At 37.6% G+C, this 288,358-nt stretch overlaps 2 protein-coding genes, 1 long non-coding RNA gene and 2 pseudogenes across 5 annotated transcripts; 3 read left to right on the forward strand and 2 right to left on the reverse strand.

Annotated features, from left to right (window-relative positions):
* Window positions 1–22,688: 22,688 nt before the first annotated feature.
* FOXN2 (forkhead box N2) lies at window positions 22,689–75,433 on the reverse strand. Of its 3 annotated transcripts, none has more exons than XM_037528094.2 (6): window positions 75,362–75,433; window positions 46,318–46,868; window positions 39,433–39,557; window positions 37,621–37,685; window positions 29,016–29,084; window positions 22,694–27,012 (listed from the first exon to the last, which is right to left on the reverse strand). In XM_037528094.2, exons 2-6 carry the CDS (start codon window positions 46,852–46,854, stop codon window positions 26,489–26,491), a joined length of 1,320 nt encoding a protein of 439 aa, XP_037383991.1. In that variant the 5' UTR covers window positions 46,855–46,868; window positions 75,362–75,433; the 3' UTR covers window positions 22,694–26,488. The 3 variants fall into 3 exon arrangements, with proteins under 3 accessions (XP_037383992.1, XP_037383991.1, XP_037383990.1); XM_037528093.2 differs by lacking the exon at window positions 75,362–75,433 and adding an exon at window positions 75,032–75,173; XM_037528095.2 differs by lacking the exons at window positions 29,016–29,084; window positions 75,362–75,433 and adding an exon at window positions 75,032–75,173 and having other exon boundaries at window positions 22,689–27,012.
* LOC119258642 (translation initiation factor IF-2-like) lies at window positions 53,362–74,773 on the forward strand. Its single transcript, XM_037526876.1, has 2 exons — window positions 53,362–53,436; window positions 73,997–74,773. The coding sequence occupies exons 1-2, from the start codon at window positions 53,362–53,364 to the stop codon at window positions 74,771–74,773; spliced, it is 852 nt and encodes a 283-aa protein (XP_037382773.1).
* Window positions 75,281–131,663, forward strand: LOC119259322 (uncharacterized). The gene is made up of 6 exons (XR_005128428.2): window positions 75,281–75,404; window positions 76,490–76,532; window positions 129,220–129,361; window positions 130,337–130,362; window positions 130,842–130,876; window positions 131,628–131,663. It is a non-coding gene; the product is annotated as an uncharacterized LOC119259322 (long non-coding RNA).
* A 2,652-nt stretch (window positions 131,664–134,315) lies between these two features.
* Window positions 134,316–150,543, forward strand: LOC119258643 (guanine nucleotide-binding protein G(I)/G(S)/G(T) subunit beta-1-like; annotated as a pseudogene).
* Window positions 150,544–199,498: 48,955 nt separating this feature from the next.
* On the reverse strand, window positions 199,499–199,822 carry LOC119258644 (40S ribosomal protein S27-like; annotated as a pseudogene).
* Window positions 199,823–288,358: the final 88,536 nt, after the last annotated feature.

The following is a 288,358-nucleotide window of genomic DNA, read 5'->3' on the forward strand; positions in this document are numbered from 1 at the left end:
GGAGATTTAAAGTGCCCTGCAAGGATTGTTTAGAGCTGTTTCTTTTACAGACCTCTTACTCCTCTAAGGGCTCAAAGAAGGAGGATCTGACCTGTGGAACAGTTCTACCCACACAGGGGGCTGACGAACAGTATCTGTGGATTGGATAGGATAGAACAGAGTGACGTGATTTTAAGGGGGTCATTTATTTTGCTTTACAGATGAGAAAACAGACATAGGCTCAATCACTTCCCCAGAGTCACAATGAAGCTTAATAACTGAGCATAACTCTAGAGCTTCCGACCATTGGACTATTGTCTGCCCCAGAGATCTTCCCAGACGACCCTGCTGGCCTTCAGATTTGTAGAAGGCCCTCCGTCCCCCTGCTTTGCCTGGGCCAGGCTCCATAGGAGACACTGTGGCTTTGTGTCTCCCTCCTTGGCACAAGATGAAATCAGGTGGTCCCTATTCTTCCTGTTCCACTCCGCCAAATCTATCTGAACACATTTCCTGTGCACAAAGCCAGCTCGCCAATTATCTGCTCCAATTAAGGAGTGTGAGATGTGGTTAATTCAATCCCTCCAGCGGGTTGACCAAGGCGAGCGGTGAGGCTGGCAGAGTAGGCTGCAGGTCCTCTCGGTGGTCTGACTGTGCCCTTTCCCCTGGCACATTTCCGTACCCCAGATGGCCACTGTGCTTTATTCACCTCCCCTTTCCTTCCTTTCTGAGTCCCTGGAGTTCCAGAAATGTGCTTGATCCTGCCTCCCCCTCTGTAGCAGACGGTTCTGTCCTACTTCTGTGTCCTCTAATAAACTAGTGTGTACAGAGTTGTCAGTGGTAGATCATGGCTTCATACTTAACTCTCTCAGAGATAATTAGCTCTCAGTGACAGTGCACGGGAGGTGTCTTCTACATTTATGCCAAAGCCAGGTTTGTTCACCGTTGAGCATAAAAATCATGCTTGTTTTTCTTTGAAGTATAACCCCTAAACACTCAGCTCTCTATTGCCAGTCCTTTCTGCCTTTTAGCACTAAAGCAAAGAAGACAGACAAAAGGCTGTGTTGTGTATTAGTCTGATCAGTGGGCACTGTTATACCAGTGCCCCCCTCCCTCCTTTGGAGAACAAATATGATGCTGAGATGTAATGCACAGGTAATTTAACCTGCCTACACATACCTTCTCAAAAATAAACTCAGCATAATGTTTGACTGGAAAGATTCAAAAGAGAAATAAAAGGGGGAAAATATAACAAAGCAATGTGTACTTCAATATGGAAATACTTGGGCCCACTTACCTTAGAAGATAAAATGAGGGCATCAAATGATATACTTGTTTATACGTTCCTCATGAATGGGACAACTATCATTGTAGATCAGTACAGGTGTGTTATAGGGATACAGCTAGTGTTGCCTGATATAATCATTTTGCATAGTGAACAAATCCTAGTAAAGCTGTGAAAAAGTACAAGATTTCTTTGCTTTACATGGCAGTAATTACCTGCATCTTAGACCTAAATGTATTATATAAAAATATAAAATTTTATATAAACAAAAGGTATCTTTTGCTTGATTTTGGACTCATTTAATTAAAGATGTAGGTAATTATGAATTTTTTTGTTGGTTGTATTATTTTAAATCTGCATAAACAGGATATCAAGGCTTTTGTCAACTAAATACTATATAAGTAGTGCTCCCATGCTCCTATTTATTGTGACAACAAAAAAATATAACACCCTCCCCCTTGCAAATTTCCTAATTACTCCTGAGGGAGCAATGACCTTCACCCCATAGAAAGTCATAACATTAGCAATTACCTTTGGCCTCTACTAACAGTCTTTAAGTGATAGTAGCTTAAACTAGATAGGGGGTCGTATTTCCTCTCAAGTAAAATAAATCTATAGTAGAAGCAAGCAGTCCTTATATTTTTCATTCTTATATTTTTCATTCCAACATCCTGCAATGATTTCTATCCTCAAGTTCATGATCACAAAATGACTGCTAGAGCTCTATATTATTATGTCTGTGATCTAGGTAAGAAAGAATAAAGGAAGTTAGGAAAAGCAAGGCTACGTAGTGGATGATTAATATATCCTTTGGAAGTATGTCTGGAAGTTCCACCTAACAACTCCCTTGATTTCTCATTGGCTCACCCTGGCTAGTCCTGGAAATGTCAAATTTTAGTTAGATACATTGCTGTCTCTAATAATATGGGGTTCTATAGTGAAGAAGCAGGAGTGAATGGGCATCAGGTAGGCAGCTAGCACTCTCAACCACATTGTTTCAGCCACTCTTAATGTCCAGGCAACCTAATGTAGATTCTACACCAAATGTAGATTAGATACACAGGTCCTAAGAGAGGTAAGCAATCATTTGGTCGATTGGCTCAGTGTCTCAAGCTTTATGTGGCCTTCAATTTCTGGTTTCAATCTATTCTACACAAGGGAACAGAGCAATACCTAATCTCGTCAATCTATTCTGTCTAGATCTTGGAACTGAACAAATCTGGGGGCTGCAGACTAATCTGAGGAGAAGGGATTCAAATCTCCAAATCCTCCTGAGCTTCTCATGTGAGAGATCAAGATGATAGTGGTTTAGCTTCTCACATTCAACATTAGTTATTCAAATGTATGTGTATTTTCCAGAGGCTGTGCCAGCCTTTCTAGAATTTGCCTAGGGGAGTTCTGTTTCGTTTCCCAAACATGTACTATATCTACGACATTTCACCTGCTGTGTGCTAGGGATGCAGGCTGAATCAAACAGAATACCTTTCCTGAAAGTGCAGACTGGACACAGATGGGAGAGGTGGGGGAGAAAGGCAAGAGGAAGCTGACAGAGAAAGGCCCCTACACTCTAGGGGGTAGTCACAGCAAAAAAGAGAGATGTATGTGCTGGGCATTTTCTGTTGCATCAGGCAACACAACACTGATAAAGAAACGGGAGTTGTGGAGCAGGCTACATAATGCAGGATGCTGCTGAAGAGCAAGATCCTGGCCTTTTTATTGATATACAGCATCGTTGTAAGGGGGAGGAACAAAAGGAAAGGGGAAGGAGATTAAGGAGGAAGGAGATCAAGGAAAGGGGAAGAATATAGAAGATCAGGGATTCTGAGTCTGCCCCCCAGGTACTTCTTATCTGCTTGATGACTCAGTATTGTCATTGAGATCATGCCCTAAATCCCCAGCCATGGTTTTAATCTTATCAACAAGGCATTCCACTGATCAGCTTCTGGGGTCCTTTGTTATACATCGGTCCTGCCCCCATCACCAGGCTTTCCCTGTCATACCTCATGATGTATAAGTTGGGAATATGAGTTATGCATCGGTCCCCCCACCCCAAGCTTTCCCATTCATACCTCGTGATGCATAGCCTTCCCAGCATGATCCAGCTTTGTGCTCTTGTTTGATTTGAAAGGGACCTTGCGGGGTTGGGCTCCTGTACTTAACTGACCCAGCCATTCTGACCTTAGGATTTAACAAAATGGTGGCTGGAACAGGCCGCTTAGGAGTAGCAGACCCACAATTGCCTGTCCAAAAAACCTAGTAGTGCTCAAGAACTCATTGTATTTTGACTTGAAATTCTTCTCTGTCAGGAGTGGGGAGGAATCTATTCTCTTCCAAGCCAAGGAGAACTAGACTGAGGAGTCATTCATCACTTGCTCCTATTGCTGAATGCTATTTTTCCTTTGGTCTCATTCAGTGAACCATGTCCTAGAAAAAGTTCCTGAAATATATTTGATTCTCAACCTTACAGAAATCCTTCTTGGATTGAATTGATGCCAAAATTCTTGGAGCTGGGAAATATCCAGAGACAGACAAAGAGAATAAAAATAATTTCTGTACTTGGAAATTCCTAATTCCTTTTAATCTCAAGACCCTCTCCACAGGGCAATTTGGCAACAATTTTCAAAGTTTTGATTCAGCAGTTCATCTCCTAAGAATTTATGTCAAGAAAATAAATAAGGACATATATGAAGATCCAAAAATAAGGAGGTTTGTTAGAGGCCAGTTTATAATCATGAAAGGTTGGAAACCAGCTAGATATGGCTGTTTCCGATGTATTCTAACCAATAATAGAAGATGAATGAACACAGTATATTCCATACAACACATTACATCCACTTGAAATGATTCATTTAACAATTGCTTATCTATTACCAGCTACAGTATGCTAGCCACTGTTGTAAATAGGATACATTAGTGAATAAAACAGACGTGTGTCTTACAATCTGGTTATGTGCCATAATTGCACTTATTGTCATGAAGAGATATTTAGGATATATTGTTAAGTAAAAAAAAAAAAAGACAGATTACAAAACAGTAATAAGTATAACATTTACACATACCATTTATTATGTGTCAAACATCATGCCAGGAATTTTACATGGTAATTCGATTTACTGAAGAATCCAGTATGATCTAGTACTTGTTTAAAAATGTTTATATTTCTTACTGTTTTATTGACAAAGACAGACAGAAATGCAATAATAAACTGTTTCCTTCTCCCACATTTACTTCAGACCAGCTCTTTAAATTTACCTTTATCCAATCCCTAGACGAAATCTCAACCTAGTCTCAAAGCTTTTCTGTTCCCTTTTAGTCAGCTGGACAGTCTTACTTTGGTAATTAGTGTTTAGCTTTGTCTGCACTGAAGAAATCTCCTTTTCCAGATCAACCTGCTTTGAGCTTGGAAGCTCCAGCTGGGGAAACAAGTTTAATGGTGCCGACTCCCTCTTAAGAGTCCCACCTTGTCCCTGCTATCTCTAACTCCTCCAAGACTGGGCCCCTAGGATGGATAACAAGAAGTAGTCCCAAGACAATAGGACATTTTAATTTCTTATTTCACAAAATTGAGGTGAATTTTATGTTCTGCTAATTGGCATTTATTTTAAATGCAAATAAAGAAACAGACTGTTTTCTATTACTTGGGTAGAAAGAGAATACAATTGTTGCAGCCAGCTGACAAAAGAGTTCTTAGGGAGAGATCTGTCTTTTCTTGGTATGCCTCTTCTTGGAACAGTTTGGTTTAAAAGATAGAGCTCTCGTAAGGTAGACGGATGTCCTGATGTAGGACAGGTAATCTGGTCTGCCCAAGAAATGAACAGTAAGTTGTAGCTTTGGGAGTCCTTGAATTAAAAGGAAAGGGGATCCAGGAAAGAAGAGGTGTGGCCCAGAATCATAGCAGGAGATTAGAGTCAAATTTAAAGCAATGAGATATTCCCCAGTCTTCAAAATGTCAGCATGCACTTAAAAGCAAGAAGTTCTAGGGCCTCCCTGGTGGTACAGGGGTTCAAGTCTCAGCACAATCAAGCTTATTGCCAGCCACTGCAGCATGAGTTCGATTCCCAGCCAGAGAGCTAACCCACATGGTGCAGCAGACCCCTCTGTCTTGCCCACTGCTGCCCTCAGCAGTGTATTTCAATAGATTTGTCTGCTCTGCTTCCCACACCTTCTCTGGTGAATGCTTTCACACCTTGCACCTCTGGCCTACACCCTAGTTCTTGTATGTATAAATAATCTTTTTTTAAAAGGAATTCTAATATTCAACACATAAATGACTCTCTGTATTTAAGCAGTTCAACCCTTCTTTTGCTCCCAAAGCCCACTATGGCCATTGTCTTGAGTCGCAATGGTGTTTGGGTGAGTGAGAGATTGGAAAGGTATGGAAGGGAAACAGGTGTGGAAGGCAAAATGCAGAATGGAATTTGAGAAAAATCAGTGGAAATTTGGAGGCGAATATTTCTAGCAAAAATTAAAGCATCCCTGCCCAATCTACTGTGGGCTCAGAAACTCAGTGTATATTGGAAAGGATTGGTTTTCCATTACATGTTCAGGTCAAGTGAGGTCAATTCCACTTCAGTGCTAATACTTTTATTTAAATAAGATGATCCGAGAAAAAACTGGAGGATTAAGGACACCCAGGCAACCAACATCTGGGTTACAGTAACCCTGGGCTGGGGGAAAGGTTGCAACCTATGTCATTGGTTAATGGGCAAGAGGCTGATGCCTGAAAGTTATTGACTTTGGAAAATAAGGGAAAGTTGAAGAGGTTCAACATACAAGTAATTTCTCTTGCTGCGATTATAGATTTTTTTAAATAAAGATTTATTTATTTATGCATACAAGAGCTGGGGTACAGGCCAGAGGTGTCGGGGGGTGATAGATTTTAAGAACCCAAACTCAGAAATAGATATTACAGATGAGGTATGTTTGCTCTGCATTATCATCTACCGGAGAAATGCTTGAAATATCACTGAAGAGTTGCTGCTGCCCATACTCAGGATACTTTTGAGGAATGTCTTAGACAATGTGTTTTTTTTTTTCTCTTTAAGATTCATTCACTTATATGTACAAGAACTGGGGTACAGGCCAGAGGTGTGGGGAGGCGGGGTGAGAGGATTCACCAGAGACAGAGTGGGGAGCAGAACAGGCAGACTGACTGAAATACACTGCTGAGGGGAGCCCCAGGTGAGTCAGAAGAGGTCTGCTGTGCCATGTGGGGGATAGAACTCGTGCTGCAGTGGCTGAGGACAGCCTCACAGGTTGGGACAGCCTCACAGTTTGCGTCTTAACCCCTTACGCCACCAGGGAGGCCCTGACAATGTGTTTCCTTACTGAGATATCAACTTGTTAGTTTTCTTGATATTAGTTTACAGTGCTGCTTTAACAAATTACCATAAAATTTAAAGACAAATTTATTATCTGGAAGTCAGAAGCTAGAATGAGATTTCATCGGACTACAACCAGAGTATTGGCTGGGCTGTGTACCTTTTGGAAGCTCTAGGAAAGAATTCCCTTCCTTGTCCTTTTGCACTTGGAGAGACTGCAACATTCCTTGGCTCATGTGCACTTCCCTCTTCAAAGCCAACAACGTCTGGTTAAGTTTTTCTTGCATCATGCTATACTGGTGTAGACTCATTTGTTTCCCTTTTCCACAAATAATGTCCCTATAATTATATCTAGCCCATTCAAATAATTCCAAATAATCTCTTTTGTTTAAAATCAAATGATTAGCAAACTTAATTCTATCTGCTGCCTTAATTTCCCTTTGTCATATAATGGTCACATATTCATAAGTTCCAGGAATTAGGGTATGGACATCTTTGGGGAGGCATTTTGCCTATCATTCCTATGTTTTATGATGTACTCAAAGAGTGTCTGAATCCCTAGGAAAAACTAATCAAAGACTTCAGAACAAGAAAATAGTTTATAATATTGTTAACCACTATTTTCATAATTCAATGCATAGATCTATTCTGGGTATCTCATTACTCATAATTCCAACAATCAACCATTTCCATCCAACTCTTAAATTTAACTTTCAGTGCAGCAAACTTCATGGGCAGTAAAATAATTCACTTTTGTTTCTCAGTTATTGATTGAGATTATGCAGCCTTAAAATATGTGCAAAATAAGCCAAATTTGTGAGCCACTAATTTTTTTGTGTTTGATAATAATTCCCTGTAATATTCAGGGTTTTGTTGTAAGAAATAGGATTCATCCTAACTGGCTTAAACAAACAAAAAAGATGCATCACAGGGTATTAAGTGTTTTTTAAATCATTGGGGAAATGTAAGGAACAAAGAAATTTGAGGTAGAAATTTGAGGGCTGTGGCTTAGAAGTAGGCCATCAAGCAAGCTATTTTCTCTACCTTTTTGTGTTCCTCAGAAGACAAGAGAGACTCCCTAAGAATCAAGAAAAGGAAGAGATAAAGCCAAGGATATTGGTATGATGATAATAGTGGAAATTTGTAGAGTCAAAAATTATATTCAATCTCAAGGGATAAGAACTGAAAAGACAGGAAAACCTTCTCTAGTAACTATTGATTTATCTATCTATATATTTACTTTTCTGTTTAACTACCTACCTACCTACTTGTCTATTTACAAAAGTGGTAATATTTTTTTTTTAGAGGCATGTGTTTTTTTAAATTATTATTTATTTGTTTGTTTGTTTGTTTGTTTTGTTTATACATGCACTGGGTACAGTCAGAAGCGCGGGAGGGTGACAGAATTCACCAGAGCCAGAACAGGGAGCAGAGCAGGCAGAAGACCGAAGTACACTGCTGAGGGGAGCAGCGGGCGGCAGGAGAGGTCTGCGCGCCAATGGGACCCTCCTCCGGTGGCCAGGGAGCAGCTGGGGATCGAACCGGCGCCACAGAGGCCTCGGGCAGCTTTGCAACCCAGTGCTCAACCGCTGTGCCACTGGAGAGGCCCTACAAAAGTGGTAATATTATGTTTACCTCTTATACTTGGGCCAAAATTCTAATACAGAAATTCATAAAGGACCTTCCTGTCAGTTAATTTCACATCCCAGAGATAATCTCTCTTAGCAATTGATTAGGAATCCTTTAGAATTTTTTTTTAAAGAGCTATCTATTCATTTACACAAGAACCAGGGTATAGTCAGAAACACGGGAGGATGAGAGAATTCACCAGAGACAGAGTGGGGAACAGAACAAGCAGACTGACAAAATACACTGCTGAGGGTAGCAGCAGGCGGCAGGAGAGGCCTGCGCGCCATGTGGGACCCTCGCTGGTGGCCGGGGATCGAACCGGCGCTGCAGAGGCTGTGGGCAGCTTCGCAGCCCAGCGCTCAACTTCTGTGCCACCAGGGTGTCCCCTCCTTTAGAATACTTAATGTAAAAACATACAAATGTTTTCATATGTATGTATATATATGTATGTGTATATATAGACACACATATAAAAACATATTTGTATAATTCATATTAAATAAAAGAAGTGCTACACATTCTATCCTAGAATTTCCTTTGCATATTTAACAATAAATAGATCATGGACATTTTTCAATGTCAATAAATATATATTAATTATCTCTATTGATAACATAGTATTTCATTATAGTCATAATAATTGACTTTAGCATTCCCAATTGATGGATACCACGGTTATTTTCAAGTTTTCACTATTGTAAACTGCTGTAATGAAATTTAATATATATTTTGCCCACTTATCCTATTTTCTTGGGAAACAAACTTGGGTTTCTAGGTTAAATGCAAATATTCAAAAATTGCATTGACAGCTTTTCAGAAAGTTTGTACCAATGCGTAGACCTACCAACATTAAACCAATATCAAGTTACATCAGCCTTGTAAATCTTTGCCAGTTTATATTACTCTGGAGACTGATGTACAACATTTTTGTAATATCTTTTTTGTTGGTTTTGAAATCAAGAATATATATCCTTATAAAATAAAACAGTTTCCTACATTCCTTTCCCTATCCTTTGAAATAATTGAAGTGAGAGAGAAATTATCTCTCCTTCAAAGACTGGTGAATCATTAGACTAGTAGTTTTTGTTGGAGATGGAAGTAGGAAGGTGTTTGATGAAGTTTTCCACTGACCAGTGGTAACTGGTCTATTTCAGTTTTTCTATTGAATTATTCATTTTATCTAAATGTTCAGATTTATTGGCATAAAACTTCCTATTTCATATTAGAAAAAGTCTGTTATACCTATCATTGAATCCTTTTTATCCTCCTAAAAATGTTTATTTCTGGTTTTACTTGTTTCATAACCAGGCTTACAAGAAGTTTCTGTTTGTGCCTCAAACTAACAATACTTCGATTTATATATTAAACCTATTTTTGTTTTACTGATAAGTTAAATTCTAGTTTTTAATTATTACTTTCTTCATACTACTTTCTGTTCTTTCTAGCTTACTTATTTTAACATTTTATGTTTGTTACTAAAAGCATTTAATTTTATGAATTTCCCTCTAAATACATCTCTTACTTTGTATTTTCATTTGTTAATGTCTAAATTATCTTATTACAGTTTTGATATTCTCTTTTATTTAACTTCATATGACTATTCCTAAGCAATTTATTTTAAGGGAAGGAAAGTTGCTTTTCCTATTAATTTCTTGTTTTATTTCACTGTAGTCAGAGAATGAGAGTGTAACCTGTATCTTTTGAAATATCTACTTAGGGGCCTCCCTGGTAGTGCAGGGGGTTAAGACACAACCTATGAAGCTGTCCACAGCCTCTACAGCATGAGTTTGATCCCTGGACAGGGAGCAACTCACATGGCTCAGCAGACCTCTCCTGCCTCGCCTGCTGCTCCCCTCACCAGTGTATTTCAGTCAGTCTGTCTGTTCTGTTCCCCACTCTGTCTCTGGTGAATCCTCTCACCCCTCGCACCTCTGGCCGGTGCCCCAGCTCTTGTATGCATAAATAAATCTTTTTTAAAAAAAGAAATATCTACTTGATAACAATAAGGATATTTTTTATCTACAAAGTTCTACATGTATTTATTAATTCAAGCTTTCTAAGAATATAGAATTAAAGTTTTATATATTTTGTTTTTTATATTCTATAAATTCAGAGGAATATTTATTAACATTTCAATTATAATTGTGACTTTGCCCAATTTCCTGTGTATTGCTAACAATTTTTGCTTTAGGGTTTTTTTTTGCATTTAAATATTAACAACTGGGGCATCGCTGGTGGTGCAGTGGGTTGAATGCCACACTGTGAAGCTGTCCTCAGCCTTTGCAGTGTGGTTTCAATATCCAGCTGACCAGGGAGATACCCACATGGCATGGCAGACCTCTCCTGACTCGCCCGCTGCTCCCCTCACCAGTGTCTTCCATCCATCTGCCTCTTCTGCTCCCCACTCTGTCTTTGGTGAATTCTCTCACCCTCCCACACATCTAGCCTGTACCCCAGCTCTTGTATAAATAAATAAATCTTTTAAAAAAAAATAAATATTAACAACTATTACAACATCTTGTTCATGGATCAAACTACAAAATATCTCTTCTTCCTACCTTTTTTGCCTCTATAGAGTCATCAAATATATTAGCACCAATGTGTTAAGCACAGATTCAATGATACTAGTCAAGGCATATAGCAAGGCCAATGGAAATGATCTCTGCCTTCTACACCACTGCTACCTAAATTAGACTCCTCTTTGACCTGATTATAGGGAAACTTGATTATGCTTTTAATTAAAGCATAGTCATGTCTGAGTTGGATAGTTGTTTGAGTCTCGTTTTCTCAACTGAGTATTGTACTAGAAGTTTGCTAACAATTGTAACATTATAGTTCTTCTGTTGGGTTCCACCCTACCCCCATGAATACCATTCATTAATTAAGTAATTAATTCATGCAAAAATATGGTACACTTACCTGTGCCATTCACAGTTAGAGAAAATACGGTACCTGCTGTCCTCAAGGAACTCACTTAACTGGGTCCATCAATTGATTTATTATCTAGCTGAAAAAAAATTAAGATTTCTCTTCATAAAGAAATCCTTATACTGTATAGCTAGGGGCAGAAAAAACAGTTTTACTATTACATCTCTCAAATTAACAAAATAAATACCTTCATGAGAGAAATTCTAAAAGATATCTTCCTGGAAATAAACCCAAACAATCTGAATGAGCTGATTCTGGAAATTCAGTCTGCAAACTGTTGCCAGTCCGCACCTGGTGCTGTCCAGCTCTGCAGCTGGTCGAGGCAAGTGAAAGAGTAGGAGGGGCAATTTTGCAGAACTTTCTGACTAGTTGGAAAAATAAGGTGCATTTATAGGACCTTCCACCCAAGAACTCATAGAGCAACTTTGTGCAGATTAGGAAAAGGCACCTCCTTCAGTACATTACAAAATGGTGCCCAATCAGGGCAATAAATTATTGATAGATCGAGAACTTTCCCTGAGACCACTGAACAGGGTCCATCTTGTGAATGTGGTGCAAGCTGGTTTCAGCTCCACTCACCATCTCCTGTACTGTGACTTTGTGCAGGGCACAGAGGACACATCTTTATGACAACCAGGGCTATGCGGTGGGAAGCTATTCACTAACAGCTCTAAACACATGGAGGAGATAATCACCAGGCTTAAACTATGAGCTGTGTGAAACAGAAGTTTTAAATTTTTGTAACTTTATCAATATTGTCAAACTCAACATTGTCCTTGGTCTAAACAGGAAGTTTCCTGACTTGCCTTAAAAAATGTATCTTTAGAAAAAAGCTGCATTATTCATATCAGGCATTTTCCAGAGTCCTGCCATATCAGCAAGAAGAATCCCTGACAGCGTGAGGGTTAAATGTTTTAAAATTCTCTTTCATTGAAGGCTGGATCTTGTTGCCTAGTGACGGCTGCATTGCTTGCTGCTGTCACTCACCTTGTCTCCAGAGAGTTATCCCCCACTCTCAAAAGGAAGGTTATGATTGGACAAAGGTGACATCATAGTACATAGAAGAACAGCATCTCTTTGTCAAGACAGCACCAATAAGATGACTCAAGAGTTGGTAGCAAAGTGTTTTGTTTCCTTTGTTTTGTTTCTTTATCATAGAGCTAACAAATTTGATGAAGCACTTCCCATATTTCTTATAGAACCAATTCTGCTCTGTTAGTAATGGGCTAGCATTGAGGTTTTGTCCATAAAAATATTCCTTAACAATATATGGATTATCGTCATGTCCATTTAATCAATGCTAGCTCAGCCAAAAGCCTTTCCCCACCTCAAGCACTTGGTCAGCACTTGAGAAGCTGAATAGATTACAGGCAGAAAAAGACTACCCCTCAGCTCATTATTACACTGTTGGTTCAGAGTCGAATTTCACACAAGGCAGGTTCTTCTTGGTGCTTATCTAAGAAGTACCTAAAGTGGCTCCAAAGCATCAGTTTCAAGGATAGCTCTATAAGACTTCAGGATAGAAATGTAAGACAACATAAAAGTAAACAACAACAAAAGATTAAAGTTGAAAAGTACATCTACTTTTTAAAATCAAGCAGTTGCAGAAATCATAGTTTAGATAAAAAACATAAGCTTTTTGATTACTTTTAAATTTTACATTACACACATTGGTACTGCTTAACAATCAAGGTTGATGTCTTTATTTTTTTTGCATTGACTTGAGCTACATTTGTACTGTTGAATTTTCAGCCATCAGCTATGTGATCGGAGTGTCAGTTGCAGATTCATTATGCCATGCTGCTATATTAAATCATTTGTTAAACGCTTTCTTTTCTTGGTAAATATTCAGTATACAGCATAGTCACAGCTGGTATAATTGGATAATTGCTTCCAATTAATGCTCTATTTCAAAAGCTACAACTCATATAAAGCTATACTTGAGTTGTAACAAAGGCAACCCCCACTCTTCAGAAGAGAGAGTGCAAATTCCTTTCTGCATTTCTACTGGAAAGCAATTAGAAAGAGAGAGTACTAATAAATTATATATGGTTCTGCTTTCACCTCCACTGATAAAGAACCTGTAGTGTCTCAGCTGAAATGTTTAAGTACACTGCTGCCACTCCCAAGAGCTGGCCACCAGTATTTGACTATTGTAATTTCTTATTTAAATAATCAACATTATTCTTAAAGTGAATTCAGGCTGACCATGTATTTCCTGGGGAAAAGTCACTTTCTAAAAGAAGAAAATATAGCATTTATACAGAATCAAATTATAAGGGAATGCTCAGAATTATCATAAACATATTCACTAAAACCAATTTCATATATGTCATTTCCTTTAAGAATTCACACTGGTGGGCCTCCCCTGGTGGCGCAGCGGTTGAGCGCTGGGTTGCGAGGCTGCCCACAGCCTCTTCAGCGCAGGTTCGATCCCTGGCCATGGGGGAGGGTCCCACCAAAAAGAAAAAAAAAAAAAAAAGAAAGAAAAGAAAAAGAATTCACACTGGTATGCAAGTGAAAGAAGAAAGTGGGTGGTAGTTCTTTGAAATGAAAATCTTAATAGATGTGAGGGGAAAAGTCGGCAGCTAACGTGGTTCTTGCCCCTTTAAGCAGGTACATACCAAACATTTGGGTTCTTAAAGTGTTTGCTTCTTAGCAGTAAATTATGGTGGTGTGGAATTGATAGAACTGTAATTTAATCAGGATTCAGTTTTATATTTACTTTTACTCTACCTATTAAGAGATTTAATACTGTAAACAAGATCTTAAGAGAATGCTTGAATTACTTAATGAAACCTGTCAAGCTAATTATAAAATTATTCTTCCCTATTCCCTTAATGTGCTAAAAAACTGGGATGGCTTAGCTCCAATATATTTAAAAGTAATACATACGCATTTTAATAAACTTTTCAGTAATATAGGCTGACCCTTATACTGATTAGAAGAAGTATAAGATAGTTACCATATGAAATTATTTAATAGAATAGAGAAATATCAGTATCAGTTTAGAGAAACTACCTATAGTGCCTGGAAGGCACAGTGCAGGATCTCTGTGATCCGGGTAGACAGGTAAAGTAGAGTCCTGGGGCTCTCGGTGGCTTTTCAAGCTTTTATTGAGCTTTTTACAAGGCAGAGGGGCCAGGGGCTGGGAGGCCTGCCAGCCCCTGGCGAATCTTCACTCCTTCTGGGCTCTGGCGTTCTCTCATGGTCTCTGCTTCTCTGCTGGTTCTGCTCTCCTTCTGCTACTCTGGTTCTGCTACTCTTTCTCTGCTGGTGTCCCCATGACACCACTCATATGCTTAGTCTCAGCCCAGGTGTGCCCACCTATGCATGCCCACATCCTACTCCAGGTATCCACCATCAAAGCATGCATGTAGGACCGCAGGGATCCATCATTAATGTAATGGCGGGAGGGTGGAAAAGCCTGATAATAATTTTTTCACTTACCCTACTCTACCCCTTTTTTCTTCCTGGATTATACATTTCTTGGGTTTGGAGTTATTTTGGCTTGAAGGGTAACTATAACAGGTATAGTGTATAGGACATCTTGTTTTGTCAGAAGGTATTTGCTTAAGAATTTGTATTTAAGATTTGCTATAAACAATCTCCAAATCTCATGGTATGATAGTGTTACTGAGTAATAACCTTTTAATTTGATGGATATAGACCAAATTATGATGAGGTTTTTTGGAGGGGTTAGATATACATTTATTTTTTTTTAATTGAAAAAGGGAATGAGGCTATTATGCTTGATGCACAGAAGGGCCAAACTCTGTCCCTGAAGTTGCTCATGACTCAAGCAGGAAGGGTGACCCCCTTGGTCTGAACTCTGCCCTGATTGTCCTAAGCTAGGGGGCTGCTGGCCAGGGAGGGTATGAGCTGCTCTTTGTGAGCCTTTAAAAGTGGTTTAAGCACAGGGCTCCAATGTTTTCATCAGAGGTGCTATGAAAGGCATCTGTCCTACTAGGTGACTCACCTTCATGCCTCATGGTGTGTGTGTGTGTGTGTGTGTGTGTGTGTGTGTGTCCTCAACCTCAGCAGCTCATCAACAACAGACTCTGGCTCACCATGCCATCTCCTGTACCTCCAGCTCCACCTCACACCATCAGTTAGTAACTGGACCTTCTCCCTTTACCCTGTGGGTCAGAATAAATTGTTTTCTTTTTCTCTTTTGTTGTATTAAAGGCCCTTTAGTTTGCATTTGTCGTAGAGGATAGCCGGACTGGTGAAAAAGGCTCTGATCTGATGTTAGATTTCACTCATTTTCCAGTAGCAGTTATATAGGTTTTGGGGACTGCAGTTGAGAACAATGGTGTTAAATATTTTTAGTTAAAAAGTTCTTTAGGAGTAAAAAAATATGAACTTGGTTTAAGTTCATAGGCTAGTTACAGGACAGTTCAAACATGAAGAAGTATAAAAAGGCTTTGTATTTTTGTCTCCTGACCCCAACTGACCTGGGAGACTAAACCTTAAGTTTAGTCAAGAAACCTCAGGCTCTGCGGTGTCTGCAGAAACAAGTCTAGAAAAGTTTAGAAAGTTTGTTTCTCTCTTTTGTTCTCTTAGGGTCTGAACTCTATTAACCATTTAACATTGTTTATATGTTAGTGAGCCTTGAAAAAATGGACATGGATTCCATTACTCCCAGAATCTTGGATCCTAAATTCTTACCGTGGTGCCACAGAGCTCTGTGTGATACTCCTCAGGCCTCTGTTCCTATCAGTGTTTCCCTTGGATAGGATGCTTCAGGCACTATAGCCTGAACACATCTAAGTGCAAATGCCTTTCCTTTTGCCTTCAATGTTTCATATCTCGAAGGCTCTTCCCATGATACTTATGTATCTTAATCCTGCAGTCATTTTTTTTTAAAGATTATTTTTTCATTTATGCATTTAAGAACTGGGGTGTAGGCCAGAGGTGTAGTGGGGGGGGGGTGAGAGGATTCTCCAGAGACAGTGTGGGTAGCAGAACAGGTGAATCTACTGAAATACACTACTGAGGGAAGCAGTGGGTGAGACAGGAGGGGTCTGCTGTGCCAATGTGGGTTAGCTCCCTGGCTGGGGATCGAACTTTGAGACTTAACCCCTGTACCACCAGGGAGGTACCCCTGTAGTCATTCTTAACCCAGTTGAAGGCCACCTTGGTAAGTGGGCCACCCTAACTAAAACAGCAGTTGTCACCCCATCTTTCTTCTTCCTCACCTTATTTGTTTTCATTTCACTTATCACTTCTAATATTTGATGTCAAATCTTTATTTTGTCAGAATCTTCTATAGGGGAGAAAAAATCTGTTACCCTAAAATATGTCATTGACAAGAGGTTTACCTCATGAGAGGGCTTTCTAGTAGTAGAGGTTGCTTTTGATAGAGACATTTACATGTATAAAGGAGAAGCTCTATCCTTTAAGGGCATCCTCATCACTGTCCTGTGAAGACCCACTCACCTTTTTTCTTTTTAATGGAGGAGGCAGATTTAAATCTGCCTGTTTTTGTCTTTACTGTGCCTCCCCCAGTAAATTCCCTAACTGACCTTGCCCTGCTCGCTTGCCCATCCCATCTTAGCTATTTAAGATGACATCTGAGGACATATGGATGAGTTACTCAGTTTTGCTGGGTCTCTCCCAGGTATAATGGAGAGACACATTGTGAACATATTGTGACTGTTCTGGGAACTGCCCCTCCCTGTTTTAACAGGCAAGAGAGCAAGCCATCTGCACAGGCTCTATATCAAAATAGTCTCGCTTTCTGTTCTGTGAAGCAGCCATGCGGGAATCTGCTGCTTGGGGGTAAACTAACTTTTCAACCCGCATTAATGACCTAGGAGCCAGTTAAAGATTTAAATAATGGGGACCTAGACTTTGCTGCTCTTTTTAGGAAGCAGGGAAGTGCATTCTTCAGAAATGAGGAAAGTGATTAAATTCCAACATTTGCCCTCCTCTATGCATAGATAATATCCACTTTTTTTTTTTAGGACAAGATAACTTAGGAAATCCAAAGATCTAAACCTACAGACAAAAACCAGAAGCCCCCCCTGCTTCCCATTAAGGATACTTGCATTTTTCACATTAATGACTCACTGTTCCTATCTATATAAATTAACCTCAAATTTATGATTGTTGAAAGGGTCTTTACAGAATAAAATCTCTTGGACTGCTTCCTAGATTCAATTTCTCACTTTGATTACTCAATAAACTCTTTATTATTAAAATTTTTATTTCAGTCAACAGCATGTTATTAAACTTCTCACTTTTTTCTCATCAATCTGTCAGATGTTTGTTTGATCATTTGTTTGTCTAGCTTTTGCAGACCCAGAAGGGTTATTTACTTTGCTCTCCAACACCGTCACCTAGAATGTAAGCTTCCTGAGGGCAGCAACTTTTTTTCTGTTTTGGTCATTGCCAAACCACAAGATGCTAGCAGTGATAGGCATTTAATAAGTGTTCAGTGGAGACTTGTTGAATAAATGAATGAAAGGCCATGCAGCCTTCTTATGCCTGCGTATTCCTATAACCTAGATGCACTAAAACCCGGTTGTTATTGACCTAACCAGGTCATACTGCTCACACTCACAGGGCCAGACTCTGAATCATAAGATTGTTTCCACAAAGGAAGTCACCACGGGAGAACAATAGTTCGTACTCTTAAACCGTCTCTTTGAGTGGTGAGTGAAGGAAACTTACAGAGGAATGAATGTGGGGAGAATTTCTTCATTCTCAGTTCTGGGAGGGGGCGAGGCACTCTAGGGGCAGTCAATCACAAGACTACTGATGCATTTTTGGAATAACTGCTCTCTTTTGTGTTGTCAGCTAAAATAACCCACTGGTGTTCATCAGGCGCTGATGTTATCAGTATCCTCAGATCAAAATAACCCATTGGCATGGCACATTGTTAGGTTGAACGCTAAGGCAGAGGTTGGTGCACCTTAATTCATGCTTGACCACAGTATTTAAAACAATTTTATGAATCAGACTTAGTTTTTAAATCACTCACTGGCCAATGTAACAATGGATAATTTAAACTCCTTGAGTGTGGATTTCTTCATCTATAGATTATAACATATTCCTCATTAACCTCAGCGTTGATATGAAGATTAAGTGAAAAAACAAACAATATCTAAATGCTTGTCAAGCAGAAACACTCCATAAGCAGTTATAGCATTCCAGAAAAATCCATCACAGGTTATTAAATTAGATTCAGGTAGTTCTTAATTTAATTAAAAAAATTTAACTTTTTGTGACAAAATAAATCACCCTTCTGGGTTTTTCTTGGGCTGTAATAGCAAGTAATCAAAACAGCATCAGATGCATTAGATGGGTAAGCAAAGGAAAAACAAGGAGTTTAATAAACTGTGTAGAGCATTCACATAGTTGTAATTTCTAAAAAATAATGGAGCATACCAGGAATATTTAGGGCAGCAAGGACAGAGGGAGAGAATTCACATGACACTTTGAGAGTAAAGATGAGAGAATTAGACAGAGAGGACTTGTTTACTGATAAACTTAGAACTGGGTGAGACCCACCAAAACTATATTCTTCTAGGTCATAAAAGGGAGAGCAGTGATTGCATCTTTCATTAGGAAAAGGGCAGAAGCTTGTAATATATTGATCTCTTCTTCAATGGAGAGGCTAAGGACTTGGGCAAGAACAGAAGTTTCTCCTTACCTTCAGGGTCCTCAATACTCTTTACCCAAAATAACCTGCATTTTTAAACCTGAGATTTGCACAGAGCTTTGATTGACTTCTAGTTCTCATACCAAGGTGCCAAGAGGCTTATACATCACCTGGTTCTTTTCAGGAGACTGACCTCACAACTTCTAGCAATTGCCTCCCCTATACTCACCAATCTCCTTTCAGAAACTTTTTAAGTATTTCTTGCCACTCTATCTCATGGTCTATAGAAGTCATCAGTATGACTTGAAGTTTCTTTATTCAGCTTTTAGCTGTGAAAGTAATAGAAGCTGTCAAATTTTAATTTATCTATTGCTTACTAACAAAATTTTAATATCTCCCTCACTCTGCAAAAATGCTCAAATTAGTTTTCTGTTGCAAAAAAAGAAATTAGAATACCACAGAGCTTTTCTTCCCTTTTTTTATGTATAGTTTTTATCCCTCACCCCCATCCATCCTAGCCCACCTACACCACAGGCCCTAGGCACTCACAGATCTGCTTTGTCACTATAGATTTGATGTCATCTTCCTAAGATTCCGTTTAATGGAATCACACAGTATGTATTGTTTTAAGACTGGCTTCATCTACATTGTTAGGAGTATCAGCGGTTTGTTTCTTTTTATTTCTGAGTAGTGCTCCATAGTAGAAATTCACCATAATGTGTTTAATCACCTACTGATCAACATTTTGGTAGTTTACAATTTGGAGCTATGAGCATTCATAAACAAATTTCTATATTTTTTTTCCTGGGTAAATACTTAAGGGTGAAGTTGCTGGGTGCCAAGTTAAAGAATAAAGGAAAGCAGTATGAAGGTACTGCTTTCTGTAAGCCAGGTAGGCAGGCCTCAGAAGAACCCAAATCCACCAACACCTTGATCTTGACTTCCAACTTCCAAAACAGAGAAAATAAATTTTGGTGTTTTTTTTTTTTAAAGATTTATTTATTTTTTTATACAAGCATTGGGTACAGTCAGAAGCGTGAGAGGGTGAGAGAATTCACCAGAGCCAAAGCGGGGAACAGAACAGGCAGACTGACGAAATACACTGCTGAGGGGAGCAGTGGGCGCGGCAGGAGAGGTCTGTCGCGCCATGTGGGACCCTCGCTGGTGGCCAGGGATCGAACCAGTGCTGCAGAGGCTGCGGGCAGCTTCGCAGCCCAGTGCTCAACCGCTGCACCACCAGGGGAGGCCCAATAATAAATTCTGTTTTTTAACTCATCCAGTCAGCGGTATTTTACTGTAGCAATACTAGGAAGCTAATACACTGGTCTCTAAGGTAAATGTGTTTATCTTTCTAAGAAACTATTTTGCAAAGTGGTTGTGCAATTTTACATTCCTGCCAGCAACAAGACTTCCAATTGCTCCACATTTAAGAAAACCTGGTATTGACAATCTCCTTAATTTTATACATTCTATTGGCTGTGTAGTAGTATCTCATTGTGATATTTTAATGCATTTCCCTAATGACTAATGCTGTTGAGTATCTTTCCATGGTCTTAATACTGATGCATGTATTTTCTTTGGCAATGGTTGTTCAAATCTTTGTTCTTTATTCAGTTTATCTTTTTTTAAAAAAAGATTTATTTATTTTTTTTTTTTTTTAAAGATTTATTTATTTATACAAGCACTGGGTACAGTCAGAAGCACGGGAGGGTGAGAGAATTCACCAGAGCCAGAGGGGGAGCAAAACAGGCAGACTGACGAAATACACTGCTAAGGGGAGCAGTGGGCACAGCAGGAGAGGTTTGCGCGCTATATGGGACCCTCGCTGGTGGCCAGGGATCGAACCAGTGTTGCAGAGGCTGTGGGCAGCTTTGCAGTCCAGCGCTCAACCGTTGCGCCACCAGGGGAGGCCCCAAAAAAGATTTATTTATTTATACAAGAGCTGGAGTACAGACCAGTGGTGCTGGGGGTGAGAGAATCCACCAGAGATAGAACGGGGAGCAGAACAGGCAGACAAAGCGAAAACACTGCTGAGGGGATAGCGGGCAAGACAGGAGATGCCTGCCACACCATGTGGGTATCTCACTGGCTGGCCGGGAATCGAACCCATGCTGCAGAGGCTACAGACAGCTTCACAGTGCTGTGCTTAAGTTGTAGGGACTCTATATATTCTACATTCATCAGATAAATGTGATTTTATATATTTACATTTTATATATATATATATATAGGATATATATAGTGGATATATATACGTGTGTGTGTGTGTGTGTGTGTGTGTGTGTGTGTATAGTGAATATTTTCCCCCAGTTTGTTGTCTCCTTTTTCATGTTCTTAATGGTATCTCCTTTTTGGAGAGCAAGATTTTTTGATGATCAGTCTGTATCTTTTGCTCCTATTGTTTATGCTTTACATGTTCTTAGAAATCTTTGCCTGCTGAGGTCAAAAAGATTTTCTCCTAAAACACTGTTAGCTTTTACATTTAGGTCTATGACTGATTATAAATTAAATTTTAAATGTGGTGAGAACTGAGGTTCATTATTTTCCACATGTATAGCTAATTGTTCCAGTATCTTTGTTAAAACATTTATCCTTAGGGCCTCCCCAGCACGCAGCAGTTGAGTGCTGGGCTGCGAGGCTGCCCGCAGCCTCTGCAGCGCCGGTTCGTTCCCTGGCCACTGGCGAGGGTCCCACAAAAAAAAAAAAAATTATCCTTAATCCTTAGAGTTATTTTCTACAATCTCTCTTTTCTGCCTAACTTCTAGTTTCATTAAAATTTCCCAGACTGAGTTTTAAGTTCTTACTGGAATCAAAATCCTAAAGTTGAGGAAAATCTGTCATGGGAATAAGTCTACTTACCCAACAATTTTGTTGCCTACTACATTATGAGCAAAACATTTATAATTTACCTCAAAATTCACTGGAAAATGCTCCTACTTTTCTAACAACATATTTGTAAACAAACTTTTGGAACACAAACTATTCTAAAATGAGTCATATTGTGTGTTATATGTGGCTATTTTAATTTTCAATTGAGAGGTTCCATTTCTCTTAATTTTCACAGAGCATAACACTGTTACTCACAAAATTTAAAATTGTCTTTAAAGATTTTTAAGACTTTTTACATGTAAGTTGTTGTACTTTTTGCAAGATTTATTTCCAATTAAAAAAATTAACTATTAAATTGGCGTGTCGTAAAATTCCTGAGGAAAAGAGCAAATGTTTTTAAGCTGTTATTTTACTATTTTTCTAAAAATGCTGTATGGTATTTCTTTACTGTTCAGAACTAGTATGAAATAGAAAATGGTGGATACAATAGCAAGAATAAAACTATTTCAAAGAACAAATACACGTCTCCCAAATGGCTATGATTTTGAAACTACCATTTCAAAGGGATGCTTGGGAGGAGGGCAGAGACAGTGGTAGTAGTTTAAAATCTATATGACAATTTCCTGACTCATCTCAATCAAACAACTCTGTACAGAATACCATTTAAATTACCAGCACAGACTTTCAAAAGAAGGTAAGGGGAGGACTTTGTTAAGTGAGGATATTGGTTGTAGATGATTCCTAATTTTTAAACAAATGTTATTACTGGTATTTTTAAAATAATATTATTGGTTTTAGCAATGGTCAATAATTTCATATGCTATTCAATTCTTCTTAGTTGTATTTCAAAATATCTCATATATATTATAAACAGGAAAATCTCAACTCCAGAAAGATTATTTAACACCATTTTTGCTTTCAATGAATAAGATGACATATAAAAACCAGAAAAACAATACTCAAAAACCTTTAAAAACTGTCAAATCAAAACATTTTCATCTGCATGATTCCAACTTTGTAATTCAACAACAGAAAATCTATGTGCGTGTGAATTTGTGAAGGATGAGCCACCTATGTCTACATTACCCACCCCAAAAGAACAGGAAGACCACAAAAATGTTATAAAACAAAGTTTATTCTGCAATACTTTATCATAATGAACTGCATCTCTTTGGTAAAAATAAACTTTATAAACATTTTAATAATCAGATTAGATACAAAAACTAAGTATTTGTTCAGTTGTTTTTAATATGAGCAAAGACTGGCAACTGAGAAGTGGTTCACTTGTGACTTATCTACTGGCAGTTATAACTCAAACTCAGGGCAATTTTTTTATGCTACATTAGAAGAGGGTAACTAAAATTTCTTGAATCAGAAAACAATCTTATACTTTCATTTAAAAATAAATAATAGTTACAATGAATTGGCAATTATACATTTTTATACACTATATGGTGGCAACATAATACTTTAAAATTAAGCAGTTTAATAAGAAATGTACAATTTTAAAAACAAGTTTGACAATGGCACTGGCAGTTAGATGCAAAGAATGTGCTTTAAGGAAAAAAAATGGCAGGTTTAACATTAAAATACCCTAGTCTTTCTTTCAATAAATATTTTGTCTTCATCATTAACATATTGAAATAAACTTTCAAAGCTTCACATTTTGAACTAAAAGCTAAAATATATGTAAACCAGAAAGCCTCAAAATTTCTTAATTAAATAGCTATGTTCTTCACAAAAGATTAAGTTACTGTAATATTTAAGACAATGGTCTTTACAGCTTTGTGAAGTTTTCACATCTGTTGCTTAAATTGCAGACAAAGGCCTCCTGGTCTATCAAGACTCATACAATTTCTCCTTAACACTTCCTCTTGCCTTGAATTGGCACTAACATATATTTAGCTGACCATCTATTATGAACCCTTTACATAATGCCTCAAAGTAGCAAAAGAAAAGATTTTAAATTTCACTATTTACAAAGGAATCAAAATTAAGTCATGCTGGCTGTAAGGACAGGGAAAGGTTCAAAGTTGGAAAAAAGGAGGTGATCCACCATAATTATCTTTTCCATGAATACAAGTACTGTTTCATTTCTCTGAATTTGAAAAGTAAAATATTAACTAATTTAGCAATATATTGCACAAATAAATTTCAAAAATATATATTCAAGAAACACTGATCCTAATGGGGGTGGCAAAAGATGAAGATTGTGATGGGTCAAAACTTTTACTAAGGATATATTAAAAACCAGAATGGTTTTAAAGTACAATTTATATTTTGATGTAAGGCAAATTATATGTAAGCTTAAATCACAGTTTTAAGATATATTGGAAAATAATACCTTTCTGGGATTACCAAATTGTTTTTGTTACATTAAAAATTATATTGATTTATTCTTGGAAATACAACTTCCAGTTCATAGGACTTAGAATGACTTTCCTTAATTGGGTGGTTATTAGCCATGTTTTTAATCTCTACACACCTGAATAGGGTCATAATATCCATGAAAGTAGTAAATGGGGGCCACAATTAAAAAGGTTCTTCCCCTTCAAAATAGCTACCTAATAGCAAATAAAAGTGATGCACTGAATTTTGTATATAAATTACAAATAAAACATTGTTTAACTTTTTCCTGTTAGCTCTTAATCCAAAAGTCCTTATAGTCCTTGCTAGTAATGAATATAACATAAACTTTTAAATTTGTGGGAAGAGTACAGGAAGGAGAGAAGAAAATTTATAAAGTTTCTGTTATTTATATTAAAACAAAATCACCTTGAGATTCCTATTAGAATTGTGAACTCTCCCCCTCCTTATCTTAGCTCATTTTCCTTTATTTATAAAGAATAATTACACAATGGATAGACATCAAGAGAGAACATTTGTGGTACAGAATTTCAGTAGAACAATATAAACTGGAACCAGATCATTGAAACACTACCATGGCAAATAGCTTAAGAATATTATTATTATAACAATATTTATGATCTTTTTGCTGTTCACACTGTGGTAAGAGCAATTTTTTTGGTGTTAAATATTCACTTCCTACAGTAAAAGGTGCTAACTTGCGGTAGCCCTTTCTGTATTAGATATGAAGAATAAGAAAATCCAAATACTTCATCCTGCATACTTAAGAACAGTTTTTCATTATCAACAAATTAGAAAATAACTATATATCAACAGCACCAATTTTGATTAATGTGGCTATCCAGTTTCAATTATAATTAACATGGAACCAAGACAGATTATATTAATGTGGTTGTCCCTGGCTTAAAGTTTTGCCAGCTAAAAGACATTCTCATTATGCTTCTCATTTGACAGTTTTGCCCAAATAAAATTTAGAAGTTAAAATAAAAATATTTGTCTCTTTAAAAAAAAAAAAAAACAACCCAAAAAATGCATTATAGTCATAGAAACAGTTGAAGGTAACAACCAAAATCATGATCCTGTGTCTGTACGTATGTACATATATATGGTATGTAAATATAAAATTAACATACAAATTAAGACAAGGTCATTGTCTATGAAAAAGGATGTAGAATGAGATAAGATTGGATTTTTTGAAAGTTGCTTTCACCACTGTAAAAAATACATATAATGAATAAATTTAGTTTTAATAGTATACCTTGTTCTTTATGATATACACTCTACAAATGATATAAGAAAATGTTTCTTATTCAGGCAGATTTGTTTGAATACTTAAAAAATACCATAGTCAATGCATATTTGGAACAGTAATAAAATCTTCTAGCATGGAATAATGGCACATAATAGGTATTAATTATACTGCCTCATTAAGAGGATAGACTGCGTAAAATCTAATTTTTATGAATTTTGAAATCTGTGAAGGTATCCTGTTAGTTTTTTTGAAGTTATTTTTGCATACAAATTTAATTAACATAATACTTGGACAGATATATTTTCCTGAATGACCTACCTTTATTTGTGATGACATAAGTATTCACAATGTTTATGTTAGATTACACTCAATTCCTATTACAAGATTCTTTATAATGCAGTGCATTTAACAAGCAAAGGAAAGATTCTCTTATTGCAAAAGTGTGTCAAAATGGGTATTAACTCAATAACATATTATGGCTATATTCTCCATTGGATAGTTTATATTGAACGAAGACAGCTGGTATTTAAAATTTAAACAATGGTTGCAAAGCAATTTGGAAAAGAATAAAAGAATCCAACAAATGTTATGCAACAACTGGGAAGTAAAATAGTAATAATAATAAAGATAACATTGTAATAGGAATTAGAGCATTCTTAGATTAAATTACATTGCAAAATTGCCTTTTCCAAATCTTAGAATTTGTTGTATTCCCTGCCTATGTAACCAAATGGAACTTTCTAGGTACCTATGACCTTTTCCAATGTATATTTAACTATGTTGATGCTTCAACAAGAATAATTAAAACAAAATTTAAGACAAAAATTTAAATCTCATCCTATTGGATTGTGTCAGGAGAGGCATATGTGAGAAATACATCAGAAAAAAATTTAGCTGGATCAGCAACTAATTTAGATTGGAAAAGAAAATGAAAAAAAGTTATAGAGTTTTCAATTCTTATATTTTGACATATTAATAAAAATAAAAGATTTTCCCTACAAGTTTAGGACAAAAGCTGGAGATTTTCTTATATAAAAATTTCTAAACTTTGTAGACACTTATCACAAAAATTATGCTTTTAGGACTTCACATCATAGTTATGATTGGGCATGATCCTAAACAGCAATTTTAAAACAAAAGAAACCAAAAATGTTTTGAAAGAAACAAGTTATTAGCACCCCTCCCCCACCCTAAAACAAAAGGAAGTCCATTATGGCTTTGATATCCCTTGTAAAGAACTAAGTAGAAGAGTATTGCCACACTTTAAATTAATTTCACACTAATAAGTACTTCTATTTTTTCCTCTGCTTCTGATTTTGTGTCTTTGCAGTACTTATTAGGGAACCCAGACATGTACGAATTCCAGCAAGGTGGAGCAGAGATCCAGCTGCCTCTTTGAGCTCCTCATCAATTTCTTGACATGACCGTTTTTGCATCTTTTTGCCAGGCTTCCCTTTTTCAGAGGCATTTGCACAAGCCTGTGATGCATAGCCACTATCTCCAAGAGGATCATCTTCATAATCAACGTCAGTATCTTCTTCACTATGAAATCCTTCACTACCATCACTTCCCACATGGCTACTCTTTGGGATAAATTCATATACTTCATCCACAGAAGACAAGGAAGATACACTAGACCTGGATGCACAACGCTGTGCTGCCATACTACTTGCACTGTAATTATGGTCTTCTTTTGGATCGATGCTGGTGACTAACGAATCACTCTCTTGTAATCGCACGGTACTGGGATGATTAAATGCATTGCCATAACTTCTCTTTTTTTGCATTGCTGTTTTAAGAGGAAGAGGCTTCTCACCTGTGGAAAATGGAACTTCCATCAATAGGTCAAATGCATTCCCCCAAAATAATTATCAGGTCATTTAAAACAACTATGTTACTTCTGAGTAATAAATGGTTTAGATTAGTAATGTTTTATAGGTTCTTTTCTTATGCAAACTACATCCTGTAGGTATTAATCTGAAACATTTTAGAACCACTTAACAATATATCCTGACCTTTCCACAGAAAATATAGTACTTGAGCTGTCTGCACCTACTGCCTCAATATGAATGTACACTGTTTGGCTAAGCATTTCCTTTTTGTCATTTATATTGTTCCCAATTTTTCACTAATACAAATAAAATTACAATGAAAATCCTTTTACAAGTCTTTTTTCACATGGGCAAATTTTTTCTAGGAGACATACCAAGAAAATGATAAATGGTATTTCTAAACTGCCCTCAAAAATGGTTGTATACTAATATACTATAAGTATATGACAATACTCAGGCCCCATACTTAACACCAAATATTATCAATCATTTTTTTTTATTTAAATTTTATTTTTATATTCCCCATACAATTACAACCCCCTTATTTTGACCCCAACCCCTCCTTTCCCTGCCCTCCACCCTCACAGAGTGTCTCTGGTTCATGGCTATTTGTTGATTTGATATTTTCTTTCTTATAGTTATTCTTTTTCCTGGTCCCTTATTTAAGTTTCCAAGATTCTTGCTATGAGTCAACCATTTTAATTTTTCCTAAGTTTATAGACAATAAAATGCTAATAGTATTTTGTTTTGTACTTTCCTGATTTCTAAGTTGTTTATCTTTTCAAATGTGTGTTGTTCATATATATTTACTCTTCTAAGACCTACCCATTCACATATTTTGCTAGCTTTTCTATTGAACTATTTTATTCTCATTTATACGATCCTTTCATATACATACACTCAATATTTATCCTTTATGTGTTATATGTAGTAAATAAAATGTTTTCCCAGTGTTTTGCTTGTTATTTTTCTTAAAGATATCTTTTGTTGTCAGAACTCTAAAATTTTGATGTTTAATTAAATTTACCCATCTTTTCTTTATAGATTTTGAACTTGGGATCTTTTCTTTAAATATATATTTTCACATTGTTGTTCATGTACAAGTCTGATTTCTCCTCTCAAGTGTAATCCCCATAAAATTACCACCACCAAGACACACATGAATCATCACCATAGTCTCTTGTGCTCTTCCCTCTCTTGTTTTGATCCCTTTCCCTCCTCCTCCCCTGCTGAATGTTTCTGATTTGTAGTCTGCTTGCTAGTTTTGTCTTTTTTTCCACTGGCCCCTTGTTTGGTTTCCTTATATTCCTATTATAAATGAAACTATCGATATTTTTCTTTCTCCTTCTGACTTATTTTATTGAGCATAATCTCTTCAGCTCCATCCATGTTGCTGCAAATGGCATGAGTTTATCCTTTTTGATTGCTGACTAGTATTCCATCATGTATATATACCACACCTTCTTGATCCAGACCTCTGACTTTGGGCATTGAGGTTGTTTCCATATCTTAGCTATTGCAAATAGTGCTGCAATAAACACAGGAGTGTAGGTATCCTTTCAAATTAATGTTTTTGTGTCCTCTGAGTAGATTCGTAGGGGTGGAATGGCTGGGTCATACGGTAGCTCCATTTTTAGTAGTTTGAGGGTCCTCCACACGCTTTCCATACCAGTTGAACCATTTTGCATTTCTGCTAGCATACACTTTGGATCTTAAAGGTTTTTCCTATTCCAAGGTTATAAATATATCTTCCTATTATTTGTGCTTTCATTTGCACTTTTAAATCTTCAAGCTTAATTTCAAAATATGCTATTTATTTCTTCATTTTTTGGTCAATGTAAAAAGATCACAGGGCTAACTACACTCTCTCAATGAGAACTATATCAAAACAAAAAGTAATTTGTTTGTAATAGTTTTGCATTCTAAACTACATTTAAAAAGGCACACACAAAAATGTTTAAAATGGAAGCATGACTGGATTGCTTACATTCTAAAATTCCTTGTTCTATAGAAGTATTTAAAAGCATCATTGCAGTGGCAGCATCAATATCAGATTCTGAAAAAGGAAAGGAATGGTAATATTAATGTTCTTTGCAGAAGAGAGGCTATTATAAGTATTTGAATGTACCAAAAGGTAACCAATATTAAGATTTTGGTGTATGTTCTCCTACTAAAATATATATATGTATATATATACACACATATTCATCTTATATTTACCTTTAATCAAAATGAGATTATTTTACAATCTGCTTTTGCTAAAATTATGGACAGTTCTATGAAGAGTATTGTAAAAAGTAAAATTGAAAGAGATAAAATTTCTCTTCTTTAATTATTCAGAATGAAAAAACCTGAACTTATACAGGCTAAATTTTAAAAAAATGCTTATTTTGTGATCTGCAGTTATGAAGTACTATGTTAATTATATGTTGGAGCTAACACACACACACACACACACACACACACACACAGACATATGTAATTGGTCTGTCTAGATCATTAGTTTATAAAAGCTAAATAAATAATTATTGCCAGGACAAAAGTATTAATACCTTTATTCGTATGAGCCTATAAGTACTACAGATTTATGTAATACTCAGGAGGTCACACATAATTATGGATAGTTCGTAAGAAAAACAGACCTTAAAAGGTTGGTAAAATCATCAGGTTCTACTCCAGATAAGGTAATTATGTTCTACTCCAGATAAGGTAATTAAAACATGTGTATTTATACTAAAAGATCCTCTCCATCACGGTCATCTATTAGTCTGAATAACTTAGTCAAATAAAAGTGTAACGATATAAATTGTGAGGAAAAGTTAGAAAACATTTATAAATTTTATAGATTATAAAGGATACGTTTAAAATTACACTCAGATATGAAACCTCCCATTTCTACTCCAAGTTGGAAAAGTTTATTTCTTCCATTTCACTTGCATTATCTAATTATAGTTATTTTAAATAACAAAGCCACAAAGAGATTTACTTGTATTCTCCCCAACTTGACCATAAACTCTGTAAACAGGAAATACTATGGTTACTGATTTTAAGAATTATAAATCAGAATAATTGTAAATCAGAAGACAGTTGTGATGAGGAAGCACATTAATTATTGCCAGGACAGTTATTGCCTATAGCTCTTTTCTTTTAAATAAAATGTGACCTTATAAAACAGAGTCTCTACATGGATGTCTTCCCAATTAGACTTTCAGCTTCTATAGGGTAAGAACCATGTCCTATCCTCTATATTCCACAATGTTTGGTATAATAGTAGGTCCTTGATAGATATTTAAAGAATAAGTTTACAACATCTTTGCTCTCCTTTCCTTAGATTATGATGATTATGACAAAATTAACATTGAGTATTTGCAATGGGTTTGGCATGGATTAAGTATTACTAAGGTATGCCTCATAACTTTGTAATGTGGATTCTATAAGCATTTGCATGTTAAAGAAAACAGAAACAGAGGAGGCTGTAGGAATGATGCAGGTAGTATTTGAACCCTGTCTGTCTACATTTAGAACCCAGGTCTTCAATCAGTATTTTACCATCATCCCTTAACACTTACCAAGCACCCATGATTAGAGTAGAAATTTTACAGACAATACTAGAAATTCTCTAGTCTGTTATTCATTTCATAAATTAAGGGTCTTGTTACGAGCCTGACATCAATTCCAGGTTGTGGGAATATAACAGAAAACAAAACAGTACCTAACCTCTCAAAACACAATGAACTAATTAAAACACAGGATGTTGGAAAGTGAGTGATAAACATTAGGGAGAAAAATTAAAAGAAAGGGAGATAAAGAGATTCAATTTTAAATACAGGGGTTAGGGAAGATTCAAGGACAAAGACCTCAGAGAGAAGTGAATGAAACCATATAGATATCCAAAGGAACAGCATTTAGGACAGAAAGAACAGCAAGTAAAAAGAATGTGAATGAATAATTCCCATAGTTCATAGCCAAGAGGCTAGCAAAACAAAAATCTCTCCAATTCCTGTCTTTTAAAATGAAAACTGACTACAGTTTGATAAGGTTTAGTTTTCTCACATGTCTTTGAAGAAAAAAAGGTGCTGCCTCTAGCCCATATTGCATCTCTGTGTGAACTGGAAAAAAGGCAACTCTGCCTCCAGGTGAATGCTTCCCTCTATCAAGGCACACAGCTTGAAGACTGAAGTGTGGGTTGTATTTCAAGAACCCACTCATTGCCTCAGCCAGATGTCCTTGTACAGGGCACAGTGAGCATGGCATTATGCAAAAGCCCTACCAGAGATTCCTGCTCCATGAGACAATTTTTCTTTTAGTAAAAAAAGGTCTACTTTGTTTCCAATTTTATTTATAAAAAGAAAAACAAGGAAACTGGGGTAAGAAAGGTAACCTAAAATTGAAACACATTACAATGAAGAAATGATTTCAGGGAATTTATAATCTATAAATGAGGCACATATAAAATCCTCTTATTAAAAAGTATTATCCCTGGGCCTCCCTGGTGGCGCAGGTAGTTGAGCACTGCACTGTGAAGCTGTCCACAGCCTCTGCAGCGCAGGTTTGATCCCGGCCGGCCGGTAAGAATCCCACATGGCCAAGCAGACCTTTCCTGTCTCGCCAGCTGCTCCCCTCACCAGTGTATTTTAGTCAGTCTGCCTTTTCTGTTTCCCTCTCAGTCTCTGGTGAATCCTCTCATCCTCCCGCGCATTTGGCCTGTAACCCCCGTTCTTGTATAAAAAAATAAATCTTAAAAAAAAAAAGTATTATCCCTAACTTTACTTCTTATAATAAACTTCCATTATAATTCAAGGAGTCTCATTTCTGAAATACAGTACCCTGAAACCAAAGAAAACTGATAAGAAGCTTATCCCAACATAAGAGAACTGCATTTCTCCTCTCAGTTTCTAAATATTTAAAGTGATAACAAAATTAGGTGCTGTTTCTGTTAACAGCAGAATTTCTTACAGAGAACTCACTATAGCCAAATTAATTTAAAATCACCCCCATGGAATTAACTTATATGAAATAAAAATTTTATTTGCAAAATAATTTTATCTATATCTGATTCATTTGGTTTAGAATTATTGTAAACAGTTTCTACAATTCCTTGCCAATTAACTCTAAGAAAAGTTTAACATTGAAATATATGTTAGAAAAATGACCCAAAACACTTGGTTATCAAGAATACTTGATTATCAATGATTTGTCTGAGGTAGAAACTTTAGAAATTCATGCAACAAAAACTCTCTGGGTAGGGCCTCCCCGGTGGCGCAACGGTTGAGCGCTGGGTTGCGAAGCTGCCCGCAGCCTCTGCGACGCCGGTTCGATCCCCGGCTGCTCCCCGGCCACCGGAGGAGGGTCCCACATGGCGCGCAGACCTCTCCTGCCGCCCGCTGCTCCCCTCAGCAGTGTACTTCGGTCCTTCTGCCTGCTCTGCTCCCCGCTCTGGCTCTGGTGAATTCTCTCACCCTCCCGCGCTTCTGACTGTACCCAGTGCTTGTATAAATAAATAAAAATAAAATAAAAATAAATCTTTAAAAAAAACTCTCTGGGTAGACTTTATAATTTTCATTTGTACCTAATCTATTTGGGTATTATAATTAGAATGAAACCATAGTTGTTTTTCACAACTGAAAACACTTCATAATGTTATTTTTTTCAATAATAAATACTTTATCTATTTAAAGGTGCTCTTTATTTAAAAAAAAATACTATTAGTTATTTAAATACCTAATTCATAGTTTATTTTATTCTTTTACAAAGTGTTTTGTACATGTTTCTCTAACACTACTTAAGTATTTTGTTCCAGCTTAAAATCATTTATCATTGGAGCCATCCAAATAGTAATTAAAAACAAAAACTTAGTTCAAAGTCATTATCATTTCCCTTTTTATCGGTCATAGTCTCGACTGGAGTTCAAAACATGCTACTGACTTAAGTGACCGGTTCAAACAAATTTCTGTCATAAGTGTTAATTTGTTCTTCCTGGTTTTTATCTTTCCTTAGCCTTAATGCCAGGGAACTATTAACAATAATTGAAAAAAATTGAAAGGACACCACTTTTAGTCATGTGAAAGTGAGGGTTATAAGACAAACTGGTAAGTTTCTGTTTTCTGATTCTCGGTTCATTTGCTTAAGGAATATGAGAACGGTAGAAGCAGAATTCAAATGGTTACTGGTTTTCCCCACTACATGAAAGTAGAACACTCCTATTTGGTACGATTTGATAGGTTATTTTTAGAGTTTAGGAATGCTCAAAATACCATGTAATTGTTGCATAATAACGCAACAGTATAATATACATTAATAGTGATAGTGTTTCAACACTTAAAAAATAACCTATCAAATAATACATAAGAGGAAAATTCTACATTCAGATAGAGGGCAAAACCTATATTACTCAGTAATTTATTAACTATAAGAGGATTTGTTGCCTCTATTAAAAATAACATTTACATGATGTCAGGTTCATAACAAATGGAGAAACTGATTCTTTGAAGAACAATTTCTTTTTTTAAAATTTATTTTATTTATTTATTTATACAAGCACTGGGTACAGTCAGAAGCGCGGGAGGGTGAGAGAATTCACAAGAGCCAGAGCAGGGAGCAGAACAGGCAGAAGGACCGAAGCACACTGCTGAGGGGAGCAGCGGGTGGCAGGTGAGGTCTGCGCGCCATGTGGGACCCTCCTCCCGTGGCCGGGGAGCAGCTGGGGATTGAACTGGCGCTGCAGAGGCTGCGGGCAGCTTCGCAACCCAGCGCTGTGCCACCGGGGAGGCCCAAGAACAATTTCTTTAGAGAACAATTTCAATAGATTAACAACCTTAACCTGCCTGGACCACCAGTTTTATTCATTTCAATTAAGATACAAATAATGCTAATTTGCATTATTTAAATTTGAACTTATATTTTCTTTTTTTTTTTTTTTTTTATAGAGGCATGTTTTTTATTTATTTATTTATTTGTTTATTATATTTGTTTGTTTTGTTTATACATGCACTGGGTACAGTCAGAAGCGCGGGAGGGTGAGAGAATTCACCAGAGCCAGAGCGGGGAGCAGAGCAGGCAGAAGGGCTGAAGTACACTGCTGAGGGGAGCAGCGGGTGGCAGGAGAGGTCTGCGCACCATGTGGGATCCTCCTCTGGTGGCCGGGGAGCAGCCGGGGATCGAACCGGCGCCACAGAGGCCGCGGGCAGCTTCGCAACCCAGCGCTCAACCGCTGCGCCACCGGGGAGGCCCTGAACTTATATTTTCAATTAGCGTTTAACATTATCAACTATCTAAATTTCATATCTGCTTGTAGTATAACTAGCTTAAGCATAAATACTACAATTTACTAAATAGAACGTGAGTTCCATTTTTGTTTGCTTTGTTCACAGACATATCCTTGGCACTTAGCATAAGAGTGTGCTCAGTAAATATTTTTGTTTGTTTGTTTGTTTGTTTGTTTTAATAGAGGCATGTTTATTTATTTATTTGTTTGTTTGTTTGTTTATTTATACATGCACTGGGTACAGTCAGAAGCGCGGGAGGGTGAGAGAATTCACCAGAGCCAGAGCGGGGAGCAGAACAGGCAGAAGGACCGAAGTACACTGCTGAGGGGAGCAGCGGGCGGCAGGAGAGGTCTGCGCGCCATGTGGGACCCTCCTCCCGTGGCCGGGGAGCAGCCGGGGATTGAACCGGCGCCGCAGAGGCCGCGGGCAGCTTCGCAACCCAGCGCTCAACCGCTGCGCCACCGGGGAGGCCCTCAGTAAATATTTTTAAATGGATAAATTTACTCTAGATATACACCAAACCAATTTTTTTTGTTATCAGAATGAGATTTCATGTCTCTTCCCATATTATATAATACAGTAAAAATACTGGGTTGTCGAACAAGTCATGACACATCTCTTCTATGTTTTTCAAAGGTAAAATATGTCACGACTTTTCCAACAACACAATAGCTACTGGCATATGAATTAGTCACTATAAGCAGGACAACAGAGACAACTATACTATAAGCAAACCGCTCTACCTGTTTTGGCTAATAATGGTTTCTGGAGTTCCCAAGTCTAATTCCTATTACTTTTATTTGCCTAAAAGTATCTCTAATAAAATAATATAATTATATGAAATGATAAATGAATTTAATATTGGATCTTAATAATTCAGTCCAACAATGCCACCAAAATGAGCTTTTAAAACACAGAAACTGCTAATGTGCCTCATTTGTTAAAGCCCCTCAGGACCTTCCCCAATACCTCATATCTGGTAGGCTCTGAAGCAATTCCTTCCATACCATTTACTAGTTCTGTGACCTTGAGAAAGTTAATTAATACAAACTTCAGTTTTCTTATTTGTAAAAGAGTGATTACTCCTTAAAGAGCTGTAAGGATTAAGAAGATACCGTAACAAAGCACCATTGTAAGGAATTCAGTGTTAACTAATGTTATGGTTAGGAAAGTTCAAACTCTTTATTATGCTAGATAAGTGCTCCTTGATTTGGCAAATTCCTGCTTAAAACTTCTCCATTGCCTAATCCATGCTAAATGATCATATTTACAGCACCTTACCAAGACTACCTGGCATTCTTCCACACTCATAGGTTTCAGCCATACTCATCAACCTATTGTTGCCAGCAATCAGCTTCCACCAAAACCTCTACCCTTGGAGGTTAAGTGTCCTCCCAACTTTTAAGGCCAAGTTTAAGAATAATAGCTTCTCTAAGAGGTCTTTCCTTTCCTACATACCTCTAAACTTAATTTGCCACTCACTTTCTTTTCCCCCAGTGTACGCTGCATCAATCTAGTCAACATTCTGCTGTACACATGTTATAAAGAAAGCAGGACCTGTGTCTTTCATCTCTGCATATCCTAAAGCACCTACTATAGCACTTAGCACTCTATAGAAACTCAACAAGTACTTGTAGAAGATATAGTTGACTATTTAACACATTTAGTGTTTTTCAAATTTTCCCCTAGTAATAATTTGAGAAAAGAAACAAATTTCCACAGAAATCTATGAATACACCTAAAACAACCTGATTCAAACATAAATTTCTTAAGTTTCTGCATTTCTCTTAAAACTTATGAGAATTTTTTATTCTATTCCAGGACAGATCTGCATGTGTTTTAATCCAGAATACCAACCAACCATCCCTGCCAAGTTAATTATTACAAGGGGAATAGACCTAAGACTCATGAGTCTAGCAATGCAGGGAAGTAAGCTAATAGCAACACTGGAGAGATGATGCATAATATATATACTGTTAAATAAAAGAAAAATACCTATGCTTGTTAGGAAAAATTGTGGGTAAAACTAAAAGGAAGAACTTGTAGAAGTCTTTGTTCCCCAAAGGAATAAGCAGAATTTGAATGGAATGGAACAAGAGCAAGAGATTCTAAATAAAGCTTCAAATTCACAATGAAAATGTTCTCAAAATGTGTATTTGAACTAAACTTGAAAGACTAAGGATCAGAATCTATTGAGATAATAAAAAGATAAAGGAAGTTTTAGCAATATCTAAATGTAAAGAGACAGCATATTTACCCGTGCAGGTAACAGGAAAATAGATATTTGCCTGTGCAAAGTCAGAATGTTATTTGAGGCTGACTCTCAATCTGCTTAACATCTTTGCAGAGTTCTCTTAAGCTTTTTCACACTCTTTCTCTCCCTTATTTTAACAGACCATCATCACTCTCTGCTTTCTAGGCTCATCTTAGTGTAGTTTCAAAGAGCAAAAATAGCTCTTTTTGGCTTTTAGTCTGAGAATTTCTATTTTTAAAGATTGCAGAAATGTCTCTAGGCTCTAAAGCAACAATGCTAGACAACCTTGTTAATTGACCACTAATCTATAATATTAACATCAAGTGGGGGGGGGGGAGTACTAATTCAGAAATTTTATATACTTTTATTTATTTTTTTAATTTTATATACTTTTAAACATAAACCTATCACCTTCTCAAAGTTCTTTACACTTAAATAAAATCTATAAAATATTCTGAACCATATTCTAACCCAGGAGTTGGCAAACTTCTATAAAGGGTAAGATAACTATTTTAATTTTGTTGGTCAAAGATACAATATAGAAGTCTGTTACAACAGCTTAACTCTGCTGTTGTGGCAAATTTTCACATGCCTCAAAGTATTATTTTTATCTTTCAACTATATACAAATATAAAACATACCTAGCTCATACAAAAACGAGTAGATATGGCCTATTGCCTATAGCTAGCTAACCTCTATTCTATTCTAAGACAGACTTGGAAACTGATGATCTTACTAAGAAGTATTTTCCTATTCTCAAGGAAAAACACATATAAAAGGATATAAGAGTATATACAAATGAGCCCAGTTTTAGAGAAAAAGTATGTGTGTATATAATGCATGTATGTATACCTATTCATCTACTCATGCATAAAGCATAAGAACAACCAACACAATTATATCAAAATGTCAATAGTAGAATAAAGGGGAAGTTTTAGTCTTTTTTTATGAATGCTTTTATTTTCCAAATCTACAATAAACATAATACTTCTATAATTAAAAAAAATTAAACAAATAAAATTCTGACTTTTGACATAAAGTTTTATGACTTAAAATACTGATCTTATACATACCTTTGAGGGTTCGCACCTGGTTCTGCTTGAGTACAGAGCTTAAGTAATGAGGAGATAAAGAGCCACTGAAAAAAGAAAGGTAAGACAAATATGTTTGCCTTCTTCCAGAATTTAGTCACAAGACCAACTAATTTGTACAATAAAACCAAACTATTTTTACGTTTTTCTTTGCTAATATTATCATGTGTAGGGAGAAGTTACCAAAGCAGAAAAGAGCATAAGTACCAAGATTAAATCACTATTATTTGGATATTCTTAGGCAAAATAATTAATCTTTTAGTTTCTTCCTATCTAAAACAGGAATAATTTGACATAGGATTGCTGTGATGACATAGGATTGCTCCATGCATTTTAAATGCATGGAGCATTAGATAATACAGCTACTATTTGATTTTGGACTGATGCTTAAGTTTGACTGGATATTAATATAGGTGTTAACATATATGAAAGCTTTCATCAAGACAATTGTTTAAGGAGGACTGTATGGTAGTGATGGAAAACACGTAAGTTCCTGATATTATCAATAAACATCAATGTCAAATTAAACTTCATATGTTCATGAAAAGAAATTAGCAGTTTTTTTAAAATTCCAAATACTAAAACATTTTGGAACAAACTATTTCTGTTCTTTGGAATTTGTAGTAGCATTAAAAAATCCCATTCTGCTAATTAAATTAACAATCTATTTTCTATTCACAGTTTTAGACATCCTGTATCTTTCTCTTCCTTAGCCTTACCAATTATGACATGAAAGGGCTACATAAAGGTATGTCAGATGGAATTGTCTTTTTGCAAAATAATGAAAAAGAAAAATGTTTTTAAAAATAAGGGGATGTTTTAAAGTAAAAAATTAAAATATGTAGTCATTATTTTCAAGCCACAAAACCATCTTTATTTAAAATCTAAGCAAATGATAAAGCAAACAAATATAAACATGAAAACATATCAAAGGCACAGTTGTGTATTTTTGATGGTGTATTTGTCAATTCTCTTTTGATCTTCAACTGAAAATTAGCATACTCAAATAAAATAAATATGTGACCATGAGCAGAACTTACAATAGTTTCTATGTTACCATTTTTTACTAGACTATCTCCCCATTTCCCTCTGTATTTCAGTTACAACCAATCCTCTAAAAGTTATCTAGTATTACTTTAAAAAATTAACCACTACAAGAAGTACTGATAATTGTTACAGCTGGGAGTTCATGACAACCTTTTCCCTACTTATAGGTATTCCTGAAAATTTCCACTTGTTATTTTAAAAGCTTTTGAAATTTTTCAAGAAGCAAATGAATCATAGATAACCCCTAAAAGTGCCTTGACCAAATCTGGCATTTTCAGCTTGAATACATATATAGTCAAAATTTTATAAAAGATTTTGATAATTTTTTAGGATAAGGAAATAAAATCAAAGAGGTCATATCATTTACATTAATAGAGTTGACTGAAAGCTATACGGATCAATAGGAATCAGAGTTTGAAAGCAAAAACTGAGGAAATACATTATAATCATACTTACCATCAAAAACAAGGTAAATTTTAAAAAGCCAAAGCATTATTTTACTTGTCAAACATTTTATTTGGCTTGACTACATTTCCCAGAAATTATGTTCTAACTATCAAATTTTTGTTTCCTAGTAACAAAAGTTAGACTATAAATAAAAAGGTCTTAGGCTAATGTCTTATTCATTAATATTCCCCTATGCAATAAAGAAACAAAATAATCCTAACAGCTTTGTTAAAAAGTTTCTCCATCTCAACAATGAAATCTTATAAATCACTACTGACACTTATACAGACAATCCTATACCTTTGTGGAGATGCAGGAGGGGTGTAAAATGTTAAAGCTGAGGAAAAAGGTTGCTTCTTCAGTGCCTGCATAAGATTGGGTTTATATTCTGGATCAACACACCATAAGGAACCTTTTCCATTAACCTAGAATAAAATATGCAAGAATTAATAACCTAGAACTTTAAGAAATATACCTGAATGTTTTAAATAAATGTTTAAGGGAGGAAAATACCCCTATGGCACATTTTGATTACAATGCAAAAGATGAAGTAAACTTGTTACCCATGCATGATACGATGAAGACCCCTGAAAAGAAGACTGTGTTCTCATCTCCAGCTCTTCCAAAGCTAACTAACCTCTATCTACCTGGGCCATTATCCTTCATGGTAAGGTAGGCATAGTGATGGTACCTATTGATTGATTGTTATATGGATTAAGTACAATGCTCTCTGCACAGTATCTGGCACATTCAAGCCACAAGACTGTACAATTCCAGGATATCATAACCTGTAAGAATGATATTATTCTAAGTTGTGCAGTCAACAGCATGGGGGGCTGTACAAGGTCAACCTCAACATGCTAAGCAGTCAAAAAATATTAGCCATTAATATTACTTCTATAGATAAACAAAGAATAAAAGGGAAAATTCAAATTTCTATGCAGTATCATCTCCCTAAAAGCGATAAACGATATAAAATGAGGCAAAGAATTTTTATGTATTAATGGCATTAACACTAGTGTTTTACATCCCTTTTTAAAACAGACTTAAATTTAAAAAGCAAACTATTTAAAGAACAACATGGCAAATGTCTCAGAGTAATAAGACAACAACTGAGGTATGAAAATGACTCCTGTAAAACTTAAAAAAAGGAAAGAAATAGATCAAGCTCCCTGAAGAATGCAAAGTTAACAATAACTGAGGAGCTTCTAGATAATATGGCAATAAACACACAAGCCAAGATTCCACAGAAATAATCAACAGAATCTAAAAATGAAAGCATTTGTATCATTATTGAAACCTAGAGAAACCATAAACAATACTACATGCTAAAATTGCAAGTGAAAGGTGACTGAAGAAGGATTTCTCTGATCCACAGTTCCCTAATATGCAGGAATAGCTTGAAGACAACTAAAGAATCTTATTAATATTATCTAACATGCAGAGGAAAGATCTTCAAATAGGTTTTATAAATGCTATGTATTTTATCTCCCTTCTGCTACATTAGCAGATTAAGTTTTACAATTAGACCTGTTTTATGTAGTTTCCCAAAGTTTTGACACAGATCCTCTTTCCCCCAAGTAACATTTGAGGAGTTAGTGTTCTGTGAAACACCTAGGAGTAAAACTAACACAATGAATTCTTGTAGAATATACTTTCCAAATATTAATTGGAAAAAATGGCAATCACTGATTAGGTCATGAAGAAAAATAAATCCCCTCTTAAAAATGTCAATTTTAGGGAGCCTCCCTAGTGTCCTAGGGGTGAATTAAGTCTCAGCACTACTACTGCTGCGTACTATGGCCCAAAGTTCAATCCCCAGCCTGGAAACTAATCCACATGGCGCAGCAGACCTCTCCTGTCTTGCCTGCTGCTCCCCTCAGCAGTGTATTTCAGTAGATCCGCCTGTTCTGCTCCCTAATCTGCTTTAGGTGAATCCTCTCATTCCCCACACCTCTGGCCTACACCCCAGTTCTTCTACGCCAAAAAAGGGTCAATTTTAGATTGTAATGCAAAAGGAAAAAATTAACAATCGCAACAATAACAAAATTCTCTGAGCACTTAAAAAATTTTATAAACACTCTTACTAAAAAGATATCCAAATCACAGTTAGAGGTTATCTCGCAAACAAAGGATATAAAAAAACTAAATAGAAGTAGCCAAAGCTCTACATAAAGGCAAATTTATATACTTTTCCCCCATTCTTTAATCAGAATTAAAGCATCTAAAATGACCTCTTGGGTGAGGAAAAGTATGGCAATTTGAGTGCAAAGCAGTTTTTTTTTTTTTTTAATAGAGGCATGTTTTATTTATTTATTTGTTTGTTTGTTTTGTTTATACATGCACTGGGTACAGTCAGAAGCGCGGGAGGGTGAGAGAATTCACCAGAGCCAGAGCGGGGAGCAGAGCAGGCAGAAAGACCGAAGCACACTGCTGAGGGGAGCAGCGGGCGGCAGGAGAGGTCTGCGCGCCATGTGGGACCCTCCTCAGGTGGCCGGGGAGCAGCCGGGGATAGAACCGTCGCCGCAGAGGTCGCCGGCAGCTTCACAACCCAGCGCTCAACCGCTGCGCCACTGGGGAGGCCCACAAAGCAGTTTTTAACATCTTGCAACTTAAATGTATAGGAAAAGAAAAACAATGAGTGTTGTGTCACTCTGTAATATAGAAAGAAACAAACCACACAATTAAGTGAAACTTTTTCTGGCCTTCAGAAGCAGGAGATTATATGAACTATAATAACAAGTATTTGAAATTTTGACACCACCCTCTCCCTATCCCAGGAAGTCAAGTTTTACTAATGTATTTTGGGATTAAGTAATGAAACTTCTTAAATAAGATGCATGTGCAGTCACTTGGACCAATTAATAAATGAGTTTTGATGACAGAGAAATAAAACTGTAAAATGCTAGTAACACAGCATTTGTCCTCAAATCCATTTCGTTTCATACAGAAAAGAAATACATGAAAATACTTTTCATATATTGATAAGACAATTATTTTAAAAATTCTAGTCATAATGCTATCTTGTTATTACTGAGATTACACCCCCTAAAAACTGTTTAGTTCAAGTCTACCTTTTAAATTCTATTGTTAAAGAATTGTAAATTGTTTTGATCATAGAATTGCTATTTCCTTGAAATAGCAAATTGGAACACACAGTTTTAGGGCAGTATCTTGAGTAAGGTCTCCAAATAACAGTCTGGTTTATGTTACTATGTCAATACTTCCTTTCACTGGTTCTGTCATAAACTAACAGTAAGAAGAGAAGAAACCATGTTATTTGCTAATCTATGTTTTAGAGTCTACAGCAAAAAGGAATTTAGTTTGAATTAACTCATTTAAACTTTGCCTTTAATTATTGTGCTCAGATGACAGAACACAGGGCCTGATGGCACAAAGGGTTAAGCACAGCACTATGAAGCTATCCGCAGCCTCTGAGTTCGATTCCTGGCTGGCCAGGGAGTAACCCACATGGCGCAGCAGACCTCTCCTGTCTTGCCTGCTGCTCCCCTCAGCAGTGAATTTCAGTCAGTCTGCCTGTTCTATTCCCCACTCTGTCTCTGGTGAATCCTCTCATCCTCTGCATCTCTGGCCTGTACTCCAATTCTTGTATGCGTAAATAAATAAATTTTTAAAAAAGATGACAGAACACAAATAATAGCTTTAGAATTTAATTATTAATTTTAAACTAAATTTGCCTATAACAAGGTAAATCTCTGTGCAATGGAAACAGGGAACATGCATTCTCTCATTTATTATTTTGCATTTTGGAACTCTTGGGTGTCTGGATTTATTTGGTAAAGAATCACTGGAGGTTATGAAGAAGTGAAGAACATACCAAGAGCTAAACTTTAAGATGATTTACTTTAATCTAAGTTGTGAAGAACACACTGAGAGAAGAGACAACAATCACTATTCCTGAAATGTTTTTAGGTACTTTCCTTGTACATTTTAATAGTTTCTCCCCCTTGACTACCTTTACAGTGGCTTTTAGCATCACTGAGTTAAAAGAATAAACTATTGAAATGTGCACTCAAAACTTTTGTTTATAGCATTAACTTTTATTAATCATTAGCATGACTTCTTTTTCTAGGATTTAGCTATTGAAACAAATCACCACTATGCAAGCAAATGCGTAGATCAAAATTGTACTGAATATTCTCATTTTTAGACTTCCAAGCTAAAATTTCACAGTATGTTTTAGTTGGGCATTATAGAAAATTAGGGAAGTAGATATTAGGTTTGGATGTTAATGCTTAAAACAAAAATTAGGCCAAAGCAAATTAAAAAAAAAAAAACAACCCATATCTAACTCTTGTAAAACTTAAAATTCTGAGGCAGACAAATACTAAGATAAATTCTGTCTTTTGAGAGTACTAACTATACTACAGAGGGAAAAAATCTTATCACAAGTTATACCAATATGCTGGGTACCATCACCAAGGTCTAGGTCTAGTTTGACCTAGACCTTGCCATCTTGTCTTTTTTTTTAAGATTTTCATCTAGATAAGTTATTCATTAAAAGAGTACTCTCAAAGTTGCCAAATTCAATGGCAACATTTAATGGAAGAATATCTTACTTGCTCCCACAGATTGTAAGAGAAATGCTATCACTCTGAGGCACTGACTAGAGTATTTCATAAATTAAAAAGAAAAAAATCAACAAGATTCTTAATCCTACTTTCTGTCAAAATTTCATTTATTTAAGCATAGCGGTCCACCCCTTGATTTCTGTGAAGAACATCACCTATTAGTTCCTTCCTAGCTTGTCATATGGTGAGTTTGCTAACTTTCATTCCAACATAATCTAATTATGTTGGAATGCATTTATCCACATGTTCTTTATTACCTTTCTTTCTCTTTATCAAAATCCTCCTGTACTCAGACCTATTCTTTCCCCTCACTCACTGGCTCTCACTTTCTTTATCCCTTTCTTTCTCTGAGCATTTAAAAACATTCTGATTAATTATATGTAAATAATGCACATACTTAAAAATTATGAACCAATTCCTTTTGATCACTACCACAAATAATACCACACAGGGCACATTATTCTGCAACTTTTATTATAAACAGTGTCACAGTGATTCTTCATCTCTTTGCATGCAATAATGAATGTTACATTAGAGGGGAAATCAAAATATGATCCACTATAGCAAAGGATAGGCACATTTCTAATTTTAATAACTTCTACCAAGTTGTCCTCAAGAATGGTATACTAATTTACCTCATCAATGAAACTGATATTTATTTCCCTATGCCCTCATCTAATTTGATATTATCAAACACTGAAAATTTTTTACATTATATGAGTGAAAATCAGTTTCTTATTTTTTTAATTTGTATTTCCCTAATTAGTGAGCATCTTTGCCTATTTTTTGGTTATATATATTTCTGCCTCTGAATTGCCTGTTCATATTCTTATCCATTTTTCTTTTTTTAAGGATTTATTTATTTATGCATACAAGAGCTGGGGTACAGGCCAGAGATGCGGGGGGGGTGAGAGGATTCACCAGGAACAGAGTGGGGAATAGAACAGGCAGATTGACTGAAATACACTGCTGAGGGGAGCAGCGGGTGAGTAAGGAGGTCTGCTGCGCCATGTGGGTTGCTCCCTGGCCGGCCGGGGATCGAACTCATGCTGCAAAGGCTGCGCGGATAGCTACACAGTGTGGTGTTTAACCCCTTGTGACACCAGGGAGGCCCCCTCTTGTCCATTTTTCTAATAGGCTTTCTTTCACATATTGAATTATGTTAAGTTTCTTACATACAGTGGTGTGCTACTGATTGTAAACATATGTTCTCAACTCCACATTTAAGGACATAATACTGACACAATGAAACTGGTCACAACAAAATATTTGTATCATGGATACCTGCAAAAGCTTTACTTCCATGCACAACTAATTGTTAAACATTTGCCAGCATACTACTGCTCATGTATTTAAAATTCTAATCCTTTTGTTGTTACTTGTCTTGCTGACATTTTAGTCAATTATTTCCAATTTTCCTGCAACACTTGACACTGTTGCTCATTCACACACTTACCTTCCTTGGCTTCCATCATACCATACTTCCCTCAATTCTTCTACTCAAAACCAAATTTAAAGTTTTAGTATCACTGTATCACTTCTATTACTGTATTGTATTTCTAAATACCTAGTAGATAGTTCCCCTTTTATATCCCACTGTAAGTGTAAACACAATAGGTCTAAAGTTAGAAAAATGTTAGCTATAATTGAAAAATAAAATCTAATAATATATGTTAGAAAAGAATTCCAAAATTCCAGCACTTTCAGCCATCTGTAAGGAAAACAGTCTGGGGCTGGGAGAATCTTTTTCCAAAATGGCTGACTCACCTAGTTATTGGACAGGAGACCTTATTTTCTCGTTGATGGGCCTTTTAAAAGGGCTGTAAACATGTCTATGTAATGTAGGGCTGACTTCTCATAGTTACCCAAGAATTCAAGATGGATACCATAATGTCTTTTACGACCTAATCTCAAATCATTTCCAAAATATCCTGTTAGTTACACAAGCCGACTCTACTCAGTTATTAGAGGGAATTCTATACTGCAATTATAAGACACAGACTGTCAGAGTGAATAAAAATAATATAATATATTGATATTGTGATAGGAACACTTTATAAAAACTGAAAGACTAGAACATTAAAAAAACCTAATGTTATATACATAATTCTGCTAGATTTATAGCAACACTGAAGGAATTTTAAAACATGGGCCTCCCTGGTAGGGCAGGGATTAAGTCTCAGTACCATCAGTCTATAGCCAGCCACTGCAGACTGTGGCTTGAGTTTGATCCCTGGCCAGGGAGCTAACCCAACATGGTGCAGCAGTGTATTTTCAGTAGATCTGCCTGTTCTATTCTCCACTGTCTCTAGTAAATCTTTATCACCCCTGTCCATCCCCCCCCCCCCGTACCTCTGGCCTACACCCCAGTTCTGGTATAGGTAAATAAATAAGTCTTAAAAAAAAAAAGTTAAACATCTCAAATGAAAGCAAATGATAAATTATAATTAAACTTAAGCTGAAGTAAACCAGCTTAACTACTTTTAATCTTCCATATATTTTAATGGAAATACATACTTTTAATCTTACTACCCTAAATTTTTAGGACTCCATGTTATTCTTCCCAAATACAGCAAGGTTCATAAATACTGACCTTGCCATGGCTTCTTTCCACTTTCTGAAAACATTTATTCAGGGACAGATTATGGCGAACAGAATTCTTCCAGCCCGTTGGTGCAGTAGCAAAATATGGAAAACGATCCAAAATCCAGCTATAAATTTCTTTGACAGGCAAACATTTATTAGGAGAGTGCTCAATAGCCATATAAATGAGAAGACTAAAAGAGTATGGGGGTTTTGAAGTTGCTGACTTTTTTTCTGGATTCTGGTAGCAAGATGGTCCAAATGATGGCACTTCATCTCCCTCTATGTCATACAATGGACTAACAATTGGAAGGCCTTCACTTCCAAAGCTGAAGTTTGTTAGAAGATTTGTACTTTCATGAAGCCAATTCAAGTTAGTAAGTTCATCGTCTGCTGAATCACTGTCCACTAGAGAGGCTTTTAGTCTGGCAGCATCAACAGCTTCAGGTAAGCTTCCCATTTTGTAAATCTGGCTTAATCCTGCAACTTTTTCAGTTCCTGGAGTTTCAGCTCTCTTTTCTGGAGTCATTCCAATTACTGGACCCATTTACTCTTACAATCCTGCAACAAAGGAAACAACTATCAATCAATGTAATACTTAAGATTCTTAAGCTCATGGAAAAGAAGTATTTAAATATCCTCAAATTAAAGAAATTTTGCCATTATCTCACATAGTATTTAAGCACAATATATTTGTAACAAAGATATTAAAGGTTACAAGAAACAAAACTTATTTCATAATATTTTAAATGACTACAAATAAAATGCAGTGTTATAACACCATACATAGGTAACATTAACAAAATTAAACATATTTTGAATACTTACCGACGTTCCTAGCCACAGTAACTGCCTAATGATAACTATTGTCATCAAAAATGAACAGACTACTTCTTTGAATTATAAGACTATAATCTATCCATTTTAAAGATCTATGACTTTACTATAATAGTCACATATGGCTTAATACTGAAAATAACCAAATTTAAAATAATGCTTAAATAATAATTCCAAATAAACCTTTTCCTCAAATCTAAAATATTTACTAGGAAGTGATAAACCATTATTAATATTCTTACAGTATGTCATATGAAAAAGATAAATTTCTTATTGACTAACTTCATTATCAGCAAAATTATATTTTACACTAAATTTATTACTTCTTTTGTAAATTTTAGTATTTTTAACTCTACATTTTATATCATCCATCAAGTACTGACAACGAAAGGCAGACATTCTCTTTGTAAAGTTAGAAATTGTCACAGTATTTTCAAAAAGGAGGAAAAAAGCTTTCAACTATCCTTTTTATTTTTATTTTCTCAAATAACTTTTGCTATGCTTCAAAGTTCAAAAAACTTATCATGAGAAAAAACTGACGAAAAGGAAATCTACAGAATGAATGTGCTGTTTAATTCATTCTCAGTGGTTCATAAAGGTAACCCATTTCTGAAATTAGTGAAAAAACTTCATCTTCCATTATCTTATTCATCCTACCCATGCTTATATAACTGAAATAAGAGAAATACATCAAGTTTTATTTTACTTAGAATATAGCTGGCAGGTTACTCTGAGAATTATAAAAACTGGTTAATTTTATTTTATTTTATTAAAAGATTTATTTATTTATTTATTTATTTATTTATTTATTTATTTATTTATTTATTTATACAAACACTGGGTACAGTCAAATGAAGAGCTGTAGGGCCTCCCAGGTAGCACAAGGGGTTAAACACAGCACTGTAAAGCTATCTGCAGCCTCTGCAGCATGAAAGCGATCCTGGGCTGGCCAGGGAGCTACCCACATGGTGCAGCAGACCTCTCATGTCTTGCCTGCTGTTCCCCTCAGCAGTGTGTTTCAGTCAGACTGCCTGTTATGTGCCCCACTCTGTCTTTGGTGAATACTCTAACTCCCCGCAGCTCTGGCCTGTATTCTGTTCTTGTATGGCTCTGTTCTTGTATGCATGAATAAAAAAATCTTTAAAAGAAATAAATGGAGGGCCTCCCTGGTGGCGCAGGCGGTTGAGCGCTGCACTGTGAAGCTGTCCGCAGCTTCTCCAGCGTGGGTTCGATCCCGGCGGCTGGTGAGAATCCCACATGGCGTAGCAGACTTCTCCTGTCTCACCCACTGCTCCCCTCAACAATGTATTTTGTCAGTCTGCCTGTTCTGTTCCTGGCTCTGTCTCCGGTAAATCCTCACACCCACCACACTTCTGGCCTATACCCTGATTCTTGTATAAAGAAGTAAATCTTTAAAAAAAAATTAAAAATAAAATAAATGGAAACTGTATATGGACTGTGGCAATTATTAGTAGCTGTAGTCTCAGAGCACTCAATTATCAATAGCATTAGCTAATATTTTGGAAGACAGCTATGTGCTAAGCACCATATACCATATCTCAGCTAACCATCAGTTAAACCCTACAAAGTAGACACTATTATTAATGCAATTTTACAGATGAGGAAAATGATTTGAAGAGGTTAATCATTCTATTTGGGGTTGCTTGGCTAGCAATAGGAAACACCAGAATTTAAACCCAGGCCAAATGACTTCAGAACCAAAACTCTAGCCACCACATTATCCTGGCAACAATATGTACACATCATCTATGAATACCAATGACTTCCATAAAATCTTGGCACTGTTCTCTCTACATTCAGTTCCTATCTCACAAACACCTCTATCTGTGACTTGACACACCAATACAATACAAAAAAGAAGAGATTAAGCTGTTACAAATTTAGTTTCCATTTAACCAATTATGAAGCCCACATATACATAAACATATGCATTTGTGCATATATGTGCACACAATATATTTCAAAGTTGACATCCTCTCCTATGTAACTGATTAAATAATTCACCTTACTACCAAAATCTCTCTAGCCATAAAGAATTTTCAAAATGTGATGGATGCGAATTGGTTGAATAAAATTTTGCTTTCTTAAAAATAAAACAAACACTTAGCGCTCAGAGTCCAAAAAGGGAATGGCTCATTTCTAATGGTCCACGATTGTCTTTTCATCTAATATCTTTGTTTATCTTTAATTACTTATAGAAATTAGAAAATACCAAATAGCAGTGGCTAAAATTTACTGAGATTTTACTAATTACAGACATTATAGGGTTTTAAATGCATCATCTTCACTATAGGGTTACTACGCAGTCCAAGTGTGGTCCTTTCTTTCCAACTATAAATTCCATGAGGGGTAAGACTTTTGTGTTTTTAATGAATCTGAACAAAATGTGGGGCAAACGTAGTCACTCAAATAAAATTATTTCAAACTGAAATGAACTTATAATCAACATATATGTTTACTCTGTACCAAGTGCAATGTTACCTGCCTTTAAGAGACTTTAGTTTGGAAACAAATCCTTAATTCTAGTAAACAACCTTACTGATAACTATCAGAAAACTGAAATTCACTGTTATAAATAAGGAAATGGAAGTGAAGTAAGCCACTTGCCGAAGGTTCTAAAACTAATAAAAAAAATACAGTCAAAATTATAAACCATTAGCATCTACTTTAGTGTCTTGAAAAACTTATAATTTTAGCAATTCTACTTAAAAGAAACAAACAATAAGTTGTACTAATGTAACATTGTTATTATCAAAATTTAATTTAGATGGTTGCAAATGTATGTTATTCCTCTGAATTACAAGTTTGGAATAAAATCTCATTATTTTAGGATGTTAAACATTATTATGGCAACAAAATATGTCAAAGATTACACAAAGTGTACAACCAAACAATGTTAAAAAATCAAGTACTCACATTAAAGGGCTGATGTTGTCTTAGAAAGGTTTGAACTGTTACTGTATATTCAAGGAGAAAAAAAGAGTAGTTTCTAAGCAGTCCTTTCAGAACACTTAGAACATGATCCCCTTAGAATACTAAGTCGACCACAATAGGCAAATGATCTTTTCACACAAATAAGTATATAAATAGCAAGCAAATATACTAGAAAATATTTGACTTAATGATCAAAGAAATAGAAAGCAAAACAAAAATATCACAAAATGTGGTATTTAATATAATATACTCCCAGCATAGTACCTGGGATGTAGTAAGCACAAATATTAGTAATAAAAATAACATCTGTATTTGCCAAAATTAGCAATGGTTTAAAACAGGCACATGTGCACACACACACACACAGACACACACGTGCAGTTTATTCAAGAATTATGAAATAAAATATTTTAACAACTTATTTACCTTTTTACAGAAAAATAACTAAAATATCTATACAATCTAATATGTAGTAGTCATTAAAAAATAGTCTTGAACATCTTTACAGACACATCACCCAAAGCAGTGATAGTGAAGGCAAAGATAAACAGCTGGGACTACATCAAATTAAAGAGCTTCTGCACAGCAAAAGAGACAATAACAAAAACTAAAAGAAACCCCGCCAACTGGGAGAACATTTTTGCACACAACACTAATGATAAAGGACTGATCACAAAAATCTGCAAAGAGCTGATGAGACTCAACAACAACAAAGAAAATAATCCAGTGAAAAAATGGGCAGAAGAGCTAAAAAGAAACTTCTCTGAAGAGGAAATGCAAATGGCCAACAGGCATATGAAAAAATGTTCACCATCACTCGTAATCAGGAAAATGCAAATCAAAACTACCATGAGATACCATCTAACACCAGTGAGAATGGCACATATTAAAAAAACTAGCAACAACAAATGTTGGCGAGGTTGTGGAGAAAAAGGAACTCTCTTGCACTGTTGGTGGGAGTGCAAACTGGTCCAACCACTATGGAGAGCTGTGTGGAGATTTCTGGACCTACTAAACATAGAGCTTCCATATGATCCAGAAATTCCACTCCTAGGTATTTACCCAAAGGACACAGAAACATCAACTCCAAAGAGCACCTGCACCCCTATGTTTATAGCAGCACTGTTTACAATAGCTAAGCTTTGGAATCAACCCAAATGCCCAAAAATAGATGACTGGATCAAGAAGATGTGGTACATATACACCATGGAATATTACTCAGCATTCAAAAAAGATAAACACATGCAATTTGCAGCAACATGGATGGCGCTGGAAGGGATCATGCTCAGCGAAATAAGCCAGAAAGAAAAAGAAAAATATCAGATGGTCTCACTCATAGCAGGAATCTAGAAAACTTAAATAAGGGACCAGGAAAATGAATATCTATAAGAAAGTGAAAATCATAATCAACAAACAACTATGAACCAGAGACACTTTATGAGGGGAGGGGGGCAGGGGGAGGGATTGGGGTCAAAATAAGGGGGTTGCAATTGTTTGGGGAATATAAAAATAAAAAAATTAAAATTAAAAAAAAATAGTTAAAAAAAAAATAGTCTTGAAGACCGTGAAGTAAACAAAAAAGCTGGTCAAAAAGGAGAAAATATGCAAAAAGTAAACAATCATGTATATTGGAAACTTGGTACTTTTCTTTGCTTTTTTATTGCCCAGGTTTATTTTTCTTTTCTTTTTATTTTTTTAAAGGTACTTTTTTTTAAAAGATTTATTTTATTTATATAAGAACCGGGGTACAGGCTAGATGCGCAGGAGGGTGAGAGGATTCACCAGAGACAGAGCGGGGAACAGAACAGGCAGACTGATGAAATATATTGCTGAGGGAAGCAGTGGGCGAGACAGAAAACGTCTGCTAGCCATGTGGGTTGCTCCAAGGCAGGTGGGGATCGAACCGGCACTGCGGAGGCTGCCGACAGCTTCACAGCACTGTGCTCAACCACCTGCACCACCAGAGAGGCCCTGCCCAGGTTTATTTTTTAATGTTAAAACAGTAAATGCAAGGGGGAAAAGGCGGTACTAAATTATTTTTAGTTGTAGTACTTCCATTTTACAAAAAATCGATCAGAAAAAGCTCATGGAAGTATCAAAGGACTCAAGTCAAAAAAGGAACCCACCTCTTATATTCTTATTACAGCCTTATACTGTTACCAAGTTTTTTTGTAACCCAATTAGTGCAGAGTTATACAGGGGTAATAATTCTAGTACAATGTGAAAATCACACTGGTTTATCTAGTCCATGTTTCTGTACTACTAAATAACAACAGTTGAATCCAAAATAGGCAAACAGCGGAAAGGAAGGAGCTACTGAAAACACAATACTGTACACAAGTCTCATTCAATGCATGTTCTTTATCAACAGTTTGACCACATGCATTTTCTTTATGAGCTCTTCTCTCCAAATCTATACATTTTACCCTGGCCTCCAACCCTGTAGCTTCAACCTTCCATGTGAATTCTTCCATCAAGCTACTTTCATTTTTTTTTCTTTTTAATCCTAAATTAACTGTAGTATTTCTTTAGTTGTAACAACTATAACATCCTTTTAAATACTCTAGTATTCTCACTAAGATCTATTTATGTTAGTGTTCTGGTTACAAAGTTTCATGTTTCGGGTGAGTTGACCCTCAGCTGTGCAGAATTTTAATGTTTTCAGGAACATGTAGTATGAAATGTAATAGAAAGGCCTATATATTTCACACCAAAATTCAAGAAAACTTGTTTTTATGTATTTACTTTCATGAGAAACTACTTCTTAAAATGAACTGAAACCTTTCAGTAGCAGATCATTAATAACGTACACAGAAGTTTGCTTTACAAAGCAAAATGAGTAAAGAAATCTGGGCTAGTGCTGTGATATTTCCATACATTAACCTTTTAAGAAAAATACTTCAAAAACCACATATAATAGTTACACATAATAAATGTCACTCAAAATAAGTGTTTAAGGCCAAGAAAATATGATGTGAGACTTGAAAAATGTACTTTAATTTCCTAGGAATGTGAGTAGCATAACCTTAGTAATGGACATATAGTAAAAGCCAATTTCTAAAATTAAGACATTGTTACCCAAAAAAGTAGGTAACGTACAAGACAGTTTAACCAAGTAAACATCTGTGGTATGATTCCAAATCTACATTTCAAGAAAGAACAGAATTTCTTCTCTCAACAATTTGAAAAGTAGAGAGTTCAAATAAACTCAGTATACTAACTATGGGACTCTTTCATAGACACTCACTGGATAATGGCCAGGATGGCAGTATCTTTAGCAGAAGGCTCAGGATTTAAAAGTACCATTTTTGTCCCCATGGCTGTGCATCTCCCAAAGGTATCTAACAGAGATCTAGATATCTGCATATCATGTTCATGTTATACTGATATTCTACCATAGGATAAGAAAAACAAAATTTTATATTGGAATTCTCAAGTCATTTCCCAAAGTGATGAAGAATATTGCTGCTTAATAAGAATTACAGGAAATGCTTTACCAAGACTAAATAAGAGAAGGGATATTAAGTCACAGAATTTTCAGTATTATCCAAAATATAAGCTGTTGCATTGCAGGGTATTAGAGGTTTAACTAAGAGCTTCCCTCTCCCCCAGATTTTGGTTATAATTGCTCAGATTTTTTAAATTTATTTTGCCCATTTAAAAAAACTGATTATATTAAGATTAAGCAAATTTTTTTCTTTATAATTTTAACATGTTAGGATCCTTAAACATCATATTATTTAGCATTCCATGTTTTTAATCATATAAAATTACTAATGATTTATAATGAATTATACAATTATATTCTGGAACTCATCCCCCCAACCCATGCCCCCCATACATCAAACTGGTTATTATTTTCAATAATTCATTCACTTTCACAGGTAACTAATATTCCATTTTATGAATATGCCACAATTTATCACAATCTTAAGCACTGTTTGTGTTTAGGGTTATTACAACAGTAATATTGCTGTGACATCCTTGTTTCCTGATCCCAGACACCCACAAAGTCATGAAAACAGCAGCTCACTTGACTTGGCAGATACCTTCAAGGTTATAGCTTCAGTACTCAATTTACCTCACTGGGTTTCCAATTAGTTTTAGCTTTAGTTTTCTTTACTTTTGTGCCACTGCACTTATATGTCCATTTTATTTGGCCTTTCAGGTTGTTTTCAGCTGAAAGGTTGGTCAGGTACATAGTTTGCCATGCTGTTAGACACAGATATTTTCACTAGTTTCTGATGGCAATATCTCTAATGTGCATTATACTGTTTTTTTTTTTTTTTTTTAGAGCACTAGTAGTTAAAGTCCTTCTGCCTCAGTACTCATGAGAAATTTGGTATATACCTATCATTAAGAGTTGCTCATTATGACAGCAATTCCCAACTAGAAGTCAATAGAGGACATTTCCCTTGGAGGTGGAAAGTAGGTATCAAAAATCTGTGCAGTTTTTAAAGGAAATATTTCTTCTCATTTCTCTTTTAAAAATCATACTCTTGAAGTAATAGGGAAAGTATTTCAACCCCTTAACTATGATTCAATCTCATTATTATAAACAAAGACCTTGTTAAGAATGATGCTTATAGGGTTGTTTCAGTATAGAAACACAGGTCTATCTGCTACTTTATCAGGGTTTCTCAAATCAGGGTGTCCCAAGGATATGCTCTGGAGGCTATTAATTCTGCAAATTTTCATTTTGTGCTTTCATTTCAATCCATATTAAAGATATATTTTATGATTTTTAAACAGAAAAACAAAGAGGCTTTAAAAAAAGTCACTCAGGAACCAAAGTTGATGCTTCTCAAAAAGGGATCTATAAATTAAAACAAATCTAACAACAAATAACCCATAAATATTATTCAACTTGAGAAATATTGCTTCATCCTAAAGGCCTCACATTGCTATGCTTTAATTACTAGGTAAATCTTAGTTCTATATTCTACTCCACATTTATACTTTAGTTACCATACCTGATTATAAAGGTCTATGATTTCGTATCTAAAATTCTCAAAGGCAGATATATTGCAGGTTTCAAATACTTGGGGTTTACAATGCAATATGTATAAATTACAAATATGATATGTCAGTGAGATCTGAGGCAGCACCCCATGATAAACACATTAATATTTCTGCAGCAGAATGTACATACTAAGGGAGAGGGGGTAAAGTCCCATCAATAGTTTTAGTTCAGATCATATTTTGCCACTATATAGGTTATGAGAGAATTTTTGATATTCAGAGATTTTTGGATGTCTAAATCCCAAAGATGGCAATATAGATTCTTTATCTGCTATGGATTAGAAAATCAGATAAATCTCATTAGAACTTCATATAATATTATAGTAAATAAGATCTGATATGGGCAAAGAGTTTACCTTAAGGTGTATGAATTTAATGTATAAGATTTGCAATATTCTGGGCCTCCCTGGTGGCGCAGCGGATTGAGCGCAGTGCTGTGAAGCTGTCCACAGCCTCTGCAGCGCCGGTTCGATTCCCAGCCAGCCAGGGAGAAACCCACATGGCACAGCAGACCTCTCCTGTCTCGCCCGCTGCTTCCCTCAGCAGTGTACTTCGGTCCCCGCTCTGGCTCTGGTGAATTCTCTCACCCTCCCGTGTTTCTGACTGTACCTAGTGTTTGTATAAATAAATAAATAAATAGATCTTTTTGATAAATAAATAAATAAAAATAAAATAAAATAAAATCTTAAAAAAAAAATTGCAATATTCTCCCCAACTACTTGGGAGCCCCTATTTGTCCAGTTGTGGTCTAACAGTTGATGATACAAAATAAATAACCTGCAGATAGGCAGGGACTGTATTATATTATGAATTCTAAAATGTTAGAAGCACCTAAATATATATAAAAATTTAAAACACATGCCAAAGCTAATGTATTAGTTATAATGGATTATGAGAATAGTATTTCTTTTTTTTTTTTTTAAGATTTATTTATTTATTTATACAAGCACTGGGTACAGTCAGAAGTGCAGGAGGGTGAGACAGAGCGGGGAGCTGAGCAGGCAGAAGGACCGAAGTACACTGCTGAGGGGAGCAGCGGGCGGCAAGAGAGGTCTGCGCGCCATGTGGGACCCTCACCGGTGGCTGGGGAGCAGCCGGGGATCGAACCAGAGCTGCAGAGGCTGTGGGCAGCTTCGCAACCCAGCGCTCAACCGCTGCGCCACCAGGGAGGCCCGAGAATAGTATTTCTATGCCTAGCAATATGAATAAAAAGTAAAGAAAGAAGTATAAAACACATTCTACTCAGAATAACCTCTTCTGGTCCTTTTCTAAGAAATTTCAAGGAAAAAACCTTTTGGGCCTACATTCATGGCTCTGTTGTCACAGTTGTTAGATTCTGGGATAAAATAGTGTATGTATATAAAAAAAAAGCTTCTTTACTTACAAAGAAATGAATATAATGTAATACTAGGAGATACTAAATGGAAACTTTATAGGGCAGTATATTTAAAGTTAAATTTATGAAGCATAAGCAATTTCATGTCATAAAAAATGGATGACAGTAAAACCCAGATTATTATTCTTGATATTATAAGGATATGTGAAGGCAGCAAAGCAGAGGGTTGAGAGCAGGAGCTGTGAATAGATACTGCCTAGGTCCAAATCCCAGCTCTGTTTCTCAAGAGGTTGGTTAGGACTATCAATTTAGAATTCTTATAGTACCAACTTCACAAAGAATGTTAGTACAAATTAATTGAGAATAAATATAAAGTACTAGAACAGAGGTAGAGAGTAAGTACACAATGAATGCTAAGATGTAATTATTACTGCTGTTATTAATTTCTTAAATTATTTGTTTCCTTCCAAAAGTAGATTTATAAATGTCTTTCAAATATAAAAACTAGGGTACAAAATCAGCAACACGTTATGTCTTGACCTTTGAGAATTAAAAAAAAAAAAAAATCAAGTATTAAGGATGGATCTCCCCTATGAGTAAATGATACAAATGGGCAAGTCAGTTAACTAAAACTAGTAATTCTCAGAAAAGTGCCCCAAAAGCAATTTCATCATTTTCTTTATGATATGACTTTCACTTCCTTATTATATTTGTTTCCATGCACTTCGTTACTTGTTTTGGCAATAGTATCACAATGATGTTATTTCTAATAAATAACTTAAAAGAATTTAAAACCATATACACTTTTAGAACCTTTCTATATTTTGTTATTAATCACCCTCCCCAAAGTATAAGGTACTTTATTAACAGATATTGCTTATACCAACATTTCCCTACACACACAAAGAATTTATAAAAAAAAAAATTACCTCTAAAATTTATTAATGATATTTATTAACAATGATATTCTCATTAACAAAAAGAAAATACATAATGACAAATACAATGCTACAACCCAAAGAGGACAGGAATATAAAAATCTACACTAAGAGTTATATTCATTTGTATCCAACTAATTCAGAATTTATTATCCTCTTACAAATTTCTGATGTTAACATTTTTTAAATAATTTCTTCTCTACTTGCAAGATATTACATTGTGAATTCACATTGTGAATTTTAGCATTATATCTATAGTACTTTAAAAATGTGGGTTAATGAATATAAATTTAATGATCCTCAAAATCGGGCTCTCAGAATAGCAATTCTCAAGAATATATTATTTTTTCAATGTGTACTTTTGTAAGTAACATAGCTCTACAAGAAACAGGAAAAACTACAATTAACTCAGGTGTTTAATACATTTAAAAAGTGTTTCAAATTATATTAATGAATCTCTTCATGTATATTTTTCAATTTTTTTAATCTCACTAAATTGTATTACTTAAAGGTGTAACTATGTCATTGTGACGTAATTTTTTTTTTTTTATATATAGAGGCATGTTTTTTTATTTATTTGTTTGTTTGTTTGTTTTGTTTATACATGCACTGGGTACAGTCAGAAGCGTGGGAGGGTGAGAGAATTCACCAGAGCCAGAGCGGGGAGCAGAGCAGGCAGAAGGACTGAAGTACACTGCTGAGGGGAGCAGCGGGCGGCAGGAGAGGTCTGCGCGCCATGTGGGACCCTCCTCTGGTGGCCGGGGAGCAGCCGGGGATCGAACCGGCGTCGCAGAGGCCACGGGCAGCTTCGCAACCCAGCGCTCAACCGCTGCGCCACCAGGGAGGCCCTGTGACGTAATTTTTAATTGCTAAAATTTTATATTTAACCCATTATATTACCTATGAATTACTATTAGGAAATTAAAAAATCATAATGAAAAAAGACTCAAATCAAACTAAAATACAATAGTCAATCTTGATATCCCTAAGCAAACTTACTCTAGTTTATTTTTTCCTTGTACTTCCCTAAGCTAGTCATTAAATATTTCTTTCCTCTTTTTGTGGAGAGGGTAACCAGGAAAATCAATTTTGCTTTTTCTAAGAAACTTTTACTATACTGGAATTTAAAGGAACCAGGCCATCTGTTATGCTCTACTAGAACTGAGGAGAAGTTGAAACTAACACTTGAGCAATTGTATTAAGGGCCTGGAAGAAGACTTGCAAAATCAGTCCAGCGCTTAAAGCATGGAATGATTAACCTTAACTATGTGGCAGCATCTGGCCTACAGATAAAAGTTACTTCTCATTCAAAATCATTATACACATTTTAAACATCTGAATTCCTGAAGCATGTGAAATATTAATACTTTTTTTTGGTTACACTTAATAAAATACATTTAAAGTATTTTAAATACTTTTTATATGACCTTTAGACATTTGGAAACTTTTTATATGACCTTTAGACATTTGGAAACTTTTATTAACTTGTTTTACTTCTCACCAAGAACTTAATGCCATCAGTAAATCAAGTAATCTTATAAATATCAAAAAGAACAACCAGAAGAGGTCTCACCTCAGATTTATGGCTTTTCTATCCAAACACTTTAAAACTAACCAAAATTTAAAAAAAAAAAAATTCAACTTAAGCTAAAATAACCTGAACAAAGGAAAATATAAGCAGTCATTCACTTAATACAGATGATTGAACAATGTTTATTGTAGAGAAAAATATCTACTACAGAGTATATAGAAGAGTATAAAAATCCAAACGAATTTAATCAAAAACTCCCTTGCAATTACTTCAATTCTTAACTGTAATTTAAGCTTTGTCTCTGGTTAAATACATTATACAATAAAAGAAATTTTTAACCAATCTCCCTCTCCTTCCTCACTTTCAAGCTCTCCAGCAGTCAACATTTTTTACTATTGATCTATAACAAAGTACCATTTCTCAATACTGAAAAAACCACAGTACTATATAGTTCCTAGATTTATTCAACAGTATATGAAGCTTATTATAATAAGCTGAACACAAAATATTTTAGCAGTTTACAGATACTAATCTGAAGATCCTCATTTTTAAGAAAATCATTTTCTTCTTGTTAATTTAGCACATGGATAGCAAAAATAAAATATAACATTTATTGAGCACATACTATTTTCAAGGCACCTTGAGACAAACCTAACAAATAATAGAACTTTAAATATATTCTATTAATTCAAAATATCTGAAAACTTCAGTAACCCTCAGGTAACAAAAAAAAGGTAAGACATACAAAAGAAACTCACAACCTTTCCTATTAAAATAACAACAGATTCATTGGTTTAAATGAATCTATTATATATAAATATTGTCCATCTCATAAAATCCAATGTTGAGATTAGAGGGTAGATTCCAATCCCAAATGTACTGCAAAAAGATGTATGTTTGATTATAATGCTACATGATGTCATGTATCCAGGACAACTGAAGCATTATGGTCTCTTAGGGATAAAACTGCCTCTTGGTCATAGATTTAGGTGACACAGCATGTGATCCATTGTCTCTAAACAAAAAATGGTTGCAGCTGCATTTTCTAGTCAAGAAAAGGGAGGGGGGCAGAATACAAAAGGGTCAAACATTTGTCTCACAGGGAAAATGTTTCTCAAATAGCAGTAAAAAATAAATTGAGTGGGGGAAAAAGCCTTTCACTAACTCATGTTAAAAAAAGAAAACCATAAAATATGGAGGAATTATTTTATTGAAAAAAATCTTCCACTGAATTCACTTTCCGTTTACCCTAACTTGCCCAGACACACTGTAAATGTTTTAAATGCTATTTTAGCTAAATAATTTTGTGCTATTTGAACATTGTATATAAACTTCCTCTACACACTTGCTGCATTTGTCTAAAAAAAGTCTCACTATTCATCAGTTTCTTTGGAAAGTTAAAATGAAGCAATAGCTTTATAAGTAAAAAAACAAAACAGTTGCTTCAAAACAGGAAGCGAATCTGATAATTTTTCTATAAAGATGAAATACTTTTGTTTCCAACATGTCCCTACCATATAACCTACCTTGCACACAAAGAAATACTAATTTCAAAAAGCAGTACCCCAAAAGATCCTAATTGAACTTTTTTTCTGATAAGGAAATGGCTTTTTCTAACCAATATTAAAAAGGAGTTCATGACAAAACAATTTGTAAACGTCTACTATTATCTAAAACATAGCATTAATTTACCTTACAAGGTATTAAATATAACAATAAAAAGAAACAATTCTCAGTAAATTTAGCTTAGAAAACACATCTTCTCAACCTTTGCGATTGCAAAATGCTATAAACAAACAAAGAAAAAGTGTTAAAGGGTAAAAAAGTAATAGCACAAATCAATAAAATAACCACTAACAGCCTCACCATCTAGAATTAAATGTACAGTAATATTAGCTGTATATGATCATGTACTAACCAGTTAGCAAACCAGCACTTTGGTCAAACAGCCTCCTACTGCACTTGAAAAAAGTATGGTAGAGACATGAAAGTCAACAAATCTAATGTCCAAAAAGTATAAAAGTAAATTTGGTTGCTCTCTGAATACAAATATGAGGTATTCTTTATCACAAAAAATTATATATAAAATGATTTTTAATGTCTTGAATATAGTCATAGTTAGTCAGGCATGTAATAAATCTCCTACAGTCAATCTGTCCACTGAAAATAAACATCCTTTAAAATGTACATTCATGATCAGAAATAAATTTAATAAAGGCAAACAATGTTATCTTAGCTCACTAATAGTCCGATATCAAATTTGTAAAGCAGAAGTAAAACTTAAGGCTCTGTACTGGTAGATCTATAATGATTTTATGTAATTCTAAAACACCACAAAAGTATCATTAATTTCAACACAGAATTAAGTTGACTTAAAACTCAACTAACCATATATGTACACTTACTAAAATAAAATATATTTGTTAAAAATTTTTATTAAAGATACTTATGCTATTAAATAGACTATCTCCAGAGTGTTTTAGAAAGTAATGCTTACCATAGCAAGCAATCAAGGTTCTAAATAAAGGTAGGTGGAATACAACCTAAATTCAAATTAACCATTGTCTGGTTCTTACTACCAGGGGATAGGATCAGTATCTGGATGTTAATTCCACTTGATAATATAGGGAGTACTGAAAAAGACAATGTTTGGGAGGCAGAAAGATATTTGTAGTAAGTTTGTATGTGTGTCTCTTTATTTTTTGTTTTGACCAGTTGAGTCTGAGATATTTGTGAGATCTATGCAAGCAGAATGGGCATTTGAAGTATGCACAACCTAATGTTTAGGAGAAAGGTTTAGTTTAGAGGAGCTAAATCTGAAATATCTGTAACATCCCATGGGTTCTATTTTTCAATAGTATTCTATACTTTTGAATAACATTTATCACATCTGGGTGGCTTAATAGATCTTTCCTAACTGACTGAAAACTCCATGAGACTGAGCTGGTTGTCTATTTTGTTTACTGCTCAAAAATCTGTTGTCTGACATGCCTTGGTTCTAATTCTGCTACCACATTTATTTTGACATCTATGAAAAGAGATGGGCAGACTTTGTTTTGCAAAATAAATGTTATTCAAAACTGAAATTCAATTACTAAGCTCTTTCTGTAGATACCTTCATGAGACTCACCTTTCCTACATTTATGTACATTTCCTACGTGCCTGTGTGTTTGAGTGTGTGTGTGTATATCTACAAACACATTTACATGGATTGTCAGAGCTAATACTTTCTTACCTAAAAAAAAAAAAAATCATTACTAGTATTTTACTAGTGTTAATTATTTGTAACTTTAAAATGCCAGTAGGTAGTTTCTAGTATTAGTGTCCATTTTACATGTGGAAACAGATGTAGAGAGATCAAATGGTATGTTCAATATCAGAAACCCTGAAGTGGCAAAACTAGGATATAAGCTTAGGGAATATGAGTCCAGACACATTCTTCACTAATATACTAGCTGCCATCCTGCCTAGAGAGCTTCAAAAGCACAAAAGAAAGACTGGGCAAAAGTATATATTATCATCAATATAATCTGACTCAATATCTAGATTCTCAAATTAATGTTCCTTTACTCAAAATTAGTCCAACCTATACTAATCTTATTCAAATACTTCCTGTACATTCCTCTATAAGCTTGTTCCTACTTTTCTAACAACTACACCATCTACTTTTCCTACCTCCATTGAGTCAAATCCCTAATATTTAAGGCCTAACTTAATGACAATGCCACATAATTCCCACCTGAACTTCTTTTAGGGGGGTTTAAAATCTTTCCTACCATGTCGCATTTATGTGTTTCTCTTCCTCTCTCTCTGTTAATCATGTCAACAGCTCAAAAGAAATAAAAGACAGAAAATCACTTTATAAACACCAAGGTTCTATACTTTATAAAGTATTTACAGCAGACTAATAAAAAAACCAAAGAAGGAAAATTAAATAATAGACACAGCATCCTCAATAGAGTACTCTAACAAGTGCAACCTGGTTCTAACTTGCTGCCAACTAGAACAGAAATGACAAAGGGAAAAGGATATCCAAATTTTACTACATCATCAATCTTTTTAACTAAACAAGAGAAATATTTTAGTCAAACTATATAGGACAAAAAGTCAAAAGGTGAAATATGATATAAAAATATTTACTGAACAATTAAGCATTCAATTATAGAATGCTAATGCTATGTTTTCCATTCTGCTTCATGATCTTTTTACTCCTAAGTTTCTCTTCTACACTTAAAATGTACATGGAATATAGAATCCCAATAGAAAATCTTTAAATAAATTATTTTGATGTTTACAATTTTGAAGTACTAATTGGAGAAAAACTATTTGTATGAAGCACTAGTGGAAAAGTTTATGAAAAATAAACATTAATAAGCCTCCATTATGACTCTAAAATCTACCTTATACTTGCAGAAAGTTAGTTCCTACTCTGAATGTTCTCACAGTTCTCTTGAATTTATGTCTTCTTAGAAGGGTATGTCTCAGTGTTATTTACTTACATGCAACTGATTCCTATTGCAACAGGTGGTCCCCAGGAAAGGGGGAGGTTCCCTGCCCCACCCAAGGGAGGGTGGAGCTGAGCAGGAAGAGGAGAAGCTGCAGAAGAGACTGAGGAAGGAAGCAGGATGGAGCCAGAAGGAGACCTGGAGGAGGCGCATGGAGCCTAGAGACACGTGAAGAAACCGCGCTTGTCTTTTGGTCGTGGACTGGGTGACACAGATGTGGGTGAGACCCGTGGGGAGGTGACCATGGCAGCTTTTATCTTGATGTTGATTTTGCTCTTTTCCTTCCGGGCTTGTCCGGTTGTTTGTGACCCTTTTCTGTGGGTCCCCACTGGAAGATGCTTTAGACTTGTGGCACGCTTTGGGGCCTTGCTCTGGGCCAATCCCATTTGGATGGACTTTTACCCAGGAGGGGATGGGTAAATTTGGGTGCTTGATTTAGAAACTAGATTCTTTGCCTTACCTGTATTGTTTCCTAGTTTTATTAAAGTTCCTTTTCATTAAAGTCTCCTATGTTTTGTGTTGATGCGGCGGATGGCAGAACCCATTTAGAATAGGCAGGTTTGCGGGGTTTGGGCTGCCCCTCTCCCTGTCCTATAACACTAACACATCATAAGCATTTGATTAAGATAAGTGAATATCTTCACCTTGTATAAATAACATTTCAGTGTTTTATTCTTCAAGAGAATTTCCCATTAACTTTTCTGAATGATTTCATATTTCTAAATTAGTATCTTCATATAAAGGAAATTCAACAAATATAGTCTCAAAACTCTAACCAACCAATTTATTAAATATTAAACTAATTCTTTCTAAGTTAGGACTGGACCTCGGTATACATAATGCAGGTTGGCTTTTATCTTATTTATTTTACTGAAGTAACACTGCATTATAACATTACAAGTTTTGAGTGTGCATCAAAGTTAGCTTTTAAATAGTGGAAAGAGTTAAAGCATTCAATGTCAAAGCACAAACCGATAATCCCATGACCCTTTTAGTTTCCCAAAGGAACTTTAATAGATTTTTAAATGCTGTCTTAACTAAGAAGAAATAATGAGGGCAAAACAATAGATTCAGAGCTTTATATCATGTAAAAGCAGTGGACAGCATTAAGTGGCAATAATTTCAAAAAAATGAGGAGGTTTTTCTGCCAAGATTTTAGGGGGAAAGATATGACTAGTCCCAAATTACAATTATGAAGAAGATTACAGAAAGACAACAGCCAACTTTTGATTCATGACTCTTCATATAAAGACAGGGCAACATGAAACCAAACTCAAAGTCCATAGGTAACACTAGAAAACTATTTCACAGAGCCTCAAAATACAAAGGATTGAAACAATCTACCAACAGCCACAGGCTTGTGTTTTATTGTCTAAGTGAAAGAAAGCACAGGGAAACAATGAGGTATCATAAGGCTTGAGAACAGAAGCACAAATTAGCTAACAGGTATCACTGGAAAGCAAGGAGAGACAATATGTGAGAAGCTGAAATTACTCCAATGCTAATTCCGGGGATTCACAGTAAGGCTTATATGCCTGGAGTAAACTGGAGCCCCTTAAAACTTTAAAAACTGACACTCAGGACTGTCTTCCAAAAGGGACCCTACACTTAAAATACTGGGAATGGAAACAGAATTGAGCATGATAAGGACAAAGGAGGAAGGGAAATTATGGTCTAGATTGAAGTGTGAGAGCAGGAGAGCCAGGAAATCTCAGTCATTTACCATTTTTTTCAGTCATGCACTAAATAATGGAAGAAAACTCTGTGAAGTTCAAGAGTTATCTGAACCAAGCATCCTCCCAGTTCAAGAAAACCAGCTTCATATAAAGAAATGAATGAAAATACTGAGGCTGAATTTCAAAGTTATAGCAAGAAAAAAAGAAACAGAATAGCCAATTCATAAAAGCAGGGGAGGAGGGGAAAAAATGGGGCAGTTGTTATTCAATGGGCATAAAGTTTCCATTTTGCAAGATATTCTAGAGATCTGCCATAGGAGGGAGTGTTTATAGTTAATGATACTGTATTGCACCCTTAAAATTTTAAGCTGGCAGATCTCATGGGGGGGGTGATGTGGGAGGCAAAGGGTAGAGGGAATCCAACGGACTGGTGGGAAGTTAAGTACCTTAGGGTGGGCACGGCGTGGTAACATATATTTGAAATGTGAACTTGTAATCCTAAAACATAGTGTTGTAAACCAATCTTACCTCAACTAAAAGAAAAAATTCACTTAAAAAATTAAAAAATAGGGAATAACACCTTATATACAAAGATGTATTTATAGATGTAAAGATATTCATGGGAGAGAGAGAAAATGAGGTTCTTTTTCAAAGTGAGCTTAACAAAATTATACAAGACATGAAATTTAGAAAATCAAAAACTATAATTGATATTAATTTAAGATTAATTTCTAGTTTGAGTAGAAGGCATAGTAACAAAAGAGCTCTTGGATTAATGCTCAAAACAACTTAAAATTACAGGCAAATCAAGTATCAATTTTTCCAGTGTTTCATTCTAATGCTTTGCAAAAAAGACAAAAAATTTAAAAGTAGGGGCCTCCCTGGTTGTGCAAGGGGTTAAGACTCAGCACTATGAAGCTATCTGCTGCCACTGCAGCAAGAGTTTTATATCCCTGTGCTCACCAGGGAGGAACCCACATGGCACAGCAGACCTCTCTAGCCTTGTCTGCTGCTCAGATCTGCCTGTTCTGCTCCCCACGCTCTCTGGAATAAGTGAATCCTCACTCTCTGAATCTCTGGCCTGTACCCCAGTTCTTGTATGATTAAATAAATCTTTAAAAAATTAGAAGTATACCATCTTATTACATAGTATCTACCTGTTCTGTGTCTCACATGTAACACATGCTTTAAAAGTATTTGACATTTACTCATTCTTAGAATTGCAATACTTAAAATGTGTGATTTTTTTCAGTTAAAGAGGCACCTAAAACTGCCAACAAAAATCATCTTTGTGACAAACATGGACATCTTAAACACAAATAAAATTAAAGTCAACCAGCATTTATCTAGCACAATTATTATGTATGAGGTATTTGTAATTTAGTTGAAATAACACATAAAACTGTAATAGAAAGCTATACATAGTAAATGCTTTGAGAAAGGTGCAAACTGTTATGGGCTGAGAAAAATGGGCATTCACCTGCACTATTCTATTAAATTCTAAGCAGACCCTTATTCTGTTCTTCCAATCCATCTCCCCCAATACTAGCAGAATGGTTTTTCACACTAAAAACTGTATTTTTAAAGCACTTCACAAATACATAGCAGGTAATTCAAAAAGGTTAATATACAGGAAGCAGGTAGGCAACAAATGAGTGAAAATGGTCTCATGTAAAACAACAGAGAAAAATAGAGATTGACGAAAAGAGAGCAGCCATTCAAGTTTTAGCCAAAGCCACCATGTAAAAACACAAAATCAATGTTGCCACAATATTCAGTTTTCCAAGAGATAACAGGATGCTACATTTTTGTGTGAAATGTATCAATATCTAAGTGTTGGTAAATAATGCCAAATTTGAAATAATATTACAAACCAAACCACAGATAAAAGTTTGTAAACTCTGGCTATTTGTGTAATATTGTGTGATATTAATATTCCATTAACTGGTCCCTAAATGTCCTCAAAATTAAATAATGGTTGTTTTCTCAAGTGAAAGGAAATGTGTATAAATTTTTCCCCTATAAACTTTGTGGCACCTGCTATCATTATTCTACTAGCATTCTAACATTATTCTAATAGCCAAAACACAGGAGGAACACTTGATAGTCATCTCAAAATTGCATTACCCTTTTCTAATTGTGATTGTTTTTATTAATAGTTGTGCTCACAGTCACTATTTTGTACCACACAAACATTATATGGTAAAAATTCTTATTCCTAATATTGTTTCTAGAATGTATGGCAGAACCAAATATATAAATACATTTTCTCTTTAGCAAAAGTACATCATGAAGCTCCAGAAAAAGCATTGGACCAAACAAAATCTAAAGTATTTGGTACAGCAGCCTATTTTTTAGTTCCTAAAAAGACCCATATGTTTGGTTATGTATCAAACCTGGCTGCTTAAGTCCACCCTCAGGTTCCAGCAATCCTCCCATCAATAGTCCTTGGTGTCTTGGATTTCTCTGGTCTGGGGTGGGGGTAGGATCCATAAATCCTATTTGAGCATTTTTGTTCAGGACATCCTTTCCCCCCAGCAGTATGAAGAATGGAATTAGAATGTGGTTAACGTAGTATATATAGGTGATCATTTATAATGATGTACATTTGAAATGTATATGCCATAAGCCAATGCTACTTGAATAAAAAAGTATTTTTTAAAAAGATTTAAAGTAAAAAAAAAATTTGTTACAAGAGATCCATGATATACATACACGCATAACTAAAGCAAAATAACACTTTTACCCTTAGTGCAATTTTCTATTCAATTATATTTCTTTTTTTAAGAAATGCTGGTCATAATATATCAAGTCTATCATCCATTTAAGAAATAATGCACCACAAAATAAATCTTTGTTAGGCAAAACTCAATATATCCATTTGTATGCTACAGTACAGACCACAACATTTAGTAAATGAATGTTTACATGAATGAATATAGTTACATCCTGTACTGAAAAAGTAAAAGAGTAAGGTTTCCAAGTCAAGCAGAGCTATCAATAACTAATTATGTAATCTTTCAGAAGAACTTAATCTCCTTGAGTCCCAAGGAAAAACACCACTTACTTAACTCACTGTAACAAGATAGTAGTATTAGTATTATTCCCACCAGAGAATAGATATCTGTAGATAATAATTTCTTGTCCTTACCTTGCATTCTTTTTTTTTTTTTTTTACCTTGCATTCTTAACTCCTTTTTGGGAACAGATCAAGATGAAAGCATCTCATGCTGGCAAATATCCATTTTTTCTAAGACTTCAAGTCACAGTTCAAAGAACACAAATTTTTTTAAGTCTATCAGACTTGGGCTCAAATATCCTGTACTATATATACGTAATTTCCTATTATCTATTCCCTTATCTAAAAGAACACTTATAGGGTTCTTATAGGGAATTAAATTATATATTCATGTGTCTATTACAATACTATACCAAAACACAGTAGGCACTTAAAAGCAGTAATTGTTGCTATGATTAACACACGTTGTTCAATAGCAAGGAGAACATAGCATTTAAACTAAACTTTTAAGAAAAGAGTTGAATAGAGGGATGAAGGGTAGAAAAGTAACATTTCAATTTACAAGAAATCTATTCCTTTTTTCCTGTATTTCCCCTTTTAAGAAGATCAAGAAACAAATCATAGGAATATGTTTATCCATTTCTTCAATTCTCTAGCTTCAAGATTCTATATGAAACTTAAAGTACACTAATACGCTGTGTGAAAATTCTGATTTAAATATTAAATTTTGCTCACTGGGATATACAATGCAGTGTGAAAGGTATAAATATACTAATACATTTTGGAAAGAATTTCAATAACTTCAAAGTAATGTTAAGGGGAAAAGGATGTCCTAAAGCTAATTCCATACAGGCTTTGTGGCCTCCACCCCCACCCCAGACCAAAGCCAAAGACACTGGGAACTCCAAATCCCATCACCACCAAAGGGAAGGTGGCTGGGACCTGAGGGTGGGGTTAAGCAGCCAGGTTGATATAAAAGGCAGATACGTGGGCTTTGGGGGATCCCCATTTTGGCTCTCTGCCAGCAGGATCCGGCCAGCGACTTTGGGTTTCCAGGTCATTGGATCGATCGGTAGGAGGCATTAAAGACTTTATTTCCCTATTTTCTCCCTGAGTTGTACATTTTCCTTATTTCCTTTTCCCTTGTAAATAAACCTTTTATTAACCTTTTGTGTGTGCCTGTAGTGGAGTATTCTTAAGTCCCTTTTAAGCGCGCGGGTGAGGACCCACAGCCAGGAACCCGTTCAATATCGGGGCTGCTCTATTAACAGCTAGAGTGCTTTATAGCACTCAGCTAACTCAGCTTATTAGAAAAAATTAATAACTAAGATCCTCAATCAACAAGTCTTTAGTCAAATTTTATTCTCCAGTAAAATTGGTATTATATTATTAATAATATTCCCAAAGTTAGAATGGCATCACTCTACTAAATACAAAGTTACTTCCCTCCAAAAATATTTATTCTCTCAAAACTTTCATTAATAATCCTTATTTTCCTTAACCTCATTTTCTTTTCCATAAATAAACAACTTCTCATCAAAACAGCCCAGGGTCTCTCTTCTCTTTCTGACGTGTTTTTCCTAATATACCTTTAAAGCCTCTTCTCAGAAAGAAAAGCTTCTGCATGGCAAAACCACCAAATACATGAGAAAATACAATCAGGAAGTATTTTCTTATGCAAGCTGAAAACTTTTTAAGATATGAAAATAATTAATAGTAATTAAACTGTCCTGGTAACATAACAGTATCTTAACCTGAGGAGAATCAAAGTAATTTCCCATTATGGCCCATGTTGGCAGCAAAAAGATGATTGTTTTGTTTTTTTTTTTAAGATTTATTTTTATTTATTTATGCATACAAGTACTGGGGTTTAGGCCAGAGGTGCAGGGGGTGAGAGCATTCACCAGAGACAGTGAGGAGCAGAACAGGAAGATGTACTGAAATACACTGCTGAGGGGAGCGGCGGGCAAGTCAGGAGAGGTCTGCTGCACCCTGTGGGTTAGCTCCCAGGCCAAGGATCAAACTCACACAGCAGTGGCAAGGGATTGTGTGATAACATTGAGACTTTAACCTCTGTACCACAAGGGAGGCCCAAAGACGGTTGTTTTTAATGGCACCTATATTTAACCTTTATGATAATACCTTCTAAATGACTATGTTAGTAATATATTAGGACTTACAGCAATATATTATGTTTACACTAGTCAATGAAATCGAGTTATATAGGTGAGGGGATAAATTCTTTTTTATATCAGGCACACTCCAAAAGAGCAGAAATGACATCTCTTGCTCACTTCTATCAACATATTCTTAGCACTTACAGAAAGCTCAATAAATACATGTCCAAGTTTAAATGTTTATTTAAGGAAAAGAAAATGAGGATGAGAGAAAAAAAATACATGAATTAAAATCAGCTTAAGGCCTTGAACATGGGCTGTGCTTAGTGACTTGCTTCCAAAGAATAAAATCCAAAGAGTAAAGTGTGGGAGAGTAGCAGTGAAACCTGGTAGACAAATACCTTAAGTAAGTGATCAAAGTTAACATCATCAATTTTATCATATTGTTAGTATGTACCCTTGAAATAAAGTGATGAGAAGGGCACTTCACCTTTGTTGCCTTCCTCTCAGAAACCCATGACCCCAGTATAATCAAGAGGAAAATCCTAGAGAAATCTCAATTGAGGAACTGTCATCTCCAAAAATAAGGAAAAGACCGAGAAACTGGAATTATGGAACAGAAATAGGACATTAGGAAATGCCAGTGAAATTAGAATAAACTGCATAGTTTAGTTAATCATAGTAATACAGCAATTTTGTTTCCTTAGTGTGACCAATGTACTATAGTAACCTTATTACTATAGTAATTTTGCAACTTTTCTGTAAATATGAAACTAGTCTAAAATAAAAATTTTAGTTAGGGCAAGGGAAATAAGGAACATGAAATCAAAATCCCTGGGCAGTGAATAATGATAAACATTGTTTTGGTCTTTATATTTAGCAATAAGACAGATAGGATTCTCATATAGTGAAAATAAAGTTATTAACAAAATACCATAGTCATTTTATAAGTCTATCGTATTATGAAGTTACATATGATCAAAGCAAATACCCCTTGAATTCTAGTTTCCCAGAGCATCATTCTTATTCAAGAATGAAGGCAAAACTTCATTAACTTTCACAAACTCTTTATATTACCTGCCATCTCTATATTGATGAGTTATCCCAGTAACTCTAGTCTCTAGTCTAAAAACCACATTCACTCTTGATATTTCCTACTCTTATACTCAGCTAATAAAACATCTTCTTGATAATGCTCCCCGGGCAAATCTCCTCACTAATCTTTTCAACACATTCTCCTTCTCATGCCCACAGTTAATAATTAGTCCTGTACAATGCAGTCAAATGAACCTTCTTCAAATAAAAGATTTTATCATATCATTTGCAGGCTCAAATGCCATCTTTTTTTCTCTTTTAACTAAGCCATATTTAAATTTAGAAGTGATGTGTCAAGGTCATACACAATTGGTTGTTTTTTGGTATCCTTCCATTGTAAAGACAGACCTTTCCATCCATTTCTCCGCCTCATGGCATAAGTCCTGCCTTTCCTTTACTCAGAAAAATAATCAAATACTTTGCATATAACGTGTCTGAAAAAATAAGACTCCTCTGGGTCTTTATAATCCACTTGGGGTGATAAATTCTAAAAAGAAAACAAGTAAAAGAAAACTAAAAAGAAAACAAGTACCATATTATGGTAATTTATCTTACTGAATACTTTATCTTCAATTCCCACAACAGTGTCTGGCACATGGTATTTGCTCAAAACATATTAAATGAAAACTAAGCAGGATAGAATGCTGCTGGCTCAGAAGGCAAAGAACTTTCTTTCAGTTGGAGGGATGAGGGCAGCTCTAAAGTTCTTTGACTTTAAGGCACGTGGGGTTACCAAGATTTCAGCCAAATCTCAAGCTTGAGAAGATTGTGAGCAGTTAAAAGAATGTGTGCAGGTCCATTTTCAACAGGAAAAAAGTTATATTAGCAAAGATAAAATGAAATAAAATTCCTACCTCATGTTAATGTAGTGAATAATGAGCAGTTCCTGTACATTGTGGAAGATGGTAGAAGACTGAGACCAGTTTTAAAAGTCTTGGGAAAAAAGTTGATATGCATGCTTGATAGAAAGGTTTTGGTCATTAGAGTGATATCATCTACAGGAAGATTAATCTAATGGGAGTAGTAAAGGTTAGCAAGAGCCTTACTTCCTCTGAGAAGCCTTTCTTCTCTACTCAAATCCTCTAGTTTCCTTCTCATCTTAATTTTAACAGCAGCACCTACCTGCATCAGTTTACATAAATCCTCTCACATTGTAACCTAGTCTCGTTCAACCTAAGAAGTGTGATCAAATCTTGAACCTCTTTTTCTTCCCTAAGAAATCAGCAAAGCATTGAGTCACAGAAACTTTACTTTTGGATTTTGGAGGACCTTTTGCATTTATGCAAAACCCAGTTACTGAAATGACAATGACTATCTAAGAGTAACACACACACATCCCACGAGTAATTAAGCAATAAGCTGCCACAAAAGAAGATTAAGTCCTGTTTGGATGCCACTTGCTAAAGTTTTGTTGGATATTTGGGTCTCATAACTAGAAGTAGAGTCAACTTCAAAGCTATGTTTTCAGTGCTTCCTGCTTTATTTAAGTATTTCACCACTTCACTTACTTTTCTTTCTCAACTCCACTTGTCATTGGTCAGCACCTAGTCGTTTCTCAACTGCATTCTCTTTTTTTTTACACTGAAGTCTCTCCAATCTTTTTTTCTATTTAACTCCATTGACTGAGAACCATTATGGAATAATTACAATTCTAATAAATTCTCTACACAATTCTCTTACAAGTTTCTAAATATTTCCTGTGGTGTAGCACTCCAAGTAAAACTGATTCAAATAAAAACATGTTACAGAAATAATTCAAATCAACGAAAGCATTCAAAAAATGAAACATGATGCATTAGTAAACAAACAGTACTTAAATTCTAAAAATTTCCAAACTCTCCATCAGTCCAGAAGATTTTATCTTCAACCCTTTCTTACTTTTACATATTCTATAAATTAAACTTCACCCTCTGAAAATAAAATCTGCTCATGTTAACATTTATATTAACTGTTAATACTCCCCCCCCAAAATTAAGAGCGTTTATACACATAAATCAAAGAAGTATCAATTTCAGTCTTAAAGAAGTATTTTTCACTGCAAATACATCTTATCAGGTCACAATTCTATGTAAAACACAAAAAGGGAGATTTTTGTAAAATGAAATGAAATGAAAAATGAAATCCTCCAGAATATGACTGATTCTGATTACATTAGAATCTGTCACTAACAACTTTGAAATACAAGCGAGTTTTTCTAGATTTGGGAAACTCCAAAATATACTATTCGAGTCCCTATCATTCCTCAATGTACCTAATATTCCTGAGATTTTAAAGATGAATCACCAAAACGGGAGAGGAAGGCAAAATGTCAATATGTAACTTACAAGAACTGCAAGGCAACAGAAATAAACCTCACAATTGGGACAGAACAGTTCAGCTTATTCCACATGTCTACCCCGGAAAACACAACATAAATGTATGCCCTTAGATCCACAGCAAGGTTACAAAGCTGTTGGCCACCAGTAAAAACTCAGCCCGAGTGCCACTAGGGCAACTCTACCACACTGGGCCGGCCACGTGGCTGTCACAATCAGAAGCCGGGAGAAACAGCATAAAGTAACCTGGAAATAAATAACTGTCCTCCTCCCCCCGCCTCGAGGTCGGGTGTAAGAAACTCTTAGTCATTTCTTTGCACACTAACACTTTTTTTCCTAAAAGGAGAAAACGAAGTACAGGGGCTGTCTTAAAGAGCTTTTAAAGCAGCAATCAGACCCAAGGCGATCCCCAACAGCGTGCCCCAAAGGGTTAGACACCCCAACTCCCGCGAACTGCGGGGGGAACACGGGCTTTCTGCAAAGGGGTGGAGTTGAGCAAGAGTGGAGCGCGCAGCACTCTGCACACGGGGCGCTTTCCCCGGCCCGTCCCCGTCTCCGGGGTTCCGGACGGGCTGTCGCTGCGAGACGGCGAACTCCGGAGGCCGGCGGGCCTCGCGCGCCCCCAGCACCTCTCACCTCCTCGGCGGCGAAGCCTGGAGCGCAGCGGCAGCCCCCGTCCCGGGAGGCTGCACGCCGGAACGCCGACTCCCACCCACGACAGCCACCCTCGGGGGCCCCGGGCCGCGGGCGGAGGAGGGGCCGGCGGGTGCGGGGACCCGCCACCCCTACATCCGGGACCCGCCCCCGTCCACCCGCCGCCCGAAGTTCACTCCCGGCCGCGCCGGGCGCCTCCCCGGGCGCCACACGGCGGGCCCAGCCGGGCCGCCCCGGGCCGGGGCCGGACTCCACGCCCCGCACGGCTCGCTCCGCTTCGAGCCCGGGGAGGGGGCGTCGCGAAGACTCCGAGAGGCGCGGAGCGCTTCCCCTCACGGCGGAGTCGCCCCGCGGCGAGCCCCCCGGCCGCCGGGCCACCCCCGAGCCTCCCCGGAGAGCCGCAGCCGCGCCGGGGCCGCCGCGCGACCCCGCCCCCGGGCGGGCAGCACCCCTCGGGGGAAACTAACTCCTCACGCGGCCGCGCTCCCTCAGCTCGACACCCCCCGGGAGCCCACACACGCCCGGGCCGCGCGCAGGGGACGCCCCCGCGCCGGCGCCAATTCCTCACAGGACAAAAATGTCCGGGCGCGTCACGGGACAGTCGCGTCCGCGCCCCACGCGGGTCCGGCAGCGCGCGCCGCCTCAGCGCCCGGGAGCGGCCCCGCGGGCCAGGGCGGGAGCACCGGCGCCGGCCGCGCAGGGCGCCGCTCCGCCCGGGACTCACCGTCAGCTCGGCCGCGCAGCGGAGAGGAGAGGGACGGCCCAAGGAAGACACAATATGGCAGAGCACCGCAGCTGCTCCGGGCGGCTTCCAGCAGTCGCCTCCGGGAAGACGCGGCAACGAGCAGGCAGCGGCAGCTGCGGTGGCGGCCGCGGCAGCACCACATCCCCCCTCCCGCTCGCTTCCTCCCCCTCCCTCCGCCCCCCGCTGCCATGGCAACGCGGCGCCAAGGAGATTAACCCCGCCCCTCCTTCCAGTCCCCGCCTCCGGCGACCCCTCCTGAGGAAGAAAAAGAGCACGGCCCGCCCCGCCCGGTCCCCTTCCACCTCCTACCGGAGGGCCGGGCCCGGAATCCGGCAGACTGCCCGGGACCGTGGTGGGTGAAAAGGCGGGGGCGTGAGGCGGGGGGAGGGGAGTAAGACGAAGTCCGGAAGGGCGGGGCCCGCACGGAAGGCCGGGCGGAGACGTTGTGGGATAGTGCAGGTTTCGGGCTGAGGAGGAGCTGGGGAAGGCGGGAAACTGGAAAGGCCTCGCCTGGCTCGGGCGGGCCTATAGGAGTGCGGCGAGGCGCGGCGCGGCCGCTGAGTGGTCGGGGCGGCGCGGGGCGGGGCGGCGCGGGCGGGGCGCGGTGAGGAGAGTCGCCGGACGGCCGGCTGGCTGTGTCAGCGCTCTTGACACCGGCTGCGCCCTGACAGCGCGAGTTTCTGAGGGTGTCCCCGAGAGTGTTCCGCCATTGGCCAGGCTTTTAGAGCGTTTTGGGAACGGTGAAGCATCAGTGTAAAGTAAAAGTAGTATTACCCTCGCCTGACTGAAATTTTATGTAGAAATCGAGTTAAGTGTGCTTGTGGTTGGTTAAAAAAAAAAAAAGATTTTGGGGGCCTCCCTGGTGGTGCAGGGGTTAAGACGCAACCTATGAAGCTATCCGCAGCCACTGAAGCATGAGTTCGATCCCCAGCCAGGGAGCTACCCACATGGCGCAGCAGACCTCTCCTGACTCCCCCGCTGCTCCCCTCAGCAGTGTATTGTTCTGTTCCCTGCTCTGTCTCTGGTGAATCCTCTCACGCCCCCCCCCCCCACCCACCTGTGGCCTATACCCCAGTTCTTGTATGTGTAAATAAATAAATCTTTAAAAAAAAATTGTCAAACTTTTTCACAATGACAATAGAGTACTTAAAAAAAAAAAAGATTTTGTATTGAGATCAAAAAGGTAATAAACATAACATTTATTGAGCACTTTAAGTGCTAGGAACTGGGATAAATCCTTTACATGCTCTATCTTAACTCTAAAGCTAAGCTAGTGTAGCCACATAAAATTCAGGAATGTCCAGTGAAATCTGAATTTCAGATAAATGTGGAATAATATTTTAATATAAGAATGTTTCATTTGGGATGTAATTCTTGGTTGTTTTGTTTCCAAATCTGACAGTCTTATCCTAATTCTTATGAATTCCCATTTTACAGATAAGGAAACTGAGACTTAGGGAAAAAACCTGTCAAATATAAGGTAAGTGACAGACTAAGTCTCCATTTTACTATTATTATAATCCAGAAAATTGAATCTCTGATTATCTATATATATCCACATCTCCAAAAACCAGAATAATAACCCATCAAATGTGATGAATGAATTAAAAGGTATATGAAAAAGACTTGGACAGTAACTGATACAAAGTTTATGCTAATAGTTCATTTGCATCCTGAACAATGAACAACTGAATATTCCTATGTGAGCTGAGTATGAAACAAGCTGCCTAATTACAAAACAAGTCCAGCTCCTGACATTGTAGATACAGAAGAATTAAAGGCATCAGAATATGTAAAAACAAAATTGCAAGTGTTCAAACATTTCATTCCACAGATGAAAATGCTTCATTTATATGATTTGTCCAAAAAGATCTATTTAGTTCCATTTGTTTTTTACTACACTGGCCTAAAGGACCCCATAGTAAGAGACCACAATGCAAATGTACAATGTACATCAATGAACCAAATGTTATTTCACTTTCTCTCTTTGAAGCAACCATTGTTGCCCCCTCATGTGGACAAATTGAAGCAAGTTCCTAGAGGAGTACAACAGAAAGTGGGTAGAGGGAAGAAAGAAGGCACTATTGAGAGAATGTGGCTTCTGGAAATCCATAGCCTTCTTAGACCTGAGTCTTGTTTTATACTTGATATGTTGAACCTCAGTTTCTATTTTTCATTTAATCTATTTTAAAATCAGATGACCAAATGGTCCTCCTCAGTACTTAGAACAATCAGAATTTGAGAGCTGGAGGTTATATATGTATATTTCAGGGAGATGTCATCCCCTAGCCCAAGCTATCATGCATAAGAAAACAAATCCAGAAACGTTATGTAACTAATGCACAGTCAAATGAGGAATCTACTGCATCTTCATCCACTAAGTTCTCTCTGCTCTTTTTTTCTATTGATTGACTCACCCCAGAGAGACTGAGCACGTTTAAATAATCTTTGTGTGTGTGGCTCAGGTCTGTTAAGAAATCTGTCACACTCCTGAGTTTAGAGTGCATACATACTTACACTATACTTAGAGGCCATTTTAGAGGACTTTGCACACCTATCAAGAAAAAGCTGTGATTAAAAATAATGATGATTCAAAGTGAATAGCTTTTCTCGAAAGTTTATAAGCATAAAAACGCTACAAAATTGGAGCTTAACATTAGGAAAAGGAGGATCCAAGTCTCTTGTGAAGCTTGTATTCTTCTTTTTTCAAACAACTTTAAAGAAAAATATTCAATAGTAAACTTTACTGGAAAATATGCATTAGAAAATATGTTACTTAAAATGTCTTCATGTTTAGATTAAAAAATGAGAGGAACTCAAACATAGATATTTATATTTTAAGAGTTTATTGTATAATATGTATTAACAGACTTTTTGATCATGGATTAGTCTAACTATAACCAGTTTATTAATAAGAAATCTATACTGCAAGCCCCTTGAGGTCATTTCCTTTTCTTACATACCATGATTCTGTGGGTCAGAAATTTAGATAGTACACAAAGGGAATAGCTCATTGTCATCTGTGGGTGATATCTGCTGGGGCTGAGCCATCCCAGATAACTTCTTTTACTGTTGTGTCTGGCACCTCAGCTAGGATGGCTCTTATAGCTGGATGTGAACTAGAACACTTTCACTGAGATCCTGTGTTTGGAGCCTCACTGTTGATTGGGTTCTTTGGTTTTTGTAAAAGTAGTTTTAGGACTTCTCTAAATGGCCATGTTACGGAGCAGCCCTGATATAAAACGGGTTGCCTGGCTGTGGGTCCTCACCTGCGCGCTTAAAAAGGAACTTATTAATACTCCACTACAGGCACACACAAAAGGTTAATAAAAGATTTATTTACAAGGGGAAAGGAATTGAGGAAATGTACAACTCAGGGAGAAAATAGGGAAATTAAGTCTTTAATGTGTCCTACCCGATCCGCCGACATGGAAACCAAAAGGCACTCTCAGAGCTGGCCCCGGATTCGAGCTGGCGGGGAGCCAAAATGGGGAATCCCCAGAGCTCATGTGTCTGGTTTTATACCAAACCTGGCTGCTTAACCCCACCCTCAGGTTCCAGCAACCTGCCCTTTAGATCCCAGTGTCTTTTGGCTTTGGTCTGGAGTGGAAGCGAGTCCACAAAGCCTGTATGGAATTAGCTTTAGGACATCCTTTTCCCCCAACAGCCACTCCTTGTAGTCTTTTCAGGGGGATAGGCACACTTCTTAAACTCAAGGTTGGGGTCCCACCCAAGAGGATTAGAATTGGAATTAGCATATTGTCACTTCTGTCATATTCCATTAGAAAATGCAAATTACAGGCCCATCCCAGATTCAAGGGGCAGGAACTACAGAAGGACATAAATACTAGGAGGTATGATAAATCTGGCTACCAGTCAATGTAACCAGTTAGTGCAGATAGCCTGGACAAAAAATCAAAACTCAGCAACATGCTGTTTACAAGGGGTATACGTTGAAGACAAAAATGCAGAAAGATGAAACTAAAGAAATAGAATAAATTAAGCCATTCAATTCTACCAAAAGAAAGCTGGTATAGTTATATAAATACTAGATTAAACTCAGACAAAAAGGGCCTCCCTGGTGGCTCAAGGGGTTGAGTGCAGCACTATGAAGCTATCCACAGCCTCTGAAGCACGAGTTCAATCCCCCGGCCAGCCAGGGAGCTACCCATTTGGTGCAACAGACCTCTCCTGACTCACCTGCTGCTCCCCTCAGCAGAGTATTTCAGTCTCTCTGCCTGTTCTGTTCCCTACTCTGTCTCTGGTTAATCCTCTCTCTCACACACCCCCCGCCCCGCACCTCTGGCCTGTACCCCAGTTCTTGTATGCATAAATAAATAAATCTTTAAAAAAAAACCTCAGACAAAAAGCTCTAACTGAGATAAAGGGAGACAGACTTTTCATAATGATAAAGATTTAATTTGCCAGAAATATTTTTTAAAATTCTTCATTTATATTTCTCTAATAACGTGACCTCAATATACATGAAGCAAAAATTATAGAAATACAAGGAGAAATAAAAATTAATTTTTCTGGGAGATGTTAACATGCTCAATTACTGATAAAATAGGCAAAGTACTCAGTAAGAATATAGGTTTGAACAACACTATTAGTAAAGTTGACTGTAAAGGGAAATTGAGTATATATCTATAGTCCTTTGTATATGAACAAATTCATCAGTTCATATTTGTTTTGGCTCATGAAGCTAAAAGGACATCTAAGGATCCTGAGCCTTCAGGCTAGTTGGAACTTCTTCCTGTTATACTGATACATTTACTGTTGCATACCTTTTCATTTATTTAAATAAACATATTAAGTTCCTACTATGTATCAAGCCCTGTACTTAGCACAAAGATGAAAGCTACAGTTAAAATATCAAACAAACAAATCAGATAATACAATGTAGTGTGTTTAAATGAACACAATGTTATAGATCAATTAAAATAAAAATTTTTTAAAATACACTGTAGTAATGGAAGTACAGGGGTGGAATTTTACATAAGGAGCAATCGGAGCCAACTCCCAACAGCCATAGGAGATGGTGGTTGACAAAATTTGAAGAAAAGACTATGGCATAGAAATGGTAATGTGTGGTGGGGCCCACACCTAGCAAAGCATAGTTGTGGGGCCCACACTAGCAAAGCATAGTTGTGTGAGAGCATGAGTATTTAAGTCAGAGAATTGTCAGTCTACTTGGAATGTCTGAAGTATAAAAGGTTGCTTGAGTTGGGTGTTATCTGGTTGCAAGAAACAGAAATTCATGCCAGCTGGCTAAAGTGAAGGAGGAACAAATATAAAAATAGTCAGGGATTATGTGAGACAGAACTATGGGAAGCACAGTCAACATTACAAGAACCCTCCTTCTCTCTTCCTGTCATTATCTGGTCTCTATTCTTGACTTTTTATGTCTCTTTCATTCTCTCTACAATCTGGGTTCTCTGCTCACTTATCTGCTGTGTGGCCTGCTGTTCCAAAGAGTAGCCCTAGCTTTCCACCTCTGCCCACACCCAGTTTGCCAAACTATCCCATTTAGCAGCCCACAGTTACTACTTAACTCAGTCTCAGGGTCCCAATTCCAAATTCTCAGTAGCTGTCATCTGACTGGTCCTGTTTCAACATGCATGTAGATCAGGGGTCAGCAAACTATGATCTGGGCTGGATGTGGGAGGAACAAATCTGTCCTGCCTTCTGCTTTTGTAAATAACATTTGAACAGAGCCCAGGCACACACATTTATTTGCATATTGTTTATGTTATATTTCAATTATATCTCAATAAAAATAAAATTTAAAAATGCAGTTGTATTGTAATGCTTTGTCATTACAGGGACAGAGTAATTGCAACATAAAACCTGTAGACCAGAAATCAAAACTATTTACTATCCAAACCCTTGCAGAGAGTTCGCTGATCCCTGCAATTGACGTTCGGTGTGGAGATGTAGGGATTTGTAAAGGCTTTGGGGGTAAGCTCTGATAACAGAAACTCTGAGAATGGATAGCCCATCCCCCTTCTCTGTAGAAAAACAATAATGTGGGGAAAAGGCAGCTGAGGAAGTATTTTGAGGAAGGAACTAACTCTTTGAGGTTCTAACATAGGAAAAAAAATCATTCTCAAGTATGCACTAATTTTTTTTTTTTACTCAGAGAATGGAAGAGTGCAAGACAGTTACTCCTTAATCTGGAGAAGTTCATTAAGATGCTAAATTTAGGAGAGTGTGTCACTGTAACTACCTTTAAATACCTCACTTGTGGCAAATTTCCCAGACCCTCCGTAGTTAGCTCTTGCTGAGATGAACTGGCTGATGTATATAATGTTCACTCTATGTACAAAGACTTTTATTTATTTATTTTTATTTATTTTTTTTAAGATTTATTTATTTATTGATTGATTGATTTATACATACATACATACAGGCACTGGGTACAGTCAGAAGCGCGGGAGGGTGACAGAATTCACCAGAGCCAGAGCGGGGAGCAGAGCAGGCAGAAGGACCGAAGTACACTGCTGAGGGGAGCAGCGGGCGGCAGGAGAGGTCTGCGCGCCATGTGGGACCCTCCTCCGGTGGCCGGGGAGCAGCCGGGGATCGAACTGGCGTAGCAGAGGTTGCGGGCAGCTTCGCAACCCAGCGCTCAACCGCTGCGCCACCGGGGAGGCCCTGTACAAAGACTTTTAAATGCATGTCCTGAGAGAGAGAGAGAGAGTGAAAAGAGGCACTGAGAGAAAGATAGATGGAAAATCAAAGAGCAATAGAGTGAGACTTGGAGGAAGACAGAATCTAGAATTTACCACTTTAGTAAACTTTTAAGATTATTGTGGGAAACTCTTTCATAAGCAGTCTTTTGGAGGTGAGTAGAAAAGCTATTAGTTTTAAAAACCTTAAAGATCATCCTAGTCCTTGCTACCTAAAGTATGGTCTAAGCACACTCATCAACATGGACATCGCCAGGGAGTATACTAGAAATGCAGAATCTCAGACCTTACCCAGAACCACAGCCTAAAAATCTGCATTTTAAAAGATCCCATAAATGATTCATATTCTTACTAAAATATGAGAAATACTGAATGAGAACAGTAGTTTTCAGGCCCTTCAAAGTAGAACAGTTGTGATTTTTGCTTTATTTGAAGAAACCTTAAATGGAGCCCAACATTATAAAACAAATTGAAGCTGACCTGCCCTGGTTGGAAATAGGCAAATGCTGAAAGGCAGAGAATGGCTAGAAAAGCTCTGGCATTTCTACCCACTATTCCTGTGGAACACAATTTGAAAGCCATGGATCTAATAAAATGAGTGGAAGTAATGTCAGAATCTGTCAAATTCTCAGATCATCTTCTACTTCCTTCTCATTGAGAACTTCTGCCTGTTAATGATGAGATATGTCCTGCTTTGAGAGAGTTGGAACTTTTAAAGACCTGGAAATCACTGATCTAGATTCCTTCTCTTTGCTTAAACATGGACAAACTAGGGCTAATAATGTGACCAATGAAATTCTATTAAAATACAGCCACATTTAAAACAATTCTGATCAGTAACAAACGGCAGCTGTAGATGGAATGCTTTTTTCTCTCAGAATTCAAATGTTGACTCTGAATGCCCAAATGATGGTACTAGACATCTTTGGGATGATTACATCACTCTCATAAATGGGATTAGTGCCCTGATAAAAGAGACCTGACAGATCTACCTCCCCCTCCTACATGTGAGTGAACAGTGAGATCGCAGTTTATGAACCAGGATGGGCCCTCACCAGATTCAAATTTTGGGACTTCCCAGCTCCAGAATTGTGGGAAATACATATTTGCTTATAAGCTACCTAGTATATGTATTTTGTCATAGCAGCCAGAATGGACTAAGGAAGAAACCTAAAGCTACAACAATTGTTAAGGACAGAAAGTGCCAAAATTCTATATCCCTTTGGCAGCTCTTCCCTACTTAGTATTCAAGTGGAGTGACAATGTTAGCAGTTTTTAGAAGTCTTCGTTTTAGATGGATTCAGGTTTGAATCCTGGCTCTCTGCTACTTACTAGCTCAGGTAAAATATTTCAATGTTTTCTAAACCTCTTCAAGTCTAAAGTAGAGAATAATTCCAGCCTGAGAGGAGTACTGTGAGGCAGAAGTATGTAAAGTAATTCAGCACATGGCCTGGTGAATAAGTGTTAAATAAATGTTAGCTGCTACTAATATTTTTAAATAAATAGTAACTTAAAAGTCAACCTACTTCAATTTTAGAAATTCTCTGAAAGGACTGCATGTATGAAGCAAAAGAAAACTGTTTTGTTCTCCATTGCTGAAAGAGTAAAATAAATCATATCTGAAGCACTAGGCCATCTAGTAAATAGAGTTCACTTAAAATTAAATACTGCTGTTGTGAAAATGGTTTTTGATAAATGAGGTAGATGCTTAGGAAAGGTAGTGAGTATTAAAGCAATTTCAAATATTAAAGCAAATGCAACTTTTTGTTCTATAGTACTGTTACAATAAAGTTAGCCATTTTTAGTAACTATGGTCAATCTGTGTAGGGTTCCTAGACCCAGTTCCAATAAGAGTGTGTGTGTGCACACCCATATACATACACATGTGTGTATGTATACACACACACAATTCTCAGACACCATCAGGGTGTGCAAGAATTCAGCTCAAATTTACAGTATCTGTCTCCCAGAAATAGCAGCTGATTCCACCAGTGTCCCAAAACCACCCTCCACTTCAGATACTGGTAGCAAACCCTAAGATGTTACCTGTGCTTCTGACCAAACAGTTATAGATTAGAGGTCCCCACTGCCCTCTCTGTGACTTCAGGTGGCAGTCACAAAGCCAGGTTATTACCTGTGCTTCTGAATGACTGCCTGTAGATCAGAGGTTCCCAGGATGCCCTCTCAGGTTTGGTTAATTTGCTAAAGCAATTCACAGAACTGAAAAGCCCCTTTTTCTCACTAGGTTATAGGTTGCTTACAACCTATAATGATCTAACTCAGGAAGAGCCAGATCAAAATAATGCATAGGGTAAGGTATGGGGCACCATACCTCACCAGGTGCACCATTCACCCAAAGTCTTTACATGCTTACCAACCAGTAACTTCTCCAAAATCCCTTCTTTTGGGGTTTTTATGGAAGCTTCATTACAAAGGCATAACTGATCAACTCATTGACAGTTGGCAATTGAACTCAGCCTCTACATCCAATCCCCTTCTAATAAATCCAGAGTTGGGACCAAAGCCCACCCTCTATTCAAGTTGGTTTCCCTGGTAACCAAGCCCTAACCTCAGTTGTTTCCCAAAGCAACCTTTATTAACAGCACAAGAGACACCTTTATCAATAATAACACTTAAAGAAATTCCAGAGCTTTGGGAAGCTATGAGCCAGAACTTTGGGTGAAAACCAAATATACATATGAGGACTGTATGTTTTGGTAACCTGAATGACCAAAATGTATATTTGTTACAAATCTCAATGTCATGAAATTGCTTCATTCTATTTTTGATTGTGCAAGCCTCAAACCTTGCAGTCATCTTTGACTTCTCCCTTTCTCTTATGTCTTCAAATATGTCTAATATCTGCCCCCTTCTACACCTTCTACTCCCACCACCCTGGCCAAAACCATGGTCATCTTTCACCTAAATGACTTTTTTTTTTTCTTTTATATATATTTTTTTATTTTTATTTATTTATTTATTTATTTAAATAATAAATTTTATTGTTATATTCCCCATACAATTGCAGCCCCCCCATTCTGACCCCAATCCCTCCCCTCCCGCCCCCGCCCCCCTAAAAGTGTCTCTGATTCATAGTTTTTTGTTGATTTTGATTTTCACTTTCTTATAGTTATTCATTTTCCTGGTCCCTTATTTAAGTTTTCTAGATTCCTGCTATGAGTGAGACCATCCGGTATTTTTCTTTTTCTTTTTGGCTTATTTCGCTGAGCATGATCCCTTCCAGCGCCATCCATGTTGCTGCAAATTGCATGTGTTTATCTTTTTGAATGCTGAGTAATATTCCATGGTATATATGTACCACATCTTCTTGATCCAGTCATCTATTTTTGGGCATTTTCACCTAAATGACTTTTAAGAGCTTCCTAACTTCTTGTTTCTAATCTTGTCGCCAGGCAGTATTTTCTTATGATAGCAAGCCTGAGTGATCCTCTTATAATCTCTCAGTTCATGTTACTTCTCAGCTCAAAACTTCTCAATGGCTTCTGCATTTCACACAGAATAATGCCAAAGTCCTTGTAATAGCCCACAAAGTCTTACATGATCTAACCACACCACACACCTACTCTTTCATGATGATACCAGACACACCCTGCCATCTGACCTTTGTTCTCTGCCTGGAATAAGTGCTTCATTAACTTTCTCATCTCTGTGTCTCTGCTTAAATTTTACTTTCCTCCTTATTTAATATTGCAAATTACCCCCAAACAGAGTCCTAGAGTCCCAAACCCCTTTCCCTGTTGTACTTTTCCCCCCATAGTAATCATCATCTTCTAACATGCTAGATGTTTCCTTTATTATGTTATGTTTAGTGTAATTCTGGCTTCCCCATTAGAATGTAAACTTCACAGGGACGCAGTCTGGTATTTTTTACAAATGTACTGCAAGCATCTAGAATACTAGTTTGCATATAGCAGAAAATAAATATTTGTCTAATTAGTTTTGTAGTTACCAGTTTTTGGATGGTTGTAGCTCTGTCTTATTTGAACAATTGGGTATTTTCCATTTTCTTTCTACTTCTCTTTGGTTTCAAGTTCTTTATGCTGTAATACCACCCCCCCCAATATCCTAAATACAACTATGTTTGTTGCAGATACATCGCTGTGAAAGATGGGAGGAGCATTGGGCAGTAGTAATTTTTCCTGCCTCCACTTATACACAGCTGCCTTGGACAGGAACTCCCAGAAGGCCATTAAACCAGCCTTCCGAATGGGGGACAGCCAGGAAGGTGCAAGGTGACTGTATAAAGGGAGCTGTAAACACATGGAGGAGAGATGTGTAGAGACACTTAGAAGAGATACTTGGAAGTGATACATGGGTGAGAGACACATGGGGAGGCTTCAGCTAGTCCTTGGCAGAGACAGTGGCAGTTGTTATCTTTACTTCATGATGGATTATGTGGTTTATTTTAAATGTTGAGTCTCTCCTGTCCCAGCTTTCTGGGACCTGCCACAACTGTGTATGGGTGACCCACTTTCTTGTGGTTCTTGCCAGAAGAAACCATAGACTTGTGGCAAGATTTCAGGTCAAGCCTGTTTGGCTGGGCATTTGCCCATGAGGGGGATGGGTAATTTTGGGAGTTTTATTGGCAAATTATTATTTGAAATCCTTTCTTCTCTCTGACTTTCTCTCTATGCCAGTTCTATTAAAAGACATTTACATTAAGAGTATACTTCCTTTGCTTTGGTGCATGCAGATGGCCAAATCCCTTTTTAAAGTATGCACCCCTTAACAGTTTCAGGTACTTGGGCACCCTGTGGTCATGCACTAAACATGCTAAGCTAATATGCACTTTTCTTCACCTAAAAATCCATATTCCTCATGTTGTTTAATGTATATTTATGCCATTTCTAACACATTATTTTTAGGACTGTCTGTACTTATATATTGAGTGGGAAGCATTTATCCTCAGCTTAATAGTCTAGGCTGGGGCTATTGCAATAAAGAATGGAGAGAATAAGAGTAGTGGTGTACCACTACTTCTCAGAGGAAGGCCTGGGAGTTCCCCTCTATGGGAAAATGTTGGATCTCTATTGTTGTACCTCATTCTATGGGACAAGAGAAAGAAGATACTTTGCAAGGGGTGTATAATAATAATGTTGTCTGCTGTATAAACTGTGATTTATAAAACCTTCCATTGGGTGAGAGGATTCACCAGAGATAGAGTGGGGAGCAGAACAGTCAGATTTACTGAAATACACTGCTAAGGGGAGCAGCCTACAAGACAGGACAGGTCTGCTGTACCATATGTGGGTTAACTCCCTGACTGGGGTTCAAACTCAGGCCATAGTGGTAATAGCCCTGAGACTTAACCCCTAGGCCACCAGGAAGGCCCATGTTCTGATTCTTACTTCAAGGTTGACATGGAGCAATGGAGACTTATAGCAGGACTACGCAAGAAAAAAATTAGGTGTAGTATTAGCAGAACTAATAGAACCTATTCAAGAGAAGTCTTGGGAGAGGAACCATAAGAGTCACAATCTGTCACCCAAAACTGTTTTAAATATGTAAATATTGCCTACAAAGGGAAAAATTAGTAGGGTCCATCTTTCATTAACATACTTGTTGAGGTTAATTTTTTTTTTAATAAACAGTGGGCAAAAGAAAGTGTTCATAGTTAGGATGGACAGGAATTTGAGAAGTGTTTGAAGGTTAAGTATACTGCCAACAGTATTAACGAGGCATCGGCGCCATAGTATGTACCCTGGCGAGGGAGAGAGCACATAGTTGAATATGCTGCTCCATTGTGTGAGATGTTGCATCATAGTCTTTCAATTTCATCACATTTTTGCCTAATATCAATCTTGGCCTCAGATTTTATCTTGACAGATATCCTCATCTCCCACTGTCTTTAATTTCCAATGAAAATATTGCTCTCATCTGAGTAAGTTTTTAACAAAGGCAATTTGGAGCCTTATTTCTTTTAATTGTTGATTAGATACATATAAGATAAAGGATTATCAAGCCATGAATAGAGAGATAAAAAAATAAGCACAGAAACTACTAGAATATCCTCGTCTTGTCCTAGAATAAAGTTCTGATTTGGAAACACACATGTCCTTGAAAGGTAATTAACTATAAAAAGTAGAAGTTAAGAGACAAATTGTTGATAACTTAAGGAGACTTGGGGAAGGCCTTAAGAAAAAGGTAGCATTTGATTGATCATTGAAGATTGGTGAGGATTATTAAGTGGAGTATAGAAGAGGGAAAAATGACATTCCAAATTGACAAAGAAATTGATATTTCCCTGTAATTGAAGACCTGAAAATGTCCAAAAAATTAAACATATAATTGTTTGTTTTTCATATAGTAACAAAAATACTTTAAAATTTTTAAGTATTTTCACAATGTATTCCCATCCCATTTGTTTATTTATCAAAGTCGCATAATGTTTTAGTAAAAAATTATCTTTATTATTGGGACCATAACTTTACTTGGATTCTACCAACAATACTTTTTTCATCTGAAAAGATATTTCAACACAGACATAAATATGTATACAAAAATATATGCAAGTATTCATGATGCTCTGGAAGTAACTGTTTCTGTAGGTGGGACTGGCTTAATGAATATGTGACCAGTATAGTTCCATAAGGCCTGGTGATTAGGGACTTTGAACTTGGTGTATGGAGCACGTGATGGACACCTGGCGCCTTGGCTCACAGGTAGTCCCAACTTCTGCTTTCTGCCTGCTTTCCAGGATAGATTCTCAGGCCATGCCACCCACTACCACCCGACCTCCCTCTGTTTGCCTCTGCCCAGATTAGCAACAAGGTCATGGAAGGTGTTGCTCTACCAGTATACTCAGATTCCAGCAGGGGATACAGAGTAAGGAGAGCTGGAATCTGGCACTGCAACTCATAGAATCTTGAGACAGGGCATAAAGGTGCCCATTTCTGCCCTGGGATGGCAGTGCCATAGTTTATTTGGTGGGTATCTTCGCAGGGTGAGCTCTCACCACCCTAATCTGGGTACCGAGTGCCTCCTGGCATGGAGGTTGGAATTTTTTAGGGGTTGCCTTTCTATCATGGGTTAGAATGGTGAGTCATAGGAAGGGGAGGTAACTTCCTGGCTCTGAGCAGTGCATAGATCTTATACTGGGCAAGAAATGAACCTGGCAGCTGATGGAGGATGAACACACAGCATTGTGAAGCAGTGCCCTGAAAGTATCCTCATACAAGGGAGCAAGACATTAAGCAGCAAAAACAAAAAACAAAACAAGCAAACAAAAAAACCCCACCACCATATTAATTTGAGAGAGTTGAAAGAAAAATAATTTATATTTTAGTATCTTTAACATTGTGGTGTATTGACACTTTTTCTGCTTCTTAAACAAGGGACTATATTTTAATTTTTTTACTGGGCCCTGCAAATCATGTGATTGGCCCTATCTGTGGGCATTCTTCTCTTTCCTTCCTCAGTAATATACTATAACATCAGAAGTGGTGATACGTCTTCTATTAGTGAAAATAAGTCACCCCTCAACACATAGTATTATAATCTTTAATTGCCTTTGCTGGCTTAGCCAAAGAGAGACAATTTTTTCCATATCCATAAGACAAGCTGTAGATTGAATTCACTTCATTATTTGACTTGAAATTAATAAGCAGGGAAAACAATTTAGTACTTGTCAATAAAATTCTATTTTAAATTGTAGTAATTTCTTTTATGGCTGTTCTTGACATCCAATAATCATGATATAAATTGTTACTTATGTATATATATTATTACATAGGACAGTTCATTTTGAGTTCTCAAGCAGTCGTCTTCTAATAATAAAATGAACATTAAAAACAATTGAATCTTTGAAAGGTGTATTTCTTACTGATACTGCTCTCTCTACGTGTGTTAGTGAAGTGCTGTAGCTAGGTAAAAAGGACCCAGGATCTGAGCTAAAAGAAAATGGGCAAGTTATTTAATTTTTTAAGCTCTCTATTTTATCTCTGTTAAATGAAGACCTTCAACTAACCAGAACATTTCTAAGATTTCTTCCAGCCCTGGAGTTAAATGAAATTTGAATAGCGTGCTTTAAACACAAACAGTATTCACTTGGTCCTATTAAATTATTTTTAATAACTATAGGTTATGGAAATTTTTTTGTACTGTTCTTGCAACTCTTTTGTAAGCTTAAAATTGTTTCAAAATAAAAGCTTAAAATATAAATCTTTGAAGAAAATTCCCCCTCTGTCCCTTAACTTCTAGCCTGGATCTAACACTACTACCAATACAAATAGAAAAACCAACTGGCAAAAAAGGAATTATGATTTTTGACTTCTTACTACTTCTTAGATGCTGTTTTCCTTAATTCTTGTTTCTCATAGAGCACGGGTATTGACCTTATCTGCACATTAAAATCACCTGAAGAGTTTAAAACCCCCCACATTGATGGATTTAGAAGTTCTGGGGATGGGACCCAGTCATAATATTTTTAAAATTCTCCAGATAATTTTAGATATTTTCCTTTTGCAATTGTCAAAGTTGAGGCCTAGGGAAATTCAGTAACTTATCCAGGGTTACACAGTTTGTGGAAGTAACAGAGAATCTTGAGGTGCCACACTGAGAGGGGGAGGGGGTTATGCATGTTATTCTATTTGCAGCCTTTCTCCACCACACCTTGGCTTTCTTGGTTCCTCATTGGTCTTTCCTGAGCCTGACCTGCAGGCAAAGAGCTTAGCTTGATGCTGCAAAAATGCAATCACATCTGCTTTATGTTTTAAGGAATCTATAAAATGAATGCAAGAATATAAAAGCTAGTGAATATGAAATAAATCTCTAAAAGCAAATACCTGCTCTGTGAGAGGATGAAATCAGATGATGGAAGTAGGTTCAATCAAGAAAACCTTCTTTGATAAGAAATTAATATTTCTGAACATCTCAGCAAAATAACGTTTTTATCTTGACCATCCTCCTTGGGTCATCCTTAAATTTTCTATGACTAGGAAAAAGGAACACCTACATTTTTAAAATTTGTAAAATAAGAATTTCAAAAGATTTCACTCCAAATCTAGAATAATCTAAATGTTTTCTTTGAGCCATGTTTCTCAGTAACTTGTAAATCCTTAGGAATTATGTCTCATTTTAGTTTAATCCTGTCTATTAATTTTTCATGTTGTTTAACAGATAATGTTCACATAATAAACCTTTATTGTAGCTGCTGCTAGGTTTTCCTAACATTTAGAAATAAGACTTTTTAAGTGTATTTGAGCTGAAGAAGGGGAAATTTGACCCACCCACTTATTATTTAACTTATTAGCATACTAATATGACTAAAATTTGCATATGACTAAGTTGTTTCACACACACCCCCCACTCCTAATCACATGGTATATCAGTTTTTTGTTGATTTTTTTTTTTAAGCAAATGTCTACAGTGGGGAAATAAGGTGGTGTTGGGCCTCCCTAGTGGCGCAGGCCATTGAGCACAGCGCTGTGAAGCTGTCTGCATTCTCTGCAGTGCCGATTCCATCCCCGCCAGCCTGGGAGCAACCCACATGGTGAGCAGACCTCTCCTGTCTCACCCGCTGCTCACCTCAGCAGTGTATTTCAGTCAGTCTGCCTGTTCTGTTCCCCACTCTGTCTCTGGTGAATCCTCTCACCCTCCCACACATCTGGCTTGTACCCCAGTTCTTGTATAAATAAAAATAAATCTAAAAAAAAAAAAACAAAAAAGAAATAAGGTGGTGTTAATACAAGAAGCTTAGAATTAAATTTTCTTAAGCAAGCTTATGTTGGTTTAGCCCCTTAGGTGGAGTTATTTGCACAGCTCTTGAAAATGCTAATAATCATTTCATATCAATCCTAAGACATTTTTTCACACTTCCTAGTGAAAGATTCCTTTTTTTTAGTCTCAAGTTACCTAGGTCCTGGGGTGATCTAGGATAGCTCTACTTTGATAAGTGGAAGTGTCTGAACTAGCTTTTTGTTTTGTTTTGTTTTTTTAAAGGACATTTTCTCTCTCTCTTTTTTTTAAAGATTTATTTATTTATTTATTTATTTATACAAGCACTGGCTACAGTCAGAAGCGCGGGAGGGTGAGAGAATTCACCAGAGCCAGAGCGGGGAGCAGAGCAGGCAGAAGGACAGAAGTTACACTGCTGAGGGGAGCAGCGGGCGGCAGGAGAGGTCTGCGCGCAATGTGGGACCCTCCTCCAGTGGCCGGGGAGCAGCTGGGGATTGAACCGGCGCTGCAGAGGCTGTGGGCAGCTTAGCAACCCAGCGCTCAACTGCTGCGCTACCGGGGAGACCCTGAGCTAGCTCTTCCTAGACGTTCTCCTACCTTCTAAAAGTAACTTCTGAAGCAGCTCTTTCTAGTTGGGTACCATTCAAAGCATTTACCTTGATGTGGATACACATAGAAAAGAAATGAGCTGGACCATGTTGATGATAATTTTACTGGTAATTATGATTTTTATTATTTAAAATATAATTAAATATTTTAAGTTACAACATGTTATTCTAAAATAATCTAAAAGTATCTTAGAAGACTTGCAGTAAAAAGCACACTCAATCTAGAGAAGGGGGATATCTCTGGTGTGAAGATGCCACTACTTTCTGTCTCTGCTGTAGACTGAATGTTTATGTTCCCCAAAATTCACATGATGAAATTTAATCCCCATGTTGGTATTTGGAGGTGGGGACTTTTTGGAGGTGATTTAGGTCATGAGGGTGGAGCCCTTGAATGGGGATAAGTGTTTTTATAAAAGACACCTCAGAGGGTTGCATCAGCATGGGAAGTGGAGATTAAGGTGGAAGGGTTGGGAGTCTCATAACCAAAAAGCGGTACCTCACCAGACACCAAATCTACTGGTCTCTAGTCTCCAGAACTTTGAGAAATAAATTTGTCTTTTCTAAGTTACCTAGTCTATAGTGTTCTGTTACAGCAGCCTGACTAAAACAGTATGTGTCTTATACCAGTGTAAGGATATAAACATTACAACATGTCTGTATAGTATTAATTATTTATATAATTGTTCAAGAAAAGCATTTCTTTCTTTCTTTTTTAAGATTTATTTATTTATTTATTTATTTATTTATTTATTTTTTAAGATTTGTTTATTTATTTATTTATACAAGCACTGGGGGTACAGTCAGAAGCATGGGAGGGTGAGAGAATTCACCAGAGCCAGAGCGGAGAGCAGAACAGGCAGACTGACTAAGTACACTGCTGAGGGGAGCAGCGGGCGGCAGGAGAGGTCTGCGCGCCATGTGGGACCCTCCTCTGGTGGCCGGGGAGCAGCCGGGGATCGAACCGGCACTGCAGAGGCTGCGGGCAGCTTCACAACCCAGCGCTCAACCGCTGCACCACGGAGGAGACCCTATTTATTTATTTTAAACAAGCACTGGGTACAGTCAGAAGCACAGGCGGGTGTGAGAATTCACCAGAGCCAGAGTAGGTATCAGAACAGACAGAACGATGAAATACACTGCTGAGGGAAGCAGCAGGCGGCAGTCCGCGCTCCATGTGGGACCCTTGCCCGGCGGCCAGGGATCAAACCGGTGCTGCAGATACTGTGGGCAGCTTCGCAGTCCAGTGCTCAACCGCTGTGCCACCAGGGGAGGCCCCATCTCTTTCTTTTTAAGAGACATCAGATATGAAATAGGTCTCTCAGTACAAATGGTAAGATTGTCTTGGTTAGATGAAAGAGTATCTATCCCCTTAAGTACTCCACTGTATACCTTGGCAACAGGTTTGCATCCAATTTCTGTCCCAAGACAAAGTACCTAATAAATGCCCTTATAGTGGAGAACCAACTTATAATACCTATAAATTAGGAATCCAAAATAACTAATTGGTAATGATAGTGTCTAAACTGCAGACAATGGGATTTTTTGGGGGGGGTTGTGGTGGACATCTTTCTGGTCACGTGTGACTTCCTATGGCATACTACTTAAGAATCACCTGACAGTAAGTCAGGGAGAGGAAGGAGACTAAAAAAGGAGTGACGCTAGTAATTACCTTTAAAAGGCAAGCTGGGGCACATTAAAAATTTGGAGTTTATTTGAGCAAAGATCCATTCAAATGAGGCAGTGCCAAGACAGAAGTGGTTAGGAGCACTCAGCTGACCAGAGATTTGTGAAGACACTTTTATAGAGAAAAGGCAAAAAGAAAATAAGAACATTATTAATTGGCTATAGCTTAAAGCCTACTTGGCTATTTATGATTGGTTGTCTTGGTGTTTCAATTTGTTATTTTGAGGAATTTACAGGTTGAGATTGTGGTTTGCTTTTGTGTACAGGCTGCCACAACACCAGAGCCATCTCAATCTAATGACCTCCTTGTTTAATTAATTTAACATTACCAATCACCTGCTTTTTTGAAGAACACTATAATTAACACATTTAACGTTTGTTATCCTGTTTAATTTTCTCAGCAACCATAAGAGATCTGTTCATCTCCCCGCTGACAAATGGTGGAAGTTTAGTAACTTGCTTGACATAACACAGTAAAGCATAGATTTAAACCCTGTTCTGTTGACTCTAAAGCCTTCTTTCTTTTCACTACACCATAGTGCTGTTAAAATGAAAGAAGATTTAGTAAAATCTGATGAGAAAATAAATCTGAATATTTGATATCCTGTTGAGGGAAACACAACAATGTCTGGGAGTAGAACCAGGGAGGAACTGAACCAGGGAGGACCTGAACCAGCTTAGGTAGATTGGATTAAATCTGACCGGTGTCCATTTACCCAAAGGACACAAAAACATTGATTCAAAAGGGCACCCACACGCCTGTGTTTATTGCAGCACTATTTACAATAGGCAAGCTATGGAAACAACCCAAATGCCCAAAAATAGATGACTGGATCAAGAAGATGTGGTACATATACACAATGGAATATTACTCAGCAATCAAAAAAGATAAACTCATGCCATTTGCAGCAATTTGGATGGACCTGGGAGGGATCATGCTCAGTGAAATAAGCCAGAAAGAAAAAAAAAAATATCGGATGGTGTCACTCATAGCAGGAATTTAGAAAACCTAAATAAGGGATCAGGAAAAAGACTAATTATAATAAAGTAAAAATCAAAATCAACAAGCAACTATAAACCAGAGACACACTATAGGGGGGGAGAAGGGATAGGATCAAAACAAGGGGGGTGGGAATTTTATGGGGACTATAACCAAGATGAAAATACATGCATTGTACAAAAATGAAAAATGATGTTAAAAATATATAAATAAATAAATAAACAATAAATAAATAAATAAATAAATAAATAAATAAATCTGACTGATGTCATTGGTCAGAGAAAGACATGTTAATCTTATCACTTTTCCCCAATCTATTCCTACCTTTCTTTTCTTTCTCACCTGCCTGTGTTGCTGAAAGTCTGTCATTTCTACCCCAAGAACCTTCCTGTCATTATCTATGGGACAAGTGGAAATATCTATATAAATGGCATCTATAATCGAAACATTTATCCTGAGTAACCTGAGTTGTATCTATCAATAGACATGGAATGGATGAAAGCCAGTTCATTGCACCAGTATTGGGCACTTAGTTTGGGTTGCTATAACTAAGTATTGTACATTGGGTAGCTTGTAAACAACAGAAATTTATTTCTCACAGTTTTGGAAGCTGGGACTCTAAGATCAAGAGGTTAGCATGGTTGGGTTCTGGTGAGAACCCTTTTCTGGGTTGCAAACTATCAACTTCTCATTGTGTCCTCACATATTAAAAGAAAGCTATCTGAGGTCCCTTTTACAAAGGCACTAGTTCTGTTCATGAGGACTCCACCCTCATGACCTAGTTACCTCCCAAAGGCCCCAACTCTTAATGCCACCACATTAGGTGTTAGGCTTTCAATTTATGAATTGGGAAGGGGACACAAACATTCAGTATATAACAAGTATCAAAACCCAAAATATCATCTTAAATATTTCAGACAGAAAGCTAGAACTGAGGCACCATATACAGATTATATAGATTCAGTCATACTTGCTTTAAATGAGTCTGCATTTGTATTTGTACCAGTGTTCTTATACGTCCAACCTGAATTACATACCATTTGGTAAGATTCTGCTTTACTTAACTAACAAGGTAATTCTTTGTACCTAGGAGATTTAGGGAGGATACAAGAATCTGCATAAAAAATAGCAGCATTATTCCAAATACAGCGAAGTCAATTGTATCTGTTGTGCACTTAACAGATCAACTCATAGGGTTTAGTAGATAGCCTACTCTGCAATCATCCTGGCTCAGTAGCCTCAGATACTTCGTTTTGAAGGGAGTGCAGAAATCCTGCAGGTTTAATTGCCAATAAATCAGCATGACCTCCACTCCCTGGCAGTCCTTTTCTACAATGATCTTTTCAACCAGAAAATGAAGAGATGGATTTTACAGTGTGTGCATACTGCCTGTGGTATGATAACAGAATATACTTGCCTGTCTATTATAAACTACTCTGGATAATGAAGCACTCTATTAATGACATGTTCTATTTACTTTTAGGTTACTTTCATCTTGCATTATAGTTATCGCTTTTCATTATTATGGAGAGCTGTCTATTTTTTTTAAATCCTCCTATCATTTGTTAGTTCAATATTTTACCATCATCAGAGATTTTATTCCCTAGTTAATTCATAAAAATTTGCATTTAAATATTCTAGCTCACTCAGAGAGCTATTCACAATCTGAGATGGATGTTACATTTAGCTGATTTTCAGATGTTTTAAAAAGTAGTTATTTTAAATTAATATTTCCAACTCATGACTATATCTAACACAGAAATTTTAATAGTCATCCATACCTAAATGTAACATAAACCTAATTTTTGTACTGTGAATGGCTTGTGCATTTTATTTGAATTTAAATGAGTGGTATTCTGTGATATACATTTATAAATTTAGATTTTTAATTGATAGATCTCTACACAAAAACATTGTAATGCAAAACTACTAAAGAATAGATTCTACTTCCTACTTAATTTCTGAGTACTCCTGCTACCAATTCTGAATTTAGGATGATTCTTTTCCAGTCTGACTACAAGGAGCTAGCTCAGATGAGTTATTGCAGCTCTAAGATCTTTTATACAACCTGCTCTATTAGAAGACTATTTTCTTCTGGGCTGTGGGCTGGATTATACTGTTGTGCTTTAAATATTCATTTAAAATTATTTTATGATTGAGGAAGATTCTAGGGTGACAGCAGCTATAATTAAATTAAATTAAAATTAATTTAAATGGCATATTTAAGGGGAAACCATGTACCTAGATCAAGGTGCCAACATGGTCCAGTGAGGACCCTTTGGGTTGCAAACTTTCCGTTGCATCTTCACATGTGAAAGGATTCAGCAACTATATGGGATCTCTTATTATATAAGAGCACCAGTCTTATTCATAAGGGCTTCACCCTTATGATCTAATTCTCCCAAAGGCCCCACCTACTATCATCACTTTAGTGTGTTGGCATTTCAGCATGTGAATTTTGGGAGAAGGCACAAACATTTAGACCATAGCACATAGTTTTTCCAAAGGGATCACTCTTGATTCCAATCATACCTCTGGAACCAACTGCCAGTATGCATAAAATAAGGACAGAGAAATTAGTTGACTACACCAGGGATGTATAGTCAGCAACATTGAGAGTATAGAATATATAGGTTAAAGGTATGACTTCTTGGGCCTCCCCTGGTGGCGCAGGTGGTTGAGCGCCACGCTGTGAAGCTGTCCGCAGCACCGCAGCCTCTACAGCGCCGGTTCAATCCCCGGCTGCCAGTGAGGGTCCCACATGGCGTGGCAGACCTCTCCTGTTATGCCCACTGCTACCCTCAGCAGTGTATTTCATCAGTCTGCCTGTTCTGTTCCCCACTCTGTCTCTGGTGAATCCTCTCACCCTCCTGTGTATCTGGCCTGTACCCTGGTTCTTGTATAAATAAATGTATAAATCTTTAAAAAAAATATGACTTCTTCATCAGATAGGGTGTTAAGAAAAGAATTAGAGGCTGTGGACAGCTTCACAGTCCTGTGCTTAACCCCTTGCACCACCAGGGAGGCCCCAGCAGACCTCTCCTGCCTCGCCTGCTGCTCCCCTCAGCAGTGTATTTCAATCAGTCTTCCTGTTCTGTTCCCCACTCTGTCTCTGGTGAATCTCCTCACCCCAGCACCTCTGGCCTGTACCCCAGTTCTTGTATGCATGAATAAATAAATCTTTTTAAAAAAAGAATTAGATGCTGAACCTATAGATTTAAAGAAACAAAAATAGGGCCTCACCGGTGGCACAGCGGTTGAGCACTGGGTTGCGAAGCTGCCCACAGCCTCTGCAGCGCTGGTTCAATCCCCGGCTGCCGGGTGAGGGTCCCAGATGGTGCGCAGACCCCTCCTGCCACCCGCTGCTCCCCTCAGCAGTGTACCTCTGTCCTTCTGCCTGTTCTGCAACCTGCTCTGTCTCTGGTGAGTTCTCTCACCCTCCCACGCTTCTAACTGTACCCAGTGCTTGTATAAATAAAATAAATAACTCTTCAAAAAAAAAAAAAAAAAAGAAACAAAGATAGAACTCTTTGAACAGATAAGAGTAAACATTAAAAGTTTAAGAATGCCCATTTGGAAGTTTTATTACAATTGGGTGATACTAGACAAAAAATAAACAAGGACACTAGAGCCCCAAATAAGGACCTAGACTTCATGGGCTTAACAAACGTCTATAGGACACCACACCCAAAAAAATCCAAGTACACATTTTTCTAAAGTGCACACGGATCATTCTCCAGGATTTATCACATACTGGGCCACAAAATAAACATCAACAGATATATGAAGATCAAAATCATCTTCTCTGATCATAAAGGCATAGAACTAGAAATAAACCATGAAAAGAAAGCAAGGAGCCCTCCCACTTCATGGAGATTGAAACCCACACCTCTGGAAGACCATTGGATTAATGAGGAGATCAAAGAAAAATTAAAAAATACTTTGAGATGAACAATAATGAGGACACAACTTTCCAGAATATATGGGATACAGTAAAAGCAGTAGTAAGAGGAAAGTATATAGCAATACGAGCTCAAGAAACAAGAAAGGAATCAAAGAAACAACCTAGTCCCATCTTAAAGAATTAGAATAACAACAAAACACCCAAAAGCCAGGAGAAAGGAAATAATAAAAATCAATGCAGAAATAAACAAAATGGAAATTTAAAAAAATCCAAAAGATCAACAAAACCAAAAGTTGGTTCTTAAAAAAAATAGACAAAATAGATAAACCTTTAGCCAAGCTCACAAAGGAAAAATGGGAGAAAACACAAATAAATAGGATCATAAATGAAAGAGGAGAAATTACAACAGACTCAGCAAGAATCAAAAGAACAATCAGAGATTACTATGAACATTTATATGCAAACAAGTTCAACAATTTAGAAGAGATGGGCAAATTCTAGAACTATATAATCATCCAAAGCTAGATAAAGAAGAAATAAAACACCTAAACAGACCAATTACAAGCACTGAAATTGAAACAGTAATCAAAACCCTCCCCAAAACAAAAACCCAGGACTAGATCGTTTCACAAATGAATTCTATCAAATGTTCAGAAATGAACTAGTGCCTACCTTACACAAACTCTTTCAAAAAATTGAGAAAGAAGGAATACTACCAAATAAATTTTATGAAGCAAACATTACACTAATGCCAAAACCAAAAAAAAGACAATACAAAAAAGAAAACTACAGGCCATCTCCCTACTGAACACTGATGCAAAAATCCTCAATAAAATCCTAGCCAACAGAACCCAGTAATGCATCAGAAGGATAATACACCATGATGAAATGGGATTTATTCCGGGGCACAAGGATGGTTCAACATCCAAAAATCAATTAATGTAATCCAATACATCAGCAAAAAAACAAAAGCCATGTAGTCTTATCAATAGATACTGAGAAAGCATTTGACAAAGTTCAATATTCATTTATAATGAAGGCCCTTGAAATTCTCAGGATAGAAGGAACATACCTTAACATAATAAACATATATGGCAAACCCACAGCCAATATTATTCTCAATGGAGAAAAGCTCAAAGCCTTTCTTTAAAATCAGAAACAAAACAAGGATGTCCACTCTTGCTACTGCTTTTCAATATAATATTGGAAATCCTAGCCAGAGCAATAAAACAAGAGAAAGACAAATAAGGAATCCAAATAGAGAAAGAAGAAGTAAAACTATCACTATTTGTAGATGATATGATAATATACATAGAGAACCCTAAAAACTCCACAGAAAAACTAATTAAAATAATAAACCAGTTTAGTAAAATAGCAGGGTATAAAATCAACACACAAAAATCAGTAGCCTTCCCATATGCGAACAATCAGTCTGAAGAAGAGAAATTAAGAAAACCAACCCATTTACAATTGAAACAAAAAAGTCAAGTTCCTGGGAATAACCTAACCAAGGAGGTGAGTGACCTGTACAAAGAAAATTATAAAACATTGTTAAAAAAAATAGAAGACACAAAGAAATGGAAAGACATCCCCTGCTCATTGATTGGAAGAATTAACATTATTAAAATGGTCATCCTACCGACAGCAATCTATACATTCAATGCAATCCTGATAAAAATTTCAATGACATTCTTCAAATAAATAGAACAAATATTGATGAAATTCATATGGAGCCACAAAAAACTTTTTTTTTTTAAGATTTATTTATTTGTTTGTTTGTTTGTTTGTTTGTTTGTTTATACAAGCACTGGGTACAGTCAGAAGCACGGGAGGGCGAGAGAATTCACCAGAGCCAGAGCGGGCAGCAGAGCAGGCAGAAGGACCAAAGTACACTGCTGAGGGGAGCAGCGGGCGGCAGGAGAGGTCTGCGTGCCATGTGGGACCCTCCTCCGGTGGCCGGGAAGCAGCCGGGGATCGAACCGGCGCTACAGAGGCTGTGGGCAGCTTCGCAATCCAGCGCTCAACCGCTGCGCCAGCGGGGAGGCCCGAGCCACAAAAAACTTTGAACAGCCAAATTTCTCCTGACTAAAAAGGAGGAAAATGGAGGTATCACACACCCAGACTTTGAACTATACTACAAAGCCATAATAATTAAAACAGTATGATATGGGAATAAAAACAAACACACAGACCAATAGAATTGAATAGAACACCCAGAAATAAAGCCACACATATATGGACAACTAGTCTTTGACAAAGGAGCAAAGAATATGCAAGGGAACAAGGACAGTTTGGTCAATAAATGGTGATGGGATAACTGGACCACCACATGCAAAGTGATGAAACTAGACTACTACCTTACACCATGCACAAAACCTAACTCAAATGGATAGAATAATTGGACATAAGACCTGAAACCATAAAATATATAGAAAAAAATACAGGCAAAACAATACATGACATACATCTCAGTAACATCTTTATAGACTCATCCCCCAAAGAAGGAAAGTGAAGGAAAAGACTAATATCTGGGATTACATCAAAATAAAAAACTTCTGTGCAGCAAAAGATACATTAACCAAAACAAAGAGATAACTTACTGATTGGGAGAAAATTTTTGCACTCCATACCACTGATAAGGGACTGATCACAAAGAACTACAAAGAGTTCACACAACTCAACAATAAGGATGGTTCAATAAATGGGCAAAAGAGCTAAACAGATACTTCTCCAAAGAGGAAATGCAAATGGCCAACAGGTATATGAAAAAATGTTCAACATCATTTATAATTAGGGAAATGCAAATGAAAACCATAGTGAGACACCACCTTACACCAGTGAGAATGGCACATAACAAAAAAACTACCAAGTACAAATGTTGGCGAGGATATGTGGAAAAAGGTACTCTCCTACACTGCTGTTGGGAATGCAAACTGGTCCAACCATTATGAAATTGCGTGGAGATTCCTCAAACTACTAAACAAGGAGCTACCATAATACTCAGCAATTCCACTTGTAGGACTCTACCCAAAGGACAAAAACATTAATTCAAAAAGACACCTGCACCCCTATGTTTATTGAAGCACTATTTACCTATTGTAATAGGTAAATGGGCAACCCAAATGCCCAAAAATAGATGACTGGATCAAGAAGATGTAGTGTATATATACACAATGGAATACTATTCAGAAATCAAAAAAGATAAGCTCATACCATTCACAGAAACATGGGTGGAGCTAGAAGGGATTATGCTCAGTGAAATACATCAGAAGGAAAAAGAAAAATATCAGATGGTTTCACTTATAGGAGGAATATAGGGAAACAAAATAAGGGATCAGAAAAAAATAATAAGTAAAAAACCAAAATTTACAGGCAACTGTAAATCAGAGCCAAACTGCAGGGAGAGAGACGGATCAAAACAGGGGAGGGAAGAGCACAAGGGACTATGGTGATGGTGCATGGGTGAAGGTGGTGGTAATTTTATAGGGAATACACCTGAGAGGAGAAAAGCAAATATTGTACAAAATTGAACAGTGATGTAAAAAATATATATAAATTAATTAATTAAAAAAGAACAATTGGGTGATACGACTATAAAGAAAGCAGGGGTTGTTTTAATACCCAGAATAATGGGTTACATTGGTGGGGAGGAAAAAGGTTATCATTGGAATGGGTACACAAAGGGCCTTCTGGGATGTAATTTGCAGAGTTCTATTTCTTGGCCTGGGTGGTTATAGAGGGTTACCTTTTAATAACTCATTAAGCTATACATTTGTTTTGTGTATTTTTCTACCTGTCTTATTTTTCAATATAAATATTTGTCTTTTGCATTTTATTTCGTTTTCTTCATTTGGTTTAAAGGCAGTAGGAAAAGTAACGTAAGCTTTAGAAAAGCTGTGCTGTATGCTACTTTCATTTCAGACACCAGTGTCTTCCAGAAATCCTGGTATGACCCCACTTTTCTATTAAATTCAGCAAAGCCTGTTCTTTGGGTAATAGACACTTATTTCTGTCTGTAACCTGACTTAAGGACAGAATTTGGAGAAAGCAAATGAGAGGGCAGCATTGATCTCATTGATTGATCCTTTAATTCGTCCATTTATTCAATCGACAGTATTTGTTGGAGACCAACTTTGTGCTGTTCTTTATGCTGGAGTTGTGCTGTGAACACATTCATGCTGTCATGAAACTTCCATTTTAGTGGTTGGAATAAGGAAGACCCCAGAGTACCTTTTTCTGCCCCACAAACTATAGGCTCTGAAATAACTAACTTTCAAGCAGTTGTAGGGTCTATTCCCCTTTGCCCAAAAAGAATTTCCAGGTCATTGTGCAGCTCAATAGTAGATAAACTAAAAGGAAAGAAAATAAAACATGTTCAGCAGGTAGGAACTCTTTCTGATTGCTTTCGCCTTGTTGAGGTGCCAAGTAGAACCTTTCAAAATCCAGAGGTGGAAAGAAATTCAGTTTCCTTCTAACTCCTGTCATTTTCCCCAGTTTTTTCCCTCAGATGTGTACCATTTTCTATAATATATACATTTGTATGTGTACAGACTGGTGTGTGTGTGTGTACATAGGCATACACATGTGTATATCTATATACATGTGAACATCTGTGAGGGTGTGTTAAGGTTTGTCTCCCTTCCCTACTCCCTCCACCCCCATTCATGGTGTTTTTAGAGAGACTTTTTTCTAGAGGTAGTCACCCTAGTGCCCTTTGCCCTCCAGAGAGATTTCTCAAAGACAGGACAGTGCCAAAGCAATAAACCTTTGCCTTTGTGATTCTCCATTTGATGTTGGAGCTTTCTCACCACCTGCTCTTTTCATCTAAGCAATTACCAAGCTTTATTGAAGCCTGGGAATTTGACAACTTCTTAACCATTGTTATTTATATCATTAATAGTGTTGAAGTGGCAAATTTTCTAGTATTGTGACAACAGAAATATTGATTCTCAAAGTATGTGTTTTCCTGGTTTTGTTTGTCTCTGACAGGAAGGAAAACTAACAAGATGAAAACATTTGCCCTAGACTTAAAATGTATAAGTATAAAAATGGTAAAATTCAACCCTTAAAAAATAATTATAGTGCAAGTTGATCCAATGTTGTAGATAATGTTACTGATCAACAAAGTGATTTATAGATACATAAATACAGTTACTTTCTGAACAGGCAAAAAAATTTAAAAGGTCATAGGGTCCACCCCAATAAATAGAACATAAAATCACCCCTGCATCCCTGTGCTGCATATGCCAACATAGAGTGAGCATCAATAATACTTGTCGAATAAATGACTTTAATTCACTACTCTTATCTACCACTCCCAAATCCCTAATACTTAAAGAGTGGTTTATCTGTGAAGACAAGGAAATATGTTATGACTATAAATAATAATTGACTTATAACAAATCATAAATCATTTTAATCCAAATTCAGTATAGTCAAAACTTACTGCTTTAAGCCTTGGCTCATGCAAATAATTATTCACCCACTCTTTGTGCATTTGAGTAATCTGATTATAGACAGATGGGAAGATAGAAGTGACTCAAAAAGAAATCAGGAGTATTTTTCATGTGGAAATACACTAACTTTCCAGCATCCAACTAACTTTCCAGGTTTGCTCTAGGTGATTCATCCATTCTTGATGCCCAAAGAATTGCTGTTAAAGTGTTACTGCTCTGAAGTGGGGCCATGTGTCCTTGAAAGAATATTATTTAAGCATAGGTTTAAAATTAAAACATGGGCTTTCATGTGGGGTGATTGTTTTTATTTGTCCATGTAGAAAGGGCACATGGGAAGCAGATGGTTGGGAAGCACAGAATGGCTCCAGATGACTGTACTGTTCCCAAGTTGGGCTCTGAGGAAACTCAAACCAAATTGACTGTGGACAATTGGTGAAACTTGTGGGTAACCTGGGGAGTCTTTCTTACTTGTACTCTGACCTGAACTTTAAGCTGTAGTGTCTTCTTGTGTAGAGACTTTAGTTTACCTCACAGAAGACTTTTGAAATGATTTAAGTCTAAAAGGACTGAAGGAGTCTAGTCAAACAAGTATAGTTTATGTTTCCTTTCCATTCCCCCAATGACAGGGTAAATATTGAAATTGCTTAGGTTTTTCCTCTTTATTCACAAAGTGAAATATCAGTAACTCAATGAACCTGTAGAGCTTTAAGCTGAGTTAAGCAGTCTTATCAAAGTAGTGTATCATTGGCGAGAAGGATGGGGTACATTGGTTAGATAGCTATTTGAGTATTTCTATACCTTTAAGGTATAATAGTTTACAACCCTTGAAGTGTAGAACAATTCTATGTTAATATCTTACTACTGACCTATGAGTTAAAGCTATAATTTTCTCATACAACATATTTGAAACAGTCAGTTTGCCTATTTTTGGAGCTCACAAAACTACAATACTTTCTTTTTTTAATTATATTAATTCTTTTAATTTTTTACATCATTGTTCATTGTTCAATAATATTTTCTTCTCCCCACCCCCTCAAGTGTAGTCCCCATAGAGTTTCCTTCACCAGTGCACCTGTGCACCATCACCTCAGTCCCCTGTGCTCCTCCCTCCCTCCCTCTGAACCCTTTCCCTCCTCCTCTCCTGCAGGATGTCTCTGATTTATAATTGTCCAGTTTTGCTTTGTTGTGTTTTGTACAGTTATTATTTTTTTACACTGATGTCTTATTTGGTTCCCCTATATTCCTGCTATAAGTGAAACCATCCAATATTTTTCTTTTTCCTTCTGGCTTATTTCACTGAGCATAATTCCTTCTAGTTCCATCCACGTTCCTGCGAATGGCATGAGTTTATCTTTTTTTGATTGCTGAATAATATTCCATTGTGTATATATGCTACATCTTCCTGATCCAGTCATCAATTTTTGGGCATTTGGATTGTTTCCAGGTTTTACCTATGGTAAATAGTGCTGCAATAAACATTGGTGTAACAGTTGCTCTTTTGAATCAACGTTTTTATGTCTTTTGGGTAGATCCCTAAGAGTGGAATTGCTGGGTTGTATGATAGCTCCATTTTTAGTAGACTGAGGAAACTCCAGACAGCTTTCCATCGTGGTTGGACCAGTTTGCACTCCCACCGGCAATGTACAATACTTTCTTAAAAGATGTACATGTACAGTTTGGATGTGAATACATAGACATTCAAGTGCTCCCAGACCCAAGACAGCATTTACTGTATGTCACTGCAGAACTATTATCTTTTCTCCCTCTACCTCAGGAGTTATGCATTAGGGCTAAAAGCATAGCTCTGTGGTTGAGAAGAAGGGACATCAGAGGGGAAACATCATACCTACTTTGCCATTTTACTAAGGGTCCTTTGTAACTGGGTTTGGTATTACTAGACAACATTTCCAGGTGAAGTATGTAAAAGTTTGCTGTCTGTAAATGAAAATTTGGACACAGCAGATATCAAAGTGTATGAATCAGAGAAATCCAACCTGCCATAATCTGAAACTCAGTACTTTGCAGGTTAGACCAGAGACTTACCACAACCTGATATCACACATGAGGACCAGTCTTGGCAGGGTGGTTTGTTAAACCACCTGATAATCAAAATTACTAGTCATTTTTTATAGTAGAATAGAGAGTGCATACAGAGTCAACTCTTTTTTTCCTCACCCACCCACACACCTACCTGATACTTGTCCCGACTCCCCTTTGGTCCATCCCTCAGAGCTGGCAGTGAGTACATGGGCCACTAGGTGGGAGTCCTAGGAAGTCTGCCTTTTACCCAAAGTCAACTTTTAAAAATGTTTCTTACTGTTAGTGTGCTCAATGCATTCAATAAGAAGAGGTGAACTCTAAGTTGAAGAAGGTAGCTAATGACACTAAATTGTTTAGAGAAATAAAAACAGAGAAGAAAACAAACCTAAAGCAAAAAAGATCACTAAAGAATCTTGAGAAACTCCAGATGGACTTGAACATTTTGAAGGAGGCAGTGAGCAGCAATATGACACATTAGGTCTGAGCTGAGTATCCATAATTAACAAAAGGGAGTTTGAAACTCTCAGATAAGTTAAATTTGCTGAAAGATAGAAATAACTCTAGAATTTGTCCATAGGATTTTGAAGAACAATTTATAAGTATAAAACAGTTCTAAGGGTAAAATGAGAGCAATGAACTTGTTGCCCTACCCAAGACAGCTGGATCTTCTATTCTTTTCCTACCACATGAAAGTGGTTGTGAGTCCCTGGATAGTTCATGATGTGACACTTCCCCATATCCCCATCCCACTATTACTGACACTCCTGGGTCCTTATTGCATTATGTACCATGGTGGTTATCAGCATTTGTAATTGGGTATTTATTTGTGTGATAATTTGATTGACTAAATCATATTGCAAACTTCAAGAACAGGGAATGATGTCTGTTTTGTTCAGAATTGTGTTCACAATACTTACCTAATACAAGGTAGTACTGGATAATTTTTTTTTAAATAAATGAGACTGAGCACATATCTTGTTTTCTCTGCTTATAATGTCTTTTTTCTGGCTTGTGGTCTCATATTTATATATTTCAAAGCCTAGGTTGCATCCCCACTCCAAAAAATTGCTTCTATAGAGGAAATTACAGCCTCCTTTCTGTCTACATCTTCTAAGCATCTGGATTACTGTCCTCACAACTGTCCTGCAATTGTTTTGTATATGGCTCTATGGACACAGAGAGCTCTATGATGTTAGGGTCTGGGTCTTTCTTTACAACTCTTAAATTTACATGGGTGACTTTCATGGCTTATCCCATCATCTAGTCTATTGGGACTAGGACTTCTGGGACTTTCTTTTGTTGTCATTATGGAAATGCCCTATGCCTCATTACTATCTTGAACTCCCTGTTCCCTAAATCTGCTGTATTCTTTCTCAGTTTATTTCCTCATTTGATGGAACTTATATCATATTGCAAATTTTTAAGAAAGGGTATGTGAAAAGAAGATCTTTTTGAAATTTTCAGATGTATGAAAATGTGTATATCCGGTCCTCACACATAGTCATTGGTTTGTTTTTTTGGGTAGATACAGAATTCTAGGCTGAAAAGAACTTTTCTTCAGATTTAATGCCATTACTTTGTTGTTGTCTAGCTACCAATGTTATTGGTGTGGTAGGAAGCTCCATGGGGGAACAAAAAGGAACTATAGATTATCTAATGGGTTTGGTCATATAAAATTTTTCAATGAGAAGCATATAGGAACACTACAATTAGTTCATTGAAATCTGAGCAAATGAAAAGACAGGCAGTTATCACTTCAAAAGAAACTAAAAGATAAATAAGAAACAAATGCAGTCACATATAATTCTTGATTCATCAGCAATTAGTACATACAGTCATGTTAATTAGCACTGAATATGGGTTTAACAACAACAAAAAAAATGATACCTCTATGTTGGAAGAATGGGGAAAGTGGCAGGGCAAGAGTAAAATCTCTAATCACCTTGTCTTCAGTAAAAGAAAATCAATAGATAATATCTAACTTGATTAATAGAGAGAAAATCACATGCCTAGAAACATAGAGACAAATAGAAACCTCTACAAAAGCTGGAGATGATTGTCTCTGGATAATAGGATGGTGGGGGTGGGACAAGGCTGTGTGAAAATAACATGGCTGTTTTTTGTTATAAGTCTTTGGCACTACTTGAACTTTTGAATAATGTACATATATTCCTTTAATAAGTAAAGATGAATTTTAAAAATATACTATTGTGGGGCTGCTAAGTTATTAACCTGCACAGTTACCCACATGTGTCATAGCTTTTTTCTTATGCTTGAAGGACTGAAGTTGTGGTCAGAGAGGGTCAAAGGACAGGTTAGGAACTGCCTTATTTATAACTCCAGAGAATTTGGATTTCATTATACCGGGAATGCAGACACTTGAACAATCTTAAACTGTGGAGAATTAGGATAAGACATATTTTCTTGCCATTAGTTACCTAGACTGGGGAGATTGAAGGAGGACTATTTTGCCACTTCCCTACGCAAATTTTATTATAAAAAATTTCAAATGTTTTATTAGTTACTAGCTTGAAATTTTTATTTATTTTACTAGTTATCTATTATATATTATTAAATAGTTATAAATTAATTAAATTTACTATAAACATTTTTCCAAAAATTGAATTACACAGTGAACATCCATATAACTACCTACATTCTACAATAACATTTTACCATATTTCCTGTCTCATAAAATAATCCATCTATTCTTCTACCCATTCATCAATCCATCTGATATATTTAATACATTGATAGATATGAATATACTTCATCTCTAAACACTTAAGCATTTACAATATTTATTAGTTTCCTTTTTTTAAAACTTTTTAAGGGTAAAATCTGCATACCAGAGTTTTGACAAATGCATAATCCATCTCTTTTCAATATCTAGAACATTATCATCACCCAGATCATTCCCTCAGTATTCTGCCCTTTTTAGTTTCTTTGCAATTGTAAAATCCCAATAAACCTGCATGCCAGCACTGAAGCCATTGCATGAATGTAGAGAGAAGTGAAAGTGGGATGTGAGGATGGATCAGTCAAAACATCTCCCTCCTTGTGGCAGGTTCCGGGAAAATCAGAGACGCTGACAGAGTATGAGACATTCACTTTGGTTAATATGTTGGTTAAAGATACCTGCTAAAGCTATAAAATCTTCTGGTTGTCAAAGCCTACGTTAGATGACCTCTAAGATCTCTTCTAGTTCTGAATGCTACATCTTTGTTTCTCTGATTTGGAAATTTGACTTTGTTTCCAGTGAATTTCATAAGCTCTAACTGAGTAGGTAACTGTGACAGGTCTTGAAAGGCTCAGTATATTTGCTACTACTAATGCCATCCCTTGACTGGCAGAGTTAACTGACTTTTGTTCTGATTTGGACTTTAGTTAAATCTCTCTGACTTTGTAAGGCTGAAGAATTTGGTAAGCTGAAGAATTCTGTAACATACCATACTTGACATGACGATGGAATCTTTTACCCACCTTCCATAAAAATTACATAGTGAATAATTATCCTTACCAATGCTGGGCATTTGTAAGACTGCTAACTAGAGTTAGAATTTCAAGCACAAAATTTTTCTCAGTGTGAAATTAAATGATCTCAGGACCTATACTCTCAAGTCCTTACCCAGAGAAAACTTTAATTAAACACTCAGTAAAAACTATTTGGTAAAATTTAATCAGAACTCTCTAGCACTTCTACAAAACTATAGATTACTTTTTAGAATAGTGATGATCCAGAAGTGCCTTTCCAAGCATAAAAGACCCAATCAAACAGTAGGTTCTGAACCACTAACTACACTCCTTGGGCTAGGCCATGTGGGGGATTCAGAATAATTACAAGAATGATTCCTGATTTCAAAGGAGAGACACAACTCACACTGACCAGGCAGCACTCTTTCTTGGGTGAGGGCAGGTTCCCCCAGCTACAGACATTGCCTTTTTTCTTTTACCTTGTTCTTTACACTTGCATTTACTTCCTTAGTGCCAGTCACACTGCCAGACTGTGAGTAACCATCTGCTACGTTCTCGGGACCTCAACTAGTGCCTGGCTTGAATAAAGATTAGAAGTTATAAAAAAGACATTTCTATTAAATAAAACAATTTGAAAATCAAGTTGTGTCAGGTTAGGTTTTCCTTTTCCTTTACAACATAGGTATACCATTCTCCCAGAGCTTCCTTTGATCCCTGAAAGCAACCTCATCCTTACAAAGACTGGTTCCACTTCTGTGCCTTGACCCTGTTACATCTGAAGAATCTATTATGCTATTATTGCTCTTTCCATTTTCTTGCCTGTGTCTCCCACTAGACAGAGTAGGCCTTGAGGGCAAAAGCCCTGCATCTCGGCATCCTAGAGTCAAGACAGGATGGTTGACTAAATAAGTTTCCTTTCCTGAAGTTATTAAGGCTGAACCCATTTATTAAATATGCTGTAGACAGGATTAACTAGAAGCAAGATTTTATAGTATTTTGATAAGATGTCCCTCAATAAATATTTGTTGAAAGTGTTAAAGAAAATTTTTTAATCCATTGCAATTAGTGTTACCAAAGACTTCTAGAAGCTCAATTCCCATTGTAAGTAAACTCTGTCATGTTCTGAGATCTAAGCCCTATTTCACAGGAAAATGAGACAGATATTTTCTGATAGTATGTTGAGCAGTGGTGGTGAATCTAATTGAAAGTATTATTTTCTTCTGCTCTTTGGTACAGGAAAAATAACAAAACTCAAGCATCTCCGAAATGACACATGAAGGCTAATAGTCTAGAACAGTACTATAAAATGGTAATTAACTAGAGGGGTAATTATATAACTGGAAAAGTAGATGCTTAAGTTATTTAGGGACATTTTTTAAAAAATGCGTTATGCTTATGCATATAGAATTTGATGCTACTGAAAGCCAAGGAATAAGATATTAATAATTTTATTCTATTTTTTAAAAAATGAATACTCTTTCCCACTACCCCAAATTTGCTGTTATGTTGAATAAGAGGTCCATCCCCCAGTCACATACCCTTTTGCTTTCATCACCCCATCATCCCATCACCCTTATAATCTAGCTCTGCTCTTAGGGAGCTTTAGTGTAGATCATTTCCCCCATATCACAGACAATTCTAAAAATATTTCCCAAAACTTATGTGTAGGCTAATGAAAGGGAAGCTATGATTTAAACATTTAAATTTCCTAATTAACTGTGATGCTGGGCAGGTCAGTAAACCTCATCTGTCTTCTCACCTATGAAATGAAGCTAATGGACAAGAAGTCTTTAAGGGCCCTGCTTGCTCTAAATAATTTTAATTCTAAAACTTTGGATGATCAAAAATCCTGTCCTTCTAGTTTTAGAAATATTTTCTATTATATATTTATTTTTTAATCTCAGACATATTCACCCCATGAGGTTTTGTGTAGTCTGTGTTTAAATAAGTGTTTCCTAAATATAGCTTAGGCAGAACAGGTCACTTGAGGTTATGCTGGCTGAATTTCAAGGAAACAGTAATCCACCAAGTGGATAATTCACATATGGTCAAGAATTGAAAGACTCCAAAATAGTCTTTCATAAACCTGAAAGTCAAAGCAATTCTTACTCTGCTTTCCAAAGTGATCTCAATAATACTGCATAAATCTTTGAAAACTTAGTATATGCTACTTGTTACTGATTGTTCTCTGCCAGAAAATTATAAATTTTTGTGCTGCATTTGCTGAGAGTTGTGACTTCTCAGTCACCTGCCCTCTTATCCACCACTATCTCCAAATGTTTCTCTCCTAAAAGCACACACAAAAATGTCTCTGGCTTAAATGTAAACACAAAAAACTGCTTCAGAAACAAATGTATCAAATGTGTACTCAATGGTACTCAAAGACTATCATTTTTCATATACCACTTTTACCTACTCACTTTTACCTACTCACTATCAAATTCACATTGCAAGCAATGTAATGAGACAAAATTCAGAATTGTCATACTCTCCTACATTGTCACCATGATCCAAAGGTAATATATCTGTTATTGTTATGAGCCAGGAGATGTTTTAATGGGTTCTCCAGTCTGTTGAGAATCATTTCATGCTGAGTCAAGAGGGAAACCTGGAATCACCCAGTAGTTTCTAACATACCTCCTCATCAATGTCACCAAACATTTCTTAGAGAGTAGAGTCAGTTTCCACCTATCTGCCACTCATGGCAGATTAAAAATAAAAAAAAATAAAAATAAAAAAGTAGGGTCTCCCAAGTGGCGCAGCAGGTTGAGTGTCATGCTGTAAAGCTGTCTGCAGCCTCTGCAGTGTGGGTTCGATTCCGGGCCAGCCACGGAGAAACCCACGTGGCACGGCAGACCTCTCCTGCCTCGCCTGATGCTACCCTCAGCAGTGTCTACGATCCGATCCGCTGCCTATTCTGCTCCCTGCTCTGTCTCTGATGAATTCTCTCACCCTCCCTTACCTCTGACCTGTATCCCAGTTCTTATATAAATAAATAAAGTCTTAAAAAAATAAAATATTGGTTTATTAATGTTAATTTATTAATTAATACCTATTCATTCACTTATTCTATGTGCTGGATAAACTTTAAAAACAAAGCTAAAATACTTCCCCTAATTTGCTGTGTATGTTTTGATGTGTCAGAAGTTGTTAGCACATCAAAAGAAAATCTCAGATAATTCTTCACTTTAAGCTCCTTAACACTCACTCACTTTGGTAGCATCCAGTATACGGAATAAATATAAATAAAGCAAATCCCCTTAGTAATTCTGAAATAAGGCTGGCAGTCTCTCTATGTTAAAAGTTGATATCATCTATTATATCAGTTAAAGTTCAGTTGCAATAAACAAATCATTCTGCCTATTTTTTTCTCCACAGGATGCACCCATATATACAATTTTATAGATTCCTCTGTACAAGATTTACTGCTAATACAAAACTGCTGTCTTAATCAGCTTTCCAGAAAGAGAAAACATCTTTTGCTTGGAGAAGTCTTCATTTTTATCCACCAATGGCATTTGTCTTTAGTTAACCTACACTTGAAAAGTCAAGAAAAATTCCTTTGATTATATTTTTAGCTTGTGTTAAACTGAGATCATGAACCTTTTCCTTAAGGAGAAAGACTAATATTTTAAGCAGAAAAACATTTAATACAGTGTTTCTGATGCTTACCGAATTGTTGGGAAGGCTGATGGTAGTGTAATAGGTTGGATCCTTTCAAATGACCCCGGAACATGACCACTAAACTATCCTGCCAGAGGGGTGGCACAGTCAGGAAGGTGGGGAACTGGGAACCCCCTCTGGAAGTGTTGAGTTTAAGGACATACCCCTAACCCTGTGATCCAGGGATCAGAAAGCTTCTACTGCAACTGCCTTTTAACATCTAATATCAATCTAATGAAACTAATCTCTGGACACTAGCACACTGTGTAGAAAGCCCCAATAATTCCAAGACCATGACAGTCAGCAGTAATAGCTAAGAATACAAGACAGTGGTGCCTGCTCCTGCTTTCCAAATCTAAAATAATGCACTAAATTTGCACTATCTCACACCTTGAACTGACTTCAAGGGGTATGAGAATGTGAAGTTTTATTATTATTAACACTGGTAATCATTAGTTATTATTGATGAAAGTATGACAAAGCAAAACACAGAATATAAAGACTACATATAACAAGGTAATCTGACTTAGTTTGTAGGGGCTATTTTTATAGCAAGTTATACTCTCTCTTCTGCAACTTCTCTTTTTCATTCAGTAGAATATCTTGGCTATTACTCTTTATCAATACATAATGAATTTTAATGCTTTATCTTTTTCAATGGCTGCAAAGCATTCTACAGTATGTATGTGCATCATTTATCTTACCATGCCTGTCTGAGGACATTTAGGCAGTATCCAGTCCTCTGCTATCATAATGCTGCAGTGAATGATGTTGAATTATATAATTTATATGTGTGCAATTATATCCATAGTATCCTAAAATAAGAAGTACTCAATGTTGTCTGTAAATTTTTATTTTTTTATTTTTATTTTTTAAAGATTTATTTATTTATACAAGCACTGGGTACAGTCAGAAGTGCGGGAGGGTGAGAGAATTCACCAGAGCCAGAGCGGGGAACAGAACAGGCAGACTGACGAAGTACACTGCTGAGGGGAGCAGCAGGCGCGGCAGGAGAGGTCTGCACGCCACATGGGACCCTCACCAGCGGCACAGGATTGAACCGGCGCTGCAGAGGCTGCGGGCAGTTTCGCAGCCCAGCACTTAACTGCTGTGCCACCGGGAGGCCCTTGTCTATAAATTTTTAAAGAAAAAAATATTTTGTCATGTTCATTTCTTCTGGATAGCTAATACATACACAGGGTAAAAAGACAAAAAGGAGCAAACAGGAAAAATAGTGGAAAGTAGATTTCCTTCATATCCTCTTCATAACCCATCCACAGATGCTCTATGCATACAGAAGCACATATAAGCATCCATACACATCTACACCCACACACAGCAAATAAACATATAAATTAATATTTTAGAATTTCTCTTCGTTGTGTAGATTTTAACTTTTTCTGCTTTAGTATAAAGGAATAGGAGATTTTTGCAAAGACGTAGAGAGATCTCATGTTTCCTTGTATGGGAGACACCCAATTATTGTTCTTTCACTAATTTTATATTTATTGTGCATGTGTGGGGTTTCACTATGTCTATGTAGTTACTCTGCATGCAGGGACAGCAATGGATGCAGGAGTCCTTGACCTCAGATTTTTTTTTTTAAGATTTATTTATTTATACAAGAACTGGGGTACAGTCAGAGGCGCGGGAGGGTAAGAGAATTCACCAGAGACAGAGTGGGAAGCAGAACAGGCAGGCTGACCCTCCTGAGTGGAGATACTGCTGAGCGGAGCAGCGGGCAAGGCAGGAGAGGTCTGCTGCGCCATGTGGGTTTCTCCCTGGCCATCTAGGAATCGAATCCACGCTGCAGAGGCTGCGGACAGCTTCACAGCTCTGCGCTCAACCCGCTGTACCACCAGGGAGGCCCATGACCTCAGATTTTCTAACAGGATCTGTTTTGTGTGGAGTTGTCATCTGAGCGTCCGTCTTTTCCATAATCTGACAGATTCCCTTTGTCTCTCTGTTGAATCTCCTGTGTCTTGTGGTCCATGTATCCTTTCTTAGTTTATTCCTTTCATTTGATGGAGCATATTCTCCAGCAGTTTTCTGAAAAACGGTATGTGGTAAGTACATTTCTTGAAATCTTGGATGTCTGAAAATGTTTTTATTCTGCCTTCGTGCTTGATTGATAGTGACTGAATATAGAATTTTAGATTAGGAATATTTTTCCTTCAGAGTTTTGAAGGTTTTGTTTCATAGACTTCTAATTTCGAGAGCTGTTGTTGAGAAATTTGAAACCCTTTGATTCTTGCTATGTGACTAGTTTGGGAATTTTGTAGAATTTCCTCTTCGTTCCCTATGAAATATCATAACTATATGCTTCTGTGTGAGTCTAGTTTTCTTGCATTCTCTTGAGTATCCAATAAGTACTTTCATTCTGGAATCCCTGGATATTCTCTTGAGTTATTCATTGCTGCTTTCTTCCCCTCTGTTATTTAGATGGAGTTGTCTAAATGGAGTCTGACTTGGGCTCCAAGATCATTTCTTTCCTATTTTCCTTATTTTGGTCTCTGCTAATTTTTCTGGGAAATTTTCCTAACTTCATCTTAGAAAATTTCTACTAAGTTTTTTCATTGTTATTTTCATGTTTTTGATTTCTGAGAGCTCTTTTTTTTTTTTTTTTGTCACCTATCTTTCACAGCATTCATTGTGCAGAATTCTCTCATCTCCCTAATGACATTAATACAGTTTTTTAAACTTTATGTTTTATTTTTCCTAAAAGGGCCCTTTCCTCTAAGTTGCTTTTTTCTATTTGTTCACTTTAGCCTTTATTTTCCATGGGCCTTCTATGTTAGTGTCAATGATGAAGGACAAGAATAGAAAGACTAGAAAGGAGGTGCCCCAAAACCAGACCTGACACACAAGGAGGTGGGGGTAGAGGGAAATAACATGACCATTAACCTAGCTGTAGAGGTCATGTCCCTTACGCACCAGTGCTTTATCACAAGGCATGAGACCCAAGCAGGATCAGACTGCTATAGGGAGTGGAGCACAGACCTGAGGGTAAAGATATTGAGATTGGGCCCACCCTGGCATCTCTGATCCCTTCCTGGTTTTGCCAAGTTATCCAAAATCAGCAATAAACAGGCCACTCCCAAACAGAAAAGAACTATATCCCTGCAGTACAGAGCAGGGATCTGTACAGCTTCTGGGCAGCACTCCCACTGCCCACCTGTGACTATGCAGGTGCTTCTTTTCACCAACTCTCTCTTCTGCAGGGCAGCACCCTCCCTGCCTGCCCATGACCTGTACCATGCCGGGACTTCTCTTCACTGACCTCGTTCAGGGGAGGCAGCTCTCCTCAAGGCTGCCTGTCTGCAACCATGCAGGCCTCTCAGCAAAACTGTCCTTTTCGGGGCTGCTCTTCATGCCCACTTGTGTCTATGCAATTGTCTTTTACTGTCTTATCCCTTTTCTAATAAACCTGCTCTTTAAATATAACTACAGTCTCTGTTTCGTGGAGGAACTTGCCGCGGGTCACCAAAATGGGAGCTCTGGTGAAACCTTTCCCAGAGTGAACCCAAGGACCCAGCACTCCAAAAACCTCATCATCTTTACCAGATATCTGGAAATCTTTGATTATCTGTTCTGGTTTTAAAGTGAGGAACTAATTTTCTGGGGTGTTGGAAATGTTGCATCTCCTATACAAATGCATAGGTGTGCATTTGCTAAAAGTGTTCAAACTGCACATTTAAGATCTGTGCATAAATTATACCTCAAAAAAAATCTATTAAATATAAAAACACTATAATGTTTGAGCATGTGTGTGGGACTTACCAATCCAGATACTTACCTTTGGGACATAACGGTAGACCATTTGTTGGTATAGCACCTAGTCCTCAATGGGGCCTGGCATTCCCCAGTGCTGTCACCCTCTTCTACCTCTGTAGGAGATAAATTCCCTGACTCTTCTAGGGTAAAGGAGGACAGTTACACAGCAGTGTGGAATGGGGAAAAAAAGTTCTAAGTACCTATCTGCTTCTCAGAAAGCTTTCACCCAATCTTCTTATTTTAGCATGATCCTCCTTCACCCCAGTGCCAGTATTACCTGATACAACAAGTTCTTAAACCTTTTGAAGAGCCTGTCATGTATAATAGTTTGTTTCTCTTGCTTTTTTTTTTTTAGACTTATTTATTTATACAAGAACTGGGGTACAGGCCAGATGCACGGGAGGATGAGAGGATTCACCAGAGACAGAGCAGGGAACAGAACAGGCAGACTGACCAAATACACTGCTGAGGGAAGCAGCGGCAAGACAGGAGAGGTCTGCTGCACCATGTGGGATTCTTGCCAGCCGGCCAGGATCAAACCCATGCTGCAGAGGCTGCAGACAGCTTCACAGTGTGGCACTCAATCGCCTGTGCCACCAGGGAGGCCCAGTTATGTCTTTTTTAAAAAATAAATCTTTTTGTTGTTCTTTTTGTAGGCCTTTAAAAGGAAGCAAATTTGGGTGTGTGTATTCAATTTCCTATCTTAACTTACAAGTCAAGAAATCAGAAACGTACTTTTTAACTCTAGCTTCCACAGTACAGGAAAGCCCTCTGTAAGGAGTTTGAAATAGGTGCTAAAAGTGACTCACAATGTCATCACAGTCCACCCCTTCAACCACTCAACATCTAAATATACTCTCTACATGTACTTAAATTTCTAAACTCAATAGCATTTTGAACATGCTTTCACCTAACAGAACACAATGATCTTTTAAACAAATGAAAACATGCTTAGTATCCTTCTGAAAGGGAAAATTTTAAAGTTTCCCTCCTTGGACCCTTCTTGGGGTACTATTCATTCTTTTAGTTCAGTAACTGTCTCTCCTGGATATTTTATGCACTACATACTAAATTATATATATTTATATAAAGGAGTAAGAAAGTTTTGGGGAGAAGAGGTGAAGTGGGTACTAGTTATTATTTATAATATGTGTATGTTAGCAAGAAAGTATGGGTGATTGTTATAGCCCATGTTTCTGCAACTTGTCATGTGGCCACAGTTTGTATTTATAATTTCCTTCCTTTATATCAATAGTTCACCTATTTAGGGTTCATTTGGTCTGTTCATTCATTTAGTAGCAGGACTATACATTTTAAAATGGCAATAAGAAATTTTTAAATGGGTCCTTCCTTATCCTTTGTTATTTTCAAAATATTTATCTTTAGCCTTTTGGTATATAGTGGTAGTTTTGATATCATTGATTCTTAGGAAAAAAGAAATGAAAAACAGGGGCTTCTGTTGCACTTTTCTGTGTAGATGAGAGTCCAGATGAAAATTAGAGTTGAACACTTTTAGAAAGTTAAAGAAAATGGGTTCATTTACTGATGGAAATAAGATGTAAATGACTTGGATTGAAGGCAAGCAAGTGATAAAATCCAAGTTGTGAAACCTTGATCCAGAGATAGTCAGCAGGGGTAATTAAAAGCAGAATTATGGAAGTCCTCAAAAAGGCTGTTTTGGAAGTTAATAAAATTTGTTTTGATATCTTCCTTCCTTCCTCATCAGCCTCAGCTTTCCATTTTCTCTCTGGCCTATTTTACATTTGTATAAACTCTGCTAAAATATAACTATGTCTGATATCTCATCTGGTAAAAGATTGGTATAACCCCTTCAAGAAATATTTATATTTCAGTAGAATATTCATTAAAAATGAAAAATTTTAGAAATTAAAGAATGTAACTTTACTGATAGAGTAGAGAATGGTGGGCTTAATCTGTCTCTCCCCCACCTGATTTTGAGTAATTTCCATTGACCTGTAAAACCATTCCACTAATTTGATCTATAATATAGATTATAATTAGTGATGAGCTGTCTTCTACCATCTGGTCCACATTCAGACCTTATTGTCATAGGAGTTCAAAGGTGGCTTTTTCAATTTGTATTTCTATTATTATCAAATCCAGAATATGTGTGTGGGGGGTGACGGGGTGTTCATATCATCCAAACTAAGCAGCCTATTTCATCACATAGGTTTTATTTCAGACTATCCAACTATCTTCCAAATTCATTACTGATTTGACTCAGAGTCAATTGTAATGTTCCCTGTTCCTTCATCTGGCAATTTCAAAACACTTCTTGGTGCTGTTTTCACATTGGAAAACTTCAGCAAGTTTGACTTGAGAAATTGGTGCATTTTAGGTATAAAAATACCTGCACTAACCCTGGGAACTTTCCAGGTGAGGAACAGGCAATTATTAAGTAGACTCCAGGGCCTAGAGAAAGGAGTAATAATGATGACTTTAGATATGCTTTAGGGGAAGAAAATGGAAGAGTGTTTAATGCTCCTTGGGAAAATTAAAATGCACACTAACGTCTGCCTTGGGCAAGCCTAAAGGATGCCCCCAGCCCTTAGATTCAGAATCCAGTAATTCGGAGTTTGTAATCTTTTGTTTTAGTCTTTGTGTTAACCATGAGGATAAGATTTATTTAAAAAAAGGACTAAAATGAGTTTTTGTAGGGAAATAATGAAACTATTTTAGAGAATGAACTCTTGACAGAAACAATTGACATGCTAATTGAAATAAATGCCACTTACCTGTTAATTATAACAGGCCTGGAAGGCCCTTCCCTTGAAATGTTTTATTAGCTTTAAAAGTAGTTACTCTCAGTGCTCACAATTAATTATGTCATGCATCTACAGCTGAATTTATAACTTATATACCTACTCCAGTCCCCCAACAAGCAGTTCAAAAAGCAGGATTTCACTTAGAGGTATTAAATGAGACCATATGCCACAGAGCCCAGTCTGAAAAAAAACCTTGATCCTTGCTCAGGAAAAGAGTCTGGTGATAGCAGTAAAAAACTCTAAATAGGAAGGAAGCAAATGACTTAGGTAAAGTATTTGGATAGTCTGTCAAATAACAAACCAGAGGAAATTGTAGGGTGGGTCAGGAAAAAGGTTAACTGAAAAGACCTTCAAAGCAGATGTAAACAACCCTGTAGGAATGAGTATACTTGTGGGTTTGGGTTGCCATGAACTGAGTGTCTAATGAATGTGAGAAAATGGACAGTCTAAGAATTTAAAAGACCAGGGCAATAGATGATTTGGAAGCTTCTGGTCATTTTGTAATTTTTAAAGCTTGCAGAGAAGGTTGACCCAGAGAAACTGAATAGAGGCATCTGGAGCAGGTTAACACGAGAACTTGCAGTTAGGATGGAGACATATTAACATTAGCCTAACTGAATAATGGGATGAGAACCAACCCTATAGAGTGATTTTGTCAGTAAATACTCCCTAAAATCTAAGTTTAAAAGCATTTTATACTACAATTTAAAGAAATTATACCAATTCAGCTTGAAAGTATACCTGTTAGCACTTTTAAATAGTGGTTTTAATAGAAGTGGTAAGGTAAAAAACTAAACAAAACAAAATCATGGTAATTGCTGTATGTATCTAGGTGGGTGCTTTGCCATAGTTGCACAAACATGTGGGTGTCCAGCCTTAAGCTCTGTGTTGAATTGGCAAGGCCGAGAAGAGACTGAGGAAACCAGAGCTCTTTCTTATTAAAACTTTTACTAAAGAAATAAGTTTAATAAGTAAATCAGGGGAAAGGTAGGCAGAAAAGCATTCCTTCTGTTTTTGCTCACTTTTCCTACAGTCTCTACTTACTTCTGTTATGGAAACAACTACTGATAGTACTGGAAATTAACGTTATGTTAATTGTATTAAAAAATTTCAATGTGTGATTTTCCATTTGGAATGTTTTATTTTGGTCCTGAAACTTTATTTATATCAGCCTTTTTGTTCATTTGTTCATAAGTGCCTTTCCCCTTGCTGGGCTAAAATCTCCTGGTGGGTAAATTTACATCCCTTCAGCGCTCAAGATGCTTTACCCGTCCCTTCTCTATAAATCGGTTATGGATGTCTTTGGATAGTGCTTTGATGCTGCCTGTCCTGGAGGCATAGTTTTGGGATTAGAAAATGTTGGAAGGTAGCCAGTATCTCAAATAGAAAAAAAAAAAAAATCCCACATCTAAAATAGTCACTTAGACATTATCTTAGTTAAATCAGAATTCTTGAACCATTCTCAAGAAATTACAAGGAAAATGCATAGGTAAATACGTCTTTAGGGGCCCATGCCAAGGTGCAGATGAAAAGGTCTTCTTTGTGCACTGTCCCACCACCATCTCATTTCTATGGTTTCTGTTAACTAATGCCACACACCTGGAATTCAATACCCCCCCTCCCACCCCCGGTCTGTGTGTTTGGGAAGCATTCTAGTAACACCACTGTCTCTAGAACCTGCAGAAATTAAATGCATTTCAAAAACAGCTCATGAATAAATATAATCATATACTCTTTTGACTGAATCATTTTCAACTTAAAAGTAGAACAATGATGCCAATAAGGAAAGATGATCCCAGTGTTCTGTAACAGTGTAAATCAGGTCAAGCACAAATCTGAAGGGTTTGAATGGCTTTCAAGAATTCTAGTGAATAATCCTGGAAGAAGTCAGGGATACCTGGAACTCCAAAGATTTTTTTTTTCAGGTAAACAGAACTGTAGAGTTGATAATAGTGATAAATACAGGTCAGAGCTCCTGACTTCTTGGATCCATGCTGAATGGTATACTTGGTGTCTTCTATTGATGCCAGGTGAACCTGATTGCATGTCTATTACAATAAAAATGATAGTAATTTGATTTTCTCTTTCTGTATCCAGAATGACTATTTAAACTGCAATATTTGGAAGTGAAGTGATAAAGTTAGTGAGTCCTTTCAATATTTCCTTTTTTTAATTGCCCTTGCTTGTGAAGCCCCTTACTCCCCAATACCAACACTTAATTACTTCAGCAAGAGCCTTATAATTGCCCCAAGTTATTCCCATCAGTCTTGCTATTCCTTGATACATTAAGAGTTGTCTTCGAGCACTATTCTCAAGTCATTTCCCCAATAGGAAATATAGATACTATAATCTATTAGAGTGATTTTCAAAGTGTGGTCCCTGGACCAACAGTATCAAAATCAATTGGAATGTCTTAGAAATGTAATTTTTTTGTCCTCACCACAGGCATACAAAATCAGAAACTCTGAAGATGGACCCCAGAAATGTATGGTTTCATAAGCCCTCCAGGGGATTCGAGAACTACCAGCCTATTAGATCAAGTGGATTTTTCTATCTTTCAGGATTCTCAGTCTACAGACTCTGATCTATCAATTCAGTTCTAGTGGTATTTAGTAGATACTTAACTCGGTGTTAAAGAGTTACATTTGCTTTCTGACAAGCTTGACCCCTAATTTGTCAATCTTTGTATTGCATAGTGAATTCATTTGTTGACAATATCAAGGAATAAGGTATACCATGTATATGAAAGGAAATCCCATATGACCAAGACATTCTTTTATAAACCAAAATGCTAAGAGCTATAAATATTTTTGCCTGAAGGGCCTCCCCGGTGGCGCAGCGGTTGAGCGCTGGGTTGCGAAGCTGCCCGCGGCCTCTGCGGCGCCGGTTCGATCCCCAGCTGCTCCCCGGCCACCGGAGGAGGGTCCCACATGGCGCGCAGACCTCTCCTGCCGCCCGCTGCTCCCCTCAGCAGTGTACTTCGGTCCTTCTGCCTGCTCTGCTCCCCGCTCTGGCTCTGGTGAATTCTCTCACCCTCCCGCGCTTCTGACTGTACCCAGTGCATGTATAAACAAAACAAACAAACAAACAAATAAATAAATAAAACATGCCTCTATAAAAAAAAAAAAAAATTTTTGCCTGAAGCATACCTATGTAAATTATCTTTGTTGGGAAACAAATTATCCCAAAACTTAGGGGCTTAAAACAACAAATACTTATTATTTTAGAGTTTCTGTAGATCAGGAATAAAGGTGCAGCTTAACTGAGTGCCCTGTTCTGAAAGGCTAGTACAAGGCATCAGTCAAGGGGTGCTGTTGATTCGTTTGCTTTCAGGCTCACTCAGCAGTTGTTGGCAGATTCAGTTCCTTTTGGGATATTGTCTGAAGGCTTCAGTTCCTCAGTGCACATTGGCCAGGGGCCTCCCTCAATTTCTTGCCCCAAGGGCCTCTCCACAGGGAGTTCAAAAAATGGTAGTAGACTTCCCTTAGGGTGAGCAAACAAGAGCAAGAAAGGGGAAGCGACAGAAGCCACTGTCTTTCTAACCTAATCTTGGATGTGATATGCCATCATCTTTGCTGTATTATATTTGTTAGAAGCAAATCACTAGTTCTACCTGCCTCATAAAATACTGGATCTGTTCTTAAGAGTCTATGCTAAATACCTACATTCTAAGGTAGGTTTTTTGTTTTGTTTTTTTTTCCTGGAAAACAATTTAAAATTTTCTGCTATTCATTACTTTTTTGTAAAACTCCCAAAGGGATTGTGAGGTATCAGGCCTATGGATGAGCATTTGAGATACACCAATTTAAAGTTGTGCTTCTTGATATTTTAGTGTCCATAGAGTTACCTAGAAACCTGTTAACAATATCTATTCCAGCCTTTAACCCAAGAAAGTCTATTTCAGAAGCTGTAGGTGTTGACCTGATGCCTCTCCAGTGACACTTCACAGCTTTACATCCTTTTTTAGCCACTGGCCTGGTGATCAACCGGTTCTTTGGCTTCCACGGCTTCATGCAGGTGTGATGTTTATAGAAACATTTACTGGGACTGTGTTCCCCTTCTGGAATCTCATTTCCTGTTCCAGAACTTCTCTGAAGATTAGGGCAAAGGATACCTACAAAACCATCAGCATTCACCCATCCCCAACACTTTTCTTGGTGTATACTCATGTATTCACTATAATTTTTTGTTTGAATAGTGAAATTTGGTATATATTTTTGCAGGCTTTATACAGATATTTTGATTTCTAGAATTCAGATGGTAAGAGACATTCACTCTTTTGAATAATAATCCTAGGTACCTCTGTATCCAGGTATACCTATAGCCCCCTTGGATTTTGTTTTCTTCACTTTTCTGTTCTTCCAAAATAATCCCTTTAGCTATTCATTGCATCATGTGGTCTTGTTAGTTATATCTTCATAAATCTTTTGTTGAAGAGAGAAAACAGAAAATCATTTAAGATAAATGGACTGCTTGCATATTTATTCAAACCAAGCCCTGGCATCAATATTACAGATGGGCTTTACTTTAGTAAATGCCAAACAGTGGAACTTACTCAACTAGATCCACTGGAAGTAGAGTTTGGAGAAGGGAATTGAAGATCATTTGTATGCCAAACAGTATTTACTTTATAAGGAGATTCATGTCAGAGTTTTCTCTTAGTAATTATTGTCCTTGGGAAATGCTTCTTTCACAGATGTTCAGAATTATATTTCTTAGTGAATTTTGGCACATTTCTCTGCTGTGGACTGCTAGTGCTATAACAGCATTCATTTTCACGTTTCTCCTTACTAATGTAATCGTGCTTTTGTTTAGGGTAGCCATAAACTCAGCTGAAAAATTTAGGGGTGGTCCTGTCCCAACTAATGAATTACAAATGGGAAATGCTGGGTGATCCTTCTGGGAAACTCTTTAAAAAGAGGCAAACTAAGCTGGCAAATTAAGTTTTACCTTCTGATCTTTCCCATCTTTCTACCTGAGTTTCCACCTACCATCTGGTAACTGTGAAGCAACAACATGAGGAACAAAGCCTGTGGTGAAGCCCGAGTGCTGCCTGTCTGCAAGCACTATGGTGCCATACTAGCTCTGGGGCCACTGGATTTGTATTTTCTGATTCATGAGAAAAATAAACCCCCTAGTCTTAAAGCCATTACTTAGTTTTTCTGACTCTTACATGCAACAACCAAGCCTATCTCCTCATCTAATCCCCTAAATCCTTTACTTGAGATTTTAGATTCCCTTTCAGATCTTCTACAGTTGTAGTACTCCTTTTATTTTTAAAAAGTACTAATTTATCTATAAACATATTTTGTGTTAAACTAATTCGGTAAGAAAAGAAAATAATTTACTACAAAACCCATAATATTATCATTTTAAGGTGAAGCAAACCTGTAGTATATATGCACAATGGAATATTATTCCGCTATTTAAAAAAGATGAAATCTTGCCGTTTGCAAGAAGAATGAACAGAGAGAGAATTATGCTTAGTGAAATAAGTCAGGCAGAGAAAGACAAACACTGTAAGATTTCACTCATAATGTGGTATATAAAAAAAGACAAACAAATAGATAAATTAATTAAACAAACCAAAAAGGCTTTTAGTTATAAGTCAAACTAGTGATTACCAGAAGGGAGGTGGGGAAGGGGACAGGAAATCTAGGGAAGAGGGGCCAATCATATAATGAGGAATAATTCTGGACTTTTAGTGGTTAGCTTAATGTAGTATATACACATGTACATGTTGACTCTCAACAATGAACACCTGAAACTTAATGTTATAATGCAATGTTACTTTGATTTTAAAAAATAATGAAACGAAACAAACCTAAGATTACCTATTTATTTGAACATTATATCATTCCCTAAAAATTATGTTATTTGTAAACTTATTTGCTTGTTTATTACATGTGTTCTTTATTGACTAAAGCTCCACAAGGCAAAGGTCAACTCATGTTCTTTACAATATCATCATTACCTAAAAAATGCCTGCCACATAATAGGTACATGATAAATGTTTAATCAATGAATGAACATAATTATCTAAATTCATCTAATGAAGAAACTGAATCTCAGAGAGATCATTGTAATATAGCACCACAAATCTACTCAATCATTTGTGAATTATAAAAATGACTATTTCATATGTATGGTTCAACCTAAAAGTGGCAAGATGAAGATGAGAATAAAAATCTAGTTATTAACTCAGTGTTCTTCTTATAGCAATACTGACTACTGGTTATGATTCAAATTGCAAAATGAGTCTTCATTTAAAAAATAATTTATTATATATGTCACATATTACAGCTTGTACAGCTTTTATTTGAAATAGGATCTAATTAATAAAAAATGTTACTTATATTCAATCTTAAAGGGAGGAAGGGAATTTAAAATTACTTAAGAGTTGGGCACTTAATATGTGTCATTACACTTAATAGTTCCTTACAATAGTTCCATTTCAAAGATGATAAAATTGTACATTAGTTGGGCTAAGTAGGTTTATATGAAGCTTTCCAACTACTAAGTGGTAAAATGGATCTAAGGCTGGGTGTACCTCATTTTAAAGCCTTCCTAGTGGACCAAATGCTACTTTGTCAATTATAATTGGAAAAGCACTTGATTAATGTAAATTATTACATTACCTACATCTTGCATTTAGCTCATCAACCTCAGCAGCATAGAGATGTTTATATCTAGTAAGAAACATTCCTGCTACCTTTAGAATGAATCTGCATTTTGCCTGTAGACAAGTGCTTCTGGTTAGGAAATATTCAAAGTTAGAACTTGAAATATTATAAGGCAAGATATTTGAAATTTTTCTCCAGTTATTGTTCGTGCATCAAATCTACAGTTTCTTGACCACATAAGATGTGTACACTCTACACACTTGAATTAGTTAGCCAGTGGTTTAGAAAAAAGGGGAAGTGTGAATTCAGAAAAGCAGTTGCCCCTAAGCTAGTCCTGATATCAGACCGTCCCAAAATAAACTTAGTCCAAGATTGTTTATATTCCTATGAATTGGTTGATACTTTTTGAAACTCCTTCACTTTTGCAGTGATTATATTAAATCACCTCTTTGTTTCTTTAAGATTAAACTATCAGTGATTTTAAACCTATTTTTGGTAGAAACTACACCTATTTTTCAAATGGAATCTTATGTTGAACATTAATATGTAAATAAGATAAGAAAAAAAAACCAGCAAGGGCTGAAATGGGGACCAGGAGGCACATCAACTGGGCTCCAGCTTGAGCATGGAGAGGAAGATGCGGAAGCCTTCCGCAAAACCTTCACATTAAGACCCTCTCTAAGGCCCCTTGCAAGCTGAAAAGTCTATGAACCAATGGCTCTGTTGGGTTTGTGTTGGTTATCTTATTGCCATGAAAACTAGTTTTATTCAACAAGGGAAAAATAACCATAACTATCTTTCTCTGGGAACATCTGGTGTGGAAATTAAAACATTTTAGTTCTAGTCCCTGATGGGCCACTATTTAGGTCTGTTACCTTGGACACTGTTTGCCCATCTATGAACTGAGAATAAAGCATTCCCTACTTACTTTATTTTTAAATGCTTTTTTGTGAGGTTAAAAATTCCCTTTGACAAAAATAAAATTAGGATACCATTGTAAAGAAGTATTGTGTTCAGAAAGATATATGACAAGAAGTGTGGATATTGAATTTTCATTCTAAAGTTGCTACTGTAAGGTTGTTACAGGGCAGGGAGAGGGGCAACCCAGACCCCACAAGCCTGCCTGCTCTAAATAGGTTCTGCTATCTACCACATCAACACAAAGCATATGAGTCTTTAATGGGAAGAAACTTTAATACAATTAGTAAACAATATAGGAAAGGCAAAGAATATAGTTTCTAAATCAAGCACCCAAATTTACCCATCCCCTCATGGGTAAAAGTACACCCAAGCAGGACTGGCCCAGAGCAAGGCCCCAAAGCCTGCCACAAGTCTAAAGCATCTTCCAGTGAGGACCCACAAAAAAGGATCAGAAACAACCAGACAAGTCTGGGAGGAAAAGAGCAAAATCAAAATCAAGACAAAAACCGCCATTGTTATCTCCCCGCGGGTCTCTCACCCACATCTGTGTCACCCAGTCCACGACCAAAAGGCAAGCACAGTTTCTTCATGTATCTCTCAGCTCCATGTGCCTCCTCCAGGTCTCCTTCTGGCTCTCCATCCTGCTTCCTTCCTTCCTCAGTCTCCTCTGCAGCTTATTCTTCTCCCTGCTCATCTCCATCCTCCTTTGGGTAGTGCAGGAAACCTGGAAATTCCCCCTTTCCTGGGGGCCACTCTGTTACAAGGTCACTACCTCTGTTCATAATTATAATAAAATTAAAAGGTTAAAATATAAGTTCAATTATGTCTGGGTAGAGAGGAAGTCATTTGTGCTTATTTGGGTATGGTCACAATTTTTTTTCCAGAAGGGGGAGAATTCCTTTGTGGAAAAAACTTGTTTTTTTACAAAATTGACATGCTTAACCAAAATAATACATTATCCTTTTTAAAATACAGAAATAAAAAAATCAATTCTACCTTTTAGACCCACAATAAGTGGCATTTGTTGAAAATCTTTCAAAACATTCTATATGCAAGATGAAAATGAAAATTGTACTACCCATGTTCTTTTAAAACAAAAAATAATAACTTCAATTTTGCATTTAAAAGTTGTAAAGGAAATTGGTGAAACTACAAGTATTGTTCCTAAATTATTTTCATAAAAATGTTATGACAACATATTTACTCTTCCACCATACTCTAAATTTTTGTACTTACAATCTGTTCTGAAACCTTAATTCCCACAGTTATTTAATATTAGCTTTGTATTTAACTAAACTAAAATTTCTTTATGAATTCTTTTATAATAACTTCCCTATTCATATATTATTTTAATTTGACTTTTGCTGGCTGAGCTTCATCATCTAATTTTCTTCTTCCCAAGCTTGAGAAAGCCTGATCCTTTTCTATATATCTGAGGTACAGCTGCCTGGCATAATCACTTAGAGTTAAGTTTGACTGACTCTCCTTTCCCCAATGCACATACACACAGGAGACTAACAAATGGAAGTTTATTGTTCCCCTACATAATAAAAGTTCAGAGCTTCCATAATGGACCTGCAACATTCCAGTTCACTACTCTACCATTTCTTAAATAGTCCATGTCCTCATGGTCCAAGAAGGCTGCTAAAGTGCCAGCCATCATATATGTATTTCATGCAGCACATTGAACAAAGGAGTCAAGGATAGGCCACTACCTTTAATGAGACTTCTCTGAAGTAGCATGCTACAGTTCTACTTATTTTTCATGAGCCAAAATTTAATTGCAAGGCTATGAGGCATATAATCTATGAGCTGATGACAATTGTCTAACTTTGGTTCTTTGTGTTAAGAAAGAAGAGAAAGGACATGGAGAAGTAACCAGCAGCCTTTGCCTGTCACGTCTGGATATGGAATTTGTAGTCCATCTTTCTCAAAATAGCTTATCACTATCACCATGGAGATGTCTGAAGTTACCCTACATCTTTCTTCCTTGTAAGTAATCTACCTTTTCTGCTTGGATTCTCATGTGTTTAACTCTATTCTTGAAGGTGAGTAATTTCTATAGGATATATCTTGGGCTCTCCCAAATACATGGTATCTTTTTTTGATCTACAATATTTATTTCAAGAAACATTTCTTCTATTATATATCTTTAAATATTATTTCTATAATACCTTTAATTTTTCAAGCAGTTGACTCTTGTTTGCAGAGCTTTATAATATTTTTGTATTTTTGTTTATTTATTCTGTCTTTATCTCCAATCTGTTTCTCAGATATTTTTCTCTAATTTTTTTTTTTATCTCTAATCTGTTCTGCATAATTTTTATCATAATCCGCCCCCCCCAAATTTTTGGTTGTTTCTAATATAGCATTCATTTCTGAGATGTTTTATTTTCTTTTTTTCTCTTTTTCTACCAATTTATCTTTATCTTCTTTTATTGTGTTTTTAAAACTCCTATAATATTCTTTGAGATATAAATTTTAGAGCAGCCATTTACATTTAATACATTTTTCTCCTGATCATTATTAGTTATTTCTAAATAATATAATAGACATCTAAAAATCTAACATGAAAACTAAGTCCTTAACAACAATCTATATCTAACTATGTGACTTTCTCGTTGCGCCCAATGCCTCCCCAATTGCAAAATATCATCCTGGTATTTCTTTTTACATCATGTTATTGTATCACTGTATGTTCCTTATATAGAGTATATGTGTAATAGATATTAATGGATTATACATGTTCTTTATGTTGTTTTTTTAAGCAATAAATAGGATACAATGTTGTATGTAAGGGACTTACTTTTTTTAATATAAGTACCTTATTAAATACATGATTTGTAAATATTTTTCCCATTCTGTGGATTGTCTTTTCAGTTTCTTCATAATAACAGTTATAGCACAAATGTTTTTAATTTTGATGAATTCAAATTTCTTTTTTGTTGTTGTCTTTTCTTCATTTAGCCATTGCCTAACTCAAGGTCACAAAGGTGAATATTTACACCTATGTTTTCTTCTGAGACCTTTATAATTTTAGCCCTTAAATTAAGGATAATGGTACACTTTGTGTTAATTTTTGTGTATTTTATGAGAATTTGGTTTAACTTCATTCTTTGTATGTGGAAATCTAGTTGTTCTAGGACCATTTGCTAAATAGACTATTTATATTACCCATTGGATTTCCATGATACTCTCGTTGAGAATCAATTAATCATAAGTATATGTGTATATTAACTTTCAATTCTTTTTAAAAATTTTTTATTAATTAAATTTTTATTGTTACATCTTGAAGTCCCCATATATCTCCCATCACTGTATCACCCACAAACCATCACCATATTCCCTTGTGTTCATCCCGCCCTTCTTTTGCACCCCATCCCATCCCCTTCTTTGCTGTATGACTCAGTTCTATGGTCAGCTTGCTATTAACTTTGAATTCTAATTCACTGATCTATATACCTTTCCTTAGACCAATACTGCGGTGTATGATTACTGTGACTCCAAGTAAGTTTTGTTGTTTGTTTATTTTTTTGCACAGAACTAAGAAAAGCAGGCCAGAGTGAAACAGTATTGAAAATCCTCTGATCATAGAATGGCCTAAGAGCTATAATATATCTTTAGTTGATAATTATTATTATAAATTGCAAATACTTTGTAAAAATTTACTATATATGAAACATTGTGCCAAGTGGTTTCTATCAAGTCTGCTATCTCATTTAATTCTTAAAATAACTATATGAGGGAAAAAGCTAACCCAATTTTACATGCACAAGGAAGAAAACAATGAAAAGTTAAGGTATTTGCAATTACTTACAGCTGTGTCTTTCCCCATCCCTATTCCTCTCTGACACTTTCTCCTTCCCCCTCTCTCTTAATCTCAGAAGTTTTCCTTTACTAGTGTCCAACAGTTTTGTAAATATTTTGTTTTGTTGAATTGTCCACTATGTAAACATACAATATTTGTCTTTGCATTTTGATTTGCTTTACCATACACAATTCCCTGACTCCTTTTGTTTTGCTATAAATGGTAACGTTTTATCTTTTCTTAGGCTAAATGGTATTATATTTTTCAAATATGTCACATCTTTTTTATTTAGTCCTCTACCAGTGGGTACTTAGGTTATTTCCTATTATTAAAAATGCTGCAATAAACAATGTAAAGCATATGATTTTTTGAGTTAACAGTTTCATGTTTGGATAATGGGACTGCTGGTCATAAAGCATTGCCATTTTTTGTTTTTAAAAATAAACCCAGATGGGCCTCCCCTGTGGCGCAATGGTTGAGCACTGGGTTGTGAAGCTACCCGCAGCCTCTGCAGTGCCGGTTCGATCCCCGGCTGCTCCCCGGCCACCAGAGGAGGGTCCCATATGGCGCGCAGACCTCTCCTGCCGCCTGCTGCTCCCCTCAGCAGTGTACTTCGGTCCTTCTGCCTGCTCTGCTCCCCGCTCTGGCTCTGGTGAATTCTCTCACCCTCCCGCGCTTCTGACTGTACCCAGTGCTTGTATAAAATAAAATAAATAAATAAATCTTAAAAAAAAAAAAAAAAAAAAATGGGTAGAATTTAAAAAAAAAAAATAAAAAAAATAAATAAATAAACCCAGATGACTTTCCAAAACCTTAATGTCTTTCTATTTTGGTAACAGAGAGTGTTAGAGTTGGAAGAAACCTCAAAGATCATCTAGTCATACATACCCACTTACCTATAAATGAGGAAATAGAGCCCCAGAGAGGAAAAAGGAGTTTATCAAGATCACAGCTGTGATCTGTTTGAACAATTTTATAACTATTGCAGGCGCTTCAGGAACAAGTCTGAGAGAGACTGATGGCCTTGCATCTTGGATTCAGGACACTGCAGTGCAACAGTTATAGGCAGGGAGAATGAGCATGATTATATCACATTGAGAGAAATATTGAGACTATTGGTCTGGTAGGAAAGAACAATAAAGGATGTACTCTTCTGTGATGGTGTTGAGTATAGTGTATTTGAAATTAAAAGAGTAAATCTGTGCTCTTTAAGATAGTCATTGTGCTGAGAGGTGTATCTTTCAGAAAGGGAAACAGAAAGAGATGAAGGGGTCTTAGTGGGGTGGCATGGGTAGCAGAGTTGAAATAGAAATTTTTCCTTCTCTGTCCCAACCTGAACTCCTTTTTCTTTCTCTCTCCCTATCTGTTAAGTCTTGTTTGTGAAATAATAGTCAATAGTATTTACTGAATGCTTTCTCTTTCTATTAATAAATAGTATTTACTGAATCCTCTACCTAGATTGCCTCATTCAAACCTCACATCAACTTTATGAGCTAGGAGCTACTATTATCATCATTTTACAGACAAGTACATTGGGCAAAAAAAAAATATTGGGCAAAGAATAAGTGAGTAGTGAGTTATAAAATGTCACTCTTCAACTTGACATGTCTTCAGGAACAAGAAATAAGAACCTGAGTATTTATTCTTAAAAATTTTGCTGTCTTATCAGTGTAAAAAAGTAACAACAATGCAAACACAACAAAGCAAAAACGGACAATTATAAATCAGAGACTGCAGGGGAGGAGTAGGGAGAGGGATCAGAGGGAGGGAGGGAGGCGCACAGGGGACTGAGGTGATGGTGCACAGGTGCATTGGTGAAGGAAACTCTATGGGGACTATACCTGAGGGGGTGGGGGGAACAAATATTGTTTAAAAATGAAAAATGATGTAAAAAATTTAAAAAATTATAAAAAATTAAAAATAATAATAACACAAAAAATTAAAAAAAAATTGCTGTCTTTATTTGGGTATAGAGTGTAGACTTTGTAGATACAGTATGAAATAGGACAAGTCTTGAGGACCTTGGAGCTGAGCTTTTGTTAGAATGATTAAAAAATAATAATATATAAGTCTTCTAATTTTAACTTTGTGTTAGTTTTCCTTTTGACCTCCCTTAATAATTAATAAAGTCTGCCCATTTTGTGCTAAGGTGACCCAAGAGAAGATCTTTTTTGTTTACTCACCTTGAGTCAGAGGGCTTAAAAGTCAGCAGTGTGCTTGTGGAGAAGGAGAACTCCTTGTCAAAAGCAAGTAAGTCTTGGAGTTAGGCATCCTTCTACTTGAGGAGCTTTTGTCTTTTCTGGGGAGAGTGCTAAAACCTGGAATTCTAGACAAGTTTCAACTAGAAAGAAAAATGTTGGCCTTTGGGAACTGGAATGGTCAGTGATAAAAACCCACCAGGGAAGGTTAGGGAAAAAAATGAAAGTGTTGTTCTTTTTCAGCTGTCAGTCAGTTAAAATTAGAAACTCTTTGTTTTGAGTCCACTGTGTACTAATCCAATGGTAGATTTGATCCTTGCCCTCAAAATCAAACATTAAACATGAAAAGGCAAATATGTACATGAGTGGAATTGAAGAACAAGTTAAAAATACAAGGCCTGTCATAAGACAACATGCCAAATGAGGAGAAAAGCTAATAAAGAGGTTCTATAGGTGTACCAAGGAGAGAAAATTCACTGGGTTAGGTGATCTTTCATTATGAAGGAGGAGGAAACACTTGCTCTAGGTATTTAAAAATTGTAAATGCTTATGTTGTACAACCATTCCAGGCTGGGCAGGTTCATTGTTGATTTGGGCAGAGAAAAAGAATTTTGGAGCCTTTGGTATCTCTAACATGCCTTTAATGATGAATCAGGGAACCAGGCACACATTCAGACCAGCAGCCAGGAAAGCAGCAGCTGAGCCTCCCTTCCCCCATAATCTCAGTGTGCTTTCTCTTTCTCTCTCTCAATGATCTCCATAATGAACTCTGGCCCTGGGCATCCATACTTATAAGTAAGCTCACCCCTGCTCTGCAGCTTCTTGGCCCTGGTGTCCATAATCCTAGGCATGAGTTCCCCATGCTCAAGCCTCTCTGTTTTGGATGTCCATGGATGTCCTGCTTATGCTCCCAAGCACTTTTTTTTTTTTTTGCACCAACATGATATCATGTGTGGTCAATGAAACCCAGGAAAAAAGCAAAACTGCAGGTGGCAGCCATAGAGGCTGGCTGCTAGGAAGTGAAAAAATGCATGACTTACTTCATTTTCCGTACAGTTGGGTAAGTGGAAAGGAAGGAGAAATGGCGGGAATGGAGATGAAGTATCAGGAATATGTAAGATATGTAGTAGGGATAGTGACCAAATCTTTCTGGCTTGAAGTAAGTTTCTTTAGGAGACTAATAGGAAATAGGCCCAGATGGTGGAGAACTTTGAATGCCAGGCTAAGGAGCTTGTCTTTACCCTATAAAACAAGAGATACTCTTATTTTTTTTTTTGAGATAGGCAGTAAAATAATGAGTTAATTTTTAAAATGATTGGTCAGTAGTAGAAAAGTGATGACATTGGAATAGAAAAACCTCAATATTTCAACAGTAAATGAGTATTGAGAAGAATTAAAAGATGTCGAATGTTTAGGAGATTCTGAGTTCTTTTTTTTTTATTATTATTATTATTCCTTATGTTAACTTTTGACTTGTGTCAGGGAGAAAGAGAAAAGAGCAGACAGGCCTTTACCTAAAGCAGAAGACAGTTACTTAGTTAGCATTTATTTGCATTGCTGACATTTTGGGGACAACTGTAGCAGGGGCCACTTCCCTGGAAAAAGTGAAACACAGTTCTTAGTTCACAGATTGAATGTGGGAAGATAGAGAACCTTCAAAATTAGTGACAAATAAAGCCCTTAAAGGTCAGTGTAATGTTTCTTCCTCTTTTAAAATGTTTGTGTTTCATTAAAGAAAAAAACAACTTGGGTAAAAATATCTCTATACAAATATGACCAGGATATTCATATATATAGAATTTTTCCCCTCCAATTAGCTATAAGTTTCTATAGGCCCAAGACATGCTAAAATTTCCTTTGGAAATTAAACACTTCCTACACAAGGGTCTCAGTTTATAGGGAGTTAAGGCTGTTCAGTTGCTAATGATCTTGGCTTGTTCATTACCAGACAGACCTAAAGGAGCCACATATCTGCTTCAGGCCATCAAAGTCAGGTGGAGGATGGATATAGAGTAAGTTCCTAAAACCAGAGATATTGAATCGAAAGCAAGGAGATCCCTTTGGGCAAGATTTCTGATACTGGTGGAAGCCTTTAGAAGAAGGGCCACATAGATTCTTCCATCACCTTTATAGATTTAAAAATATTTAAATATTTAATCCACATAGAATTTATTCTGGAGTAAGAGAATTTGGTTGCAACTAATTTTTTGTCCAGCTTGCTATCCATTTTCCCCTACTTATTGAATAATCTATTCCTTAAATCATCACTACCCTTGATTTGAACTGCCCCTTCTATCATATACTAAATTTCCATGTGGATTTGGATTTAACTCTGAACTTTCTTTTCTATGACACTACTCTCTTTGTCTCCTCCTGTACCAATGCCACCCTATTGTATTATACTAGCTTTATAATGTAGTACACTTTAAGAAACACTGTCCTTGGGGCTAGTAAAGTAGTAGCCCTGGGAAAAGTAGGATTATGAGTTGATTTCAATAATGAGGAGAGAAGACCACAAAGAGAAAAAAGGGAAGATTTCATAATTCAAGCTGAAGCCACCTGTTTTACAAATTTGAGACCATGCCTACATTTTGAGAGCAACAAGAAATATATAGTTAATCAGTCATATCCTTCTTTGCCCTACTTTACAAGTCAATAGTATTGTTATATAGACCACAATCTATAGTGGAGAATTTGATGGTGACATTCCTGTAATGCATTATTCCTATAATACATACACTCTTATAATACATTGTAACACATTATTAGTATGGCTGATCAACTCTGACAATTTCACAGAGAACATGGAGAAGAGAAGGCAGACTGCTCCTTTTGAAAATCTTCATGTTTTCCTATTAACAACTGTAACCCCCTTTGACCAAGAATTTTTTCTCAGTTGTTAGGTTTGTTTATTTGTATAGTTCTTAAGTTAATGTGTGAAATACATTTAAATGACAAACATCATTTAATCTCTCCACATGCTTGAATTATTGCATGGACCCCTTGCAATAATAGCGAGCAGAAATAGAGCTGAAAGTGTATCAACATACTTCTGTGTAAACAGATTGTATACTTATATAATCAATTCATTCAACATGTGTTCTTTGATCTTCCTTTATGCTTCTAAGAACTTTGATAAGTGCTAAGAGGCAATAGGTAGTCAAACCAAAAAAAAAAAGATTAATGCATATGAAATAGCTTGTATTAGTTTCCTAAGACTGCTATAACAAAGTACCACAAACTGGGTGTCTTGTCATTTCAAATAGAAATTAATTCTCTCATAGCTCTGGAGACTAGATATCTAAACTTAAGGTGTTAGGTGGGTCATTAGACCTCTAAAGGCTCCAGGAGAAAATCTTCCTAGTTTCTAGTGCTTTTCTGCAATCTTTGGCATTTCTTGCCTATAGCAATAACATTCCCATCTTTAATTGTCTCTTCACATGACTGTCTTCCTAGTGTTTCTGTCTGTGTCTCTTCACAAACTTCTTTTAGGGATACCTGTCATTACCTATAGGCCCACTCTAGTCTAATATGATCGCACCTAACTTGATTACATCTGCAAATAGTTTATTTGCAAATAAGGTGACATTCATTTTTATCAGGAGCCAGGACTTCAACATATCTTTTAGGCAATACAACAGCACTTAATATAAAGCAGAGATAATATGAATGTTAATCAGAACCCACTTTACTGGTCTATTTAGTTTTAAAATAGTCACCTAATTGATTAATTATTTAATTCAATCAACTTGGAATGGAAACAATGAAAGTAGGAGATGGTGGAGTCATCACATTTATTACCTATCATGGACCCTGTCCATTTTACCAAACACAGAAACTACATTAACCGAGCTGGTGGGGAGGTTTGTCAGGTATAGCAGGATTTGAGCTCCCAGAGGGGAGAGAGGCCCTTTAGAAGGGGATTTAGAAATGGGCCAATAAGAAATGACTGTAAAATTTCATGAGGGCAAACTAACCCTACTTCTGTGGAGGAAATTCTAACCTGAACTGTTTTTTCCCCTGGAAGAGGTACTAGAAACCAAAATACACCCTCCCTGACTGCACTGTTCCACTGAGACCACAGGAAAACAAACTACTCAATGTCTCCCCCTTCCTGCCCTTGGAAACCTTGGCCTCAGCCAACCTTGCCTAATGTGAGATCTGTTTCAAGCCAGGAACATGATCCTCAAAACATATTTCTATGTCTTTGGTTTCCTATCAGGCTGTCCCTTTTCCAAAGCCAATATTTTCATACAGACAGAAATTTTGGTTGCAATTCTATTTTATTATATCTATTAATATTACATATATATTTAAAAACCTATAGTAACATTCAGAATCAAGAGCTCTAAAAGCTCACATTTTCCTATTGGTGACATGAAGAGATGTAACAGAAGTTCTATCTGGCAGTAGAAAAAAAAATTAACTGCTACACGGAGAACTAGCCTTTAGCTAACAAGTAAAGTTGTTTTGGTTGTTTGCCTTCAGCTGCTCACAGCTGGTTTCTTCTAGGAGCTCAATGTCCCCCTTCTGTGTTCCCCTCCAGGCTGTGAAAACCCTCTCTCAGAAAAGCATTTGATAATCTCTCTTGCACAATTGTGTTAACGGTTAATAAATGGTAAAAGAAAGTTAGTGGGGTATGACTGACAGCACACTAGAGTGGAATTGCAGGCCTGGCTTATGTGGATTCTATCATGTCCTAGTATTGTGGGAAAATGCTCCCAGGCATTTGAAGGCAAGAATACTTAGGTTTGAATACTGGCTCTATCATTTATTAGTTATCTGACCCAAACACTTCATTTTGGTACTCCTAACTTTCCCTTTCTTTAAAGCAAGTATTGTAAATCTGTTAAATGTTTTTAACAAATTATTTTGCTGATTATGTGTCAGATACCACACCTGACGCAGAAAGGCACTGATACAAAATCATTGTAATCTGTTAAAGGAAAAGGACTGAGGATGCTGTGCTCTTTTAGAGAGGGCACCTTTATCTTTTTGTGGTGCAAAGATATTTGTTAAAACAAACATCAAATAGCACTGTGGTTCTATATATCAATAACAACTTTCCATAGAACTAATTCATATCAAGCTTGCCTTTAGGCAAGATGCCCTGGCAAAAAGACAATCTGTGTTCCCATTGGAAAATTTTTCCAACCACCAGCCAGAGATCAGGTTCCATCCCTTTGACCAATTGCCACACTGTTGCTTCTTCAGTGCCCTCACTTCTGTTTCAAGAACCTTGGGCTTACCCAAAAGGCAGAAAAAAAAAAAACACTTGAGAACAGAAAATAGACAAGCAAATACCCCCTGGACTATTCCTTTCTTGGCTGTTCTCTATTTTCAGGTTCTTGCTTATTTCTGAAGAAACCTTTTCAAAGATTAAGTTAGGCCCATTGGAAAGGGCTACTCCCCATCTTTCATCCAACTTCTCCCACTGGTATTCAAACATAATTTTTTTTTATTAACTGAATATGTTTATTGAACTGAATTTTTTATCTCTGTTTTATAGTTTTTTCTTTCTCCTTTTATTAATTCTTTAAATTTATCTATTTATTTATTTATTTTTTTTTTTTTTAAAGATTTATTTATTTATTCATACAAGCACTGGGTACAGTCAGAAGCATGGGAGGGTGAGAGAATTCACCAGAGCCAGAGCTGGGAGCAGAGTAGGCAGAAAGACCAAAGTACACTGCTGAGGGGAGCAGCGGGCGGCAGTAGAGGTCTGCGCACCATGTGGGACCCTCCTCTGGTGGCCGGGGAGCAGCCGGGAATCGAACCAGTGCTGCAGAGGCTGCGGGCAGCTTCGCAACCCAGCGCTCAACCGCTGCGCCACCGGGGAGGCCCCGATTAAATTTATTTATTTTTATGTATTTTACATCATTGTTCATTTTCATACAATATTTCCTATAAAATTCCCACCACCAATTCACCTGTGTACCATCACCACAGTCCCTTTTCTCTTCCCTCCCCCGCAAAATGTCTCTGATTTATAGTTGCCTGTTAATTTTGGTTCTTATTTATTTATTTTTCCTGATCCCTTATCTGTTCCCCTAGTTCCTCCTATAACTGAAACCATCCAGTATTTTTCCTTTTCCTTCTGATGTATTTCACTGACCATAATCCCTTCTAGCTCCACCCAAGTTGCTGTGAATGGCATGAGTTTATCTTTTTTATTGCTGAGTAATATTCCATTGTGTATGTGTCCCACATCTTCTTGATCCAGTCATCTATTTTTGGGCATTTGGGTTGTTTCCATAGCTTACCTATTGTAAATAGTGATGCAATAAACATAGGGAGGCAGGTATTCTTTTGAATTAATGTTTTTATCAAACATTAATATTTTTCAAGGTTATCTGGTTATCCTTCATTAAACTGGAGTCCCCCAAGGAAGAAAGTTATGTATTGCATTTATTCATTAATTTGTTCATTTATTTATTTATTCCTGCATCACTATAAAATGAGTAATAGTCAATATTGATTGACTTCTTCCTTTATGCCAGATAATTTGCTAAGATTTAACCTTATTATCTAATCTAATTATTCCATTAACAATCATGTGATGTGGGTACTATTTATATCTCAGTTTTTACATGAGAAAGAGCTATAGATACTACTTTCCCAGTCACATGGTTTGCAGGTGGAAAAGTCCAGTTTCTACTGTTGACCCAAATCATTGCTAAGTAGATACTAAGTGGTTAAAAAGTATACAGGTGATAGTTCATATCCTGGAGGAGCTGAAACCATAGTTGGGCACATAAGACATAAAACAATTAAGCAGTTAGGTGGGGCAGGATGAGGTTAAATATTAAAATAAATATGGTCAAAGAGAACTGGTGTGGGATAGCTAGTAAAAAAAGAATTCCTAGACCCTGAAAGACTAAATAGGTTTTGCAAAGCTATACAATTCAGAACTCTGAGTGGTGGAAAAGGGTAGGAGATAAACCAGGAATGTACAGACTTGGTAGGTAGAGAAAAGAGGCAGTGCCCGTACAATCAGGACAGAGTTGGAGATAACGCCCAGGTCGGACTGGGTGGCCTTGAGTGTTTTGGAAAGAAGTTTAGATTGTTTTGGTTAATAGGACTTGGGAAACTGCTGAACATTTTAAAATCAAAACTGTGTCTTAAGAGGATTAAGAGATGTCAAGGGAGGGATTTGGAATCTAGAAAACTGGTTAGGATATTTCTTGAGAAATAAAGGAGTGAAACAAAATTCTGAAGTAAGCAATTGGCACTATAAATAACCAATAAGAAAAGAAGGTGAGAAAGATATTTCAAAGGAAGAAATGATATAACATTATATTTGGTTGGTTGTAGTGATAAGAATGAAAGTGAAATTTTAAAATGACTCCCAGGGTTTGAACCAGTGGGATAAGGAAAGCTGTGGTAATAAAACTGGAAAGTTAGGGAAAGAAAATGTTTATTGTGAATATTTTAAATTAAACTATTAAATGGAATGTTCAATTAGAGCAGGAAATTTGTGAGTAGAATTTGAGGAAAGGGTTAGGACAGGGAAAATTAAGTTTCTATCACCTGAGGAATAAACATGTCAGTGCCAGAGCACTGATGGACATGGGCTGCTGGTTAGTGTTTCAAGACAACTCACATTTCTGCACAGATTATGAATAAGGTACTTATAGTGTTTATTCAAAATATCTTCTCAAGTATGTTTGTATAATAAATAGCCTTGGAGGGTAGAGATAGTGTTTCTATCCAGGAAAAAAAGTCAACCTGTTTACTGTCCAGTATAATAAAGATACTATCTCCCTCCAGAGCAAATAGCAGGCATGTTTACTGCCTATTATAAAAGAGTTATGTTCTCTAAACTCAGATTTCTCTACTGTATCACAACCTACATGTTATGTAGGCATCCATTTGGATCCATCCATGCTATCCCCTAGAACTAGGAAGTGAGGGAAGGTGATGTATACACCCCAATACTCATGTTATTGCTGTGCTGTGAGTTAAAAAGTTCTTTTTTCTGACTCAGGAATCTCATGTATTCAGCTGACATCAATTAAACTGGGTTAAGATAATTTTTAGCTTGTAAATTTGGTAAAAATTTTAGATTCCTTCATGGTTCCTAAAAGTTAGTTGAGGAGCTCATATAGAAGGGACAAAAAGACAGGGTTCTGGGCCTGAAGTGACTCTAGTCAATGGTCGACAATACTGGTCGAGTAGAAGCACTTGGAAAGATTGGGATTGAAGAGAAGTTCTCAAGAGCTCAATCATGATGACTGCCAACCTACAGTCCCATTCTAAGAGAAATATTCCATCTACAGCTATCCTACAAAGGAAAGGCTCATGGAAGTCATGTTTTCTACTATGTGATATGTCAATCTGATCTGGCCATAAAATCTCTGCTATAGACTGAATATTTGTATCCCCACTCCTGTCCTGCCCCTACTCAATTGTTGAAATCCTAACACCCAATATGATCATTTTGGGAGATGATTAGGTACTGAGGGTATCGTCCTCATGAGTGGGATTAGTGACCTTATAAGAAATCACACAGAGGGCCTCCCCGTTGGCGCGGAGATTGAGCACTGGGTTGCGAGGCTGCCCGCGGCCTCTGCAGCGCCGGCTCGATCCCTGGCTGCTCCCCGGCCACCGGAGGAGGGTCCCACATGGCGCGCAGACCTCACCTGCCGCCCGCTGCTGCCCTCAGCAGTGTACTTCAGTCTGCCTGCTCTGCTCCCCACTCTGGCTCTGGTGAATTCTCTCGCCCTCCCGCGCTTCTGACTGTACCCAGTGCTTGTATAAATAAATAAAAATAAATCTTAAAAAAAAAAAAAAATCACACAGAGCTCCCCTGCCCCTTCCACCATCTGAGGACATAGTGAGAAAAAGGTCTTCTATGAACTAGAAAATGGGTTCTCACCAGAACTTAATCATGCTGGGAAGTTTATCTCAGACTTTAAGCCTCCAAAATTGTGAGAAATATATTTCTGCTGTTTATGAGCCACCTAGTCTGTGGTACTTTATATAGCAGCCCAAACTAACATGATTTCTTTGGTCAAAACTTTCCCCATTGGGCTACCTTATATAGTATTGTATAGCCCATGAAATGGCTGCTCTGGACTAAGCATCCCTCTCTTGTTCAAACACCATAGTCAAAGTGGCCACAAAGTATCTTGGGCCCTTTATCTCAGACACAGGCTGGGAAAAAGTGGGGACTAGGCAAAATCAGTGGAAATCTGGCCCAGCTGTGGGAGGGTACCCAGAAAAGATGTAGTCCAAGGGGTACAAGAAACTCAGGTTTGATTCTTAGTAAAAAGCAGAGGGCATTCAACACTTTAAATGGAAGGCTTCAAACAGGAAATGTAGAGAATGGAAGATCTGCAAAATTAGATAGGTTGGGGTACTGTGGTCCTAAGAAGGTAGGCATAGCTAGATACTGGCTGGGTGGTGGTTATTTTCAATGGAGAGGAATGACTGCAGTTCAACTTAGTTCATCTGACACTTCTAAAGTATCTACTATCTGCTAGGGGCATGTGAGCAAATGGAGAAATGACAGTATAAGATGTAGTTTCTCACCTCAAGAATACACAATGCAGGGCCTCCCCGGTGGCGCAGCGGTTGAGCGCTGGGTTGTCAAGCTGCCCGCGGCCTCAGCGGCGCCAGTTCGATCCCCGGCTGCTCCCCGGCCACCAGCGGAGGGTCCCACATGGCGCGCAGACCTCTCCTGCCGCCCGCTGCTCCCCTCAGCAGTGTGCTTCGGTCCTTCTGCCTGCTCTGCTCCCAGCTCTGGCTCTGGTGAATTCTCTCGCCCTCCCGCGCTTCTGACTGTACCCAGTGCATGTATAAACAAAACAAACAAACAAACAAATAAATAAATAAAACATGCCTCTATAAAAAAAAAAAACTTAACCTACATTAAAAAAGAATACACAATGCAAATAAAGCATAATGCATACAATAATAAAGTCATGTGCAAGATGTAGAGGAGATGAGTGAGTCATTGAATTTGGGATTGAGGGGCAGAGACAAGTAGCTGGAGAAGGATCATGAGGAGCAGACTCCAATGCAGCATTTCAAAGGATGAGAAAAATAAGTAGGGATTATTCTAGGAAAATGGAGGACATGGCTCAGTTCGGGTTTGGAGGAACAGGAAAGGCATGACAAGAATTAAGGAGGTGACAAAGCCCTTGACCAAGAAGTTCAGGATTGAGGGTCAGATTCACTGAGTCCAGTGAATCACTGATCTAAAGAGGAAACTGAGGCAGAATCTAAGAATGTAACAGGGCAGGGCATGGACAAGGAATAGCCAGGTCTCAGTGAGCATAAGAGTGCCATGACTAACCAGTGTTGGATGTTGGGTGATAGGCCTATGGTCACATGATTAATTCTAGACCTTCACAGGTTGAGAACCTGATTTTGAGAACACCTGCCACCTGCTCAAGATTTTCAAAAGGCAGGACTGGGCTTCCTCCAATGTCTTTTTCTGAGTGAAGCTAGGCCAATTCCTGCTCTACGATTTCTGCCATCTTCAGATTCTTGGCTTTCCGGATTCTTAAAATATCTTTGTAATTGGTTTTTTAGCTGTCTAACACAAGCTCCTCTGATCCATCTTCCAGACAGCCCTTGGGGTGCTTTTTCTGAAAGACAAATCTGATGATGTCACTTTCCTACTTAAGATTCCTCTGTAGCTACCCATTGTCTGCTGTGCTCTTTGGCAAAGCCCCTCATAGTACAGGCCTGCCAGGGCAGACGTTTTGGAAAATAATGAAGGTGAAATGTCAAGGTCCTAGAGGTGTGTTTATGTGGTCATTTTGTATTCAGTTTGTAAAGAGGGTCCCTCAAGTTGTAAAAACTCTAGGTCTCCTACGAAACCAGTCTCTACTTGTGGGCCTTGCCCATCTCTCCAAATACATTTGATGGCATGTTTTTTTCTCTCTTTCTCTCTCATCCTCCCTCCCTCACCCCCAACAGCCTGAGTTTCTCTGAACACTCAAACTACATAATTTCCACCAGCCAGTTTGTCCTTCAACATCCTGGTGAGGCAACTCTCCTGAAGAAAGTCTGCCTTCATCTCTCCAAATTCAAAAAAAGTAACATGGATATATTGCCAAATTCCTGCATACATTCTGTCATCTGGCAGCTGTTTATATGCCAGCTTACTGAACTAAGACCTACCCTCACTAGGTATTTGCAACACAAAAACTGTGCTTGGGATGAAGAACAGTGTCTCAAATATGACTTGTTGAACTGACCTGGAAAGAAATGCCACTGCTGCCTCTTATAATTCATATTAGTTACTATTTATTGTGGGCATACTAAGTGCCATGGAATAAAGTGCCATTTAAGACATTTAAAATATATTATCTGTAATGCCTCACAAAAACCCAAAGGTTAATCAATGAGGAGGTAATATTAGTTGACCCACATGAAATTACCGATTATTTGACCATCTTCGGTGTATACAAATAGCAATTTCAAGTGGTTCAATCTAATAGATTTAAACCAGGTAAGTTAACTCCAAAGTCAATCAGTGTTCTTTTTTTGTAAACAGGAAGCATCATCCTGATTGAATGAGGTTTAAGAGAGAGATTAGGGTCACAGTTGCAGGGTAAAATGATAGCTCAGTCTTCATTATTGGGGAGAGTGCATATAAAATCAACCACAGTAAAAACTTTAAATGTTTGTTTGTTTTCTCTTCAATTAGAAATAGCACAAAGGGAAGAACTTTGTTTTTTTAGGGCAGAAAAGGAAAACAAAATGGACAGCATAATTTTATCTGTTGAGATTTTTAATAATAGTTCCTTGCTGGTCTTACAAATAGGAAAGCTCCCTTTTATTTATTTTACGAGATCATATTTTAAGTAACAACAGCTTTCATATGACACTCCTCGCATAATGAATTTAAAAGAGGAAATTGTGTTTATGTTTTGGTATAGCACTTAATTGCCAGAAATATAAGAACCTGAGGCAGCATTACTATTAAAGCTTGAAAGAAAATAGAAAACTTCCAGTCCCACTTCTATAGTGCAAGGGAAAGTCATAATTAATATAATTTATAAAGAAGTTATTATCAAAGAGAATATGTCACCAAGCTCCACCAGCCAAAATTGTTGATCTAATTTAGTTAATAACCACTTTGCCATACCACTCCCATTTCAGGCAGGAAAAAAATGGATAAATTCACATGGGCCATACCATACATCCTTCATCAACTCTGTAAAAGTATTTTGCACATTGCCTGAGGAAGGATTTTGAATTCATTGTTCAGAGCAGAATGGGAGAGAAAAACCTAAAATGGAAATCTGCAATTACAGCTCAGAATATCTTTAGGGAAGCTGAACCGTTTCAAATCATGGGTCAGCCACTCCATATGACAAATGAGAATGGTGAAATACTTCTGACCGCAGGCACCAACTTGCAAAATGACTTTCATTTTCCATGGCCCCTTCCTCATCTTTCTTCAGTCTCACTCCTAATGGCTGTCTAAACTGGACATTGTTCATGTCATCTTCAGTTACATATGTACATACGGTATATCTTCCATAAACAGAACACCCAGGTCTGTCTCCCATCTGACCACAGGAATGTCTTCTTATTATTATCAACTCCCAAACTTATGTGACCACAACTTTAACCAACAGTAAATTGGGCAATTGCTGCCCCTGCCTTCCCGGTAATCTGGAGGTGAGAGACCACAAGTTGGTACAATGAGGAAAGTTTTTCTCATTCTTCTTTCTATCAATCTAACTCCATCTTTTTCTCTTCCTCCTATGCCTGTAAAGACTCCCAGTCCCAAGCAAAGTTCCACCTAGACCTGAAGGGAAAATCTTTGTTTACAACCAAAATCTAAACTCTGAAGATCAGAAGTAATGATGTAGAGTTTAAGGAAGACATATCAATGAAAATGGCTAGATCCAAGATAATCAATAACTTACTACAGATCTTCAGGACCCACATCTTCCAGGAAACCTGGATAGTAAGACTTGTTAGTACAATTGACTGAATCCAGGATTGGACATTAGATGAGCGGGTGCTGATCCCTTCTCTGTTACTAAGTAGCTCCATGGCCTTGGCAAGCCACTTTTTTTTTTTCTTGAAATTTCACTTCCTTATCAATAAGATGCCTGGAGCAGAATAGATCAATAATTCTCAGCCTTTCCCCCATCAGTGACATATCACACATTCCCACAACAGCCCCATGATCACAGCCAAGAATGTGAGGCCACTTCTTATAGGCTGTGCATTTTTTTTTTAACTCATGCCTCTTCTAGAAGACCATACAATAGAAAGAAAAATAAATCTGGGGGCTTTTCAATTTTAACATTCCCTTTACTGCTAAGCAGTAAAGGTACATTTTTAATTTGTGTGTTTATTTCGGTGCTTGGGTGTGTCTCAGTCCACCTCCTCAAAAGTATTCAAGTATTTGTTGAACAGTATTAAATTGGGTGGTTTAAATGTCATTCTCTCTTTGGGGTCATGGAAGCTCACTCTCCTTTCTCTCTTCTCTTCATGCCTTTTGTCTCCCTTCTACTTCTCTCCCTTCCATAGTCCAAAAGGTGCTCAGGCAGTGGGACAGGTGCTGTTTGGCATAGAATCTATGCTCATCTCTTTAATCCTTAGTCCTGTGAAGCACATCCAGTCAAATGTCAGTTTTTCTTTCCCTTTTCATAAGCGACAAGCAAGAATGTCCTGCAGAGGGCCAAAGTCAGATAGACTTACATGGAGCACACTGGAGTCTTTTTGTTCCTGTCCTCCCTATATTTTGGAAGCTCCAGCGGGAATGTGGCCTGAATTTAAACACTCAGGGCTGTGACCATTAACAGTGAGCACTTTTGTAGATTCATGCAGCCTCTCCCGTCTTTCCTCTCCCATGGCCTTGAATGATCTGTTGTTTGTGGACAATTCACTTGTTGTACTCCAGAGAGCAGGCCAATCCTGTCTCTCCCATTGTCTCTTATATGGGCAAACAAAAGGCGTCTTCTTAGGCCAGAGCACCAAGCTGATAAAAGACTGATTAAAGCCTCTTTTGTGGTGAAATTTAATAGGTCTGGGTTGGGCATTATATTTGATTAACCCCAACCAGTCATTACATGGCATTATATATACAATCCAGCTATGCCCAACAGCTCTCAGCTGGGTGGAGCCTGTCTTTGAACTCCTGAATGGTGCCAAGACACCATAGGCAGAGCTGGTCATCAGCAAAACAGAAGTCAATAAACATCTCTGGGGCCTCCAATTTTCCCTTTCCTTCTCCACCCACTCTTTATGCTCACTCTTTCCCAGGCGCCCAGAGCTTTCAAATTATTAGGTTCTTTCCAACAGGCAGGAAGACATCTGATAAACTCATTCACACAGAGTGATTTAACGGGTTACCCTTTGCAAGAATAGCTGCAGTTCAAAGGAGGTGCTTGGATTGGGAATCATGAAACACAAAGAGACAAAATTCTCATGATGGTGTCAGAGCCTGCCTCGTTTCTCAGTCGGACTCTCCCTCTTACCCATAATTGAGCCATTGACTTTACCCTGAAGATTATCCAGGGCCACATTTTGCCTCAGTCTGGAGAAATTAAAGAAACTCTGATTTGACCCTCAAGTGACACTCAAGTTTCCCCTGCTGTTTGTCCTGCGTTGCTCAGTGCCCTGCCGTAGTGACTGGAATTGACCTTCTTGGAGCAAGTAGGCTCTTTGCCTCAGGTGTCTGGCCCACCCAGGATCCCATGTCTGCTAAGAATGACTCCATACCTCCATATTCACAGTTTTGCCTTTACTCTCTCCAACCCTGTCATTCCCACCACTGATATGAACCATGTGCTTTCCAGCCATCTTCCTAGATTTCCAAATATTCCTTCTCCCCTGTGCCTTTCCACTCATTCTCTATGTCTGGCTGGACCTCCCTAGGCTGACTTGAGGCTGATCTATGGCTTGCCACCCATCTAACTGGATTCCCTCTCACTTCCCCAACCCAGTGAGTTTGATGATTCCAAGTCCTAAGTCCACCTCACTCTCCCCGCAGCTAACCTTTTCTTCCCCTCAGTGTCACAAAAGTATTGGAGCTATACGTCAGGTAGAGTAGGTAACCTGGAATTATCAGGAAAATATATCCACCAATAGGTGAATGAATAAAATACCCTTCAAAATTCCACTTGTTATCTCCCTCTCCAGCAGTGTTCTCAAAGCTCTGTATTCATTCCTATATCATGGCAATGATAAAGCATGTTGTGCTTTAACTGTTGGTGTATCACTTATCTATGTCCCCCTAGCAGATTATGAATTTGAGAGCAAGGACTATGCTCGACTTTGTTGGCTTAGCACATAGCCAGCTTTTATTATTATTATTCTGTTTAATGAGTTGGATGAATTAAATCATTGATATGAATATGAGAACCACACCATAAGTTATGGATTGTATGAAGACCCACCTGACACCTTCTGCCCAAACTTTGGACAGATGCTAATAGAACTATACCAGCTTTCCTTGGTAAATATTTGCAGTTTCACTTTTTCTGTCCTTTCACTTTCACACTTACAGTTCTCAGTATTTTTAAGCATATAGGCAGGTTTCCTTTCATTAGTCTGATAATCTAACTTCACTAAACTAAAATAAACAAATTAAACATTATCATTAATTTCACTTGCAAATGACTTACATTCTTGAAATGATATATAGTTTTTTATTGTTACTTTTCAATAAAAAATGAAAATCCATCAAGCAGGAATATTTTGGAATAAATATATTTCCTGTCTTTTTATTTCATGCAGTAGATCAATGAATTAGGCTTTCCTTAAGTGCAAATAGTGGAATCTCCAATAATTTAGCACGATTCAATAATTTATTCTTTTTCTATTAAAATTATGAACTTCTGCCCATCTAAACAGCTGGAGGGGTCTGAGCAGCTGGCAGAGGTGGTGGCAGTGCTGAGAGAGGAATGTGTGAAGAAGTGGGGAGTACATAAAGAAGTAGGGCAGCACAGTGTGATACTAGACTCAGCCTGCAGACCACCTTCCCAGAGCTAGCACAACCACTTCGTGGAGCAGCGGCCGGGCTGCCTTTTCCAGCATGCTTCAGACTGGGACAAGGCCGAGACAATTATACTTGTATTAGAGACCAGACCAGAAGCACTTCTGAATTAAGGTATCAGACTCTGAGGTTCATGAAGAACATAAAGATCAGGTGAATGAACCTAACCATTTAAGGCAGGAAACTGAACATTTTAAGAACCAAGTTAAAATGCCAGGAAAGCATGTGCAGAAACAACTATCTCTCAAATCACAAACAACATCAACCCAGTGGGAAGAATAAGATGTATACCTGGAGAACACGAGGGGAACCCTTGGCCAAGATTTATGCCACACATTGGAGCACAGATTCCAGGCTTCTAGTTAGTACCTCACAAGATGGTAACCTTATCATCTTGGATAGCTACACTGTAAATAAGATCCATGGGTCATGACCTGTACATTTGCCCCTCTGTAGACTATGCGGCCTGTGGTGGCCTAGATGACATTTTCTCCATTTCTCCAACTTGAAAATTCATGAAGGGGATATACATGTGAGTTGTGAACTGGTCATACGTGCAGGTTACCAGCTTACCTACTGCTGCTTCCTGGACAACAAACAGATTGTTACCTGCTCTGGAGATACCACATTAGCTCAGTGGACGTCAAGACCTGTTGGCAGAAGGCCATGACCACTGGGCATACTGGGGATGTGATGAGCCTTTCTCTTGCTCCCAACACCAGGCTGGTTGTCTCTGATGCTTGTAATGTTTCAACCAAACTTTGGCGCTTTTGAAAAGGGATGTGCCGGGAATCTGTCACCAGCCATGAGTCTGACATCAATGTCATCTGCTTCTTTTCCCAAATGGCAGTATATCTGCCATTGGATGGGATGACTGTACCTGTTTGATCTTACTGTGGGCCAGGTGCTTATAACTTACTTCCACAATAACAGCATGTTTAGGATCATCTCTGTCTCTTCAAGAGTGTCCACATCTTCTTGGTAGGGTATGATGACTTCAACTTGCAACATCTGGGTCACATTCAAAACTGACAGGGCAGGTGTCTTGGCTGGGTATGGCACCCACGTCAGCTGTCCTGATGTGACAACAATGTGGCTATGGGATAGCTTCCTCAAGATCTGCAAGGAAGGCTGGCAACAGGTGGACTCTGCCCTAACTGGAAGACCAACCAATCCTGAGGTGTTACAGTGATAGCATTTTCAGTCCACCCTTACTAATGTGGACACCCTGCACCTCCCCTCAAAACTTCAAAAAGGCAAGATCTTTTTCCTTCACTTAATGCTGAAAACTAAGAGCACAATCCTCAAAAAAGGACCTAACCCTGCTCACTCCTTTAGCCAAGATTTTAGAAAAGTTATGTTTATAGACTGAAATTCCTCACCCTAAGGTAAAGCATCTGAATATATTTTTGGCATGATACTATTGAGGTGCAAAGTAAATCATCTTGTACTCCTCCAAGTTCTTCTAGATTGGCAAGTCAACAAGCATCAGGCAGATTGGTAAGAGAAAAGTCAGAGAAGTTTAATAATAATAGTAAGTTAATAATAATGTATATAACTGGTTGGAGAGAATCGGAATATTAGATGAGTTGCCAAAGAATGCATATTTTTAAAAGGATATGTACTTTTAATTATGTCGAAAACATATATTTTAAAAAGACATGCTTCTTGCTATCTAGCTATATAAATGTATGCTATGACATAACTGGGGTCACCTTGTCCTTTAGATATGCACAAAATTGATTCATTCCTCAATTTGTTTAAAGTTCAATGTCTTCCTCAAATTTTCTTGAAAAGTCCCAAGGGCAAGCTCTTAGTTTTAGTTCTCATCTCCTGCTTCTGCAAGATTAATTATTTGGGGATCATTTGCTACTCCATACATGCTACCTCTGTGTCTGTACAGACCCAAGCTTGGGATCAGTGTCTTGCCTTGCTTTTTACCACCCTCTCTGCCAGCAGACACCCTCTAACATTCCCCACATTTAAATCATAAAAGACCATTGTGTGCATAGCAAAATTTATTGAAGGTTTTGGGTGGAGGGGAGTTATATTGCAGCAGTACACAAAGATTATGGCCAAAAAATATTATCTCTGTTTTTAAAGTTCTTCACTATTTAGTCTTGATCCTTAACTCTCTCTCTACTCTCTGATTCTCAGTTGCTATTAATTTCTCATGCCCTCAGTATATGAGCTACTGTTTCACTGCAAGAAGGTAACCCCAAAACAGTGCTGTAATTAGGCATAGGTAAGCAGAGCCCCAGTTGTGGGCATTGTGCTTTAAATGAACCTGTGCCTCAACCTATAGACTGAGGCATGTCCAAAGGGACATGTCTGCCTAGAGTTTGCCTTCCTTCCTACCTTTAAGGAGATAGTATTTTAAGCTTTATGGCCTTTATGATCCCTGGCAGCTATGGGCAGGAGTGTGTTCAGAGAGCGACTGTGAAGGCAGGGCTGGCCTCACATGTGTACAAGAGGCTCCCTCCATGTGGGATATAGAATTAGGTTAGGAAGAGAGGTTGGAGTGGTTGTTCATGGGCCATGAGCCCAGAGGACTGGAGTCAGCTCCCCAGGATCCTGTATTCTGGTTCTAAATTCTGAAGAGTCTGCGAAGTATAAATTAAAACCTGGCCTTCCAGGTTAAGAAGGAAACTTGTTAAGTTAGGAAATTAGAACACATTTTATTTAAGTTTGTTAACTTGACTTGCAACTTTATATATTTAGACATATAATATTTGGTTCTCCTTTGTCATTTTACCTAGCCCCCTTCCCACACTAATGTCAGAGGGTTTTCAAAAGCAAAAAATCTTGAAGAAGAATTTTGATTTAACAATGTTTATTTTTCACTCATTCTGTTCCAATAATACAATTCTTTTTCCATTCTTAACCTTCAAGGTCAAAACCAGATGAACAGCTAGTATGCTTGTGTGTTAAATCCTGAGTTTGGGCAAGAGCTTCCTATAACCCTCCAAGTTGGCTCTGCTAGTGGGGGTCCTGAAGTTGAACTGGGGGAGAGATGTTTGCCAAGGTCAGGAATCAGACCCAAAGTGCTGCAAGCATCACTTAGTTTCAAAAACCAAATTTCCCAGTAGCTAGGACTGCTAGGAGTGGCAATATTAGGGTTTGCACTTGCACTGAGCATAAACGCCATGAGAGGAAGACACAATGGGGATAATGAGCTTCGTGTCAGCTCTGAGCTGTTAGGCTGGGAGGCTGGAAAAGGGACACTACAGCTGGTCGGGAGGGCTTTTCCCTCGTGCTTCTTTTGGCCATCTGTTCTGAACTATGCCATCAGCTTCCCATTGGAAAGGTCAAAATGAGTGTGCGGGTAAAGCCTAATGTTGGCTCCACATGCTGCATTAGATGCAGCTGCTCTTGGCTTGGTCACGCCTGAGTTTGCACCCAGGACCCTCAAAAGCTCTGCACATTATGGTAATTGGCCATCTGCTGCAGCCTTTCCAGGGCCGCTGATCACAAAAGGAAGGCAGGAAGCTCTCTGACAACAGCAGAAACGAAGGTGTGAGGAGGCGCCCTGGGGCTGCTTACCCCTCCCCCACTTCTCTTCTGGACAGTGAACCCTGAAGGGAACTGACCCAGCACTCAGCACTGCCTCTCATCTCCTAGGACCCCAGGGAAAACAAGCAAGGGGTCTCCCTACTGATGCATGACTGTCACCCATTCAAAGAGAGGAACCAAACAGGGGACTCCAGGTCTGCGGAGACAATGTGATCTCTCTGTGTCACTAAAGAAACAGACACACCAACTGTGTAGGAGTGACTTTCCTTTGGTGACTGTAACTAATGATAGTATGATTAGCATTTTTTACATTATCAGTTCTTACTGAAACTAAAACTACTTCTATTTCTAGGTATTTAGTCCCTAATTAGGAGCAGTTACTGAGATCCTAAGATTATTAATGGCCTATAAATTTAGTAATGAACCTATAATTACATATATTTACAGTGGTATCCAAATCTACATATATGTGTTGTTAAAAATGTTGTCATATATAAACAACTTGTTAAGGACTCTCAGTAATGTGGCCCCTGATTCACAAGCCCTTATTAGGCACATTCCACAAAGCTGGGTACACTGTCTTTTTATTCACTGATATGTCCCAAGCATTGGGAACCGTAGTATACTCTCAAAAATTACATGTTCAATGAATGAATCTGAAAGTGAATCTACTTAAAGTGGCAACCAAAATTTGATTGAGAATTTATTTTAAAAAGAGAAATAAAAAAATTATAAGGATATTTAATGTCTTTCACAAAATGTGGTTTACAATTACAGCTTAATGCAAAGACTGAACCAACTGTTTCTTATTTGGGAGGATGTGTAATTTTTCTGACTAAATTGTTTGATGGTATGATATACTTAGGCCAATTACAATTTAACTTTTGCCGTATGACCATAAAAATGTGCTATCTTTTGCAAAATTACTTGGGGGCATTATCAATTTCCCAAAGTATTTTCTCTTTCTGCAAAAAAATAAATCTTTAACTGAGGTTTTACATATACAGTGAAATATTCAGATTTTAAGTATACCATTCAGTTAATTTTAGGAATTTGTATCAAGACAAAATATTTCTATCATCCCAGAAAGCCACTTTGGGCCCCTTCCCAGTCAGCAGTTCCTCCCCAAGCAATCACATGAGTCAGTTTTCCATCACTTTGTGTTGTTTTTCTCTGTTCTAGAATTGCAGTAAATGGATTCTTAGAGTATATAGCTTTTTTGTGTCAGGCTTCTTTCACTGAGTATTAACATGTTTGGGATCTATCCATGTTGTCTGTGTGTATAGCTCATTTCTGTTTTAAATTCAGTGTTTCAAAAGTAGTGTCTCAAAGACTTCTGTTGTATTTCGAAAGGCTCATTGTATTAACTGCCTTTACATCTTATCGGTTGCTACTTCTAACTCTGATAGTGGCTTTACATGGGGAGTCAAGTAGTTCTTTCTCAGTTTCTTTGATTTGATGAAGTTCTGTATCTTCTGCAAGTCTTGTAACTTTACAATTAATTTTCATTATGGTAATGTATTGTCAAGTATATATCTAACAATGTGTGAGAAACTGAGCCAAAGAAAGTATGTAGTTAGATATTACTGTTATAGAGCAACCTCGATATTAAACGGGTTCCTGGCTGTGGGTCCTCACCCGCGCGCTTTAAAGAGACTTATGAATACTCTACTACAGACACACACAAAAAGGTTAATAAAAAGTTTATTTACAAGAGGAAAGGAAATAAGGAAAATGTACAACTCAGGGAGAAAATAGGGAAATAAAGTCTTTAATGCGTCCTACCCGATCCGACGACCTGGAAACCCAAAGTCACTCTCAGAGCTGGCCGGACGCTGCAAGCTGGTGGAGAGCCGAAAATGGGTCCCCCAAAGTCCACGTGTCTGCCTTTTATATCCACCTGGCTGCTTAACCGCACCCTCAGGTCCCAGCCACCTTCCCTTTTGTGGTGATGGGATTTGGAGTTCCCAGTGTCTTTGGCTTTGACCTGGGATGGGGGTGGAGTCCACAAAGCCTATATGGAATTAGCTTTGGGACATCCTTTTCCCCCTAACATTACCAGTAAAAAAGGATATCTGGAGTAAGGACTAATTTGTTATTAGTGGGTATTCTCATGTTTGATCACTGTTGCTTCACAAAGCAATCTTGTAACTCCAGGGACCAGGATAAGGAACACTCATACTCAGGGTCCTCCTTCCCTGTGCTTGTGTACATGAGCCTGTGTGCACATGCACAGCACTCAAGTCCACTGCCTAGGAGTTGTAGAATCACTTGTGTGTACATATTAATTAACTTATTTTCATTGTCCATTTGAGACTATAAATTTGAAAAAGTGGGCTTTACTAACTATTGGTCTGATTCATAGACATCTACTTGATGTGAGACTGCTGCTATTTTAGCATTTCTGTCCTATAAAACCAGCAATATGGAGTTCAACTTTGTGGCTTTTTTACTGTGAGTTGCCATCCATTAATGGGTATGAAATCAATTTAATAGATTGGGATGGATCAGCATTTTAAAAAAATGAAACAGATTTGAGTAGAAAATATCACTTCTCATGTTGTAAGAATTTATCTTGTGAACCTTTTCTTTCAATAATGTGTACATGTATCATATCCACTAGCATATTGATCTGATACTTTAACAGAGATCAAATAGCAGAGGCTTAGACAAAATAGGTGTATTCACATGTGTGTAAGTCTGGGCTTGTAGTCGATGCAGAGCATAGCAGCAGGCAGCTCTGGCCCATGGTCCCTTCTATCTGGTGGGTCCTCTATTTCCTGGTTCATGGCCACATCTTTACTCCAGTCTGTGTGGACAGACAAAAAGCAAGATAAGGGCAAGCAGCTTCCTGTTAAAGACATCATAGGACAAATATCACTTCTTATCACAATACAGTAACTTCTGCATAGTTGTATGGCAGCACAAAGATGCAGCTGCTAGAAAGCTCCATCTTTAGCTAGGCAATATAAGAGCCAAGATAAAATCAGATAGCCCTGTATGCTAACTTCCTCTGCTTTGGTTACTAAGGAGACAGCTGGCTCGGTAGGGCTGAATTAGCTCAAAGGAAGAGTGAATTGCTATTAACAACTAACTGAGCTCTAGAACTCCTTTCTCACAAGGCCACTTCCCTAATAGGGAACTTGTATTGTTACAGCTCACATAAATGTTCCCTGAGTTGGTGGGTGGGAGAGATTCTCTACTGGAAGAAGGCAACCTGGGATGTGTGATCGAGCTATGCCACCTGAACAAGCCTTGGGACCGAGTGAGAATTATTCATATATTATTTAAATATCTATATAAGTTGTGACTGTAGGAAATAGGAAACACAGGGTATTAACATAAAGTCCAAAGGTCATTAGGCTTCCCAAAAGACAAAAATACCCGAAGAATGGAAGAAATATAAAATGCAACAGACTTTCCTAGATAGATTGGACAACTAATATGTAACTTGACCACACCCTTTTGAAATAGGCTTAGGCTGGCACTTGGGCCAGGACAAATGCTGCCCTGGAGCCTGCAGCTCCAACCCTCAGACTTCATCTAGCATCTCCAGTTCAAGAACAACTCTGACAACAAAATTATTTACAATCACACATTTGTATCCTTCGTGGGTTACATTATACCCATAATCTATATTTTGTATATATTTTACATTAGATCCAAAACATCTGTCTCAGATAGTCTAAAGCCCCAAGTTCTGTAAACATGATATACTTAAAGCACCAAAATTAACAAATTGAAGGAGCCTTTTTTTAAAGATTTATATTTTATTTAGTTATGCATACAAGAAACTGGGGTGTAGGCCAGAGGTGCAAGGGGTGAGAGGACCCACCAGAGACAGAGTGGGGAGCAGAACAGGCACATCTACTGAAATACACTGTTGAGGGGAGCAGCGGGTAAGACAGGAGAGGTCTGCTGTGCCATGTGGACAGCTCCCTGGCCAGGGATTGAACTCATGCTGCTGTGGATGTGGATAGCTTCATAGGTTGTGTCTTAACCCCTTGCGCCACCAGGGAGGCCCCAATCCCTCCATTTTAAATAGGCATGCAAATCTTTATTTTTCCACTTTGACACCAAAGAGTCTTTGAGTCTTTGTTCCTGCATCTCTTTGACTTGAGGAGGGAATGCTGCTTCTGTGTACCAGTGAGAGAGTAAACAGGGAAAAATACTCAGAACTATATAGAGATAGGATCCTGCTACATTGGAAGTGATGCATTTTATTTCATATTATCTTTTCCTTCTAAATGTGAAGAGGGACTGTGAGCTCAAGGAAGACAACTTTTCACCTAAAGTGGAGAGATTGGATCCCAAGTATAAGCTCTGGGTTTAAATCTAGTTTCTATTACATTAGCATATAACAGTATTTGAGAAAAGACAGGTCAATGCCACTCTGAATAAGTTTGTGTGTGTGTGTGGATGCGGGGGTGTGGGGTGGGGAGAGATGCTTATACATTTATAGGAGGATTAACTGCTGCACCAAACACATTGGTTCTTACAATGTAGGGTTTTTGCAGGCCCACTGCTTGGAGCTGACAGTGTACATTTTTGCCAATATAAAGCTCCTCTTCAAAGGAATTAATCCTGTAAAGGCTGCTGGTGCCAACGGAGCATTTGTTTGCTGAGAGAAAAATCCTTCAAGTTAATTAGTGTTTTGAAAGTCAACTGAAAACAGTAACAATCATGGTCAACAAGGAAGACTTGATTCCTTTTCTTGTTGGTTAGAAGGGATGAAACAAAAGCCTGGGTGAGGGAGAAGCCTTCCTCTTGTTGGGTGGAAAAATTTTCCCTTCTTCCCTTTTGGGTTCTTTACCTAGTCTCAAAATTAAATTGACATAAAACAGATTAACAGGAGAAAAACAAATTTAACTTCTCACTAACAGGAGCCTCAAAGATATGAGACCCAAGGGCAGGTTGGGCAATTGAAATTTAAATACCATCCTGAGCTGTGGAATGGAATAGGGGCCTGGGATTTCAAAGAGGAGGAGGGCAATTCACAAGACTTTAAGAAGAACAGATGTTTGATAATTAGATGTTTACCCTGCCATACAGATAGGTCATTTAGATTAAAGTTGTCTCAGGTAATAGCTCTATTTCTGGACCAAACCCCCTATATAAATTCTTTTAGGTAGTTCAGGGAGAGGTAAAAGTTCTTCTTGATTCTGCTAGGTCTTGACTGCCTTCAGCTCAAAACAATCTACATGCCAAGGAGGCACATTCTGCCCCTCCCTTTACTGTTCTATCATATCCCTTCAGTAGGCACCTTAACAGTGGACTGGACATTATGGTAAGTTCCTTGAAAGTAGATTATATAATTTCTTTGTGGAAATCAGTTATTGATTGATTTATTATTCAGCACCTACTAGGTGCACAGTCCTATTCTTAACAAATTATATTGTAATTCTGTTAGGGGGAAAAGGATGTCCTAAAGCTAATTCCATACAGGCTTTGTGGACTCCACCCCCACCCCAGGCCAAAGCCAAAGACACTGGGAACTCCAAATCCCATCACCACCAAAGGGAAGGTGGCTGGGACCTAAGGTGGGAATCGGGGCTGCTCTATAACAATTCCAGAGGTGTATTTTCCTTACTCTCAATGTATATTTAATCAAAGGTATATCTTAATACTTTAAATTAATCCATTTTGTGAATACTCCTTAAAATTCTATCATATGTATTATGTGATTATTCTTAAACAATTACATGACTCAATATATTTAGATTGTCTGTGACCTTATGTTATAGGACAGGGAGGGGGCAGCCCAAACCCCGCAAACCTGCCTATTCTAAATAGGTTCTGCCATCCGCCGCATCAACACAAAACATAGGAGACTTTAATGGGAAGGAACTTTAATAAAACTAGGAAACAATACAGGTAAGGCAAAGAATCTAGTTTCTAAATCAAGCACCCAAAGTTACCCATCACCTTGTGGGTAAAAGTCCATCCATATGGGATTGGCCCAGAGCAAGGCCCCAAAGCCTGCCACAAGTCTACAGCATCTTCCAGTGGGGACCCACAGCAAAGGGTCAGAAACAACCAGACAAGCCCGGAAGGAAAAGAGCAAAATCAACATCAAGATAAAAGCTGCCATGGTCACCTCCCCACGGGTCTCTCCCACATCTGTGTCACCCAGTCCACGACCAAAAGACAAGCACAGTTTCTTCACGTGTCTCTAGGCTCCATGAGCCTCCTCCAGGTCTCCTGGCTCCATCCTGCTTCCTTCCTCAGTCTCTTCTGCAGCTTCTCCTCTTCCTGCTCAGCTCCACCCTCCCTTGGGTGGGGCAGGGAACCTCCCCCTTTCCTGGGGACCACCCTGTTACACTTAGAATATTCAAATTTTATAAAATCTAGCCTTTGATACCTTTTATACTGATATCCACAGACTGTCTACATTGTACACTGAATTCAAATCTGCCCTCATTCACTGGTGAATGGGTATTTAAGTGTCTGCATGCACTGCTAGCCAATCAATGGCTCAATTTTGGCAGTCTCTGTCTTTGCTTGTCCAGCACTCTTTTGCAATTATTGGAATATTTCTTTTGCCTTTTGCTCTTAATTTCTAAAATTAAGGATAAGTGGGAAAGAAAAAACAAACAAACAAACAAAAAACCAAATGTAACAAAGAAGCACAGATCTCAAAAGCAACATAATGGGAAAAGATGGAAATTATTAGGAATGCTAAAAGCAAAAAAAAATTAACTTCAATGTAATAATGTTCATTGAACTTAAGCCAACATTTTGTGTGTTTGAATGGGAAGAACAAAACTAAACAACATGCGTGAAAGCTGGAAATAATTTGTAGATTGTATCTGAAGAAAAAGATAGTTAAATATTTTGTTTCTGGCTTTCTGAAAACAGACCTTTCCTTGCAACATATAGAATTTTTCAACTTTCTACTATTCAACTTGTGTATATAATTTAGGCATGCTGTATATAGATGCAGAGAACTGCCTACAAAGAATTCTGCCTGCAAGTCTTTTGAAGAACAAAGGAATCATTTTAGCTCTTGTTGATGGAGTAAGTACCAAGTTTGCTTCTTGTCCTCCTGAAACCTCATTGCAGACAAATGTGCTATTACAAGAAGAAAAAAAATAAGAGCAAAGAGAATGGGAGGGGTAGGTCACCCACAGATAAGAGTGTTCAAGAGACTTCTGAAAGAGAAGAGAACTGACAAAGGAAGCTTGTAAAGAAAGGAAAGTGGCAGCAGGAGCTGCTCCAGAACAAGGAAAGGCTCCTCAGGCTTTTGTATGATTCTAAATGAATTGAAGAGACTTTGCAAAGTGCCTCTAATGACAGTAAGACAAAGGGGTGGGAGTGATTTCTACCACAATAAGATAAGGTCAAGAGATTAAAGGTTAGATGTTGCAGGGTTGGGAGAACAAAGACTCCCTCTGACCTTGAGGAGGGAACAAAGCCAAAAAGGGATTAAGGTCACTGAGTGGTGTCCTTAGGTTGACTGGACCCAGAGCACTAGGATCCCCACTCTGGCGAAAGGTACTCTACTCTTGGCACAGAAACAGAAAACCACTGAACCATGTAGAACCACATTTTCCAGTCAGAAACAACAGAGGCCTCCAATGCTGACAGCAATTATGATGCAGACCCTCTGAGGCATGTCCAGAATTGGACTTAATTCTATTAATCATAAATAAAAAAATAAAGAAAAAGACATGACTCTTTTGTTAAGATCCACAATCTCCACAATAAGAAGAACAAGAGTTATAGTAGTACCTTGAATAATAGTTATTTTGATGATCCTATAAACCTACAAGAGAGAAGTTTTTGGCCAAAGGGGCCTTTTGAAACCTAAATTTAAATGGCAAGTAATTGTTCTTACCTAGAATTGCCTTACCTTTCAGGAACTTGTCTTATCCCTGTGAACACCACCTGTCACTGCTGGGTATGGTTGGGTTCTCTCTGAGCTTCCCATCACCAATCAGATATATTCTATCAAATTACTAGATATAAATCAGATTTTGCACTTTTACTAGGAATGGGAAGGAATATACAGAAATGGGAGAAAGTAGCATCAGGTCTTCCAGACAGACAGATGAGGAGACCAGGAGGTTTAACTTAAACAGATTTGCAGTCGACACCTGAGGCCTAGATTAACTCATGGTTGCTAACAAATGTTTAATGTCACTCAGCCCACTTTGCATGCTGCCTCTCATGTATTGTCTCATAATGTTCTTTCTCTGAGGTGTCATTGTTCAGCCTGCACCCCTGGAAATAAGGGGCTCAAGTAAAACACTCCAGAAATTTGATTCTGAAAAAGTAATATTTGCATCTGGCTGAAAAATAGCCCTGCCGTCTTCCACTGTATACTCTCCAACCCCCTTCCCCCGACCCCATGCCCCAGAGGTTTTCTTTCCTCTGGTAGTGATTTCTATGTCTCTTCAATTATGCCCAAAATACTCTTTTGGATTTATGAACCTTAGATAGTATCCACATCTGACTTTTTGCAATGTCAGATGAAGACTCAGCTCATATATACCCTGCTCTCCAACCATTCCTGTACCCCTCCTCCTAATGTTCAGTTTCCTCACAGGCTCATCTTTGACTTCAAACAATGTACTTGGACCTTCATTTATTGTTCCAGTTAGTTTCTCTTGGTTTCCTTGTTTGGATAAGGTTAATTATGCCTGCCTTTCCTCCTCCTCTCATCTCCCCTCCAGTTCCGTTCCCTTATCTCTGCCAAGACTGATCAGATTAACACTCAAGTATGGCTAACATTTACATTCAGTTCTGCAACCAGATTGTCAGTGGTGATTTGCCAATTTGTTCATTCATTTATTCGATAAATATTTATGGAGTACCTATTATATGCCAGATAAATAGCAACTGTTTTTATTTCACATTTTGATAATGACAAATTCTACAAACGCTCTCTACCTTCTACTGTTAAATAAGAAAGGTCTTAAAAGAAGAACTCTAGTTTGCCCTATCTTTCCCTTTTCTTCTATGCCATCATTTTCATCATTAGTTATTAGCTAATACAGGAAGTAATAGGAGTATGGTTTCTCTATGGTTGGTGTTTCTGAGACCACCATTGTCTTCTTCCTGTGTTTAAAACAAGTTCTTAAAACCCTTTGGGGCTGTCAGCATCCCTGCTCACTCAACTGGACGTAATACTCTTACTGTATACTTGCTTTGAATCTCACTGAACATTGTGGATCCACTAGAATTCTTTGCTCCTAGGCATCGTGAATGCTAAATGCAGAGGAGGTGGTAAGGAACAACAGCAGACATGCATACTCTGTATGTGCCTCTATTCACACATGTGCTCCATTGTCCCATTTAACTTCATTTAAGAATACAAGAGCAAAGATAAAATAATTAAGAACTTCAAACAGCAACAGCAAAATGTTAAAACCCAAATTAGGGCTCCTGTTAAGCAGGGATCCTACGGGACTGCACAGAACGTGTTAGTGTGCAGAATGTGCGCATAGAGAAGAGAAGATAGGATAATAGTTTCCCATTGAAACACCCAAAGTTATCTATCCCTTCATGGGTTAATGTCCAGTCAAAAGGGGTTGGCCCACAGCAGGACTGCAGAAGCCCAAAAGCTTGCCACAAGTCTAAGATACCTTCTGGAAGGGAACTATAGGAAAGGTTCAGAGGGGGCCAGGAAATCTGAAACAAAAGGAGCAAAATCAAACTACAAGTCAAGTCAAGGGCTGTCATTGTCAGCCTCCCCATAGCTCTTTCACTTACATCTCTTCCGAGTGTCTCTACATGTCTCTACTCCATGTCTTCTTCCATCTTCCCCAAGGCCCTGGTGCTAGTTGAAGGTTGAGAAGCAAGGGGGACTTCTTAACATGTGTCTGCTGCACCTGCCTCCTCCCAGTTTTCTCGTTTCCTCTACCTTCTCCTCTCAGCTCAGCTCCACCCTCCTTTAGTTGGGGCTGAGAACCTGGAGCCTTTTTTTTTTTAAATACTTTTTTTTTTAATTTTTTTTTTTTAAGAGGCATGTATTTTTTATTTATTTATTTTGTTTGTTTGTTTGTTTATACATGCACTGGGTACAGTCAGAAGCGTGGGAGGGTGAGAGAATTCACCAGAGCCAGAGCAGGGAGCAGAGCAGGCAGAAGGACCGAAGTACACTGCTGAGGGGAGCAGCGGGCGGCAGGAGAGGTCTGCGCGCCATGTGGGACCCTCCTCCGGTGGCCGGGGAGCAGCTGGATCGAACCGATTCCGGCGCGGCAGAGGCCGCGGGCAGCTTCGCAACCCACCACTCAACCGCTGCTGTTAAAATTTTTCTCTGTAACAGATGCACACCCTGAAGCTGGTCCTGTGTGGGGGGCATGAAAAATTTGATAGGCAACTACTTTCTTTTTTAATGTGTAAGTATTTCAAAAAGTAGAAAGGCTTATAAACAATGGAAAACACTGGACATTACTACTACTCAGCAATATCTGCTCTCTTCTACCTCTAGTCTAAACCCATTTTGAAGAATGCCCATATAACTTGGTTTATAAAATGTCAATAGAGAGGTAAGTTTTTCTGGGTAGAAGCATTTTAAGAGTTGGTGTGTGATTAATTGTTTTTGTCCCTTTCTTGCACCAAAATGACCAACATTATCTAATTGATGGAATGACACCCCCCCACCCCCCGCCGCCCCCCTGAGGGAGAACAATGTGAAACAGAACAGGTCGCCCTCCTGCTACACTTCCATTGACCCAGTATAGACATATAGCAGGAGCAACAAATAAACCTTCATGCAAATATTTGGGGGTTATTTGCCATTGCTCAAATACTATATTAGTGAGGCTTTTTTTTCCCCTCTGGAATAGCATTTGTAACTATAGCACAGTTTAAAATTATCTTTGAAATAATTATAAAATGTATACTTAAAAACCAGATTCTATAGCTTTTCTTTTTTTTTTATAAAGGTGACTTAGCTTTTTCTTGAAACAGCAGAAATTACCTTTGGTACGTGTTGTGGGTGTTTGTTGAGTATTTAATCACCACTAATATTTGTATGTGTGCTGTTTGAAGGCCAAAACACCAGGGTCAAGTTCTAAAGTTTGAACCTAATTTTCCATTGTATCCAGGGATCTCGACTGATATCCCAGAGTTACTGTAATACCCTAGAGTCTATAATTCATGTTATTGGGCAAGGTTTTTCTGCTTTAGCACATCTTGATGAATAGAGAGAAAAATAACTATGCTGACTCTTTTTCCCTTGTCTCACCTCCAGTAGTGGAATGATCAGTACAGACATTTTCCCCAAAAATGAAGCAAAGAAAACAAAAGACAACTAAGGTCTGAATAACTCTGTATACCTGAAATTATCCAAAAAGTATCACATATATGGTGATTTTGCAATTCATATCAAATTCTTCCTGTTTCTGTGTTCTCTATCATTGGGGAGGATTCTTGATCAGAAGGAAAGAACTTGGAAAACTTGTTTTAAAAGCAACTATAAAAACTGGCATCAGAGATATTTGATGGATTCTTTTGTATTCAGAATTAATGCTCTGAGGAGAGGAAAAGCCAATGAATGCAAAGATCTGAGCAGAAAATTAACAATTCTCTAGGTTGGTCTTGATATTTGATGTCAGATAAATTTCAATGAACCAAGTCTCCAATTTATTTCTTAGAGCAAATATAAAATCTGCTCTCTATAGATTTTAACAGATGGAAAAGAAACATACTGAATTATATAAAATGCTAACTCTAAGATTCAACTATTTGAAAGTTCTTAAGATTTCAAGTAAACTTCATGTTTGGAAATACCTAATCTCTGGCATTTGTAGACTTAATATTTTCTGATTTGACTATATTTGAGTGAACCTAATGTTTCACTGCAGGTAGAAGTTTACAGTTTTCTAGAGCACAAATGTGAATAAACTACCACAAGTTTGGAATGTCCAAGTTATGACACTAATCCAAGAAGTGTGCCTAGCTTGCTGCCCAGTAGCCCTATCTCAACTCAACCTTGCAGACTTCACCAGCTGCATATGCAATAAATCAAAAGAGGTATAAAAATACTTTTGTTTTGTGAGCAGTTCTGCAAAGAGAGCCTCTAGTTTAATGCTGTTGAAGAAAAGGTTAAAAAAAAAATCTAAGTATGTGATTAAATGTGATTATCCTTAGTCAGAAAATAGATTGGCGGTGTTTATAGCCCACTGTCAATAATTCTTGTTATTGGACAACCTCATTTGAGGTTGATGATGTGGTTAGGGGAGGTACCATGTTCTCCATACCCTCTTACATGCAGCCCCCTTGGACTAGCTACTGGGAACTAGGAAGCAGAGCTGAGTGACCAGATGAAACTGTATAACATCAAAGGCTGGTGGGGGCCTCCCTGATGAGTGAGGGGCTAAGTCTCAGCACTTTCACCTCTACACCTCTACAGCCTAAGTTCACTTCACCTCTACAGCCTAAGTTCGATCCCCAGCCAAGGAGCTAACCCACATATGGTGCAGCAGACCTCTCTTGTCTCACCTGATGCTCCCCTTAGCAGGATATTTCAGTGAATCTGCCTGTTCTGCTCCCCACTCTGTCTCTGGTGAATCCTCTCACCCATTGTGCCTGTGGTCTACACTCCAGTTCTTCTATGCAAAAAAAAAAAAAGAAAAGAAAAGAAAAGAAAGGCTGGTGGTCTCTGGAGAAGAACGGAGAGCTCTTGTTCATGCGGCCCAATTTGAAAAGAAACATGGAAGGAAACATGTGGATGAGAGACATGTAGAGACACTTGAAAGAGACACATCAGTAAGAGACATACAGGGAAGCTGACAATGGCAGCCATTATCTTGACGTGGTTTCTCCCTATGTCCCATCTTTCTGAGGCCTGTTTCAGAACTCCTTTCCTATGGTTCCCCATCAGAAGGTGCTTAAGAATTATTATAACCTTTCAGACTTCAGTGGCCCTGCTTTGAGCTGGCCCTTTTTGACTGGGCATTTACCCATGAGGAGATGGGTAATTTGAGGTATTTTATTGAGAAACCCTTATTAGGAACTGTCTTCTCTCTCTCTTTCTCTCTCTGCACACTAAGTTCATTAAAGGTTGTTTTTTTTAAAAAAAAAAAAAAACAAAACACTGAAGAGTCTGCTTTGCTTTTATGCACACTGATGGCCAGATCCCTTTAGAGTGTGCAAGTTTGGGGTTCCCTGGGTGCCCCTCAGGCATGTGCATGTGCTAACAAAGTGATGAGTCTGCCATTAGAGAGAGAGAGAGAGAGAGATTGGAGGGGAGAGAGAAATTTATGAGAAAGAGCAATTTCCCAGCCAGGATACAACAATTTTCTTTTTTTTTTTTTTAAAGATTTATTTATTCATTTATACAAGCACTGGTACAGTCAGAAGCATGGGAGGGTGAGAGAATTCACCAGAGCCAGAGTGGGGAACAGAACAGGCAGACCGACTAAGTACACTGCTGAGGGGAGCAGCGGGCGGCAGGAGAGGTCTGCGCACCATGTGGGTCCCTCGCCCGGCAGCTGGGGATCAAACCGGCGCTGCAGAGGCTGCAGGCAGCTTTGCAGCCCAGCACTCAACCGCTGCGCCATCGGGGAGGCCCCGGGATACAATTTTCAAGTGAGAAATAAAACAACGAAACTTTAGTGACATATGAAAAGACTTTAATTAGTAGAAGTGCACTGGAAATAATTTCCTTTCACAGAAATGGGACTCAGGAGACGGTCTGTATAGGTATGTCTATGTAGCAATAGGTGATGTAGATTCTCTTCTGCCAATGAAGGACCAAAGTAATGTGGTTCAGTGTTTTGCATGCTGATGGGGAAGGGAATTTCAGATGACCCCTCTTCTTAGCTGAAGAAATTCATACAGGAAACATGCCCTGGCAACAGAAATAGTATACTCATAGAGAATCTGCCTATATTCAATGACAGTTACTTTATTTCAAAAATACATTTAGCATTATCTTTATTTATGCCAGGAAATGGATAGAGTTGCAAAGGGGACAAAAGGCAGTTGTCAGTAGTGTTGTTCTTTAAGGAAGCACATTCAATATTCAGAATGCCTTCTGAAGTGGGTCCTTGGCTTTCTACTTCAGTATTGTATATTTCTCATAACCCCCTTCCCACACTTCTAACTCCAAGGCTGGATAATCATTGAGAAGGGCAGGGGGACTCTGATGATCTATGACATAGTCACAATACTTTTGAGCAACCACAATCACAGTGTCTTATCAGCATAGACTGGATTTTCCAATTGCAGACCACTTTTACATTTAAAGTTATTTGAGTTATTATGTAAGGTGGGATAATTTTACTTCAGTTTATTTATATTAATAGTTTTATAAAAGACTAATCTTATATTTAGAAACTTTAAGAAAGGTTGAATGTACTCCAAATTTCAGTAATAATTTATTGCACTTTAATGAAGGAAATTATATCTGTGTGATAGTTAGAGATTTGATTGTTCATTACAAATACATGACTTGAGGTATTCTGACATATCAAGGAACTGTTATCTGTTTTCATACAATTTACCACTTATACATAGTTACTTTGCTTCATTCTGCATATTTTAAAACCATAATTTCTCAGCTTAAATAAGGTGTAATGTTCAAATAACAAAGTGATTTACAAGATTCAAGTGGATAAAGTCAATATAAATCAACTGTAACTCATTTTTGCTGCTGTGTGCCCCTAAGCCTAATAGTCAGAACATTGAGGGAGTTGGAAATTAACTCACTGTTTGAGAGTAGAGTTAATCTTGTAAAGGAAACATATTAGATTGGAGTTCTGAAGAAGTTGTCTTAAAAGACAGTGTCCCAAGCCAAAAAGCAAGAAATACCTGGAAATGTAATAAAGATCTGCCCAAAATTAAAAGAAAAAAAAAGCAGGAAAAAAAGAACTGTAGCTTAATCATTAAGGCTATTCTTACTACAGAAAAGATGTTCATTTCCAGTAGTATGGCAAACTAGGTAAACTAGCCAACTTTTCAGGTGAAAACAAATCGTGGAAATGCCAGTGGATAAGGGAGCAGGTGCAAGACCCCTCAACCTGATCAGAACCTCCCCCTTGCTCCCCCCTGACATGGGTGCACAAGCTAGGAGAAGGCCAGGCACTGTCCACTCTGCTCCTCCACCCACTGGGAGTCAGAGGGATTGCCCACTCCCAAGCCAGGAAAGGGCTGTTGTTACCTTCTGGTCTGGTCAAGATTGAAAAGAGGATTCCACAGACAATGGTAAAGGTAGTCAAGGAGTCCATGTTTATTGATTAGCAAAAGTGCAAGGAAAGAGAACTCTGGGGAGTCCTCTCTGGTCATGAGAGACTCTCTGAGGGGCCAGGACTATAGGTCTATGTGGCTTTTGCGAATGGGATTTGAGAACAAAGGAATTAAAATTTATTCGTTGAGTAAACAAGGAGAATGGACATGGCTAAAATCCATTTATTGTTGCTAATCATGAGTACCAATCAGCTGCAGCTCAGTGGTTGTGCAGGGCTCATGACCATCTCCAAGGTGAATGTCTGAGGAAGGCTGTGTACCCAGTTTGAACCAGTCTGGTTTTAAGATCTATAACCCTTTCTTTATGGGTCTATAACTTCCTTTTCTACCCATTACTGCCAACTTGAGAACCTGTGGTAAGGAAAACAGTGGGACAAGGAAATTTTTTTTTAAAGATTTAGTTATTTATGTATACAAGAACTGGGGTACAGGCCAGAGGTGTGGGGGGTGAGAAGATTCACCAGAGACAGAGTGGGGAACAAAACAGGAGGAGTGAACTGGAATACACTGCTCAAGGGAGCAGTGGGTGAGACAGGAGAGGTCTGCTATGCCATGTGGGTATCTCCCTGGCTGGGGATCAAACTTGTGCTGAAGTGGCTGCGGAGAGCTTCACAGGTTCTTTCTTAATCCCTTGTGCCACCAGAGGCCCAGGGACAAGGAAATTTGTGGCAGCAGATGTCTGGTCTAGAGTCATCAGGGTTTTTAAACTCTTGTTTATCCACCTGTGGCAACAGCAAGAATGAATAGCAAAACTTCCTGTCCTGTCCTTATCCCAGGACACTTTCTGTCTCAGTAAAATTTACCACTATCTTTAAATGCATTAGTGATCTAGCAAGGAATACTCAAGCCAAAAACTAAGTGAAAAGGGGTAACACAACCCAGAGCTCTAACCTCAGCAATAAAAGTGCTGTTTTTCTTTGAGGTATTTGCTAAACTGTAAATTTGAACTTCAGTATTTATGGCTTTATAGGTATTGGAGAAGATAGGAGATAAAATTCAGGAATCCTAAGGTTTAGGGGAACATCCATTATGTGACCTAATGAAACCAGAACCTCCCCTCACTCTTAATTAAGAGTGAGTGAACAAAAAACATATTTTTCCCTCTCTATCCCCAGAGGTGGAAAGGGGAATTCTCTGCCAAATCCTTATTATTAAGCAGAAAATTCTAACTTGAGAATTTGTTATTTTTATATATTATGTTTTTATATATTTTTATATGTTTTATATATTATGCCTTTAGACATGGACTACAACTCTTTCCTGGGTCTCCAGATTGCTGACCTACTATGCAGATTTTGGATTTGCCAAGTTACCACAATCACATGAACCAATTGCTTAAATTCAATTCCAGATGGATGGATAGATAGATAGATAGATAGATAGATAGATAGATAGATAGATAGATAGATATAAATACATATATAAATACAAACACGTCCTGTTGGATCTGTTTCTCTGGAGAACCCCAACTAATACTTTCAAAAGGTAGAAAAAGAGGGCCTCCTTGGGGGCACAAAGGGTTAATCACTGCACTATGAAGCAATCCGCAGTTTGATCCCTGGCTGGCCAGAGAGAAACCCACATGGCGAAGCAGATCTCTCCTGTCTCGCCCGCTGCTACCCTCAGCAGTGTATTTCAGTCAGTCTGCATGTTCTGTTCCCCTCTCTGTCTCTGATGAGTCCTCTCACTCCCGGCATCTCTGGCCTGTACCCCATCTCTTGTATGCATAAATAAACAAATCTTTAGAGAAGAAAAAGTGAAGAAGCAGCAAAATTGAAGAGATAATGCTTGAGAATTTTTCAAAATTATGAAAGACAGCAGTGCATAGATTTGAGAATTTCAATGAATCCCATGAATGATATATACAAAAAAATCTGTAACTAGATACCATATGATAAAACTGAGGAACATGAGAAGCAAGAGAAAAATGGTAAAAGCATTCATAGAAGACAGATTACCTTCAAAGGAGTAATAAAATTGACAATCCTATTTCACTTAAGTTTTTTTTCTTTTAATCATAAATAGATAACTATTAAATTATTTTTCCACGTCTTTGAGATAATCATATCATTTTATCTCCTTTAATTTGCTCCCATGAATTAAACCAATTGATTTTCCACTGTTAAGACAATCTTCTTTTGCTGGGATAAATCTGGCTTGCTAATGAATGATTACCTTCTTAAGAATCATTTCACAGATATTTGGTTATCATTAAACTATGCTATATAGTTATAATAAAACAACATACTCATCAAAGAATCATAAAAACAAAAGAGCAGCATTTACTCATTTATCAATTCTTAAGTAAATCCATAGAATTTCATGTTCAATGCACTTTCAATTTCACAAATTTGTTTTAAAGGCAATGGATTTATCTATTACTTTACATTGATTTTATACAAATTGAATGCTTTCCTTCTTTTTACTATCCAAAATCACATGTCACTATTGTAAAAATTAATTTTATTAGCCCAATTATTTTTTCCCTAAAGTCAATGAAATTCTTCCCCATATTTTCCTATAGCCATAAGTTTCTATGTTTTTTCATTAGCAATGGAAAAATCCTAATCTTACTAAGAATACTTAGTAGTTTGTTTTTCTTCATGTGATTTAGTTTGTGTGTATGGTTGTTTGTTGTTTCTTGTTTGGTTGGTTTTTGTTTTTTTTTTTTTGGTCTTCTTTATATAGTGTTTGATTCAATTTCCAAAAATTTTGTTATTGCTTAGAATTTTGAATTTGGTAACTATAATATTTGGTAACTATGATGTTTGGTAATTATAATATTTGGTAACTATAATGTTTGGTAATTATAATATCTGGTAATTATAATATTTGGTAATTATAATGCTGTTCATGTATTCTAATTCTCCTTAAAATGATTTAAATAAATTATATATTTATATTTTAGACATTGGTTTATTTTTCAAATTAATTTTACAAGATCAATTCATTAGTTTTCATTCTTTCTTTGATAAAATAATAATGATATCTATGGTTATAAATTTTCCTTTGAATACAACTTTAGCCATTTTCCATAGGTCTGATTATGAAGTTTTATTCTTTGTCAATGTCTAAATAAATTAGGATCTGAGATTTTATTTCTTCTTTGATTCAGTGGATATTTTAGAGAACATTCTTTTAATTTTGAAGTATTTATTTTGCTATGTTGCTATATTCTTCTGTGGTTTTCTAGCTTAATTGAATTGCGGGTAGAGACTATAGCCTGTAATTCTTTATGTTCTGGAATTTTCTTTGTCATGGTAAATTTTTATGGATATTCCATATGCAATTAAAAAAATGTTTTCTCTGCTTATAGAAACCCTATGTAAACAGGGATAACATTTATGTTTTAAATGAATGTGCTTTTCTCTTTTACATTTCCATACATATGTCCTTCTGCCACTCCCCAGAGTAATCTAGTGCCTTAGGTGGGAATTTGGACAGTTACAACAGGAATAAAAGGAGAAAATGGTACTCTGTTCAGTATTTGATCACCAAAATAGGATTTTTAAAATCTAAGGTAATATGATATTTTTTAGAAATCAGGTTTTCACGGGAGAAAAATGGATTTTTAAAATTCCTTATGTTTCATTAGCATATCCAAATCCAGGCCTCAGGGATTTGCAAGCTGAATTTAAAGTAAAGTATGGATAGACAGCTCTGACATCTTGTGTAGATCACTTTTTCTGTCTTGGTCTTGTCCTCTGCATTGGAAAGGGGAAAGATCTATTTTCTAACAACATCTTTCTCCAGGCTGAAATCTATGAAAGAGTGATTTTGAGGGTAATATTGGTGGTGGATCTTGGTGTTTGCAAAAAACAGGCTAGCAAGAAAACTGAAATCAGAGCTGGTTTGTGTCTGTCCTTCCATTTAGAATTCCTGAGAATATCTACTGCATAAAGGGGCCTCCTCATTGTCATGTGGGGAGGAGCGGGACTGAGACAAATAAGCATGGTCCTGTGGTGAGGTTAGGACCTTTTCCTCCCCCACCATCTGTGTAGAAAAGTGACTTGAGAGTGCAAAGTTTAGAAACTTTGCTTGTCTAGAAATAGTTTTATTGTGTCCTCATGTTCATTTGTCATGACATTTTAAGTGGAAGTTAATTTTGTGGGCATTTTTCCTTTCTCTTCTGGATTCCAATGTTACTACTTATATGTCAGCAGCATTATTTTCTTTTTTCAAATGCTGTGTATGTGATTTCCACCCCCACTCTGGAAACTTTTAGGAAATTATTGTCTCTGGTAGGAAAAGTGATACCATGAGTAACTACTAAGCATCCAGAGATTGTTCTTCCCATTATGTATGTTACTCATCCATTTGATCTTTACCTCCAGGCACTAGATTCAAGGGGTAGGGACTAACACCATATGGAATTTGGGTTCTTGACCTATGCACAAGGTCAGTACTAACTAGGAAGTAGTTTCTCTCTGTACTACAGAGGCTTGTATTACAAAGTCTTGGACATTTCCTAATAGAAACTAGCCATCAGAACTTTTTTACAAAGTGTAGGCGGGGAGTTTCCAAAGGCAGAACAGGTATAAGTTCAGGACATTCTTCTACTACTGATAGCCAAAAAGGAAGCTTGCATGGGTGAGTCATTTATATGCAAGGCTGACCCAGCTCCATCCTTGTCAGAACCAGGCACTTCTCTTTGTGACATTTTGGGGTATCTTGTACCACAAGATTGTCTGATCTTCTATACTTAATGCAGTCACATTGACTTTCCTTTTCTTACCTTGTAGAATACCACCATAGATGCCCATCATTAGCATGTGATCAATCTGTGTTGTGTGAAATTTTTTCTATTTTTTTACATTTATTTCCATGAAAGTTATGCCAAATTGTGCTACTATAAACAGTGTGTGAAAAAGCTCATCTCCTCTTTCATTGTCAATTCCAAATCATGTAGCTTTTAAATCATGTAGCTAGACTATGGGCAGAACTTTCTTATATATCTTCTAATTCTTCGTGGTGACAGAGAAATACACATAAGCACACACAGAGAGAGAGAGAGAGAGAAAGAGAAAGAGAGAAATATTTTCATGTCATCTCTGTCATGAAAAGTTAAAGATGTATCTAGATCTGTAGCTATAGAAAGAGAGAAAGGGGATATATGAGATATGTATGTATGTGTGCACATGCTGTTTGAAAGGTTTTTTTAATCATGAATGTAATAGAGCTTCATGTTAAGAAAAATCAAACCAATGCAAAAGGGTGGAAAATGAAAGTTAAATTTTCTCAATTTTTCTGAGTCTCCCAGCCCAATCCGAATTAACTCCTTTTGTCTACTGCTTTCTCTCTATCTGTACTCACTCCATAGAAGCAGCAATCATTACTTATGTGGCTCTTTCCAGACACTTTCTGTGTATATATAATAACATATATGTGTATATAGATATACATTATATATTTTAACATAAATGGGATCGTGTTATGCATACAGTACAGAAATGTGGCAAATCCACTTGTTATATTCATAACATTTTTCTGTTGAAAAATGAAAATTTTTTCCTTTTTAAACAGCTGTGTAGCATAAAGGAATTAATTTTATTAACCAGTCATCTACTATGGACATTTAAGTCCTATCTAGGTTGGGTTTTATTGTTGTTGCTTGTTTTTAAATTTGCTGTTACAATGTTAAGATGAACAATCTTGTAAAAACATGTTTAATAATTTATGCAAGTATATGCATAAATAAACTCACTAAATGTAACTTGTGGGTCAAAGGGTATTTGCATTTAAATTGTGGTAAGTGCATTTATTTCCATGAAAGTTATGCCAAATTGTATTACTGTAAACAGTGTGTGAAAAGGCTCATCTCCCTTATCATTGCCAATGTCAAATCATGTAGCTTTTAAATGTTCCCTCAAATTTGCATCTCTTTGCTATTTCAATTTCTCTAATAATGATTGAAATTACACATATTTTCAGATATTTATTGGCTATTGGGTCGGTCTCTCTTTTGCAATGAACTGACTTTTCAAATCTTCTGTTTTCTAGTAGGTTATCCATTGGTTTTTTGGTTTGGTTTTTGGTTTGCTTTTTAAGAGGTATGTTTGTTGTTGTTTTATTTGTTTTTGATTTATGTTAATGAGTTGCTAATATTCTTCCCGGTTTGTTGTCTATATTTTAACACAGCTTTTTGTCTGTTTTTTAACTTTGTTACTTTGTGTGTATGTGCATGGGCAGGACCATCTATATGAATTAAAGTGGGGGTGGGGGAGTAGAGAGGGTGGGAGGAGATGGGGGGAGGTGGGGGGAAGTGGGGGGGGTGGGGGAAGTGGGGGGAGGTGGGGGGAGTTGGAGGAGGGTGTGGGGAAGGTGGGGGGGGTGGGAGTAGAGGATTGCTTAAAGTCCCAAAATACATAGAAGGGAAGCAGGAAAAAAAATCAAGAAAACTTTCCAAGTCCTGTTACTCACGTGCATGTCTTTTTTTCCACAAGAGTCATAACCTACAGAGCAGCCAGGAGAAACTCCTGTTCACATAGTCCTTTGTGGAAAAAAAAAACACACTAAAAATAATTTAAAAAAATACATTGTTAGAGAAAAGGTAGTTTTTTTCCTCCAAAAAATATAAAGATTATGGGATATCCTGCATTGGATGACAAATTAATATGCAACTTGTCCATACCAACACTTCCAGCTAGCTTAATTCTCATCAGCCACTATAATTTATTAACATCGAGGTGAGAAAAGACATGAATCAGCTTAATGTGATATAAGTAGGGCGTTGCCATAGCAACAAGATGCAGTCTGTTTTCTACTATTTATGTATGGTTTATTTTCTTCAGAGCCTCTGAGTTATTGCTTGAAACAAATGGAATGAGAAACATCTTGTTCTGAACACCCCTCCTCCCTACCCCTCAGTGTGTATGTGTATATAAAACCACATTTTTTTCCCCATGGGAGAAAAAACAAAAACACTTTAAATTTTTTAAAAATTATGTTTATAGCAAAAAAGCTAACTGCATAATTTCCAATCCACTGTGATTTTACAGAACTCTTTTTTTTTTTTTTTAATTTTTACCCTGACACACGTGATTTCTCACTGAAACCACTGGGAAAAAACCCAAAACACAAGCTGGAAGCAAACTGACGGCTAATATTGCTTGTTAAAGGAAACATTCATATTCTCTACCCAGACTTCAAGATTGGCTGAAACCAACTCACATTCCTAAAAGGAGAGAACAGACTAAACCTTCTCACAATTTTTTTATTTTATTGATCTCAAAAATTCAGAAGAAAAGCCCAGTCCAGAGGGAAAGTTGGGACCAAATTTGTGATCTTGTCTGCTTGTGAAGGGCACAGATCCTTACAGAATCTTAGCAGCCAATAACCAACCCTTCCTTGCCCATATATATACCTTGTATGGAATACATGTTCCATTCCATGAAGAATCCCCATAGATTCCCCCATTTGATACTTTGCCTAAGGGTGTAGACTTTAGAATTTGTAGATCAAAAATGGACTTGGTCATCTCCACACCATCAGGCTTTCCAGCCAAGTGGAAAGAGAAACAATAACAGACTCCTTCCCTTTTTTCCTCATTCCAATTCCTGATTGTTATCATAATTGCCCCCATACTCTATGAAGACAAAGACATAAAACAAAGGGGAAATTTAACTCTCAGTACTTTCACTCTGCATTAAATGTGAACTGATGTTTTTGTTGGATTATTTTATTTGAATAAGTTCTGTGATTTTACAGAACTCATTTTAAAAAATATATTCATATATTTAATTTCTGTGTCTCAGAGCTCAATCCCCCAATAACTGGTAGGGCCAGTAGGAAAAAATGACCAGTAGAACTCCCCTCTCCTGAAAATGACTCCCAGAGCTTATATTCTAACATGTCCAGCTTTATGATCTCCATATCTCTCACTCTTCAGACTCTTCTATCACTGCTCAAGACTAGGAGAGTATTATCCCCAATTCAAGGGCACCTTTTGGTGACTGGGACCAAATGGTATTCCTTCACCCCATTTTTCTGCCAGAGGGAACAGAAAAAATATAAGATGTCATGCATCAAGTAAATTCCAGCAGTTTTATGTCACCCAACTTCATTAGTTCATAGGATCTGGATATCACTCTAGGATATACTCATTGTCAATAACCACTGTAATTAACCAACAAAGAGAGCATCTAATTCAGGCTACATTGGAATATTTGAGTCATTTTTCCTTCCAGAGTTGTGATACTTTCAGTTATACTGAGAAGTGGAGTACCTTATTTATTTTTTAGGCACAATTTACATGCAGTAAAATGCACACATTGTAAGTGTTCAGTTTGAAGAAGTTTTACTTCTGTATATACCCATTACCTTCTACCTCACCAAAATACATAACATTTCCAACACTTCAAAGATTGCCTTATGCCCCTTTTCAGTCTATACCTCACCCAAGGTACATACTTCTTATATTTCTCTCATTTTCAGTTAGTTTTGCTTTTTCTTGAACCTCATATGAATCATGCTTATCATAATGTCTGTATCATGCATGAATAATATTACAATATATAAGTGGTTCATTTATTTTTAGCTGCATAGTCATCTATGAATATTCTGCATTATATTTATCCATTCCATTGATACAAATTTGAGGATTTCCAATTTCATACAATTGCAAATAAAACTGAATATTCTTATACATCTCTTGATAAGCATGTACAATTATATCAAGTTGAATTGCTGAGTCATAAAGTAGATTCAATTTTAATAGCTAACTATCACAGGGTCTGAAGTGGTTGAACAAATATACACTCCCAACATATCCTTGGCAACACTTGGTATGGTTAGTCTTTTTAACTTTCACCATTCCCGTGGATAAGGAGGAGTATTTTATGTGGCTTTAATTTGCACTTTCCTAATGACTAATGACATTGGGAGCTTTTTTAAGTGCAGGGCTTAGGACACTTGGGGCAGTTTAAGGTCTATACTTGCTCAGCAAGGATCCCTGTGCTTGAGGGAGTGAAACATTGAATAACAACTAAAACAAATGATAGATGGAGAGACCATGAAGAAAGGAAAACTTTCCTGCTTTGTGAACAATGAGTACCTAGATTCCACCTGCTGAATCTAAATCTTCAGGGTAAGGTCTGGAATTCTATGTGCTTATCAAAATACCAACACAATTGCTACATTCTGTTTGATTCTTGCTAGCTACACAATATTCAGTTCTTGCCAGGCTACACAAACAAACAAGCAAACCAACAAACATTCTGAACTAATACTACGTATTTTGTTGCCTGACTGTGTCCTCCATTTCATTGCTTTCTATAATTTATTGTAGGTCATGTCCTTCTGTAAACTAAGTTATAGGGAAGAGTGACTTCAAGTAAATGTAAAAGGAGAATTTATAAATAAATATTGCAATGTGTGTCCAAAAGAACAGAATTCTTTCAAATACTCCTCATTTAAGATAATTTTGGAAAACAAATGCTGAAAAGGGAATCCTCATGTTGGGATTTATAAATTGGTATAGCCACTATGGAAAAAAGTATAGAGGATTCTCAAAAAATTAAAAATAGGACTACCATATGATCCAGTAATTCTACTTCTGGGAATATATCCAAAGGAAATAAAAACACTTTCTACACCCCTATGTTCGTAGTAACATTATTTACATTTACATAACTAAAGAATGAAAACAACCCAGCTGTCTACCGATAGATCTATGGATAAAGGGTTATGATATATTGAAAAATATATATGTTAATGTATGTATGTACACACACACATACTGGAATGTTATTTAGCCATGAAAAATGAGGAAATGTGGTTGGACCTTTAGGCATTATGCTAAGTGAAATAAGTCAGACAGAAAAAGACAAAAGGTATTGATCTCATTTATATGTGGAATCTAAGAAGAAATGATAACACTGGTCATTGCCAGAGGCAGAGGGTATAGGGAGGAAGAGTTAGAGGAAGATAGTCAAAAGGTACAAACTTTCAGTTGTCAGGCAAATAAGTATTTGATAATGTACATAATGATGACTATAACTAACAGTACTATCTGATACATAAGCAACTTGTTAAGAGAGTAAATCTTAAGAGTTCTAATGACAAGAAGAAATTTTTTCCATTTTCCTTCCTTTTCATTTTATTGTATCCATATGATAAGATAGATATTAGCTGATTGTGGTAACCACTTTACAATATATGTAAGTCAAACTATTATGCTATACACCTCAAACTTACACATCAATGTATGTCAGTTATTTCTCAATAAAACTGCAGAAAACTTAGAACTCCTCTTTGGGAAGGAACTTCAGATCTCTTTTATGAACTATATAAGGAATAGGCCTTACTTTCAGGCCCCAAACAGTATTTACTTGACTTATTTGCCCATATAAATGAATTTTATATGTAATTGTAACAACAACGTTCCATCAAAAAAGCAGAGCCACTATCAGTGCTATAGAACTAGGGACTTATTTTATGGATTTGAATACATAACTGTTGAAGATGATAAAGAAGTCCATTGCTTCTAAATCTAGTATGGGTTTGAGGTCTCTTCAGATTTGTAGGGCCAGTGGTCAGGAAGAATATCTAACATAACCCACCCTGTAGGTCCCTAACTGTCAGCATCATTAATGATATGTATGTCTACAGAAAAAGTTTTGCCACAGAGCTGAACTATGTCTGGATTCTGGCCCTGGAGTCAGAGAAACTGGAGCAGGCAATGCGGTGGTAGTTCCTACGAGCCCTGCTGCTGCTCCAGACCTGTAAGAGGAACCCCCTGGATCAAGACTGTGCAAGCCGTAGCAACACCCGGCACCCTACACCAACCTTCAGAGCATTATGCTGCTGATTTAATTCCACTTTCCAAATCTTGCTTGCAAATTCTCTCATGGCCAACTCTAGCCTAACACTATACAGGGGAGGGTATTCTGGGAAATATAGTTAAGCTTAGCAAATTGATACAGCAAACTATCAGCATAATTACAGAACTCAAGCTGACCTCCAAGAGATAATTTGCCACCATTGCAAGTGGAAAATAAATAGCAGAATGAGTTCCCAAAAATGTGGGGCACAAAGATAGAATCTTTGGAATGAGTAGCAAATGTTTCCAAGAATGTCAGATTGATTTATTTTAAAAGGACAGTGTTCATTGAATATATCACATTCTGATTTCTTTATGGGGGAAAAGTGAGTCATATTATTTTATAGCCATTTCTTCTATTTTCATTCCTCCCCTTGGTTCTGAAGTTAACTGAACTTTTTGTTGTTGCTATTGTTGTTGGCTGTGCCTTAGCTCAACTGAGTATATGGCTGACTCATAAATTGTTCAAAAATAACATAGAAGAATGTATAAGAATGTATACTGAGAAGTGTTGTAGAGCTGCCTAATTCCTTCTTCTTTCCCAGGACAGATATTCTTGCTACGCATTCTCATCATGGGATGCACTTCCTAACTGTACATTATAGAGTCCATTTTTCCTCAAGGGTCTGTAGCCCTTTCACCTTTCACACCATGTATACAAGTCCTTTCTTGTTGTATGACATACATGTTCCATTTTTATCTCTTTCTAAAGGCCTTCTCTTTTAGTGTTGACAATTTAATATGGACAATCCTTTTCTTGCCAATCTACACCAATGCAGGTCAGTAAAAACGGTCTTAGTGGGCCTCCCCGGTGGCGCAGCGGTTGAGCGCTGGGTTGCGAAGCTGCCCACAGACTCTGCAGCGCCGGTTCGATCCCCGGCTGCTCCCCGGCCACCGGAGGAGGGTCCCACATGGTGCGCAGACCTCTCCTGCCGCCCACTGCTCCCCTCAGCAGTGTACTTCGGTCCTTCTGCCTGCTCTGCTCCCCGCTCTGGCTCTGGTGAATTCTCTCACCCTCCCGCGATTCTGACTGTACCCAGTGCTTGTATAAATAAATAAATAAATAAATAAATAAATAATAAATCTTAAAAAAAAAAAAAAACCTGTTAAAAAAAAAAAACGGTCTTAGTGTAAAAAAATACCCTGAATAACAAATGTGTGGTTAATGACTTTTACATTTCAGTCAGTCTGATCTTAGCTTCCTTTTTTTTCAAGTCTTGAAGGAAACTAGAGGCTTTTGATCCTTAATATGAGCTGTATTGAATTTACCACTTTGATGATTGCTGCTAAATTTTCTTTGTGTTAATATACACAAAACATAATATGTACTATCCTAACTTTTTTTTTAAAGATTTATTTATTTATGCATACAAGAACTGGGGTACAGGCCAGAGGTGTGGGGAGTCAGAGGATTCACCAGAGACAGAGTGGGGAACAGCACAGGAGGAATGACTGTCATAGGTTGCATCTTAACCCCTTACACCACCTGGGAGGCCCTATCCTAACTTTTTTTTTTTTTTAAGATTTATTTATTTATGCAAGCACTGGGGTAAAAGCCAGAGGTGCGGGAGGTGAGAGAATTCACCAGAGACACAGCAGGGAGCAGAACAGGCAGGACTGAAATACACTGCTGAGGGGAGCAGCGGGTGAGACAGGAGAGGTCTGCCACGTCGTGTGGGAATCTCCCTGGCTGGCAGGGAATCCAACCGACGCTGCAGAGGCTGTGGACAGCTTCACAGCGCTGCACTCAATCCACTGCACCACTGGGGAGTTCCCCTATCCTAACATTTTTAAACAAACATTTCAGTAGTGTTAAGTGCATACATCTAGAACTTTTCGTCTTGCAAAATCCAGATTCTGTTCTTATTAAACAACTCCTCATTTCCTCCTACACCCAACCCCTGGCAGCTACCAGTCTACTTTCTGCCTTTGTGAATTGACTACTCTAGGTAACTCATGGTAGAATACTATAGCATTTGTCTTTTGTGTGATTGGCTTATTTCACTTAAATAAATGTCCTTGAAGTCCACCCATGTTGTGGCATGTGTCAGTATTTCCTTCCTTTTTAAGATTGAATAATATTCCATTCTATGTATAGACCACATTTTGTTATCCATCATCTGTCAATGGACATTTGGATTGCTTCCAATTTTTTGCTATTGTGAGTAATGCTGCAGCAATCACGGATGTACAAATATCTCTTTGAGATCCTACTTCCTATTCTTTTGTATATATACCCAAAAGTACAATTGTTGGATCATATGACAGTTTGATTTTAACTTCTTGAGGAACTTTCTAACTGCTTTCCAAGGCTAGTGCACCATTTCACATTTCCACCAACAGTGTGCATGTGTTCCATTTTCCCCACATCCTCAGCAACACTTAATATTTTCTCTGTTGGTTATAGTAACCAGCCTAATGGGCAAGAGTACTCACTAGTCGGTATTTCATTCTGGTTTTGATTTGCATTTTCCTAATAATTACTAATGTTGAACATTTTTTCATATTCTCCACTTGCATATCTTCCTTGGAGAAATGCTAATACTTTTCAATCACCGAATAATGTACTACAGTTTGGTTATCCATTCACATATTGAAGGGCAATTTGGTTGCTTCCAAGTTTTGGCAATTATGAATAAAGCTTCCATAACAGTTGTGTGCAGGTTTTTACATGGACACAAGTTTTCAACTCATTTGGGTAAATACCAAGGAGCATGATTTCTGGATCATATGGTAAGAATATGTTTAATTTTATAAGAAACTGCCAAATGATCTTCCAAAGTGGCTCTACCATTTTATTTTCCCACTAGTAATGATAAGAGCAATTGTTGCTCAATGTCTTCATCAGTATTTGGTGTTGTCAGAAATGGAAGTGAGAGTATATGAGATTATGCCTGCCCCTTCCCCCAAGCTATCCTTTGGAGCTCCACTGCTGTACTGAAACAGGCATTTTAGGGTCTCTTTTCAGGACAACGGCAAATTCTTATTTACCTTCATAGAGTAAGAAGTACAGGGTCTTGCACAGATTAGATGCTATTTGTAAAATAAATAAATAAGTTAGTAATTAAAACAGTCATCAAGTGTTTCTATCACTCTCTAGAAATATTCCCAGTGTCACCAGAAATCTCTGCAGCAGTGATTCTCAGCCTTGGAATCAACTGGGGAACTGTAAGTTGCAGAAATCTCACAGGATTTCTAATACAGATGTTCTAGAATAGGGCCTGAATATGAGGATTTTATAAATATTGCCAGTTCACAGCAGTATACAACACTGGAGCATCAGCATTTCCTCGAGGGCTTGTTAAAACAGATTGCTGAACTCCACCCTCTAAGTTTCTTATTCTATAGGTTTAGGGTGGGGGGTCTAAAATTTGCAGCTTTAACAAATTCCCAGGTGATGCTGATGTTGCTGACAGGGGAATGTAGTAAAACTAGAATAGAAAGAGAATCGCATTCAGGTATCTACATCCATTTCCCCCCTCTTATTAACTTCATAATTGGTGTCAGGGATGAACTTACAAGTGTTACTAGTATATATTAGTTTTATCTTTTAATACATACCTTAAAAGAATTACCTTAAAAGAATTTGAGATGGTAGTATTAATTGAGGGAAATGAAAAAAGTTCTCCGGTAATTACTTATTGGATAAAAGCTTATCCAAGCCTTTATTACAAATAATGAAAACATCTGCCTTGTAGGAAATAGACCCTTGAACTCAGTAGGAGAAAGAAGATAGGGGATGCAAACTGGCATGAGGGGTGCTGCCAAGTCACCGACATAAAATTCATGAGAACTGACTATATTTTGACCCTCAAGTTGTCCATGAACCACTGACAGTCCAGGAATTCCATCTTCATTCACTGGCTATTCTGTTCCTTATCTTCCGCTTATCCCCCATCCCTGCACTAATCATTCTCTAGATCCCCAAATCAAGCATGTACAGCAACTTCCCTACTTGGTCAATGTGATTTCTACACTAGTTCCCTGGCTTTGGGGCAGAGCAGACACATAGGCAAACCTCAAACTATGATCTGGAATACCCAGTCTTGGGAAGGCATTGAAGGAGAATTAGTTCTTTCTTGTTTGTCTTATGGGTGTAAATTGGTATAGAGAAAAGAAGCGGGAACACTGGATGTGGTCCCAGTTCTACTCTTTACTTTCTGTGAGGTTTGCAATAATCACTTCAACTATTGTGGACCTTCATTCCTTCGTTTACTAGAGTTATCCATGGTTTGGGGCTGTTTGGAAAATCAAGTAACAGAATAGAAGAGAAAGCACACAGTGTTGTCAAAGTATTTATAGTATAGAGCAGCCCAGTAGCACATCCTACTCCCAGCATATTTAAACTCCAAAGGGACACCACAGTGCTTGTATCCCCACCCCATTCTATAAATATCCTCAGCACTGTAGGACATACCCAAACAAACCAGAATACATTTGTACCATAAAGGAAGGCAAGACAGTTAGCCAGGTGGAAATTCAATCCTGATTGACCCTAGAAAAAATACATACTTTATACTGTAGTTTGCACCCATGATTTCTCTACCCCTCATATACATCGCACCTTCCCTTCTGGTCCCCAGACCACATATTTTTTCTCTACCTCATAATCTTCCAAACTCAAGGAAAATATCTTTCCTGGGCCCTGACTCTCAAAAGGAGGAGAAAATATTCCCAGTGGCTTAGAAGGGATAATAATGCCTGGTTAACCCTATACCACCCCTCACACTTTCTAAAGGAAGCATCTCATTATAAGCTGTGCTGTCTTGGAGGCTCTCCTTCCCAGCTGAACCTCAAGGTGGGTAGACATCTAATTAGGCATTGGAGAGCCCAGGTTAATTGAGTTTGTTGTATCCATTCCCTGGGCATGGTCTAGGGAGGCCAGCGCCTCTGGGAAGACTCAGCCTTTAGTTTCTCTACAGCCAACAGAGGGGAAGTAATGATGATGTGGTCTCAGAGAAGGCAAGAAATTCAGAGACAGCATACCTTGCTCCTTACAGCCTATGTGTGGCACAAAGAGTGTCTAGAAGTGTCCATGCGCTCTAGTAAGGAAACACAAATGAGGGCCTTCCCGGTGGCGCAGCGGTTGAGCGCTGGGTTGCGAAGCTGCCCGCGGCCTCTGCGGCGCCGGTTCGATCCCCGGCTGCTCCCCGGCCACCAGAGGAGGGTCCCACATGGCGCACAGACCTCTCCTGCCGCCCGCTGCTCCCCTCAGCAGTGTACTTCCGTCCTTCTGCCTGCTCTGCTTCCCACTCTGGCTCTGGTGAATTCTCTCACCCTCCCGCGCTTCTGACTGTACCCAGTGCATGTATAAACAAAAAACAAACAAACAAACAAACAAATAAATAAAACATGCCTCTATTTTTAAAAAAAAAAAAAGATCATTAACTTTAAAAAAAAAAAAAAGGAAACACAAATGGGCTGAGGCCTGATGGAATAGCTAACATCTGGGGTCAGGATGAAGAATCTCACTATGTAGTTCTTTTTAAAATTAGAGGGATGTGTCTGAGATATCAGACTCTAGGTTTGTGTGGCAGTGAGACACAAAAGTCTAAATGAGGTCAGTACATGGGCCAGGCTAGAGAGATGAACAAGAAGACAGAGGACAGGAAGATCTGAGGCCTCCTCTTTCCCAGTGCCATGAGTTCATATAAACTTCCATGTACTACAAATGTCATCTTGGAAAGAAGTGGGAGAGGAAATGAAAACTGTGCATTTATGCAAACTTGGGTCATTCAAAAGAGATTCAATAGCCCAAATAGAGACACTTGTGATTTGCAAGTTTAAAGATTATATCCTTCTCTGGTTACTCATGGGTTGGGAGTTTGAGAGGAAAGTTAGATCAGTTGTGTACTAAGGAAGTTTCATTTCCTTTGCACCACTGAGTAGTAGAGTGTGTAAAAGTTCAACCTTGTCCCACATGTGTGGTATTCATTGAAGGATATATATTGCTTGCCTCTTGGTTTTATGTGCTTTCTTGATTTGCACAATATTCAGTTCTGGAATCCTGGAAAAACAAAGCTTTCACATACGTGTGACAGCATAAACCAGTTTTTGATATGACCATTTTTCTGATTCTGAGTCATTATGCTCCCCACCTGCTCTGAGATCACCCTGGGCTCTGAAAGCACCTGGAACACTTCTGTGAGCTATCATAAAATACTTTGCCTACTCTTATCACTCCAGCTTTCTTTATGTCCATCCAGTAGACATGTCCAGAGACTGTGTTATAGTCCCCAAATTTTAAAAGTAGTTTTCAAAATATTTTGAAAGTCAAAATACACACAACTCTGTGAGTTAGATGAAAGAAAAGATAGTTTTATTTTACCGTTAAAAGAAAAAAAAATGATGCTTGAGTGTTCTCAGACAGGGCCCAGTTATGAAAACAGAAGTAAACTAGGTCTTTCAACAGAATGAATTTATTATTGGGAATTGGTTGCAGGCATTTATGTACTGGAACTGCTCAGTTTATGAAGTTCAGTGATGTCATGTTGGTAGTTTAAAAGTATCCATAGTAGGGAAATTATCCATACTTGGAAATCAGCACATATCGTAGGTCAGGTTTATCTTTAGTTTTGTTTTTTTGGAAATCTGGTTGTTAAATTATTGTCAGCACACCCAGGTTATGGGTATTGGAAGACTGTGGGGAGAGGATACTGAAGTAACACAGAGATAATAAATGAAGAAAGTAGCTACCAGTCCAGGGCTGGGAAACAAAGGGAAATTTTGGGGTCTGAAAAGGCAGGCTCAGACTGCAGAGGAGAAGAGGCTGCCCTCACCTCCTCCCTGAATTGACACATTTGAAGGTGCACGATGACACTGCACAGTGGTGGAGAAGAAAACTGGAGACCGGAACCCACTGTTGAAAGTGGGGTGAAGTTGACAGGGATAGCAAGTCAATAGAAAGCAGTCTGTCCTCCCTCTAGTGCCCCTATTGACCGGGTTTAACAGGGAGCTGCAACAGCTGCAGCATCTGTTAACTAGCCCTTGTCCAAGTGCGGTCTGTCTGTTGCCATCACTTAATATATAATATTAAGAAAAGTCTGTAATATATAATATGCACTAAGTAAACATTTATGGAAAAAAGGCAGGCTACACTAGTCTACAACCTACATTTAAATTCAAGAAGTATCCTAAATATCCTCGGTTTTGCCCATCCCAGTGTGTGAGCTCACTCACAGCACTCAGTATGCTTTATACTTGATCCTACCCAGGGTCTCCAAGTGCTGCTGTAGGAGCTATCTAAGAAGGTCTACAGTCTGGTGCTTTGGAGAAATGCAGATCTGGAATTGTTGTAGAGCAACCCCGATACAAAACGGGGTGCCTGACTGTGGGTCCTCACCCGCGCGCTTAAAAGGACTTATCAATGCTCTACTGCAGCCACACGTGAAAGGTTAACAAAAGGTTTATTTACAAGGGAAGGGGAAATGAGGAAATGTACAGCTCTGGGAGAAAAGTGGGAGACAAAGTTTTAAATGAGTCCTACCCAATCCGCAGATCAGGAATCCCAAAATGGCACTCTCAGAGTTGGCCGCCAGCCAGGAGCGGTGGAGCCAGGAGGCGAGCGATCGCGAGCCAGCGAGCGCCCAAGGCCCACGTGTCTGGTTTTTATATCCAACCTGGCTGCCCAACTCCACCCTCAGGTCCCAGCCACCCTCCCTTGGTGGTGATGGGATTTGTCTTTCCCAATGTCTTGATGGCTTTAGTCTGGAGTGGGGGTGGGGTCCACAAAGCCTGTATGGGATTAACTCAGGACATCATTTCCCCCTAACAGAATCAAATCCCAAACCCAGTATTTAAGAGTTGTAAGGCCTTGGGCATACTTTACATCTCTAAGCCTTGGCTTCTTCATCCACGAAATGGACATAATAGCCAGGCTTAAGAAAGGTAATGTAGGTGCCACATGTTCAATCACTTACTATCACCCCCACCCCATTCACAAGGGTATGCGCTTTATGGTGACCAACGCAAGATCAATTACCTTGGGCTGGTCAACCACGGGTGAAGCTTGGAAGTCACGTTGGGCGCCAAGCTGTTATAGGACAGCCCCGATATTGAACGGGTTGCCTGGCTGTGGGTCCTCACCCGCGCGCTTATAAGGGACTTATTAATACTCCACTACAGGCACACACAAAAGGTTAATAAAAGATTTATTTACAAGGGAAAAGGAAATAAGGAAAATGTACAACTCAGGGAGAAAATAGGGAAATAAAATCTTTTTTTTTTTTTTTTTTTTTTTTTTTCAGTTTTATTTTTCTTTTTTTTTTTTTTTTAATCTTAAATTTTATTTTTATATTCCCCCATACAATTGCAAATGCCCCATTCTGACCCCAATCCTTCCCCTCCCGCCCCCCACCCCCCAAAAAGTGTCTCTGGTTCATAGTTTTTTGTTGATTTTGATTTTCACTTTCTTATATTCATTTTCCTGGTCCCTTATTTAAGTTTTCTAGATTCCTGCTATGAGTGAGACCATCCGGTATTTTTCTTTTTCTTTTTGGCTTATTTCGCTGAGCATGATCCCTTCCAGCGCCATCCATGTTGCTGCAAATTGCATGTGTTTATCTTTTTTGAATGCTGAGTAATATTCCATGGTATATATGTACCACATCTTCTTGATCCAGTCATCTACTTTTGGGCATTTGGGTTGTTTCCAAAGCTTAGCTATTGTAAACAGTGCTGCTATAAACATAGGGGTGCAGGTGCTCTTTGGAATTGATGTTTCTGTGTCCTTTGGGTAAATACCTAGGAGTGGAATTGCTGGATCATATGGAAGCTCTATGTTTAGTAGGTCCAGAAATCTCCACACAGCTCTCCATAGTGGTTGGACCAGTTTGCACTCCCACCAACAGTGCAGAAGAGTTCCTTTTTCTCCACATCCTCGCCAACATTTGTTGTTGCTAGTTTTTTTAATATGTGCCATTCTCACTGGTGTGAGATGGTATCTCATGGTAGTTTTGATTTGCATTTCCCTGATTGCAAGTGATGTTGAACATTTTTTCATATGTCTGTTGGCCATTTGCATTTCCTCTTCAGAGAAGTTTCTTTTTAGCTCTTCTGCCCATTTTTTGACTGGATTATTTTCTTTGTTGTTGCTGAGTCTCATCAGCTCTTTGCAGATTTTTGTGATCAGTCCTTTATCATTAGTGTTGGGTGCAAAAATGTCCTCCCAGTTGGTGGGGTTTCTCTTTGTTTTTGTTATTGTCTCTTTTGCTGTGCAGAAGCTCTTTAATTTGATGTAGTCCCAGCTGTTTATCTTTGCCTTCACTATCACTGCTTTGGGTGATGTGTCTGTAAAGATGTCTTTGATGTGCAAATCCCGTAGTGTTTCACCTATAGGAAATAAAATCTTTAATGCGTCCTACCCGATCCTCCGACCTAGAAACCCAAAATCACTCAGAGCTGGCCGGACTGCTGCGAGCTGGCGGAGAGCCAAAATGGGGGACCCCTCCAAAGCCCACGTGTCTGCCTTTATACCAACCTGGCTGCTTAACCCCACCGTCAGGTCCCAGCCACCTTCCCTTTGGTGGTGATGGGATTTGGAGTTCCCAGTGTCTTTGGCTTTGGCCTGGGGTGGGGGTGGAGTCCACAAAGCCTGTATGGAATTAGCTTTAGGACATCCTTTCCCCTTAACAAGCAGACAAAGGGCTAAGATGGGCAAAGGCTAGGCTGGGGCGAGCCATCCAGTTGTTCTGGGCTCCACTCTCAGGTTCCCCAGGCTGGAGGAGCAAGGGTCCGCCCAGGAGGCCATAGTCAGGCCAAGAATTGGAAAATGGTTGGCCAGGGACCAGGCTCTGCAGCCCACAGGGTTTCCTTCCTTATACCGCACTTGGAACCTCATCCTCCGCCCGACTTGGTGATGACAATCTGTGTGTTTCTTAATAGCGCTACATTTCAAAGCAAGTTTACTACAACCAGAGACAAACGAGGGTGTGGCGGTTCCTTACATTGAAAACGAAACAAAAGAAAACAAAACAAAGAGAACCCCCGCCCCCAGTCCCCGGAAGGGCTGAAGATCTTTTCCCAGGCAAAAAGTATAGCCTGAAAGGAGGCAGCGCCTTTGTGGTTGCGTCCGGTTTCAGAGCCTCAGAGTGCAGCCCTTTCGGGTGCTCAGGTCCAGAGTTCTGACACCCCGCCCCCCCCCCCGGTACCGAGGCCCCTCCACTCCTGGACGAAGTTTTCTTCGCCCATCTCGAATCCGAACCGCTTCTTCGGTGCGCCGGGGAGAGCAGAGGCACTGTGCTGGGCTAAGTCAGCGCCCCGCCCGGGAGACACCGCTCCCCCTGCTGGAATCCCGGGAATGTCGCCGGTCCGGGAAGCACCAGGCTGGCCTCTGAGCAGAGGGTGGGGTCAAACCTGGAATTCCTCCGGGGCTTTTGCACAAAATCTCCCTAAGGATCTCAGCCTCGTGACGCCCGCGGGGGTGAGAAGGAAGCTGCCTACTTCTCCTTCTCTGACTGCCTTTGTCTCGGCGTGGGCTGGGGATCTCTGTTGCGAGCGCAACCGAACGCCTGTTCCCGGCTGGGAAGATCCCTTCTTTGTGTCTAAACGAGGAAGCCCTTTCCTGCCTGGAAGGCGTCAGGGCCGTCCCGGGTAGGCGTTTCCAGCTGGATTGTCGCCATCTGGTGGCAGGATTGGGTGGTCACACTGGCCCGTGGGCCAGACCAGCATGTCCACAGTCTCCTGGGTTCCAAATGTCCCTTTCCTTCTTTCCCTAAACTGCTAGGGAGAGAATTTTAAAAATCATGTTCCCTGGGCATAGGAGTTGCACTGTGCCTCTGTCTTCTCTCCATATTGCACATGCATATTTACCTAAAGGCAATCAAGTGTTAATTGGAGAATCCAAGAGAAACAAGGTGCCTCTCCGAGGGGCTCTGCCTTTTGAGGTAACATAACCAACGCGAGTGAGGTGCCAGTCCCCCACCAATTTCCCATGATAGAAACTAATGATTAAGAAGACAGACGCATTCTGTCGTGTTCCTACTGGTTAGTGATGTTATTATACTTGATGAGTATTATTAAAGGACCCCTGTTATTAAAAACTCCCTATTATTATTATTGTTATTAGTATTTAGCATTTATAATGTATTCTGTATTTTCAAAGCACTCAAAAACTATTATCTCCCTGGGCTTTCCAAACACACGAAAGGCAGGCAGATGACTGCTTCATTTTATAAAATAGGGAAACTGAGGCACTGTAATTAGTGCAAAGTTCATGGATTGATGACTCAACAGTAGTCATTTCTTCCTGGATGATTACTGTCTCACTCCAAAGTGTCATAGATGCCAGTAGATGGTATATAGATAGCCTGACTTGGGAAACTTGTTTGCTCACCCACTTTTATGACCCATTGTAATCACGCTAGAAACCCAGGCCCAGAAGTTTTAAAACTTAGAAGTCATGTGCTCATTGCATTGAGCATATGGATGATATTAATTAATAATATTTTATTTTATTTTTACAAGTCAAATACACTCCCGCTTTCCCCTCCCTTCCCCCTTAAAGCAGGTTATTACAATCAGTAAAACAGATATATCTTGATTTGGAGAATGAATCCATTTTCAAGACAAACGCCCTCATTTATTAGCTACAACAAGCATTAAAAAGACTAATAAAAAACAACCATCTTATTTTAAAGTCTACTATTTTCCCAGAGACAAAAACTATTTTATTTTCAGACTGTTTCTTCTTTTCAAAAGTTTTCAGTCTTATCAGTAGTCACACTCCTATTACCACCATACCTTAATTTTCTTCAATAACTTAGTTTTCCCTCTAGAAACAGCAATAAAATAAGTTGCTTTGCTCTACTCAAAGAATGCAGTCATGTTGTATGCTCCCTCTCCGCAAAGAAAAGCATCCAGTTATTTTAAGGGTCTCAGTGGAAAGCATGACTTGCATTTGGAGCTGGGTTAGGGTTGAGACAAAGGAAAGTTTTGAGGGTCTTATCCTACCATCAGTTGCTGATTTAGCCTAATCCCCAGCAAAGCTATAAAGTAGAGGAAATTTTTCCTTAGAGCCTTTCTGGACAGTCTTTGCTCTTTTAACCCAGTTCTCGCCCAAAATAATGAATTTCCAGCTGTACATTTTTAAAGTCTTAAAAAATTTGCTTGTTGGTTTCGGGGGAATCTTGTTAGCCTTCTTAACTTTCCCTTCAACTCATTCACTCAGAAGAAATGTATGAATTGCACTAATAGTTACTCTTTATAGGCCTATGATAAGGTACTTTAAATTCATTATTCATATTCAGTTATCCTTAAAAATAAATTCTCATCTCCACTTTACAGGTGAGAAAACTTCAGTTCAAAAAAGCTCCAATAACCTGTCCTTCGCTGCAGAGCCAGAAGGAGAGCTGGGACAGGTACAGAAGGCTGCAACTCTGCACACATTGAAATATGAAGTTACCTTCACCTCCTGGAATCGTTAAGGTAGGAAACCGAGACTCAGGCGTATGAGAAAATAAATAGAAAATTGGTTAAACACAACACAAAGTGACAAAAATGTTCCCATTTGGTAGTGAAAGGGTTTTTGTGCACACCCAACATTTATTTATTGTCTGTAGAGACGACGCCTACAGGATCAGCCCTGCCAGGTTTGCCAGCCAGCTCCCGAACCTCATCTTTTTGTCTTCTGTTGTAGGCCAGTTAGACAGAGTCCAAAGCCCTAGGCAGTTCCAGTTGGAAGACAGAAACAGAAAATATTTACTAGGGTGGTAAATGGAAATTTTCCAGGGAGTATAGTACATTCTGAATAAGAAAAGGATGACATGACAATGGGGAAGATGATTTCTATTTCCGTTAATAAAGTGATAGGAAATTAATTTAAAATACTGCTTGAGAGTACTTCTCCAGAGTCAGGCTGCCTGGATTGAAATCCCAACTCTATCACTATTAGCTGTGTGACCTTTGAGCCAGTAATTTGGCCTTTTTAAGCCTCAGTTTCTTTCATGTGTAAAAATGGGAGTAATTATCATGCCTATCTCATAAAGTTGATGTGAAGATTGAAAAGTGAGTGTATATGCTTAGGGTAGTCTCTTATCCAGGATAAACATAATGAAAATGTATATTAACATTATTAACATTAAATATTATTATTATCATTATACTAGAAAGATGTTTTTCAGTCAAACTTATCTGGGTTGCATTCCTGCTTGGTAATGTGACCAGCCTCCCTGAGCCTTATTATCCTCATATAAAGTAGTATCCTCATAAAACACTGTCTTGCAGCGTGAATCTTGTGAGGTTAATATTTTGAAGTTTAAATGAGTTAATGGCCATAAAAATACACATCATAGTATTGGTCACATAGTAGTGGCTCAATAAATTCCCATTTCCTTCCTTTCTTTAGTTTATACTTGAGCATTTTTTTTGATATATTTAGTAGTAGGGAAAGAATTGTAAAAATGGAAATATGCATAATCTATAACATATCATTAATTAAATGGTCTTAATTAACATTTTATAATTAAAAAGAGAACCCTATGGGCTTATAGAAATGCCACAGCACCCAAACATAAAATGGCAATGAGACTCATCAATAGCAAGTCTTTATCCCCTTTCTGTTCAGAGTTTTGGTCAGGTTGAACTCTGTCCTCTTAGGACTGTTTCAGAGCAGACTCTGGGGGAAGAATGAGGCAGGGCTGAGGAGAGGAACTCATAATGACTCACTCAGGGGCCACTGTGCTCACTATTCCTTCTGCTCCTTTCCCTTTTCCCTGAACACAGAGCTGGGGTGGAGGGAAAGACTCAGGATGGGCTACTGAGTCTTGCATACTTGTTCTTCAAATGGCTGCATCCACAGAATTCAGAAGATGCAGAATCTCAGGTCCCACCCAGAACTATGGAATCAGAATATGTGTTTTAAGAAGATTTGCAAGAGATTTAGATGCACGTGTAAGTTTGAGAAGCACTGTTCTAGAGTATATGAAAGCCCACTATAGCCAAGTGCTCTGAATGATTCTCTTCCTTTGAATCCATGTGACATGTCTTATAAATGAAAAAGACAGTGGCCTATTGTGGTGAAGAAAGGCCACTTAAATGATCAGAATTCTCAGGAGATGCAGAAGCAGGGGATGGCCAGGAGGACAATTGCAGACTCACTTTGATGGCAAGTAGGGTGGTGAGCAATCAGTTAAGCAGTACCTATTGCCATAGGTATCTTCTGTGTGCCAGTTGCCTACTGTGTGCCAAGTCCTGTGTGCCACACAAAAATAGCACAGTGGAAAGCACTGGGCTGTGAGTCTTTAAGATTCCCAAACCTCATTTTTAAGTAGCTGGGTAATTCCCCTCCCCCCCAGGATCTTGGTTCCCCATCTGAAAAAATGTGTGGGTCAGATTAGAGAACCCTAAATTTCCATCCAACTCTAAAGAGATGTGATTCTAATAGCTGTTTAGTCTAATTAGGTAGACAAATTATTTTAAATGATTACACATGAAACAGAGGGCAACTTAGGACAAGATGTGATTAAGGGCTGAGTTGTGTGGAACTGGCAGTGAGCATAGGGATCAAGGACTCCTGGAAGCTGTCTGTAAAGGGCAGTGTCTGGAACCTCCCTAAACTCCTCCTCCCGTCGCTCCTGGAGCCAATGCCGAGGAGGACTGATTGGACATTTTTACTTGGTCACTAGGTGTCGCTGTCATGATGCAAAATCCCTGGCTGGTAGGGATGCTTCTAGGGAAAACCTTTGCTGCCCCTCAGGGTAAAAGGCTAACACTGGCTTCTAGACTTAAAACTTAGGTTTCTAAGGGTGCTGAGGAGCTCAAAGCACAGGATTTTCTGGTGTCTAAGGAATCTGTGTAAACACTCTGCATGACCACACTGGCTCAGATGACATGAAAAAAGTGACCAGGAAGAACATCAGTAAGAGCACACAAAGGAACCCACCTCCTTACACACACACACACACACACACACACACTTTTCAGACATTGAGGTGTTGGTAAACTCCTTTCTAACTTGCCTCTCTCCCCCACACTCTGGCCCTCACTTTCCCTATCAACAATCAACAAAGAATCCAAACCAAAATCAGAAGCTTTTCCTATACACACTCCCCTTCTCCCCTGCCTCCAGGGGGATTTTTGCCCTAAGTGGTAAAAACAAAAGTTTTCATCACAAGCCTGAGACTGCAGGCTGGTTATTCTGTCCTGGGGTGAGCCTTGTCCACTCCATAGCCATCATCTGACCAAGTCGTTTTCCTGGAAAGGGGGATGTGTGGGAGGGAAGTGTGGCATTTATTAAGCCCTACCATGTGCCAAACTCAGGGCTAGAGACTACATATATTGCTCATGAGTGTACTTCCCTACCATAGTTCCCAGTAACTACTCCTGTTCTGCCCCTAAAAAACAATGCAAAGAAGCTGACAATCTTGTGAGCTCTCCTAGGGGAATAACCAGCACTTTTTCTGAGGTGTAGGCGAAAGTGCACAGAACTTGTAACCCCCACATCTTGGCCATTTTCAGTTCTGTTTCTCGACAATCATGTGACAATGGGTATGTCATTTAACCTTTCTGAGCCTCAATTTCCACATCTGTAAAATAAAGTAGAAGTTACATAGAAACCAATTTTAAAATTTCTTGTTTTAACATTGTATTGACATATAATTTACATACTGCAAAGTGTATTATTTAACAGGACTGTATTATTTAACAGTCATCAGGACACAGGCCATTGAATTTTCAGACTAAACATCTCAGCACCCAAAGTACAGAATACTGCCAATCTCCCAGAATCCCCTGTGGCCTCTTCCGGTCACTAGCCTTCTCCCCAAGGGTTCACACTAGCTTGAATTGTAAGAGCACAAATTGGTTGTGCCTGTATTTACACTTAATTTAAGTGGAATCATAGAATGTATGGTTTTTCATCTCTGGCTTATTTCACTGAAGATCATGGGTTTGTTTGTTTTTTTAAGTAGCAATAGTTTATTCATTTGAATGCTGGACAGTATTGTGTTGTGTGAATATAGCATTTATCCATTCTACAGCTCATGGATATTTGAGAAATTGCCTATTTTGAGCTATTATAAACATTCCAGTGTGTATACATGTATATAGTTAATAATTAAAAATTGTGGTGAAATACAAATACTAAAAATTACATTTAATTACTTCTGTAAGTAAAGTTCAGTGGTATTAAATACATTCATAATGTTATGTAACCAACACCACCATTCATTTCCAGAATATCTTATAAAACTGAAGTGCTATACACCATTCCCTCCCTCCTCCCATCCTATGGCAACCACCATTCTCATTTCTGTCTCTATGATTTTGATACTCTAAGTACCACACATAAGCGGCTAGTAGATATATTCACTTTTGTTAGACACAGACTTGACTACTAATATTTCCCTTTTTTGTGCCATTTTCAATTAAATTTGAATTTGCACATGTTAAAGCATCTGTATTTTGGTGATGAGCACACCCTCTTCCTTGCACATTGGCTGTGAACGGATTTGAGAAGATTGAAGCCAGCAGAATTTTGCTGGTTCCTAAATGTGCTTCCTTTAACAGTTGTATAACCACATTTTAGTCCCACACAGCCATCATAGTCCATTTCATGTGTTTTAGTCATGTCTCCAAAATTAGGCTATCAGGGCCTCCTTGGTGGCAAAGGGGTTAAAGTTGCTGCCAAGGCCTGAGTACTATCCCTGACCAGGGAGCTGACCCACATATAATGCAGCAGACCTCTCCTCTCTAGCCTGCTGCTCCTCTCTGTAGTGTATTTCAGTAAACCTGCCTATTCTGCTCACTACTCTGTCTCTGGTGAATCCTCTCACAGCCTGAACCTGTGGCCTACACCCCAATTCTTACATGCATAAATAAATAAATTTTTAAAATATTTATGAAAAAAATAACAAAATTAGGTTGTCAGATTGTGAAACAAAAAGAACCTTATCTTTCCCTTATATGTCTCCTGTAGAGCTGACCAGAGATGGTCACAAAGTGGATGGACTGTCCGTTCCATTCCAGAGATGGAAACAACGTGGATGGACTGTCAACTGATTATTTTCATATTAAATCCACTAGGTTGGGTCACACTAGAGAGCTAGACCATAACAGTCAGTGGAGGGGAAATTGCTACTACAGGGGTTCCAGATCATTCTGAAGTGGGATAAGGCAGTAGAGAAAAGGGCAGAAGTCTCTTCAAGAAGTCTCAGTAAGACTTATTTGTGTTTCATTGTCTCTGATTTGATTACAACCCGGCCAAGTATCTGTAAAGCACATTTGCCTGAATTTTAAAATTATGTGTATATATATACTTTCTATTAACTTTTAAAACTAAGAAATAAAGAAAATCACATAAAATACATAGTTGCAATATAGTGAATAATTAGGCAGTGAACAGCTATGTAATCACTGTGCAGATCAAGAGATAAGCCAAATACCCTTACGCCTTGTGTCTCCTCCCAATCACAACTTCTTCCCCCCTTCCTTTCAGAGAGAATTATTATCCCAGTTATCATATACTTATCTTTACAGTTACATCAAATAAGCCCTAAAAGGTTTAATTTTGCCTGTTTAGAACTTTGTACAAATGTCATGTGTTTTCTTCTGTGTCATTGTTTTCACTCAGCATTGCTTTATGATCAAACCATGCTGTTTCATGTAGCTGTAGTTGATTCATTTTCATTGCCATTTAGTATTTCAGTGTATAAATAGCCCAAAATATATTTCAGTGTATCAATAGGCCAAAATATAGTTGTTGGATATTTTGGGTTGATTTCAGTTTGGATTGATTATGAACAAGGATGCCAGAATGGCCATTCCTGTACACATTTCCTGATATATGTGTATACATGTAGGAATAAAATAAAGTTGTACCAGTTTACATTCCCATAAGCAGTGTGTACAAATTCCCATTACTTTACATCTTGCAAACACTTTGTGTATCAAACAACTTTTTTCCAAGTTGATGTTTCTGTGGTGACTTTTCATTGTGGTTTCAATTTTAATCTCCTTGTTTATTAATGCAATGAGTGTTTTTGAATCTACTTATAGACCATTTGTACCTCCACTTTCGAGAGGTGTCAAAGTCTTTTCCCCTTTTATTGTCCATTTCTTATTGATTTTTTTAAATGTCTCAAATATTCTGGATCCAGATCCTTTGTCAGTTGACTGTGTTGAGAATACTATCTTTTGGTAAAGAGAAACTTTCTAATTTTAATGTTGTCAAATCTTTCAGTCTTTTGAATATAGTTAGTTTCTTAAAAATACTTGTTTAAAATATTTTCAAGGTCATGAAGGTATTCTTCCATGTCATAAATTCTTCTATATTATTTTTTATTGATTTTTAAGTTTTCCTTTCACATGTTGATGTATAATCCATGTAGAATTAACTTTTGTCTATGGTGTGAGGTAGGGATCCAATTGAAAATGTTTCCACACAAATACCCAACTACTTAATGTTGAAAAGACTGTTCTATCAATATTCTACACAGACCCTTTTAAATAAATAACACAATGATATGTGTGTGGGTGGGTATCCACTCTCTTTCTTTCAATGGTTATTATACAAAATCACATTGCATTATTTAATATAATTTGATAACAAATTCTGGTATCTGAAAGAGCAGTTTTTCAAAAACTACCAGTTCTTCAAGAATTTGTTGGCTATTTTTTTATCTTTTGTGTGTGTTTTTTTAAGATTTATTTATTCATGCATACAAGAACTGGGTTACAGTCCAGAGGTGTGGGGAGTGACAGGATTCATCAGAGATAGACTGGGGAGCAGAACAGGCAGATTGACTGAAATATACTGCTGAGGGGAGCAGCGGGTGAGACAGGAGAGGTCTGCTGCACCATGTGGGTCGCTCCCTGGCCAGGGATCGAACTTGTGCTGCAATGGCTGCAGATAGCTTCAGAGGTTGCGTCTTAACCTCTTGCACCACCAGGGAGGCCCTATCTTTTGTGTTTTTATATAAACATTAAAATTAACTTGTGAGGTTTCAAAAAAGGATGTGGATTTTGAATTGTTATTGATTTCTAATGTAATCTCATTGTGGTTAGAATACTATTCTATTAATGTCAATCTTTTGATATTTTTGACATTTGTTTTATGGAACAGTGCAATATTGATTTTTTATATTCATCATTTGCTTGAAAAGCAGATACATTTTGCAGTTTGGGGATGTAATATCCCCTATATTTTCACTAAATCAATCTATTTTTCACATCTTTTTAATTCATCTGTGTATTTGTTCTATCAATAACTGAGAAAAGTGTTAAAACCCTTCTATAAATTGCAGGGTTTCCTATTTTTCTTTTTTTTATTTCTTTTTTATTTAAATATTTTATTGTATATAATTCTTACATCTTTTTTCATCTTTGCACAATGTATGCATTTTCGTTTTGGTTATATTCCCCATCCAATTGCACCTCCCCCCTTATTTTGACTCTAGTCCTTCCTTTCCCTGCCCCTCCCTCTCCCACCCCTCCGTAATGTGTCTCTGGTTTATAGTTGCTTGTTGATTTTTATTTTTACTTTGTATTGATTAGTCTTTTTCCTGGTCTCTTATTTAGGTTTTCTAAATTCCTGCTATGAGTGAGACCATCTGGTATTTTTCTTTTTCTTTTTGACTTATTTCACTGAGCATGATCCCTTCTAGCTCCATTTCCTATTTTTCTTTATGGTAGATTTATGATCCAGTTGAAGTTAATTTGTATTTATGGCATGAGCTGTAGGAATTGAGCATATGCTTTCATAATTTCAATAAGTGCTGACAGATTGTTTATCAAAAAATTCTGCCCATTTCAACCATACTCTCAGTGCAAAAGAATTTATGTCTCCCCACATCTTCTTCAATACTTGATATTATTTATCTTTTTATTTTTTGTCATTTTGATCAACAGGTGATATCTTGTTTTAATATAAATGTCTGTGGTTAATAATCAATTTGAGTCACCATTGATTTTTGTGATACTATTGAAAAATCTGTTATTCTATAGCTTGTTTCTTCCACATCATCTCATTTTCTCTCAAAGTCTTTGTATCTTCCGTTTATCTGTGGTGTTGAAATTTCAAAGTGATGTACATTTTTCTATTGAGAGGGCACTTGGGGACCCTTTAAATAAAGAGATACATGTTCTTTGTGCAGTAATTCTTTCCCTTCATTTCCTCTATTCTTTCTTTTTTTTTTTTTTAAAGATTTATTTATACATACATACATACATACACTGTGTACAGTTAGAAGCATGGAAGGGTGAGAGAATTCACCGGAGCCAGAGCGGGGAGCAGAGCAGGCAGAAGGACCGAAGTACACTGCTGAGGGGAGCAGTGGGCGGTAGGAGAGTTCTGCGCGCCATGCGGGACCCTTCTCTGGTGGCCGGGGAGCAGCCGGGGATCGAACCAGCGCTGCAGAGGCTGCGGGCAGCTTCTCAACCCAGCGCTCAACCGCTGCGCCACCGGGGAGGCCCACCTCTATTCTTTCTTGTTAAAACTCTCATTCATGAATTGGATTTCAGATTGATCCTTCAAGTCTCTTTCATACTCCTTGCTATTTTTCATATTTTGTTCCATTTGGGGGGGAAAATATCAATGATCTCCAATAATAAATAGCTTTCTAAAGCTTTTACCTATTTTCTGATTGTTTCTATTTTATATCACTCTGTTATAGCCTTTTATTTTTTAATCCAAAATGTGTTTACTGGGATGGTTTCCCATCCATCTTGATTCATGGTGGCTTAAGTGCTGCTTCCATCTGAAGAAGCATCCTTCTGTAAGCCTTGCTTTTCCTCCTGTAGGCTGGCAGAGGGCAGTGGAGCAAGAAACATACAGTACTACTATTTGTGCATGGCTAAAGATGGTGGTGATTTTTTACCACATTAGGCATTTCACAACCATGAAATAAAAATAGGGGCTCTTATTCAGGTACTTCTTAAGTTTCATCTTCTCTTTTGGAGAGGGATGAAGGTGATTCTTTGCAAAAGGCAAGTTCTCATGGGAGATCATGTTTTTTCATATTTAGGGAGGGGAAAAAAATAAAACTACTAAAGCATTTTGTATGCAGAAATGTAATGATTAAGGGATTCCAGTTGAGCATATTAGAAACTTGGAAGTCATCCCTGTATCCTAACATCAAGAAAAAAGCTGAACAAACTGAAAAATTAACGATTCTTTCTAGATCCATATGAGAAATGACATCACAAGACAAACTTTCCCCACATTGAATAGACCAACAGGTAAATACTGAGAATTGCACTTACCTGGAGCAGAAACCCATGAACAGCAATCTCCACAGGAACTAGGGCAAGGTAAAGAACCTGAACTATAATTGACAAATTGCTGAAGGCTCAGTGAGAACAAGTCGGAGATTAAAAAAAATTCTAGGGGAACCCATTCCCAGGGGAGCCCTCATACTTTTGTGAGTTTTACCTTCAATTAATTTCACAGTGAATATTAGAGAAAAATTACCTCATGATTCCTGTAGAAAGAAGAGAAGAGACCCTTTTGTAATACATTGGCTTATTCTATTCTTAAGGTTTGCCCTTAGAGAAACTACTATCTATTGAAACCTAATCTAATGAATAGCTATGAAAAATAAACCTTATAGCTAATAACATACATCATAGTGAGAAATGCAAAAATTTCCCTTAAGATCAAGAACAAAGCAAGGGATGTGCCCTCACACCCTCTTCTTTTCAATGTCCTACTGTATATTCTAGCTAATGCAATAAGACAAGAAAATGAGTCAAAATCACATAGATTGAAAAGAAAGAAACAAAACTGTCTTTGTTTGCAGATTACATGATCATGCTCTTTGGTATTTATCCAAAAGTGTTGATAAGTTATGTCCATAAAAGACCTACACATGGATGCTTGTATCATATTTCTTTATAGATGCCAAAACCTGAAAGTAATAATGATGTCCTTCAATAGGTAAATGGAGAAATAAACCATAAGACACCCAGATAATAGATTATTATCTAAACTTATTGCCAAAACTTGTTGAAATTTCTTTGTGTTAATGCCCCCCTGTCCTCTTTGTCTTTGAGTCCTTACATGATTTCCATCTCCTTAATATCTGCTGGGTACATACCAGGCTACAGGTTTGGCCCTTTTCCTTGGACCACTAAAAAAAGAGGAAGAGAGAGAGAGAGAAATTGTAATCTAAGGAGGAAATAATCCCTAAATTAGTATTTTCCTTTGTAGCTCAGTAACATCCAGGAGCAAAAAAGTCCCAACGTGAATGTTTGTGGTTATTTGACTAGTGTCCTCTAATAAAAAGATGGTTGTTATAGCAAAATATCAGTATTTCTTACAATAACTCCCCTTTATCCTGATCCTCTGTGTTTATCTTTGAATTTTCTGGAATGAATATTTTTTTACTTCCCCTTCCTTTTGCAAGGAGCCTGAATTGTACTACTGAAACTATTATAAAAAATAACCATTAGATATGGTGACTGGGGGCCCTGGACCCTGATTACTCTCAAGAGAACTATATCTGGTTGGCTGATGAATTGAGGCCTGGATCCTAGGTCCATCATGACCCCAGGAAGTTGGGATGCTCTGTGAATATGCACCTATTCAGAATACATTTCCCTCCCTTTGTCTCTACCATATTGACTATAGTACCATTTTCTTAAAAAAATCTTTGCTGTAGTTTCAGTGATACTCAGTATATCATGAAAGGATAAGCAGCATGATTACAATACAGGCAACCAAGAAAACCTCATTATATCAGGATAATGGCTTCTTCTTTATTGTGAACATCACTAGAACCAAGTACATGAAAAAAATGTACACACAGAATTATCTGTATATACACATACAAAATTAATATTTATAGTTATATCTCTAAGCTGCCCCATCATAACACACTCCTGAAAATTATGACTCCTCTGGCTCTGCTGGTTGCCAAGGTGATTCTTGCCGGAGTAAACAATTTTGCTGGTTGACTCAGACAGAGTTTCATTTAGGACACTTCGGGTCCTCTCTTGGGGAGCCCTCCCCTTTCTTGAAGTTCTTCTTCCTGCCCACACTCCCTCCTCAACACAGGCAGAAATGCATACTGCCAGCTGCAGAGCTGGCTCAAGGTCTGAGGAGCTCTATGTGGGAATCCTCAGTTAACACATGGAGCCCAAAAAGAAACAGGAAAAAAAAATCTCAGAGCTCAGCTAAATTCCAGAAGCCTACTCATTCCAATACTAACAGATGAGTAGGAGAACAGGAAAGCAAGTGTCATGATCCCATCCCTCCCATTTTCCCTGGTTCTCTCTTCTGATTATTCCAGCCTCCTCTCCCCCCAAAATCTGCATCTGAATCAGCTCTAATACTTAAATCTGGAAACCTGTCTTCTTTCTGTATTTCAACATTATGGTCTTTGAGTCAAATAAGGCTATACAAAAACCAAAGACATTTTTGAAAACAGATCAAATGAGCTTTGGAAAAGTTCAGTGCTCCTCCCAGAACAACAGTGGTACCTTAAAACCGCATAGCCTACTGAGCCAGGACTTCCCCTTGAACCCACTTAGCCAGGTCTAGGTGGCCCAAACAGGAGGGTAGTCCAATAGGACTAGTTCCTCTCCCAATTTTTATATCTCTAAACTCCTCTATATTTTTTAATTTTGTTCTTTTAAAAATGTTTTCTCTGTCTCACTGCCTAATATGAAATGGAACAGAGGGACTTAAATTCTGAGGTCTGGCCAGACCTTTCAATAAGCTGTATGTTTCTCCCCAGATCACCCCAGAGGCAAAACTTAGTCTCTTTGCTGGTTTTTCCAAGAAATTCACTTATGCCAAATTTTAGTGAGTTTACTAGAATTTACTTAAGTTTTGGTGGGTTTTCAGGAATAGGATCAGTCACACAATGAGATTTTCCCCTGTCCCCAGCCCTTCTTCTTATCTATACATGCCCTACAAATTTTCCCACTGCATTAAGTGTAATATTTTCCCTCCAGCTCTGACACTGTAGTGGTAACTGACATCCAGACACTGAAATGGTTGGGAATGGAGTAAGCAAGGAGGCAGTAGGACTTAGACTCTACCCCAAATTTGCATAAACATATCCATCAAACAAAGACCTCTTTATTAACATAATTCACTCTTTTTAGAGTATAACCATATTACATTTAGCAAAACTTCCCTCTGATATCAAGATGAATAGATAGATAGATAGATAGATAGATAGATAGATAGATAGATAGATAGATAGACAGACAGGCAGACAGGTATGTAATAATAGAAACTTTGACTCTGGGTCCAAACAAACTTCTGGAAATCTCTCTTAATTGATCCAGCCTCTTGTTCTCCTTGAAGAATATTGCTCTTTTTGATCAGAGTTATTGCTCTCCTCTCTGTTTCTGTTGCCTGGTAGCTAGAGACACCTCTATTCTCTTTCTCCTGACTTCTCTCCTTTTCCTCTGGCTGTCTGTGCTCTGGTCCTTTGTAGGGCATGCAACCTGTGTAGGTATCACTGATTTTGTCTGAAGTGAGGTGGCTCCATACCTCATTCAGGTGTATGACTTTTATGATTCAGGTGCATGATTTAGCATTTCTTCTCTTTGAAGTATACCCCTCAGTGTTACACATACAAATATCCCTTAATATCAACCTTTCTATGCTATCCAAGAACTATCTTAGCTAGCTATCTCCTACTTCAGTACAGGCCCATGGTTCTTCCTGTTGTGTGGGATAGGGATGAGGGTGAAATAATGTTACTTTTGGCTTCTTGGACGTCTCCCCAACCATCTGTCACAAAACCTAACTGTTTCTTTCAATGTTTTGTGTCTATTAGCTCTTTTTGTTTTTTTTTTTGTGTGGGACCCTTGCCAGCGGCTGGGGAACGAACTGGTGCTGCAGAGGTGCAGCCCAGGGCTCAACTGCTGTGCCACCAGGGGAGACCCTCTGTTAGCTCTTTATGAAAATAAGACTTTTTACACTCAATTCTGGCATTTTTGAACAGTGTGTCTAATAGAAATGTAATGAAAGTCCCATATATAGCTTTAAATTTTTCTAGCAGCCACATTAAAAACTGAACAGGTGAAATTAAATTTAATAATATATTCAAAATACTTTGTTTCATCAAATAATTGATATAAAATTTATAATAAGATTTTTTGGTGCTAAATCTTTGAAATCTAGTATTCGTTTTACATGTAAAGCATAGCTCCATTCAGTCTAGTTACATTTCAAGTGCTCCATAGCTACCTGTGGCTAATTGCTGTCATATTGAACAATACAGTTTTCAAGTTTCAAGAGTACTTTCAAACAGGCTGTCTGGTATACAAAATATGCTCAAATGGATCAAGCACAAACTTCTTAGGTGAGCTTTTAAGGCCCTCTGTAATGCACCCCACCTTTCGAGGCAGGCCTATCTCATTGGTACTCACCACTGCAGGCTCATTCTTGCCTTTATGCATGGCCATTACTATTCTCCTCACCAATGATTCTTTCTCTTTTCTCTTCCTGTTCTAACCCTAAGCACAGTTAAATTTCTATCTCATAGGCTATAACAGTTTCTATGGGTCTTACTTCAGAGCATCCTGAAGAAGTTAGACCATACAATTTAGCAATGTTTGTATTACTTGTTGTTGTAGAGGGAACTTTTCTCTCCACCAAAACTGGGAGCTCTTTGAGAAAAATATACTTCTCAGTCATTCGTATGGTCAACCTTAGCACAGAGGTCATGTTATACACTAAAAATGCTTGTTTGTGGCTTCATACACTGTCGGATATAGTTTTAAGGCCATTTCATTTGGGCCTTATCTCTCCAGTTTGAAAACTCATCTAAAAGTCAGATGCTGGTTCTTTTTCTATCTCCCAAATCACTTACCACAAATTCTACTGGGATTTAAATACCTAAGTTTAGCGAAATTATAGAGTACTTGTGTACTTGCCATATAGAGTCTCATTTTGCTCTCAAGACAACCCTTTGAGGTAGGACTTAACAGATATCATCATTACTCTATAAAGGGTAAATGTGAAAGCCAGATAAATTGATTGATTTGCTTGAGTCATTCAGCAGAGAATTGCCCAAAAGCCCATACGTGTAACTGCAAATGAAAAACCTTGCTTTCTGAATCAGTGGTTACCACCTATATACCCCTGTTCAACTTCAAAGTCACTTACTTCAAATGAGGGTAGAATCAAAGGTTTTTATAATAAATGTTATCAGGAGATTCTTGGGTATTAGCACTTGCCATGCCCAAAATTAAGCATTTGGGAACTACTCAGACAATGCTACATAAAGAGCAGTTCCTTCTCTAGTCCTATGGGGAGAATTTTCAGGGCAAAGCATCTTTGTAAGGGATGCTTCTCTTCCTTAGTGTGAATGAATGCTATTCAATAGTAGTTCGATATAAATGTAAGCTCTCATAATTATTACTCCAAAATTCCAACGATAATTATTCAGAACTTTGAGCTACACATCCCCTCTCCATCCATAATGCCCCACACCCATTAAAAGCAGCATTATTAAAAACAGCAGCTACTGGGCGTGCTTAGAAACAACCCTTCTTGAGTAAATAACTTGGAATGTTTTTATTTTAGAATATCAAAGGGAGTCTGGACCACATTATGGCTAATTGACTACATATTTCCATGAGCAGCAATGAAGCTATATTTTAGTTATAAGGATACCAACCACATTATCTTTAATATTGGTTACCAGCTTTTAAAAAAAAAGAGATGAGAGAAATAGAAAGTGAATTGCACACTAAATTTCAGTCTGACTTAAATATTAGCTCTAGTTCTAGAACAAGGAGTTAATGGGGAATGTAGCACATATATTTTGGCCTAATTACAGGAATTGCAACCATGCTGCCGCCATGGCCCTACTTTTGTGTAGATCTATTTAGATAAGAAAATGTTTATATAGACAATGTGCTCTCTCTCTCTCTCCTCCCCAGAGGAAAGTAGTTAAAGCAGTCTAGATTACTACAAAACAATGAATTCTGAAAGCTAAACATAATTGAAAGAAGTGTCGTTTCTAAAGTTAAGAAACAGCAAAGTTGATCTAACTCTTTTAATGATTTGCATAATTGTTTTTGTGCTACCTGTTAATTAGCCTTAATAAGCACTATTTATTTTAGAACCTAACCAATAATTTCTGGACTTAACTAGGGGGGAGAGTCTTAAAGTGGGGATGGTTGTAATTCCCAGAGCTGATCCCCCTCCCTGCTGTTCCTTATGGTCCAACTATCTCAGGGGAGGGGCCACAGTGAAGCCACACCTAGCACCCCATCCTCCAATTGGTCTCCTCCCTGTTTACTTTACTGGTGAATAAATGGCTCAACTGGGGACTTCTAAAACCTCTAGGCTGTGGGTGGCCTTGATTAAGTAAAGGAGAGGAAAATCTTGATTATCCAGAAGACTTGGGTAATGAGTCTTTCTTCGCGGTGGAAATTTCCCAGATAACTGAGCATTTGCTTCTTTATTTTTTTTATTTTAAGCACTTTAAATGGAAATATAAATCAATTGTACTATACTCTTCTCTGGATTCTTAAACAATAGATATAATTTAAAATTTTCTTGATTGAGTCACTAAAATTATAATTTATGACATTGACTTGTGATAGATGAACTCAAATGTTGCTGAAACATATAAGATGGTTTATTCCTATATTAATATACATGTTAAGTCCTTGCAATGGTTTCTATAGTTTTTCTGAAAACCTCTTTCTCTACTATCAGTGTGCTTATACTGTTTCTTTTCCCTCATTTAAAACTGATATATTCCAGAAATTAAAATAACTAGGGTCTCTATATTGGATATAAAGTGAAGGTAAATCAGGATCTGAGGGAGAAGCTAAGGGCCAACAAATAGGTCTTTTTTTTAGCTGTGTCCTACCCAATTCTCTCACTCTTGCCAGCTGTTTGGGAAGGTTGTCAGAGGCTGAGTTCTGGAAAAGTGAAACGAGTTTTGTAGTCACACTGCAAGGAAGTTCATTTGAAAACTTATTAGTAGGCTCAGGTAAGATATGACTCTCCCTTCACAAAATTTATAATAAAGGTGACTTTTCTAAAGACAAAGCAATACATACTAATATTAAAATCTTCTAGGTATATACAATGTGGAAAACCCCTCATATTACCTCCACTTCTACCACCAAATAGCTTTGTGTCAAGTTAATTTTTTTTAATTCACATACTAGTATGCTTCTCTATTCACATACTAGCATGTTGTTATGACTTTTTAAAAAGATGAATTTAATATTACATACTCTTTATGCCTTACAATCTGATCTTTCAACTTATCAATTTATCTTGACTGTCCAATGAATTCATATATTTTTAGTTACTTCATTGGCTTTTAACCACAGCTTATTATTCCATTAAAGTATCATAATTTATTTAAACAGTTCTCTACTGATGGATATTTGGATAGTATCCAGTGTTTCAACATTACAATCAACAATGAAATGGACCTCTTTAAATATGTATAATTGAGTGAGTATTTTGGGTAAAATAAATTCTCAGATGTGAAAGTTATCCTTTGTATTCGTTTCCTAGGGGCTGCTGTTGACAAAGTACCACAAACTGTCTGGCCTAAAATAACAGAAATGTATTGTGTGATAGTTCTGAAGATTAGAAACCAAAATCAAGATGTCCACAGAGCCATATTTTCTCTGAAACCTGTAGAGGAGCCCTTCTTGCTTCTTCCAGCAGCTGGTGGTTGCTGGCAATCTTTGTTTCCTTGGTTTATTGTTGCATAATTCCAATCTCTGCCTGTGTTGTCACATGGTGTTCTCCCTGTGTCTGTGTCTTCATAGGTTCATCTTATAAGCACAGTAGTCATATTGGATTAGGGGCCAACCCACTCCAATGTGACCTCATCTTAAGTAATTATATCTACACAATTTTATTTCTAAATAAGATCCCATTTTGAGGTACTAGAATTTGGAACTTCAGTATATCTTTTCTCAGTATATCTCTTTTTGGGTTGGGGAAGGGACACAATTTAACTCATAACAACTTCAAGTCTTTCAAATTTTTGGTAGAATCTGACAAATTTTCTTCAAAAGTATTATGTAAATTTATATTCTAATCAACAATTTCTGAGAGTGTCATTTCTTACCTAACCCACATTGGATATTATCAACTTTTATTACTTTCTAATCTCACAAATAAAAATTTATAACTCATTACTTAATTTGTATTTCCATTCTCTTACTTATTAGTGAAACAAGAAAATTTTCACTTTTGTTTTACTGATTACTTGCATTTTTTCTATGATTTGCCTCTATTGTCTTTTGTCCATTTTCTCTTGCATTGCTCTTTTTCTTGTTGATTTATAAGTGCTTTTTGTTTGTTAGAGGATCAATAAACTTATTTATTGTATTATTAATTACTTCTGTCTCTGATACTCAGAAAAGACAGAGGTATATTTTTTAAGATGTAATTGACATGTCACATTGTGTTAGTTTCAGATATACAACATAATAATTTGATATATATACATATTACAAAATGTTATCATAATAAATTTAGTTAACATCCACCTCCAAATATAAGTTTTAAAGATCTGCTCTCTTAGCAACTTTCAGATATACAATACACTGTTGTTAATTATATTCACTATACTGCTCATTACCTCCTCAGGATTTTTTTATCCTGTAAGTGGAAGTTTGTGCCTTTTGACCACAGAAAGTTATTTTATGTAGTTAATTTTCCCTTTTTATAATCTAAGAATTTTCATTCTTAGAAAGGCCAAGCTTATAAGAATGCTTATTTTCTTCTAATAAGTTTATGGCTTCATTTGTACATTTAGGTTTTTATCTTTTGACATGCATTTTAATGTAAGGAGTGAGATGAAGCTCTAATTTTATTTGTCTGAATGGCTATCAGTTGTTTTAAGATTGTTTATTGGTCTACTTTTCTCATAGGTTGGATTATGTGTAAATTGTCACCTGTTTGAAATATATTTCTGGGCATCCTATTCTGTTTCATTGTCCTGCCAGTCTCTGTTGAGTTAGAACCACACTATTATAGTTAACATGACTCTATACTACATTTTAATATCTGGCAGAGATTGTTTCTCTCCTTTATTTTTCATAATTTTCTGACGTATTTTCACAAGTTTGTGCCTCTAAATTAAGTTTAAATTTCATCGTACTTTTTAAACATCCTATTAATATTTTGATGAGCTGGAACTGAGTTTATAACAGAGAATTGGCACTTTATTTTCTTTTGTCTTTTCACTCAAAAATGGAACTCTCTCTCCATGAATTCAAATCTTCTTTTACATCTTTCCATGTTACACCTTTGTCTTCATGTAGTATATTATATCTAATTTATTAATTCATCCTTACATATTTCATTTTTTTCATTGCTATTTTTTTCCCATGAATTTTCTCTCTGGTTGACAGTTACATGCAGGAAAGTTGTTGATTTTATATGAAATATTAAGTATATGACAGACTACTTCCCTGACTAGAAGTTTTTCAGTTGTTCCTCTTGGAGTTTTAGTTGTATTGTCATATGATGAATAAGTAGAATCTTGCCTCCTTTCTTATAATATTTATAACTTTAATTGGTTCTGTTATATAATTGCATTAACTAGTTCTTCCAGAAAAATATTCAGTTAGGTTATAACCCACAAGTATTATAGTGGGCATACTTGTATTTTATTTCTGATTTTAGTGGAAATGTCCCATTGTTTTCCTGATAATTGTGGAATACATAATGTCTATTGTGTCATGGAAGTGTTCCTATATTTCTAATTTGACACAGTGACACCATGGTTAAGACTATCCCAATTGCTACCTATATCCAGTCCACTTCCTAGCTATATGACCTGAGGCAAGATCTTTAACCTTGCTAAACTTTAGTCTCCTTATCTATAAAATGAGCATGAGAGATAGTACTGCTGATCTAGTGTGAAACATGAGGACTAAATTAGAAAACACGTACAAAGTATGTCAGACAGTGTCTAGAACATAATAAGGGGTAAAATAAATGTTAGCTTTTATTATTGTGATTGTACTATAAATGAATATTCAATTTTATTACATCCCTTTTTTGGGAAGGTAACCATGGCTTTTTTCCTTTGACTATTAATAGGGTGCATTATATTAATGGGTTTTCTAAAATCAAATCACCATGAAATAAGCCCTACTTTGTCACAGCATATTTTTTTAATAGACTGTTGGACTGTACTTGTTAATATATTTTTTTAATTCCAGTTCATTTTTTATTAATTATTTTTTAAATTTTTTACATCATTGTTCATTTTTAAGCAATATTTGCTTCCCTCCACCCCCACAGAGTTTCCTTCACCAATGCACCTGTGCACCATCACCTCAGTCCCCTTGTACTTGTTAATATTTTGATAAGGATTTTATATGATGTTTAAAAGTGAGAAGACCTTACTATATGGTGTATGAGTGTTATGGGTAGTTTGTGTATGGTATGGATGTGGTATGAGCTCACATGGTATGTTATGTATAGTGTGTGAGTGGTATATGTGTGAATAATTTATGTAAGCTAGGCATGTTTGTATCTGTATGTGATATGTGTGTCTCAATGTGTGGTGGGGACAATGTTTGCATTAAGTATGTGATTGCGCATATGTGATCTCTATAAAGTTTTTTTTTTATTTTTTTTAATTTTTTTTAAAAAGATTTATTTATTTATACAAGCACTGGGTACAGTCAGAAGCGTGGGAGGGTGAGAGAATTCACCAGAGCCAGAGCAGGAAGCAGAGCAGGCAGAAGGACCAAAGTACACTGCTGAGGGGAGCAGCGGGCGGCAGAAGTCTGCGCGCCATGTGGGACCCTCCTCCGGTGGCCGGGGAGTAGCCGGGGATCGAACCAGCGCTGCAGAGGCTGCGGGCAGCTTCGCAACCCAGCACTCAACTGCTGCGCCACCGGGGAGGCCCAATCTCTATAAAGTTTTGATACTAATGACATGTTGACTTCATAAAATAAATAGAGCATTTTTCCTTTATGTCTTGGATGAGTTAAATAACATCATAATCATCTCTCCCTTCAAGCTTTAAAAATAACTAACTTGTTAAATAATCTGAGCTGGGTAGTTTTTGACAGCATTGTCATTTCTTCCATGGTTTAGATTCTTAAAAATCTCTTTCTGCATTAAATTTTATGAGAATTTCTTTGAAAAATCTTCCATTCATTCTCTTTATTAGAGAATATATATAGGGACAATTAGTTTCTATATGATGTCAAAGAATAGTGCAGTACAATTAAAATGTTTTCCTAGCATTTAGTGTAAAGAGAACGGGCATGAAGAATTGAGAAGAGATTTTAGCACCAAGACCACTATAGTGATGATAGTGGGGGAGGGTGGACTCCTGTCAGATCCATGAGTTAAAAAAAAGAAAATATATGATTGGGGGCCTCCCTGGTGACCTAATGGTTAAGTCTCAGCACTATCACACTATCGCTGAAACGGCCTGAATTCAATCCTTGGCCAGGAAGCTAACCCACAGAGAGCACAGCAGACCTCTCCAGCCTTACCTGCTGCTCCCCTCAGCAGTATATTTCAGTAGATCTGCCTGTTCTGCTCTCCACTCTGTCTCTGGTGAATCCTCTCACCCCCTGCACCTCTAGCCTACATCCCAGTTCTTGTATGCATAAATAAATACATCAAAAAAAAATGTGATTGACTGGTTTATCATGATTAAGTTAGTAGTAAATAAATACCTACAAAATAGCTGTGGACAGTAATATAAATCCTTCTAAAGATGGTGGCTCTTGAGGAAAATACCAAAATAATTCTGTAAGGGTAGAAATCCCAGGAAGCAAGTCTCTCAGACTGGAGCTCAGTGGAATGTGCTCCTGTTGCCAGCTGGTGGAACAGGGAGGACTTCCTGGGGGAGAGGGATTGAAACTGAGCTGAAAAAAGGAGAAAAGTTTCAGAAACGCCAAAGGCCTTTAAATAAGAAGTATAGACACAAGATGAAAAATCCAGGGGTAGGGGTCATGCTTGCCAACTTGGAAAAGTAAGCACAGGTATTGAGACTAATGAGATGTGAGATTAGCTGGTGAGCAGCTATAGAATGCCAAGCTAAGGAGATCTGATATGACTTTGGTGTCTGTCAGAAGTCAGATCACCTCTGGTCCTTATTTGAAATCTTACTCATGTTTGTAATAACTTCTCTTCTAACTCCTTATGCTTGAAGAAAGGGTGCTGAATTAGTGTGCTCAGTTAATGGCCTTTGAAGATGTGGTTGAAATGCAGGGGTCTGTAGGCTTTTCTCCTTCAGCCCTTCTCAGTAAGTCCTGACACCTCTTCAGTTTTCAGGTGCTTCTTTCTTGCTTGAGATTTTCTCAGAACATGGAAAACTCTGCTCGTGGCTTCCATACACCCAAAAGTGACTCTCTCTGGTCCAATCAGCCGCTTCTTCCATCTCCATAGAGAATCTAGAAGAACATGGCACAGAAAGGAGAATGAGAGCTAATCATTAATTCTCTCAAGGGGTCTTTCAGAGGGAGATGGACTTTATTTCCAATAATAACATTCTGGTTACTTTTTTTTGTTCTGAGAAGACTCTTCTGTCCCTGGTCCTCAGGGGAGGGTTAAAATGAAATAGGCTTTATTTGGTTGGTTGCATTCAACCTGAAGCAGGAACCTCACACTTGAGGAATCTGGGGTCCCTGAGTTCTGCAGACAATGCTTTGCACAAAGCAACTGCTCAGTAACTATCTGAGGACTTTGGTTAAGTAGTTTGCAGCGAGATCTGTGTCAGAGTCCAGACTTAGAGCCTTAAGCTCATCTTCTGGCCTCCTTCTGTCAGACTCACCCCACTCACCCCTGGGGGCATGAGGTTGGAGGACATATGATAGTGACTAAAGCAACGGCCCTGAGAGAACCGCAGCAGAAGCTATGCCAGGCATATGGGAGCAAGCCAGGGAATTACTGAGACCCAGTCAGAATCAAAAGTAGAAACTTCCAAACAGAGGCCATGCTTCAGAGCAGAGCAGCCTCACAATAGCCACAAGTCCAAAACCAGGGTCCCTGCAACCAAGATGAAACTCACAGGATCAACGACTGCCCCAGAAATAGCTTTCCCAGAGTCTGAAGAACCATCAGGTGCTAAGAGGGTGAACAATGTAATGGTAATTATTCTTCATAGTTCCTTACATACTGAATCATTCCTTAAATACCCTTGTAGGGCTAGCTGGTCAAAGGAATTTGGTAAAGAGAGATTTTATAAAAAAGAAAACATTTCTGAAAGAAAGACAGATTAGTGTACCTGTACACTTTTGTATACATCAAGATTTCTCAAAGAGTAATGTGGCTAGAATGAAAGCAATTTGGTGGACCAGCAATTTCAGTGGGCTGGTGGCTGAATGCAGCACTAAGCTGCAGACCTCTTGCTGACTGCCTAGTTCAGTCTCATTGGTTCTGTGATTTCTCCAGCGGAACACTAGGCATGTTGTCTAAGTTTCTGTGCTTTTCTAAAGCTCTTTTGGATGGTAGGGAGAGGCTTTACGGCCAAACAGGCCTCAATCAAAAGCAAAAGTTCCATTTTCTGCGTAATCTCAAACTGGTCTATAACCTTTTTCAACTGTTGTTCCCTCTTCTGCAAAATAGGACCAGCACATGGAACATGAAATTACTGGGAACATTAGAGAAAAAATGTAGACTTCCAGGCACTCTAGAATTGGGAATTCTTATGTCTGCTAGTTTTATCAAAAGTGGGATTGAGTCTAGCAGTATAAAATAAAGTAAAAGAATTGAGGTCACACTGAAGACTATTTCAGGTTAAGCATGCAGTGTTCTTCTCTGTCATTGACAACAAGAGGAAACAGTCAAAATCAAAATTGAAATCATCCAACGGCCTTATCCTAGGGACTGTGCTTTTAAAATACTTCTTAACTAGGGCCTCCCCGGTGGCGCAGCGGTTGAGCGCTGGGTTGCGAGGCTGCCCTCAGCCTCTGCGGCGAGGGTTCAATCCCCGGCTGCTCCCCGGCCACTGGAGGAGGGTCCCGCATGGTGCGCAGAACTCTCCTGCGGCCCGCTGCTCCCCTCAGCAGTGTACTTCAGTCCTTCTGCCTGCTCTGCTCCCTGCTCTGGCTCTGGTGAATTCTCTCACCCTCCCGCGCTTCTGACTGTACCCAGTGCTTGTATAAATAAATAAATAAATATTTAAAATAAATAAATAAATAAAATACTTCTTAACTAGTGTAATATCTGTTGGCACACAAGCCTCTGCTCCTTTCCACCAGAGTAGTTACAGTTTTGATTCTGTGGACCCAGAAGCTGTTTATGCCACGTATCTTTGTCACTTAGAATCATAGGCCCTTATTCTTTTGACTCCCATCAGAGGGCAATCCCAGTTGTATATGCACTAGCATGCAACCAGTCAGCTCTGCAGCAGGTTAAAGATGACTGCAAATTATATTCCTCCTGTAGAGGAGACAGCTGTGTTGCTCCTCCCATTGATTCCAAGTTGGCAGGGTTGTATTAGTCAGGGTTCTCAGAGACACAGAATGTATAGGAGATAGATAGATAGATAGATAGATAGATAGATAGATAGATAGATAGATAGATAGATAGAAAGATAATAGGTAGATATTATAAGGAATAGTTTGACATGATTTTGCAGGTTGAGATATCTGTTCTCTACAAACTGGAGATCCAGGAAAGTCAATGGTATAAGTTCCAATAAGAATCCACAAAGGATATTCGCAGACTTTATTAGAAATTGATTCATTTCCTTCAACACTAGCCTGTCCTCTTAACTATTGTTTTTGAATGTGGGAAGCTAAGATTGTATAGAGGAGAAAGAGAAACAATGGAGTATAGAAAAGGGGGAAAATGAAGTAAAGAGGAAGCATTCCAGATTGATTGGTTCTGCTCAAGAAATAAAATCAAAACTGCCAAGCGAAGAAATGGGTCAATTCTCACCTAGCCTTTGGAAATTTCCAGTTGTTAACAACCAACACCACCTTTGAGGATGAATCAATATAGACTCCTAATGGCCAACAGAGCACTTTTGTCCACAGTTTGTATTTAACATGAGTTTCATTCAGTTAGTCCACAAGCATTTATTGAATAATGTTTATCTGTGGGAGAAACTAAAAAATATGGTGTAATCAAAATGTCTTACTTTAACCATTTACAGCTCAAAATATCTTTTTTCATAACCAAATCAATATAATTCTGTAACTCCCATTCCAAGAACAGGAAATCCATTCGCCTTTCCTAGGACTACCTGCCTATAATACATTCAAGAAGTTCACTGATGCATACCTAGGTCACTTCAAAGAAAATCCATTCTGTCTGCCAGTAGAGACCATTCTCCACTACTGTTGCTGCAATGTGGCTTCACTGCAGAGCTACTGAAACAGGGAGTCCATCAAATTTTTCAGTCAAAGAAGTGCTACAGTGGCTGAGGTCTGTGACAGAAAGAGTTGAGGTCAGTGTGGTCAACCTGCTACCAAAGCCAACCTCCAGTAGTGGCCCTGTGCCATGAGGAATCACCATTGAATCCAAGGTTCTCCGCCAACTTGGCAATGGTTTTTCAGAGTGCAAGGAAGGTGGGCACACTCCTTCCTCTCAATGCCTATTCAACTCTGGGCAGTTCAGATGCCAGGTTGACAGATCTTAAGGGAAATATCAATGTACCAAAATCCCTCCCCTGATTAGAAATGCCATGGAACTTAAGTGACTGTATTAGTGGAGGTTCCAAAGTACCCATAAGACATACCCAAAACCAGACCTCTTCTATGAGCTATTAGATAGAATTCCCAGAAAGGAAAGGAAATCCCTCCCCCCCTGGTCTAAGCCAACATCTTCATTTCCTTCCCCATTACTAATCACTTGTCATCCCTCATGGTGTCAACAGTGGATCAAAAATTGACTATACATTCCCAACATCCCTGTCACTTCACTACAATAAAATACACATGGAGAAAGCATGAATATACATACAATATGTGAATATACATACAATAACATATGTAACAATAGAGAAGAATAAGACATTGAATCATAAAAATTTAGAACTCTAATAGACACCAAACACTATATAGTTCAATCTTCTCATTATATCAGTGGGGAAACAGGTCCAGAGGCTTAACAAATCTAGGCAAAGCTAGGCACAGCACTTGATCATTGAATCCAAGTTCTAATCCCAAGCTCATTCCCTGTTTTCATGTAACTACTTCTTTGGGACTCTAAACTAAGCTGAAAAATACTTAAATAATTCAGGAACTTTACTTTTTTGTCTTTGCCTAAGAAAAACAGAAACATTCCTTGTTAAACCAAGGCAGGGTCTGACAGAGCTTGGCAGCTGGAAGTGTCTTTCTAAATCTGGAAACACCACATCTCTTTTGAAAAGTGGGAGCAACAATTTGTGCCTCTTAAATGTGAAGAAACGTATTTCTTTGTGAGAAAAAAATAGCTGCAGTGAAATTGCTGAAGACAAATATTGGGCAAGGCAGTCAGCAAAGCAAGAGATACTGAATTTGTCAGAACATTCAGTTTATTCATATGCCAAAATGGGGGGGGGGGAATACCAGCAAATTATTTGCAGATATGTTCTGTGAATTTTCCCAGAATACAAATGTACAGGAACTCATGAGTTTCAAGAATTGAACACTCAAGTATTTGATAAAGAAGATAGACTAAATAGAATAAGACTAAAGAGAAAAAAAAAATCTTTGTTCCTCGTATAGCAAAATCTTCCCACTTTAACCATCCAGGATCATTGATGGGCTGACTCATATACATGAGATCATTGATTTCTAGGGAGATCTTAGTTTAAAAAAACACTCCATTTATTCACATTTATGAATGCCATGAAGATGATATAGCTTATGAAGAAATACCAGTAGGTCTTTATTTATCTACTTTCATTTATTTAATGCTAAAAGTATAATAATTTCTGGGCATATGAGGAAAAATAAGATAGGGGAGCTGCCCTCTATGCTCTTATTGTCCAAGAGAGGAAGATAGACAAATGAGAGTCACAAACCAGCACTGTGCTGGGAAAATGTATAGAGAAAGCAAGTACCAGGGACACTTAGAGTGAAAGTGGTAAGGGAAGTGAAACTTAAAAGAAGTGACCCATGAGATGAAATCTAAAGAGATTAGAACTGAACTAAGTCAACATAACTGGAGAGCATGAACAAATGAAAATTGAAGACACAGGTAATTAAATGACTTGGTGATCACTTGGATGTATGGGGGCTGTGGAAGAGGAAGGCAGTAGAATGATTCCCAGGGACACATCCTAATCACATGCCTAGAACTCTAAAAGCCATGCAGACCTGTGGGGGCTCAAATCCCCCTTTTGGCTAATCACACATCACTGAAGCAGTCAACTGCCATGATCCCAAAGGGGTGCTTCATCCATACACCCCAATTCATCCATCTCTCACTATTCCTACCCAACAAGTCTTTGTCAACAATTCTCAGAGATTTTGTACTTATGACACAGGATGCGTTGTGACCTATTGGAACTTCATTTACCAGAGCCTAGACTCTGCTGGATAAGCCACCTGCTTGGAAATAGGCCTTTCACTCCAAGCTCAGTCTTTGGAGCCTTAGTCTTCATTTTTGCTTTAGTTCCAGATTTCTAGCTGAATGACTGGATGGTACAGTCAACCAAGTGAGAAGACTTGGTGAAAGGTCAATGAATTCAGGCTGTGTGTTTCAAGTGTTCATGGGCCCAAAATTCTTCTAAACAACGGGTGAAATTACCACTTTTACTTGGAGTTTAGTGCACACTTTAGTTGGCCAACACTGTTTTTTAGCTAAGAACCTCAGCTTTTTTTGCTGTTCTACGTCCCTTTTTTCTTACCTATTGCTTCATTTTGAGAAACAATAGGCCCTCATGTTTTGGATGATTGACCCCTCTATTGTAAGATGCAGGTCTGGTCCAGCTGAATACCCAACGTTCTCTCATTTTGAATCACTCAGTTTTGTGTGTCCACTGTGCTACACCAAATTGCACATTTGAATGTACATTGTCTTGCATTTGTTTTATTTTTCTTATTCTCTTTCTCCTGAACTATAGTTCACTATATCAGCAGCATCAGTGGTTAACTGAAATGTGGTAGGACTGATTATTAATGGAGAAAATTCTCAAATTGGGTCTATTCACTAACATTAGGACAAAAGGGCAACTACATATTCTAGGGTCTAGACACAAGTCGACTCTAGGAAGAACAAGGGGTATGACATACAGGAGTGGACCAGATGACACTGACTTGATAAGATGTAACATGTATTAGGGGGCAATTCATACCAGAGTGGTATGGGTAGCTGATGGCATTGCTCCTGGCAAGAGAAAAATCACTGGTTTGTCCTGAGATACTAAACAGGTACTAAACAAGGCAGTACTGAGGCCCAGAGGAGATGATGGCAACATCTGGTTAACAGAACTGAGCTCAAACAGGAAGTAGAATGGCAGCCAGAGTACACCCCAGGCCCCCTGGAACTTCTTCTGCAGATTTCCCTCAAGTAAATTTGCTTTAGATATATTAGGTACTGGGAAATTACTGCTCAAGGAACTTGGGGTGGGGGTCCAGCAGGGAAGAAAGGTATGCAAGGAGAGAACTATGGTTTCAGGGGAGGGGAGATAAACCTGACATCTCTCAACTGGGCTGCAAGAAACCCCTTTGTGGTCAAGTGCTGTTTTGCTCCTCTGGCTTCCAATCACAATATACATACATGGTGGATGCTTAATAAATGCAGTACAGTTGAGCAAAATTAAAGGGTCGCCTTCACAGATTATTTAGAAGCTTATAGTAACAAATAGTTTCATGGATTTAGTGTACTGCAAAGGCATAGATGGCTTTAGTAAGGGAATGGGTGTAAATACTAAGAGCCTGATGGTATTAGATGAGAGTGATTGACAAAAATACCATCAGGTGCCCTGGCAAAGACTACTGCTGATGACATAGATGACACAAATGGAGACCCAGCAGGCTTCCAGACTCCAGAGGGGCTTCCCTGACCTCAGAGCCGAAGAACAACCCCACTGTCCACATAGTGATACTACCAGATTGACTGAGGAGTCCATAGTGTCTTCAGAAGCTCCCTTCCCCATTCTCAAGGAAGTGGAGCTGGGGCTGATTGCTCCCTTAGCCCTTGTTCTGTTCTGTTCTGAAGACTCTAGCTTGAGCTCTACCTGCCCACCGGACACAAATAATCTGACAACCAGCACATTCCTGAGTGTTTACTGGGAAGGTGAAGGGGAGGTCAGGTTCTCAGAATTAGTTCTAGGTGCACCTTCCCTGAAGGGTCAGCTTTAGTGAATCTTTCACTGATTCAACACATTATCCCCTGGGGTCACTCCACACCCTCAGCACCCTAATGTAGGTGGGTTTGGGAAGCTGTTGTATTTAGATTCTAGACATGAGTTCACCTATACCTGCCAGAGAAGAATATATTCCTGTGGAGCACCTAGGAGAAATGCGCGCTTTCAGCTTAGGAACCAGGATCAACCACCCAAATGGCCATAGAGTACATTTGCACAAAGCTGTAGTCTTTTTCCAGACAAATATGCAGATAAACAGATCCTGCCTAAAGCAAAATTGTGAAATTGACAAGTCAGTGCACTTTGCCTTGAGTATCTTCCCTCCCTCCTGTTTCCCCTTAGTAACCAAGCCCCTCTCCCCTTCCCTGCTCCTTCCTGAATGGAGCCTTCCTGAAGTTTACTCTGGTAACTGCCTCAGGTATTTACATTTACAAATCATTTTTTATATGATTAAATAGTTTTATAGGTCTTCCCTCAAAGGGGTTTTTAAACAATTAAGCAAGTAGAGGTTTTTGTGTTTTGTGATTTTTTTTTTTAATTTATTTCTTTTGAGGATCTCCCCGGTGGCGCAGCGGTTGAGCGCTGGGTTGCGAAGCTGCCCGCGGCCTCTGCAGCGCCAGTTCGATCCCTGGCTACTCCCCGGCCACCAAAGGAGGGTCCCACATGGCGCGCAGACCTCTCCTGCCGCCCACTGCTCCCCTCAGCAGTGTGTTTCGTCAGTCTGCCTGTTCTGCTCCCCGCTCTGGCTCTGGTGAATTCTCTCACCCTCCCGCGCTTCTGACTGTACCCAGTGCATGTATAAACAAACAAACAAACAAATAAATAAATAACTATTAAGAAAAAAAAAAAAGAAAATAAATTTTAAAAAATAATAATTTATTTCTTTTGAGCAGTGGAGTTTTTCCTGGCTTCCAAAATTACACTGCACTCTATCAAAGGCTGGTTTGTCCCAAAGGTCAATAATTTATTGTAAATTTGCTTTAGATGCATTAGGTACTAGGAAGTTACTTCAGCAGGAACTTCTTGGCCTTCTTCCTTCCCCAGTCCTCACCCCATACACTCCCATTTCTCTGCTAAAGAGAATACCTAACATTTGCAAACTTCCATGAATCACTAAAATATTTTTGTATGTGTTATCTCATTTAATCCTCATGAGTCCTGTGAGACAAGCATTATAATTATTCTAATTAAAATAGTAATTCCACTAATGCCTCTTCTAGAAACACCATTTGCTGGGCTCATTGACACTTTACTCTCAGGTTTTCCTCCCCCTCCAACACTGCTCCTCCTTGGAGACCTCTGTGGCTCAATTTCTCCCTGCCTTGTAAGTGTTGCATTCCCTGGAATTTTGCTACACTCTAATGCTAGCCATCTCATTCATTGCGGCATGCATGTCTAGATTCTCACAACTACTGTTACCAGGCAGAATGAGGGGCACCCCGGGACTTCCAAAGCTGCCTGCTCTAAATGGAGTCTGCCATCCACCAGATAAACACAAACTTAGGGCCTCCCTGGTGGTGCAAGGGGTTAAGTCTCAGTGCTATGAAGCTATCTACAGTCACTGCAGCATGAAATCCATCCCCCGCCAGGGAGCTCACTCACCTGGCGCAGCAGACCTCTCCTGTCTCGCCTGCTGCTCCCCTCAGCAGTGTATTTCAGTCAATCTGCCTGTTCTATTCCCCACTCTGCCTCTGGTGAATTCTCTCACCCCCTCCCCACCTCCCCGTGCGTGCGCGCGCGCACGCGCGCGCGCACACACACACACACACACACACACACACACACACACACACACACACACACATTCTTCTGGCCTATACCATAGTTCCTATATTCATAAATAAATAAATCTTAAAAAAAAATAAAGACAAACATACTCTTAGTACCTTAAGATAAAATTAATTTCCTCTTGCAATGTATGCCCCTAGAGCTTCTCCTTGTGGATCAGACTTAAGCTAGTATCAGTTGAGACCACATTCTTCCCCTACCCTACCCTGCTTCCTTCACTGCCCTTCCCTGCAATGAATCATTTGAACAAGAATCCCCACTACAGGATCTGCTTCTTAGGAACACAATATACAGCATACTTTAAAGGTAGTATGTGTCTGTCTGTGCACATGCATGTGTGCATACTATGGACTGAATGTTTATCTCTCCCCCTTTTTCTCTCCCCCCTTCAGAAGTTAGGAAGCCCTAACTTCCAATGTGATGGTATTTCAATTTGGGGGCTTTGGAAGGTACTTAGGTATCAATGAAGCCAATGAATCATGGGGGATAAAGCCCCCATGATGGGATTAGTGTCCTATACCAGACATGAAATCTGGGAACTTCATCTTGAACTGCCCAGCCACTAGACTGTGAGAAAGAAATATTTGCTGTTTAAGCCAACCTAGTCTATGGAATTTGTTATAGCAGCTTGAATTGTATGAATGTGATTGTAGTGATGATGATGAAAGACTATTTAAAATTAGGGAAAGCAAATGAAATTCTCTTGCTTGAGGAGACCATACACCAACAAAGTAAGAAGGCAAAACCTAGAAAATTTGTTAAATGATTTAAAGGAAATAAAAATAAGTAATTTTCTATTTTTCTATTGTAAATAGTTTGTACTGTGTCAATCTGGTGAAGCTAGCATCATTTTTTCCCCAAAGTCTCCATTCCTGTTTGTTTCCATGTTAAAGTTATCCAAAGTAAAATTTGCACAATAGTCAGAAGGCAGAAATCAAGCAGCAGTACTCTCTGAAGGCCATTGTAGATGAAATAAGACAGAAGCAGAAGTGCTGATGTGTTTAGCTTAGCCTGGCTTGCTCCCCACTTCTAGCTCTTTTACCCCAGAACCACTATTTGACTTCAAATATTGTCATTTAAGAGATGTGCACACGCACACATGCGCGCATGCATTTTCTCTCTCTCTTTCCCTCTCTCCCCCTCTTTCTCTCCCCCCTTCAGATCATTGCAGCTCCTGCCTTGGAGCCTTCCAGCTGAGGTCCCATTCATCAGGGTACAGAGATGACAAATGTAGTTCAATGGCAAAAAGTTCTATAGCTGAAGTAGGACAATAAAGTTGTCCTTGCTAAGCAGTTACCAAATTATTAACTGCCTTCCGAGTGTCTGTGGTATTGGTTTGCTTTACTAAGAATGCTGCATTCAAAACAAAAATTGCAGTTGGATATGCCAATTGATTAAACTTATGAGCGTCTACTCAATTTCATACCCCAATACTCATCCATCTTACTGACTAAAATGGAAAATGAAAGGAATCTGGTAGTAATCCCACTCTATCTTTCAAATTTTTGATGATGGCACTGATTTCTGAAATTTCTCTCAGAAATTTAGTTATCTGTCTAGTCAATAAATGTTTATTGAGAGCACACTCTGTGTTAATCATTGTCCCAGGCACTAGGGATAGAGCAGTAAACAGGATAGGCAAAACACCCGCCGTTAAAGAGATTATGTTCTGTGGTGGGAAACAGACCATATCCAAACAAATAATTGTACAATATATTGCTATTAGAGAGTGAGTGCCATAAAAAGGAAAGGTTCTATGGGATCACTGTCTAACATTGCTAGGTAGTGTTGGGTGCCATGAGACAATGTTGCTTTCCCATGATTATTTTGCTAATGCAGAAGAGTTCTAAGAGCTTAAATTTGGCCGTTCCTATTATGATAGCCCATGCTCCTTGAGTCCAACTGTCAATGTGAGGTTCCTTCCAATTGTTATATCTTTAGGCAATGGAGGGATAACCATGAATGTGTTTGAGGTTCGACAAGATTTACAATAAGATGAACTGGGTTAAAATTTTATTTAGTACTCCTCATAAGTCTCAATATTAATATGATTCTGGGTCCCAAGAAATTAATGTGAATTCAGGGTCAGTGTTGAAGAGCTCCTGAATGTTTTGAATTGTTTTCCTTTTTCTTGGTCCCATGTCCTCAGTAAATAAATGGTTTCATATCTTTTGGAGAGACAAGGTGGGAGATGTAGTTTGTTCTCCTGATGTTGGTGTCACAAGACATTTCTTCCTCAGGCCTAATGACCACACCTTCACTCAAGGAGTTATGCATTATGAATTCATCCAGATCTAGAAATTGGGTGAGGTGCTGTGACTCACCTTGGGGGTAATGTGAGCCAACCTCTTACTCACCAGACCTATCATTTTAAAACTATAAAGCAAGTAGGGCACACTGCCTCTCTATTTCAATCCCAGGAATCTTGTGAACACTAACCAACACCAAAGATCTCTGTAGATCAGATCATTCTGATTACCATCTGACTTGTGACCTATTCAGAAACCACACTCAACTTTGCCTCTGGCAGTTAAGCGCTGGACTCCTCTGCATCCATTGTGTCCCATCCCCATCCTTTGTTGATTTAAGCCTCAAGCATTATCTTATAATGCTAATTATCTTAACTAGAGTTAACTTGACCAAAGGCAGAAGCCAGAATTTACTAAAGTCCTTGCAAAGACCTGCAATAATTCTGTTAAGAATAAGCTTTTCCCCAATTCCTCATCAAACAAACTTGTCTCTGCAAAGAACACCACATAACTCCTAATCATTCTACCAATACAATTTTAAGGTGAGATTTGCTTTGGACTTATGTTAAGGTATTCAAATAAAGCTCCAAAGAGCTAGCTGGAATATTTTGCAATAATCTGTTCTGACTAGAAAGGAGTTTAGGGACCTCTCCAAATTCTTGCAAACACCTTGCTCTTTTTATTATTTGAGGGAAAGTGTTTGGGGTGAACTCCCCTAGTTAAAAAAAAAATTCCTGGGCCTCACCGGTGGTGCAGGGGGTTGAGCATAGTGCTGTGAAGCTGTCCGCAGCCTCTGCAGTATGGGTTTGATTCCCAGCTGGCCAGGGAGATACCCACAGGGCACAGCAGACCTCTCCTGTCTCGCCCGTGCTCCCCTCAGCATTATTTTTGGTCCTTCTGCCTGTTCTGCTCCCACTCTGTCTCTGGTGAATTCTCTTACCCTCCCGTGCCTCTGGCCTGTACCGCAGTTCTTATATAAATAAATAAATCTTAAAAGAAATTCCCTAGCAGATCCTCCAGTTCTCCATGTTTCAGAAAGATATTCATCACTCTCGACTCATCTTTAGAAAGTCTTCACTACTGGTCTTTCCTGAAGAAACATCTTACTCAGCATTTATTGCTTTTTTCATTTCAGTGGTGGGGAGATGTACTAGCTGTATGAAAGGAGAGATCAATAATTTCTGGTACTTAATGTATAGTACACTTGAGATGGAACTCAAGATTTAAAGGAATGAGCTAACTTGGGGTTAATAACTGTGGAGTCAAAAGTGATTTCATCAGATGCCATTTGAATTTCTAATTCCACCCCCTTCTCTTCTTCCTTGCATCTTCATTCTCAAATGGCAATGCTGGAAAAATCCCTAGTGTGTTCCATTTTCTCGGACCTGTGAAACATTTCTCAAGGGAAATATTGCTCAGCCTCCCATAATAATTCTGTCCATTTGGAAAAGGACTCATAGCTTCAATATGAGTCAGAACCTTTCCCCAATGTTTCCAAACACACTATCAATATTTCTGTTGTGACTTACTTTCTGTTATGCCTTCCTTTTCCTTTGCTCTTACTTTGGGTTGTTCTTGATATTAAATTATCAGTGCCAGTGATTTAATCAACCCAGCCTATGTAATTAAACCTCCATAAGCACCCCAAAACAGAGGGTTCATAGAGTTCCTGGGTGGTGAACACCTGGAAATTTGGGGAGAGAGGCATGCCTGGAGAGGACACAGATGCCCTGTACCCCTTCCCACTTATCTTGGCTTATGCATCTCTTCCAACTGTCTGCTACTGAATAATATCCTTGTAATAAATCAGTGATCAAGTGAGAAAATGGGTTCCCTGAGTTCTGTGAACCTCTCTAGCAAATTAATCGTATCTATGGAAAGAGTTGTGGGAATCTGATTTATAGCCAGTTGGACAGAAGCACAGGTAATAACCTGGGCTTGCCATAGGCACCTGAAATCTGAGGAAGTTGTTGTAGGAACCTTCCATCTGTAACCAGTTGGTCAGAGGCACAGGTAAATGCCTGGGCTTGAATCAAGGACAGACTTTGAGGGCTGAGCCCTTCTCCTTTGGAATCTGATACTATCTCCAGTTAGATAGTATCAGAATGGAGCTGAATTGAGTTGAATTTCTTGAACATCTTGCTGGTGTCTGAAAATTTCTTGTTTGTGTAGGGATAGCTTCACACACACTCTTGTTGGAATTGGGTCCAGGAACCCAAAACAGCTGCTGTTGTTGCAACCTACTTTTCAAAGCATGCTATGTTGTTAGTAATAAGGTCCTAGGACAGCAGAAGCTCTGTGTCTTTGGTGCCTGCCAACCTTCATGTCATCTATTCCTACTCCTAGAATCCTTTTGTCCCTGTCCCCCAACCCAGACACCCTCAGAAATTTATTCTGCCCAAAGTAGCTTCTTCCTGGTATTCTATTTAGGGCTGTACTGATATCCAACAACTTGAATACCCAAATTACTTCCCCCTTGCAACATTCTACCACCAAACCTTACTTCAGACCACAGTTGCTCTGAGTTGGGCACTAGTGTCACTTTGCTTCTCACTAGTTGTGTGATTTGCAGCAAATCACTTTACCTGTCTGGATTCATCTTTCTCTTTAGTGAATTGAGATGTTTGGGATAATTAATGTCTAGGGCACCTTCAAGCTTTAACCTTTTATGATTCTGTAAATTTCAGACAGCAAGACAAAGAGAAATGAAGACTTTCAGGCAGGTGGAGGGAGGGATTTGGGGTCAGTTGATTTTCAATCAGTCAGTGACACTCTCCCCAAATCCCCAGGAGTTAGCAAGGGTTATCTACATATTTGTGTTCCAAAGGCTAGCAGATAGACCCTGCCACATGTATGCACACATGCACAAGCACACACATATACATACACACATGAACGCATGCTAACAATTAGTAGTGAACATCACAACAGGAACAAGGACACCTAATAAAACAGAGATGTGTCCAGCTACAAGGAACAAAGAGACAAAGGTGTGGGGAATAAGGCAGTGAGGTCAGAACCTTAAACACGTCCAAGTGTGGCAGAGTGCAGAATTCCACTGAGGGTGGAAAATGCTGTGGGTATTGCTTTTATAGGCCCATATGAGCCAAAATCTGAGTATCTCTGAAGTGATCATTCTGACCTTCCAACCACAGGAACACATCTACTACTGGGTTGACCTTGTTTCGCTTTATTCTCTTCCTAATTTCAATTGTAGAAAGGCTAAAATCCAACAAAGAAATCTGTTTCTGATGTATTTTCTTGGCTGCTTAGGAGACCTCTCTTGGCAGGATTTTGGTGATTTGTCCAACCCTGGGGCTTTTCTTCCTTGGAGTTTCCACCACCTTCTTCAGAGAGTAGAGACCTTAAGCATCACTACACAGTGCCTGAGGGGCAGGTGCTCTATTTCTTAACCTGGAGTCCTTCAGTTCTTTTTCCCTTCTCTGTCCGCCAAAGAGATCAGACAACCTGCACACAGTTGGACACAGTAATAATTATGATAGTGTAGTGATAATAAAAACAGCTACCATTTAAAAAAAAAAAAACAGCTACCATTTCTTACTTACTATTGCTCAGGCATGAGATTACACACTTTGTATATTACCTCAACTACTAATTACATAAGAATGGAAAATATTAACTTGTTATAAAAATATTAAAAAGGGTAAAAATGGGCATTTCATATTGATAAAATGTATAGTCTGCCAAGAAGCTATGCCTATCATGAAATTTTACATGCCTAACAATATGCTTTCAAAAATGTATAAAGCAAAACTGCTAGAAATACAAGGAGAAATTGACAGTTACTATATGTAAGAAGATGGTAACACATCTCTCTGAAATAGATCCAGTAGACAAAATTAAGTAGTATGTAGATAAGTTATATAGCAGAGTGACAAATTATATCGAACTTTGCACTCTAAGAAAGGTTATGAACTGTTCTGAAGCATATGTGGAAGCAGTTACAACAATTGACTGTATATTCGGTCATAAAGAAACTTTTAACAAACACTAAAAGGCAGTTTTCGTACAAGTATATTCCTGACCAAAATGCAACAGGACTTAGAAATTAACAACAGAAGGATAACAAAAAATGTAAAAATCTACTTACTTGAAAAATTTAAACAACATTTTAAGTGATTATTGAGAGTATCAATCGGGGGTTAGTCAGAGATGTAGATTCCCTAGGAAATATCTGTATATGTGGATTTTAATAGATTCTTGATCTTAATTAAATTAAGGGGCTGGTTAAACTGTAAGACTGTTGTCATTGCATCTGATACTAAAACTTAAAGCACTCAGGGCAGGCAATGAGGATGTAAAGTCAGGAGAACACGAATAGCTGGAACCCACAGGCACAAGCTGGAACCTAGGAAGACAGGCTAAAAGCCATGTCAGTTCTTGTTTCTGGCCGTGGCCCTGCAGAAGTGTGGGCCCTTTGGCACAGATGAAAACATACACACATATGCATATGCACAAGCACACACACACTTAATGTATATTAGTAATTAATAGTGAAATAAGAGCATCTTATAACTCCTCTGAAAGAGGAGTCAGAGAAGCCAGAGGAAGATCCAGGGAAAGATGGAGCAGCTCTAGTCTTGGCCACTGTCCAACTCCACCTAGAAGGGCCAACAGACACTATGTGAGTTACAAAATGACTATTGCTCTACTTACACTCTCTTGCCCATGTGAATTGCTCAGGTGAATCTTTATTGTGGTCCTGCCTAATGGGAAGCATACGGGAAAGAGAATTCTAAAGAGTGTAATACATTCTAGCCAAGGGGACGCATTACAAAGCCACCACAACTTGGCAACCCTGCATATCGCAATACTAATCTCCAAATAAAGATAACAAAGTTATGTTTCTGCCTGATATAATACAACTACCCCCATACAACCGAAAGCATGCTAACCCTGGAGACAGATAATAAATATTTTAGTAATGTTTTAAATTTTGCAACTCACATGGTTTCTGTTACAACTATTCAATGCTAGCTAGCATTATCACACAACAGCAACCATAGACAATATGTAACTGAATGAATGTGGCTGTGTTCCAGTAAAATGTTATTTACAAAAACAGATGGCCAGCCCTTGGGTCATAGTTTGCCAACTCCTGTGATTATCTTTTCACCTAAGGAAAATGAAAATCAGAAAAGAAAACCCTTTTTTTGATTGGGCTAATCTTTATTCTCTTCTTGCCTAATTCACAATGTCACCCTTTGATTATCCTATTGCTTAAATATTGAAATAGAAAGCTTATTGCCTTTATTACATGTTACATTCAATAAAGAGATGAAATGGAAGGAAACAGAAATATTTTACATATATGACATATATTTGGAAGAAATTCTGGGAACTTTACAGTCTTCTTTTCTGCAACTGGTTGTGTGGTCATAGCTGATATTTATAATTACTTTCTTCCACAATCCATTCATGTTTCCTCACCAAGCACCTTAACTGCTTGCAGTTCCTTTTCTAGTTCCAAATCTTATTACTGAAGTGTTTGGACCATTAGCAATCCTACCTAAAATGAAGGTTGCAATTTTCCATCAACTTAATAATCACAAACTATGACTGCTCTAAAAGTTGCTCTAGATTATCTCCTACAAGCCAAACATATCATCGTATGAAAGCAACTCAATTTCCCCTTTGGTAAAAATTGCTACAGCCAGTACATTTCTCTTATGCTTCAGTGGCTTTAGGAGTCCAAAATAGCCAGGTGGCAGTCTCAGATTCCAATTCAGGGGAATCATTACTGTGTTCCCTGGTGGGAGCATTTCTCCCGTAGGAACTAAAATATCTTTTTTTTAAAGATTTATTTATTTATTTATTTATGCATAGAAGAACTGGGGTGCAGGCCAGAGGTGGGGGAAGTATGAGAGGATTCACCAGAGACAGAGTGGGGAGCTGAACAAAGAGGATCTACTGAAATACACTGCTGAGGGGAGCAGCAGGCAAGACAGGAGAAGTCTGCTGCACCATCTGTGGGTTAGCTCCCTGGCCAGGATCAAACTCAGGCTGCAGCAGTGATAGCACTGAGACTTACCCTCTATGCCACCAAGAAGGCCCTGAAACGAAAATCTGTTAGGCAGTAGAACCTAAAGCTGTGGTGATGGGAAACAGAAATAGTACTCATGGGATAATATTGAATGCAACGACTTCCTTTTCTACCATTTGATTCCTAGACTTGTGAATCCTAATACAGGAGAAACAGCAATATAGTGGATATTGATTTAGAGCATTTACACAATCTGGAGGACCTTGTTCCAGCTTCACAGGCATTGTCATCTGGTTGGTACCTTAACTAAGCCTTTAAAAGATGACTATACCAGTCCATCACATCTGTTGCATCATACAGTGGGTAGCATCATAAGACCAGTAATTTCAAGAGCATGGATCCATTACTTTACTTCATTTACTGTGTAGTGAGTTCTTTAGTCAAAGTGATGAGTAGAATACCATCTTTTTGGGTCAAGTATTCTGACAGTTTACAAATAGTAATTTTGCCATTGTAAGCAGAAAAAGGATATTAATAGCCAATAAGGACAAAGTGCTATCCCTTACATGGCAGAACCAGACCAGATACAATCAAAATGTCACTAAGTAACTGGCTGATCCCCTAGGGAGTAGTATCTTGCAGGGGAGGGGGTGGCTCAGTGCTAGTCTCTGCTATTGCCGGATTGGGCATCCAGTAGTGGTTATATCCAAATAGTGCCTGGTTAGTAAAAGTTCATATTGCTGAGCCCAGCACAACCTCTATCCAGGATTCCATGGCCACTTGTTCATGAACCCATTGGACACTAATAGGAGTAAATAGTGAAAAACGCTAACTGACATCCACAGATTAGGTCATCCTGTTCACCTGATTATTAATAACATCCTTTGTTGAGTCACCCTTCAGTAAGCATTGATATGGGACACAAATATCTTCATATTCTGTGCTCCTTTGGAGAGTTCTGTCCACATCTCTCTTCCTTACACTCCTTAATACCAATTTCCATAAGTGTTTCTTCAGAGTCTCTGACCATCCAGTCAAACTATTAGCCACAGCCCATGAATTGAGGTGTATCCATGTATCTGGCTGTCTGTCATTCTAAGCAAAAATGAACAAAGTATGCTCTATTGACAACTCCACCCATAAAAAGGATATCTTTTCACCACTGCCTTTCAGGGTTGTTCCAAAGTGAAGGTATAGGACTATGACAATCCAGTTTTAGGTGCATGCATATTTCTTCCTGATAATTCTTGACATAAGCCAACTTCAAGTGTTTTCTTTATCAGTCATCTGAGAGAAAGAAGTAAATGTAGCAGGAGTAGGGGGCAAGGGCATCTGGGCTTCTTTCTCTTAAAATTTACTTGTGCCTTCAGGACCTGCTTTAGCTCAATCTCAAAATTAGCACATCCTTTTGATGATGGAGTGTGGCTGTACATGCCCACATCTATGACTTGGTAGGCTGTTCAATACCCAATTTACAATGAGCATCTCAGGTCATATAGTAATTTCCTATCTCATGGCCAACCACTAAGTCTCTACTAAGACCCAGTAATAGCCAAAAGTTCTTTCTTAAAAGGAAAATAGTTATCTACCAAGATGGCAATGTCTTTGCTAAAAAATTCTGAGGTTTTGTGCTGTGTTTCACCTAGAAGGACCTGTCGAGTCTCCAAACAGCTTTCCCATGTACCATTAATACTTCAAGTACTATCTATATCTTCTAATTCATGTGTCCCAATTAGCAGAACAGCTTGCATAGTAGCTTGACTTGTTGCAAAGCCTACACTTATTCTAGGATTCACTCAAAACAGGCAGATTTTCAGGTCACTCAGTAAATGGGTCAAAGCAGTATGCCCAAATGAGATATGTTACCTCCAAAATCCAAAAAAGCTCAGTGGGCATTGTGCCTCTTTCTTATTGATAACAACTTCACCTTAGAAATCTCTTCATGTTCCAGATAATTGCACCCCTAAGACTTTCAACAAAGTGGCAGGTTTTTGGATTTCTGTGTATTTATCTCCTGTTTTCTGGCACATAAAAATCTTATCAGTGTATCCAGAGTATTTGCTGCTTCCTGCTAACCATGCCTAATATGCATAAAATCATCAATGTAATGTGATACAATGTGATGTTTTGTAGAAAGGAAGGGCAATCCAGTTCCTTGCAGACTGGATTATGACATAGGGCTGAAGAGTTGATACACTCCTGATACAGGACTGTGAAAGGTATTGCTATCTTGTCAGATGAAAGTCAACTGCTTCTAATGTTCTTTACCAACAAGTGCAGCAATAAAATCATTGGTCAAATCAATAAGTGCATGTCGGAGGTATAATGATTTGCTCCCAGCAACAAAAACACATCTGAAAAAGCAACTGCAATTAAAGTCACCACCAATTAAGTTTATGATAGAGCGTCCATTGTCATTCTGTTGAATCATAACTTCTGTATCTTTTAAATCCTTTCAAATGGCACTAACCTCCACAATTCTTCCAGGAATGCAGTATTGCTTTTGGTTTACCTATTTTTGTGGGTAGAGACAGTTTAGTGGCTTCCACTTTGTCTTTCCTACCATAATAACAACCCTCTTACATGTCTCAGAAAACCACAGTGGGACTCTGCCAGTTGCTGAGTGGTCTATTCCAATTATATATACTGGAACTAGAAAAATAGCCACAAGGTGGGCCTGGGAACACATTGGCTCACTGCAAAATGGACCTGAGCCATCTATTAGTTACATATTGCAGCAGAGCAAATCATTCCAAAACTTTGAAGCTGAAAACAGGAAGCATTGATTATCTCACAGTTTCTCTAGGTCAGGAATCTAGGAGTAGTTTAGTTAGATGCCTCTAAGTTAAGGTCAGTCATGAGATTGTAGTCAAACCATTGCCTAGGGCTGCAATCAATCTCAAAACTTAAATGAAAATGAAGGACCCAACCCCCAGGCTTCAGTTTCTCTGGGCTGTTCCCTGAGGTCCTCAGTTCCCCACCTCACCATGTAGGTATTTCCATAGAGTTGCTCACAGTGTGGCAGCATGCATCCATCAGGATTAGTGATGTCAGAGAAAGAGAGGGAGAAAATGAGAGAAAGTGAGGATCCAGACAGAATCCAAATTATATTCATTAGAAGCAAGTCACTAGGTACAACCAACCCTCAAGGAGAAAGAATTAAATAGTGGTATGAGTACCGGGAAATAGGCATCCTTGGTGACTACCTTAGAGACTGCCAACCACATTGGATACAGGGAAAAAAATGAAAATTGTGAACAATTCTGAAATAAAACGTAGAAACCAAAATAGCAAAATTTATGAGATCTTTACACATTACGTCCCAGTTTACATATTTGGAACTCATGGCATACAGCAAAATTTTTTGCCCAAGGTCACGTAGTTAGTGGCAAAATTGACACTGAAATCTGTCTAATTCCAAAGGCTTATTCTCATTCTGACCTCTCTTTCCAAAATGTCCTGGAGTAAATGAGATCTAAATGACTTCTGCTTCCTGTCTTCTTCTCTTTCTTGCTACCTTTCTCTCCCCTTCCCTCCCATGAAAGAGAAAGACTATTCAGGGACTGGCATGTTACCTTTTGGGACCAATTATGAGATACCTAAACATGAGGTCATATTTTTTCAGAAAAGAGATCATTTTAAATGAAAAACCATTGCCTATCACACTGAACTGTCTCTTCCCCTCTGATAATTTTACATCTTTCCTGTACTTTTTGCCATCTGAGCAGGAGCTGGTGACATTGATACCACAATTTAAACACACCTATTCCTTAGCAACAGCAGCCGAGTTGTCTTTGCAGGCACCTCAAGTTTCAGAGCTGCTCAGAACTTCCCTCTAAAAGGGCCAGAGTCACTCTCAGAACAATAAATCCAAAGTTTAAATATAACTTGAGTGGCTTGATCACACACCTCATCCCCACCTACCTCTTCCACTTCCCTTTCCCTCCCTCCTGAGGGTCCAATTAGTGAGATTTCAGCAATAATTTCCAAAGTCTGGGAAAATGCTGAGGTTACACCTGGGAGTACCAGGTTACCCAAAGGATAGCTTCAGTTCCCACTGCCCACCTACAAATAAGAAGCAACTTGCATGTTTAGAAGGATCATTTTCTTTATGTAGCTGAAATAAATCTCAGACCACAAATTAAGGGCTGAAAGAAATAAACTTTATTTTTTAATAACAAAGCATAATTTATTTTATGAGCCTCATTCCACATAGGAGTAGAAGCCTAGTAAATCAATTCAGGAAACCATCCTTATGAGTGTCTAGAGCTCTACCGGTCAGAGTGAGAAAAGAGGGGGAAAAGGTCTCCAGCTGTTATCTATCTATACCTGTCTATTGAGATGTACATCATTCATTTGGTCCCCAGTCTTATAGTCATTCTCAGCCCAGGGAACTGAACCAGACCACAGGCCATCTAGGTTGTCTCTATCTCAGAGGTACTGGAAACACTCAGCTGCTCTTCTATCCCATCTGGACAGGAAAATACTCTAAGCTGTGACCTCCCTAGAAGTACAGCACAAGCTTCCTCTTCTCCTAAATTGCTATACTTTTCTGGGGAGGTTTCTCTTCCTTCATTGACCCCAGGAATTAGCCCTCAGTGCTAGCCCTAAGATCCCTGCTCAGGAACCAGATAGTCCCTTTCTTTGTCCCCCAGTTCTATAGATTTTATATCAGTTAGAAAGGAGTTGGGGGCGGGGTGGAGAGTTGATGAGGAGAATAACTTTGATTAACTGCATATTACTCTAAATCATTCTGTATTCCTCCTGGGCCTAAATTTTTAAAACTCAAAAGGTAATATTTCACTTTTGTTCTCTGATTTTTCTGTAACAACCTTCCCTAAGACAATCTACATCTCAAGAATGGGGGAAGAATCATAAGATAAATGAAAAGAATTATAAGACATATCAATTAATATCAAAATATTATTTCACTGCAATTAAGTGCATTTCCCTGCCATATATGAAATCTGTGTCATTTGTTTTAAAATTATAGTCCTTTATTTTCTTTCACATTCGCCCAAAACAGGGAACTTTGCTAAATGTCCTGAGTTAAATTTTGTTGCAATGAAAAAAGTATGAGACTCAGGGTGGTTGTTATGGAAGACTGAATGAAGACCTATTCTGAATCTTCATTTGTGTGCATGAAATATTGTGGATTGGTTTATAGTCGTGGATACTACAGAGCCTGCTTGACTTGGCTCTAGTGAGTGTTCTTCCTCTCTTGGAACTTCTTTGACATGGGCCACTAATTAAGTTTCTACTGGAGCTTCAGTGCCCACCAGGTAAATAACGAACATATCCTCTTTTCTGTAGCTGCAAAATTGACCATTAGGTATTTTCTGCTTTCAGAGAAGGAAGCAAGAAACAGAAAAGAATATTGGGCTCAAAGAGCGAGTGGTAAGGGCAGAATTGGAGGTCAAAGGATGAGCTTAAGAAAGGATGAAGGAAATAAAAATTGGCTACACTTTTAGTGAGGAGTCATCCTTATTCCCTCCTTTTTTCTCATCTCCCATATCCTGTAGGTATTATTCATTTTATGTCCAAGAAAGACTTTCTTAAAATTTTCTATTAAATTGATTTTTTATTGCAATAACCACAAATTCTTTAGACCAGGAACTATCTAGACAACCTCTAACACCATCTAACTTTTTAGAAGTCCTCTCTTTTTCCAATCTTGCTCCCATATAATCCATCCTCTACAAAGCAACCACAGTTATCTTAAGTCATGATTAAAATCACTTCTCACCCCTGATTAAAATCCTCCAGTTTTCACCTTCAATCTAGATGGAATAATAGAAACTAGATCTATCCTCATTCTCTAGACAATTAGAAAAATAGATAAATATAAATAACTAATTTCAGAATGGAAATACAAGATTGTGATCTCCGAGAAAAGGAAAACAAACAAGGTGAGTCCTATCATTTCATGAGTTTACTGCCCGGAGGCAGTTTCCAGGCCACATTACTGGAAAGGGTAAACTGAACATGTCCCCATTACTTGCAAAGATAGAGACCCAGCTAGGAGAGTTAAGGTGACTGGAATTTATGGAGCAAAGTACAGAAAGACAGAGAGCTCCAAAGCTGCACAGAGGGATTCCATCATGTCTCTGAGTATTAATCAGTGCATGTGTAAGAGGTTTCTACACTTGATCAGGCAAAGAACCACCTGAAAGAAGTAAGCAGAACAATTTACAGAACTGAAAATAGTTTAGGTATCTACCAGCAACAGAAAGAGTTAATAATACATGGAGCATTCAGTAAAGTCTTCAGAAAGCAAAAAATTAACCACAGGTTCGAAGTTGCTCATCACCTGCTGTACGAAAGTTTGAAAGCAAGCCTCAAAATAAGCCAGTGATCCCAAGTAACTTAACTATGCACCAGAACAGACCCCCAACATTATAGAAATAGAATGAAATCAGCAAGCAACAATATAAAAGTCACAGTGTTTAACATCCAATAAAAAATAATCAAGCATCAGCAAAATATGCCAGAAAGAAAAAGAAAAATACTGGATGGTCTCACTCATAGCAGGAATCTAGAAAACTTAAATAAGAGACCAGGAAAAAGAATAACTATAAGAAAGTAAAAATCAAAATCAACAAACAACTATGAACCAGAGACACTCTATGGGGGGTGGAGGGCGGGGAAAGGAGGGATTGGGGTTAAAATAAGGGGGTTGCAATTATATGGGGAATATAAAAATAAAATTTAAATTTAAAAAAATAAAAAAAACATTAAAAAAACAATCAAGCATGCATACAGAACTTCTAGTTATAACAAAATGAAGAGTTATCTGAATCCTCTTTTTTAAAAAAAAGAGTATAAACTGGACAAAATGGTCAAAATAACCATTTCAGAACTCTTGAAAAAGACCAAAGGGTAAAACCAAATTTAGAAGCAATTAATTTTTTGAAATTGCTAAACACAAAGGTAAGAACAGCAGAAGTATATCACCTTTCTGCCTGGTCTACTCCAATACTCCTACCCCAAGAGTAGTTGCTGAGAATGGTAGTTTTAAAAGCTAAGACTGGCTGTAAAACCAGCTTTGCTGCCAGGTATGGGAGACTAAACTTGGAGCAGAAAGCAAATAGCAATGGCAGTATGGTCAGTTAAAAAAAGAAAATTTAATAAGAAATTAACAGGTAAAATTCACAACTATGCTAGCATGAGTTTGTGGTTATAGTTGGAGCAATCAGTCAGATCAGGCAGAGATTTAATGAGGAGAATCTGGAAATGACAGAGCCCCTGAATGACTAGATTAGCTCTCCACCTATGCCTTGCTGACTGGGAAAGTACCATATGCATAGGGAGACCCAAGAGAGCCCAGTGGAAAAAAAAACCTAAACATATTTTAGAATCAGATAAATTGTGAAGGCATTCACTCCTCAATCTACATAGACAGACCAACAAAGGAGTGAGTTAAAGCTCTATGGGCTCAAGATGTTTGAGGAAATCTCTGCTTCCAGATGACTGACCATTGGACTATGCTAACACAGTGATGACCTCTAGTAAGGCCAAATAAAAAATTTAAACAAGAATAAAAGTTCTGGGCAGAGACATGAGCATTGACCTGCAACTCATATGGGGAGAAAGATTCCACCATTTAAAAGTTCATACAAATTTTTTTTTAAAAAGGAGAAAAAAATCAGAGTAGTACAGAGTTGCTATAATATTATTGAAAATACACCACTGTCAACCAAAAAGTATGAGAAATACAAAGAAATAGTGAAGTACGATTCACAATTAGGAAAAAGCTAGTCAAAAAAACGAACTCGGTGGGTCCAAATCTTGGACTAATCAAATAATGATGTCAAAGCAGCTATTACACATATACTGAAATAACTAAATAAAATTATGTTCAAATAATGAGAAGAAATTATGAAAAAGTTTAGTAACTAAGGAATCTCTATAAAGAAGTAAAAACTATAAAAACAACTAAATGAAAATTTTAGATTTGAAAAATGCAGTCCTGATGAAGTTGAAAGTTGAATGTTTTCAACTAAAATGTTGAAAGTCCTAAAATAAAAAATAAAATGAAAATAAAGCAGATTTAATTTGGCAGAAGAGCAAATCAATGAACTTGAAGATAAGACTATAGTATTTTCCAATCTGAGGAATAGAGATAAAAAATGAATTAAGTACTATGGTACAGCACTAAGTACATACCACACCTGTAATAAGAGCAGTAGATGATAAGAGGAGAGAGGAGGCATCAGGAAAAAACATTTGAAGAAATGATAGCAAAAAAGTTCTCCAAATTTGATGACAAACATTAATTTTAAAATCTAAGGAGTTCAATAAACCTCAAGTATGATAAACTTAAACAAATTCACTCATAGATACATCATAGTCAAAAAGTTGAAAGGCAAAGTGAAAACGAAAATCTTGAAATCAGTAAGAGAAAAATGACTCATCGTGTACAAGGGAACAAAAATATGATTAATAGCTAACTTTTCATCAGAAATAATGGAGGCCAGAGGCAGTAGAGTGACATATTCAAAATGCTGCAAGAAAAATCTTCTGATGAAGAATTCTACATCCATCAAAACTAAAAATAAGGATATTTCCAGATAATCAAAAATTCAGAGAATGTGTTACTAGTCGACCTGTCATACAAGATATACTAAAGGAAGTCCTTTAGGCTGAAAGAAAATGATACCAGATGGTAAATCAAACCCACAGGGAGAAATGAAGAACATAGAAATGATAAATGTGTGTTCATAGAACAGAAAAATATACTATATATAAGAATATATATTTACAAATATGTAGTTTATAAACTATAAATAAATATATTTTGCCTTTTCTACTCTTAATTTCTTCAAAAACATAAGAATGTGTAAAGTAAAATTATAATACTATTTTATTGGGTTTATAACATATATGAATTAAATATATGACAATAATAGCACAAAGGAAGGAGGTAGATATGGAGTTGTATTGAAGCAAAATTACTATATTTTCCTGGAATTAAGATAATATTTACTTGAAGGAGATTGTGATAATTAAGATGTACACTATAATCCCTAGAGCAATGACAATAAAAATCTTTTTAAAATAACACTAAAAATCAAGAGAGAAATCAAAATGGCATACTAAAATGTTTGAGGCACAAAAAAGGAGCAACACAGGAATAAAAGAGACATGAGCCATACTGAAGACAGCAGATAACAAATGTGTATGTTAAATGTGAATAGACTAACTGCTCTCCAATCAAAAAATCACAGAATGTTAGACTGAATGAAAAACAAGATCCAACAATGTATTTTCTACAAGAGATACAGGTTAGATCCAAAGACACAATGGATTGAAAGTAAAAGGATAGTGTGATAATTTTGTGTCAACTTGGCTGGGCCACAGTGCCCATTTGGTCAAACATTATTCTGAATGTTGCTGTGAGGATGTTAATGAAATTAACATTTATATAATGTGTTTTTAGTAAAGCATATTACTCTCCCCAGTGTAGGTGAGCCTTATCTGTAACAAACACTGACCTCCTCTGAGCAAGAAAGAATTCTGCCAGGAGATGGCTTTGGATCAAATTGCAACTCTTCCTGGGGCCCAACTTGCCAGCCTACTCTGCAGATTTTAAATTATGGGAGTAAATTAAAAATCTTAAAAAATCTCTCAATGGATGGGTGGGTGCGTGGATGGATGAATGGATGAACAGATAATCAGAAAAATGTGCATATTAATGTTAATACAGATCAAGAATGATTGTCTTTTAGGGCATGTTAAATCAAGTTAAATATTTACTAGAGGAAGTAGCTATAGGAGTGTCATGAGTAGAACTCTTTCTTTGAATCAATCTGGGAAGGCTGCCTAAAAGAAATGTTTCAGAACTTGCTTTACACAATGGGAAGAACATTTGCCAGCTGGATGGTGAAAAAACTGCAAGGTGTAACCTTTTCCAATGCATTTGGTTTTTCTTTTACTTTTTCCACCCTTGGATATATACTATTATATCCTATTCTATCCACGTTAATTGTCCTTTTAGCTCTAAAATATTTAGCATTACCTTTGGGAAATATGTTTATTTACAGGCAGTTGTTTAAGCACCAATATTAGTCTATCCTTTCTAATAATTATGTCTCATTTTCTATTCCAGTACTACCCAAGTGACTAAAATGTACAAAATGATATAGGGTGATGATAGTTACAGCTGTCATACATGTTTTGTTACTGAATTTAATGGAAATTATCAAATGTTGCTTGGCTAATTATAAATTGATTACACCTTTGTTATAATTTTTCTTATATTAAGAAAATATAGTTCTATTCATATGTCAAAGAGCGTTTTAATCAAGAATGTCATGCTCTATGAGGCTTGCTACTTATGAGGATATTAACATTTCTCTTTCTTCCTCTCTCTCTCTCTTTATCTTTCTTAAATATGATGTTAAAATTTAAATAACTGAATTTGCTAAAATTAAAACAAGCAAAATATTATCAATTTATGTCATGGCACTGCACTTGGGGAGTACTGCTTGTAAGCCAAGGTAAGTTTTGTTTACTGAAGCCCATCTGCTTTAATGGCAATTATAGGCTTAAATAATATTTGACTTTGAGTGCCCTCCAAGCCTCCCTGTATCCTGCCTTTTAGAGATCATAGGGGTGCTTTATGCTCCCATCTGATCAATTCCATTAAGAAATGGGATTTATTCCGTTGTTACGGGTTTCCTGTTATTGTTCTCTGTGTAGTGACCAGTGCCACCTCGTCACCATCATTGCTTCAACAACCACTCTCAGTTTCCCACTTCATCACCAACAATATGTCTGTATTCCTTTTACTGAAAGAGGTGCTTTCTCCATTGTAACAGATTGTTAAGACCAAAAATTAAACTTCATTCCATTTTTCGGTTCTCTTTGTTGAAGGATTGGGACCAGTATCCATAGGATGATTCTGGAAGACACATATGCCTACTGCTACCTGCCATTACCAGGTAAGAGCATTTTTAATACTCCCTTCTCTGTATTACAAATTTTTTTCAATAATTATCATAAAATTAAGCAAATCATCATGGTGGCCATAATATAAAACAATGAAATTTATTTTATTTAAATGCATGTATATAGCTATGTATATACATACATATGCATGCGAGTAAAATACATACATAGACATAGATATAAATATTTTAATGCATAAAGGAAATTAGTAGATTAACACTTTTAAATTATAATGTATTTTTAGAATAAAAGATAAAGAACTTGTACTTATATATTGTTATAATTATAGTTTTAATAATATTATTAAATATGTTATAGTTTTATGACAAATCAGAAAAATCACTAAAAAGGAAGAAATTTCTATTTAAAAATATAATATTCAGGGCCTCCCCGGTGGCGCAGCCGTTTGAGCGCTGGGTTGTGAAGCTGCCCGCAACCTCTGCAGCGCCAGTTTGATCCCCGGCTGCTCCCCAGCCACCGGAGGAGGGTCCCACATGGCGCGCAGACCTCTCCTGCCGCCCGCTGCTCCCCTCAACAGTGTACTTCGGTCCTTCTGCCTGCTCTGCTTCCCGCTCTGGTGAATTCTCTCACCCTCCCGTGCTTCTGATTGTACCCAGTGCTTGCATAAATAAATAGGTAAATAGGTAAATCTTTAAAAATATATATATAATATTCAGTAAAAAATATTTTGAGTGAATACAGATTTGCATTTACCAAACAAAAAAAATTACACCTCAAATTTTATATTCTTCTTCACTATTTTAAATTTCAATTATAAAGTCTAAGTGGTCACATAGGAAGATGGAATTTTAGTAGCTCTGTTCTTTTGTCTTTACAATTGCTATGACAGTTTTTTTTCCTCATCTACTACTTATATGTGGATATATGTAATTTTGCCAAAACACCAAAATACCCTTAACAATTGCTCTTACATTTGTAGCAGGAAAAGAGTTTTTGTTCAGGGTAGAACAAAGTTTCTTTTGCCCTCTGCTTTTGTATTACTGTAAGTAGTCATTCTATAAATTCTTGGCAAATGGGAGGGAAACTTCCACAGGAAGATAAAAGAGATTCCTCCAAAGAATGGTGTTTTGGCAATTTGATGGGAGATGTTTGTCAGTAATATTTAAATAAGTATGTCTTGCCTCCAATTCACATCTTTTGCATTCATTCTCTGTCATGTTGAAGAATCACTTACTAGCTCTTTCAGAGAGGGCTTATGGGCACTAAATTCTTAGCTACTTCAAGGCTGAAATTTCTCCCTTTTTTCACCCTCATATGGTAGTTTAGTTTGATGGTGCTTAAGTACAGTCCTTATAATAGCAGTATCTGAAATACATGGATGCTTTTTAGAAAAGTATATTCTCAGCCTACCTTAGGCCTACTGAATGAGGAACTCTGGGGGCGGTCTCAGCAATCTGTGTTTTCATAAACACTCCAGGTGACTCTGATACACACTAAAGTTATAAAGTTACTGATTAGGCTACTTAAAGATTCCAAAGTTATTACTAATTTTAGTTCTCAGTGTTTTGAAAATATTATTTCATGGACCCTCTGCTTATATGGTTACTGATGAAAAGTCTGCTTTGTATTATACTAAACCATATGAAATTTTCAATATTCAATCATGGTTTATTGAGGCGAATTTACAAACACTGGAACCCAGCTATTTCAAGCTTATAATTAAATGAATTCTGGCAAATGTACAGTATCATAGCATCATCACAATCAAGACATAACACATCTCTAACATTCAAAAGGGCCATTCATTCATGACCCTTTACAGTCTATCCCCTCCTCCCACTCTTGGCAACCACTAATCTTTTTGTCACTATAGATCAGGTTGACTCTAGAATTTCATTCATGGAAAGTATAGTATGTGTTCTTTTGTATCTTGTTTCTTTCATTTAACCTTTTAAATTCATGTTATTGTATATATAAGAAGTTTGCTCCTGCTTATTGCTAAGTAGTATTTTTCTGTACAGATGAACTATAACTGGGTTATCTGTTCATGAGTCAGTGGACATTTGGGTTAATAACTTTTGTCTTGTTTTCTGATTGTTTACAGAAGAAGAGAAATTCCTGTGATAGTTAATATTTATAAGCAAAAGCAGAAGTCCTACTTAATCTTCTTCATCTACCTTCATATACCCCAATCTAATAGAAAATCTGTCTTTTCTATCTTGAAGTTTTAAGGTTTTCTCCTTTACCTTAACTTTCTATATTGCCACTACAATGTGCTTGGATTTGTTTTTATTTATTCTACTTAATTAGTTGTACTATTTCTATTGCAGACACATGTCTTTCTTTAATTCTAGAAATTAATCAGCCATTATCTCTTCAAATATTTGCTCTCCTCCTTTATTTATTTTATTTCTCAGCACCCTTATTAGACATATGTTGTAACCTCTGCTTTCAACCTCCATGTCTCTGATTTTCTTTTCAATTCTTTTCTGCATTCTGATTTATATTTTTATACATACACACACACACACACACACATATATATATATATATACACTTCTAGAGTTTTTGTATGTTCTAGTTATTTATTATGTAATCTCAAAATTTATCATCTTACACAGCCTTTTCAATTTGTTCATGATTTTGTGGACTTCTGTCTTTGGGTCTTTTATGAAGTTGAAGTCAGACAGTTGTTAGAGCTAGAATAGCAGAAGGCTGGAGAAGTTGAGTTGGCCACATATTTTTCTGTAGATGGTCACAACACCTCTTCTCATCGTCTCTTAGTTTGGGCTTCCTCACACCTGACAACTCCCAGACAGTTGGACTCTACATAACAGCTCAGGACTTTAGCACAAATGAGCCAGACAGCAAGGCAAAAACTGCCTCATATTTCTGATACAGCCTCTGAAGTCACACAGTATCATTTATACTACATTCTACTAATTATTAGTGAGTCACAATCTTTTCCCTCTAGGGAGGGAACAAAGACCCTACTTCTTATAGAAGAAATATAAAAGATATATTGTAAGAGAAACGTATGTAGGGTGGGAGATACTATTGTGGCCAATGGATGTGACAATTGTGGAAGATGCAATCTATCGTGCTGCATGATTCTTTTTCAAAAAATGCCTCCTTCTCAAAAATTATATCTTGCTCTTATCTTACATGTTCTGTACCTTCCCTTTTTCTCTCTGAACATTTTAAAGCATACTTAAAGGCCCTTTTGCATTACTTCCTGGGTTATGGAGAAGACCCATCAGGTTGCATTTTCTGGTGGTTCAATGGGATTCACAAGTTCCATTCAAAATATTTAAGTTTTGATTTTTGACATAGAACTTCCACATGATAAGGTTATTACAATAATTTGAGTCTGCACAGGTAACATAGCATGAAGATTTTAATTTTCCTTAGCAACTCCTTTGATGAGGGCCTGAGTCATGCTCTGGAGGGAACCTAATTACAGCCCACCCCAGGGTGCAGGTGACCTAAAGGCTTGACTGTCATCCTTTCCAGTTGTTAAAATCCGTACCCTAAAGTACTGGGATTGCTTGAGACCTAAGTGTCACTCACTTCTGTGGATTCTCTCTTCCTTTCTGACACCTGACAATTTCTATTTCCACTTACCAGCTTAGCTACATATTTTAAAAATATTTTTAGTAACTAGTAATTCTATGTATTAGGAGTAGAAAGAGGATTTCCTATATGTTCTTGAGCCCCATGTTGACCAAATATCAACTGTTTCTAAAAGTAGAGATTTGGATAGCTGAATCTTTGCCTTTAGTGAACAAATAAGCTATTGTTATGGGTCACCTACTTCATTTTGGAGAAAATAAGAGGAAATAAGAGAATAAGACTTTTGTGTGAAAGATAAAAAGGATATGAGTACATATTTGGGGGAAACCCGTAAAGAAAGACAAGTTCAAAGCCTTCTGGATTCAGGTCACATATGCCATTCTTAAGGCTCACAGGTACCCAGTGAGTGAGTGCAGAAGCCTCTAGTGATAGTCATTATTCAATGACCTTTCTATCCTCATTAATTGATGATCATGTCTTCAGTGGTTAGGATCCTTAAACTGTCTATTTTCAAGCATTGACTACCAGCCTTCTAATTAAGAAATGAGGAGTAGCAACTTCCTGCTCTGCCTTGATTCCATCCAGGCCGTAATGTTTGTCCTCACAAAACTCTTAAGTGGACATTCTGGAAAACCAACAGGGTTTGGGAAATTGCCCTCTTAGTTTTACTTCATGGAGGAGCAAAGCATAATGGATTACCAAGAAGTAGGTTCATTCATATCCCAAGTGCAGAGATTTTGAGCGCTGATGAGATATGTGAGATCTGTGGTGGTGAGAAACTCAATCTAATCCAGTGGATCCAGTTCTCAGAGGGAAAAAAATAGGATTTCAGTTAAGTTGGTCTTTAGTGCATAAACTTGCTCAAAGGGAATTCTTTTCCTACTTCTGTCTGGAAATGTCCTCTCAAATGGAAACTCATTTATGCATCTGCTCTTATACAAGCATGATGATAAATGATAAGATGACCCTCCCACCAATACCCATTCCTCAATGTCCAGCTGAATTCCCACCCCTGTATGAAGTCTGTCAACACCTGCCCATTCTGACCTCTCCTTTCCTCTGATCCCAACTCATTATCTATTCCACTCACTGGTCACCTCACACATGTCTCACAATTTTTCCCTGTCATTGTCTCAAATTATTTATCTCCAATATTCTTTGTAAACTTTTAGTATATTGAGGTTTGGTCTCTCCAACCACATTATAGGATTTTTTAGTCCAGGAATGTACATTGTACATCTTCATTTTAATAATTTATAGCACTTGCCATAGGCTGAGCATGACACAAGGGCTCCATAAATATTAATAAATGATGGCTTATTTGTTCACTGTTCTTGTTTGGAAGTTTACATGATATACCACATATTCGGAAACTGGATGCTCTGGAATATAAAGGACTCTTGAAGAAGTGATTCAGTCTCACATGGTTTAGTTTCCCATTTACAATATGCAAATGATAATATTTGCTGCTCTATGCTACACTGGTAGGTGAAAAGGCTGTTGTTATTATTTTTAAGTTAGGTGATGGAAATATCTTTAAATATGTGTTTACTGTAAATTTTTGCCACAGGTATGCCAAGCTTGTGTAAAAAATGACACAGTTCTTAAAAATTAGATGAAAAATTGACTTTCACTGATTATTTTTTCACTTCATAATTTAAAGTTTGATATGAGTGTCAGTTATGAAATTAAATATACATTAGGGATTTGGGAACAAGGGGTTGGAACTTGGTTAGATTAACTTGACTTGACATTAAGACCCTGTCTTAATTTGTATATTTACAAATGGAGACTGTCCCCCTGTACTCTCCCAAAACAACATGGAGAAGATCTATCAGGGATCCATCAATCAAATCATTTTTTTTCTGATTTGCCACCTGCCCCCACCCCAATTCTTGCTAATTTTCTGTTCAACCCATTGGTAAAACTGCAAATGAGCAAATGACTTAAATCAATTTTTGTTTTCAGAGTTCCTGAACCTTGAATAATAAGCTTCTCTGAGGGTGGCTAGTTATACAATCCTGTAGATTTTATCACTATCAGATTGCCTCAAACTCCCAGTGCTAACAGCACTATCCAGCTCAAAGTAAATGACTCCCCCCCAGCTTCTCTCCTCTCTCTCTCTCTCTCTCTCTCTCTCTCTCTCCCTCTGAGAGGAAAAACCTCAATAACATTTCTGCTCTCTATGCAATCCTACCCAATACAGTTAGGTAAAGAAGGTGTAACTTTGGGTTTCTCTCTGCAATGAGAGACTTAAACAACTTGACCCAAGCTCTAAACCCTCAATTTCTCTACCTATATGAATCTGAAACCCCCCCTGATGGTTTATGCAAATACAACACTTAATTACCTTTGCTGTATCTATTCCTTTTGCATTCTGTATTTTGTCTAACAAAGGATGTCCCTAACAGTGAGGATGTGCACCTTTGTCCTGGTCATCATTTTCCATAGGAAGTACTTTTTTATGGAACACACACTAATTTTCACCAATAAAGTGACATTATACTCCATCTATATAAGGAGACCATCTATGTTATCTGCCATACAGGAGTACCTAAAGTACCCACTCCTGACCTGTGACCTTCAACTCCAAGGGTTATTGAGCTTCCAAACACTCCTCTTTTATGTAGTCCAGCCTGGCCAGTCTGCCCAGCCTCCTGCTTCTTGGTATTCTGTAAAGTGAAAATTTCAACATCTCATTTGACTCATCTCTTTGATAACTTTTCTTTACTTCCACTTTCAGTGGAAAGGCTGTTTTGCTTTTCATGAGTTGGCCCCTTATTCAACCATTTTTAGAGTTCTGTTTTTCTTCCTCTAAGACCTTGTTCTGCCAATTATCTTTTTTCTTTCTTTTCTCGAAACAATCCCTTGAAACAGTCTATAAATATGCCAAGTTTATTCCCTCTCAAAAGAAACAACATTAAACTAAAACACTTCTGCACAACAAAAGAAACAATCAACAGAGTAAAGAGACAACATACAGGAGAAATTATTTGCAAACCATGTATCTGATAAGTTAATGTCCATTATATACAAGGAATTCAAACAACTCCATAGTAAGAGAACAAAAAACCCAATTAAAAATGTCAATTACCTGAATTAACATACATATGTTAAGACATACAAATAGCCAACAGATATATATGAAAAGGTGCTCAAAATCATTAGTCAGGGAAATGTAAATCAAAATTTCAAAGAAGATAGCACCTTATGCCTGTTAGAATGACTATTGTAAAAAGATAAAAGATAACAAATGTGGGCCTCCCTGGTGGCACAGCAGTTGAGCCCTGGGTTGCGAGGCTACCCGCAGCCTCTGCAGCACCAGTTCGATCCCCGGCTGCTCCCCGACCACCAGAGGAGGGTCCCACATGGTGCGCAGACCTCTCCTGCTGCCCACTGCTCCCCTCAGCAGTATACTTCGGTCCTTCTGCCTGCTCTGCTCCCCGCTCTGGCTCCTCCTGCCCTTTTGACTGTACCCAGTGCTTGTATAAATAAATAAATAAATTTAAAAAAAAAAAAGATAACAAATGTTAGAGATAATATGGAGAAGTCAGATAGGGCTGATTTTAGGGAAGCCAAGAAGGTCATTTCTGTGTCTATAGCTCCCCACACTGTATGACGTTTTCCTTTATAGTGTGTCTTGTTTAGGAATCTGTTCCCTTGTGATCATTTCCCTCTGCTTACTACTAAAACCCACTCTCACAAAGATCATGAATCCAGTAATTTACACATTAATAAAAATATCAGTCTGTTAACCCTTCTAGATTTATTGGGCATCTGAGCTCTCACTGAGGAATCTGTAGCAGGATGCTGAACCATGTTAAAAGAATTTAAATCACCTGGTGAAAGATAAAGGAAAATTTAGGACTCTAAATAAGTGGTAAGTTATACTGTCCTCCAGATAAGGTTCATTCAAAACCAGATTCATATCCCATTAATTTATCACAAAGATGTCAGCTCAACCACCTCAACACCATGTTACAAAGTTTCATTCAGGTAGGTGCTTTCTTTTAAGCTCTTTGGGATGGAAGTTTGTTCTGAATGTACCATAGATAGACAGCTATCACAGACAACAACCTTCAGAAAATACACAAGCCTTTGTGCCAGCCTCCCCTGATTGGTCCTTTAGATTATGGTGTATATGTGTCTTCTTCCAGTCAGATACCAGAATGCCTCCAGAAATAGGTTATCTGAAATAACCATCATCTTTGCTTCAAAAAGATTCTATGCCTATATGGTCATAACTACCCCAACCTCCCCAAATGAATCTTTTGGGGAAAAAGCATAGCCTAGCATCCCTTGCATCCTATACCTTCTGACTCAGTAACAGCTTCTTATTTGACCTCTCTAAAAGCAACAACTCTCTGCTCTCTACATTGGATTTAGATAAGTTTTTTCCCTCCTCCCCTGATACCCATTGCCTTAGCTCCTCAACATAATACTTATTTGCAAGAACATACTTAAATCACACCATCAGCAGGCTTGCTCCATCTACCTGGTAAGGTTATAAAACAACAAACATAACTAGGATGCATCTCTAAGTCAAGATACTGATGGGAGTTAGGGGAAAGAGTTCCTGGGTACGGAGAAAACTAATATTTATTGAGCCATTTCCACTCACCACTGTTCTACTGTTTTACATTCAGTATGTGGTTTAACCCTCCTACACTTGAGATGATAACCATTGTTATCTCTCTTTGTAAATACAAAAATCAAAGCTAGAGAGCTTAATTAACTGGTTCTTGGGTCTCATAGCTAGTAATCAGCAGAGATAAAATTAGAACCCATATCTGACCAGTCTTCAAAATATATTTCAAAATGTATTTTGAACCTAGCAACTGCCACATGTTCCCATGATTGAATCTTCTTAATGAGTGAATGAAAGACATGTTTCTAGAAATGCATATTGTTGATGAATCAACCAACAATCTTCCAATTAAAAAGTGTGCACTTATAGACTCATAATTGTGAACTCCAGGCTAGGCACTATGGAGAAGACACAGAATAGGTGGTGGGCTTCTGACTTCTAGCAGCTTACAACACAGGAAGAAAGAAAACATCCTCCATCTAGAGAATGGACATGTGCTCAATTGTGTGGAGATGGGACAGGCCTTTATGTGCTGAATAAGAAATGGATCAATCAGGGTTGTTCTAGTTGCAAGAGACTGGATTTAAGCAGAAATAATTTATTTAGATGTCAGTTGGCAAAGTGATAATAAGATATCACTTTACATTCACTAAAATGGCTATAATAAAAAAAGAAAGATAATAATGAGTGTTGGCAAAGACATAGAGATATTTGCTGCCCATAATGCACACATTGCTCACACATTGCTGCCCATAATGCAAAAATGGTGCAGCTATTCTAGAAAGCAGTTTAGCAGTTCCTCAAAATGTTCATCATGCCTACCATAGGATCCAGCAGTTCCATTCCTACATATTTACCCAAGAGAAATAAAGACATAACATTTACACAAAAAAATGCACATGAATGTTATCAGATAACAGATTGGCTCACAATAGCCAAAAAGGTAGAAATAACCCAAATCTCCATCAATAGGTGAATGAATAAATAAAATGTGGGATTACGATACAATGGATATTATCCAACAATATAAATTAATCAACTACCAGTACATGCTACAAACTGGATGAACTTTAACAACATTATACCAAGTAAAAGAAACCAGTCACCATAAAACCCACATATATTGTATGATTCCATTTGTATAAAATGCTCAGAATAGGCAAATCTATAGCTATATAAAATAGATAAGAGTTTGTCTTAATGTGAGAGTAGGGGAGGAAAGGAAAGTGACTTCTAATGGGTAAAACTTTCTTTTTCAAGGACAAAAATGTTCTAATATTAGATTGTGAACAATTCTGCTAATTTATTTTAAAACATTCAATTGTATACTTTAAATGAGTGGATTGTACCATATATAAATTATATTTCAATTAAACCACTTTTTAAAAAGAAACTAATGTATAGTTTACAGAATCTCTGAGAGACTGGAGACCAGGATTAGGGGTTGGGCAGACAGAAACTTTGCTCCAAGTCATTCAGGCAGCTGTAATGGCAAAAATATCGCAACCATTGCAGGTGGGCACATACTATGTTTCTTGACCAGAGGACTCAATCTAAGCAGAAAATGGCTACCAGGACCATAGTCATTATTGCCTCTGGGAACCAGATAATTTGCTATTGTTACTGCACCCCACTGGCCATCAGAATTTATTCTATACAGTTCTTACCTCTTCTCACCACAAGTTTGTAATAGAGCATTTCACTGGGAGCTCCTGGGTCATATGCCCATACCCTAGCTGCAGTGGAGGCTGGGAAAAGTTGTAGCATTGTCAAGGCTGTAGAGGAAAATGCAAGGTGCTTCATAAGGGTAATTGTCCAAACACAAAGAAGAGAGCCACAAGGAATGACTAACACTGCTACAGAAGGTTTCTCAATTTGAAAATAGCTTTAACCCTCTTTTGAGAGATGGACAGGTTTTGGACCAAGAAAAGTGAGAAGATCATCACAGCTGGGGGATTGCATTAAGCAGGTGGGAACAGAAACCTAGTTTTCTCAGGACTCCACAAGGTCCTTCAATTTAATGGAAAGATAAGACATGCAGATATCTAACAGATGGTACTGTGTGACATCAAGCACTAGGCTGTGAAATTATAGGGACTTTAAAGGAAAGGTCACCCAAAGTGAGCTAAAGGAAGTCCTCAAAATCCAAGTTGTTTCTCAGAATATCTTTATAGACTGGCCATCAAGGCTTCAGTGACAACTTGAAAATAACCAACCAGTCCCCAAGTATCAGGGAGGAGACACCAGGTGGTATCTTCATGTCCTTTATTTTGTCCCTTTGCATGCATGGCAGGAAAAAGCAATGAATACAGGAACTGCTTTTGAGATGTATTCAAATGAGGCCTCGGCAATAGTTTGGGGATAGGACATGTTATTTTTAGTTTAGGTTGTTGAGACATTTTTGCCAAATATTTTTTTTCCCTCTGTCTCCTATAAACACAGGATAAATCGATCCTTTTCTCAAACCATCCTACATCATTTCTTTCTATTCTTGAGTTGTGTTTGGAACTCTAAATCTTTGTTCCGTCTGGGTAGTTGGGATGATGTAGAGCAGTCTGGAAGAGGGTTTGGCCCTTTTGCCATAGTTCATTTCATTTTTATGCTCCCTTTCTATCTGGCTTTTCTTAATAGCTTTGAGATGAATTTCCTTTCAGCCTTGCTCTGGCCTTGTGAAAGCAAAGAGTTGAGTTATTAGGCACAATAGGAGCATTTATTTATCTGGCTTTCATCAAGATAAATAACAAATTTATCTAAAATCTTAGCACATCAAAAACATCCCAATATAAAAAAAAGTATGGTTTGCTTAATGGTTTTGCAAAACTTTGCTGTGAAATATCAACATGGTAAATTAATTTGCTAAATGGTATCTTAACCTGAAGTCACTTATAGCACTATGGGGCAAATGAAAGAGGTGAATTTTAAGAAAGTCTCACCAAGGAGCTTTAAAAAAAAAATCACCACATCAGCGAGATCATACATAAAAAGCAGGGATGATGGATTCGCCATCAATAAATTTAATAGCAGCCAGAGCACCATTTGCTAGAAATTCACTTTGAGTCTGAATTATTTTAAATAAGGCATCACACATCAGGGTAAGAAAGAAAAAATTCCCAGTTCAGTTTCCATTAATTTCCCAGCCCGTAACTTTGAAATAGTGTAGAATTTACAGGTCAGCAGCAAAAACTCACTCAACCCAGGAGAAAATGGGCCATTTCTCTTTGGTGTCCAACTAAAGACCCCACTTAGGAGCTATTTCCTGATTCTTAAAAAGTCTTTTAACTGTATTATTTCTTGATTTTAACTGGGATGAAGCAGCTCACCAAGACACAGGGAAATGTGAGTGGATTGAGTTTTCCCTGCATTACAAGGGCATTATCCAGGCCCCCAAGTGGCAACCTGCCCAGATTAGTGTTAAAGACTGTGTTGTGCCAACTGAAAGGAAGACACAGACACAAATGCTAGCTTTTGTCATTGGCAAGTTAGAAATGCTGAGCAAGTGGAAGAGAAAAATGTGCACGTCTAAGTTTTTCAGCCCATTAGAGGAGTTTGCCTTTCTATTTTACCTTGCTCCATAGAACAGAGTCTGCCATTGACACTGGGAATTCAAGACGGCCATTTGCCTGGTTCTCACTTTTGTGAAGAGATTCAACTTTAGACATTTGATGTTATCATCAAAGGACCCCTCCAGTCCCAGAGATGCACATGGACTAAAAGAGGATGGCATTCATCATAAAATTTTCATCTATCTCATGTGTTCCCTTGGTGTGCTCTATATTAATATTTCAAATATTGTTATGTGAATAATACAAATACAAAGTAACATTTAACATGAACAGCATAGAAAACACCCTACAATTTTTTGACATGCAGTTTTGTAATTTTCTATTTATTAAATATACCAAGAGTCTCAAGAAATAAATCAGTACAAAAGAGAGAAATAAGATGGTCTGAGCCTCTCTCAACTTCTAGAAAATCCCATCTAGGAGGCTATGTTTATCTTGCTAATGATAAGATGCTATAGACTGACTTAATATAACTTTTTGAAATTATTAATCAATCTTTAGGGCCTTAAGTTATAGAGATGATAAGAACAATCTGTGGACAAAAATAATAGTTACAATTCAGTGAACACCAACTACATCCCTGCCACTGTACTTGACTTTTTCTGTTATTTTCTTTAATCGATGATGGCATTCAAGGTAAAGATTATCATCCCCATTTGACCTATACAAAAACTGAGGCTCAGGGGATTAGCATTTGCTTAAGTCAGATGATAAAAAGAATTGGGACTTGAAAATGTTTGTTTCCAAAGGGCATGTTTTTAGACACTATTCAAATATCATTAACCAGCAGTTACCAATATTATCAAAAAACTAAAAGGCAAAACTCTACACTCCTGGGAACATCTTCTTCTACAGTCAGTAATAGATGAAGACTGTCAGATTATACAATTGGCCTCCCTTGTCTAGATCTCATACTGACCTGCTCCCATCCATCAGGTCAGTCTTCCTTTAGACAGACAAGTATATAAATACAGCTAAATAGGCTTCAATTTAAGATTTTTATGTTCCCCTGAGGTAGACCCTGAGTGGGAGAGTTCAGAAACTCCTCAGCAACCATTCACAGATCACTGCTAAAGTGATCATCTTGTTAACAGAGAGGATAACCTTATACTTAAGCCTTGGACTACCTTGCTTTTTATCCATGTACTCAATAATGTACATGAAGTACCAATGGTCAAATACATCACCTAAAACAGGCATAGGTGCTAAAAAATGAGTCAGGCAATTTCATAGTTGTGTGAACATCATTGAGTGATACCTACACAAACCTAGATCATATAGCCTACTACAAATCTAGACTATATAGAGAGGGACCACTGCACATATGTGGTCTGTTGTTGACCAAAAAGTCATTAAGTGACCCACATCTGTATTTACTAGTTGAGTTATTATCTCTTACTTTTAATAAATAATTGTACCATTTTAATAGATAAAATCGATATGTAGAAGACTATTCAAAAAGTTCAAAAGGCTACATAGTGAAAAGTAAGTCTTCCCACTCATTAATCCCCTCCCATTCTAGTTCTCTACCTGAAGGGGACTACTATCTTTAAGAGATAGCCCATAAATAAAATAAATAAATAAATAAATAAATAAATAAATAAATAAATAAAAGAGATAGCCCATAAAAACAGAAGTACTGAATGTATCCATTTAAATGTCAGTGCCCAACCCTAAATATTACATTTTCAAATGATGGGTGTTTAAGATGGTTTCATATGTTCTTAGAGCTGTTTTCTTCTTTCATATGGTCACATAATATTCCATGGATAGATGTATCATAATGTATTTAACCAGTTCCCTTTTGATAGATAGTTATATTTTTTCCACCATTTTGATACTAGAAACAGTGGTACAGTGAATGCCTTTCTACTGTAACTATTTACAAATGTAGATATATCTATAAAATTAATTTCTAGAAATGTCATTGCTGTGTTAAATTTAATCTGCCCTTTCCAGAAGTTGTGCCAATATACACTTGAATTAATAATTACCTGTTACCTAATATTTTCACCTACATAGTGCATTGCAAACTTTTGGATCTTTGCCAATCCTGATTATCATTTTAAATTTTGCATTTCTCTTATAAAGGTGATTGAATAGTTTTCATACATTTGCTAGTCATGTGTATTCTTTTTCTATAAACTATTAATAGTCTTTACCTATTTTTTTAAAGATTTATTTATTTATGCATACAAGAGCTGGGGTACAGGCCAGAGATACGGGGGGTGAGAGGATTCACCAGAGACAGAGTGGGAAACAGAACAGGCAGACTGAGTGAAATACACTGCTGAGGGGAGCAGCGGGTGAGACAGGAGAGGTCTGCTGTGCCATGTGGGTTGCTCCCTGGCCAGCCAGGGATTGAACTCATGCTGCAGAGGCTGTGGATTGCTTCATAGTATGGTGCTTAACCCCTTGTGCCACCAGGGAGGCCCATCTTTACCTATTTTTCTATTAGGTTGCTGATTTCTTTCTCTTAAAAGAACTCTTTTAGGAAATAAACCCTATAGGATATGCATTATGTATATATTTTTAAGATCTTTTTTATGCATACAAGAACTAGGGTGTAGGCTGGAGGTGTGGCGTTGAGAGGATTCACCAGACAGTGGGGAGCAGAGCAGGCAGACCTACTGAAATACACTGCTGAGGGGAGCAGTGGGCGAGACAGGAGAGGTCTGCTGCACCGTGTGGGTCAGCTCCCTGGCCTGAGATCAAACCCATGTTGCAGTGGCTGGCAATAGCTTGATAACACTGAGACTTTAACCCCAGCACCACCAGGGAGACCTGGGATATGCATTATAAATAGATTTTCTTTTCTTAACTTGTTATTTGTCCCTTCTAGAAGGCTTTGTTTATCTTGCTAATGACAAGATGCTATACATTTGACTCAATATAACTTTTTGGTATTATTAATCAATCTTTAGGACCTTAAATTATAGAGATTTCTTGGCAAGCAGAATTTTTTCATTTTTATTTATTGAAGCTTATCAATCCTTTCTTTCATTGCCTCTGGAATTTGTATCAAACTTAAAAAGCTTTTTCCTACATTGATATTATATGGAAATTCTTCAAAATCTGTCATGACTTCATTTTTTTTTATGTTTAAATCTTTGATCTATCAGGAATGTATCAGATACAAAGAAGTAAGGTTGTGATCTAATGTCATTTTAGTGTTTCTAAAGAAGTCCAAGTGGCTCCAAAATACTTTATATTACATCTTTTTTTAAATGATGCTTGAGAGCACACTAAGAAAACTGAAAACCTGTATTACTTTTAGCCTCAGATCCCTTGGAAAACCTGTGCCACAGAGCACCATCATTACCCCTTAAGAATTAAGCTGAAATAAGTAGAACGTATATGAATAAGAAGCAGAGTAAATAGAATTAGCACAAGTTTTGTGAGAGTTAAAGCATATAAAATTGTCAAGTACAGGAGGAGGTGTGTTCTTTAAAAAAAACATAAAATTACAAAAACAATTAAATATAAGCATGAATATTTAGAATGAAAGGGAGAATCATAATAAATTAAAATTTGTAAAACTAATATATTCTGAACATTAGAAAATCAAAAAATGACATAATATTTTTATTAGCTGCCTGTCTTGACTGCACATTCTTAGGTTGCTTTTTCATATGACAATGATTTTATAACATTATTTTCCATTAAAAATATGAAGAAGCATTGTAAACAATTGTTAGCTCCAAAATAAGTAAATTTTAAATATTAAAAATATTTTTTAAAAGAATAGAAAAAGATAATTCAGTTTTTTCTGCCTGGCCAATAAAAACTTGTTTCATAAAGATTGCTTAGATAACTTCTCAACCTTTTGGCTAAGATCAAGTGTAGTATTAAAGATGGCTTAGAAATTTTCCTTCAGCATTATATATGATACTGATCATAAGCCTTACATATAAGATTGTTGTCAAATTTGGGGAAATTTCTATCAAGTTTCTTTTTGACGTAAATTTTAAGATTTTAGGTCACTTCCATTTTTCTTGTTTATTGATTAACTTCAAATCTTTTTGAATTGATGGTAGTCATTAACCAGTCTGTCATTCATGCCCTTATTTATAGTAAGGCTTACATAGTTTCATATGATTATTTTTTGCCTAGTATTTTATGTCAAATCACAAAGTAATATAAATTTTTACCCAGTATGTTCATGTCATTTTTCTCTTCTTCATTAACTGGATTATCAAACAATCCAAAAGAGTAGCTATTCAAAACATATCTCTTCTTTTAGTGAATTATTGCTTTTGGTATGATCTGAATACCTTTTTGGAAGGGGAGCAAAATTCACCTTTTGTCATTTATTTTTATGCTTTGCTTTTATTTCATATTTCATTAATTTTCAATGAAATTTTCTTGATCAAGAAAGATATCAACACTAAATACATATAAAATATATAGAAAATAGTAAAAAAAAGAGATGACTTTCTAAGGAAAACAATGGATCATAGATAAAACTATACTACAAGGAAAATGTGTAGCCTGAGTACCAAAAATAAATAAATTTATGATTAGGAAAGTAGTAAAAGAACAAAAAGTAAATCAAAGGAAACTAATAGGAGGTAATTAATAAAAACAAAATTTGAGACTATTGAAATACAAAAGGTATGGAAATATAAAATAAGTCTAAAGTGTAATAGTAGCTAAGGACCAATAAAATGGGTAAATCTCTCAATCTAAGGAAAAATGTCAAAAAGAGAAACAAAAAATTGAGCTTAGGAAAGGAGATAATGAGAAAATATTGTGAGTGAATAAATTGAACCCTATAACTATACTATGAGAATATAGAAGAAATGGATTTTTTTTCCCTATTAAAGCATACTACAATCGTGTCACTTACTCACAGGTTTCAGTCTGAGAAATGTGTTTTAGATGATTTTGTTGTGTGAAAATCATAAAGTGTAATCACACAAACCCTGATGGTCTAGCCCACTACACACTTAGGCTATATAATATAACTTATCAGGACCACTGCTTCATACACAGTCCATCATTGAACAAAACATCATTAAGTGGTACATGACTGTACATTAAAATTGAAGTTCCAGCTCAAGCAGCAAGATGCATCAGACTCGGCATTGCTGTATTCTAAAGTACATTCAAACTACAAAGGCAAAAATGCAGTAATCTATTATAGCACTTTGGAAATCCATTTTGATGGCACAAAAAGAGCAAAGTTGGAAATTAGAGAAATTTGTCAAGAAGCTTTCTTTGGAAATAACTGAACTGTGATTCCTACTATCCTTCTTCACCCAAAAAGTGTGGAATGTTATCTCCTACTCACACCTTCCTTACTACCTACACTGGATAGAAAACTAGGAGGAAAATCAAACTTCTTAATGAAGACTGAAGTGTTGATTATTGTTTTGCAGTGTATGATTACCATTTGGGACTTTTTCTAACTTAAAAAATTGACATCAAGATTTTCTATTATCCAAGACCTGCCCACTGAGCAGGATTAAAGAGACAGCTGAAAACCAAAATGAAGTGACTTTTATGGTTACACCAATGACTCATACATATACAATGTACAGATTATAAAAGTATAAATAGCCAGAATTGATCCACAAAGAAATGGAAAATTCAAATAAATCAAGTATAACAAAAATTCTAAAAGGTAATACAAGAGTCTATATTTTTAAAGTTCATAGGCTCAGATAATTTTACAGTTCTGTTGTATCTAGTTTTTTACATAATAGATGATTCTAGTGCTACTTAAATTTTCTCAGACCACTTAAAAATATGTGAAAGTCATGATTATATGAAGCTGCCATAACTCAAACATCATATAGATATAACCTCCCCGTAATGAAAATAGAACGATCTCACTTACGAGGATGATTTCAAAATCTGAGTAAAATATGAGCAAAGGAAGTTTATCAGTCTATCAACAGAAAGTACGCCAAGGTGGGTTAGGTTTATTCCAAGAATTCAAGGCTGGTTTAAATGTAGCAATCTTATCGGCATAATTAATGTTAAAATATTTTCAGGGGAAAAATAGCAACACTTATGTCCTATATAAACCCAAAGGAAACTATCTAAATAGGATAAACTCTATTTACCAAAAACTAATAACAACCATAACACTGAAAGTTGAATTACTAAGTCATTGTCACTGGAAACAAAAACAAGACAGAAATACCTGCTATCACCATCATTTTTCAGTATTCTGGAGAGCTTAGCTAATATTATCAAATAAGGGAATATGAAGTAATTAGTGCAAAGATATAAAAATACAGGACAAATATCTTAAACTGAGATTTAAAAAAAAAGCTGGTATCCCTAGCCTAGTGGAATTTTTTTGTTTGGAGTTAGAAGTACTTTTTTAAAATAATTAAACCAACATATAAATGAGGAGAATTCTCATAAAGATTGCAGTTTTTAAGGACTGGAGGATATGTCTACCCTTGGAATTGCATTCTCACATAACAATAAGAAGGGAAAGAGAGAGCGAGAGGGAAGGAGAAAACAACATTACCTCTACTGACAAGTGATACAGCTACATACCTAGAAAACTCAGTGACAAAAAAGAAAAACTTTAAGATAAAAGAATTTATTAAGGTGAGTGAACACTGTGCATACACACATATATACACATATACAAAAAAGACATCAATAGGTTCTCCTCTGTACTTTCAAGAGTGTGGGGAAATTTTTCATTCACAACAATACAAAATATATTAAATACTTGGGATAAAATTTTAGAAGATATAGGACTCATATAAGAAAACTATAAAATATTAATGAAGAATATATAAAATGAGACCTGACCATAGAGAAAAGTTTGTCATATTTTCCTAAATGGTAAGACAATTCATAAAAACATTAATATATTTAAAGAATTAATATATGAAGTGAATGCAATTCTAATTAGAATCTCAATAGAGAAGTTTTATTTTTGTTTTGGAAAAAATAATAAAATTATTTTAAAGAAAACTATGGAAAAAATAAGTACCAAGAATAGCTAAGAAACTTATTTTTTAAAAAATAATAAAGAGGCCTATGTTATACAGAAAGAAAGTTTGGCTAAATGGCTAAGAATATGTGCTCTGGAATTTCACTGCTAAGTACTGCTGTTATGTTTTTCAATCTCCTTGCCTCTTAATTTCATAATCAGTTAAATTAGGATATTAATAGTACCTAGCTCATAGGATTTTGTGAGGACTAAATCTAAATTGCTTTCATGAGTAAATATCTTTGTGCCCTATTAATATATTAGAATTACTATAAAATCAGTATATCAAAAGCATGTCATAAAGGCCCAGAAGTAGGCAAATAGTGGAACTAATAATGAATCAGAAATAGAGTCCAACACACATGGGAACTTAATGTACCACAAAGGTAGAATTTTAGTTTAGCAGAGAAAAATAATTTATTTACGAAGTGGCACAATAGGCTAGCCATCTGGAAGGAATACATGTCATATACAAAAATAAATTCCAGATGGATTCCAGATTTAAACATAACAAAAAATTAAAACTTTTAGAAAAATTGAGGAGAATAATCAACCTTGGGAGAAAGAGGCATTCTTAAATAGGACAGAAAAGTCATACACAATAAATGAGAAGGCAGACACATTTGACAACATACAATTTAGCATCTTGTATAGCAAACACATAAGCATAAATAAAATTAAAAAAACAAATTATAGTCTGGGGAAATAGTTGTAACACATTCATTCATTTAACAAATATTTTTGAACATCTTTTATGTGATAGGTACTACCAGATGCAACAGTGAATAGAGCAAGCAGATTCCTGTATTCCTGAAACTTGCATTCTAGTGATAGGTAATATTTATTATTGATAACATACAAAGACTTTTTTCAAGGGATGAGAGAGGAGACAGAGAAAGGGCAAGAGGAAGAAAGAGAAACAACCCCATGGTAGGAATGGTAAGAAAATACTAATGGACAATTCGGAGAATTCCAAATAACCATAACATAAGAAATTACATCTATTACATTCATATGGTGGAGACACTGCATTGTTTCTTCCTAACTGTATTCACTGACCTCAGGCTAGTAATTTGAACTTAGCCATGATGAGAATATTTACACCATAGAAATCAACAAGTGATACAAGTCAGTATGATTTTTAATTTTTTTTCTAAACTTAAGAAAGTGGTGGAAATAGAATGTTTAAAATGAGATTAAACTTTAAGTGTGGTATCTTTGTGGCCATTACATTATGAATAACACAAAGCATTAAGGAAATATTCTTCCAGCATTTGAAAACTATTATCCAATTCAACACAGAAGTCACTCACCTCATCGACAAATGAGTGCGGTTCTGACATATGTAGTGCTAAAGTAAAAGAACTTTCACTTTAATGAATATACGTTATACAAGGATGAAAAATAGTCTAATAATAGATCACATATCAGATTTAATGACAATAAATTTATTAGAAAAAAGTTAGTGAATTGGAATGGAAGTCCATTTGTTAAATCATGATTGATTTAACTGCATACAGTTATGGGTTCAGCAACAATCAACCAAAGCATTCTGTGAGATTCAATTGGCTACATAGAACTTATGAATGATTGATAGAGTGCTGTGTGTTTATTATAATTTTTAGACTGTGTACCTTTAGTATCAGTAACATTTACATTAAGATTACATGTTATAAACATACACTTTTTTCTTTTTCTTTTTTTTTTCAAAGATTTATTTATTTATGTATACAAGAACTGGGGTGTAGACCAGAGGTGTGAGGGGTGAGAGGATTCACCAGAGAGAGTGAGGAGCAAAACAGGCAGATCGACTGAAATACACTGGTGAGGGGAGCAGTTGGGGAGACAGGAGAGGTCTGCCGCACCGTGTGGATTAGCTACCTGATGGGCTGGGGATTGAACTTGTGCTGCAGTGGCTGGCAATAGTTTGATAGCTTTGTGTCTTTAATGCCTGTGCCACCAGGGAGGCCCAACTTATATACATTCTTTGTAAGTGAGTATAAGTGTGCATGTGTGCAGAGCCAGTTAAACTTTTACCAGTACACCATTGCTTACACCTACATCCCCTTAACCAAAATTTATTCACATAGCCAAGGAAGTCATTTCTATTCTAGACAACCTTATGAGAGCTAAATATTCTATGATATGACTAAGAAAGTGCTACATGTGAGGAAATAACTGGCATTCTCTAACACAGTGCTATGATTTCATTCTTAAGAGGAAATCAAGACTCCAAGAACTTAAGTTAACTTGCCAAGGTCACTGATCTAGTAAAAAGAGAAGCTGAGATTTGGACTCATGTTTGTCTAGCTTCAAAGTTTTTTTCTCCACACCACTCTCCACCTCCAGATATAGAACATACTAAGTTTGAGATGATTATAGAATTTTCAGGTAAAAGGTTTTCCAATTTCCCCATAAGCATATACTTAAAGATGACTAATGTGCGGGGTTTCTATCACAGAGAAAAGTCAATGAATGGGTAGGGTTAAGTCAGTGGGAACCATGTTTAGTTTCTGGAAAGCTCATTTGCCTGCACAGAAATTAAATCTATGGGTTTATCCAGGAAGACAGGGAGCTAAGTATCTATCACCAGGTTTTTTTCAAACACAGTCCACATGATTTATTTTTATTATCTCAGAAATAAACATTGCTACAGATGCATTCTGAGAGACAGTTAATGGCTAGGGAGAGAACAGAGGACTTGCACATGGGGATATGGCAACTTGGAAAATGTATTGCTCTAATTGGTCAGTAACGCATTCACCCTAATGCATTTAACTCCATGTATGACTCCTGTCTATTAGACTTTAAACCCCTTGGAGGTAAGAACTGTATCTTGTTAAATGTCCTAACATAAGTTCTTCACACAGTCATTGAGTACCAAATAATGGGTGCAATGAATTATCATGAGTAGTCTGTGATTAAATGTACTCAATATCTCTTTATATAATGACTATCTTATTTCTCTTTGACTGAGTATTCCCTGAGAAATGGAGCAAGGTCTTCCATCAGAACTGAAAGTTATTCAATTAGTTGTCCAATAAATACTCATGAAACTCCTGCCATGTGTCTTCACTTAGAGTGAAAATATTGACCTTTCCTTAGAGTAGGAAGTCTGAGAGTGGAGACCACGTTTCTTTTCCTTTTGGAATTTCCCATAGAAGACTGTACATTCAGAATGCAAGGTTTTTTATAAAAATTCTTAACATTTATTGAATGCTTTCTATGTGTTGGTGCTAGCTGCTTCATGTGCATGATCACATTTTAATCATCGTAACAATGAAGTGGGTATAATAATTATCTGCCCCCCTCTTTATAGATGAGGGAGCTGAAGCTTAAGGAATGAAGCAGTAAAAAAAAAAAAAATCACATGGCTATGAAGTATTGGAACCCCTGGATCTCAAATTATGATGACCTGTGTTAGCTGCCTTACTCCAGGCTATTGGCAGTGCCTATCGTCTGGGACAGCACTGTAAAAGGATGAACCATTAAAAAGTCTAACCCTGTGCCGCCCCCACCCCAGTGGTGCAGCGGGTTGAGCGCCGCGCTGTGAAACCATCCGCAGCCTCTGCAGCATCAGTTCAATTCCTAGCCGGCCAGGGAGATGCCCGCATGGCGGGGCAGACCTCTCCTGTCTTGCCTGCTGCTCCCCTCAGCAGTGTCTTTAGGCTGTCTGCCTGTTCTGCTTCCTGCTCTCTCTGGTGAATTCTCTCACTCTCCTGCACCTCTGGCCTGTACCCCAGTGCTTGTATAAATAAATAAATCTTAAAAAAAAAAAAAAAACCTAACCCTGTAGCTCTGCCATGGACACTGGAGTCTTCTATCAGTCCCTCTCTTTGCTCCCAGGAATGACAGCTAAAGATGTCAAGGTCAAGTTTTTAGAATAGGTACCTTGTAACAGAATCAGTAATGAACACACCCTTTCTGACACATTTTAGTGTTTGGGTCTGTAGCTTGGATTGAGAGTAGTCTTACCTGTCTCTGGATAATTGAAAAACTGAGAGTTGCCTTGTCTGCTGAGAATGACACCCATATGTTGAAAATGCCTTCAAAGTTACAGTGGAGTTTGAGGGAACTCTTTAAAAAATCCTGCTTTGTCTGGTTCATGACAGATGACCAAACTCATATATTTATATTTATTCCCTTCCTCCAGAGTCTTACTAAAACAGTAGTAAAAATGTATGAAAGAGAATAGGAGGAAGGAGTGAGTCATCAGCTAGAGGATTTGATGCCTTTCTGAGAAAAAGTGGATAAACTTCATTTACAGATAAAATAGAGCAAAGGAACCCATGCTCCCCAAGCATATAAAGGATGAAGGCAGGGTTAGATAAGAAATAATGGAAGGGAAAGGGAAGCAAGGAAAGAAGGAAGAAAGGGGGATTAGAAATTCAGTGTGGAAGGAAGAACTTAGAAAGTTAGAAAGTTAAGTATCATTATGAAGCAAACTAAAATACAACATGATTTCCAGCATATCATGGAGTAGTATAAGAAAATACAATCCAAGGCCTCCCCTTGTGGCACAGCGGTTGAGCGCTGGGCTGCGAAACTGCCCGCAGCCTCTGCAGTGCCAGTTCGATCCCTGGCCGGCCGCCAGGGCGAGGGTCCCACATGGCACGCAGACCTCTCCTGCCGCCCGCTGCTCCCCTCAGCAGTGTATTTCGTCACTCTGCCTGTTCTGTTCCCTGCTCTGGCTCTGGTGAGTTCTCTCACCCTCCCGTGCTTCTGACTGTACCCAGTGCTTGTATAAATAAATAAATAAATCTTTAAAAAAAAAAAAGAAAATGCAATCCATTTGTCCTTGATCTTGTACAGGTTTTAACAGTACAATTTCTTTCCTAAGCGCTCCACAACCATATTTGGATATACCAAGAATATTATTTAAAGAGTCATAATATTAACACATTGTCAAAAAGTTTCCAAAGTTTAGAATCACTCCAAAAAGAAGCCAAAGAGGATTGTAGAATTAGAGAATAGAATGTAAGATTATAATGGTCAAAGTAAAAGTAATACTGTAATTGACAGAAGTTTGGGAGAGAAGAGGAAGATGAAACAAAGATGCTAACATCCTCATTGTTCATGGCAGATGATCAAAAGATAATGTCTAAAGTTGATTGTAAAAGAACCAAATGTTTAAATGTATCATATAAAGTTATAAAAACAATGAATAAAAAAGCCAACAATAATAATATAACTGCATAATTTTAAAGGGAGGGAAGGTAAGATATCATATAAAGTGAGCTAAATTTCCCATCTTTCACTGCAAGAAGTCAATTGGTAAGATCTTTATGTGTACATCAAAAAATTATTAGCATATTATTTTTTTTTATTAGATAATAAATTTTATTGTTATATTCCCCATACAATTGCAGCGCCCCCATTCTGACCCCAATCCCTCCCCTCCCGCCCCTGCCCCCCTAAAAGTGTCTCTGGTTCATAGTTTTTTGTTGATTTAGCATATTATTTTGAATTACCATAGGTAACAACAGAACTAAAATAGAAATGGCTAAAATGTACATTTATCTATTCTAGAGAAATACTTCCACATTATACCACAAAGTAGAAACAATGATGCTCAGTTTAGCTTTATGGTGGAAAATTGGAAATATCTTAATGTTCATTGTACATCAATAAGTTATGACAAATCATACCAACAGTTTAAAGAAGTAAAATGCATATAAATGCACTGACACAGAAAGATATTCAAGACATATTATTAAGTCAAAAAAGCAAGTTGTTATATAAGAAACACCGTATACCATTTGTGTAAAATAAAAATCAAAACAAACATACATTAAAAAAAATCATAAAGATCTGCGAAAAACCTGCCACTGTGACAATGATGGTTATCTATGAGGAAACAAAGGCAACTGGGTTGATGGTTGAGAGAGACTCTAACTTTATCTCTGTAGTTTGAAATTTTACAGCAAAGTATTGGTATGTGATTTGTGTAGTCTAAAACTGATCATTTTTAAGTGGTTACTACTGTGGCAGACATAGTGTTTTTTCATTTAATGCCACTCTGTGATACATCAGTTTCTATTTTTCCCTATGTATATTATTTTTAAATAATAATTTTAAGCAATAAAAATCAATGTTTTTGCTCCTTTCATTGCTGAAAACTTCATAGAACAATGTTGCTGCAGGCAGTTCTTTAAGCCCAAAGGTTACCCTCCCACCAGCCCCATAAATGATTGTTATTTATGACCACTTTGTGACATAGATGTGTACAGCTATTTACCATTTCTGCTGGGAGGATGGATGTTCATGTTCATATGAGACAAAAACAAATCAAGATTCAACTAGATGGGCTGCTGTGGGCTTTGGGATTAGGAGAGCAAAAATAAAAGTAAAAAACAAACCGAGCAACATATTCCAGTAAATCACCACTCCTTCTGTCTTGTTCTTAAGAAAGAATTTAACAACCTCATCTGGGTTGCAGACATTTTTATGTACCTGCCACTGAGTTCTAAAAAGCATGAACAAAATGTTTGGCTGAACTAGCCTCTGTACTCGGAAGCTAGATGGTAATCACAGTGGATCTTTTTGTCTGGAATTCCATGTTATAGCATATATGTCACTTCATCTGGCCAACAATGGCTCTCTTCTTTTTTCTTATCTTTTGGAGTAACTTTCAAAAAGCTTTAAAATTTTACCAGACCCTGTAGATTTCACCTCTTAAAACCAAGTGAGATTATTTGAACATTAGGGGAATGACAGGGTCTTTCTATTCTTATTCAAATCCTGACCTTCTGGCAGCCTCCTCTTCTCCCACATCCTACCATTTTGTTCTTTTGGAACCTCAAGAAGTGGGTTGAGTTTAACTTTCCTCTTCCATTGCTTGTCTTGTCGACATGAGCTTCTTGGGAAAAACCTAGAATACTACTAACACAAGTGTCAGAGATTTTGATACCATGAGCATTTTTATTTTCCTATAAAGGAATTAACGTTAAAGAGTTTGTTCACAAATGATATTATTTAATCCTCTCAACATCCCTATAAGATTGGGTATTGCTGGGCCTCCCTGGTGGTGCAGGCGGTTAAGGGCAACACGCTGTGAAGCTGTCTGCAGCCTCTGCAGCACAGGTTCTATCCCAGCTGGCCAGGGAGATACCCACACGGCCTGGCAGACCTCTCCTGTCTCAACAGCTGCTCCCCTCAGCAGTGTATTTCCATAAGTCTGCATGTTCTGCTCCCCACTCTGTCTCTGGTGAATCCTCTCACCCTCCCACATATCTGACCTGCACGCTGGTTCTTGTATGCATGAATAAATAAATCTTTAAAAAAAAAAAAAGACTGGGTATTGCTATTATAATTTTATTTATTTTTGTTGTTGTTGAGAAAACGTTGGTTTACAACACTGTGTGTGATTGAGAGGATCAAGAGGAAATATCAATAGCTGTGGGAAAGGTTAGGAATTTTGCCCTAACATATCAAGACCAACTACTCTCCATTCAGGCCTTTAACAAAGCTCTTCTGGTCCAGTTATCTAACTAGAGGTCTTTATTAAAATGCCCCCCTGGGCCTGCTTTTTAAAAAGCACCTTAATGCAGTTTGGTAAACTTCGGGGGCTTTAATAGGAAGATCTCTTAATGAATCCCTTTGAAGTTGCCAACACCTTTCAGATATATTTGCAGTAACACTATGAGGTTACTTTTTAACCTGTTGAAACAAAGCACCCTATCTTTGATGTTAGGCTCTGAATTCTAACCTGTGTTTCTACCTGGGGCAGTGCATTTAGGGGGGTGAACAGCCACTTCTTAAGCGGATTCATGTGTGTGGTGTCCCCGTTATTGCTCTCTATTTAAGCCCATGTTTTCCCTGCCTAGCTGATGTTTGAAATCTCACTGCTGGGCTTTAAGATATGCAGGAGAGGACTATCAAATTGCCCCACCCAAAACCAAGTAGATAAAGAAGAAACAGCAGTCAAAACAACAACAAAGACAGATACATCACAGGATTAACTTATGTCAGCTGAGGCCCAGAGCCTGGCATTACTGCACTCGTCCTCATGTTGGAGGTACTTAAACCAAACTGTGAGAGACACAAGAGGCATTGAATCAAGCCTTTATTTACTCCATTCATTTTTCCATCTGCCTCCTCCCTCATTTTCCCAGGTAGTACAAAGGATGTTCCAATGTGATCTAGACTTGTTCTTCCCCTCTTCTTCCCAAATTATAATGTCCTTATTCTCTGCTTCATTCCCATTGGTCTAAGATGCCTGTGTCTCCTACAGTAAGCTAGCCCAAAAAGCCAGTTCGTGGAAATACTCTAAAAGGCTTAGAATAGAACCTCCCTGCTCCTCCCAAATAAAGCACACATAGTTCCTTCAGACTAAAAATATCCAAAACTAAAAAGAAAAATCATAAATATGTAAAATTTTCTTCACCTTATTTTTCTTTTTTTTTAAATAATAAATTTTATTTTTATATTCCCCCATACAATTGCAAACGCCCCATTCTGACCCCAATCTCTCCCCTCCCGCCCCCCACCCCCCAAAAAGTGTCTCTGGTTCATAGTTTTTGGTTGATTTTGATTTTCACTTTCTTATAGTTATTCATTTTCCTGGTCCCTTATTTAAGTTTTCTAGATTCCTGCTATGAGTGAGACCATCCGGTATTTTTCTTTTTCTTTTTGGCTTATTTCGCTGAGCATGATCCCTTCCAACGCCATCCATGTTGCTGCAAATTGCATGTGTTTATCTTTTTTGAATGCTGAGTAATATTCCATGGTGTATATGTACCACATCTTCTTGATCCAGTCATCTATTTTTGGGCATTTGGGCTGTTTCCAAAGCTTAGCTATTGTAAATAGTGCTGCTATAAACATAGGGGTGCAGGTGTTCTTTGGAACTGATGTTTCTGTGTCCTTTGGGTAAATACCTAGGAGTGGAATTGCTGGATCATATGGAAGCTCTATGTTTAGTAGGTCCAGAAATCTCCACACAGCTCTCCACAGTGGTTGGACAAGTTTGCACTCCCACCAACAGTGCAGAAGAGTTCCTTTTTCTCCACACCCTCGCCAACATTTGTTGTTGCTAGTTTTTTTAATATGTGCCATTCTCACTGGTGTGAGATGGTATCTCATGGTAGTTTTGATTTGCATTTCCCTGATGACAAGTGATGTTGAACATTTTTTCATATGCCTGTTGGCCATTTGCATTTCCTCTTCAGAGAAGTTTCTTTTTAGCTCTTCTGCCCATTTTTTGACTGGATTATTTTCTTTGTTGTTGCTGAGTCTCATCAGCTCTTTGCAGATTTTTGTGATCAGTCCTTTATCATTAGTGTTGGGTGCAAAAATGTTCTCCCAGTTGGTGGGGTTTCTCTTTGTTTTTGTTATTGTCTCTTTTGCTGTGCAGAAGCTCTTTAATTTGATGAAGTCCCAGCTGTTTATCTTTGCTTTCACTATCACTGCTTTGGGTGATGTGTCTGTAAAGATGTCTTTAATGTGCAAATCCCGTAGTGTTTCGCCTATATTTCCTTCTATGTATTTTATGGTTTCAGGTCTTATGTCTAGTTCTTTAATCCATTTTGAGTTGGTTTTTGTGTATGGTGTGAGGTAGTGGTCAAGCTTCATTCTTTTGCATGTAGCGACCCAGTTTTCCCAGCACCATTTATTGAACAAACTTTCTTTGCTCCAATGCATAGTCTTTGCTCCTTTGTCAAAGATTAGTTGACCATAAATCTGTCTTCACCTTATTTTTCAACTCATTTATCATGAATATCTTCCCACCTCAATCAATTCTATGCAGCATCCTTTTTCCTATTTCATAATTTGATATACTGCCTATCTTCCCTCTATTGAACATTTTGCTTGTTTCCAATTGTTCACCAAAATAAATACCTTATATATAAATCTGTATACACAAGACATGATTTCTGTATCATAAGGAATGCAGCCTAATGAACAGGGAGGAGGCCTCCTGGCAGGCCTGTTACACAGTTTCATTCCTGCTGAGTGCCTGGGGTCAACCCTCCTTTCAACAGTATCTGTGTGTTGGCTTATAGTCATCATTCTGATGCCTACTAATGTAGTTGGATATAAACTTGGGGAAAGGATTTGGTGCTATTAAACCTTTACAAAAATTCATTTTTACTGTATGTACTTCTTTTATCAGTTTGGATAAAAGCTGATAAATTTAAGTAAAATCTTAATGGCAATTCCTGAGAATTCTGTCTGGGCAATCAAAAAGTTGATTGAATTTCTAAGATAAATTGGAGTTTGTGGGGCCTGCAACTGATCTGAACCTTGGATTGGCTGCTTCTTTCTTCCTTTGCTTCTGTAACCTTTTTTCCATCAGCCTCACAAAGCCAAGAGAGGCAATAATTATCCCTCTTTCCCAACATTTTGTAGGAATAGAGACATGATGATGATAACCACATTGTTAACACAAATAGACTCTGCCTAAAGTATTTGTTCTGCTGGCAAAATTTTCTATCCAGAAACAGTACAGGACAGAGGTATTGGATAATCAGAAATGGAGTCTTCTCATCTCAGAGGTAATCTAGAGGCTCAATACTCTCCCCGTCTGCCTGCAATAGGATCCAGTCATGTGTCCATCCTGCTGTCCCTATTTCCATGAAGGACAGACTTCATAACTCTTTGATGATAAAAAAAAGTAAACACTTGACGATTAAACTAGAATTGAGGCAAAGGTTCATAAATTTCCTTTTAGCCACAAGAAGACTGAAGACTTTGCTTCCAAAATCCTGGGGATAAGGGGCTGACAATACTATCCATCACCTTGATGTGTTCAACATTCAGTTATAGAAAGAAGCTCAATTTTAATGGAATACAAGTTAAAGAGTCTAGTGGATGATCAGGTATTGATTTAAAGTATCATAGAGAGTGTGTATATTGTGTCAAAAAGATGGAGGATCTTTGCTTATGACCAGAATTAGAGAAATTCTGGTCTTCCCAGTAAAAGACACCTGGAGGACACCTGTATACTACAGCAGAGGCAATTGTCTACTGCTCAGCTATTCCCACTCCACACACCATTTTAGACTAGGGTCCTCTCCTGAACTTTAAGCTCTACTTTAAAGTGTGAGTTGTTGTTATTCAGTGAGACAAGGATATATGATAACATGAAAAAGATAAGGGAGGCAGCAAACTATTACATTTTAAAAGACTTGCAAAAAGAATTTTTTTTTAAAAAGGAGCCAAATTTAAAGTGGGCCAAGTACTTCAATAGATATTTCTTCAAATAAGATGTATAAATGACCAAGAAACTCATGAAATGATGCAAAATGTCAGTAGTCATTATAGGAACACAAAGACAAACCACAATGAAACACCACATCATACCCTCTAGGATGGTGATAACCAAATATGTAGAATATAGTAAATTCTGGCAAAGATGTGGAGAAATTGAAACTCTTGTACATTGTTGTTGGGAACATACATTGGTGCAGCCCCTGTGGAACAAGCTTGGCAGTTCCTCAAAAAGTTAAGCATAAATTTACTTTGTGAGCTGGCAGTTCTATTTCTGAGTATATACCCAAAAGACTTGAACACTGGTACTCAAACAAATACACACACACACGTCCATAGTATGACAATAGCCAAAGATGAAAACAGCCCAAATACTCATCAACAAATGAAGGATTTTAAAAATTGTTGTACGTACATACAATGGAATATTATTATCCATAAAGAGGAATAAAATTTGATACCTGCATTTGAGAATAAACCTCCAAAATATTATGCTAAAGGGGAGAAAACAGGCACAAACATATATTCTATGATTCCATTTTATAAGATATTCAGGACAAGTAAATCTATAGAGATAGAATAAAGATTGAAGGTTATCAGTTGGGTGCTGGTGGGAGGCAGGAATGTAGAGTAATTGTTTAACAGGGTGCTTCTTTTGGGATGATGAAAATGAACTAGCTAGAGCTGGTAGTAGTCATATTAGTAGTAACTAGAGGTTACTGAATTGCTTGCTTTAAAATGGTTAATTTTTTGTTATGTAAGTTTTACCTAAAGATAGATACATACATACATACACAATAGATATGTAGATAGTTATAAGAGAAGTAAATTGATGTATTTTGGGGAGAAATACTTGGGAAACATACCAATCAAATGTATAGAACAGCATTCTTATTTTCATTCTGAAGTCTAGCAAAGCGATTATAAAAATACATTTTTGAGGCAATTTGGGAAACGTGAACATGAATGTTAGATGTTATTGAGAAATTATTGTTGAACTAATGGTATGAACTAATGGTATGAACTAATGGTATGGTGATATATCTTTTAAAATTCCTTGTCAGAGATTCATTCTAAAGTATTCATGGATGAAATAATATGATGTCTAGGATGTGCTTTAAAACAATGTGAAAAAACTGAGAAGGTGGTAGAGTTGAAATAAAATTGAAAAAATTTTGATGAAGGATGAGGCTAAGTAATGGGATCTGGGCATTACTGTTACTTTTGTGTGTATTTGAGATTTTCCACAGTGAAACACTTCTTAATTTAGCTTAGAAACCAAAGATTTATTTAGTGTCATTTGTGGTCCTTTGAGACAGACATTTGATAGGTGTTTGGGAGGTTTAAAGCAAACATGGAAAGATAAGGAGGTAGAAAAAAGGAAAAGCAGCAGGTGGAGAAAAGCAATGCTGGAAAAGAAAACTAAAGGAGTCTAAAACCATCTGCTCCACAACTTTTCAGGAAGAAAAAGAAAAGTGAGTTTCCTAAGCTACAAACCACAGCCATCTCCTACCCTTGCCCCTGACTGTGCTTTCTCCTACCCTTGCCCCAGACAAAGGAAGCTGCACGTGGGGCAACGGATGCTCAGTGTTTCTCTTTCCAGAGCAGGAGAAACAGCATTCTAGCATCCTCATGCTGATGACAAGAGGCTATGCATTTCCTGGACACCCCTGTGCATAAAAATGCTATGGTGATCCACAGCTCTAAACGATAGCCTTGAACAGTGTCCTGCCAATAGTGGGTGCATCCAAATGGCCCTTACAGTACTTGGGAGCCTGGAGATGGGAGAGACCTGAGAAACATAGACAGCTCTTGATTTTGTGATGTCATAATGAATCCTAACAATATTGCATGCACTGGTTAGGAGCCCTGGGCATTAGCCCCAGCTCTATTGATTACTAGCTAGGTCCTCCATCTCTGTATCTCAATTTGCAATCCTGAGCAGCCCATTCTGAGAATAAGAATTTGGATACTTTCTCTTGTTACTTTTATCCCTACAAAACATTCACTTCATTCATTCATTTATTCATTCCATGTACATTTATTCTACGAACAACCTCAGTATGTTCACAACTAGCAAAGAACACTAAGGCCTCATTAAACAGAATCTCTAGAAAGTTTCCCTCAGCAAAACCTTTCTAGTGGCCTCTTGACTTCACAGGTTGAAAGTTAATTAGTCAACGCTTCTCCTCTAAATGGAAAAAGTACAACAAATATCTTTCTGTCTCCCCAGCCATAGGTGCCTCATATTGGAGAAAGAAACAGCTTTCTTTTGCAATTATTGAAGAACAAGGAGTTCTTCCTGAATTTGTTTCCTTTTCTTCTATTAAAAAAAAAACCTGAAATTTTGCCATCCAGAGGAAACCTCTCAACATTTTTCTGGATGTCTTTCCAGATATCATTTACAGTGGTTACATAGTGTGCCTTTGTATGGATGCTAATTTTACTTAACAGTTCTCCACTTAAGGTGTGGTAACATAAGTTTGAAGAGGTCTGGTAACATACGTTTGAAGACGTATGAATGTTACCTCAAAAAACCCTCTATTTAGTTTGTTTTTTACTGAAAAATACTGGGAGAAACATCCGAGTGCACACTTCTCTGTTTTGTTGTTCAAGAAATTCCTCGAAATGGAATTTCTGGGTCAAAGGAAATACACATTTAAGATTCCATAAAACTGCGTAAGTGCCCTCCAGAAAGACTATAACAATTTATACTCCCACTAGCACTATAGGAAAATGTCTGTGTCTCTACATGCTTCCCAACATGAGTGTAGCATTCATTTCAGTCTTTGCCAATCAATCTTTCCTGACATTTTACAAGGCCCCCTATAATGCTGTGTTTGCGTTTCTATACCTGAGAGGTGCTGTAATGCTGTTGTAAGTTTATCCAGAGGTGACAGCTTCCTTCCTCCGTTTCTGAGGTAACAGGAATCTATCATAAGTCATCTGAACTTCCCAGCTCTCAGAGCAACAGCTGAGAGTACGCAGGCCACCACGCTTCTCCTTTCCTTTTCTTTGTGCTTCTGCTGTTGTAAACTAGCCTTCCTCTGCAACACCATGCTTCCAGGGTTAGGAGGTACTCATTCCAATTCCCTGTTTAATCACAAGCAACTAAAAATTTCATGACTGCTCCTGATTTGACTATATAAAATAAGCCTGCGCCAAAATTCTGCAATTAATACTGCGTTTTGGGGTCTAATGTAAGCTTTCCTAAGCAGTCATTTATGATAGAGGGGATTCTATTTTATTTTGATTCCTTTCAATTATGATTTTCGACTAGCTGCCTGGCCTACAGTTAGCCAAACACAGAGGAAACACGACATCATAGGTAACTCTGTTTTTCTTTCTTAAAAGGTTCAGCTTAATAGATGTTGGCAAGGACCTATTTGATTGGTGGGGATTTCTTCCCAGTGAGCTAAGCATCTAACAGTTTTATTCCTCTGGCCAATCTTCTCTTCCCTGCCTCCACCCTCATGACATAACAGTCATGAGGTTATGAAAACATATGAAGAGAGGTTATGAGAACCAGTAGGCTCAGAACATGCTGTCTGCCAGCCTAAGCTGCCTGCATGATGTGTGCAAATTCCTATTCCCATTTTCTTTGCAGAAAACAGACTCCTACATATTGCTCTCAGCCACATTGTGAAATGTGTCTTCAGGGCCTCCCCCTGAACACAAGTCTCTCTCAGATTGACCACTGGGCCAGGCAGTGTTCCTAGCCAATGTATTGATAGATGAAATGAGGGTGCTTTATTCCCTTTGAAGGGACAGAGTAAAAGGGAGACTTTTTTTTAGAAGGGTCACAGAGGGCTATGGATTTTTGTTGGACGTACATCAAGCTGTTGATAAAAGCAATGTGCTTTCCCGGAAGGTATCATTTGAAGTATGACCCAAGACATGGAGAGTTTAAGGAGATGGTCCCCTGGGCTACAGTGTGTGGCATCGGTAATTTTTAAAAGTTGTATGTTAAAGATTCCAAGGAGCACTTTAAAGGTATAGTCTTTTGGAAGAAGCACTCCATTTACTGGCCGCAGAGGCGGCTATTGGAAGATGTTCCATCAAGGAACTCCCCTCCTGCTCTGCTTTGAATTCACACTTTCTCTTCCTCAAAAAGGAAGAACCAGGGCCTCCCCTGTGGCGCAGCGGTTGAGCGCTGGGTTGCGAAGCTGCCCGCAGCCTCTGCAGGGCCGGTTCGATCCCTGGCGGCTCCCCGGCCACCGGAGGAGGGTCCCACATGGCGCGCAGACCTCTCCTGCCGCCCGCTGCTCCCCTCAGCAGTGTACTTCGCTCCTTCTGCCTGCTCTGCTCCCTGCTCTGGCTCTGGTGAATTCTCTCACCCTCCCGCGCTTCTGACTGTACCCAGTGCTTGTATGTATGTATGTATCAATCAATCAATCAATCAATCAATCAATCTTTAAAAAAAAAAAAAAAAAGGAAGAACCAGTTGGCTTAGGCAGTGTTACCCAAGCTTTTTGAATACATGCCTTGTTTAGATAAATATGAAAATCTCATACACGTACTCTTACTGAGATTCTGATAGCCTCTTCATATTCAACTTAGAAATCATCATCTGCATAGCCCCCAAACCCCAAACCAGGGAGATTTTTTTTACTTATAGTTTTTCTCATTATGAAAATAATAAGGAGTTGTTACTATTTGCAAGTTATTTCACCTTAAATGAGGACATATTAGCTAAATGACAAACATTATTCCTTCTAAACCTAACATTCTTAGATCTAGTAAATGTATTCCTTTGTTTCTGATCCCTTTATCCTGAGGTGAAGGAGAGGTTGGGAAGGAATGTACAGACCCATCAAGATTGGTGAGAGAGAAACGGGGTTGACATGTTCTAACTTTGCAGGTTAATACTGAGGAGGAAAGGCCAGTAACCAGGTAGTCCAGCCAGGCTGGAGTGGCTTACCTAAAAAGGATCCCCAGGGTCATAGGCAGGATGTGAAACCCAGAAACCAAGGTCTGGAACCAAATGAAGGTCATAGAATTTGGAAATATGACAGCCTTGAATAGCAGAATTAATGCAAAATGGGAAGTGATTTGGGGAAATTCTAGGTGTATAGGTTTTTCCCTGATACTAGTTGGTGCTTTTGTAGGTAGTCAGTTCCACTCAAGGGGGCCAGAAAGGACCTGGGACTGCTGACATTGTATCCTGGCTGCCTTGGCTACATCCAAGGATTTACTGAGTACCTACTATATTCTCTGATTTCCTTTTCCCAATTCCTATGCCCTAAGATGTAAAATTCTGCTATTACCAGTTTTCCCAGGGTCAAACTGATACAACTAGGGATCCTCTTCTACTGTCTCAACCAGATGTTTTTGAATGAAGGTGGTAATTTCCAGTCTTCAAGGGGAATTATAGGTAATGATATTTAAAGAAGGGAAAAGGGGAGCTGTTTCTATGGAACCAAAGAACTGGTTCCACCTTTTCAAGAGTACAAACTTCAGAGGTGAGGGTGTCATATGTAGGACATCACATTGCATTCTGCTTCTTCCATTCTCTATGAAGAACACTTTGGAAATTAAGCCTTTGTAATAGACTTATTTGCCTGTTTCAAAATCAGTATTTTTCTTTTGTCCCTTATCACCAATATCACCCACCATCTACCCCCTACCAACAACCAACCTGTTCTCTGTACCTCTGAGCTTAAGTTTTTGTCTGTTTAGATTCTACATATCGGTGAGATCATATGGTATTTGTATCCCTTTGAATTATTTCACTTAGCACAATGCCTCCAAACTCCATCCATGTTGTCACTAATGGCAAGATTCCCTTTTATTCTTTCATGACTAAATAATATTCAGAGTGTGTGTGTGTGTGTGTGTGTGTATTCAGAGTGTGTGTGTGTGTGTGTGTGCATGCATGCGTGCACATGTGTATCTCACATTTTCACTCACCATTCATCCATCCATGGACACTTAGGTTTTTTCCATACCTTGGCTATTGTAAATCATGTTGCAATGAACATAGGGTGCATGTATCTTCTTGAGTAATAAGCACTTTTGTTTTCTTCAGATAAATAATCCAGAAGTGGAATTACTGGCTCGTGTGATAGTTCTATTTTTTGAAGAATCTCCAGTTTTCCAGAGTGACTCTACCAATTTACATTCCCACTAACAGTGCACAGGAGTGCTCTTTTTCTCCACATTTTTGCCAACACTTATCTCTGACTTTTTATAATAATCTTGCTAGGCGGTGTGAAATCATACCTCATTGTGATTTTGATTTGCATTTTTCTGCTGATTAGTGATATTGAGCATCTTTTCATGTATCTGCTGGTCATCGGTATGTCTTTTTTAGAAATATGTTGATTTAGATCTTCCCATTTTTTAATTAGATTATTTGTATTTTTACAATTGAGTTGTATGAGTTTCTTATGTCTCATTCTTTTATTTTTTTTAATCAACTTCTAAAAAACATTTTCAAGCATTCAAGCTATTACCAATTTTTCACTATTACAAGCACTATGGTGATAAACATCTTTCTATATACAGCTATGTATGTTTGTCCAGTTATTTTCTGAAGATAAATCCCAGTTGGAATGAAATTGCTGAATTGAAAGAAATTGATGTTTTGATGGAATTTATTAGAATTTGCCAAATTACCCTCTAGAATTTTATCAATATACTTGCTACTAGTCTACTATGACAGTATCTTTTTTTAACACTTTGTTAATCTGAGAGGTTAAAAACTGTCTCTTTAATTAATTTCATTTTTCTTACTATTATAAAGATTTATTATTTTATTTAGATAAATATATCTGATAATTATCTTTGGGAAAAAGAATCCTAAAAAAAAAAAAAACCTTAATTGTCATGGAACAAAGTTAAGAATTACATCAGACTTCTTAGAAATCATGCACGCAAGCAGAGAATGTAGTGAAATATTTTTTTTAATTATTTATTTATTTATACAAGAACTGGGGTATGGGCCAGATGCGCGGGAGGGTGAGAGGATTCACCAGAGACAGAGTGGGGAACAGGACAGGCAGATTGATGAAACACACTGCTGAGGGGAGCAGTGGGCAAGACAGGAGAAGTCTGCTGTGCCATGTGGGACCCTCGCAGGCTGGCCGGGATCAAACTGGCGCTGCAGAGGCTGTGGACAGCTTCACAGCACGGCACTCAACCGCCTGCACCACCAGGGGAGGCCCATGTAGTGAAATATTTAAAGTGTTGAAAGAAAGAAAAACTACTAAACTAGAATTCTGTACTCAATGAAATTATTCTTCAAAAGTGAAGAAGAAATACTTTTCCAGATGATTAAAGTGAGAATTTGTCACCAATAGACCTATCATAGCAAGAAATGTTTTTAAATTTTCTTCAGAGAAAAGGAAAATTATATAGGTCTACATTTTAAAAAAAGAAAAAAGAATGAGCTAATGAGATTTTTTTTAAAGTTTATGTTGTGTTATTCTTTTGATCTCATATATAATTGCTTTAAGAAATAGCAATAGCAATAATAAATTAGGTGATTATATTTTATGAATAAGTGAAATGGATGGCAGCAACATTGTAAGAGAACATGTGGGTATAAATATGCATATTCTGTTATAAAGTACCTGTATTACCTATGGAAAGCAGAACAATGTTATTTAAAAATAGGCTTAGAGGGATTATATTAAGCAAGATAAATCAGTAGGAGAAAGACAAACACTGAATAATTTCACTCATATGTGGGCTACAAAAAAACCCAAACAAACAAACAAAAGCACTAGATAAAAACAACCCCTTGAAATCTGACAGCAGAACTGAGGCTACCAGAAGGCAGAATGGGATGAAAGGTGGGAGGGCTCAAGAGACTGTAGTGGAAGAGTTCTGGTGCTTTGGTGGTTGGCATGGTGTGAGACAATACATTTGCAAAGGTGTGAACCTATACCCCTGAAATATATAGTGTTGTACATCAATGCTACTTCAATAAACATAATTTAAAAAATTAAAACAGATTTAGATTAATTGCAATTGTATATTGCAAATTCTAGGGCAAATATTTTTTAAAAGTAATATAAAATATAATTGATTTTCTAAGAGAAAATAGAATCATATAAAATTCCTAATTAGAACCAGAGAAAACAGAGGAAAAAGGGGTGAATACACACCTGAAACTTATATATAATGTTACAATGCAATGCTACTTCAGTAAAAAATTAAAGAAAACAGAACATGTGCAATGAATAGAAAACAGTTGCAAATATGGTAGATATTAATCCAGTTATAACAATAGTCACTTTAACTTTGAATGGTCTAAGCATGCCAATTAAAAGACAGAGATTGAGAGATAGATAAAAACCATATGTTGTCTGCAAGAAGCTCACTTTAAATGCAGCTTGAACATAAAAAAATAAAACATACAGATTTTGAAAGTAAAGGGGTGGAGAAAGACATATCCTGGTAACACTAATCAAAAGAAAACTGAAGTAGCTATATTAATTTCAGACAAAGTCAACTTCAGAACAAGGAAAATTATAGAATTGGGATGACATTAATAATATTATTGATATAAATGTCAGTAATATCAAGGAAATTATTAATAATAAAGAGGTCAATTATCCAAGAAAATACAACAATCCTAGTGTGGATGTGCCTAACAACAGAGCATCAAAATATGTGCGGCAAAAATTGATAGAACTGCAAGGAAAAACAGACAACTCCACTATTATAGTTGGAAATTTGAACACCCCTCTATTAGTAACTTACAGATACAATAGAAAGAAAATGACAATATAGTTGAGCTGAACAGCTCCGTCAAGCAAGTAGATCTAATTGATACTTATAGAATACTCATTCAACAATAGCAGAATGCACATTCTTCTCAAGTTTACATGAGACATTCACGAAGACAGACCACTTATCTTTTTCTGACTCTTTATCATCACCTATTCTGGATATTTCATATAAATAGAATTATACAATATGTGACATTTTGTGTCTCACTTCTTTCACTTAACATGTTTTCAAGGTTCACCCATGTTTTAGCATGTGTCAGTCATCCTTTATTTTTTTCAACAAAATACTGCATTTTATTTATCCATTTATCAATTAATGGACATTTTAGGTTGTATCCATTTTTTGATTATTATAGATAATGCTGCTGTAAACATTTATGACAATTTTTGTTTGAATATCTGTTTTCAGGTTTTCTTGTGTGTTCCTAGGAATGGAATTGTTTCGTCATATGGTAGTTCTATCTTTAACTTTTTGTGAAACTGCTAAACTGTTTTCTATAGTACCTGTACCTGTTTACATTTCCACCAGCATTGTATAAGCACTTCAATTTCTCCAAATCTTCACCAAGTTATTTTCTTTTTTAAAATTATAATGTGGGCCTCCCTGATGGTACAAGGGGTTGAGCAGTGCTCTAAAGTTGTCTTCAGTCTCTGTGGCACTAGTTCCATCCGCTGGCCAGGGAGCTATCCACATGGCACAGCAGACCTCTCGTGCCTCACCTGCTGCTCCCCTCATCAGTGTATTTTGGTCAGTCTGCCTGTTCTGTTCCCAGCTCTGTCTCTGGTGAGTCCTCTCACCTCCTGTACCTCTGGCCTGTATCCCAGTTCTTCTATATATAAATAAACAAATCTTTAAAAATAAAATGAAATGAAATTATAACTTTCCCCCCATGGGTTCAACATTATATCTCATTATGCTTCTGATTTGCATTTCTCTGATGCCTAATAAAGTTGAGCACCTTTCAATAAGTTGTACTTACAGGTCACATATATTGTCCTGATAGAAATACCTACTTGGTCCTTTGCCAATTTTGGAGTTGGACTGTTTGTCTTTTTTTGTTAAGTTACAAGAGTTCTTTACATATTCTGGATACCATACCCTTATGAGATATGTGGTTTGCAAATATTTCCTCGCATTTATTTTTCATTCTTTAAGTGATATACTTTTTTAAAAAAAGATTTATTTATTTTTATACAAGAACCAGGGTACAGGCCAGATGCGTGGGAGGGTTAGAGGATTCACCAGAGACAGAGCAGGGAACAGAACAGGCAGACTGACAAAACACACTGCTGAGGGGAGCAGCGGGCGAGACAGGAGAGGTGTGCTGCACCATGTGGGATTCTCGCCGGCCAGCCAGGATCGAACCCGTGCTGCAGAGGCTGTGGACAGCTTCACAGTGCAGCGCTCAACCACCTGTGCCACCAGGGAGGCCCTAAGTAATATATTTTGCTGAACAAAAATTTTTAATTTTCATGGAATCCTATCTATTTTTTGATGTTTGTACTTTTGGTGACATATTCAGAAGTCCATTGCCAAATTCAAGGTTACAAAGATTTACCTTCATGTTTTCTTGTAGGAATTTTATAATTTTAGCTCTTACATTTATGTCTTTGATCTATTTTTGAGTTAATATTTGCATATTGTGTGAGGTAGTGGTTCAACTTCATTATTTTTCATGTGACTATCCAGTTGCCCCCAACAACATTTGTTGAAGAGATGAATTTTCTTGTTGAAGAATATTCATCATCGAATGGTCTTGGCACCACTCAATTAATCACAGATATATTGGTTTCTTTCTGTACACTCAATTCTGTTCCATTGACACACGAATAAAGATACAGATGCTTATGCCAGCACCACATTGTTTTTATTATCTTAGCTTTGTCATAATTTCATTTTAACTAATGTAAACAGCCACATGTGACTAGTAGCTACCATAATGGAGAGCATAGAATTAGATAATTTTTAGTTAATACATACAGTTGTATAACCCCCACAATCTAGATTTAAAACATTTCCACTATGGGGTTGTTTTTAATTTTTAATTTCTGTTAATTCTCCTTTTCACTCTAATGACTTTTAGTTTTGTTCCAATTAAGTCTCAGTCATTATCCAGCATTTATGTGTACACATAACTTTTAAAGCCTTAATGGAAATCATAATATTCTGTATTAATTTGTTAGCAGATTTTCCCTTTTTTAGGCTTTAAAAAAATAGTTCATTTTCCATTAATACATGTTTTATCAAGGCTAAAGTTAAAATCTAGCAACATTTAATAAGAGGCTATCTTTTACTTTCTACCTTACAATATTATTGCCTTTGTCATAAATCAAATGGTTTTATATATATGTGTACATGTATAAATATATAATATGTATACATATAATATATATGTACACACACACACACACATATATATACACATATTTTTTTTCTCCCCTCTATTCCATTGATTGGTCATTTTGTATATTGTGTCATTATCACACAAAGTCTATGCTATCTGATAGTATAAGTTCCTTAGCTTGTTCTTCAAGATTGCCTTGTTTTCACTTGTAATCAGGGAAATGCAAATCAAAACCACAATGAGATACCATCTTACACCAGTGAGAATAGCACATATTAAAAAAACGAGCAACAACAAATGTTGGTGAGGATGTGGTGAAAAAGGAACTCTCCTGCACTGCTGGTGGGAGTGCAAACTGGTCCAACCACTATGGAAAGCTGTGTGGAGACTCCTCTACCTACTAAACATAGAGCTTCCATATGATCCAGCAATTCCACTCCTAGGTATTTACCCAAAGGACACAGAAACATTAATTCCAAAGGGCACCTGCATCCCTATGTTTATAGCAGCACTATTTACAATAGGTAAGCTATGGAAACAAACCAAAAGCCCAAAAATAGATGACTGGATCAAGATGATGTGGTATATATATACACAATGGAATATTACTCAGCAATCAAAAAAAGATAAACTCATGTCATTTGCAGCAACATGGATGGAGCTGGAAGGGATCATGCTCAGTGAAATAAGCCAGAAAGAAAAAGAAAAATACCGGATGGTCTCACTCATAGCAGGAATCTAGAAAACCCAAATAAGGGACCAGGAAAAAAACTAATTATGACAAAGGAAAAATCAAAATCAACAAGCAACTATAAACCAGAGACACACTATGGGGGGGGAGGAAGAGGAGAGATTAGGGTCAAAATAAGGGGGGTACAATTGTATGGGGAATATAACCAAAATGAAAATGCATACATTGTGCAAAAATGAAAAATGAGGGCCTCCCCCGTGGCACAGTGGTTGAGCGCTGGGTTGCGAAGCTGCCCGCAGCCTCTGCAACGCGGGTTCGATCCCCGGCTGCTCCCCGGCCACCAGAGGAGGGTCCCACATGGTGCGCAGACCTCTCCCGCCGCCCGCTGCTCCCCTCGGCAGTGTACTTCGGTCCTTCTGCCTGCTCTGCTCCCCGCTCTGGCTCTGGTGAATTCTCTCACCCTCCCGCGCTTCTGACTGTACCCAGTGCATGTATAAACAAAACAAACAAACAAATAAATAAATAAAGCATGCCTCTATAAAATAAATAAATAAATAAAAATAAAAATTAAAAATGATGTAAGATTTATATAAAATAATATATATTAAACATAAAAAAAAGATTGCCTTGTTTGCCCACTTTTATAATGAGTAATTAGGGATCTTTTCTTATTGCTACATAAGAACTTCTTTTTAGTAAAGCATATCAATCCTTAGCTATTATAGATGTTATAAATATCTTTGCTTTTATCTTTTGACATTTAATTTGTTTAGTTATTCTTGCTAATAGAGTAGTACTAATCTAATAGAGTAGTATTAGATTCTTTAAAAGTGGAATCTACTGATATTTTCCCCACTACATTATACTTACAAAATTTTTCCCCAATCCCCACAAAATTTAAACAAAATGTTTATAGTCACAATATGAAAGATAAATTACTACAAGAAAACAAATGTATTTTACTCTATAATAATTAATAATCCTCCTCACTTTCTAAAGTAGGAAATTGAGGTTCAAGGAAGGCAAAGGGGGAGTCAATTCTCCTTAAAATTAGGAATATGAGAAATACATTAAAGTATTTGTTTACTTCTCTGAATCTCATCCTTGTGAGGCTGTTCCCCTTAGCAGAAAAAAAAAAAAACCAAAACAACCCTTATTTCATCTGATTTCTCTGTCAGGTAGGTGATTGACCTAATCAGCAGAGTGGATTATTATTTTAATGTTGGAAGCAGTTAGTGGTCCTGGGCTTCCCAAGCCAGAGTTGATACTTACGACCAAGCAGAATCACCCTCCTCCCCAAATCCTCATCACTCAGATGATCACGAGTCTGTTAAGACAGGGCAAAACCCTGTCTATAACAGGATTGTGTCAGCCATGTGTTTCACACATGGAAACCTGGGAGCTACTGGCCAAATCAGTGAGGTTTATAAATATGCCTGATCACAGCAGGGGCATCTCAGTATACAGAATTCCCATGGTCACTGTCTCTTCTGGAAGCAGAGGGAGAAAGAAGGTACATATTTGATTTCTTTTAAAAAATCAAACCTTTATAGTAATTATTAAGAAGCAGATGGAAGCCCAACCAATGAAGCAGAAATATGGTTTTCATTCTAGTTTTATTTTGATCCTGTGCTCATTTTTTTTCCTTTGCAGGGGGAGAAAGGGAAGCCATAAAACCCCTCTTGGCAGTGTGTGTGTTGTACTTAGTCCATGGCCAAGGAGAGTTTTATGGGAAAGTTTGCTGTGTGCCAGTGAAGAATTTTCTTTTCTTCATTTTAAAAACAAAAACAAAAACATTAACTAAAAGTCTCTTATGTCCTCCCACCAAAAACTAAAGGAGAAAAAAAAAATTTTAAATACCCATACAGCCACAGAACTGTTTGCCTTAATATGAAAGTTTTCATAATTTATCCTTCCCAAAAATTAATACACAGGACTGATTACAGTTATGAAACACTGAAAATTTTGGCTTCTCAGCCATTTAATGTCCTGTTCAGATATCCTTGGAGAAGTGCCAGAAGGCATTGAAATCTTCTGAAAGACTAAAAGATGATTATCTGCTTTGGTTCTACTGTTTGACTATTTCTAGCCTTTGTAAAAGCTAGATTAAACTGGTTTAGATGATGACAGCTTTTTTCCTTCTTCTTAAACTTACATTAAATTATGTTCATATATTCACATACAATCTCATATTTGAGATTAACTGTAATAAACTGCAGCCTTTGTAGACTGTTATTTTAATGTTGCAGAGGGAGTTCTACTGACCTTATATGACCACACCCCCACCCATCCACAGGAACCCGATGCTTTCTTCGTAGTGGGTACTTGCTCAGTATTTATTGATTAATCACATTTATTGACTCCATTCCTTCTTACTCTGCCATGAATTTTCTGAAGTAAAATGAGACCATTACCAAGAGCTCAGTTACACTCTTAGCTTTCCCAGAGACACAAATTCCCACAAGAGTTGAATCAAACTAAAGAATAGAAAGGAGTACATGAACCTCTGTTTTTGATTTTTGACCTCTATTATTTTGTGATCACTGCCTGATTTCCTTTGGGCTCAGACTAATTTATTTGAGGGCTTGGAACTATTTCCACTTTTTCAAGAAATTAGACTGAAAGAAATTAACTTTTTAAAAAATACTAAAATGTTAAATCACTGTTACTAAAAAGAAAAATCAAAACTAAGGTCCAAATAATTTTTTGAAGAATCCAGATGATATGAAGAGTAAATATGACCCTGAACCCCACTCAAGTTGGCAAAGAAAAAAACTTCTCCCTCCACCTCCCTTAGAAGCACCCCTCTGTCTGCTGCCTAGGTCCAGCATTGCAAGGTAAAGGCTGACATCAAGATAAGGGAATAGAGGGCAAAGGGAAAACAGAAAGTGGGTACACCAACACATCTCACTGTATACCTGAATGTCACAGGTTCTTATGTGGCTTTTATTTCTGGAAATTTAACCTCAAAACTCATTGGGGACCCTATCCTCAACACTGTCATTTTGAGATTAGGAGAAATGTTCCTTCATTTCAAAGTAGATCCCTAGCAACTTATCCTAAGAAAGTGGCAAGCTATCAACTAGTTAGAAAATTCTTGAACTCATGGGAAAGGTACAGGCTAGTGGTATAAATGTGAGTATTGTCAACACATTAAGTCTGAAATTTCTATTCTGGTTGCTATTAAGGAGCTTTACATTTTTTTTTTATCTGTAACAAATTGCACTTGACATAAAATTTACCTTCTCAACTCTTAAAAAAAATCTGAATATACAGATGTTGATTTATAATGATGTGCATGTGAATTTATATAATGTCATAAACGAATGCTACTTCAATCCAAAAGTTTAAAAAAAACAGAATAAGGAAAACAAAAGGAAAGGTAAATAAATGTGACTACATTAAACTAAAAGCTTCTGTACAGTGAAAGAAACTGTCACCAAAACCTACCCTATTGAATGGGAGAAAATATTTTCACACCATACATCCAACAAAGGATTATGATATCCAATACCTACAAAGAACTCTTACAACTCAGTAAAAAGAAAACGAATAACCCAATTTTTTAAATGGGCAGAAGAACTAAACAGACAGTTCTCCAGAGAAGACATAAAGATGGTCAACATGGAAAAATGACCATCATCACTTACTATCAGGAAAATGCAAACCAAATCTACAATGAGATACCGCCTCACACCTATGAGGATGACTCATATCAAGACCAGAAACAGTGCTGATAAGGATGTGGAGAAAAAGGAATCCTTCTATGCTGTTGGTAAGACTGTAGACTGGTTTGACCCCTATGAAAAACAATAGAGAAGCTTCTAAAAATATTAAAAATGGATCAGCCATATAACTCAACAGTTACTTTCTTAGGTATCTACCTTAACAATACAAATATACTAATTCAAAGGAAAACATGCAGCACTATTTGCTATAGCCAAAATATGGAAACTACGTAAGTGCTCAAATACAGATGAGTGGATCAGAAAGATGTGGTATATATACACAATGGAATACTACTTAGCTCTCAAAAAAGATAATCTCTTGCCATTGCAGCAATATGGATGGAGCTGGAAGGGATTATGCTAAGCAAAGTAAGTCAGAAGAAAAAAGATAAATACAGGATGGTGTCACTTGCATGTGAAATATAGATATACCAAACAAAGGGTCCAATAAAGCCAAACTAACAATAAACCCTAGAAAACTGACTATAGAACTGAGGCTACCAGGGAGAAGGGGGAATAGTGAGATCAAAGTGAGGAGTGAGTACAAAAGACTGTGGGAATGGGCTGTGGGTGCATTGGTGGTGGGTGAGTTGTAGTAACATCACCTGGAAGGGAAGATCCTATCCCTCTAAAACACAAGTGATTATGTAAACCAATGTTACCTCCAAAAAACAAAATAAAAACATGGGACTCCAACTTGGGCAAATGGAATAAAAATTTCTTGGTGTAAGGACCAGACATGAGTATTTTTTTAATAACTATACCAAGTGTTTAGACTTGAAAGATAAGGTTAAATCATAAAGACTATGGAGTAGGAAGAAACCACACAAGTAGGATGTCCCCAAAGGCAAGTAAGATGAGGAATGAAAAAATATCATCTATCTTAGCAAAATGTACATCACTGTTTACCTTGACAACTCTTATTGGGTTGCCATTATTATATTTGTTCATATTTATTTATTTATTTTTTAAGATTTATTTGTTTTTTATACAAGAGCTGCGGTACAGGCCAGAGGTGCGGGAGGGTGAGAGGATTCACCAGAGACAGAGCAGGGAGCAGAACAGGCAGACAACAGAAATACACTGCTGAGGGGAGCAGCGGGCGCACAGGAGAGGTCTGCTGCACCATGTGGGATTCTTGCAGGCAGGCCGGGTTCGAACCTGTGCTGCAGAGGCTGCAGACAGCTTCACAGCACAGTGCTCAACCCACTGCACCACTGGGGAGGCCCCATATATTTGTTTATATTTAAAATAATGTTCAGTGGCTCAAGTATCAACTTTTGACATCAGTCTACTAGAAGTTCTCAATCCTACTGTGTCTTCCTCATGCATCACCCATGACTCAATAGTTAAGACAAAGTCATTTGGTAACTTTATCCCAGCATGAGTCTCCTGTAGGTGAGGTGGATCCATATACCCATCTCTGAGATAGACTTAAAAAGGAATCTTTCAAGTTATTTCCAAGGAAATGGGATGACATACCTATCCATCCACTCGTAGGAGCTAAGCCAAAGTAAGGCAGAGGAGGACTACATATAAATAGGACAAACCAAAGCAGCCACTGTGGAAATAAGAGTTCCTCCTCTTTTTTCATTTGAGAAAATGCCCTCTTACTTCCAACAACACCAAACAAATGTTTAACTTATATACGTCTTTAAAGGTTAATAAACCTGAGATTCTGAAACAAAGGGAATTCAAAGATTTAAACTGTCCATTGAGAAAGATCTGCTGTTCCAGTTCAAGTCCATATCTTCCAGATGTTTCCTCCTGTTCCCCAGAGTCACTTCCTTCTTGTTGACCCTAAAATCTACCCTAAATTTAGTCCTGTTTCTGGTTGAAGCCACCCACTGCTTATCAAGAGTTTTTCCTCCAAACCATACTAAGAAGCTAATGATTTTTCCCACTTCAAACCACTCCCAAAGGACAGAATCTCTAATGAGGAGCATGGGGAAGAAATCAAGGATACATACATATATACAAAACATGATGTAGTAACCAGAGAAAAGGTAATGTCAAAATCCTCATACTCCTTTTTGTTCACTTCCCTTATTCCTCACCTAGATGGTGTATCACAAAGAACACATAGGTTTACCTCCTGTCCCTGTAACAGGATTCAGAAGACATATAGGCTTTTCTAGAGAGCCAGAAGTTCTTTAAAGGCTATGTTGTTTCACCCAGATGATCAGAAGAAAAGAGACAAGACTTGGGCCTGGTGCTGAAACCATAGTAATAAAGAAGTTTCATTGAGCAGATATTCTCAACCTGGAGACTATTTCTGCAATATAGACTAAATGTTTGTATACCTCCAAAATTCATATATTGAAGGTGTTATCCCTACAGTGATGATATTTGCAAGTGGGGCCTTTGAGAAGTAGCTAGAATTAGATTTTTAGGTCACTAGAGTGGAGCCTTCATGATGGGATTAGTGCCCTTATAAAACACAGAAAACTCTCTCTCCCCAAAGTGAGGACACAGCAAGAAGATGACCATCTGAAAAACAGGAAAATGACTCTCACCAGACACTGAATATGTCAGTACCTAGATCTTGAACTTTCCAACCTCCAGAACTTTGAGAAATAAATGTTTGTTGCTTAAGCTAACCAGTGTATCGAATTTTGTTACAGCAGCCAGAGCTGACTAAGACACTCTGGCTTCCTTGGATGGTTCCAAAGACTTGCACGCTTAGAAATTATAAATAACATTTTTCAGAAATGGGTCTATAACTCTCATCAGGCTGAATCTGTGAATCACCCCCTCCCTCCAACTAAAAAACATTGACTTGGAATGACCCTTGTTTCTTATCCTATAGAGTTATGGGAAACTTGGATTGAGAATCCCAGTCTTGGTCATCATTTCCACTTGAAGACTTGACCAAAATCTAGAACTATTGACAAATAAAATGAAATAAAAAAAAGATTCACTTTCTTTATCCAATATTGTTAATATCTGCTTGACAAAGTT

The sequence above is a fragment of the Talpa occidentalis genome, unplaced genomic scaffold, assembly GCF_014898055.3.
Source record: "Talpa occidentalis isolate TD23 unplaced genomic scaffold, MPIMG_talOcc4v2.1 talOcc4.5, whole genome shotgun sequence".
Taxonomy (NCBI): Eukaryota; Metazoa; Chordata; class Mammalia; order Eulipotyphla; family Talpidae; genus Talpa; species Talpa occidentalis.

Coding starts and splice junctions, on each gene's coding strand:
- FOXN2 (XM_037528094.2), bottom strand. CDS start 46,854: ATGGGTCCAGTAATTGGAATGACTCCAGAAAAGAGAGCTGAAACTCCA. Junction 37,686..39,432: donor CCTCCTGCATCTCCACAAAG/GTATAGGATTGT, acceptor TTCTTTTTTCAG/TGGCTCTTTATCTCCTCATT. Junction 27,013..29,015: donor AGAACAAGGAATTTTAGAAT/GTAAGCAATCCA, acceptor CATTTTCCACAG/GTGAGAAGCCTCTTCCTCTT.
- LOC119258642 (XM_037526876.1), top strand. CDS start 53,362: ATGGCAGTATCTTTAGCAGAAGGCTCAGGATTTAAAAGTACCATTTTT. Junction 53,437..73,996: donor TGGCTGTGCATCTCCCAAAG/GTATCTAACAGA, acceptor TTTTCCTAAAAG/GAGAAAACGAAGTACAGGGG.